The sequence below is a fragment of the Colletotrichum truncatum genome (genome assembly GCF_014235925.2).
Source record: "Colletotrichum truncatum strain CMES1059 chromosome Unknown Contig_0002, whole genome shotgun sequence".
In the NCBI taxonomy this organism is placed as follows: domain Eukaryota; kingdom Fungi; phylum Ascomycota; class Sordariomycetes; order Glomerellales; family Glomerellaceae; genus Colletotrichum; species Colletotrichum truncatum.
This window is the reverse complement of record NW_027222399.1, coordinates 2,466,403-2,726,098: the sequence shown is the minus strand read 5'-3', so window position 1 is coordinate 2,726,098 and position 259,696 is coordinate 2,466,403. Positions and strand designations below refer to the sequence as shown.

The 259,696-nt window shown below is 52.0% G+C and overlaps 71 protein-coding genes across 71 annotated transcripts; 36 read left to right on the top strand and 35 right to left on the bottom strand.

The window, feature by feature from the left end:
• Positions 1–3,253: 3,253 nt before the first annotated feature.
• On the top strand, positions 3,254–6,235 carry CTRU02_203661 (gastric mucin-like protein; the record flags this gene model as incomplete). Its single annotated transcript, XM_036722236.1, has 2 exons — positions 3,254–5,292; positions 5,347–6,235. The coding sequence occupies 2 exons, from the start codon at positions 3,254–3,256 to the stop codon at positions 6,233–6,235; spliced, it is 2,928 nt and encodes a 975-aa protein (XP_036585842.1).
• Positions 6,236–8,481: 2,246 nt separating this feature from the next.
• On the bottom strand, positions 8,482–8,919 carry CTRU02_203660 (GTP-binding protein ypt1; the record flags this gene model as incomplete). The annotated part of the gene is made up of 2 exons (XM_036722235.2): positions 8,482–8,679; positions 8,785–8,919. The coding sequence occupies 2 exons, from the start codon at positions 8,917–8,919 to the stop codon at positions 8,482–8,484; spliced, it is 333 nt and encodes a 110-aa protein (XP_036585841.2).
• Positions 8,920–10,662: 1,743 nt separating this feature from the next.
• Positions 10,663–12,039, bottom strand: CTRU02_203659 (DNA repair protein RAD57; the record flags this gene model as incomplete). The annotated part of the gene is made up of 1 exon (XM_070204247.1): positions 10,663–12,039. One exon carries the CDS (start codon positions 12,037–12,039, stop codon positions 10,663–10,665), a length of 1,377 nt encoding a protein of 458 aa, XP_070062010.1.
• Positions 12,040–14,066: 2,027 nt separating this feature from the next.
• Positions 14,067–15,485, top strand: CTRU02_203658 (DUF1620 domain-containing protein; the record flags this gene model as incomplete). The annotated part of the gene is made up of 4 exons (XM_036722234.1): positions 14,067–14,491; positions 14,555–14,969; positions 15,000–15,281; positions 15,318–15,485. The coding sequence occupies 4 exons, from the start codon at positions 14,067–14,069 to the stop codon at positions 15,483–15,485; spliced, it is 1,290 nt and encodes a 429-aa protein (XP_036585840.1).
• A 1,221-nt stretch (positions 15,486–16,706) lies between these two features.
• On the bottom strand, positions 16,707–19,418 carry CTRU02_203657 (carnitine acetyl transferase; the record flags this gene model as incomplete). The annotated part of the gene is made up of 3 exons (XM_036722233.1): positions 16,707–16,855; positions 16,928–18,946; positions 18,998–19,418. 3 exons carry the CDS (start codon positions 19,416–19,418, stop codon positions 16,707–16,709), a joined length of 2,589 nt encoding a protein of 862 aa, XP_036585839.1.
• An 8,105-nt stretch (positions 19,419–27,523) lies between these two features.
• Positions 27,524–29,659, top strand: CTRU02_203656 (tetracycline efflux protein; the record flags this gene model as incomplete). Its single annotated transcript, XM_036722232.1, has 5 exons — positions 27,524–27,857; positions 27,927–28,274; positions 28,328–29,095; positions 29,156–29,421; positions 29,480–29,659. 5 exons carry the CDS (start codon positions 27,524–27,526, stop codon positions 29,657–29,659), a joined length of 1,896 nt encoding a protein of 631 aa, XP_036585838.1.
• Positions 29,660–30,413: 754 nt separating this feature from the next.
• CTRU02_203655 (uncharacterized protein) lies at positions 30,414–31,367 on the top strand (the record flags this gene model as incomplete). Its single annotated transcript, XM_036722231.1, has 1 exon — positions 30,414–31,367. The coding sequence occupies one exon, from the start codon at positions 30,414–30,416 to the stop codon at positions 31,365–31,367; it is 954 nt and encodes a 317-aa protein (XP_036585837.1).
• Positions 31,368–31,683: 316 nt separating this feature from the next.
• CTRU02_203654 (uncharacterized protein) lies at positions 31,684–32,703 on the bottom strand (the record flags this gene model as incomplete). The annotated part of the gene is made up of 2 exons (XM_036722230.1): positions 31,684–32,270; positions 32,343–32,703. 2 exons carry the CDS (start codon positions 32,701–32,703, stop codon positions 31,684–31,686), a joined length of 948 nt encoding a protein of 315 aa, XP_036585836.1.
• A 590-nt stretch (positions 32,704–33,293) lies between these two features.
• Positions 33,294–36,808, bottom strand: CTRU02_203653 (DNA-directed RNA polymerase III subunit RPC2; the record flags this gene model as incomplete). The annotated part of the gene is made up of 2 exons (XM_036722229.1): positions 33,294–36,513; positions 36,573–36,808. The coding sequence occupies 2 exons, from the start codon at positions 36,806–36,808 to the stop codon at positions 33,294–33,296; spliced, it is 3,456 nt and encodes a 1,151-aa protein (XP_036585835.1).
• Positions 36,809–43,384: 6,576 nt separating this feature from the next.
• Positions 43,385–44,321, top strand: CTRU02_203652 (pumilio domain-containing protein; the record flags this gene model as incomplete). Its single annotated transcript, XM_036722228.1, has 3 exons — positions 43,385–43,606; positions 43,734–43,754; positions 43,881–44,321. The coding sequence occupies 3 exons, from the start codon at positions 43,385–43,387 to the stop codon at positions 44,319–44,321; spliced, it is 684 nt and encodes a 227-aa protein (XP_036585834.1).
• Positions 44,322–44,953: 632 nt separating this feature from the next.
• On the top strand, positions 44,954–47,859 carry CTRU02_203651 (RNA-binding protein; the record flags this gene model as incomplete). Its single annotated transcript, XM_036722227.1, has 3 exons — positions 44,954–45,160; positions 45,620–46,484; positions 46,538–47,859. 3 exons carry the CDS (start codon positions 44,954–44,956, stop codon positions 47,857–47,859), a joined length of 2,394 nt encoding a protein of 797 aa, XP_036585833.1.
• Positions 47,860–49,710: 1,851 nt separating this feature from the next.
• On the top strand, positions 49,711–50,429 carry CTRU02_203650 (4f5 domain protein; the record flags this gene model as incomplete). Its single annotated transcript, XM_036722226.1, has 3 exons — positions 49,711–49,773; positions 50,115–50,199; positions 50,374–50,429. 3 exons carry the CDS (start codon positions 49,711–49,713, stop codon positions 50,427–50,429), a joined length of 204 nt encoding a protein of 67 aa, XP_036585832.1.
• Positions 50,430–50,639: 210 nt separating this feature from the next.
• Positions 50,640–50,894, top strand: CTRU02_203649 (uncharacterized protein; the record flags this gene model as incomplete). The annotated part of the gene is made up of 1 exon (XM_070204246.1): positions 50,640–50,894. One exon carries the CDS (start codon positions 50,640–50,642, stop codon positions 50,892–50,894), a length of 255 nt encoding a protein of 84 aa, XP_070062009.1.
• Positions 50,895–52,323: 1,429 nt separating this feature from the next.
• On the bottom strand, positions 52,324–53,421 carry CTRU02_203648 (GPI-anchored cupredoxin-like protein 1; the record flags this gene model as incomplete). Its single annotated transcript, XM_036722225.1, has 3 exons — positions 52,324–52,736; positions 52,792–53,053; positions 53,086–53,421. The coding sequence occupies 3 exons, from the start codon at positions 53,419–53,421 to the stop codon at positions 52,324–52,326; spliced, it is 1,011 nt and encodes a 336-aa protein (XP_036585831.1).
• A 4,015-nt stretch (positions 53,422–57,436) lies between these two features.
• CTRU02_203647 (survival motor neuron-like protein 1) lies at positions 57,437–58,284 on the bottom strand (the record flags this gene model as incomplete). Its single annotated transcript, XM_070204245.1, has 5 exons — positions 57,437–57,540; positions 57,663–57,762; positions 57,848–57,968; positions 58,051–58,121; positions 58,192–58,284. 5 exons carry the CDS (start codon positions 58,282–58,284, stop codon positions 57,437–57,439), a joined length of 489 nt encoding a protein of 162 aa, XP_070062008.1.
• An 815-nt stretch (positions 58,285–59,099) lies between these two features.
• On the top strand, positions 59,100–60,350 carry CTRU02_203646 (ribosomal biogenesis protein gar2; the record flags this gene model as incomplete). Its single annotated transcript, XM_036722223.1, has 3 exons — positions 59,100–59,130; positions 59,185–59,325; positions 59,380–60,350. The coding sequence occupies 3 exons, from the start codon at positions 59,100–59,102 to the stop codon at positions 60,348–60,350; spliced, it is 1,143 nt and encodes a 380-aa protein (XP_036585829.1).
• A 1,109-nt stretch (positions 60,351–61,459) lies between these two features.
• CTRU02_203645 (golgi matrix protein) lies at positions 61,460–63,309 on the top strand (the record flags this gene model as incomplete). The annotated part of the gene is made up of 4 exons (XM_036722222.1): positions 61,460–61,508; positions 61,581–61,708; positions 61,766–62,868; positions 62,922–63,309. The coding sequence occupies 4 exons, from the start codon at positions 61,460–61,462 to the stop codon at positions 63,307–63,309; spliced, it is 1,668 nt and encodes a 555-aa protein (XP_036585828.1).
• Positions 63,310–64,053: 744 nt separating this feature from the next.
• CTRU02_203644 (uncharacterized protein) lies at positions 64,054–65,196 on the bottom strand (the record flags this gene model as incomplete). The annotated part of the gene is made up of 2 exons (XM_036722221.1): positions 64,054–65,107; positions 65,177–65,196. The coding sequence occupies 2 exons, from the start codon at positions 65,194–65,196 to the stop codon at positions 64,054–64,056; spliced, it is 1,074 nt and encodes a 357-aa protein (XP_036585827.1).
• An 804-nt stretch (positions 65,197–66,000) lies between these two features.
• On the bottom strand, positions 66,001–68,054 carry CTRU02_203643 (leucine rich repeat domain protein; the record flags this gene model as incomplete). The annotated part of the gene is made up of 4 exons (XM_070204244.1): positions 66,001–67,367; positions 67,427–67,702; positions 67,733–67,919; positions 67,947–68,054. The coding sequence occupies 4 exons, from the start codon at positions 68,052–68,054 to the stop codon at positions 66,001–66,003; spliced, it is 1,938 nt and encodes a 645-aa protein (XP_070062007.1).
• Positions 68,055–72,954: 4,900 nt separating this feature from the next.
• CTRU02_203642 (phd finger domain protein) lies at positions 72,955–75,250 on the bottom strand (the record flags this gene model as incomplete). The annotated part of the gene is made up of 3 exons (XM_036722219.1): positions 72,955–73,076; positions 73,145–74,001; positions 74,058–75,250. The coding sequence occupies 3 exons, from the start codon at positions 75,248–75,250 to the stop codon at positions 72,955–72,957; spliced, it is 2,172 nt and encodes a 723-aa protein (XP_036585825.1).
• An 874-nt stretch (positions 75,251–76,124) lies between these two features.
• CTRU02_203641 (dehydrodolichyl diphosphate synthase) lies at positions 76,125–77,310 on the bottom strand (the record flags this gene model as incomplete). Its single annotated transcript, XM_070204243.1, has 3 exons — positions 76,125–76,725; positions 76,773–77,032; positions 77,089–77,310. 3 exons carry the CDS (start codon positions 77,308–77,310, stop codon positions 76,125–76,127), a joined length of 1,083 nt encoding a protein of 360 aa, XP_070062006.1.
• An 862-nt stretch (positions 77,311–78,172) lies between these two features.
• On the top strand, positions 78,173–79,035 carry CTRU02_203640 (uba domain-containing protein ucp14; the record flags this gene model as incomplete). The annotated part of the gene is made up of 2 exons (XM_036722217.1): positions 78,173–78,427; positions 78,487–79,035. The coding sequence occupies 2 exons, from the start codon at positions 78,173–78,175 to the stop codon at positions 79,033–79,035; spliced, it is 804 nt and encodes a 267-aa protein (XP_036585823.1).
• Positions 79,036–80,481: 1,446 nt separating this feature from the next.
• CTRU02_203639 (involucrin repeat protein) lies at positions 80,482–83,471 on the top strand (the record flags this gene model as incomplete). The annotated part of the gene is made up of 3 exons (XM_036722216.1): positions 80,482–80,595; positions 80,653–83,322; positions 83,379–83,471. The coding sequence occupies 3 exons, from the start codon at positions 80,482–80,484 to the stop codon at positions 83,469–83,471; spliced, it is 2,877 nt and encodes a 958-aa protein (XP_036585822.1).
• A 9,689-nt stretch (positions 83,472–93,160) lies between these two features.
• On the bottom strand, positions 93,161–93,358 carry CTRU02_203638 (uncharacterized protein; the record flags this gene model as incomplete). Its single annotated transcript, XM_070204242.1, has 1 exon — positions 93,161–93,358. One exon carries the CDS (start codon positions 93,356–93,358, stop codon positions 93,161–93,163), a length of 198 nt encoding a protein of 65 aa, XP_070062005.1.
• Positions 93,359–95,562: 2,204 nt separating this feature from the next.
• CTRU02_203637 (cAMP-mediated signaling protein sok1 (T-complex protein 11)) lies at positions 95,563–97,569 on the top strand (the record flags this gene model as incomplete). Its single annotated transcript, XM_036722215.1, has 1 exon — positions 95,563–97,569. One exon carries the CDS (start codon positions 95,563–95,565, stop codon positions 97,567–97,569), a length of 2,007 nt encoding a protein of 668 aa, XP_036585821.1.
• Positions 97,570–100,679: 3,110 nt separating this feature from the next.
• On the bottom strand, positions 100,680–101,073 carry CTRU02_203636 (Protein kish-A; the record flags this gene model as incomplete). Its single annotated transcript, XM_036722214.1, has 3 exons — positions 100,680–100,836; positions 100,899–101,008; positions 101,071–101,073. 3 exons carry the CDS (start codon positions 101,071–101,073, stop codon positions 100,680–100,682), a joined length of 270 nt encoding a protein of 89 aa, XP_036585820.1.
• Positions 101,074–101,551: 478 nt separating this feature from the next.
• Positions 101,552–102,151, top strand: CTRU02_203635 (transcription initiation factor IID; the record flags this gene model as incomplete). Its single annotated transcript, XM_036722213.1, has 2 exons — positions 101,552–101,612; positions 101,676–102,151. The coding sequence occupies 2 exons, from the start codon at positions 101,552–101,554 to the stop codon at positions 102,149–102,151; spliced, it is 537 nt and encodes a 178-aa protein (XP_036585819.1).
• Positions 102,152–104,013: 1,862 nt separating this feature from the next.
• CTRU02_203634 (integral membrane protein DUF6) lies at positions 104,014–105,456 on the top strand (the record flags this gene model as incomplete). Its single annotated transcript, XM_036722212.1, has 1 exon — positions 104,014–105,456. One exon carries the CDS (start codon positions 104,014–104,016, stop codon positions 105,454–105,456), a length of 1,443 nt encoding a protein of 480 aa, XP_036585818.1.
• Positions 105,457–107,350: 1,894 nt separating this feature from the next.
• Positions 107,351–109,003, top strand: CTRU02_203633 (TBP-interacting protein (RuvB-like helicase); the record flags this gene model as incomplete). The annotated part of the gene is made up of 4 exons (XM_036722211.2): positions 107,351–107,494; positions 107,562–108,329; positions 108,391–108,722; positions 108,871–109,003. The coding sequence occupies 4 exons, from the start codon at positions 107,351–107,353 to the stop codon at positions 109,001–109,003; spliced, it is 1,377 nt and encodes a 458-aa protein (XP_036585817.2).
• A 2,507-nt stretch (positions 109,004–111,510) lies between these two features.
• On the top strand, positions 111,511–113,721 carry CTRU02_203632 (HMG box protein; the record flags this gene model as incomplete). Its single annotated transcript, XM_036722210.2, has 2 exons — positions 111,511–111,814; positions 111,980–113,721. The coding sequence occupies 2 exons, from the start codon at positions 111,511–111,513 to the stop codon at positions 113,719–113,721; spliced, it is 2,046 nt and encodes a 681-aa protein (XP_036585816.2).
• Positions 113,722–114,494: 773 nt separating this feature from the next.
• Positions 114,495–118,499, top strand: CTRU02_203630 (CAP-Gly domain-containing protein; the record flags this gene model as incomplete). Its single annotated transcript, XM_036722208.1, has 2 exons — positions 114,495–114,890; positions 114,948–118,499. The coding sequence occupies 2 exons, from the start codon at positions 114,495–114,497 to the stop codon at positions 118,497–118,499; spliced, it is 3,948 nt and encodes a 1,315-aa protein (XP_036585815.1).
• Positions 118,500–118,780: 281 nt separating this feature from the next.
• On the bottom strand, positions 118,781–119,674 carry CTRU02_203631 (signal recognition particle subunit SRP19; the record flags this gene model as incomplete). Its single annotated transcript, XM_036722209.1, has 1 exon — positions 118,781–119,674. The coding sequence occupies one exon, from the start codon at positions 119,672–119,674 to the stop codon at positions 118,781–118,783; it is 894 nt and encodes a 297-aa protein (XP_036585814.1).
• Positions 119,675–120,275: 601 nt separating this feature from the next.
• CTRU02_203629 (c-x8-c-x5-c-x3-h zinc finger protein) lies at positions 120,276–122,534 on the bottom strand (the record flags this gene model as incomplete). The annotated part of the gene is made up of 6 exons (XM_070204241.1): positions 120,276–120,383; positions 120,439–121,154; positions 121,280–121,565; positions 121,634–121,681; positions 121,752–121,919; positions 122,283–122,534. The coding sequence occupies 6 exons, from the start codon at positions 122,532–122,534 to the stop codon at positions 120,276–120,278; spliced, it is 1,578 nt and encodes a 525-aa protein (XP_070062004.1).
• Positions 122,535–124,500: 1,966 nt separating this feature from the next.
• Positions 124,501–127,011, bottom strand: CTRU02_203628 (fungal specific transcription factor domain-containing protein; the record flags this gene model as incomplete). The annotated part of the gene is made up of 5 exons (XM_036722206.1): positions 124,501–125,167; positions 125,237–125,767; positions 125,823–125,989; positions 126,035–126,769; positions 126,832–127,011. 5 exons carry the CDS (start codon positions 127,009–127,011, stop codon positions 124,501–124,503), a joined length of 2,280 nt encoding a protein of 759 aa, XP_036585812.1.
• Positions 127,012–129,015: 2,004 nt separating this feature from the next.
• On the bottom strand, positions 129,016–130,128 carry CTRU02_203627 (orotidine-5 -phosphate decarboxylase; the record flags this gene model as incomplete). Its single annotated transcript, XM_036722205.1, has 1 exon — positions 129,016–130,128. One exon carries the CDS (start codon positions 130,126–130,128, stop codon positions 129,016–129,018), a length of 1,113 nt encoding a protein of 370 aa, XP_036585811.1.
• A 4,468-nt stretch (positions 130,129–134,596) lies between these two features.
• On the top strand, positions 134,597–135,680 carry CTRU02_203626 (cdp-diacylglycerol-inositol 3-phosphatidyltransferase pis; the record flags this gene model as incomplete). The annotated part of the gene is made up of 3 exons (XM_036722204.1): positions 134,597–134,792; positions 134,857–135,233; positions 135,291–135,680. 3 exons carry the CDS (start codon positions 134,597–134,599, stop codon positions 135,678–135,680), a joined length of 963 nt encoding a protein of 320 aa, XP_036585810.1.
• Positions 135,681–136,570: 890 nt separating this feature from the next.
• CTRU02_203625 (iron transport multicopper oxidase fet3 precursor) lies at positions 136,571–138,530 on the bottom strand (the record flags this gene model as incomplete). The annotated part of the gene is made up of 4 exons (XM_036722203.2): positions 136,571–136,606; positions 136,725–137,594; positions 137,648–138,142; positions 138,201–138,530. 4 exons carry the CDS (start codon positions 138,528–138,530, stop codon positions 136,571–136,573), a joined length of 1,731 nt encoding a protein of 576 aa, XP_036585809.2.
• A 997-nt stretch (positions 138,531–139,527) lies between these two features.
• On the bottom strand, positions 139,528–139,722 carry CTRU02_203624 (uncharacterized protein; the record flags this gene model as incomplete). The annotated part of the gene is made up of 1 exon (XM_036722202.1): positions 139,528–139,722. The coding sequence occupies one exon, from the start codon at positions 139,720–139,722 to the stop codon at positions 139,528–139,530; it is 195 nt and encodes a 64-aa protein (XP_036585808.1).
• An 820-nt stretch (positions 139,723–140,542) lies between these two features.
• CTRU02_203623 (high-affinity iron transporter) lies at positions 140,543–141,811 on the top strand (the record flags this gene model as incomplete). Its single annotated transcript, XM_036722200.1, has 4 exons — positions 140,543–140,698; positions 140,748–141,190; positions 141,248–141,446; positions 141,500–141,811. The coding sequence occupies 4 exons, from the start codon at positions 140,543–140,545 to the stop codon at positions 141,809–141,811; spliced, it is 1,110 nt and encodes a 369-aa protein (XP_036585807.1).
• Positions 141,812–141,988: 177 nt separating this feature from the next.
• Positions 141,989–143,450, bottom strand: CTRU02_203622 (hydroxyproline-rich glycoprotein-like protein; the record flags this gene model as incomplete). Its single annotated transcript, XM_036722201.1, has 2 exons — positions 141,989–142,578; positions 142,631–143,450. 2 exons carry the CDS (start codon positions 143,448–143,450, stop codon positions 141,989–141,991), a joined length of 1,410 nt encoding a protein of 469 aa, XP_036585806.1.
• A 971-nt stretch (positions 143,451–144,421) lies between these two features.
• Positions 144,422–146,371, top strand: CTRU02_203621 (protein phosphatase 2c domain containing protein; the record flags this gene model as incomplete). The annotated part of the gene is made up of 1 exon (XM_036722199.1): positions 144,422–146,371. One exon carries the CDS (start codon positions 144,422–144,424, stop codon positions 146,369–146,371), a length of 1,950 nt encoding a protein of 649 aa, XP_036585805.1.
• A 449-nt stretch (positions 146,372–146,820) lies between these two features.
• On the bottom strand, positions 146,821–149,420 carry CTRU02_203620 (heterokaryon incompatibility protein het-c; the record flags this gene model as incomplete). The annotated part of the gene is made up of 4 exons (XM_070204240.1): positions 146,821–147,532; positions 147,583–148,922; positions 148,983–149,166; positions 149,299–149,420. The coding sequence occupies 4 exons, from the start codon at positions 149,418–149,420 to the stop codon at positions 146,821–146,823; spliced, it is 2,358 nt and encodes a 785-aa protein (XP_070062003.1).
• Positions 149,421–152,775: 3,355 nt separating this feature from the next.
• CTRU02_203619 (inositolphosphorylceramide-b c-26 hydroxylase) lies at positions 152,776–154,032 on the top strand (the record flags this gene model as incomplete). The annotated part of the gene is made up of 2 exons (XM_036722197.1): positions 152,776–153,584; positions 153,642–154,032. 2 exons carry the CDS (start codon positions 152,776–152,778, stop codon positions 154,030–154,032), a joined length of 1,200 nt encoding a protein of 399 aa, XP_036585803.1.
• A 965-nt stretch (positions 154,033–154,997) lies between these two features.
• On the top strand, positions 154,998–156,876 carry CTRU02_203618 (RNA splicing factor (pad-1); the record flags this gene model as incomplete). The annotated part of the gene is made up of 4 exons (XM_036722196.1): positions 154,998–155,677; positions 155,741–156,052; positions 156,104–156,568; positions 156,618–156,876. 4 exons carry the CDS (start codon positions 154,998–155,000, stop codon positions 156,874–156,876), a joined length of 1,716 nt encoding a protein of 571 aa, XP_036585802.1.
• Positions 156,877–159,803: 2,927 nt separating this feature from the next.
• CTRU02_203617 (uncharacterized protein) lies at positions 159,804–163,118 on the top strand (the record flags this gene model as incomplete). The annotated part of the gene is made up of 6 exons (XM_070204239.1): positions 159,804–160,493; positions 160,659–161,093; positions 161,154–161,285; positions 161,307–162,281; positions 162,306–162,591; positions 162,652–163,118. The coding sequence occupies 6 exons, from the start codon at positions 159,804–159,806 to the stop codon at positions 163,116–163,118; spliced, it is 2,985 nt and encodes a 994-aa protein (XP_070062002.1).
• Positions 163,119–164,110: 992 nt separating this feature from the next.
• Positions 164,111–166,161, bottom strand: CTRU02_203616 (uncharacterized protein; the record flags this gene model as incomplete). Its single annotated transcript, XM_070204238.1, has 8 exons — positions 164,111–164,132; positions 164,194–164,424; positions 164,479–164,558; positions 164,610–164,733; positions 164,786–164,798; positions 164,855–165,218; positions 165,283–165,758; positions 166,077–166,161. 8 exons carry the CDS (start codon positions 166,159–166,161, stop codon positions 164,111–164,113), a joined length of 1,395 nt encoding a protein of 464 aa, XP_070062001.1.
• Positions 166,162–168,044: 1,883 nt separating this feature from the next.
• Positions 168,045–171,228, bottom strand: CTRU02_203615 (alpha-ketoglutarate dehydrogenase complex subunit; the record flags this gene model as incomplete). The annotated part of the gene is made up of 2 exons (XM_036722192.1): positions 168,045–168,586; positions 168,642–171,228. 2 exons carry the CDS (start codon positions 171,226–171,228, stop codon positions 168,045–168,047), a joined length of 3,129 nt encoding a protein of 1,042 aa, XP_036585798.1.
• A 1,296-nt stretch (positions 171,229–172,524) lies between these two features.
• CTRU02_203614 (von willebrand factor) lies at positions 172,525–173,677 on the top strand (the record flags this gene model as incomplete). Its single annotated transcript, XM_070204237.1, has 2 exons — positions 172,525–172,708; positions 172,806–173,677. The coding sequence occupies 2 exons, from the start codon at positions 172,525–172,527 to the stop codon at positions 173,675–173,677; spliced, it is 1,056 nt and encodes a 351-aa protein (XP_070062000.1).
• A 563-nt stretch (positions 173,678–174,240) lies between these two features.
• CTRU02_203613 (von willebrand factor) lies at positions 174,241–174,936 on the top strand (the record flags this gene model as incomplete). Its single annotated transcript, XM_036722190.1, has 1 exon — positions 174,241–174,936. One exon carries the CDS (start codon positions 174,241–174,243, stop codon positions 174,934–174,936), a length of 696 nt encoding a protein of 231 aa, XP_036585796.1.
• An 851-nt stretch (positions 174,937–175,787) lies between these two features.
• CTRU02_203612 (regulatory protein Cys-3) lies at positions 175,788–176,339 on the bottom strand (the record flags this gene model as incomplete). The annotated part of the gene is made up of 1 exon (XM_036722189.1): positions 175,788–176,339. One exon carries the CDS (start codon positions 176,337–176,339, stop codon positions 175,788–175,790), a length of 552 nt encoding a protein of 183 aa, XP_036585795.1.
• A 3,541-nt stretch (positions 176,340–179,880) lies between these two features.
• Positions 179,881–181,341, top strand: CTRU02_203611 (uncharacterized protein; the record flags this gene model as incomplete). The annotated part of the gene is made up of 1 exon (XM_036722188.1): positions 179,881–181,341. The coding sequence occupies one exon, from the start codon at positions 179,881–179,883 to the stop codon at positions 181,339–181,341; it is 1,461 nt and encodes a 486-aa protein (XP_036585794.1).
• A 138-nt stretch (positions 181,342–181,479) lies between these two features.
• Positions 181,480–182,841, bottom strand: CTRU02_203610 (TatD family hydrolase; the record flags this gene model as incomplete). Its single annotated transcript, XM_036722187.1, has 3 exons — positions 181,480–182,393; positions 182,451–182,628; positions 182,689–182,841. 3 exons carry the CDS (start codon positions 182,839–182,841, stop codon positions 181,480–181,482), a joined length of 1,245 nt encoding a protein of 414 aa, XP_036585793.1.
• A 1,013-nt stretch (positions 182,842–183,854) lies between these two features.
• On the top strand, positions 183,855–186,569 carry CTRU02_203609 (ribonucleoside-diphosphate reductase large chain; the record flags this gene model as incomplete). Its single annotated transcript, XM_036722186.1, has 2 exons — positions 183,855–183,941; positions 184,002–186,569. 2 exons carry the CDS (start codon positions 183,855–183,857, stop codon positions 186,567–186,569), a joined length of 2,655 nt encoding a protein of 884 aa, XP_036585792.1.
• Positions 186,570–191,779: 5,210 nt separating this feature from the next.
• Positions 191,780–192,884, top strand: CTRU02_203608 (uncharacterized protein; the record flags this gene model as incomplete). Its single annotated transcript, XM_036722185.1, has 4 exons — positions 191,780–191,863; positions 192,001–192,181; positions 192,231–192,760; positions 192,813–192,884. 4 exons carry the CDS (start codon positions 191,780–191,782, stop codon positions 192,882–192,884), a joined length of 867 nt encoding a protein of 288 aa, XP_036585791.1.
• A 667-nt stretch (positions 192,885–193,551) lies between these two features.
• On the bottom strand, positions 193,552–195,060 carry CTRU02_203607 (hit finger domain-containing protein; the record flags this gene model as incomplete). Its single annotated transcript, XM_036722184.1, has 1 exon — positions 193,552–195,060. The coding sequence occupies one exon, from the start codon at positions 195,058–195,060 to the stop codon at positions 193,552–193,554; it is 1,509 nt and encodes a 502-aa protein (XP_036585790.1).
• Positions 195,061–196,015: 955 nt separating this feature from the next.
• CTRU02_203606 (denn domain-containing protein) lies at positions 196,016–198,848 on the bottom strand (the record flags this gene model as incomplete). The annotated part of the gene is made up of 3 exons (XM_036722183.2): positions 196,016–197,092; positions 197,144–198,400; positions 198,459–198,848. 3 exons carry the CDS (start codon positions 198,846–198,848, stop codon positions 196,016–196,018), a joined length of 2,724 nt encoding a protein of 907 aa, XP_036585789.2.
• Positions 198,849–208,923: 10,075 nt separating this feature from the next.
• On the top strand, positions 208,924–209,539 carry CTRU02_203605 (perilipin mpl1-like protein; the record flags this gene model as incomplete). Its single annotated transcript, XM_036722182.1, has 2 exons — positions 208,924–208,983; positions 209,048–209,539. The coding sequence occupies 2 exons, from the start codon at positions 208,924–208,926 to the stop codon at positions 209,537–209,539; spliced, it is 552 nt and encodes a 183-aa protein (XP_036585788.1).
• Positions 209,540–210,935: 1,396 nt separating this feature from the next.
• CTRU02_203604 (pirin) lies at positions 210,936–212,076 on the top strand (the record flags this gene model as incomplete). The annotated part of the gene is made up of 2 exons (XM_036722181.1): positions 210,936–211,239; positions 211,298–212,076. 2 exons carry the CDS (start codon positions 210,936–210,938, stop codon positions 212,074–212,076), a joined length of 1,083 nt encoding a protein of 360 aa, XP_036585787.1.
• Positions 212,077–212,679: 603 nt separating this feature from the next.
• Positions 212,680–214,935, top strand: CTRU02_203603 (exocyst complex component sec6; the record flags this gene model as incomplete). The annotated part of the gene is made up of 1 exon (XM_036722180.1): positions 212,680–214,935. One exon carries the CDS (start codon positions 212,680–212,682, stop codon positions 214,933–214,935), a length of 2,256 nt encoding a protein of 751 aa, XP_036585786.1.
• A 1,031-nt stretch (positions 214,936–215,966) lies between these two features.
• Positions 215,967–219,901, bottom strand: CTRU02_203602 (calcium-binding protein; the record flags this gene model as incomplete). The annotated part of the gene is made up of 4 exons (XM_036722179.1): positions 215,967–215,996; positions 216,054–219,572; positions 219,642–219,793; positions 219,877–219,901. The coding sequence occupies 4 exons, from the start codon at positions 219,899–219,901 to the stop codon at positions 215,967–215,969; spliced, it is 3,726 nt and encodes a 1,241-aa protein (XP_036585785.1).
• A 913-nt stretch (positions 219,902–220,814) lies between these two features.
• Positions 220,815–222,693, bottom strand: CTRU02_203601 (tubulin alpha-B chain; the record flags this gene model as incomplete). Its single annotated transcript, XM_036722178.1, has 7 exons — positions 220,815–221,043; positions 221,100–221,523; positions 221,583–222,113; positions 222,175–222,250; positions 222,311–222,337; positions 222,461–222,501; positions 222,669–222,693. The coding sequence occupies 7 exons, from the start codon at positions 222,691–222,693 to the stop codon at positions 220,815–220,817; spliced, it is 1,353 nt and encodes a 450-aa protein (XP_036585784.1).
• A 1,447-nt stretch (positions 222,694–224,140) lies between these two features.
• Positions 224,141–224,904, top strand: CTRU02_203600 (uncharacterized protein; the record flags this gene model as incomplete). The annotated part of the gene is made up of 2 exons (XM_036722177.1): positions 224,141–224,428; positions 224,482–224,904. The coding sequence occupies 2 exons, from the start codon at positions 224,141–224,143 to the stop codon at positions 224,902–224,904; spliced, it is 711 nt and encodes a 236-aa protein (XP_036585783.1).
• Positions 224,905–225,252: 348 nt separating this feature from the next.
• Positions 225,253–226,659, bottom strand: CTRU02_203599 (WW domain-containing protein; the record flags this gene model as incomplete). The annotated part of the gene is made up of 3 exons (XM_070204236.1): positions 225,253–225,786; positions 225,827–226,204; positions 226,306–226,659. The coding sequence occupies 3 exons, from the start codon at positions 226,657–226,659 to the stop codon at positions 225,253–225,255; spliced, it is 1,266 nt and encodes a 421-aa protein (XP_070061999.1).
• Positions 226,660–228,027: 1,368 nt separating this feature from the next.
• Positions 228,028–229,428, bottom strand: CTRU02_203598 (WD repeat protein; the record flags this gene model as incomplete). The annotated part of the gene is made up of 1 exon (XM_036722175.1): positions 228,028–229,428. The coding sequence occupies one exon, from the start codon at positions 229,426–229,428 to the stop codon at positions 228,028–228,030; it is 1,401 nt and encodes a 466-aa protein (XP_036585781.1).
• Positions 229,429–229,973: 545 nt separating this feature from the next.
• Positions 229,974–230,171, bottom strand: CTRU02_203597 (uncharacterized protein; the record flags this gene model as incomplete). Its single annotated transcript, XM_036722174.1, has 1 exon — positions 229,974–230,171. The coding sequence occupies one exon, from the start codon at positions 230,169–230,171 to the stop codon at positions 229,974–229,976; it is 198 nt and encodes a 65-aa protein (XP_036585780.1).
• A 4,011-nt stretch (positions 230,172–234,182) lies between these two features.
• CTRU02_203596 (mhyt domain signaling) lies at positions 234,183–237,179 on the top strand (the record flags this gene model as incomplete). The annotated part of the gene is made up of 5 exons (XM_036722173.2): positions 234,183–234,349; positions 234,401–234,455; positions 234,503–235,009; positions 235,072–236,772; positions 236,820–237,179. The coding sequence occupies 5 exons, from the start codon at positions 234,183–234,185 to the stop codon at positions 237,177–237,179; spliced, it is 2,790 nt and encodes a 929-aa protein (XP_036585779.2).
• Positions 237,180–238,494: 1,315 nt separating this feature from the next.
• Positions 238,495–240,653, top strand: CTRU02_203595 (Glycerol-3-phosphate dehydrogenase, mitochondrial 1; the record flags this gene model as incomplete). The annotated part of the gene is made up of 3 exons (XM_036722172.2): positions 238,495–239,499; positions 239,554–240,451; positions 240,511–240,653. 3 exons carry the CDS (start codon positions 238,495–238,497, stop codon positions 240,651–240,653), a joined length of 2,046 nt encoding a protein of 681 aa, XP_036585778.2.
• Positions 240,654–241,564: 911 nt separating this feature from the next.
• Positions 241,565–243,466, bottom strand: CTRU02_203594 (regulator of G-protein signaling; the record flags this gene model as incomplete). The annotated part of the gene is made up of 2 exons (XM_070204235.1): positions 241,565–242,413; positions 242,465–243,466. The coding sequence occupies 2 exons, from the start codon at positions 243,464–243,466 to the stop codon at positions 241,565–241,567; spliced, it is 1,851 nt and encodes a 616-aa protein (XP_070061998.1).
• Positions 243,467–247,406: 3,940 nt separating this feature from the next.
• Positions 247,407–247,601, top strand: CTRU02_203593 (uncharacterized protein; the record flags this gene model as incomplete). The annotated part of the gene is made up of 1 exon (XM_070204234.1): positions 247,407–247,601. One exon carries the CDS (start codon positions 247,407–247,409, stop codon positions 247,599–247,601), a length of 195 nt encoding a protein of 64 aa, XP_070061997.1.
• Positions 247,602–254,732: 7,131 nt separating this feature from the next.
• Positions 254,733–254,930, bottom strand: CTRU02_203592 (uncharacterized protein; the record flags this gene model as incomplete). The annotated part of the gene is made up of 1 exon (XM_070204233.1): positions 254,733–254,930. The coding sequence occupies one exon, from the start codon at positions 254,928–254,930 to the stop codon at positions 254,733–254,735; it is 198 nt and encodes a 65-aa protein (XP_070061996.1).
• Positions 254,931–255,798: 868 nt separating this feature from the next.
• Positions 255,799–258,229, bottom strand: CTRU02_203591 (ulp1 protease family protein; the record flags this gene model as incomplete). The annotated part of the gene is made up of 2 exons (XM_036722168.1): positions 255,799–258,119; positions 258,175–258,229. 2 exons carry the CDS (start codon positions 258,227–258,229, stop codon positions 255,799–255,801), a joined length of 2,376 nt encoding a protein of 791 aa, XP_036585774.1.
• Positions 258,230–259,696: the final 1,467 nt, after the last annotated feature.

The window sequence follows — 259,696 nt, the reverse complement described above, 5'->3', positions numbered from 1 at the left end:
TTTGACAGCGTAGACAGACGTCTCAGCCAAGATCGAAGCTTCTTAGACATCAGTTGATGAGTCTCGACCACGCCGCAAAAATAAACCATAACACGTAGACGTTGGAGGAAACACTACACTTTCGACAACCGAACCCAGTCAATGCAGCAGTAGTGCTGCAAACTGCATATGTGCTGGAAGTATGCTAGCATTACATGCTCTACTGTAGTTACGCAAACTATGGTAGACCAAACGAGTAATAGTGTACATCTGGAAGCGACTTATCCGGGCGGGTGGCGGCGGTGCCTGCAGCTCCGCGATACATACAAGCACTTGTACATTACGCGTTGTTGGGGATCCATCAGGCGTCTTGTCTGCAGAACTAACAGCATAAAGAACAAACAATGCTGTGGATTGAATGTGAACCGCTACAGGGTAAACGTGAAGGAGGAGAGACAAGAGACTAGAGCATTTCGCGTGGTCCGGATCAAATCAACAGGCTTCCGCCTCAACGACCTTGATTGTCGTACAACAAAGACGGTTTTAGTTCGTTTCAAACCCTTCACCGCCCTATGGTATTGGAGAAATCGTGTTACTGCGGGAACTGACTCAATGAGCTGCATTCAATGAGATTCATGACAGGGATCCGGAAAAGATTAGTTGAAAGGGGACTTTCCAAACGTCCTGGCTGGCGGTTCAAGAGCACGGGGCAAGCGCCAAAGACGCCAGCTGCAGGCTATCGACCTTCTATTTAATCGGCCTGTGGGTGGACACTAAGCCGAGCGGACAAATTTCTCTCTCGTAGGAAACAGGTTGTAGAGAAAAAGGTGATGTGCATAATAGCGACAAGAACAGACGACTGAATTGGCACTCAGAACAGAGCAAAAATGAACTCGTTCCCCGTGTGCGATGCAATATCGAAACAGTTATGTTGTTAAGCTTCAAGGTGGGGAGATGTGTCAAACAGCGTCCGAACTATATTAACCCTGTTCTTATGAGCTGGCAGGAGCGCGCCGGCGGAGGAGACCGATCGTGACAAGCATGACCGACTGCACGATGACAGCTCCGGGCTATATTTCGGCTCGAGGCTTGTCTTAGTTGTTGAGAAGTCGGCCGTGCAGGACCTGTAACGCTCGCATCTGTAGATGGGTCACGAATGTTAGTTAATTTCCGCGGCACGTCCTTAAGCCGAGGTACTGGGGTAGGATTGGAGGACCTGGGTATGTGCCTGACGACTTGGCGTGCTGGCGGTTAACCAGTAGAGGTATTGACTGGGTAGTGTGACGCAGAGTTCAGCTGGAGCCGACTGATTCGAGATAGAGTTGGACTGGCGGTACAACTCATGGATCCGCCAACATGTATCCTCGACAGGCCGCGCAAAAGAAAGGGGGTGCACAAGTGAAACCAGTATGGAATATTTGCCGTTCTAAGAGATTGAACTTAACCTTCTGTGGTGGTGATGTTCCAACAACGGCTGCTTGCAAATGTCAAAGCTGCTTGCTGATCGCCGACAAGGTTCTGGTCGAGTCCACTCTTCCCAGGCTTGCCAGGTTGTCCTCCTGCCCCTGCACCCTGAGCCCTGGACCCCTGCCATGTCCCCACCTTCCACCACTCCTGCCAGTTGATGCCGTTGCGTTGCGTTCCTGCCTCTCATCCAAAAACTGGCTGCATTCTGAGAAGGTGCAGGGCCTTTTCTGGTCCAGCCGCCCCCGGGAGCTGCACGGACTGCCCTCTGGTATTCCAATCTTACGGGAAGAGATTTGTGGCATTACGTTCCGATTTTGGCAACGGCATCTCAAACCGCCTCAGCCAGATGTATGGTCGACTTTGATTGTCCAACGCGAACTTGTCGTAACCTCGCCCACCAGAACCCCTGCTCCGCTGCCGTAATCGCTCTTCCTTGTGTAGCCGCCATCCCCATTTCGTCTGCTCCGTTCGACCTCCATCTGACATCAGCATCGTATGGTCCGTCACGGCAGCCAAGATAGAGACGTCAAACGGTGAAATGGCTTCGGCGATCATGATGCAAGAGACAGTAGCTTGCACAAATTCCAAACAGATGTGTCATTGTTCTCCGATGGTGGCAAGCCGACGGCCTGATTTCTACGAGACACCGGCATCAAGTCTGAAAGCCACACTACCCTTAGCATCAAGCCATGCGCAAGAGCCAGGAGAAGCGCCGTAGACCTGTCCCTCCCGCCTTATCCCATATTAGCGTGTTAGCGTGAAGCTTTGGTCCCTTTCCCCCCCGGTCCTGGCACTAACAAGCCAGGTGCCTTGAATTCACTCAAAGCTCCCATCTCGCTGCGCATTTTGGCTGACTTAGTAGGGGACTGGCCAAACCCAAATATGAAAAATGCCTTGCCACATGCTATTACTACGCGCCCTTTCATGTCCGATACTCGCCCTCGCATTGCTCGTTCATTGTCAGCTTACCTTGGGCGCAGGCCAGTGGATCTCAAATCCAGTGGAGGAATGTCCCAGGAATTAAGAAATAGGTTCTTTTCACAAGAACGTTGAATTCTTGAAAGTACCCAAGGCCACTCTAGTTTAAACACGCGTATATCTCCTGTCGCTATCCGCTCTTGCAGCTCGGAAGGACCAGAACCGTATTAGGGTCCAGCTTGCGTTAGCACCGGCACGAACAAGAACACGCGCCATTACAGACCATCAAACAAGCAAGACCATTGAGACAACTGGCCTCCCTCTTTTGCATCGTCACTTCCCCTTGCCCCTCCCCCTCTCGGCAACCGCCTCTTATCAACTAACCTAGCGGCTTGGGGCGCAGTTCGGAACCGCGAACTATTCTGTCTAATTCTCTCCTTGTGTACCCTAATTGAGGAACACCTCCTGGGTAGACCAAGCCACCATTTTGGGGGGCTTGTACCGGTGTCTACCCTACTCGATCTTCTATTCTTTTCCCACATGTCCTACTCTTCATCCCCATTTTCTAGATTAGATGACCGTTGAGCTTCTCCATTCTTCGAGTCTGATTTTACTTATTGGAGCCACCACTTCTACTACGGCTGAACTGGACGAAGAACGCCAAGGCGTGGGGAGTTTTTTTGCAGCTGGGTTGCACATGAACGCACCTTCCTCTCGAAATCAACTTCGCCACTTTGCCTTCGCCTCGACGCTGATATTGGATGAACTCTTTTGCTTTCGGTTCGCCTGAAGCTTTCGTTCCGGCTGACGAACATCCAATCTTCAACTCACCCGCCAACGTTACCTCGCCACCTTTGTTTTCTTGTTTGCTACTTGGCAATCTGCCTCGATGCCCGACCTCGCCGAATATCACGGCGGCCTCATCGCCTTCGAGGGCCCTGCCGATCTTGTCTCGACCCAGCTACGTCTACTACCTACATCTTCACAAATAGCCATTCTTCCCAGTGTTAAAGAATTCCTTGAACCTGAACACCCGGATGCGCTATTTGAAGCGCGTCATTTTATCAAAAGAGTCCATGATGCTGTTACCAAGAGGAGAAATATAGCACTGGCCTTTCTCAAAGAGTCCACGCCGAAGCGGAAGAGATTGGTCTTCATGAACGGAGGCACCCCGAGTGCGCAAACGGTTTGCATCAGAGCCATCTCCCGTAACGATACCAATGGCGACATTGCCAAAGCTGAGGCGATTTTCAACGAAATTGTCAAGGGGGGTGTCGCTGGTCTGACTGCACATCCGGCCGCTTCAAGGCGCTCTTTCTTAGACACGTCCGAAGATGTTATAGAAGATCCCATAACGCAAGCTATGCGGGCGGCTGACGCCCTAGACCGGGAGACGGAAAGTCTTCAACCGTGCAGCGACATTGACCTCACCATCGCTTCCCAACGCCCACGAAGCATGAGTCTCCCCTTGTACAGCTATGCTGACAGATTTGGCGATGCAGCACCATTCTACGTCTTTGGTGAACAGCCCAACGATGGGAAGGCAGACGAGGAGGTTGAAGTACCAGAAACACCTCGAGCTTGTCGGCCACCTCCCAAATTGGCCATTACAAGCTTTGACGAACTTGAAAGGCTGGCGGCTCTTGACTTCGATTTTGCTGATAAGTCAGCCACGTCCCCTCCTCCTCGCTCTCCGAGCTGTATTGGTGAGGCCTACGGGCCGAACGACAAGGGTTTGCCAGCAACACCAAGAACCCCGGGCATGCTTGAAGTGGCAACCCCAAGATCCGATGTGTTCAGCATTCGTTCCACGGAACCCGTTGTCATAGAGAAAGCGTCACTTGTCCGAATGAAGTCTTCCGCGTCGTCCAAGACTCTGTCGCGGTCTCGCTCTGTGGGTCAGCTTCACCGGAGCAACTCACGATACAGGGACACCTTAATGCGCAAAAGAGAAAAGGAAAAGGAGTCTGCTACCGATAAGCAGACCTCAAAAACTCTTTCATCTTCTGTCGTTGAACTCACTGAGACTGCTGAGAGGCGTGATCTCAATGCGAGTCTCCAGGAAACGCCCAGGAAGGAACTCATAAGGGCGTCCCGGTTGAACAAGTCTTTGCCTCCTCCACCCCATGGGAGCCCAAAGCCCAAGAGGACCAAGGCAAATTACGTCGACAGGGGGACTGATGCTGAGGACTTTGTTGTAAAGAGTCCAGCCATTCAGCCTATACTGCCATTCTCGGAAGATCTTGTCATACACTTTAAAGATGAAAGCCCAGATCCGATTCTGGAGTATATGATTCGTGCTTTCAAGGAGGGTATCTACCCTGTTGCCTTGTCTTCTTCCAACACTTCAATTATCGATGGAGACGCTTCAATCCCCCAAACTCCAACATTGCAAACTGGGGAGTTGCAAGAGTCCCAGTTCACACCTGCAAAGACCATTCATGAGGACGAATACGACCCTTTCTCATACCAAGACACGGATTACACCTCAAAGCAACCGCAGCCACAACCAGTCTCAAGGACTGTGGCGACTTCACATCTGCCAACACCAGCGCAAACGCCCCCACCCATGGTTTCGGAGCTCGAGGATAAGTTCCATGACTTCAACGCCGTACACAGTCAGACTGCTATCGCGATGCAAAATTCACTACGATCCGTGCTTAATATCTACTTCCCTCCAAAGGCTACTGGTTTCTCCCAGTTCAACTTTCCATTACTTCCCGAGATGGATGGTTTGTGGAGGCCCATTTTCCGGGACGCCGAGGCAGGTGCTACTCCGAAGAAGAATGGCCACAGGATCGACCAGATATTGGCTATTGGTTCCCAAAAGGGAGTTAAAAAGACTTTCCTGTCTTCGATCGCTTGCCAGCTTGAGCAATTGGGGACCAAGTCCAGCGGCATCTCCCGGGCTGGAAGGCTGGATTTCAGGTAAGTCTTATCATGCTGATATACTCTGGCAATCTTCTCTAACATTTTTTCCAGATATCTCATGGCAAATGCAATGCAGTCATTTACTGCGCAGCCCTTGGCAAACCAGACCCAAGACAATCCGTTCACCAACTCGTATCTCTTGGCCATCCTCATCATCCCTCATTTGGAAACATATTTCGCCGTCCACTCTGACGTCCGCTTCCTGCTTCTCGACTACCCCCCAGACCACCTTGCGACCGTCCTTGCGCTCCAGAAGCTCGTTGGTGTTGAATTGATGAAAGTTGCCCAAGTCATTGATACAGACGCCAAGGGATCTCTACCCTTCAGCCACATTCGAGGTAGCTCCATTGGACGTATCTCCAACAAAAGCGACATGGCCTCGAGTTCAGGATCTCTTCAATCGAAGGGATCGACCACAATCGTGTCATCGTCCTCGACCGACGGAGTGGCAGTTTCAAAAGCAAACTTCCTCTTAACGTCAAAGGCAACGGACGCGGAAATTGGAACTTTCATCTCCACCATTTGGAAGATCCTTACCAGCATTTCCAGATTCTACCTTCCAGAAGACAACGACGACGACGACGAGCGAAGATCTGGCACTTCTTCACCATTTACCATGTCCAACCAGCGGCCCGTTAGCCCCCCAATGTCTCCGCCATCATCTAGCGGCAGGAAAATCGAGAAAAGATCGGGCTCGTTTAGGACTTTAGGTAGACAATCGTCTACTGTGGAAACGGTTGTGACGCAGCGAGTCAAGTCTCGAAGAAGTATCAAGAAGATGCCTGCGGACGGCGCATCCATCTTGACCGCCGACGTGGACTATGAGAGCGATGTAGACCTCGAGGAAAGACGTCTGATGCCCCTTTTCATGAAGAAAGCGGCCCAGACCCATACAAAGGGCAACAGCCGCAAGGCCTTGAAGTTTCTTGGTCTTGCATAATACGTTTCCCACCACAAGTTGTTATTGCCAAACGTTAGGGCCTGCATACCAGCCCTCTATACTCCCCTTGTAATGTGTGTATAATATGAGCGTAATGATGATTTGCCTTGTTGAGGGATACCTGGGGGAATTCGGAGATACTAGCTGCGGATGAGATGTCATCGGGAAAGCCATGACGCTGTTGTATGATTATGGAAACTTGCTGGTCGGTGGGAAAGGTTGAGGATATCTGCTTGCTCTCTTTAGCTTCTTTAGCCGCATCCATTGCGCGTTGTTGACGGTCAGAGTCGTTGACGCATAGTATTGCCGTAGATGGAAAAGAGACCTGCGTTCACGAGCCGATATTGTTTCCCACCTAGTCCCATGTGTTTTTGACTGGCTGTTAGTAAAGATCCTCCGGTACAACGGAGCAATATCAGAGCGTCGTGTTTAGTGGAAGTCACGTATCACATGACAAAAAAGCATAGTGCCGGCCACAGCACGAGTACACATACAGACGGCAGACTGGTAGAAATGGCAATAAGGCGGATGCGACAGCTAGCAATACAAATGTATCAGAAAATCCTCATCAATATAAAAAAGAGACACTTTTGAGAAACGAAAGGATAAGGAAACAAAGGTAGAAAAAAAGTGAGTCGTTCACTTCGTCCAACCGCTAGAACTCAGCTCATCAATCTCCGTCCAGAAACTCAAGCGTCTAGTGTATACTTTCTTTTGAACGCAACCGTGGAAAGGGTACAACAAACATGTCAAAAATAGAAACTCGACTTTGGATACATACATACAGAATAACATACACGGTCAGTTTGGAATAAATCAAAAACGTCATACCATAACGGAAACCCCCCCTCCCCACATCGACGTCAAGAGAACCTGTTTCGAGAGATTCGGCGCCCAACTAACTAGTGTAGCTTACCTCTTTCCAGGTCGACCTGACGTTGCGGGTATATATCAATCATCCATCCTCCCCAAATAATAAGCGGAGGCTTTGGCACTCTATCGGAAAAGAGTGGATAACATTGTTTTAGTTTAGTATTAAGAAAAAGGGACGACGGCCCAGTGACGCATGTGACCGCGCGGGGTCATGTGTCCCTCGCCCCCCCCATACCGATTCCCCCCTCCCCCGGCCCACGGACTCATGTATGGGAAAGCCGCGGTGCGGCGGGTGCAGCCAGCCAGCCAGCCAGTCAGTCACTCAATCATTCAGTGAGTCTGTCTGTCACTCAGTGCGTGGCTGTCCATGTGTCTGTCTCCCTCCCTACTTGCCTGTCTGCCTACCTGCTTCCCCCCAACTCACGTGAGGCCCGCCCGCGTCCGATGACCGCCGGGGTATCCGAAAGCCCCGAGTCCCGTAGCACGTCATACGTCGTTAAGCCTAGAGGCACCGGGAAGTGGATAGGGATGACGATGCAAAGACATGTTCGTCCGAGGCCGTTAGTTAGGACAAGCTGGCGAGACAAATACAGATATTGATGTCAGATGGCCGGCACGGCGCGCCATGGCGCCTCGAAATGAGACAGTGGGAACTGCGCTTCAAGAAAAGGAAAACGTCACTTGCCCATTACTTCGACCCTATCTACCAGAGAAAGCAGCAGCCGCCAAAGAAATCATGGCAGACGAGGAAGAAACACCTAGAAAACATGAAGGATGAGAAGAGACAGATGTCACCGTCCAACCCCATCCTCCTCCCCACGGATCATCCGCTTCGATAACCATGTGTTCTTAAACCCCCGCCGCCGGCAATGTTCGGTTGCAAAGTACACGGTGCGCCAGCCCAAAACACAGCCTACACATACACACGTAGAGATAGCCTCGTAACCCATCCTCAAGTCCTGTTCAGCCCCTCAGCATCCCCAGGTGTATTCTCCGTCGAAAGCGTCTCTGTGATGGGGCTGTTGGATGCACAAGCATCTAGGGGTGATCCCTCATTTTGCCATAAGCAACATCGTGGTCCCATTACAAAGGTATCTTTCTGTCGAGTGCGTGTGCGGTGTGTAGAAGGAGCTGAGGCAATCCAAATCAACACTCATCTATGCGTAGAAGTATGAAAGCAGCAGTGGGGAAGGAGAGAAAAAGCGAACGAAACAGCCTTGTCCGAGCCGCATCCGATTCCCAGCACCTTCATAGGTTGTGCATTCCTCCCTCGCCTAACTGCCCAGCTGTTTCCCCTCCGCCGAGAAAATCCGTAAATGCCATAGAACAAAGGTAAGGAAAGCGGGCCTTGGAAATAACCGGGATCGAGGCGTTTAGCAGCAGCCGCCGCCCGAGTTCGAGGAGACGCCGTGGCCGGGCCCAACCTGCACGCTGGGTTTCGTGTTGTTCGCGGTCGTGCTGCCCATGCGCTCCTTGATCTGGCGGGCCATGGTCAGGAAAGCCTGCTCGACGTTGCTGGCGTTCTTGGCAGAAGTCTCGAGGAATGGAATGCCCAAGCTGTCGGCGAACTCCTATTTAGGGGGTTAGCAGCCGCATCCTACGATGGGCACGTTATTTGCCAGGCTGACATTGCCAGTGCGGCATCGTGCTCAGGTGGCTGGCAGGTGGTAGCGTACCTTGGCAACAGTGTACTCGACAACCTTCTTGTCAGACATATCGCTCTTGTTGCCGACGAGCAGCTTGTTGACGCCCTCGGTGGCATATCTGTCAATCTCCTGCAGCCACTGCTTGACGTTGTTGAAAGAGTCCATGTCGGTGACATCGTAGACGACACAGATGCCGTGGGCACCACGGTAGTAGGAAGAGGTGATGGTGCGGAAACGCTCCTGGCCAGCAGTATCCCACTACAAAAAGAAATCTCCATGTCAGTTGCTTTTTTTTTATTTTCTTCGCCGCAAATGCAACCAGCCTAAGAAACCAACGACGGCAAGGGGGGGCTACTCACGATCTGCAGCTTCACCGTCTTTCCATCGAGCTCTATCGTGCGGATTTTCTATTATCCATCGTCAGCATGCGATCGGTGGGAGGCAGGTCGTTGGGAGGCCATACGAAGTCGACACCGATGGTGGAGATGTAGGACTCAGTGTAGGTATCATCGGCGAATCGCAAAAGCAAGCAAGACTTTCCAACACCGGAGTCACCGATGAGGAGAAGCTTGAAGAGGTAGTCGTACCTGCCGTCAGATCAGTATCGACATGAGCTTATTCAATATGACGTCGCCATCGAGGGTTTTTATCGCAACGAGAAGAACAACGAGGTTGGGGGGTCGGGATGGATGGAGAGGCTCTGCAAGAGTAGGAGGTCAGCTTGATGTCGACTCTCAAAAGGCTTCTTCCTTGGTAAGGAGGCGACAGACGAAACGTACTACTCGGGGTTCATTGTGATAAGCGGTCGCGGGGCGAAAACTTGCGGAAGTCAAAAAAGTGCAGCGGTTGGAAGCAAGCAGGACGATTAAATGGCTGTTGGCGAGGTGTTGGGAGGTGATGGATTGCGGTGGTGTCGTGATGAGGTGTTGGAAGCGACAAAGCAGGTCAAGTGAGGTAGGAGTCGGACGGAGTAAGGCAGGCTGCTACGTCAAGCCTTCTAGTGCAGTGAACCAGCCTTTGGTTAGTGCCCAGTGTCCTGTGCCCAGGAGTCCTGTGGCCAGTCGTCCAGTGTGTGTCCAGTGCGGTACCGCCTAGGAGCAAACGGGCCCACTCCCGCTTCAGTCAGATGTCACCAGCGAATGAAACGTCAGGAGCGCACGAGATAATTCACGTGACTTGTCGATGTTCTGGACCGATTTGGATGGAGCTCGAGCCTGACCCTCTCCAGCCCAGTGCAGGCATCTTTCTCCACCTCAGTACAGTACGTAAGCACCTGCTGGGGCTGCGTTGTAGTCCTTAATATCAGGATCCAGAGTCTCCCTTGTTGATATTGTGTGAAACACCTCTGCCAAACGCTGCACTCCTATAATCAACGTGAAAGCTATCGAACATGTGCGGCTGATTATCCTGCCTGTTTGTTTCCGTTTCTGAAAGGCTTGCTTGTTACTGCTGTTTAGACGTACCAAGCCAACACCCATCTCATTTGGTACCTCGCCGCAGGGTCAGTGTCTTGTACGGTGCGTCTATGCATAAGATAACGCGGTATAAGCATGCATGCATGGTGTGGTTGACAGGACCCCACCAACCCTCTTGGTTTGTGGGGATTATCCTAAATAACCAACTTCACCTCCATCTTAGCCAAATACCAGTGCCATGTTTGAACGTCCCTAATTGGACGGATAGTATTCTTCGGTTGAGGTTCGTTATAATCGTAGGTGCAATCTGCCGTAGCAGTATTATGGTGCGTTTGACTTGGCTAACTCGGAACTTCCACTGTGAAACAGTGTGAGTGTAATCGTGAGAAAGCTGCCGTTGTATGTGGCGATGCAAAGTTGTCATCTCTCGCTACTGCTCTTCATTTATTCAAACCGACTGCTCTGATATTCGGGGCCCTGCAGTAACCGTGGCTCAATCGTCACTAGAGGTCTTCTTTGGGATGGCCTTCAAACCGGCCATGGTCACCGCGAACTCAACAGCACCGTCCACGCCATGTCCTGTCGCTTTGGCATGCGGAGCGAAGACAACTTTCATCCATCGACGCCAGTTCTTGAGCGCTGGCATGCCCCGGTCGTCGGCCTCATCATTCACATGTCGATGTACTCCATAAACTGGCTTTTTGAAAAGCGCGATGCGACATGCAATCTGAGTAGACCACACTAAACCAAGACTTGGCGTCTTGAGTCCATAATCAGCAAAAGGGTCATCGCCCCAACCTGTAAACCATCGTTGTTGGTGGTCCAATGCCAAAGCGGGCGGCGCTGGTGGGCCAAAATCGTCCAAGCCGGGAGGTTCAGGCATACTGGAGCGCAACTGCTCGGCCATGGATGAAGAGGGTTCAACGGCCGAGGGAGAGAAAATAAGCGGTCCTCTACTTCTTGATGCCAAAGGGCTCTCCTGGGTAAACCCCACATGACTGCTAGGCGGTGGCATTCTAGAAATTGCGAGCGGGCTGGAGAATCGATCCGCGACCTGGTTGGACACCACGACAGCTAGATTGTACTTCTGCGCCAGCTCTCTAAGCAGAGCGCCCAGTCGCGTCAGTTCGTTGCTGCGGGTCCCCATATTCAATCCCTGGTTGCTGATTGCGCCTCGGTCAAATTCTGCACGGTAGTTGGATGCCACAGAATCGAGAACGATGAGGCCGATGTTACGTCTCTCTACCTCCACGGGAACTTGAAATTGGAGGATGTGCTCCTGCGACTCTAGATCAGGCGTAGAAGTGCTCGAGATGGCGTCAAACGTCGGCCGCTGCTCCAGCGGAAGATCTGCTAGCCGCGGATTGGCTGACAGCATTTGTGACAGCCGTCTTGTAGACAGCTGGGCCTCTGTCGTGATGTACAAAGCAGGGCGACCTAGTCCATACGGCGGTGGCAGTTGAACGGCAAGCAGCAATGACAGGAGAAACTGCGTTTTCCCGGCGCCGCTTTCTCCAGTAATCTCCGTCACATAACCAGTCGGGACTCCTCCCCCTAGAGCCCGGTCTAGGTCATCGTCGAGGGTGCTGATAGTGGACCATTGGTTTTCCAGGTCTGTAAGCGAACGCTTCAGAGGCGGGTTGTCACCTGGCTGACGGTTAGAGGGGCTGAAGTCGCGATGAAGGGCGTCGACAACAGCTGCACAGAGTCTCTTAATATCGAGCAGCGGCAGTTGGGTGCGTTTGCCGATGTCGACAACATCCAAAGTCAGAAGTTCGGTGGTAGATATCTGATGTCGTTCCAGACTCTGCACAAGTCCAGAAAATTGCCTAACGGGGAAGTCCGGTAGGAGCTGCAGCAAGTCGGTCATGGCATGTGGCAGGCGTTCAGTAGTGCGAAAGGGCAGAATATGTGCATGGTATCCGTACAGTCAAATTGTGTGTCCACTCAGTCGGATGCCGTTATGAGATGCGATGGTGTTCGGCAAGTGGACGTGTTCGGACAAGACAACGCGATACTGCGCTACTGTCAAGCTGAGTCAAAGGTAGACTCGAGCTGCAGTGACTAGAGAAGGCCGAAAAAGGAAGCGAACCTTCAGCGTTGCATGTCGATTGGCAATCTGAAAGACTCACACCCAGCCAATGCAAGTTCCTGCACATACACACACACACACCCCGTCGCGTCAGTTTTGACTGTTCGCGGCTTCGAGTAGTAGTTGACGTGCGGATTGGCTGCTCCAAAGGAAGTAAACACCTGCAGGGTCAGGGCAGTTGCTGCGATCCGATTCCGTTTGCCGCCGTCAAATGGAAAGAAGCTTAGGAAAAAGTGGATCATGTTTGGTTATGTAATCATGCAAGGAGCTCCAAATACCCTTGTTAATTGCCAAACTGCACGAGTTTACTCTCTCGCTGCCACATCCGGGGTTGTGTTTGCCCCAAACTTCCTTTTCGATCCATGTCTTCGATCTTTCGAGATACATCCCCTGAAGGACGATGAGGTTTTGAAACGCCATGAACCCGTTGGTACATCAGCCCTATTCAGGGCCACAACAGCTACCCGCTCCTAAGTTGTGGACGCAGCAAGCCTCTCGCAAGAGGCAGAATACACGGGAACGCGGCTCGCCAGGCTTTTGAGGACGATCTCTGGGCGGTTTTGGGCCGCCTCTTGAAACAGAAGAGGGATCCAGCCCCAGGAAGAAGAAAAGAAGTTATCAATCAAAAGCACCAACCAACAAAGTCGTCCGATATCAGCCATGGTCCACCATTTGGACTAGATCTAAAAATGAAAGCCCAAGCTCAAGGCTGAAGTCTGCCTTGTAGCGAAGCTCGTTTAATTTCATCAGACTCGGTTGGTCAAAACGACCAAGGGCATAGTGCCATCTTTAATCAGTCCGCTAGTCCCGGCTGGTTCAAGGTCGACAGCTCACACGCCGGACACGTATTTGTGGTATCGTCAGGTCTGTGAAGGATTCGACCATCTCATCTCATTCTAGGCTTGCAATGAAGTACGAAAAAGAAGCAGACACTTTTCTTTTCTGTTTTGTTCCTCCGTCATCGTCATTCACTTCGTCCTGTGTCGGCGGATAACCTTCACGAGTGTTGAGGCACTTCCTAACATGAGCTAACTCGGCTCAAGTAAGGGAGGGAGGTTGGAAATGTTATGACTTTTGCAGTCCTCAGGAAGATCGGCAGTCTCCATTCCACCCTGCAGTCCAAAAGCGTCTGCATCAAGTGTCTGGTCCCAGTGTTAGGCAGTCATTTACCAAGATGTCTCAGTGGTCCCGTGTTTACCAGCATTCGCACCAATTGCACCCAAGCCCTTTTAATTTTTTGTCTTTGTTTTCACCTTCTCCCCGCCTTCTCGGGCGTGGTCTTTTAAGCATGCAGCCTTGATTTTCTAACCTTACCCCCTTGGTCTGCATTAACAGGGCTCTTCATCTTCAGCTGCTGTAAGCCACAAAGCGACCGACTGTGTTATAGTTGGTCTAGCTGAACCCTGGATACCTAGCTAGTCAATCTCCCCTAAGCCAAGCTCCTCAATTAGAATTCGAACGGGACTAGCTCAAGGGCTAGTCGGTTCTCAATTCGCTGTCGACGCCGGCCGAATGTTATTGCCCTCTGTGGGTGCTCGAACCCGATTGTCTCTACCAACGCGGCTCCTAACACCGGAGGCTGTGCCCAAGCATGTCGAGTAGGACAAACAATAGTGCCATTAAGGACAAGGCAACACGAGGCGTGGCCCTGCTTATAATGGTGGACCAGCCTCTCAGCTCTTCGAGCCCTATCTCTCATCTCTCGTCCTGCTTGATCTGTATCCCTTTGGTTGATTCGACGTGCCTCACGACCTGACCATTGCCCGTCCCGCCATATTCACTTCGATCACAGCTGCTCGGTCACCATGGTGAACTCATATCGGACCATTGCCGGTCTGGCGGCTCTCTCAGGTATCGCCCAAGCCAAGATCTACGCTGTGCCCGAGGCCACGACCACGTTTGACCTCCCTCTCGACCGCTTCAATCCTCATCCGACCAAGGCACCCGCCTACGCGGAGTTGAAGAGGCGGCAGGCCACGTCTGGAACCACCGTTCTCGTTGCTCCCGATAACACGTGTGGTTACATCTCTGGCCGCCCTGGCGCGGCCTATACCTGCGGTTCCGTTGCCACCTGCCTCTTCTTTACCGCCAACCGAAACAACCCTGGCCGTGTCGCCTGCTGTGACTCCCAGGAATGTGGCGCGCGCCGTACGTGCTACGACCAGAGACAGGTGTCTACATTGGGACTTTGCAACGATGGCTGTCTCGTTGATCGGTTCACTCTCAAGTGGTTAGTCTCTTGACCGCTTCAATACCAGCTCCTCCGTCCGTCTAAAGACTAACACGCACACAGCACCAACACGGCCAGGCCATACTGCAACACCATCTCTTTCCCGGGGAGTGTTTTTGACTACTGGTGCAACACGCTTGAGATCTCCACACCACAGTCTGCTCAAACGACCTACGAAGGCCAGACTGGGCGCACCTGGGAGCCGCTCGCCCTGACGGATGATGCCTCTTCCAGCAACGCGCGAATCGTGTCGACAACGTCCAGGATAAGCGTCAGCACCACCCTGCCCGGCCCTGGCCCGGGACCGACCACCTCCGTCAATCCGGCCCCCGAGGAAAAGTCGGGTGCCCCCGTCGGCGCAATCGTAGGAGGCGTCGTCGGCGGCATCGCAGTAATTGCTCTCATCGGTATCGGCATCTTCCTTATCCTCCGCAAGAAGAAGCAGGATCCAAACCAGCAGCAGACACCACAGCAACAGCTGCAGCTGCAGCAGCCTCATTCCGCCCAGCCCCAGATGGCGCAGAACGGGTACCCAGGCCCCCCGCAGGGCCCCCCGGGTGGCTCTCCGACCGAATACGCCGGCACCACGACCCACACACAGTCCGTGTACGACCCCAAGTTCGCCGCCACGAGCCCCACAGGCTACCAGCAGAGCTTCGGCAACACGCCGCCTCCCCAGGGCGGATTCCAGCAGCCGGGATACTTTACTGCCGCCAACATGGTGCCCGACCGCGCCGACACCACCAGCCCCGGCGCCGTGTCGCAAATGACGGACCACCACAGGTACAGCGTGCAAGCCATGTCCCCCGGTGGATTTCAAGGACAGACACCTCCGCCTCCGGGCCCTCAGCAGCCGTATCAGCAACAGCCGCCGCCTCCGCAGCAGCAGCAGCAGCAGCAGCAGCAGCAACAGTTCGCTGCGCCCCCGCCCACCATCCACGAGGCCCCTACCGGAAACGACGGCCACAGGGGCCAGATGCACGAGCTTGCCTGAGCAGCTTACTGATGGGAAACGCCCGGGACGGTCTGAGGAAGATTGTGTGTTTCGGGTCGGTTCCATGTTTTCTTGTACATCCTACCATACTTTTTACTTCTGGCAATTTTTCTTGTCCTAGGTTCGGTCCTGGGGGGGGGAGGAGGAATACAAAATCCAAAGGAGTACTACTACTACTACGACTACAACTACTACTACTACTACTGCATCAAAGGAGATGAATGCTACGCTTGCTATATGATGGGATCATCCGAGGGGGAGGGGAACAATGTAATGCTGTTTTTTTTGTTTATTTATTTTAGACTTTGCAACTTTTTTTACAACGAGCCATTTCCATGGTAGACAGGAGAAAAAACCTCGAATCAAAATTTTCTATAATTGACTGAATCAAACTTCCCATGTTTGCCGTATCCGGGTATGTATGAGGGTGATGTGAAGTAAGTGACTTCAGGAGTTGAATGTAAACAAAGAAAAAAGATTTAAAGTTTCAACACGCACGAGAGAGCCAAGATGGTCGTCCGCCATCCAGAGCCCCCCCCTCCCCCCCAAAATCGAATTCCCAGTTCGTACCTTAACCGTACCGTACTTTGATTCACCACCATACATCTTCATAGGAAACGCACCACGCGATGCGGGAGGTGAACATAACTCTGTCGGTGTACAAGTACCCGAAGAAGACCAAGAAAAGTGGGAAAAAAAAAAAAAAACACAAGCCAATGGATTCGGGTGGCGAAATGTGCTGCAGAGAAAGGAAGGGGGGAAGGGGAGGGGGTAAGTGTAAGCCAGGGAGATTTCTTTTTTCTTCAGCCTCGACTTCTGACCTTGCCTGATGCGGCGTGCCCTTGCGTTAGTTCCATCGCAAACAAACCACCGAGTGGGTGTCGGAGGGCTTCGTACTTATTTGTCAACTTGGCGTTTTCCCCGAGTAGGCAGATAGGCTTGTCGAGTTCAGCATGTTGATGGTGGAACTTGACATACTCAGAAGCATCGCAGGCAGTCACAATCTGAGACTCGATGCTAAAGTTTTTTAAACGGAGGGTATATTCCTGAAATTAAGGCTTGCTATTTTGTGTACTCCATTTGTGCATACTTCATATGTTCCACATCATGCTGCGTGACCCGGTACTCAATATCCACATTCTCGTCATACGCATAATCATGTCACCATACAACATCACCATGCCCACTCGAGGCAAGCTTACAACCAAGGTAACATCCCGGCTAGTAGTCGATCAGCCGCAGCTTCTTGCCAATCTCCCTCCGGCGCGCTTGCACAGCAGCCCGCTCCGAGGGCTTCGTATCCATCATATCGAGGTTCTCGCCACGGGCCTTGAGGGCTTGAAGGAGCATGCCGGCGTCGAAGAAGCCGTCTAATGAAAGACAAGTCAGTAAATATTACTTCAAGTACGTGTAATTCACATGTGTGATGGGTGAGGACTTACATCCGCCAATTTCATCATCCTCACTGAGGGCGATGCTCTCCTCAGTCGGCGATTGCGTTCCCGTCGATGACCTCGCAATCGACGGCTTAATGGAGTCGTGTGCGGTGATGAGCCGTCCGCGGGACTTAATGCCCTTGACGGGCTTCGGGCGCTGTGGCTGCTCCAGCTCGCGGGCACGGGTTTGCCGCACGCCGGTGCCGCGGCGGGAGGTGATGCGGAGGATCCGTCTGACTTCGAGTAGGTAGCTCTCAAGAGTGTCCATAAATCGCTTCGTCTGGCGGTGCTTGCTCGAAGCACAGATAGAAATGCCCTCATCCTTGATGATGTATCCAATACCAAATCCATCTCCAGACGTAGGCCCGAAGCCAAACTGCCTCAGGGATGGGTTGCCACAGTTGGATGTAGACATGATGGTTGTGTTGATCTTGTCCCAGCCGCTGTCCGCGAAGATCTGCGGCATCGAGGCCTGGCCGTTGCCGTTTCGTGAGTTGGTGCTGTCACCTCGTGCGCGGCCGACAGACTGCACCTCGGCGCCGTTCAGAGAGAGCACCGAGTCCCGGCCAGGGCTACCCACCACGGAACTAGCATCACGCTCCGAGTATCCATCGATAGGGCTGGAGTAACCATTGGAGCTGCCGCTGCTGACAAGCTCCTCGTCGATGGTGCGTTGCCAGGTGCAGAAGAGGGCATAGAGATGGCGGTCGCAGCCCTTGGCCTTTGCGCATTCCCTGGTCGTGTTGACGTGGCGCTGACAAGCCGCTCGGAGGGCCTCGACCTTTTGCTCGGCCGGATTATCAGCCCAGAAGGTCTGAACAAAGTTGACTGATTCATCAGAGACGCTGCGGATGGCCTCGGTGCGGCCGTGAAGGAAGATCTTGGTCATTGCGGGCTCGTATGTGCACTCCACGCGGCCATATAGGCCGTAGTAGGCGGCCTGGAAGGCCATCTGTACGAAAGCGTCGGGGGAAAATCCCATCGAGGTCATGAAGTTCTTGCCGTAGTGCTTGAAGTCTAACGTCTTGAACTCGTTCTGCTCGATGAGGTCGGCGAGCCTTGACTCGGCAAACCGGACGGCGATGCTGAGCTCGGGGCTCATGTCCCACTCCAGCTTGTGCGGGGTGGTGTGAACTTCGCCGAAGCTATCGGGGTCGCGCTTCGCCGGGTCGGGGCTGGTGGAGGCCCACAGAGTCGGAGCCTGACCGTTGATGGTTCTTGCAAACCTCAGTATGGTGTCCGTATACACGTCACTCGCGAACCTCAAGACCGTGTGGCCATCCACACCAGTGTGCTCAAAGTTGATACCGGCGCTGCCGTTCTTGCAGACAATGATCTGCAGCTTGTCGTACCATCGGTTGGTGCAAGTTCCAACCTGCACGCCCTTCTCAACCAGGCTGGTACCGCAGAGCATATTGCCACAGAGCGCATCGGCGTCGGCAGGCTCAGTATAGTCCAGGCACAGGACGAACAGGGCCGAGTCGACTATGCCGAGGCAATCGGCGTTGTTGGAGCCCTCCTCCTTGGTCAGGACATCTCTCAGCCCCGACCAGATCTTTCGGTTCTCCGTGCTCAAGACACCGAGAGCTCCCTTGGCGGCGTCCTGGATTGGGATTTGTGCGGCGTCGTCAATAATGGTTTGGAGGTTGATGGACACATCCTTCTCAGACATGATGAGGTCGTTGTTGGCATCCAAAACATCGAACCAGTAAAACTGGCCATGGCACATGACAATAATGTGCCTCGACTCGGGGTCTTGCTCTATCTGGCAGCCGTTTTCGGTGGGCACACGCGCCGTGCCGAAGAGCCTGGAGTACTGGTACATGCAGAGAGGCTGGCCCTTGATGTTGTCAGGGGGCAGCTCCTCCTTGCGAACTGCTCGGACAAACTCCAGGGCGGACACCACGAGCGATGCCGCTCGGGTCACCTGGTTGTTCCTCGCCGGGGTTGGGTCATCTTCCAACAGGAAAAAGGGGTTCAGGTTAAGGACAACGGGGTTGTCGAAGTTCAAGTACGAATCATACCCTTGAAAGACGATTAGCCATGGCCAGAATCAATGTATATAAGGCACCTTACAGAATTGTTCAATGTAGCTGGACTTATCAACAGCGTAGGCCTTCAGCTTCTCCTGCAATTGCGGGCCATCGCTCTTTAGAAACTCCTGAACGGCTTGCTTGGTGTCGGAATGTTCTCGCGCCGACTGAAGTGGCTTCAGAACGGTAAGGTACTTTTCGCAGGTTTCCTCGAGTTCGGGAATGGGGAGTTGCTTGAGCTTGTCCTGGCCGGCAAAAGTGACACCGCCCTCGACGGATTTGTCGCTGTATACAGCCATAGAGTTACCGTCGTGGTTGCTCTTCCTCGACTTGGGCGGGTCGATGTGTTTCCTGAGCTCAGCAGTGTCTGGGATAGATCGAGGTACCGAGGAGTTGTTGATGGACTTTTCAAGAGTCTCGCCGAGAGGCCTAGGTCGCGAAAAGATTCGGACTTGAGTGGGCATATTTGTTAGCTTTGGTTGGAGGAATATTATGACCTCTTTTAGGCGTAGAGGGGCGAAACGTTGGTGCTGATGTTCAGTCCGCGCAGCGCCGTGCGGTAGAAGTAGTGACAGTCTTGCAGGCAGTAAGATGGCATCACACCAAACAATGCTACAACGTCTGGGCAACAGTGGGTAGAGTTGGAAGGGGAAGAGGGAAAAAGAGGAGACAGTTCGGCTACGAAGCAGGATGGGACTAGGGAATATATCAACGGGCCTAAGGAAGTCGGAGGATAGACGGATGAGGTGCGGTTAGGCCGGGTGAAAGCAGGCAAGCAGGCACTAGCCCACGGAATAAGGCACGTCCAAAGCAAGATGGGAGATGGGATGGAAAAGGCAACAGGCAGATGGGATCGGGTGGAACCCCCCACAAACAAGACGGGGATGGGCTGGCCTGCAGCTCCTCCGGGGTCCCGGGGTCTCGTCTCGAGGTGTGCCTTTTCACATGTGCAACCGTCTTGGGACTGTACCGCAGGACCGGAGGGTCGCTCTTGATTGGGCTGACGGGAGAGAGGAGGATGGGGGGGGATTAGGGGGGGTAGAGAGATGGGCTTCGCTGGTCGGATATGGTATTGGAGGGGGCTTGTGAAACTTCCTCCGCAGGGCCGACGCGAGATAGCAATTTGGGTGCAAGCCAGTTTCGTAATCTGCCGAGACTTTTTTTTCTCTCTTCCTCGTCTGGATAAAAAGGCATCATGACAGGGGAGAAGAATAGAAATGCCACCTACCGAACAGCTAAATGGTTGCGTGCAGCGATAGCGAAAGTGGATGAAGATGACGGCGACAAGTGATTGCGGAAATGATTGCCACGGTGGAAGACACCTGGGGTAGATAAACGTGGAGGGATCGGGTGGCTGGAAACAAGTCAGTTTCTAGTACAGAAAATGGTGCCTATTTGTTCCGGTGAAGCCATCATATGAGAACGTGACAGGCACGAGGACGCGAGACAAAGGCGCCAGAAGGCCGGGGCAAGGCATCCATCACTCACCTATTCTGAAGGTCGCTATGTGCGCACGGGCAAAAGTGTCGTCGACAGTTGAAAAGTTTCAGAAAAGGCTGGCTACTGCAAGGGACTGAGTTCGGCCACGGGAAGAAGAGAAAGCAGAGACGATGTGGTGACGGGGATGGTGGGAAAAGAGTAGACGGCCTCCGCTGCTAGGCTAGGGTGCGACTTGAGTTGAGCAGTTGAACTGAGGTGGCAGATGTGTTGGGCTATGCTATGGAGATGGCGATGGCGATGAGCAACGGCGACGTCGACGTCGACGGTGGTAGGGATAGTGGGCGCGTAGGTAGAGAGAGAGATACACACACAACGTCTGGAGCTGTGATGCAATCAATGCGAGGGGCGGTTCTGGAATCCGACGTCAGGCCCCACAGTCTGGTGCAAGTGCAGGTGCAGATGATTTGGCTTGGCTGGCCGCTTCAGGCTGCGAACCCCACGGGGTCGTGGATAGGCTAAGAATACGGACGGGGTCAGGAAAGAGACAAGGTATGACAAAGACCGAGGGGTTGTGAGCCTTTCGGGCGAAGGGGATATCGAGAAACGTGGTAAAGGTCGGCTGTGGTTGGACGGACGGATCAAGAACCGCCTTTGCGCTTGGGGCGACGTGAGAGAAAGAAAGAAAAAGGCGACAAGGGGTGTGTATGTGTGTGGGTTGCAACACCCAAGGAGCCCTTGGCGGGCTGACTGACTCCGCGCGGCGGAGGAGGGGTGTGTTGGCGTGCTTGAGCTTTTCCTTGTGAAAGGAACCCCCCGAAGCGTGGCACTAAGGTGGATGGGTGACCCAAAGGTGACGATGGTACAGAATAAACTTCTGCAGCAGAACCCGAACAGGCCCGGATCGGCGTTGGTACAATCTCTAATGCTGTAGTAAGGATATCGAGTGGGCAAAAAGATAGTTTCAGCCAGGGCCGTTTCCACGCGACAGTTGTGGAGGAAGAGCGGCGAGAAGGAAAGAGAGAAAAGAGGGGAAGAATGAAGAATGTGGGCAATGAATCATTTCCCCACGGGTCGACTTTGTTGGAGAAATGGGCAGGGGGGGTTTACAGAGATGCTTCAGTGTACGTAGGTAGCAGTAGGCTCTACTGGTAGTGCCTTCAGTATACGTACGCACGTAGGTTGGGGGCTTCCAGTGGGGAATACAAAAGAGAAGAAAAAATGGACGCAGATAGAAACGGGTTTAGTTTCCCTTTGGTGCGAGATGCGGGACCTTGTTCAACATCAGCAAAAGCAAACCGGCAGCAATCATGGCAGAGCTCAAATTGAATTGTGACATGTATCCGTAATCCGATCCAACCCTGGACTGCGCGTGCGGCATTATTGAAGAGGTCCGCTGTCGCTGACATGTGCCCAGTTGTCCAGCCAAGCAATTACGGCGATCAGGAAGTCTGCCCAGCTTACAGGCGAGTTTAGAGTCTAATTGTAAGTGGGGTGCGTTCGTATGCTTCTTTTCCGCGAGCCGAGTCGCATATGATTGTGTGGGTTACTCCCAAGAATGTGTTGGCGGTTCATAAAGAAGTGTACACATGTAGGACAGTGCTTTCATTATCGCCAACTATATTCCCGTAGTGGTTCTGGTAACAGTTGGCAATCGTAGCCAGCTATCCGTTTTCCAACTCGTAATGCGGGAGCCGTCACTCTAGAGTCCAGTATATCTACTTTTACTCCAAAAAAGGAACTCCCCTCACGCCAACTGCTTGGAGGGAATGTTGCTCAGGTGACACCAATAATGACGAAGTTGTTGCTCATCCAAGCACTGGGCTACTTTTTTACTTGCCCGTTTAGGCAAACTTCGTAGCCCGTCTAACGTCAAGCCCGATCGACTCGACGAAGGTACTCGAAGAGTCCTCAAAAGGGCAATCACTCTTGGGAGGCGTCACAAGACTTGTTGTGCGACAGCCATCCTTCCTAAGTGCATGTCTCCCCTCTAAAACATTCGACGTTTGTCTCTCTCAGTTCCCGACAGAAAACTATAACATTGTGAAGAAGAAAGGCCCATCAAGCAAGGAAATGCAAACAGCTTCGACCAGTGATTTGGACCGAGCCAACCGAAATCCAAATCCCTCAACCCGGCCCAACGACGGAATAAAGATACTTGCTATTAATAATTAATAACCAACAGTGGATCGCCACCGGCCTTCTGGCTGAACCTCTTCGGATCAAGGGACGAAGACGCAAGTGGATGCGGCGCTGCGGGAAGACGCTGACTGTGGGTACCAATTATGGAGGAGGATAAGCATCTGGCAGACAGGAGACAAACTGGCACCTGGGGCCTGGAGCGTTGCTCCGCCCCGAGCCAAAATCCCCCACGACCCTCCTTGTCAGTGGGAGGGAAAAACCGCCAGTACGGGTCAAGTCACCTGCATGCGCCAAACGTGCGCCTAGTGGCTGACCGTCCCGCTGCCACCTGACGCTGGACGGCAGGAAATGGTATCGTTTTCGCTCCGTCTGGTTGGCCCGTTGACAATCAAGCACAACCTTCCTCCGAACACCTCCCGTTGTTCCTTGCCGAGAAAATCCCGGGGCTGCGGAATTCGCGTGGGGTACCGGTGGCATCCCATCTCGTTCGTATCTTTCCCCGCCATCCGAATTGCACTCGATGCATGCATCTTGCGTCGTAACAGATTACTGCATCAGCTTAAGGATGAACTTCTGTCGAGCGGGAGACTCTGCATTGTGGAATCATCTCAGGTTTAAGAAGACAAACGCTACACATGGTCGTTAACAGGAAGCAAGGAAAAGACATCAAGGTGAGGCGTCATTTACAGGTTGGTACATCGCTTATGCACTCATTTGACGCCTCGTCGAATATGTGTTTGCCACCTGCTCAGAGCCAGAAGTCTGCCCACAGGCTCCGTTCCCGGTTCAGTCGGCCCCACTCTTGGCGGCCCGGCCCGGCGGCAAAATCATGCTACACGGCGACGTTTGCCGGCCCGTAGTTAAATAGACACAGGTCTTGGGAGCCTTTATCGTATATACCACTCCCGCGTAATACCCTCCCATTGAAGTGACAGGCATCTTTAAGAAGAAAGTCGGGTCGACCCGGCATTGTGGTTTTGGGTTCAGGTATTCGTATGCTACCTTCCTCGTCGAATAAGCCTACTGCAAAGAATTTCGAATTATAAATCGCCTATCTTGTCGACCATAAGATTTACAAATACGTTCGAAGCTGAATGTAAGCTCGACTTTGTTGGCTGCAGTGTTCTGTATTAAATGATGTTTCTTCATCTCTGCGGATGTCCTAGATCCGCATGCGTGCCTTTTCTTTCTGTGTAAGCCTTAAGCATATGTTCATCAGTTTCGCATGTTTTTTAAGGTAAACCTTGTACTCTTCCCAGAGATCACACCATAATTTTATATGTTCTTTGCCAAGTTCAGATGAAAGGCCTGCGTCCTCCACGTGAGTCCTAGTCTGCATGAGATCGACTTGTTAAGCATTAGCTGCCTTTTCTCACAAGCCCCATGTCCTCTTAATCTCTATATAGTAACTCACTCTCCCGGTCAAACTCCTCATCTCATTATCCGCGTCTTGAAAGCCAGGAGCGAGAGCTTGGCGTCAGCGTCGTGTAGAACTCACATTGCCACTTAGCCGGATTTAATAGCAACAAAGAGTACTTGTAGAGACAGGAGGGTCCACAGGTCGTATGAGAGCACCAGAACTCTAGCCACTTCAGGGGTGACGGTCATGGCAAATGCATCATCAGGCAACAGACGTTCCATACTCTGACTCATCCTGGCCCTGTAAATCTGAGGCGTACATGGTCAAAAAAGTTGAATTCAAAGAAACGAATGGTATCTTGACAAGGAACATCGATTTCAGACTTATGTTCACGGTAGGAATAATTCCAAAAAATTCTCCCTACCCCTAGGGCTCGCTGAAGCCCCATACATTCTGCTTTCTGCTAGACAAGGTGTGTCACAATGTTGTTGACCAAGCCAAATATCTGGGGCTGCTTTTCTCCGAGATAAACTGTGTTTGAAGACATTTTGAGTCTTTAGTTTCATGATAGCATGGTAGATATTCTTTAGATATTCTTTTGATAATCTACCATGTTAGGTTTATTGATAGTAAAGTCTGCGGAGTCTTTCATGACTCCCTGATTACACCTTATGCTGGCTGAATTCCGAGATATGGCACACAACTGGCACACCTACGCAAGATGCTAAGGACTAAACTTGATTCTTAGGGTTCCACCGACACATGACTCGGAGAAAACCTGGACACCTGTAAATTACCTTTTTTTGGTAATCCAGTATATCCGATTGTAGAACTTTGATTTAATAAAGACATTTGATTTAGTCCGGACACAGTTGCCAACCAAAGCAGCTCTTCTCTCTTTCCGGCTCTGTTTGATTCATCGTGTTGCAAAATTGTGACAACCTATCACGGATAGGTCTCAAGCCATATATTATCCATATATCTCCCAGTCAATCTCAAGGATCTCAAGGTGATACCATGGTCCATGATGAGATGTCTTTTACAAGCTTTACCAAAAAAATATTGGTGCAAGATCATTCGTACAATGGCCAACATAAGACCGGGGGGTGAATATGGTCATCGTCAAGTGTGTTAAGGCTCCGTGTGTTTTCGGAGTTCCGTTCCCAGAATCAGCAAAGTATCTAAATTAGATCTTCCATACGACATAGTTACTCTTCTCATTCGCATCCAAATGTATCTTATGTTTTATCTAGGCTATCTTGAGAATACCGTCGTGCTATGAGTCTAAATAGTCAGTTACTGCTACTAAAACAATCAGTCATTGTGCGATGTCGTCAGCCTTGGGATTTGTGCAGACAACAGAGACAGATTTTGAATAGGTGGTTAGTGAATCTCATGGATCATGGTCTATTGTTAAGTTTGGTAGACCAAAAAGACGAGAAGCACAGTTTATGGAAAGTGTAACTACACAGGCTACGTGACTGGCAAATTCTGAACCCCGTCCAAGTGTTTCGACCAACATGTCATCAAACATCAATCAAATCACAGATTCCGCAGTCGGTGTCCCATTCCACACAGCCTACTGCACACCCACCGAGATTCTCGAAATGTTGTCATAGTGTACCGCCACACGGTAGACGTACCCGACGAAACGTATTCTTACCAATCAAACGAAACTCGCGCCTCATCCCCGATACGTCCCCAAGTAAAGGAAGAATCGGGTAAGCCTTAATCCACACATTCGATAGCAACTCGGGACTTTCCATAAATTCGACGCTAGCCCCAAGGCAGACCACAAGGCTCCAAAGGCTTGTTTTTCTAGCTGCCGGCAACGCAAAAAGCAAGGGTGTACTGCAGTAGAGACGCTGGCGCCTTCAGGCACTGGTAACATATCCATGCAAGCTGACGCGGCGGGCTGCAAAAATCAGTCGCGCAGCCATTGGTCAACAGCAACGATATCGCAAAATCTGACAAGCGCCCTGAGGCCGTGACTTTACGTTAGTTTAGCCGCATCCGAAGCCGAAATATGTTGCGTATTCGGCCGAATGAGAGAATGACCTGAGGTTATTGAAAGCATTGGCTCATCTGTGTATAGAGGTTGCCGTGGTAAGTTGAGAACCAGCTGATGGACCGGGGTAGATGTTCGCAATCGATGCGAGGCCGCCCGGGCGTACGCCCTGGTCAGGGGTTTGACGGGTAGTTTATGATCTGCCAAAGCTTGTGTGTTGGTCCCGTCAGTAAATCAATATGCATTTTGTAGACTATTATTTTGTACGAGATGTCTTTCAGAGTCTTTGGTGGGTAAAAGATCTAAATCAGAGGTAGGACCCTAACATGTCCTGGTTGGACGTAGCTCATGAAGCATAACCCAGGTCAGCAAATGGCAGCTTAAGGTGTTTAAAGTTGCAATGATTCACAGATCAGCTATCAGACTGATAGTATTAAACAGATCCTCACCGGCAATTCCTAACTTTCTTGCCTGGGGTGATGCAAGCCAAGAATGCTTCATCGAGCGATTCCAGAAGACTGGATACAAAACTGATGACTTGGTCTGATAGCGCAAAGAATTTTTCGAGTCAGATTTGCGTGCCGAGTCCCGAAAGGCGTCAGGCTTGCAGACCCTTGGATATCGACAAGAGGCGCAGCTGCATCTACTTATCCCCCCATAAGGCAGTCCAACCAATGTCCACCTGAAGGCGTAGGGAGCTGAGGGGATGGCATGCGCCAATGCAACCACAACAAGCTAGGCCGAAACGTAACCCGTGGAAAAATCGTTTGCTGTTTTCATTCCCGAAAGCCCAAAGTAACCAAAAAGATGAAAGTGAAGTCGAAAAACCACCGGCTCGATGGATCCCAGGACGACAACGAAATGGACCCGGCAACATGGCTTTTCTCCACCATCGCATTCGCTTAGAATTAGTTAAGCATCGGCCCTAGAGAGATATACCCATCCTATCTGGCCTGTCTACTGGCTAAGCATTTCGGCAGGCCTAATGAGAGCTTCCCCTAGCTCGAGCCTTATCCTCTCATGGTACAGCTTTCCTTCATTTCCATCAGCGGTTAGTCACCCAAGCGGAGCTGCGTATACGACGAAAGCGAGCCAGCCACACTTCTCAGCGCCAAATGCTCTCCGCCCTATGCCTTTCAGGCTATGCTCTGGGCGTTCTCTGACTGCTTTCCCTGCCGTCAGGAGAGCTTGGGACTTTCCCTCGTCCTCTTCAATCCGTGCCGCCCGCATTATGGCGGCACTTACTTCCGAGAGGACCCAGCGAGCCTGATCTCTTTCGCATTCGACTACCGTTAGCCGTCTTACTTACACGGAGCCATATTCCACCGGCTTGGGTGTGTAGGTGTTTTTACCATGTAATCGTACTTTGTCTTGTACCTGTAGCGGATGTATTTGTATGAGGCGTCCACGTTTCTTGGGGGTGGGTGAGACATGATAATTATTCAAAAGCAAGCAGTTTTCTCATTGCCAGCGCCCAAAATCAACGAGGCATCACAAGTGCTCAATCATCCGCCAGCTTCATTCCGTCCCTAAACTCCTTCGTTTGGCCACAACACACATAATTGAGCGTTCAAGAGCACCCATACCTCCGCTTTGAAACGCAACAAAAGATCATTGCCGATATGTTGATTAGTTATTTGTGGAAGAAAGCCTCCAAGTCGTCAAGGGCCAAAAAGAATAACCAGCAACCAGCCATAATAGATGGATCTGTCGCTGAAGATGTCAGCGAGCGAAACAATAGCACACAGGAAAAGGCAGAACAGACAACGACTAGCACGACATGCGTGCATCAGTTCGACACGGCGGCTGGCCCTTGTCCGACTTGCAAATCTGAACGCAAGGCACGCATGAACTACAGACTCAAGATATTCGGTGGCCTCGTCCTGCCGTTTACACTACAGGCTCTGGACGTGACCATTATTGCGGGAGCACTCCCATGGATCGCTGCCGACTTTCGTGAGCTTACCTGACTTTCCTGGCTTTCGTAGCTTTCGCAGCTTGCTTTTGGAGCTAACAGACTTGCAGACGAGACGGGCCAGCTTAACTGGATCATTGCAGCCTTCAACCTTACCTCTGCAGCATTCATCCCGTTCTGGGGTCAAATAGCCGACATCTTTGGACGTCATCTGTCTATGCAAGTCTGTCTGGTGGTGATGCTTCTCGGCAGCGCGCTTTGCACTGGCGCCCCTACGTCCGCCTACCCTGTTCTCCTTCTCGGCCGTGCCTTCCAGGGTATCGCGTGCGCCGGCATGAACATTCTCGTCCGCATCATCATCGCCGATAAGGTGTCCCTGCGTGAGAATGCCAAGAATTGGGCGATTTTCTCCTTTTGCGGTGGTGTGCTTGGTTGGGGACTCGGTCCCTTCTTGGGAGGTATGTCTAGGTCTTGTCGTAGGATTTCCGAAGCCATAACTGACAGCACTCAGGTTACATCACAAGCAAGTCTCACTGGAGGTGGTGCTTCGGCATCAACCTGCCAATCGCCTTCGCCAGCATGATTGTCATTTACTTCATCCTTCGATCCGAACTCCTTGGGCCTCAGCCGATCCCGCAGCTCGACGAGACGACCGAGACTGGCCGCCGAACGACTTTCAAAAAGCGGTTCCAAACGATCGATCTCGGCGGCCAGCTCCTGTTTCTGTTCGGCTTCGGCCTCTTGATCCTCGGCCTGTCCTGGGCCGGTGCAACCTACTCGTGGGACAGTCCGGCCGTGCTCGTGACTCTCATCCTCGGAGTTGTCATCAGCGTCTTGTTCATCGCCTACGAATACCACATGTCACCCGGAATGGCCCTCGCCCGCCGGTTTCCCTTCCAGCAGGCCATGATCCCCTGGGAACTGATCCGTAACAGGGACATTGGCATCCTATTCTACACTTCGTTCGCGACTGGCATGTCGATGTACGCGGTCTTGTACTTTTGCAACATCTACTTTACAATGGTCAAGCTCTGGGCGGCCGACCACGCCGGTACGCAGCTGCTATTTTTCACACCCGGCTTGGGTGTCGGTGTCTACTTGTCCGCCTTCTTGTGCAACTCATGGCCGCGCCAGACGTTCCCTCCCATCTTTCTTGGCTCCATCATCGAAATGGTTGGTGTTGGGCTGCTTGCTTGGTCGATCTATACCGAGCACACTCCCACGGTCTACGGAATGATGGCTCTCACGGGCGCCGGCACCGGTCTGCGTATCATGCCTGGTATGTCGACAAACCCGTACAGCCCTCCATGTCTTGAGTTACGTGGCTAACGATTCGCAGTGCCGCTTCACGGCATCGGCTACTTCCCCAAGAGAATCGCGGCTGTGATCTCTCTCATGGCCGTGGCATACCCATTTGGCGGAACCCTCGGTTTGACCGTCATGACGACGGTGTTCAACAATGCCTCTGGCCTTGGCAACGACTCCACCAAGGGGGATTTCACCAAGCTCAAGGATCTGCCTCCCGACGTGCAAGCCATTGTTACGCACGACGCCAAGATGGGCGTTGTCTGGGCATTCGTCGCCATTGTTCCATTCATGGTTATCGTAAGTTTCCTCGACCTGAACTCTGATCAACCATGATTCTGACGCATTATCCTTTTAGTGTACATTCATTGGCTCGTTTCTGGGCAACGTCTACATCAACAGGGCCGACCAGGGGCAGAATGAGAGGGAGAACGCCATCTACGAAGGGGTGTATCTTCTCAAGGCATTCCGCAAGGGCTATAAAAATCAGAATATTACGATCCGGCAGCACGCGTCAAATGCAGAGCAAACTCTGTAGTAAATGATCATGTGGCAACGATAGACATTTTTGGATGGTCATGATTTCCTTTGTTTGGGTGACTTATAGAAGGGAGCAAAGATACCCGCAATAGAAGGTTGCACGCGCGCAATTTGATAGCGGATGGAAGGAAGTCTTTTGAGCTTGTTGTAACATCAACAGAAAATTCACTCACTCGTTTCCTAGAAGCGAATGACTTAATACCCAAAAATGGAATGTATTATCGCGAGCACTCAGTATTCGAAGTTGATTGTCCGCCCCCATGGAACGAAAACCTCTGCAGCACATTCAACCAGGAACCCAAACTTGCAAGTGGCAGTAAACCGGGAAGACGAAAAAGAACACGGCATGAAAAGTAATTGGCCACCTTGATACATCGCCTTGGAACTTGTATAAGCGCAACGCGGGCTTGCCGACGTGATTCGCTGCGGCAGCGCCAAGGCGAGGTGGCCAAGTTGGCCCGAACGGGAAAGTGGGCTGTTTGGCTGTTCTCAAAGGGTCCCCGGCCGCCGGTCCGTCTTTCTCTCTCAACCTCACTTCTCAAACCCCCCAAATAACCAAACCAGCCCGCATCTCTCACCGCATTTCCAGAGGCGGTCATTAGACAGTAGACCTCTTTTTTAAAACCGTTATTTATGAAATTTTCAAAAAGTCAAGCAAAAATCACCGGGTTTCACTCAAAAAGCCACATGTTGTGAGGGGCATCCGTTTATACCTCTCACCTCACAAGACACCGGCCCACGCCCTTCTCAGCATGGACTCCGAGAATCCCCCGGCCCCGCTACCCGACGAAGAAGCACATCTCAAAGCACGCACGTCAGAGTCCAAATTCTGGCTCGAGTTCTCCGTCTTTGACGACGGCCTCGACGCACCCCGCGCAGCGTCCCTCCGCAGCCAAGCCGCCTCCAAGCTCCTCCCCCACTTCCACCGCTTCCCAGACCTGCCGCCCGAGATCCGCCTCAAGATCTGGTCGTATCTCATCGTCCCCCGCGTCGTGACGGCATGCTGCTTCGAGCGGGACCCGAGGCTGCCCTCGCGAAGAGAGGCTTTCAAGAAACGCTCCGGCGGAGCTTCGTCGCGCGGGGACGACGAGGAGGAGGAGGGTTCCGGCATGGTGTTCAACCCGACCTGTCCCGTCATTCTGCGCGTATGTCACGAGTCTCGCGCGCTGGGGCTGGAGCACTACGAGCTTTCGTTCGGTTGGAAGATCTCGGCGCTGCTGAGCGATACGCCCATCGCCCGGCCGCCGAGAGCTTGGTTCAACTTCCGTCTGGACGCGCTGTATCTCGTAGGGGAGCTGGAGGCGTATGACCAGTACGGGTTCAACAGTCCCATGGTCTACTTCCTCAGGCGGGAGGACACGAAACGGGTGAAGCACGTGGCTTGCGCGTTCGAGGAGCTGCACTACCCCGAGCAGGAGTCGGATCAGATCTTTGGGTGTCTGTGGCACGTCGTCGACAGGTTCTCCGGCGCGAGGCGGCTGTTGCTCGCCGTCACGCCGCGGGACGAGGAGGGGATGCAGGGGAGTCTCATGCTCAGCACCGACAACGTGATGCAGAAGATCTGGAACGGGTGGATCTTGGGGACGACGGTCACCAGTTCGACTCTCGCCGACACGCAGATTCTGCTGGTCAAAGAGGGCGACCTGGCGGATGTTTTGGCGTCTCACGCCGAGGAGGATAAGAACAGGGTGATGGCGAGGAGGTAGCCAACCTCCCTCCCCCTTTCCCACCCCTTGAGCATACACACGGCGAGCTTCATGCCTGCATAATGAGGAGTTACAGGAGGTTTGTCGATTGGAATTGGTGGAGTTTTTGTTTCTATCTAGGTTGTTGTACAGTAGTTTACAAACATAGAGGAGAGGTGGTACCTATATCCGCCACGCCTAATGATGATGAATCGATATGCTCAATATGCCCAAAGCCCACTCTCTTCCCAAAAAATAAAAGAACGCCGGTTCCCATTTGCGCCGTTTTATCCCGTCGAGTTCGCGGTTGCAATGATTATTCGTCAAAGACAAGAGCTTAGTCTTTCCTGTTCAGTCCCTCGAACGCAGGGCTGGGGCTGTCGCCGCCCCTCCTCATGCCGCCGAGCAACCAATCCGTCAGGCCGACGACCTTTGCGCCGACGCCCTTCTCCCAGTCGCCCCCCTCTTGCACCGTCTCGATGGTGTGGCTCAATATCCTGCCCTCAGCGTCGAACTGGAACACGAAAAGACCCGTGAATCCCTTGTCGCCTGCCCCCTTCCCCGTTGCAGCGCCGTCGGTCGTAGCTGCTGTAGTAGCTGAAGAGCTGCTTTTGCCACCGGGCGTGCACCACCTGACCACAAGCTGCTCCGGAAGGGCACCTGCCCGCAAGGGCGCAAAGGGGAGGGGCTGCTTCGTGACACGTTCAGAGATGATGGATAGGCGCACGTTGCCAACCAAAGGCAATCTGTTCCAGGCGATCGGGGCGCTCCAGAGAGCCGCCGTGTAAGCTACCCTGCCGGAGACGGTGGGCAGGTGAGGGTGGGTTGTCGGGAAGAGGTGGAGGGAGATGTTTGGTGCGAGGATTTCTTGCGGGAGGGGGGATTGGAGGAGCTTCGGGAGGTGTTCTTGCAGAATGCGCAGGGCTGTGTTGTAAGTCTCTATTGTCAGTTTATGTTCCTCTTCTTGAGAAGGGGGCGGGAAGCGGATGGACGCACTTTTTCCCAAGTTGGCATTGTTCTCGTTGTGAGGTTTGTTTCCGGGGCTCCCGCTCGACTCGGAGAGGACAGTATCAGAAGGGTTGAAGTAGCGCTTCGGAAGCTCTCTGTCCTTCGACAACTCCCGCGCAAGAGCAAACGGTGGCGGCGGAGGGGATGCGGGTTTGGTGGTTACTGCAGCTGCAGCTATCGCCGCCGCGGCAGTGGCTGCAGCTGAAGCGGGTGCTGTCGGTACATTGGGTGCTTGTTGCGGAGAGGCGGTAGTTGAGGTTGCGCCGGAGGACCAGAGCTGCGAGGTCAGCGGGGACGCCGCGGCGGCGCGAACGCCTGACGGGGCCGATGTGAGGCGCAAAGCGGCCATAGGTCCTGAGGGGCGGGTATCATGAAATAATGGGATGATGCATTGGTATCACGCAGGATCAAAAGAGAACGATTCGCACCGCGATGGCAACAACGTGCAGGGGAGACAATGAGAGAGAATGATGTCAGGAATAAGAAACATTGGAAGAGGGCGGAGATAAATTTCGAAAGAGGTGGGCAGCCAAGCTCCTAGCTGCGGAAAACCACCCGTGGTTCAGGTACCTTTTGGCCTAAGCTAGCCGGGATGCGGAGGAGGACCCGCACGCCCGGTTGGAGGGCTACCCACCATCCCCACCTCACTTCAACGTCAGGGCCGGAAGGGGATACCGAGTAATAACAACATCCGGTACTACAGAGAGAGAGAGAGAGAGAGAGAGAGAGAGAGAGAGAGAGAGAGAGAGAGATAAGGCATGGGGGGTTTGAAACATCTAAGAACACTTTTCCTATGGTATTTGACGCTGCTCGTATGCTATCTATTCTTTTTTTTTCGGGAGGGGGACCAACGCTACCATCTAGGCAAAACTCCAAATGACCCTTGGCAAATGTGACACACTTCAGGTACTATACACACCATGCCGTTCATCCTCATCCTCATCTGGGGTGAGGGAACTCGTCCTCGAGCTGCAACCGCACTCCGACATTCATACTGATGAGCTCCTGCACGAGGAGCTTGGCAGCATACGGCATTGTCATCTGCGTCACCTCTCTGGTACTCTTGCACGTGTGGCAGTAACCCTTGTATCCAAACAAGCCACACTGCTGACAGATGTCGAGCTGTGTTCCGTCGGAGCTGATCATTAGACGCTCCAGCAGCAGCTGAGATGCTCCGTATGCAATCAAACAATCACGTTCCATCTCTCCCAAACGAAGACCACCGTCTCGGGAACGACCTTCCGTCGGTTGCCGGGTGAGGATGGCCCTGGGTCCACGAGAACGAGAATGCATCTTGTCCTGCACCATGTGCTTCAGACGCTGGTAGTAGATGGGTCCGTTGAAAATGTAAGCCTCCAGAGGCTCTCCGGTGATACCCGATGTGAAGTAGTCCTTGCCTTCCCACGAGAACCCGTGGTCGACCAAGGCGGCGCTCATCTGCTCGAGGGGATGGGAGCGGAAAGCGTCACCGAAACCATAGTCCTTTCTTCCATCCAGAACCGACGCCTTACCCGTCAAGCACTCCAAAAGCTTGCCAACAGTCATACGAGAGGGGAAACCGTGGGGGTTCATGATGATGTCAGGAACCAAGCCCGTGTCAGAGAACGGTAGGTCCTCCTGGTCCACAATGATACCAACAACACCCTTCTGACCGTGACGCGAGGAGAACTTGTCACCAAGCTCTGGCCGTCTCGTTTGTCGGGTCTGAACCTTGACCACCATCGTTTCTCTCTCGGTGTGAGACACCATGACCTTGTCAATGTACGCCGGATCAGCTATCCTGTAAGAGATGGACGAATCGCGGAACTCGCTGGGTCCGCGGTCCATGCCAATGCCAGTTGATCCCGTGTCAAGGGGTGTTTCCTTCTTGATCATGACCTCGCCTGAGTTGACCTTGTAGCCCACGATTGCCAAACCGTCGTCGTCTAGCGCTTCGTGCTTGGCTGTCCTGCCTTTCTCGTCGTTGACTGGATCTCCGATGCGCTCCCGACGACCGTTGGGGTACTTCTGAAGTTCGGCAGTGTACTTTCGGAAGACCTGACAACGTCCAAAACCACGGTCGCAAGATGCCTTGTTGAGCACCAGGGCGTCCTCGATATCGTAACCAGAGTACGACATGACGATGACGGTTGCGTTCTGTCCGGCGGGGAGCTTGTCATAGTTGACCAGCTGAATGGTCTTGGAGATGACCATGGGTCTTTGAGGGTACACCAAGGTGTAGAGGAGAGTGTCGATACGGTTGAACTGGTTGTATGCGATGGCGCCAATAGCTTGCTTACCCATGGCGCATTGATAGGTGTTACGAGGGGATTGGTTGTGGTGGGGGAAGGGAATAAGACCGGCAACGGCACCGAGGACGGTGAAGGGCTCGATCTCCATATGAGTGGTTGTCATGGTCACGTCAGTTTCGTACAAGGCAACGAGCGTATCGTTCTCCTCGTTGACATCGAGATACTCGACAATGCCATGAGTTAAAAAGTCGTCAAAAGTAGCTTTGCCGAGCTGAAGAAGCCTAAGGTGTTCCTCCTTCAACTTGGGCTTGCCGTTTTTGACGATGATATAAGGTCGACAAATGCGCCCTTCGTCGGTGGCGATATGTACTGCGTTGAAGTGGTTGTTGATATGAATGCTGACGAACGGAGATATCCAGCCGCGTCTTCTCATCGTTCTGAACTTGCCAGCAAACCGCTTCGGATACCTGGTCAGGGCAAATGGCGTTCCGTTGATGTGAATAACAAAGGATCCTTCGCGGTGCATCTCGCCACCTGAGAAATTCCTGATGGGCTCAACACCTGCGTCGAGCGTGAAGACCCATCGCTTGACGGGCTCCTCCTCGACATTGGTCGTAATATGGGTCATGAGTGCCAAGTTCTTGACCAGACCACAGGCCTCACCTTCTGGTGTATCAGAAGTACACAACATACCCCACTGCGAGGGTTGAAGTGCACGAGGACCGGAAACCTTGCGAGTCTTCTCGAACTGACTGCTAATACGCGTCATCATACCAAGAGCACTGATGTAACTGAGACGACTGAGCACATGCGTGACTCCGGCTCGATTCATGTTGAATCTCTTAACCGTCCAGTTGCCCGTTTGGATCGCACGGTTGATTCCTTGCCCGATCATATTGGCATGATTGCTAATCATGTTCACGGCGTCCAGGGGAACAGCCCGGTTGTCCTTTTTCAGAACCTTGTCGATGCTGCTCTTGACGTTGCCGCAGAACTGCTTGAACAAATCTTCGAACAGCAGGGAGAGAAGCTGTCCAGCCAATTCGAGACGTTTATTTCCGACGAAATCTCGGTCATCGACAAGGCTGGGGTTGCTCTGCGCCATGAGCACACGCCGCGTCATGAATGCCACGTATACTGCCTTGGGATAGAAATCCAAGCCCTCGATCGGGACGTGGGCAATAATGAGGTTCGCCAAAGCGTCCAGTGCTTCCTCAACGTGATTCCGTCGGACCTGGGCGGAAAACGGGACCCTGCTCTTGCCCATCTTTACTCTGGCGCCAATGTACTCGAGAGCCTGCTGCTGAGTGTAGACACCGACCTTGGTGGCTTCCTCGAACTGGACGATAAATTCGTCTTGGTACTTTCCATTGTCTCCGGCGACAAGCTGCATGATCTCATAGTCCGAGAGGCCGCCCAAAGCTTTCAAAATAATCACGATGGGGATGCCTTCGACTAAGATGTTGGCGGTCAGAAGGATACGGTCCTTCTTGAGGGTGACGTAGGTCTTGGATTTACGTTCGTGAGTGGAACTGGTAACGGAAGCTGTGATGATGCTGTTCTTCTCGTCGGCTTCGACGATGACTCTGTTCTTGCTCAGCTGTTCTTGAATAAGAATGACTTTTTCCGTTCCGTTAATGATGAAGTAGCCGCCGGGATCTAGGGGGCACTCATTCATGCGAGACATTTCCGAATTGTTGGCACCGCCAAGTCTGCAAATGGAACTCTTCAACATGACTGGCAGACGACCGAGAGGGACGTTCTTGCGCACAATCTTTGACTTGTCGCGGATGTAGGCAATGTCGACCATGATGGGGGCAGCATAGGTCATGTCGCGCAGGCGACACTCCATTGGCGTGACCTCATTCTGAGCTCTGATGTCGTTGAAGTCGACTCGGCTGGGCCGCTCAACTCTGATATCAGTGAACCTAGAAAAAAGATCAGCAGAGCCCAGGGTATATGAGATGTGTCGGGAGGGGCCGCATACTCAAGCCAGAAGGAACTGTTTACGTCGCTCCGGATGATACGGTTGGCGCGAACGATTTCTTTGATTTCATTCTCGACAAAGAAGTTGTACGAGTCAATGTGCTGTTTGACGAGACCCTTGACCTTCAGAAAGGCGGGCAGAAGCTGGAATTTGTCTTCCTTGGTTGAGATGGGGTCTGTGAGCTTCTTTCCGTTGTAGAACGGCTCCAAAAGAGCCTCGAAGCCGTCGTCTTGCATTTTGAGTGTCACCGTCGGCTGCGCGCAAACATTATGTGCCGAAAAGGTTAACAGCGCGTTGTATGAATACCACTGAAGATTTTTGAGCCGCCAGAAGCTCGAGTCACATCGTGAGAATTGGGAAGGGTGGCGGGCAGCAGCAAAAAAGTTTGGCCCCGCGATGCCGGGTGTCGCCAGCTGATCCACCAGACCGCGACGCGGTTTGCTACAGGTGCTGCTGACAGATTGAGTCCCCAACTTATCAGCTAGCGCATGAAGATCACGTGCTGATAAGAAGGGCAGGGGAGGGAGACACTCGGGCCAGGGCCAGAGTGCCACAACCACACCTCAGCTTACCGAGGTGAGCACGCACGCCCCCTACATGCTGCACAAGAGCTTGCATGAATTGGTCCTGGTAGTAATGGTGGTGGCCGTCGTGGTGGTGGTGGTGAGCTTTACCTTTGAGTTGGGTCGGTTGCCTAAGGTTATTAGGCTGTTCATCCCAACCTGTTGGCAAAGTTCCCTGACTAACCAGCTGTGACCTGGTTGACTCGGGACCTTGGCACATGAAGAAGAAAAGTTCAACCAACAAATGTCATCACACATGTTGAGGAGGTTCCATAATGGCATGATGATCTATGGAATGACCTTCGAGATAATGCCAGATCAGCCTTTGGTCACTTCATCTGTGGGCTCAGCTTCTGCTCAACTCTGCGTTAATAGGTGCCCAGGAGCCAGGACTCCGGGCCCGCCTCTGCCTCTACGTCGTGCATTGCAGCATAAATGACTAACATCGTGCACGCCTGAACTGACGGTGCAAGTGGATAGTATCAACCGAGCGGCTTTTTCATCCATGAAGTTCCAACGAGGGATTCTACCAGATCCAATGCGGCAAGTAAAATTCACATGGCCGAACAAAATGCACTCAAGGCCTAGAAGGGTCAAGCACTTTGGGAAAATGTCCACTTGCCTCAAGCGGTTGATGATGCTAGGAAAGGAGTGGGGGGCTTTCGCCTTTCTAGGATATAGAAAAAGGCATTAGGCAGGGGATGGGAGAAGGTGCCTGGGCAAGCTGCTGCAAGCCCCGCCATCCAGCATCTTTTCTCTCTACCTCATACTTTACCCCTCTCGTCGGATGACAAAAAACCTCCCCTCACTTTGTGTGCCATTCTGTTGGAATTGCTCGTGTTTTGTTTGCCTGTTACGCTCAGATTTGCCAATTGCCGCTGTTAGCGCACCAAACACACTGGGCCAAAGAATTACACTTGGGGACAATTCCAGACCGACTTGACACTGTTACGCCAGTCAAAGACAAGAATAAACCCATTATTGGCCAACCCCCGTTCCAATGAAACTGCATACGTTACCAGTTACCTCTGCCCTAGTTCTGTCGTCACACACGCATGGGATTGAAATGCTCCCCGCAGGGTTTCGTTTCTGTGCGACCTGCATCAGATGGGATGCAGCGGCGACGGCGGCGTCTGCATGTTGCGTTGGCAGATGAAAAGTGTGGCAAGTCGAATCGCGTCGCAACCCGTCACCGCAATCGCAATCGCAATCGCCCCTCCTTGTCTCCAGATATCGGATCCCAATCGGTTAGGTGGTGAAGCTGCCCCGCGACAACGAAGCATCTCCTCCGTACCTATAGCACCGTATGGCACAGAAGATGGTACAGGTGTAACCCACGACTACACTCATTACCGAACCAAACCCAGTGAGTCTCAGAGCCTTCTCCCACAAGAGAAAGTCTTTTTACACCTTTGGCACATTGGTGCTGCAACGGGACCCCCCTGGAAACGGTCTTCGTGGCGCAACTTCGACTGTCACCAACGGCGTGGTTGACATTACACTATCGTTCGCCTTCAACGTCAACTCCTAGCCGGGCCTGTCGACTATGATGCAAGAGGTTGACCCCGCGAGTCACGACCTGCCGCCCCAAACTCTGAGCGGATCGAGGGTCCAACCACTCTGTTATCGGAGAGGGTCCTCGTACTGGGGTATCATGATAAAATAATACTAGAGCCAAGGGCTTTGCCGCCTTTGCCTGACGGGACCGTTTACCACTGACTGGGGGTCGGTGCCAGAATAGCAATTAAAAAAAGGGGTGGCGAGGGAATATCCGTACTAAGTGATCGTCGAGCCGACATCCCTCGGCCTAGCGTATGAAATGGTATATGGAACACCGTTCTGCATTCTAGCCCATCGTTCTGCCTACAGACAGGCAGACAGGCACTGGGATCCGTCGGCAAGCATCCTGCAAGTGACATGGGACGACAGCAAGGACCCTCAACGACCAAAGTCAGCGCTTGGAAGGCTTCCAGAGCAAAGCGTTCTGCCGCCCACAGCCACCCTCTCCACCGGTAAAGGTACAAAGCCAATACCTGCGTCCTGTACAGGCAGGCTCCAAAGGCTGATCTGGAAAAGTCGCTACGTACGGTCCGAGTCTCTCCACGCCAATCCCGCCGCCCACGCCTGCTTTGTCGCAGACTCGCAGGTAGTCCACTCGTTGCGGGCCTTAAAAGTCGGTGTAGAACCGAGCCGCTACAAGCCTGCGAAAGCCCATGCTTGCCGCCCAACAAATCAGTTTTTCTGACTGCTGCTTTCGCCTCTGGATGGACCACCCGACGGCCGCGCAACAAAAAGCCTCGGCCGCACTATGACGAAGCTTTTGGGCCTGCTGCCCCCAAAACATGGATCCTGACAAGCCTCCTGGCGTGTGGGAAGTGGGAAGATGCAAGTCACATCTTGACCCTCTCGAGTCCACTGTCAACGGTACAGGATGCGGCACTGACAAGCCTCCTGCACCAATTGCTCCCAAATCGCGGGGCAAACTGCACATGTCTCTGAGCTTTACACCATTATTAGAGTTGTGCTGAGGATGAGGCTGCATGGCTACATCGGTCTCCCTTTCGAAAGAGATGTAACCTTCTCACCCCTCGCAGGACCGTAACCAGACGGGGACTTGGAGAAGTAACCCCAGCCCGCAGCCCTAAAGCACACATGATGACTTTCGATGGACGCTTGCCTGCATATGAGTTGAGTGTGAAAACTTGAGCCATTGGTTTTGCGCCGCAATGCATTGTCCCTTCACTTCGGAAACAGGGGCTGAGTGACCATGCCGCTTCATCTTCTGGCGAGTTGATCTACGCTTAACAAGCGGCGGATAGTCGCACACTACCTATCCAGCCACACTTACCAGGTTGAGAGGGGCCTGTTTCCCCGCCAGCGGCTTTGCGAAGAAAAAAGAAGAAGAAAAAATAGGTGGGATGCTTTGGCGGCAGCTCAGCGGCAAGGCAAGGATGAACCTTCTTCTGAAGGGTTGAGCAATCTTCTTAGACCCCATCTCATGGCTCACCGACGGCGGGTTGTAACCCAGTCCCCTGGATTGGTCTGAATTGTGGTAAAACTACGGAAAACCACTGGTAGAGGACAGTTATGGCTTCAGTGGTGGACCAGTTTGGCCCAAGTCGTCTGCATTAACAAAGACTTTCTCCGCGCTTTGGCACTCGACAACAGACTGAAAAGCACCTAAGCGTTCAAAAGACATACTTGGGACTCTTTCCACGAGCTGGATGGTGAAATCTTCTTGTCCGATTTGAACGAGTTGGAGTGTTCCTGCTACGATCATAGCTAGGTGAAACTCCGATGTTGATTGTCATAACCAGAGTGGCAGACCAATGATATGGCCCAATGTTTCAAACGAAGCTCGACTGTTTAACTCCCATGCGCACATCTCGCTATTTAGCGAATGGCCCTGGTACGCCCACTCGATTGAGCAGATCTTGGAGGGTTGTGGCACGGACATGGGCCTGCTTGCCTTCAGCCCTTCCCTTCTTGAGGACCACTTACGGTTGTGTTCAGCGAGAAACGCTACTCCCGATTGACAAGTATCGAACCAACCCGATAACGCGGTGAAGGTAAAGGTATCCAGCCCTTCTAGATGCATTCTGCTCTACCTGGGAAACTGTGCTGTTGCCTGCACCAGCCAAGTCCAGGAAAGTAATGCGACGCAGACTGTGCGTGGCGCGCGCACACACAGACTATCGCTAGACCTGTCGACAAGAGCAAGCTTCAACCCACAGGCTGCGGCCACACCGCCTAAGGAGACATGCAAGTCCTTGGTTCAGGAGGTCGCTTTGCAGCGTGGGTGAGAAGCCAACGACAAATCAAGAGCAGGGTAGTTCCCGAGCAATTGAACCATACTTGGCAGATTGGCAATTCGACTACATTAAGCACAAAAAAAACTGACAGAAAGCGGTGACAACTCGGTCAAGGCTCCGTAGGAAGCGTCGTGAATACGAACACACATCTGGGGCAATGAGGGATCTCAGGCCTCCTGTCAGACCGAGATAGAGTTTCCGATGCACTGACAAGAGCCATTTCTGTTGTCGACACTCTGCACAAGCTTGACAGGCGCTGACAGTGGGCCTACCACTCTATACCTCGCCCAGGGTGAGAAAGCCCCTGACAGGAAAACGGAACAAGACAATCAACTGGGACTAGTACGGACGTCCTCCGACCTGCTAGACTCGGCGGTTCCTATGGCTATTAGTGCGCTAGCCCCTCACCAAAGGAGGAGGAGGGGGGACGGAGAGGGGGTAAAAAGAGGGAAGCGGAGGGGTGGCAGCGCCAAATACCCAGACTTGGTCGCTCTCTGTCAAGTAGAGCATCAAAATTAATCGTCTAAAGGTAGGCTATGGGGCTCGGTGGGAGAGAAGAGGAGGTGAGTGCTGCACACTGCATGAAATCGAATTTGACAATGTCGTTGATTTGCAGCCTGGACCAGTACGAGATTCAGGGCAAGACAAACAGACTGAACTAGGACTGACCAACGGAGGGAAACTCCTGTCGAGTATTTGTGTACCTAAGAGGTATCGGGGGATCAACTACAATCACACACACACACACACACACACACACACACACACGGTCTCGCCCTCCCGCATGCTGCTGCTGCTCCTGGTGCGGGACGGTGTGAACAGGGTTCTTAAGCGGCGTAGCTCGTCTCCCACTGGCGGTTTTACCCCTCTTGGAAGTGCAGAAAGGATATGCCAAAGCTGCGCTGCGTCAGGGCAACACTCACACACCAACCAGCGCAGATGAAAGTGCACCACGGTTACAGTGCACACACTGGACGCTGCTCTGGATTTTGTACATACATACACAGTACTATGGGTACTCGCAACCTCGCTCACACCTGGCCAGGTACAGCACGCGATGGGCTGGACGCTACGTCGACTAGGACAGGGTAAGATGCGGTAATGCAATACGGCGCCAGGTACCTAGCCCGTTTGCTTGGGTACATAACTGCGAAAACTAGGGCAGCTTTGGGCAGTCACTCAGAGGCATAGAACGCCCGCTGCCCACTTGAACATGCCAGGTCCTTTAGGCCCCAGGCCAGCGACATGGAGAGAGGAGAGCGAGGGAATGAGTGGGCGGGTGAGATGCAGTGGCTCCAGTCTGTGGTTCCTCTGCGATGTGGCCCCGTCCAGTCCCCTTGTCCCCCCCCGTCGTCGGCGCAGGGGTATCTTGGGCCGCCGGCTGGCCTGCCACGCCCTCACAACCGTGCTCCTTTCCCACACCTAAAAAAACGATACATTACCTTCTTATGCTCCAAACCTGCTCTCTCGTCCCTCCCCACGTTGGTCGGGTTTCTTGTCCAGTCTCTTTTCTGTACACCATCCTGTGTGTTCGTGTATTTCAAACCCTCTCCAGCCTGTCGCTCCTGGCTCTCCAGGGCGCAAGGTGTGAGACTATATCCCGAGTGTATACTCTGTATTGGAGTGGGCGAGAATCAAAAGGTGAGTTTCCCGTTCGCTTGTGTCTTTTATGCTGCATCGCGCCTGCAACAATGAGCCCTGCGGTTGGGAGCAACCCTGCGACATGACGACGAGGAACACAAACACAGAAAAAGAAGCACGTTTTGGCCTCTTTACGACTATGCAGCAGTCAAATCGGCAGAACTCACTGGTCCTGCATACTTATAATGCGCAACAAAAGTTTACTTCACCACACCAAGCCATTCACATCACGGCAATATTGGGCAGAGAAGAGAGAGAGAGATAGAGAAAGGCGAGGTAGGGGTGCGCGGCAGCTGAAGAGGAAGCAAAGACCAGTGTGGTTTTGGTTCGCGATTCGGCATACACCAAAAAGAGACAAGAGTTGTCAGGCGAGACATAGGAGTCTCGGACGCTTAGCTCCCTCCAACTATCTTGCGTCGCTTTCACAGGCATAACACTGGATACTATGCTCCTTTTCTTCTTCAGTGCTTCTCCGGCTTCCACCCGCATTTGGAGAAGACCAAAAGGAACCCCCCGGACCAGCACCACCCGACTTCGCCAGATCCGCACCCCGCCTCCGATTTTCCTTGTTTCCAAACCGCAAACCCTCGCTCTGTTCCGTGTTTCTTGTCGTCGTGGGCGGCACCCTCAACCCAACCGCAATAGCTCTCCACGCGCCAATTTTTGTTTATCTCTCTGTTTTTCCATGTATTTGTTGCTGACCGTAGGCCTCACTTGATGCCAGTAGTAACACATAAGCCACTGTCATTTTGGCCCCTTTGCGCCGTGTACGAGTTGGAGTAAGCCGGACTGCCATATGGACGACCTGCGCTTTCGATCTCAACAAACCCCCCGGAACGAGCCCACGATGAACACACTTGTTTCACCTCCGCGGAACAGCAACCGCTTGCCCCAGCCTGTACAGGCTCATGATGGGCGCGGTGCTCTGCCTCGCCGCTTCACTACCGATTCGGGGCGTGTACCAACATTGTCTTCAATTACCGGCCAGCGCGGCCCTGATCTTGGCCAGGATTATAACGTATGTCTGCCCTCACACTAGTCTACCTACACCTTTTTTTTTGAGGCTGTAGCTGTAAAAACCCATCTTCCATCGCACCAGTACCGGTGCCCTCCATGTAGAATCGGGCTGACGAGTTGTTTTCCAGACTTTGCACAAAGTTCAATTGGTTCGTGGACACCTTTTTCCGCCCGATACCCCCAATGCGGCCATGGACAACGGTGGTCTACAGTCTCTGCGATGCCACACGTTCGATCAGATTACGAGAAAGGTGCAAAGCTGATACCCTATGCAGATTGAAAAGAAAAAGCTTGAATATGAGAGGCTTCGCGAGCAGAGGCGCCGGTTTGAACTTGAGATGCAGAAGCTGGAGCAGGCGCAGCGACGTGAGGAAATGGAGCTTGCCAAAATGCAGGATGACCTTCGTCAAGGTCACCAGTCGGAGCCGACGACGCCACCCGAATACCACGAGTCCTCTGGTTTCCCTACGATGTTCTCGCGCCCAAACCGTTACTCGACGTCCAGCCTGACTTCGCCCCCGGGCCTATTCAACCGACCCGGCCGCTCGGGGTCGCAGCTTACCTCCCCGCAGTCGACCTTGATGCAGTCTCGTTTTACCTTTGACGACCACCTGCCGTCTCGCTCCGTGCCCGGCTCGCGAAGAAACAGCGATGAGGATGAGAAGGAGGAGGCGGTTCGTCAGGATCCTAGTAGCCATCGGTCCTCCAATGCGTAAGTGCCAAACCCCTTTCTGAACTGCTTTCTTGGACAAGTCGTGGTGAGTACCGAAAGCTGGAGCTGTGGTATATTTGACCTCGGCTGCGTCAAGCTTGAATAGAAGAAGCTCGGCCTTTGAACTGCAATCGTATCTGTCTTGGGAGAAAGTCTAGCTACGATTGGAAGGTGCAATAGCTATCTTTTTGCCTCGACTGCTTGACCCGGGATTGGTTTGCCTTCACGACATAACGAGTGGATTTTGGGGTTTAAAATCTCGTTTTTTCGGTCACCATCACCACCTCTTGTCACTTTGGTCTTCACAACAACCCGCACCAATACGTCTTTGAAGCTTTCTTTCCCATCAACTACAAAACAACGTGAACAACTCCTTCAAATTATCAGCTAATTCTCACGATACCGACCTGCACCTACTCTTTCAACTACGCCCGCGCTTCAAAGCCTGTTCAATTTCGCAACGATAGCGCTTACTTCAAGTCTTTTTGCACCTTCCAGTTCTCGTTCCTAGTGTTCTCTGACGCGTTCAGAGTCTTCGAAAGGCTGGCCAGTGTTTCGGCTTTCTTCTTCGTTTCTAAACGAAACTACCCCACAACTTGTCCAAGAAACTAACAAGATCAATATCCGGCAGCGGCAATGGCTAACTTTGAGTTTTCTGACAATAGCTACAACCGCTACTCCATGCCAGTCACCAGGTCTCGCACTGGCTTGTACGGCGCTGACCTTGATCAAACTGGCACCGCTCGCTTCCTTTTCGGCGAGGAAGACGCTTCTGGCGAACACAAGTACGGACAGGGCCACGACGACAACTTCCCTACTCTGGTGCGCCGCGACGATCAAATGGTAAGTCACAGATGCCTTTTTTTTGTGTGTTTCGGGATATCAATTTTCCTCGCCTTGTCATGCCTAGCACTTCGCAAGCCAGTGCTTCATTTCCCAGACATTATGGCAATAGGTTGAAGTTACAAATGGGGATGAGTGTATGGGAAGGTGCGAGTTGCAGACAGGCAATCACACTTACCCAACCTCACCTCACTTCTTCCATTCACCACACCCACCTTCCACCTCCCCTCTGCCCTCCCCTCCTCTCCTTCTCCTTCTCCTTCCCCTTCCCAATCTTCCAAATTGCAAATTCTTTTCTAGTCAAAAAGAGACATTCCTGCAGTTTTTACCCGTTTACACCCCTTCATTCTTTCAATTGCATCAAGGTCGGAGTCTTGCAGGAATACCCCCCCTACTATCGACATGTCGATACAAAATTGTCAGCCTTTGTTCTAGTGTTGACATTGTTTGGTCGTGTAGCTCTCTGCATCCTCCGCTGCCCTTGATCTTGCCCTCTCTCCATCGCCCGCCCCCGACGCGCCCTCCACCAACGGTTGGGGCCATATTAACCGTCACCGAACACAACAGAGCCTGTCTGCCATCAACACGTCTTCGCTCAACGGAGCTGCCTCATCTGGTGAAATCGGATCAAGAGCATCAGTTCGCCACTCACTCGACCTCAAGTTCTTCCCGGACGCCCCTTCCGACAACCAAACCTCAGTCGTTTCTCCCCCGGGCAACCACATCATGGCCACTCCTCCCAAGTTGCAGAGCTCCTTTTCTACGAACGATGTGCCTACCATGAAGAGCACCACTGGCGCCTCGGTGACCAACAACCACGCCCAACAGCATTTCCACAACCACAATGCTAGTATTGGTCGCATTCCTGCCGGTGCTGTCCCTGGCCGCCACAGCCGTGAACTGTCCAACGACAACAACATGGGAGGTGCGCGCGACCAGGCTGGGTCCTTCCCCTCCATTCAGTCCGCTCTCCAGGCCAACGCTACCCCCTTCGGTCCTGGTGCTCCGGGTCAAGGTTTCCCGCACACCTCTCAGGGCAATGCGGCTCCCAACGGCGTTGCTACTGCCGGTCCCAACAACTCGTATGGCAACTTCTACCCGAATGGCTACGTCTCCCCCACGAACAACGCCCCTCCTACTTCTGGACCTGGACCTTACGGTGTCCCTCTTCTGGCCATGGGCATGCAGAACATGAACCTCGGCGGTAACAACGTGTACCCTGCTCAGAACTACGCTGGCTATGGCGCGCTTTACAACCAGCAAGCCCAACCTCGCGACAGCCAGGCTCGCGTGATCCAGCACCGCCGTCAGATGGACAACGAAGGTACGTTTGCTTCTGTTCTTGACATGCTGGTTCGATTTGCTAACATCCCGCAGCCATGTCTCGCTACAACGGTCTTGCCCTTGAGAACGTTGGGGGTCAGATTTACGATCTTTGCAAGGACCAACACGGTTGCCGCTATCTGCAAAAGAAGCTCGAGGAGCGCAACCCTGAACAGGTTCACATGATCTGGCTCGAGACCAACCAACACGTCATTGAGCTTATGACCGACCCCTTTGGTAACTACTTGTGCCAGAAGCTTCTTGAGTTCTGCAACGACGATGAGCGCACCGTGCTCATCCAGAACGCTGCCGTCGACATGGTTCGCATCGCTCTGAACCAGCACGGCACCCGTGCCCTGCAGAAGATGATTGAATTTGTCACAACTCCCACCCAGATTGAGATGATCATCAACGCTCTGCGCTTCCAGGTCGTTGAGCTCATTCAGGACCTGAATGGCAACCACGTCATCCAAAAGTGTCTTAACAAGCTCAGTGCCCAGGATGCCCAGTTCATTTTCGATGCCGTCGGTACAAACTGTGTCGACGTCGGCACTCACCGTCACGGCTGCTGTGTTCTCCAGCGCTGCATCGACCACGCCTCCGGCGACCAGAAGGTCTGGTTGATCGCTAAGATCACCGAACACGCTCCCATCCTCGTCCAGGACCCCTTCGGCAACTACGTTGTTCAATACATCATCGACCTCAATGAGCCTTCCTTCACTGAGCCTATTGTCCGCATGTTCCAGAACCGCATCGGACAGCTGTCTCGCCACAAGTTCAGCTCCAATGTTATTGAGAAGTGTCTGCGCTGCTCTCAGGAGCCCTCTCGCGACATGATTGTTGAAGAGCTTCTCTCCCCCGGCGAGATTGAGCGCCTCCTCCGCGACTCCTATGCCAACTACGTCATTCAGACAGCTCTCGAGTACGCGACCCCTCACAGCAAGTTCCGCCTTGTCGACGCCATTCGGCCCATCTTGCCGTCCATTCGCTCTACCCCCTACGGACGCCGCATCCAGGCCAAGATCCAGGCCTTCGAGGGACGTGGTAGTGCCACCTCGAGCGGCCAGGTGACTCCTGCGGATCCTAGCCAGGGCCAGATCCCACTCCGCCCCAACCACAACCGTGCCATGTCTAACACCACCTCCGTTATCTCCCCCGGCGGAGCCTTCGGCAACGGCCTGAACGGCGGTCTCAACGGCGGTATGGCTCCCCGCGGCAACCAGGCCAACTATCCCACGGCCTCCAACGTCACGGTGCCACCTCCGGCCCCCCAGAACCAGCGCATGCAGCAGTACGGCTACAACTCCCAGCCGCGTGTCAATGGCGGTGTTCCTGCGGAAGGTGGCGCCGGTGCTGGCGAGACTCAATGGTTGTAATTGTACACAAAGCGTTGTCGATGTGGGATATCACTTCTAATGGCATGAAATGTGACGTGGGCACTCGGCAACGAATCTAATGGGCGGCATGATGCTTTCCGCAACGGTTTTCTTTTCGACACAGCACGGCGACGACGCAGCAACGACTTGACGATCTTTTCCTTTCACTGTCTGTGCAAACACCAAAAAATCAACCCCCAACCAACATACAAAATCGCAACCTACATCCACCTCTTCATCCGTCGAGCACGGCGGTCTCGCATCCGATTGCGAGACTTGCTTTGTGTGTACACTATGGATTCGGGCAGCTTATGAATGCCCCATCGGCATTTGCAGCGCAAACATAAGAATCGCATTCTGCTTCTCGGCAGCCGTCGTCACCAGGTCAGACGGAGCCTTCAATAGGCTTGTACTTGATTCGATGCGGATATCGACATAGACGAACGTTTCCTATTCTCTTTCTTTTGTATTTTTGTTATTTTTCTTACGTCCCATTTCCTCATTTTCAATTCTTCACGCTCGCTTCCAGGGGTATCGTTAGCTCCTTGGTTCACGATTGGATCGGACTCACGACAACTTCGGCTTAATTCCCTAAACGACATGCTGATTACGACGCTGATCATGATACACAACGATTACGGGAACAAGCTGATTTCTTTCCTATATGGCGATGGTAGCCGCTCTTCAGCCTGCGATGAAACCCCATTTGGGAGATCATCAACAAGGGCTGGGGACGACTCGACAAAACTATACTGGAATTGCCTGAAGGCATACGCATTGCATAGGGGCCAGCGTCGGGACATGGCAGCAGCATCGGCAGCAGTCTTTCTTTCTCTTCTTGCATGTGGTTGGCGTATAACGTTTCTTGTTCTCGGCATGGACCGCCTTATCCTACTTTTACTCCGATACTCTCATGGCTTTTTTTGATTGGGAGGACAATTTTGGCAAGGCAGTGTGGACATGGGCTCTCGCATATCAGGGAGTTTCTGAGACAGATTCGAGCGACCTATTTGCAGATGGGAGAAAGCTTTTCTTGTGTGTGTAAGAGACTTCTAGGGATGAAATTGGCGTTACTTTTGCTTTTTGACCGGCAGGGGATGATGCGTAGGGCATTTGAGTGGATGGCATATGCTCTTCAACGAATGCCCAGCAACCCCCCACGACCGCGCATGTAACTAGGCAGAACCAAGAAAAATATCTCGGAAGATACTGTGCCCCTGATGAATTGTGATTAGTGACAGGTCTTGTTGGTGAAGAATCAATAATTCTATTTTTCACGTGTCATGTAGTTCACCGTAACCGCCGCCGTGTCTGGATTGCGGTCGCGAGCACAGGACCCGATGAGACGGCGAGGCCCAAGATCCAAGGTGGAGCATGTGAAGCGAAACAAGGACCCAAACGCAGCGTCTGATTGGAGGATATCTTGGACCACCCCCCCCCCCTCCTCCTCACTGGCATACAGGAGGTTCCAGAAGCGGCTGACCTGTGGGCACAGCCGCACTGTTTTAGCAGGCGTTGCGGCAAACTTGTCGTCTCACGCGCCAGCGCCCGCGCCCGCGCGGGCCAACCAGGGAAAATTAAAAAAAAAAAAAAAAAAAAAAGTAAGAAAACCCCCCCCCCCGATGGACAGAAAAGCGCCAGTCCACTACGAGGCCTCCTTTTTTCTTTCCCTTTTTTTCCCCCCCTTCCTTTTGTTTCCGTTCCGACGACCGCCGCCCCCCTCCCCTCCCTTCAGTGCCACCACGACTCATCGACTACGGTCAAATCGTCACGACACCACACCCGGTCTTTCTTCGAGATCTCACTCGATTCATTAATTAAATCTCGTTGAATTCAGACCCCTTCGACAAAATGGCCCGTGGTAACCAGCGCGACAAGGCCCGTGAGGCCAACTTGAAGAAGGCTGCCGGCCAGGTGAGACCCTTTTTTTTTTCTCTCCCCCTTTTCTTTTCTTCCGACCGTCTCTCTTCAGTTGCCGCTTATAGATAGCATGCCTGGCTTGGTGATTTTCACCTGATGATTTGACGATACGGTCTCATTCCATGCCTTGACTGTCCAGTTTTTTCCGCCGAGTATGAGGAGGATGAGATTGTTTAAGTTGAATGAACAACAAGCTTGACTTGGAGCTGTGTAGGCGGGGGGGGGGGGGGGGGGGGGGGGGGGGGGGGGCCAACGGGGTGTACTTTTTCTTTTTTTTTTCTTTTTTTTTTTTTGGTATGCAGAATGCTGATTGATATTTGTTACTCGCGCAACAGAAGTCCAAGAACACCATGAGCGGCACCGAGTTCCAGCGTGCCAAGGAGTCTGCTGCTGAGATCATGAGGCAGAAGCAGGCTGCATGTGAGTTTTTCTTATTTTTCTTCTTTATAAATTCCCTAAAGAGGTTTTTTCTTTTTCTTTTCGCCACGAGGTCGATACGACTTTGTCACGTACAGGTTGTATCGATGAAGGCGATGATTAGGAAGTAATATGTATGACTGAATGAGACGGTATACTGACTGCGACTGCTTACAGCCGAGGCTAAGAAGGCGGCGGCGGGTGCGGGTGGCAGTGATGGAAAGAAGAAATAGACGGGGGAGCGGTGGTGTTTCTCTCCGTCACAAAACAACACGCACTCTCTCTCTCTCTTTCTTTCTTTTTCTCTTTCTCTCCATCGACATCGGGTTCTCGCCTTTGCGCGCCGTCTGACTTGTGACACTCGGCCATCTTTACCGCAGCCGGCTCTCCTTTTTCAAAGTGAAAAAAGGGGCGGGACGTGGTGGTGAGAGGTGATTTATGAGATGAGTAAGCTGGGTTTGGGTTGGACTCTACTACGATTTTCCCACCCTTTGATCAGAGGGAGGGAAACGACAGGGTGGAACCCGGTAGCGGCGACGGGAAGGTTGAGAAAGAGAGAGAGAGAGAGAGAGAGAGAGAGAGGAGGGGGCGGAGGGAGATTATCAAAACACACAACATCAACTACGACTGCAAACGATTCATGGGCGTCATTTTTTGAGGCGACGGAGGTGCATTCGGCGTGCTTTAGGCGGTATTGACAATATTAAATTAAAAACTCGTATACCAAATTATTCCCAAAAGAAATAAAGAAAAAAAAAACAATACCAAAGGAGGAAAGATGGGGTTCGCGACTCTCGTTCCACGTTCACTTATACGTTGTAAATGTAGATTATACTGTGATTACTTGAGTCGAAAAAACGACGACGGGAGTCTGAGTTTGAAGAGAGAAACTCAACGCTTATTGAAAAACAATGTTTGCATGGAGAGGAGAATTGACAGGTAGGTCCGAGTTCATCGGGAGAAGAAATCCGCGCCGTTCCCCCCCCCCCCCCCCCCCCCCCCCCCCCCTTCTCCCATTCGAAACCCGTCAGACGGCGTCGGCTCCGGTCGAGATGCCTCGACTTGTGCGCTTCGTCTTGACGTATATGGTTGGCTGGCTGGCTGGCTGGCTGGCTGGTTTACTTCAAACAAAATCATGGAAAACAGATCTACTTCTCGAGGCAATGGACCAAGAGCCTTGTTCGGCAACGGCTTCCGTAGGAAAGAAAAAAAAAAGGGGGGGACAAAAAGACAACATGAATAATTCAGACGCTCGATCGATCCATGCAATGTCATGTCATGTCAAGACTTGTCATGTCTCGTCATGTCATGTCGTTTTCTTATCCACTTACCTACCTCCTCGGCCGACACGGCACGGATCACTATCCCCCTGACCTTTTTTTTTTTTTTTAACTTTCTCCGGTGCGCTCACCCGGGCCATGCGCTGACGGCCGATCAAACCTCGCATGTCGTAGCACAACGCGAGTTAATCTCGGGCCACTTCTTGGTCGGTTTTGGAACCGGCGGAGAGATGGCTGGGGTCTTGCCACGATCCGGAGATGGAGAGAATATCGCACCTTCACTTTCATGGACAGCTGGAAAGAAGGGAGAAAAAACAATTGGTTTGAACGTGATCATTCATCATCCATTTAGTAATTCCTATTAAGTGGCTGCGAGAAAAAAAAAAGAAAAAGAGTTTTTTCCATCCAGGAAATACGAACCAGTCATATACTCTGTAATTATCCCCCAAAGCCCCTGATATTCCATCTTTTCTCTCCTTTCCCCGTTATCCTCGTGACTAAACGGGTAACTAAGGGAAAGGATGAGGGGGCGGGCTCCCAAATACCAAAAGAGTTGCAGTCCCTTTCACGACCTTCCAAACCGGTCGAAACTGTAGACTAAATCCTGCTCTTTTTTTGTACTTCGTCTTCCCACAACCAACAAAAGAGAAATCTACATGTGATGAGAAAAAAAAAAAGAAAAGAGAATAAAAAGGTCGTGGGCCCCTAAAAGTGTAACAACTCCGGATATGTGGTATCGTTCCCAGCGGAGTGGGTAATAAATAGGTTCTTCTTTCCCGGATGCGTGGATAATAAGACTAATAAGGGCGGGGGAGAACACGATTAGGTGGTCTGGGCTGCCTCTGCCTTAAGCCTCCATCATCTCCATGGGAAGAGATCCTGCCATGCCGCCGAAAGCACCGACGCCCTGGACCGCGGCGGGGAAAGAACCAGCGGTGCAGGAAACAGCGCAGACGCAAGCACCGTTGCCGTTGATCTGGCCAGTACCGGTCTGGACACCGCCGGTAGCGCCGCCACCAGCGGCGGGAGGAGCAGCAGGGTTGGCAGCAGGGGGTGCGGCGGCGGGAGGCTCAGCAGCGGGAGCCGAGGGAGTAGCGGGAGCAGCAGCGGGGGGCTGGCCACCGACAATAGCGCTGGGGGCGCCTTTACCCTTCTGCTGGATGGCCATCGACTGGAAGAGAGCCTGGGTCTTCTCGGCGGTAGGGTTGATGGAGAAGGTCATACCCTTACCGCAGTGGTTACCCTGGCGGCAGTAGAACCCTTTGGGATGTGCGTTAGCGGTGACGAATTCAAGATGAGCGCAGGACGGACTTACACAAGGGGTCAGAGACCATAACCTGCATCGCGACCTGGGGAGGGGGGTTGACGGAGTTGTTAGGGTTGGCAACGAAGCCGGAGTCCATGCCACCGGCTAGAGGGTCGCAGGGAGTCGCGAAGGCAGACTGGGTAGCGGTGTGGTTTTGGCTCATGAAAGTAAAGACAACCATGTCACCAACGTTCGCCTTGATCTGGTCGGGAACGAAAACGAGACCAGAAGGGCCACCAACAGTGACCTGAGACAAAAAATTAGAACGGCTCGAGTCTACTAACGATATCGACTACAACTTACGTGGTGTGTTTGAGGGCCAGCAGCAGGAGGAGCCGCCGGGGGAGCAGCGGGGGCAGCGGGGGCAGCGGGGGGCGCGGCCGGAGGAGCTGCAACGCCGCCAGCAGGAGGGTTGATGTTGATTGTGGGCGCGCCGGCACCGGGGTTCGTCCAGATGATGATGACCTCAGTGACCTGGCTGTTGGAAACTCCAAACCCGCTCATACCAGCCGGAAGTGCCTTGCCAACCTCGGAACCAGCCTTCTTGTGACCATCGCGACGAACGGGGTAGTGGTTGCGGACGGACTTGGCGGAGGCCAGGACGGCGGTGGAGAGAGCTAACACGGCGGAGAACTTCATTTTGACGGAGGGTGTGTTGTTGTCGTCGATTAGGGTGACCTTTTTAGTTGATGTATATCGAGGGAAGACAAGATCGTTTTCTGTCCCTCCTCTTTTTCTTTTTTTATGTTTCTCTTCCCGGAAGATTTTTGGTGTCGAGACTGCTGGAGCCCGGCGAGTTACAAGGAATAAAAGGGATTTAGTAATGCTGGATGGCGAGGGCCTGCTCGTGACGAAGAAGATTGAACACGGAACCGGAAGAGAACGAAAGTTCTAAAAAGAATGTGTGAAGACACGAGGCGGATGAAGAAGAGATGGGGAAGAAGAAACAGAAACCTCTCGGACAGCGAGGATGGGGGGGAGAAGGAGAGCTTAAATCGAGAGGAGTCCTGCTTGGCGGGCAGACAAGATGGGCGCGAGCCAGGTTACATTATCTGTTCGTTATCCCATGTCTGTGAGGGTGAACAGGTACTAGGCCATCACCGACGGGACATGGGACAGCCCCTTCCCGGTCCCAACATCGACCTCGACGAAACAGGACGAGAGAATCGTCCACTAGACTGTCCCTGAAGCAGGCTTTGCTCAAGTGTGCAGGCCAAGGGCAAGCCAAGCAACGCCCCCCGGGTTTCTTACACTGGGCTCAGGGGGGAAAAGCAGTGAGAATGGAGATTGGAGCCAGGGTCAACAGGTGTAGTTGAGGGTGTTGAGGGGCGGTTCGTTGCTCAGGGACTCAGCGTCCGATTAAGCACGCGAAGCACAGGCCCACCGAGGCATTGCCATCCCAAGCTTGGAGCAAATAAGAAAAATAAAAAGCCAAGAAGAAAAGGTGGAGTTTGAATGATAGGTGGTGGGATGTATCGGCAGGGATAAGGGTTGGGAGGAATCAGGGGGTGGGAACGGACTGATGACGGATGTGAAAAAGACTTCACTTTGATAGCAGGAAGAGGAGGGACGATGATGGCGCTAACGGGGCCGCAGCACAGATGAGAAGCTTGGTGCGTGCAGAAAGTGCATGCGTGTGTGTACCACAGAGAGGTAGGTGCTTCGCTGGAATTGGTCAAGAAGCCGGGGGTACCGCTGGACCAGGCAGCGACTGAGGGAGACACGCTGAAGATTGATGGAAAAGGCGGATGTACCAGAGGAGGCTGCGGGCTAGCGTTGTGAAGGAGGTGGGAGTTGTGACAGAATCGTCTCGAGTCGTGTTTTGGCATCTCGCTAAGGGACCCCCTGGCCGCCTTGCCAAAGATGGTTGTCGCTCGGGCCCCAGGCGAGTGATGTCCACTCAAGGGTTTTGCAAGTCAGGGCCGCGCTGGGCATGGGCATAACCAATAATGCTGTGGAGGCCTCTTGGGCTCCGTGTGCGGTTGCTAGAGTTCGTTCCATCCAGAGCAGTTGGGATGGTTGTCAGTTTACTAGTCTTACCATAAAAAAAAAGATGAGATGTCGTTGATGAGAGAAAACACGAAGAATCGGCAGGAATGACAGACAGATGGGGGGGAGTGCATCTGGCTCCCGCCCCAACGGCCGATTGATTAATTGCCCAATAGACGTCCATATCGTGCACCGTTGGACCCTCCCCCAAATGCCAGAAATGCCCGATAAAGGCTTGTCTGCCCTCTGTAAATTAACCCGCCCGCTGTCTCGGGGTGGTGCTAAACCTTAATGCACCCAATTAAGGTGGTTAGACCCCCCGAACTGGCATTTTAGCTGCCGGAGCCACGGGATGGCGTTCCACCCCCCCTTTACGCCATTCCTGCAGGCACGAAGCCCTGCACCACAACTCTCTTCCTGTCCGTCTCCCTCTATCTCTTTTCAACCTTACTCTCTACCTTTAAATCGCTACTTTGTCATAGGCGCCCGTCTCTTTTTTAGCCACTGAATACGTATCTTTTTTCTTTCGTCGTCGTCTACGGAGAAGTCGACTGGCTGACGTCAAGGCAGGCCCTGCCATGCATACGACACGTGCCTGTCCGCCCGTTGACAAAACCCAATCCGCCAAGCTGCTACTATGTAAGCGTCCCTGTTCCCCCGTCTTGAGTCTCTTCCTATTCCCATTCTCCCTGCATCTGTACCCTATGCCCCTTCTCATCCTGTCTTTCCTCGGGGTTTCGGCTTTTTTGGATCTAGCTGAATGGCTGCCGTCCCTTCCTTTCCCTTTTCATTCTTGCCCAGTACCACATGAGTCGGCACGGATTGCCAGGCCAGCCAGCTCAGCAAAGGCACCTTGATGCTGGGCGTGCAGCCGCCTCAAACGGCCACTGAAGATGATGAAACATGGCCCCCCTCCCCCCTTCTCTTCTTATCCATCCGTTCCTTCCTGCGGGCCATTCTTCCCGGTCCACAACTCAAGATATACCCAATAGTTTCTCAGAGTGAAGGGAAAAAAGTCCAGACCAGACCAGTAACCCCCCGTCGTCATCCTTCTCGAGTGCTTGTTTGTATCCACTCAACTTTGCTCATCTACCCGCCCATGTCAATACACACACACTGTAACCATTGGCCTACTGCCCCATCCCAACTTTTTTTTCTTTTTTCCTCCCCCCAACCCTTCTCCCATGGACCCTGCTCGTCCAGTCTCATGCTGCCTTGGTCGCCCACTACGACGACATCTTGCTAATGCTGCCGCCGCGAGCTTGCCAAACCCGCCTAGGCTAGGGACCTGACACAGAGCCATCTGGGCGCTAGAGATCGGCTTATTTCTCTTCCAGCACTGCCATCCTCTTGTCATTTCTTGGTCGAAGTTGCGAAACAGTCCACAGTGTGCCACTGGCCTCAGCCTTCCTGCTTCACTATCCTGCTGATCGGTCTTGGGTCTTCCTGTCATCAAATCTTGATGCTTGGTGGCGTTGTTGCGTCTTGTCGCTCGGGGATCTGCCGAGAGAAGAAGTGACCTAGCCTCCTGTCAAGACCGACTAGACCTATCCGCTCGATCCGGGCCCGTGTCGAGAGACTCGGGCGTTGCATGACATTCACACATGGATTCCACGTCCGGCCCGAAGGATCTCCATGCTCTATGTGCAGGTTGTCAATGATGGACGGCTCTACAGACAGCTATGCATATGGCCATGTGCGATGCTGGGAGGCAAACAGCAGGAAGCTGCATGAAACTTTGCGTCAGTCGGCGGAGTCTATTCTGATTTCCTCGGAAACTAGTAGAGCTGGCTATGGTGTTGTACAGCCATGACCTTTCCCATATGGCCGAGGAGATCAATGGGCATCGTAATTTCATGTTTCCATCCATAGACTGTCTGGGCCTTGACATGTTTCCGATCTCAATCCTTTGTCGAATCATATCAATATTGACTACCCAATTCTCCTCAAATTCCCACCTCAGACAAGGCCATCTCGCCTAGGTTCACACTATTGGCGTCATTACTTCTGTACCACCCTGACAAGACTCCTTTTGGACATTGTCCCGCTCGTTCCCCATGCATGTGTCGCCGACTTGGCTTGCAGAAGCGCAGTGGGTAGAAAAGAAAAATAAAACTAAAAAAAAACCAAAAAAACTTTGACGAGATGGAGACGAGGCTTCTTGCGCGGAGACGAGAAACAACCAAGCCTAGGCCCGTCCACGGTGAAACAAAACGAACTCTTGGGCAAGCAGACATGAGCGCGCTAATTCCTAAAATTTTGTCGCAGCCACGAGGTTTGCAGGGTTGCATTGGGGCCCGCCAGCTCAAGTTCGCCCGACCCCGACTTGGACTTGGGTTAACCGCACCCCAATACAACTAATTCATCCGTCCCTCGACCCGCCATCCGGGCTCTGGAGACAACGGATAGAATAGCGAATCATCAGCCTGCTGACTGAACCAGCGTTCCTGTCGTTCGTGTGACACATGCCATGGCGAACCTCAGACAAGGAACTGTGAGGCGCCGTTGCATCATCGGACGATGGAACAGATCGTGTTACAGAGTCGTCCTCCCGCACGTCGATCAGATTAACTCTCGAGCAGCCGCTTTTCAGGATGGCCAACCTCACCCCATTCCCCACACCATCCCAACTCCCCTATTCCAGGCCGTAAGAGGCTACTAAGCCTCATTGCCGCGGTTCCTGTGTCTGCTGCTGCCCTTCGTACAATCCGGTGTAATATCCAGCGTAGTACCATGACATCAAAAGTCTCTTCAGTCCTTCGTCCTGTACTGCAAATCCAAACCACAAGGGCGTTCTGGTCAGTCACGGCTCCCTTATCCTTAGGCCCGATGAGTACGACATGGCGCAGCTTCAGAGCTTCAACACCATCAGCCATAGAGCGTATACATACCTGAACCGAGAAGACCTTGCGGGCCCATTGTCGCAGGGCCTGGGGCGCCACCGCTGCTCGAGATAGCCTTTGCGGCAGGCACGCTTGCTGTTGACTGAACCTGGAGCGAACAAGGAACATGTTAGCGGAAGCGGACACGATGCAGGATAACAGATGCCAAGCTTTTCTGATCTTCCTGGATTTTCTCTGGGGTGAATGGGTTGTTTTACATCCGTGCTGCCGCCTACCTCCTTCGTTTCGTTGGCTGCCTCTCCATCGACCATGATCTCAGACCGATCGACCGCTTCCGTTTCTGGGTCGATGGCCCCATGGGTCCTGTGCCGGTGGCTATGTGTTAGAGTTGATTTCTTGGTCTCCTCACGGAGACTTAAGGACCGGATGGACGTACTGGGACCCAGACTTCTCCTGAAGATCAACATCTTCGAGCTTGCCTCCTTTAGCGTGGATGCTATGATACTTCTGCCAAGTTGATTAGCTATGTCCACTGGATAACAAGCTGCTTCTTTCCGAGACGGATATCCCTTCTTACCTTGTACTCATCAAGAGCTTCGTTCCATGAGTCTATGAGGGCGGAGTCATCCCACATCTCAGCATGCGACAACTCCACGTTCTTGCCAGCCATTTCTGCCAGGTAGGAGTCTCTTCGTCAGAAAAAAAAGCGTGTCTGAGAAAACTGGGGTGGTGAGGGCGGTGCACACTTGAGCTTCGGTTTTCTGTCACTCTGGGAACAGTCTCAGAGTTGAGAAAGAAAGCCTGCCTGAAGGTCTCGAGTAAATAGGATGTGAGAGGTGAGTGGATGAGTGGGCCCGGCAGCTTTGGTCGAGGTTGAGCGACAGTTGTATTGAAGAAAGAAAAGAGGTTTCTTGGTTGCTGGTTACGATTGCGTCTTCTTACTGGCCTCCTCAGGAATAATGGTTGTTCATGTGCGACGGCCTATCAATACACACGGGGCTTCTTTACGTGTTGTTGCAAGCTGAGGCCAAATATCTTGGGATGAGTGTGTCTAAGCCTGCGTGTTGGAGGAACCAACATAAGAAGCAGTACGCTGACGAATGATCAAGCTGCCTTCGAAGTGTAGTGTCGCCAGAGTTAGATGTTCGCCTAATGTGTTCTGTCGCGGCGCAAAACCTCACAGTACCTCTGGAGATGCGCTTTCCAATCTGCACAGCGGTTGTAAGCTGTGTAACAACTAAGGTTAGCGCGTCGGGGTGCTGTGACAGGTCCGCTCCGTTGCCCCTTCAGCACCGGTGCCCCGCTGAAAGTCGCTGGCTGGAACGGCTGGGAGGACCGCGTTAGCGGGGTCCTGTCTTCACCGCCTCCATATCTGCAGCTGGCAGAATCTTGAAATTTTAATTTTTTCGCACTCGCGGCGGTACTCGACTGTGGGTATTATCGACTTGCTAGGTTCCAACAGCCAGGCCAGGACACATCACAACAATGGCTCCCGAATTGAGGAAGAGAACCAGATGTAAGCTATAAAACCGCCTGTGACTTCAACTATGTGTTTCTAATTATTGTGCAGCGGTTACCGCGGCTGAAAAGCCTGCGGCGAAGAAGGCAACCAAGGCCGAGAAGGTCGAGCCCGCGGCCAAGAAGACCAAGGTCGAGAAGCCTAAGGCCGAGAAGGTCGAGAAGAAGGAGGATAAGACCCCTAAGCGTAAAGGTATGGGTTGTCCTTTGATTTAAGTCATGCATTGGCTGACAAGAGCTCGTACAGCACCCGAGGAGGCCTCCCCCGTTGCGACGAAGAAGCAGAAGCCCGCGAAGGCGACCCCCAAGTCCAAGAAGGCCGCGCCCAAGCCCGAAGCCGTCGAGGAAGCCGAGCCTGAGACCACCGAGGTCGTCGAGGAGGTCGATACTTCTGTTATCCCCGTGGAGGATGCCACCGACTCTGATGACGAGGTTGACGCCGACATTCAGGCCCTTGCCGCTGGCTTGGACCCCGAGGATGCGCCGGAGGGTGATGGCACCGTCTTCAAAGCCGGCCAGGACGTCGGCAAGGTTCCCAAGTTCAACAAGAAGCAGAAGAAGTTGACGGAAGAATCAAGCGAAGAGCCCGGCGTGGTCTTCATCTCCAGACTCCCCCACGGTTTCTACGAGCACGAGCTGAAGGGCTACTTCTCGCAGTTCGGCCCCATCAACCGGTTGAGACTTGCCCGTAACAAGAAGACCGGTGCAAGCAAGCACTGGGCCTTCATTGAGTTCGCCGAGGAGAGCACTGCTGAGATTGTTGCGAAGACCATGGACAGCTACCTCCTTTTCGGTCACATCCTGAAGGTCAAGACTGTTCCCCGGGAGTCGCTGCACGAGAACCTGTGGAAGGGAGCCAACAAGCGCTTCAAGAAGATCCCCTGGAACAAGATCGCTGCCAATGAGGTCGCCAAGAAGAGAACGGAGTCGAATTGGTCTCACAAGGTATCCAAGGAGGAGAAGAAGCGCGCAGAACGTGCCGAGAAGTTGAAGGAGTTGGGATACGACTTCGAGGCTCCTAAGCTGAAGGAGGCCGTTGCACCGCCGCCGGAGCCTATGGCCATTGATGCACCTGAGGAGACCAAGGCCATCGAGGCTGCCCCCGCCGAGGAGGAGACTGCCCCTACGGCGACGGAAGAGGTTGAGGAGGCGGAGAAGCCCAAGGCGACAAAGGGCAAGGCGAAGAAGGGTGGCAAGGCGAGGAAGAGCAAGGCCTAAGCTCTTTAATGATATCCCGCATCACGGACTGTTTCCTTTGAAAAGTATTTGTTCTGCATCTATCTACTGCGTTTATTGCTTGGGGAGTCCATCAACAATAAAAAAGGGTAATCACTGGGAATTAGTATGTACGCGCATAGCGAACCCGTCGCACCCATTCAGAATTTGGGCAAGCACCAGGATTATAAAAGGCGAATCTACTCTGCTTCAGCGTCAAAGACGAACAAGTCATTAAGATTGACTTGCCCAAGAGTTATGTCAGCGAAGGGTGAATATGTATGAAGAGGAAAAGAAGAAGAGGAAAAATTTCCGAATGGAGCACCGCCTCTTGAAGTCTCTGTAGCTGATAAGATAAGACTTAGTAAGCTTCCCTGGCCCCGCCATTTGCCTAAGATAGCATCTTGTTTGTCAATGGCGAACGCACCTTATGGGGATAGTAGCGTCGCATGCATGCGCCTCGTAAAGAAATACTTCTTTTTTCAGAACACCGAACAATCTGAATACGAACATTCGCATTGATGAATTCATTGGTTGCCTCACTGCAAGTGAACTTTAGTGAAGACAGCGTCAGCCTGCAAGTGTCAAAGATGTGGTTCGTGTTGGTCAGTTGATCACTTTGTCAATGGCTATCGTTTCATATATCGATCTCGTGCTTGCAAGTGGCAGTACAGTGTGAAGCTTGTATACAAAGTCGGATGTCTCTTGAGAACAGATTGCATGCACAGAAATTCCGACTTGGGGCCAAAAAAAAAAAAAAAAGGGCATCCTAGTTGTCTTTCAGACCAGCCTCAACAAGACCGTTGGTGCTCAGCAACAGTTGGCGCTATATGCGCAACACTTAGCTAATACTTTATCGCTATCAGTACATTTAGTGGAGCTTTCCGACCAGTGTGGGGGACGGGGGAGCAGCACCTACCGCGTGTTGAAGTGAACACGCTCGCTAATTTGCGAACCTAGCTTACGTGGTGTAAGTACATGCAAATCCGCCCGGTGCAAACCAGACATCTTGCAAACCCCCCGACGAATTCTTGGGAAAAAGGAGCCTTTGCGTCCCGCGCCCACCAGCTCAAAGGGCTTTAAACATCTCCCGATGCATCTGAGAAGCCAACATGTCAGCCGCCGCTCCCTCTACTGATCCGGTCCAGAACGCATCTTCAGGTATGCCGTAGACACCACTGGTAGCGATAATGAGGCCACGGGAATGCTAACCTGTCGTCCGCCAATTTTCAGGGAAGAAGAAGAGCGGCAAGAAGAAGAAGAATGCGAACAAGTCCAAGGACCCGATAGAGACTGACAGTGGCTCTCTGCAGCACGACGCTGCTGAGGATGGCGATGATGAACCGGAGACCCCGGTGCAGGTGATACTCCCTTGAATCTGTCATTCCAGCCACATAGCCGTCTGACTGTTGTCGCAGGATTCCGCACCCAGAGAAAAGTCCAGCCCCGAACACGCGGTAGAGGAGGACGCAACGACCAATGGCCATATCGAGAAGCCAACAAGCAACGGACATGCGAACCCACCGATAGAGCAGCCGACAGAAGACCAGGGCGCCAATTCCGATGCCACTGCGAAATTAGACGCCCTCACGAAAGAACGCGAGGCACTGCGCACAGAGGTTGAGCAATTGAGGAAGCAGTTGGAGAATATCCAGGAGACACACAGCGAAACCGTCACGAATCTCAAGTCGGAGCTGGAGGAGACCTCGTCGGCAAAAGAACAAGCAGAGGAACAGTACCAGTCCCTATTGGAGCGTGTTAACCACCTCAAGTCGACCCTCGGCGAACGTCTCAAGCGCGACCGTGCCGAACTCGAAGAAGCCAAGGAGCGTATCGAGGAGCTCGAGGCCCAGAATGAGGAACTCCAGAATGGCACAAAAGCGACCGAGGATGAGTTGGCCAAACTGAAGGAGGAGCTGCAAGATACTTCGCGCGAGGCGACAAGCCTGCGCAGTCGCAGCAATTTGTCTCAACAGAATTGGGTCAAGGAGAGGGAAGAGCTGATGAGGCTTGTCGCCAACCTCAAGGAAGAGGTGGAGACGACAACAAACGCCATGGGCGAGTGGGAGGTTATCGCTATGGAAGAGCGCTCCGTGAAGGAGAGCCTCGTCGAGAAGGTATCGGAACTGGAGGAGCAGATCCACTCTCTACGAGAGGGCTATGAGAGTGCTGCATCTGAGCGGGATCAGCAATCGCAGGTTATCGACAACTTGCAAAAGGCACTCCGCGAGATTCAGGAGGCGCGAAAGAGGGAGCTGCGGGAGATGGTTGAGACGTCCGAGGAGCAGCTTCAGGCCTTGAAGAAACTCGTACAGGAGGCCGATACCAGGGCCACAGAGGCCGAGGAGGCCAAGGAGAAGCTCACCAAGGAGCTCGAACGGACAGCGCCGTTCGAAAAGGAGGTGAAAGAGAAGAACCTCCTCATTGGCAAGCTACGACATGAGGCCATTGTGCTCAATGACCATCTCACCAAGGCCCTTCGCTACCTCAAGAAGACGAAGCCAGAAGACAACGTCGACAGGTATGTTATCTTTCCGGGTCACCTTGCAATCTGTCAAACTAACTCCTCCACAGACAAGTAGTCACAAATCATCTCCTCCATTTCCTCACCTTGGACCGCTCCGACCCCAAGCGCTTCCAGATCCTGCAGGTCATGGCTGGCTACCTGAATTGGACGGAAGAGCAGCGCGAGCAAGCAGGCCTCGCGCGTCCGGGAGGTTCAACCAACAGTCTGCGCCTCCCAGCCTCACCCTTCCATCGCACACCTAGCACCCCGTCGCTCAGTACAGAGTTTTTCTCGGAGACGCCCTCGTCCGCCAACAAGGAGTCGCTTGCAGATCTATGGGCTGGCTTCCTCGAGCGCAGCGCCGAAGAGGGTCTCGAGCAATCCGGTACACAGCACGACCGCAAGGACAGCGCGAGCAGCGCGGCGACGAGGCCGGATACCCGTGGCGGTACGTAGAGTATGCCGTCATGGTATAGGCGATCGGTGAATCAGTAACGGACCCGTAAAAAGGGCCGCATCTGGGAGGGTAAGCATGGGGTAGTTGACTTGAGAGGTTCATTGTGATCTCAAAACGCATGTTGCCGTGCTGTCGCGATGGCTCAAAAACAGTCGGCATATTATACGCACGCACACACGAACACAAAACATACACACAATGTTATATATAAAGAAAAAAAGGCGTTGTAGCGCTTCACTCGGAAGCGCAGGCATTCGGGCGGGCCGGGCATACGTAGCATCATCATCGTCGCCGTCGAGGGGGAGGCTTGGTTTACGAAAGACGCGAAGAGGGGAAGGGAGGGAGGGAGAAAGGAGGACGGAGTGGCTATGAAGCGAATGGGGAACGAACTGAAGAAAGTCGGTTTTTGAAGAGGAATATTAGGAAACATCTTTTCTTGACCGGATTATCAACTGCCCTAGAGGCGTATTAAAGTCACCTTTTCTTCTTCTTCTTCTTCTCTCTCTCTCTTTTGAATGCGTACATCCGAACATCTGTTCTGATACCAGGTGACCCCCCCCCCCCCTTTTCTCTCTCTCTCTCTCTCTTGCTCTCCTTTTCTCTCCACTCTGTGTGTGTGTGCGTGTGTGAAAGATTATTGCAAATTTGTTTTTTTTTCTATTTTACATTTCGTAAAACAAGAAAAGGACATCGTGTTCTGCGGTTTTTCTATCGTCTATCACTATCCATGACGAAGAGCCCATCTACTGCTGCGCCGATTTCTCCTCGATACCCTGCTCCATCGGTGCGAATACACTCTGACTATATGATTCCGCATCGGCCGTGATAGTCTGGATATTGAGCCTGTTCTCCAACGCGTTGTTCACACCCTCAATGACCTCCCTCTCCTCCATGACTTCTCGTACAAGCCGCACCTCGTGTAACCAGTACGCCTGGCTGCGAGCGCGCAGCTCATCGTCCCTCAACGTGGTGTTCTTCACGATGCCCAGAGCAGTCAGCTTGCTCCGGATCAAGTTCAGGGCGCGATTGCTCGACTCGATCCGCTCCGCTTCAGAAGGCGGTTGCATGAATGCTCGACGCGTACTGGAAAGGAACAGCATGGCGCCTAACGCAGCGTCGAGAAGGGCGAGGGCAATGTAGCGCACCGCGCGGACCTTCCAGTAGAAAAAGTCGATCTCGGGCAGGCGTAGAGCAGATGCGTTAGCGGAATAGTCGTACTGATTCACCAGGCTAAGGTCTGCGACGCAGAGCACCGCAGCAGCTATCGTCGCCGCACTCCTCCACCTGGCGCCATCCCTTCCTGTCAGAGTTGCAGATGTAACCGCGCCAATTGCGACAAGATTCAGAAGATGAGGCAATGCAATTGCTGGCAAAGCATAGTAAAAATAGCTCTTTGGCTCATCGGATTTGCAGAACGGGCAGTCTGCGAGGGCGGCGGGCCCGAGGTAGAGGTACAACAGACGGGATTCGAGGTTGACAAACCGAGCTCGAAGTCGTTCGTCCGCCTGCGTCAGGATTCCATCAGGCCGGAGAGAGGAGAGACGGTTGAAGAGCACATCAACCGGGATTTGGAGACGGGACTGCGTGAGTGTGAAGACGTTTTCGGGGGCGAAGGGCGGCAGGGTTCTGGCGAGATAGAAGAGAACGAGGAAGGTCAAGATCGTGAGGGCGCGGGTAACGCGAGGCGGAGGTGGGACGGGTTCACTACGATGTTGGGAGGCGGCGCGAATCGAGCGATAGGCAGTAATTGCCTTTGGGAGGAGAATCGGGCCAAAGACGAGGAGGAGAGAGCGAATCCTGGTATTGAAGATTAGCTAATGATGCGATATCCTGGGTGACGACTTAGATAAAGACAGGTTAACTTACTCGGCCCAGCCAAAGGCCATGATAGGCAATTACGATATGTTGCTGTGTCCCGGACTGGGTAAAAGAAGGATTGAGAGAACCTCGACAAGCAAGACAAAGGATTGTGCTCGAGCTGCACAATACTGGGAGCTCGGGAAGGCTGAGAAGTACTGTGTTCTTTGGAGGTGTGTTCTAAAGTCAAGGCGTAAGGCTGGCCTCATCCAAGGACACGGGTACTATGTGAGATGGGCTTAGTTTTCGCCAAGAATCATGCAGGCTTACCTAAGAGTAAGAGACTCCAGGCGACAGAACTTAGGAGCTGTTTCCGGTACAGGGATAAGCTGCTCTGGGGGCTTAAGGTTGACGGCACTATGATGTATCCCCTGCAGGTACGTAGCCACTTCCTGGGCAATTGAGAAGTGTTTCCTTGGTGCATTCAGCGAAGGTCACCACTACCTCTCAAATTGGAAACAATTCACTTTCAAAAACAGAAATTTAAACTAGCATAAGGATTAGAGATTATGCTCCTTGCTTTCAATAACGTACATCAAGCCAGTCATTCATCGTAGCTGCTTGCTTGCTTGCTTTTCTTCTCATCTGATAACCTCGAATTCCACTTTTTTTGGTTTCCGCCTGCAGCTCCGAGTGTCGTGACCAGCGCTTATTTCCACCCGCAAAAGATAAAATGACTTTTTGGTTTTGGTATCCCAACTCCGCCTGATGATGAATGCGCAAAACAAACCGAAAAAGAAATTGCGTTAAAAAAAAAAAACATAGCTTGGAGCTGGAAGGAAGAAAAAAAGATGCTGATGAGTCGCTTTTCGTCATGCGAAATGCAAATGCAATCATAGCTTGCGTCCAAACATGAAAGACCCGTACATACCACCGACTTCGGCGCGTGCGACTGGGATCTTGCGCATACCCCAGTTGTCGGCGCCCATCTTCCACCACCGGTAGCCGCGATCGGTATCCTTGCGATGGTCCTGAAGTCGAACCATCCAGCATCGGCTTCCGATCTCTTGCAGGGACCAACCAATGCGCTCCAGGGTCCTGTTTCGGGATAGGCTCTTGAATGATTGCTCCGATACCTCCACGACTTCCAACGGCACCGAGCTCGGTCGAAGCAAGGAGTTCCGAGATGAGAAAAGGTCGACGAGGTCTAGTTCGCTGCCCCAAAGGTCCGAGAGGTCAAGGTACCGCAGAGTGTGGGGCTCTTCCTCCTTCTCGGGATCGGCCGGCTCAAGCAGCTTAGCAGCGGCATTGACGTCCATGTTGCGCCCAACAGCCAGCTCCTCCAGGTACTTGGTCAGTGGGCGTAGTAGATCAATGTGAGCATCATCCATGCGACTACCCTTCAGGCTCAATGACTTGAGAGACTTGGGCAGTACGGGAATGAGCTGTGTCACGTCATCCACATCAAAGAGTTGATGGCTGCGAGCATCCGTGGCCACGCTCAGGTAGACTAGGTTCTTGACTGCCGGGTGGGTTCCAAGGAACTTGATCACGTTTGGCGCAGTGAGCAGAGGGCACTTGGCAAGGTTCAAGTGGGTAATCTTAGCCGTGACTGGAATGGACTGGAGCGCTCGGTCCGTAATCTTGGTCTGGGCAAGGTCCAGGTGCGTGACGTTGGCCAGACGCGGGAGAATTTTTTCAAAGAGCGCAGAGGGGAGTGTCAAGCACTTGTGGAACGACAGTCGTGTGAGGGAGAGCATGTCGGGCCAGTCCATAGCAACCAGAGACGTGAACGAATTCTTGAACTCGGGCGAAGTGCATCCGGCAAAATCCAAAGCTTGCAGACGGGGCATTCCGAAGAAGAGCTTCTTCAAGACCTCAGGGCCAAGATCGTCATCAATGTGCTCCATGGCAAGGAACTCCTGAAGGTGCGGCGTCAAGTCCAGGCATTGCACCAAGGTCTCTGCTGTCAAGTTCCGGGTGCCTTTGCGCTCGCTGGCAGACTCGAACAGAGTCGCATTGTTGAAGTGGCTAAAGTCCATACGCCGCACGATAGTACCCAGAGCATGGTGTGTCGTGATGTTGGATAGGAACTTGCGGAAGATTCTTGAGTGAGGAATGGTAATGTGCTTGTACAGGGTGTTGAGGGTCGCGGCGTGGAGTGTCCTGGATGTCAGGAGCAGAGCCATCAGATCAACATTGCGTCGCGCGGTGCCATAAGGCGGGGGGATATCGAGGACGAGGAGCTCAATGATCGAACCTGTTCTGGCGGTTAGCAACGAGAGATCTTTTTCATGATAGATGCAACTGTTTACTCACCAAGCAGCTCCAGGGGGAGCCTCTCCATGGGTGCGCGGCCGCCAATATACTTGTCCTTGCTCTTGGGTGCGGCTGGAGGGGTGCTCCAAGCCATGTGCAGTGCCTGAAGGTCGCTGAAGCTTCGGCTGGCCGTCTTGCCCTTCACGTTGATCTGCTTCCAGCCCTTGAAGCTGGTGGCAGGATACCACCCGCCATGGAGTCTGCTGTTGGGGTGGGTAACGGGAGGAAGGAACTGGACTTCACCCATGTCTTGGGAAGGGGATGCAAAGGGAGAGGCAAAGGGTACGGGAGACTGGGAAGGGGAAGGAGACGGGGAGGAGGAGTCGTAGATGGCAGACTCGGTTGATTTCTGTAGGTAAGAGGAGACTTTGGAGGAAGTGAAAGTCTGCGCCAAGTCGGAGTCGTTCTCACGAATAGAGGAGAAAGAGGACCTGCCGTTCTTTTCTGGGGTAGCAGGTCGGTGCGGCTCCGGGCTGTCCATTTTGTATTTAGTCTGGGAAGACGAGGAGTGGTTCTGTATGTGACCGTGACCTTGGCTGTGGCCTGTCGGAGAAGGGCCTGGGGGGGTGTGGTCCTGGTCCGGAGCCTGGGATGAGGTATGCGAATGGAGAGGTCGCGGAGTAGTCATGGCTGCAGGAAGTTTACTTTGACCTTGAAGGCCCGTTCGGGTCGCAGCGCTTGTTGTTTCAATTGTTGCACTACACACCACCAAACCAAAACGCACACACGCTCGTCTGCCGTTTGTCGCGCGCTGTCAGGCCTGGGGTGGGAAGAAATTGGAAAGCTGGGTACTGTGCAGTAGTCGTGCTGCAGAGCGAAACGCAAGTACCTCGACGACTGCAAAGGCACGAGGCCGGGGGCCCGAGACTGACGATGGAGCAAGCCAGAAGGGCTTTTCTATTAGTCAAAGACCGGGGCTTTTAGGTAAGAGGAAGTTGCTGCGATGCGGGGAAGATGGTGGTTTGTCGTGTTCAGGTGGTCCAACCTCAACCGTTCTGAAGAAGTAACTAGGACCAGACCAAGAAGCTTGGGGAAGCGGGACTGGGCACCGGGGGTATGGGAGACTGGGGATGAAAGCAGAAAGGGGAGGTGCGTGACACAAGGGAAGACGTGCTCTTCGCAATCGCTGAGGTGATATAGAAGATGTAGGCAGGGGCAAGTGATGGATTCATCCACGGATCGCGACTAGGAGAGTGCTGTTTGTACTTTGTAAACGTCTTGTCATGTGGAGGAGTGGCTTGCACTGGCGTTAGTGGCCCGGCGTGTGTGAGCGGCCCGCAGATTAATATAGCAAAGCGAAGAGGCAAAAGGTTGCTCTTGGCCAAAAATTGGGTAATGGAAACAAAGGAATGGAGACCTGCCTCGTCACATGAGCGTCCAGAGCTTCATCCAGATGGAGGCGGAGCCTTGTCCATACATGACACGATGTGGTACACCAGGCCCCAGGTGACATGCTTCGCGTTCACGGACAACGGCATCCATTCAGGTCCAGTTCAGTCCGAATCCAGGTTCCAGGGACGCGCCCTCCAGAGAAACACCTGGAGACAGAGGGTGATGGATGGCGACAGAACCTCTGAAGGAAAGGGCAGGCGACACGAAATACGCCAGCCATCAGCGATTGGACGGGTATTTGGTAATGAAAATGTCATGGGTGTGTAGCCTTTGGCCAGTCAGCCATTGGGTTAAGCACAGCACTATTGCTTCGTGTTTCCAGTCATTAAACGGTTGGGAGAGATTTGTCAAGGAATGTCCATCTTCCGGGGATCTCAGAAACTGGTGTCCAACGTCTCCCGGACAGGCCGTTGTTTGCATTGTGTAATCATGATCATTTCCCAATTATGGAGAGCGTACCTCACGTGGACGCAGCGGACGCCGCAGACGCCGCAAAGAGAGGTTAGTCAGGTTAGTGTCAAGCGTAAACGAGCCATGGCAGCGGCATCAGGCCAGACCGAGCATGGGATAGCAGATAATGGTGAGGCATGGTATGGTACGTGGCTCATCGGTAGGGGATTTCGAATAGGACGGTGTGTCTGACGGTGCCACCCAGGGCCAAGGACGGGGGATAGGAGGGAAGGATTTACTTCTTGGTAGGGTGATCCAATCCCACATCAGAGAAAGTAGGAGAGAAAAAATAAAAAAATAAAAATGCGCGCCGTCATATGGGGTCAGTAGGGAGGGGTGAAGAAAAAAGGGAAGAAAAAAAAAGGCGTAGGGGCCATTGAGTGCTCTGAGCTGGATGCCGGACAGGTTGTGTTAGAAAGCTTGGCTTTGGAAGTGATCAGATGAGGCGAAGAAAGGAGGTTTGGAAACGTAATGGGAACAGGCGAGGACTAATAGAAATTGGGAAAACTTTTTCAGCAGGCGCCGAGACCTCAACCGCCGAGTCACGCTGCTCAAAGCAGCCGGTTTACCTAATACAGGGAAGAAACGGTACGTTGCTTTTGTCTCCGTACCCATAACTCAAATCTCAGTCTTTTTGCGTTGCACTTTTCTTTTCCTTACCTAATCTAATACCCCTAGGTGCATAGGAAACCGAAACGCTGCATACGCAGACTTTATGGATGCATTTCAACGACATCCGATAGACATCAATCGAGCGGATGAGATGGGGATCTCTCTCCCTCAGGTACATCTCTTGTTCCATAGCATCTCCTCAGCACGGTGCCCGGCTATGCAAATCACCGATTAGTTCAAACGCCGAGCCTGCCTTCGCTCTCCAAAGTGTATGAGTAACCCGAGCTGCGATCTCGCCCCCAAAATGTCCGTTCCATTTGTTGGACTCAGGTCAGCCAGCCAAGGAGGCAGTGCTTCACATACTCTGACGACAATGGCGAAATGCCAATTCCAAAGTCGCAAGACGTGAAAAACCGAAGCAGGGCAAGGGGCCCAACTGCCAATTTGCTTGGCCGTCCTGAACACGTTGCAGGCCGCTACCGTTGGGATGGATTAGGACACGGATCTGTCTCGATACAGCCACGCTCGAACCAGTCATCTGACCTTGTTCTTTTTCATTGCCGAACGAAGAAGGCTTCAGGCTAAGCGGCAACTCATCAAAGTAGAGATGAGGCGCGCAACTGTACGAGCTGAAGACCCAGACAGGAATTACATTGACGGAAGGTGTTACCGAGCACCTGGCGACCAACTCCGACGGCATCTCTGCGTAACATGTTAGAGTCATCAGTGGCACCAAACCTTGTCTTACCCTGCCCATCCGATTATGCATTTATTGCTCATTACTTGAAGTAGTGTTCGTTACTGTTATCCCTGCTTTCTATCAAGTCCCACTTCGCAAACTTGGCCTGGAAGATCGACGACCATTTCACTTGCTCAGACCTGATTACTGCGTGTAAAAACGCGAATGAACGGGAAGATCCTAGCACCAGTAACATCTTAGCGGGACCTCGGTCGGTGGGTTGGGAAACTGTGCTAGCCGCGTGGTGTCTGTTGCCCCAGATTATCCACCTTGAAGCAAAAAAAAATTCTGCTCAAAAAATTCTGATGGCCCGATGCCAACCGGCTTATGCCATACCTTCGGTACCCAGCTAGCTGAGTTGCGTTACTCCAACTGCGAAGTGTAAGAGCACGGCAACCCGACTGCGCGGACTTGCAAGTCTTGCAATCCGTTAGGTATGTTGGGTTACCACCTAATGCCACCACAGTCGTTTAGCTGAAACCGACATTACAATGCCCGTTACTGCTGTTTCTTTTTCCTGACCGACGAATACTCATCAAAAGTGTTCCAACAAACCCGTCCACGCAGAATCTGACAACCTAAACAACAACAATAACAACAACAAATATATATGCTAAAAATTCCCCGTTATTTAGTAACTAGCCTAGTAGCGTGCCCACCTTTTCCTCCTAACGGTATTGCGCATTACCCACCATCAAACTCATGACCTTTTCCAACCCCCTCACTTAGCAAGCACCATACTGTTAGTGATACCACTGTCTTCAGGCAACGCATAGTCACGCGCGCTATGGATCCGGCATCCCGGAGGCACAGTCTAGCGCGAACAAGTCAAAAGGTGTCAAAGGGGTTCAACTATCTTAGCCCAAGAAATAATGCACTCGCTAGTTCATAAAACACTTGTGTCGCGCGCATCGTCTTGAACACATCTGTACCATGAGACCGAACGCCAGGCCAGATCCAATCCGCCACTAATCAGAACAACCCCTATGGCCATCCGTCAGCCAGTCAGCGTTTCCAGATCTTTCCCCAGGTTTCCCACACACCAAAAAAAGAAGGAAGAAGAAAGAAAAGAAAGAAGATAAAAAACCCTCGGCTCATGCAATACCCACCTTCCGAACCAACCCTGACGGCAAAGTAGGAGGTAACTCGGGATTCACCCAGATCGCCATCCGCCGCCTGCCCAAGCTTTTTGTTTGCCGCACCCTCATTCACTCAATTCTCCCAAGCGTCAACGCGCATCGCGGCGGCTCAACCACAAACGCACCTCTTACGACGGCAAGCAAAGAGGCCGGCCGGTCTGGTGGCCCAACGATCCTGGCAGCTAAGGCAGGTTCGTTCCCCCCCCCCCCCCCCCCCCCTTTCAGTCTTTACCCCAGAAAATCCTACCCCAACCCAAAACGTCACGCCCTGCATCACCCGTCTGGGGTCAGCACAACACCGCCCCTGTCTAGGCCCCCCCTTCACCGCACGGAACGTTGACAAGTCGTGTAAGTCGTCAACTTTCCCCCCTCTCCCTTTCGCGCGGCGTCCCCTTCCCTCTCTGTCTGTCTTATGCCGCTGCAGCGGCCGAGCCTAGACCACGTAAGTATCTCCGTGTTTTACATTTTCACTTAGGCCCAATGTTTGACTTCCCCTCACCGCCCTAAATTTTGCCTTCGCTCGCCCGCCTGACTTAGCTCCCCCTTGTCGACGAACCTTTCGTCGACAACCGGGACGGTATCGCTTCCGCGGAGTCGTAATGTTGAAACCCATCGGGCCAAAGCACCGGGGAAGATGGCCCGGCATGAACGTAGAACCGTCCAAAGATGACGAAGAGACCAACGTAACATATGGGGTGGATCGGGGCTCTCATTCAGCAAAATTATCGACTTGGAGAAATTTCACCAAGCCTCGGCTTCCAATTACATCTCTGTCTTGTCCCAATGAGGGGCTTAAAGGAAACATGGTAACCTGACACACGCTCTTCCTCCATCTCACTTTTACACCATGGCCACTCACATAACGGGCGAGTTCACCATCACCCAACTCATCTTGCTGTGCCTCCCAAGACACACCACACGCCTTCTTATATGCCATCCCGGCAGTATGTGCTGTACTCCATTCCCAGGGACAACTAGCGTATGTACCTTGTCCCATGTTGTTCTATCCTCGCAATTCCGATGCTCGTTAGATAAACGTATTCAGAAGTCGACTAAACAGAACGTATTGTGCCGACCTCCGTGCCAAACCAAATAAACGCCATATAGAAGTATTGAACGTTCCACGCTCAGACAATTCTTTTGTACTCGTCATCGTATCCCTACAAGCCTCAATGCACGTTGTATGGGCCTGTCATTTAAAATTGGGTGCCCCGTTGCTTGCGAATATTCATGGCGTCGGGGAGCAGATTGTACTTGTGGTTCAGTTTCTTGCCTTGCTTTGCAAACCTCTGAACGCACTCTTCGCAGTACCATTTTGCTACATCATCCATTAGCATTCACCCCATATCCGTGTATGCTTTTCAGAGCACCATGGTGTCAACTTACAGCTTCCCTTCGGTGCCACTTTGAGACCTACGCAATTGAGGTGGAACCATTCTCTCTCGCAATTATTTGCATCACAAGCTACCATCTCGCCGTAGCTCACGCTTGTGCAGTAGCAATATGTCGGTTCGTCTTCCGTGTAGTCGTAACTGCGTTTCCCTGCCCGGATTTCTGCATCCTCAACGTCCTCACTTTCTTCGGCCTCATCTGCCGTCTTGGTAGCCTTGAGTGTCGCCACTGCATTGCTCTTCTTCCTTTTGCCTGTGTTACTGCCTTCCGTATTACGGGCTGATTTCGGTCTTGCCGCATCCTGGAATGTGGCCATTGCCGGCGTTGACGGCTTGCTAGCACGTCCACTCTTCGTCACAGTCGCAGCGATAACAGTCTGAGGTACCGGTGGAGGCTCCACCGGTGTCTGCGGCTCCTCTGGCTTTGGCGTCTCCTTCTTCTGCTTCGCTGGGGGTATGCTTGGCTTGATAACCGTCTCCGTTGGCTCAGGCTCCTTTTTTGTAACCTCCGGCACAGGAGGCGCGGACGGCTCCTTAGCGGGCGGCTTCGAATCGGTGACAGGCTTTGGCGTAGCTGCCAGTGGTGCAACCTCGGGTGTGGCCGGCGGAGCCCCGTTCGTCTTGACAGATGCAGATGATGGCGGCCGAGATTGTTTCCCCCCCTCCGTGGCTGCCTGAGCAGTGCTCTGCTTGGCTCGTGAAGCAGTCGGCGGCTTAGGGGCTGGGGGAACGGGGGTTACGACCGGGGCGGGAGAGCCTCGAGGTAACGGGGGGTCGGGGAAAGTGCCAAGAACTGGCGAGGACGTCACGGATGGCGACATGCCTGCAACGCCATTTTTGCTGCTGGGTAGTGTGTCAGCAACATGTCGCTATTAGGGTCGTGGACGTTCTTGTTCAGGGACACATACCTTTTCTTTGCTTGGCCGGTGCCTGACGGGAGGGCCTTTCGTTTCTTCGGGCCCTGGCCTTCTGGGGCTGGGGTCTCTCTGGGACTTGTAGTCTTTGCTTTCGATGCATTGCCTCCAAAGACTGTGCTCATAGCGCCAGCTGCATTGTTTCCATTGGCCGTCTTCTCGACCTTGCGTCTCTTAGGCTGAGGGGCTGTTCCGTTTGTTGTCCCGTTTGTGGTGATGCCTAGGCCCACATTGGCAGCAGCTTCGGCCGCCTTGCGTACCTTACCGGCTCCGTGTCCCTTCTTGCCGGCCTCGGGCTTGTTCTTGCCTTCTCCATCGTCGAAGTCGGATTCTTGCTGCTGCGTCTTCTGGTTCTTCTTCGCCTGAACCGCCTGTTTCCTCGCGTCACTTCTAGCAGCAGCTTCCTCCGCCAGCTGCTGGGCAGCAGCAGATATAGCGGCGGCACCTTCACGCCTTGAACGTTCAGCGTGTGCTGCCTTGCTGACAGCTCTATTTTCAGGGTATGCCCAATGTGTAGTACTCCCCCATTTTGCCTCGTCACTGAACTCGCTCTCGACATGGGGCCAAACGTCGTCAATCCGGGCAAGCTGTTTTTGAAGAGCGTCGTTCGCAGTGGAAATGACGTGATTCTTCTCTTCCAATGATCCCAGCATCTCTTGGATTTTGAAGGCAGTCTGTCGGAAAAGTTGTCGCCGTGGCAAGTTACTGGGGTCGTACATGGAGGTTGCGTAGGATCCGTCGGTCGACGGGGCGGGAGGGGGAGCAATGGCGCCCAGAGGAACTCCGCTTGAGCTGTTTTGCGCGCTCATCGGAGCGGAAGCCGGCGCGACACTACTGGATGCATCGTTCAGCGGTCGAGGTTGCGGAGGGGGTGCGTTCATGGCAGCGTCGACAAGTTGAAAGAGCGCATCTTCGGGGGCAAAGATTTTGGCGTCGACTTCCTTTAGAAGTGTAAAATGTCGAACGAGCTCCTTTGGAAGAGCTGCAATGGCGTCGGAAAAGTATGTAATGGCAGGAAAGATGTCGATGGGTTGGTCGGAGGCAGAGCCACCAGTGGCCGAATCCCGCCCGTTCGCTGATCCTCGAAGACCAGAAGAGACGCGCGGAGGGTTAGTACGTGTCTGCCGAACGGGTTGAGATCTCCTGCTGGATGGAGTATCCGCCGAGGTTGTTTTGGCTGACTTCATCGCGATTTTGGCTGTCGTGGTGCGCGAAACGTACGAGTTCGCGGGGATGAGAGAAGGCCTAATCGCAACAGCGAGGGTTCTTGGTAGGTGCCGCGGTGGGCAGGTAGATTCTGGAGAGAGATCGCCTTGCGAAAAGCAAGGCCTAAGTAAACTTGACAGGTTACTAAAGCAATTTAGGGCATTCTGGTCGTAGTTCAATCGCAGGAATTGTAGAAGGGTGTCCGTGAGAGAGGGAAGTGCGCGAGTAAACCAAGAGCGACGCCTCAGGATCTTTCATCATCCACGTCTTTTTGGGAAACTGCTCTGCCGCGGGCGGAGGACAGGCTGAGTGACCCCATCCGTCACTTAGCGAGTGATTTCAGCCTGAGGCCCCAGTGGAGCTCACCTGCGCTATTGAGGGCCTTGTGCTTGGTCTGTCTCTCCAGCCACACACACAGCCAGTACCTCCGTACAGCACCCATTCATGTACCTTCTGATTTTGCGCGAATGCCGACAGCCACATTGACTGTCGTCATTCCCTAATTCTTATCGCAACGCGCCAGACTTTGATAAGGCACAAGCATCATGTAGTTTCATAATTCTTATTTTACAGCCAACAGTCACTTCCTAACCAGCGCGGTTTCTTCACCTAGGTTGGGTTTACATTCAGAGCCTCGCTGTTTTTATACGGAAGCAACAAATGAATTTGATGGATATCAATATGGTTTATAATCACTGTCGTGCTGGTATCAATCCCGCCTTCCCTCTGCCCACTGATAAGGCCATCACTGGAAGAGCTCCAAGCCATTGTTTTCCCCCCAAAGGATCCCCGATTATGAAGTAAAGAACGCCTGCCCGTCACGAAACACCCACCATACTCTGAAAGTCCCAGCCCTCAAGCCAGCTTCCGTCCTTTGTTACCTGTCTGACTCGGCCGCTCATCTCTCTCAATCTGCTTCTGCCTCCATTGCCATTCCAGGAGCACAGGGAGGAAGTGCTGCAAATCGAAGTCGGGCCACAGACACTTGAGGAAGAAGATGTGAGTGTCTTGGTGGCATTGCCAAAGCATGAAGTCACTGAGTCTCTCCACACCACTAGTCCGGACAAAAATGTCCAAAGGAGGGTTTCCAGCAGTGTACATGTGGTTGTTCAACGTCTCGGCTGTGATCGTCTCCGGATTTTTCAGGTGCAAGCTCCCAGACGTTTCCAGATGGTGACTCGGCGGTGATGGCGAGTCGGGGGGAAGAGTAGTTGATGACGATGCACCATCATCGCCGTCTGATCGGGAAGAAGGGGCAGGAGACGTGTCTCGAATAGTGGGTAAAGGCTCCCGGCGATCCAGCTGCTTCGACATGATCTTTTGCGAAATGCGCGCAGCTGGGAAGGGGGTATACTTGGGGCCAGGAGGCATCATATATTCCTCAACAGTAGATCGCATGGCCGTCGTCATCTCTTCTCTCGAGGTGTAAGGAAAACATATGTTCAACACATTGCTGCAGTAGTCAGTATGGCATCCTCGTCGCCGGAACAACGTTTTGCTTACCGTTTGTTGTACTTGGTCATATCTACCGCCCGGTCGACAACCTCAAGAACATCTTTGCGGATCAGGTCCCTCTGACCAAGCACCCGTACCGCCGCTCCATATCGATCCAACAAGTCTCCGTGCTGCGTCAACTGCTCAAGTTTCACCTTGGCCAGCTGCATGAGACCATCGACTTCGTACTGTGGACGGTTGAAGTTTTCAATGCTGAAGGCGTAAACGGTCACGACTCTGACGCCACATTTGTAGCAAATTTCGAGTACCTGTGCTCTCACTGTCAGCAGAGATGTCGCCAATGCTGGCATGCGATATCGCGCACTCTTGCGAGGGCTTCAAAACCGTGGTGGTGACCCTCTATAGTCTCCATTCTCTTCCCCCGCGCATACCGCCTGTTGCCGTCCATCTCGAACGCGACATGTTGAGGAATTGGGCCTTGCTTTAAGGCTCCGATGAGTAGCTCTCGCATTTGATTGATTGCCCACTCCGCTGGCGGTGAGCTTAACAGCCATCGGCTGATATGGTTGAGGAATATTTCTGACATGACTTGCTGATCTGGCTTTCTGGCTGGAGTTTGATGAAGAGAAAGCCGTCTATTCGTGTGATAGTGAATAAAATATTCTAAAATGCCTCTGCGTAAGGACAAAAGTTGGAACGGCCAAGTCGAAAGAGAAAAGAGGATAAGAAACAGGTTGAGCCACTACGTGATGGCGCGTCAGCTCTGCTGGCAACTTGGATAGGTACCCGCCTTGATCTCAGCATTCGGCCACAGAAGCTTGGAGTCTGGAAGTAACGGCGGCGGCGGCGGCGTGTGCCCAGAGCTCTGCGCCTCACTGAAATACGTCGCAACAGGGGTTACGCAAGGGATACAGGGGAGGGAAGCTGGCAGAAGAATAGAACGCCAATGAGAAATCAGATATTGGGTGGGTGGACAAGCCACACTCAGCCCTCCAGCCTCGTCATTGTACGGGCAGTTTGAACCAGTGGGCTCTTGCCCGATTGGCCCGCACTAGTCGTGGCTTCTGGAAGAAGCCTGAGGGGATCATTCCCCAATTCCACTCCGCTAATGCGGGACAGGACACTGACAGTCACAGCGCAATGCATGTGGCATTCGGTGGATGCACGTCGACTGAAGAAACCACCTGGCAACTTCAGTCCTTCGGCTTCCGCGGTTTGCACTCGACGTTGCCGGCCACTCAAACTACGCGAAATTGCCCAATACGTACAGGAAAGAGCATACTGAAGTATTCGCAAAATATCGCACTGCAAGGTGCACGTTTTAGGCAAAACGAAGTTTCTCGCCTTAGGAGATCGCCTACCAGCCGCACTATCGACCCTCCCCCTCCGTCAAACGAGAGTGATCAAGACAACACTTCAAAGCTACGATGCGATAGCGATTTAACAACATGTCGTTCACAAATGCGCCCGTCACGCGCATCCTTGTCCTTGGCTTGGTTTCGAGCTCCATAGCAGCTAGCCTATTCGACGTAAAGCACTACTTCTACATCATTGTTGATACTCATCTCTGGCGGTACCATCAGCTCTGGCGCCTCTTGACTTATCAGCTATGTTGTACGAACTCCAGTGAGGTGCTCTTTGCGTCAATGACCCTCTATCACTTGAGGGTTATTGAGCAAATTTGGGGTTCGAGGAAATATGCTGTAAGCTGCTACTGCCTCGAAGCATACTGTTTTCATCATACTGACTGTTGTCATCACAGTCGTTCATTCTCGTGTCCGCACTTTTCACCGCCGTGGTTCCTCCAGTGTTCTTATCAATCGTGCTGCGGCCATTAACCGCAGGACTGTTCAACTACATGCCTGCCGGCCCTACCCCCATCATATTCGCGATTCTTGCACAATATCATGCCGTTGTCCCACACATCTACCGATACCGCGTTGCAGCATCCGCTGCACCGCCGACGAATGACCAGTTTGTCGGACTTACCTTCTCTGACAAGTCCTACCGCTACGCGCTCGCCTTGCAGTTGGCGCTGTTCCAATGGCCCGGCTCTCTACTCGGTGCTCTTGTTGGTTGGGTTGTCGGCTACTCTTGGAGAAACGACTTGCTGCCAGGTGCCATGACGAAGTGGCGTCTCCCTGGCTGGATGGTTGGAGTTAGGACGCAGGGGAGAAGGAGCGAGTTTGAGGGTCTTCGACGTCGACTGGAGGGTGAAGGATCAACTGCCACGGCTTCTGGGGTCCAGGGCCAAGCCGATGGTGATACAGGACGGAGGAGACCAGCGGGCTCGGATAGTCGCGAGGACTGATACATCATTCAGCGAAGAAACATAGCTCAAGAAAATCGAAGAATAATATTACCTTTAGCATTTAACGCCTCAATGACATCGTTTCTGGGCCATGATATGGCTGCATAAAAGTTTGCTGGGCTGCTTGGAACAAAGGATAATGCAGACGGTGTTGGTGCAAGTCGCGCTAGACACAAGTAACGGCCAAATGCAAATGCCTACGTGACATGATAAACTGGATGTGATCTGCTCGATCTATCGATAATACTGAGGGTCCTGGCAAGGTCGAAGGCCATTCTTGGAATGACAAAGAGTTGTCCATCGCCTAAAAGAGGTTCGGGTAGCTGTCAAAAGTAGCCTAGCTCGGTACGATCCTGGTCCAAGACCCTGGCTATCAGGAACCCGAAATTACAGAAAGTTTACCGTCAGATTGCAGGTACATTCAGCTTTTATGCAACGCCTTGTAGCTACCAAGAAACTGGTCATTCTTGTGGCACCGTCTCCCTGTTCTCCATTAGAAGCGGATGTAATCCAAGGTTATATTGGCCTTCAGGCAATTTGCAGATGAGTTGAGGCGTACGCAGGAATACAGTTACTCTTCAACAACAAAACAATAAACAAAATGACTAGGGAGAAAAAAAGTCCGATCCCACTATTAGCGCTTTGAGTACGTATTGCAAGGCAAACGGCCCGCCCGCCAATAGATTCACTGCATCTGCACTTGCACAAGGCATGGGCAAGGGATGAACCCAAATAAGCTTAGCGCAAGTTCCCTCCGAGTATGAGCTGCGAAGCATCGCCAACCGGCTGCAAGGGGGCGGGGTCACTGTAATGTGCAATGTGCCTGCTATGGGCTAGTGTCAAATGTCTGCCAGACTGCCACCCGCTGCGACAGGTCAGCCAACTCAATTTTTGGGACGGGAAACTCACGCCTTTTGTCGCTACAAATCGCTGGAATAGTCTTTTGATCCAAAGGCAAAAAAGAGAGTATGTCTCTGTGTCACTGGGTAAAGACTCCTTTTATCCTCGCAACCACCCCCCAATAGCCTGCTGCGAAGCGGTTGGTGCTGGACCATTCTGACAACGCCCCCATCCGCCTCCGCGTCTCGTCTCCACGGCGATAGTATTCATTCGAACCAGTAAAAACTACACCCCCTTGCTTCCTTCCTTCCCACCAAGGGACCCGGCACAATCCCACGCGCCAGCCACCAGCCACCCTTTGTCTTTCCACGTTACGGATACGCTGTACGAACGTGTGCCTGAACGTCCATTGCTGCTCGAAGCCTGCCCTGTGCAGATACAGATACCTTTAGTTCGATCTCCACCCATCCTCATCAGAAGAGCATGTTCCTTACGGCCGCGACGACGACTACGACGACGACTGAGTAGCAGCCTATACATTTCAACGATTTCTCCTTAATATAATGATTTGACGAGTTTATATCTCGCTGCCGACCGATCCAAGATATGAACGGGTATTCCCCGGGGAGGCCTTCGCCGCCCCGGGCGCCTGGCCGCGGTGTGGATGGCTACAGGAGAGACATGATGAACAACTCTGAGGCGCCACTCCGTATCAATCCAGTCAGTCCGCTATGTCTATAATGCTAGCATCTTGTTATTGTGACTAACGAAACGTAGATGAACACGAAACTGCCGCCGAGTTCTACACTAGTCGACCTTAAGGACCCGATCCAAGTTCACCTGTTGACGGAAACGGCATTGACCGACAGCAAACAGTTCAGGATACTGTCGCAAGAGGAAGTGGACGATCTCAAGAAGCAGATTCAGTCCTTGACAATACGGGTTGAACAAACACGGACGAATCTCGCCATTCAAACGAAATATCGAGATGCCGCAATTTCTATGTCCAGGCTGTACTCGCAGCCTGATGCTGGCAGGAGGATGAGCTTGAATGGTAGCAACCGCAACAGCATGGGCGAGTCTCTCCGTGAGGCTGAGGTTGAACGGCAAGCTAGCGAAAAGCGATGCGAAGAGTTGTCGAACGAGTTACGCGGTCTTGAACAGCGTCTGATCGCGTCGCAACGGGGCTTGCTAGAGCACACGGCCGGTATCCTTCAACTGACGCATAAGGCTTCCAAAAAGCCTGCGAACCAGCTGCCCACCCAACTCATGAACGGCATGCCAGGAAGTCCCGAAAGCCTATATACTTACTCCAATGGCCGCAACAGCCTGGAGCCCATGGGAGACGATCTGTTTTTTGACGAGAACGGTCTTTATCAAGATAATGACGGGTCTCCCTCTCGCGGCAAACCGAAAGTCACCCCGTTGAACATTCCTTCGAAGGCACCTGACGGAGTTGAAGATAAGCAGCTGCGAGAAGAGGCCGACAGATTGAAGGGGGAGAACGCTCGACTTCGCGCTCAAGCCGACGCATTGAACGAGCTACAGGAAGAAAATGTTCAGCTTCGGGCGCAGACCGATGCCTTGAACAGGCTGCAGGATGAAAATGTTCAGCTTCGAGCGCAGGCCGACTCTTTGAGCACGGAAGTCGACTCTCTCAAGAGAGAGAATACGCAGCGCTCACAATCTTTTATGGACACTGAACGTAAACTTTCGACATTCAACAAATCTTTACGAGAGGTAATTGTAAACTTTAATCCTACCAAGAACAGCGGCTTCCGTGAACCGCCTTCCACAACAGCAAATGCGCCAGCGGAGCAAGGAACCACACTCGCAAGTCAATTCGAATATCTGGAGCAGGCCCTATTGGCTGTGCGAGACGAACAGAAGATTCAAGAGCAGGTATCCGATGGTCTAAAGGACGCGGAGGCTGCGGCGGCGGCCGCCGCCGCGGCGTCTATTGCCCTAACCCAAGCAGAGGGCCGCATTGAGGGCCTTAACCAGAAACTACGAGATGTGTTAATTGCAGTTGACTCGAACTATCCTGCGGTTCCCAACGCGGGTTTGGACGCGCAGTTCGACTACTTACAGAGCGCATTGACTGTTGTCGAGGAGGAAATGAAGAAGACTGCCAGCAAGACTGCCGTCAAGAAGCAAGACGATGACCAGACTGAGGCTATCCTCATGGGCTTGTGGGATATCATACAATCAGGTTTTGCAAGCATTCAGCAGCAAAAAGCAGACCGCCGCCGCACACGGTTGGAGCAAGGCGTGCCTGAGGATGATGATGACATGTCCGGGGACGAGGCCATGAACACGGACGAACCTTACTCGCTATCGGCCTTCTCAACTAAGGTGCAGTGGCTTTATAGCCAGGCTACCAGTCTGAAGGAGCAGAAGTCTGTTCTCAAGCGCCAGATCAAGCAACAGCGAGAGTTGGGCAACAAGACAGAGTCTCAGAAAGATGCTGAGCTGAAAGCGAAGCAAGACCAACTTGACCAACTCCGGGCAGGTCAAGCACGCGGAGAAGAGGAGAGGACTCTTGAGTTGACAATGAAGCAAGATCAGATTGAACAGCTCCGGACGCTACTGGAGCAGTCAGAGGCAGAAGTAGCGGACGCCCAAGAGAAACTGGCTCAGGCAAAGAAGGAAGCCGAGAATGCAAACGTCACACGGCTGGCAAACGAATCTAGCTCTGCCAAATCCCAAAACGACATCAAAGAGCGCGACGCCAAGATTGCAGCTCTGGAGGCAAGCACCAAAGAAGCGGAGACGAAGTTGGCTAGTTTCGGCGCGAATGTCCAGGAAATGGACGGCAAGCTGGCAAAGGCCAACGACGAGGTCTCTTTGCTGACAATGAAGCTGGCTGGAGCAGAGAAGGCGGCCGTCGAGAAGCAGCAGGAGGTCGAGGCTAAGAACAAGGAGATTAAGGAGAAGGAGGAGGAGTTAGACCGATTCAACATGATGCTTGTTGAGCTGAAGACCGAGTTGACCATCGCTCAAGCCGAGCTTGATGGGGCGTACGGCTCTCGTAAGGAAAGAGCTACGCAGGCCGCGGCTATTAAGAGCACCGTCGAGGTCACCCAGCTCAAGGCAGAGGTTGACAAACTCAAGGATGAGCTCAGCTCTACCCTGAAAGAGCTTGAGAATATTACTGCCGAGACTATTAATGCCGAGCGGGAAAAGTTCGAGGTGGAGAGCAAGCTGGACGATGCTCTAGCCGTCAAGTCCACTCTCGAAGGCGAGGTTGCCTCTTTGAAGGATCAGCTCGACGCCGAGGTACTCAACTCGAGGACCAGGATGTCGAAGCTGCAGGAAGAGCTGGATTCAGAGCGGCTCAAGGTGACACCTGGTGCCGGTGCTCGCGGCGCAGGAGCTACAATGCTCAGCGAGCAGTTCCGGGCGACGATGAGGGAGGAGAGGAAGAAGTTCCAGGAAGACCTCAAGGTGAGTTTCAGTCACAACTCGTCTCGTGATGATCGTCATACTGACTAATATTGCAGGAGGAACAAGCCAAGAGAAGAAGAATCGAAGAAGAACTGCAGAAGCTGAGAAAGTCTCAGGGCCCTGGAAGAAGCCCCCTGAGTCCCAGATGACCAACCAACCAACCACCCGACACGATAATAATTTGAGCGATACACACGTTTCCCACGTTGCTTCGCATTTACGCCTTACATCTTTTCCGATGCGGATTTCTTTTTTTCCCATTACATCAGTATCCATCATTGACACACCTGTACTACTAGCACCGGTGAGAACCATCGACCCGCAGTCTCGTCCACCCTGCATTTTCCCCAAGCTAGCCGGCGTTGCTGTTTCTTTTGCATAGCGGGATCATAGAAAAAAAAAGGAAAAGGGGAGGAAAAGATTGGGCTTTTCCGTTGTTGCGTCTGGATTGTTTGGATATTCCACCGCGCGCCGTCGCACTTTTATTTGACCTGAACCATTATCAACTATTATTGTTGCCTCTTCCTCCTTTAGTTATTTTCATTCTTTTTGGCAAGAGCTTGGTGGAGTTTGGATACCTCAAGGTGTGATTGCAGACGAATGAGTGGTTGGGAAGACGAGAGAAGAAGAATACCTAAAGTACGAGAGGGTTGAATGAATACCATATCACAACACTTACCCATTTGCCCAGACAGCGTCTACAAGTGATGTTCGTTCCCCTGAGTCTCTCACACGTTTTCAAGATTTCATGTTTGCTTCGCGATGAAAGCAAGGAGGGAGGCAGCTCACTGGGTTTGCCGCAGGTTAGGCTCCCTCCCCGGACCTGGGCATGATTTAAACCCAACAACATCATCATCATTCTTGCACAACCATCATATCAAGGGATGGCACGGGCGAAATCAGACTTGGTTCCATAGCCCGATAACATACCAGTGATGTAGATGGCGGCACAAGGGAAATAGGGCGTCAACTCAGCTTGGTCATGTATTGCCCGGCGCCTTCTTCTCCCCCCACCACCACCATCAGTTCAGTCATTCCGCTATCCTACGGCTAATATCCCCTTTTTTTCACCTTCACGAGGTGATCCAGGAAAACATATGTCAAATGCACTCCAACCCCCTGAACAGCATTTACCGCCGAGCAGACGGAAGGTACCAGATTCTTTTTTTTTTTTTTTTAACAAAAGCATGTACGCGAGGCTCTGTTTATTCAACGAAACACCTCGTTACATCTTGTGTAGACGTGTAAGAGACATGTTCACCAGTCCATTCTAGACAAGGCACGCAGCTACGGAAAATCCTCGGGCGGCTGCCGAGCCCATGCTAATGGAGTATATAAGAGCAGATCATGGATACGAAAATCCCCGACTCCAGTTTTGATTCCATCATCTCGCGGCCAGAAAACAATGTAAGATCAAGCATAGTTCAAAAAAAAGCCACGTGAAGCACAAAGTTCACGCGCCCGCAGATGACCGAGCCCGCTCTGCTGTAACTCTAGGTAAATTATCCCCCCCAGGCTACCCTGTACCTCCGTGTCAAAGAGCCCAGCTGAGCTTGATAAACCCAAGAGCAGCAGCAAAAAGGAATGTGGAATCCGTGAGGCTCGAGATTGGCTCAACGACGATCCATCTCCTTTCCTCCCCATCAGATTATATGGATCACTCAACCCTGCTAAGGGTGCCGTTTAAGGTTTAACGCAAAGCTGGCTGCTGAGAGCGATACTCCCTCGCCCCAAATGGGCATGGCAGGCCACTTTGTCAAAACGGATGGAAGATGAGAGCCGCGAGCACCAGCTCTTGGGTGGTTTGTAGGATCTGAGCGCCAGCCGACGGGTCTAGATCTAGCCCTCTTGAGGGAAAACTCTCCCCTTTCTCCCCCTTTCTTGTGTTTCTCTTTGAAGACAACAACGACAACGAGACGGTAGGGCAGGCATGGGCAAGGCCCCGCCCGCAGGTCATCTGACAGTGAACGCTGGGCTGTTGGTCGAAACCCTCTCCCACGCTTTTTCGACTTTGTCTCTTTGGCCGCGGATACCGAATCAGGCGCCGTCAGTGCCTCTCAGAATGAGTTTTCCAGGTTCGTTTCCACGCCGCTTTGGCATTGAATCTGGTGGGGGAAGCAATGGTGTTGCCGATCTTCATTGTCGGTAGGGCAGCGGGGCGACTGGCCCAAACCGGACGACTGACAATGTTTGATTGGAGCCGCGACAAAGGTAGCGCAGAACCAGGGTTTGGCTACGAACGAGCGTCAAAGACAATGAGCTTGTAGTGTGGTCTCGTGTGTGGTACGTGTTCCCAATAGGAATAGACTTGCCAGGCTTGTTAATGGAAGTGTGGCCATGGCAGGCGGTGGCGACCACAATATGTGGGCAGGCGACAGCGAGAGAGGCAAGCTCAGCTGCTCCACGGGCTGAGGGCGAGAGCAAGGGGCGGTAAGTGGGAATAAGGAATGCCCTAAATGGCGGTGATCATGGCAGGCAAAATACACATGCAGTTTGGTGGCACTTTAATGGACAGTAACCAGATATAGGTTGCGTATGGAACGTCGACGTAGCAGCGCGGCTGGGGCGCGAATGGTTCACCGCCATGAATCGCATCGCGCCGTAAATGGGAGAGAGACATCTCGTCTCAGCAATTCGAGCCCTGTCTCGAGAGTTCCCTAGTGAAACTCGCTGCCAGCAAGCGAGAGTTGCTGTTGAAGAAATGTGGACAAGGCTGGTTATTTTTTTTCTTTGGGGGGGGGGGGGGTCCCCTCAGCTCTCAATCTCACTCATGTGCCTCGTGGTGGATTCGATGGAGTCAAGCGCCAAGACCTAATTCCATGTGTCGCCTTAAGGACAGTGAGGACTTACTGGTGGCGAGAGCATACTGTACTAAGTAGTAGGCTTCGTCAGAATACATAATAATAATAAGCTGGCGTAGATGTAACTGAGAGCATCATTAAAATAATTATGGGGATGGCGCCCCATGCTCACCCACCCACAGGGTGACCAGAAGGGCGGAGTCCCCGATACTGGCTTGAAAATGGTGCAAGGAGTCTGAGGGGCTTCTTCGTCAGGGGTTTGAGCCTTCTAGAAGACACGGAAAAGACGGGTAAAAGAGGAGGCGCCACAGCGGCCCATTTCCCGCTGTGATGTGATTTGAAACGGTTGATGCTAGAGGGTTGGAGCTCTGTTGAGTGGGCGAGGCGGCATGGCAGGGCCATCGACCAGAGAACACAAAGAGACGAGACATCGACTGGGCACGGAAGACAAGCGCGCTTCGGGAAAGGCCTGGATGGGCACGGTCCGCAGGTTGCTCAGCAAAAGCCCTTCAAATCGGTCTAGGATGTGACAAGAGGCATTGGCGACAGAGTCAGCGACGTGTACGAGCATTGTGTGGTGTGGGTGTGCTCATGTGCGTCTGACTTGTCGCAGTTGTCTGGCCGTGAGGGCTCAAACAAGTTGCCGACGTAGTGTGTCTTCCGGGCAACACACAAACCCGGAACGCGGCCCATGGACACATGAAGAGCAATCATGAAGACGGCATCGGCGCGTTGCGCTCTGTGTGTGCGTGTGTGTTCGCCGGGTTGTCATCAACCAGCTCTTGCCACAACCTGCTGCATTGTTTTAATGCCTTCTTGACGGTCAGTTTTCCTCTAGGCCCCGGAAATCGGAGGCGGGAGACCCAGCAAGGGAGTTGTCAAGCTTATCGTGTGTGGGTTGGGTTGCGTCACCACGTAGTGTAAGAGTGTCGATTGAAGAAGACTGGCTGCAAGATGCCAACTGCAGCGTGGCAGTGATGTCGCCGCTGGACCGCCACGCTCATCTACTAGTTGGGCGGGATACAGTAAAGGCGAATCGCTTTGCCGATCAACTGGAGGCTCGAACCAGTAACTGCAATTCGAAGAACTGGGGAGGGGGGAGAAGTGATCAAGGAATGTCGTGTGCTATAGAAGCATGACTCGCCGTATCCCATTCTTTATATCATCACCATGGCGCCGGTTAGACGGTGGCACGCAACATAATTGTTTGGAAGCTTAGCGTGGAAATACATGAAGCAGTGCATGTTGGGTCAGCTGGTGGTGGCTGAAGGCTAGGCGCACACAAGGCCCAACAAGGTGTGACGGGTTCGCAGAAGTTGTCAGGAAATCAGTTAGGCCTGGGAAAGACGATGAGCACCTAGAACCAAGCCCTTTTTCAACAGACGCGAGTTGCAACAACGCGCAAAGTAAGGCAAGTTATTCGTTAAGTGAACCGTCCTGTTAGCTCTAACGAAGGGCTTCGTTACCAACTCTTACCCCGAAAGTCTCCGGAAGAGCCGGCGCGAACAACCTGACGATCTTGCTCCGTCGTTGCAGTTAGCATCTGCCAAGAACACTGTTCGAGGAACTTTCAACCTGCTGGGACAATTTAAAAGCGGCGTAAATAGTAATAGCGCTTGCGAACTTTGAGCCTGGTTGACCTGGCTATGCGTCGCTTGAACCGCCTGAGTCTTTTAATCTCAGTGAGGCGAAGGAACAAGCGGCAGCCAGGGGGAGGAGATGACGTGCGAGCAGTATGCGGATTAACATTAGAGCATGCAAGCATCTGAAATGGAAAGGACAAGAACTAATGAACTCTTGTCCCAATGCTTCCGTGCTTACCTGTAGAAATTATTTCGCCGTGTATTACAATAACCAGAGAAAAAGGAGGGAAAAAAAAAAAAGGCTCAGCAGAAGCTGGGTCTGTATCTATTCGCACATGCACAAAGAGTTATATGACGCCTCCGCTGGAGACAAAAAATAATGGTTGAATTGCAAGTCCGTGACTGATGCCAAGACTGGCCGAATTTCCGAAGAGGTCGGGCAGATGGCGATGTCAGTTAAGGTGGGTGCGACAAGTCTGGCGTTCCTGGGTCGATGGGAGGTGGATGGTACAACTAGTTGACGAGAGAGGAATGGATGCCGATGGCTCGGTGGTGGGCACCCAAGTGTTGAAACTGGAGGGCAGACATGAATAGGTGGTGTGAGCGGTGCAGCCTCATTCTCAGCAGGAATCGTGCGAGGATGACCCTCGCTCACGAACAGCCCGACCCCTGGTCTATGAATCCTTAGCGTACTCCATCAACCACATGGCAAAACGAGGTAGAAGGGATGGAGGGTTCGCTGTGGCCGACACGCTGTGACGCCTGAGTTGACGCGTAGGTCCGCACGCACATGGGTATTATTCGAGAAAGAGATTGTCGAGTGTCAACGTCAGAAGTTGATTGACTCGTACCCGAAGAAAATACATAGTGTTAGGGCGGTGGTTGAGGCAAGAGTCAGCAGCCAGCGGCAATTTTAGATGCAAGCAATTATGGATACAAGGTGGTAGTAATAGGCGTTTGAGAAAAGATGAGATGATCTCAGCTCATCAACACCTGATCCTACCGTTCATTGCATGCATGTAGGTCCAAACGGCTTAGGTAGTTGACTGTCGTCATATCGTCGTAGACTATTTGACGCCTCATCGCCCGCCAGTGACGGTTCATCTTGTCACCGGGAATACTACTTGTCTCAAAGTCCGGGGAGTCAAAGCCACATTTCGACTTGAGGAGAGAACGAGAAGGAAGGCCGAGGGCGGATGCCGCAGCATTACTCATGTGTGGAGCAGGGTGTTGCGGACATGAGGCGTGCAGGTCCAGGTCTGAGTATCGGGCAGCGGCCGGCGTCTCGTGAGTTGAAATTATCCTCTGCCGTGCGCCGTTGGCGTTTGGGTCAACTGACGGACGCCCCGGAAGTTATGAGAGGAATAGAGAGACGGACACTCATTGTGCCGGGGTATCGTCTGGGCCCGAGCCCATACAGCTGTTCACAGCATCAGACGACGGCGGTCAGCGAGGCGTCGCCTCGCCTTCTGCCATTTTCTCAATGGCTCCGATATCTCGGCCGCATGCACCCAGAAATGGGTTAATTAACAGCCACACCCCACTGGCTAGACGGATTTCTGCAGATCAGACCGACGACTTGAAAGTTCAATTCATAACCAGATTCCTGGGCACACCTAGCAAAGGGGCGGACTGGTGCGGGTCGCATCCTGGCATTGGGAACAGAAACAGTGGATAGATAGCATCATCCAAGAATGTCCCATCTAACGACCCCCGTGACTGATTACTGTTCGCGGTCACCATTTGCAGCAATTGGCAAAGGAGTGCAGCAGAGATTCTTGATGTTGCACCTATCCATCCGCCGTTGCATCGCAGAGAAGGAAGGTGGTTGTGCAAGGCACAATGATGTTGCTCATTGCCATGCTGTGTCCTCCCGGGTTGTATGTTATGTGGAGTGTCACGGTCGATAGCTCGTATGCATGGATAAATAAGAAAAGGCTGCAATGGCTCCGAGGCGAGGCGAGGCGATGCTAAGATTGATTGCGAGGGTTGTTGATTGATCAGCTGGGCAGTTTGTTGGTGTTTGGTCGCAATTGGAGTGGACGAGGAGTGGTGGATCGCGAATCGCATCCAATCTTAATACCAGTGGGAAGGGGAAACGGTGCCTCGGTTGCCTCTTGCCTCCTCCTGGTTGTTGCCTCAAATGAACGTGTCACATTTTTGTTGCGGACCGGGGGAAAGGGGAAAAAGTCTGGCGGAGTGTATTCCGTATCGATGCCCAGCCGTTCCAGCTAGGGCACCCGACACAATAAGCCAGTCAAAAAGCCGTTTGCCGTATTAACCACCGTTAAAAACGCGAATAAACACCCTTAGATCCATCCAAATGAATACCCAAGACGAGCCACCGACCGGGGCATGCCGATACGTATCAGCTGCCCAGGGGGCTCGACTCGCTGATGGGACGGTGCGCCACGCCACGCCATGTATACCCTGTGGCCCGGCTCCGAAGACGAGCTGGGGACATGAAAGCCGGCCGTAGGTCCGTTCCTGAAGTTCCGCGACATTCAACAAGTTCCTCGGATCTTTAGCATCTGACCTTAGTGATGACAAGCAAAGCCATGATTAAGGATGTGGAAGCGCACAACGCGATACTTCACCGCTCTCATTTTCACTTGAGGCGGACGAGATGCAGGGATGAGGTACGAAGACTGACAAGGTGAACTGTGGTGTCGAGGCTGACCAAGGCAAGGAAGGTCGTGTGTGTGAGTCGTGACTGACCGAGTCTGGAGATGGTCACGCCTCAAAGCGAAGTAGCATGTCACCAAAAAAAAAAAAAAAAAAAAAAAAAGCCCCCACTGCTCTCTAAGTGTCCGCCCATGACCCTTGGACAGAGGGAGACATGGGAGGCATTGATCTGTTTCTTCCAGATGGTTTTTGTCTCCCTAAATTATTCCCGACCCGGTTTTTGAAAATAGCTATTGGCCGTCTAGCGCACTATTGCCGTCAAGGTCCAGCTACGGATGCAACCCAACGCCTCGGCCAGACACGCGGCCAAGTTATGGGGGGTCGTTGAGAGAAACTGTTGTGGATTGACATATACCTCCTGTTCAACCGGTTAGGCTGGATGATCAATGATGATGATGATGATGATGACAAACCACGTTCTGTGGTAGGTGTCCGTATGCATCAAACATCTCCGGCTTCGTCGAGTCTTCATCTGAGGTGGCTGCGACTCGTTTTTGTTTGCAATGCATTGAAGTTTCGCGCAGTTGCCGATGGGGCAGAATGGCGACTAATATAAACAAGATTTGATGGCGATACGGTTTGGTAGCGCAGTCCCCTTGTAGTGAGTGAAGACCAGTGGCGCAGGGCTTGCCGGAGGTTTGATGTGCCCTTCAAAAGTACCTCTTGGTGTCTGACGTAAGGTACCTTTACACTGGGAATAGTGTAGAGTAGAAGACAGTTAGCTTCTACCTTTGGAGACCATCCCGACTTCCTTCCTCTTTCACCGTAAACCCACCCAAAAAAGATTCAGGCAGAGTATCAGGTGTGTATAGGCTGCTCATCACGAAGAAAGGGAGACAAGAAGGTGACGCCCTGAAAGATAGAGGTTCAGAAGGGCCCCTCTCCGCTACCCCTGCCACCCGCTCCTCTACTAGGGCAGGTCTCCAACTGGTCACCCCCGAACCCCTGGGAAGGGAAAACCCCTCCATTCTTTTCAGGCACGCAGACATGTACCTCATATCTGTACCTTACCGACGGCGCGGATTGCTGGGTTGTCTCATCTGGCCCTTGCCGTTAGGCTGCTTATCCATCCCTTGTCCAAAGTAAGACCCCACGCCAGGTGCACCATTTTATGATCGACCAACTCCTTTGTATTTTCTTTTCCCTAATTCCTTTCCCTCCCGTATCGCCAAGAATGTGCTTGCTATCGCTCGGACTCATCAAGCAGATGGATTGTTAGCAGAACGGGGCGCTCTCCTCATCTCGTTGCTGCGTCCGTCCTCGTCCTTACATGCCCACGCTACTCCATATGAACCATCCATCGTCTCTCCCGTATCCAAGCAAGCCAGCGAGCGGGCGCGCGCACGAGCAGGCGGGAGTGGGAGTGCCTTGACCTGCTGCCGACCATTCTGTGCGTTATTATTCCTCGAGGATTGTGACATTTTGCATTACACCACTTTGTGTTGCCCACCGCAAAAAGTATGCAACACGGACTCCACGATCCATGTGCTGGTGGCCGACATCGAGTTTCGCTTGCTTCTACTGCAGTTTGAGCCTGCTTACCCATGCTGCAGCTACCGGAATTGGTTGCGTCGCCGCTTTGCTGGCCGACAGGATGAACCGAGCCTAAAGATGTTGACTCGCCGCCCGCCGTCTTTGACAGTCTTTCCAAGACGCACACCCAGCGCCTCACCACTTTCTCATTGTTACTTCCCTGCTATGCATTCACTACCTGACCCTACTTGCACCTGCCGATTGATATGTCAGTCAAAGTCTAGCCACATGGTTTGAGGGGGTCCTCTTGCTGTTATGAGGCAGTTGCCACCCTTTTCCTGAGAGACGGCGGAGCGCCCGCGGCTATCGTGTGTCTACGTTCTTTCAACCCTTTTGCCCAACCACTAGCTGTATGCGCATACCTACCCATTTCCCCCTGGGCTTGACCGATTCCATTGTCGAGAGAGCCTGGTGTTTTGGGGCATGCTGGTCGCTCCAACGACGCTGGATGGGCCTGGCCGATTCAGCGCCACACCGTCCCTCCCCTTTTTTTCCCTTCAACCTCTTCCAGTATGTCCGGGGGAAACAAAACAAGGAGAACCAGGCAAAGAAGGGAGCCTAGTTGGCGTGTTCCATGAGGTATCCATTTTGCGTTCCGTTCTTCGAGATCACCGACAGGCGCATGGGTCGTGGTTCCTTTTGAAAGTCCGGCAGGGACAACCCCGAGTGGACCAAGGGATCCAAGTACCAAACGAGTTGTTCGTCCACCCCCCGGCCTGCCGCAAGGACATCTGCCCTGGGGGTCGTGGATGCCGTGGGTGCTAATCGCCCCAGCGTGTGTTGAGCGTGGCATGGCAAGGTCTGGCATGGGGCATGACAGCATGGGTAATTATCTTGCCTTAGTGGTGGCCATGGTTGTCGGTACAGATACCCATGCCAGAGCCAGTCAGCGACCGGTGGGAAAGGTGATGCTAATGGCAACGCCTCTTACTGATTTCCACTGCCTCAATCCGATGCTGCTGCACTTGACGCAATTATTGTTGGCCGGCCGTTGTTAAGTACTTCATGTTATCACGCCCCGGTGCCACTCCGCCAGTCCACGGTGGTATATGCCAAAGGAAAGGGGCGAGTTACAGACGGCGTGGCATGGCATGGCAAATGTGCGGCTTGCAGGCGTCGTTTGTTACCAGAACCAATGTACCTTATTCGGCGAGGTCCCGATGTGTTTTCCAAGTAATGTGACTTGTTAGGATGGGTACTGCGCAAAGGGCACAGTAGACTGCACGATACGACAGCTTACATTAAATGGCGGTACCGGTGGGTGCAATTTGGTCGCTGCTTCTGCCGTTGCTGCTGCTTTAATGCCGGCGGTCGGGTGGTGGTAGCGGTGGTGGATGGCAGCAGGGCGATATGCATGCACCACTCCCTGAAGTATCCGTTACGGCAAAGGCGGTAGCCGTGGCTGTAGCCATAGTCTTGGGCGTGGCTTGTCATGGCTTGCCGGCTACAGGGAAGCTCTCAAAGGGACTTGGGAAAAGATTGGTGCTAATGGTACATGGGGCAGCGTAGGGGACGGGCGTGGAGTTTGGGGTGTTGGCACTTGCGGCTTGAGGCGTCGATGAGGCGTGCCGTACCTGACAGAGAAGGGAAACTGGGAAGGGATGCTGGCCCCGAGGTGAGGGAAGAAGGTGAGGGAGGCATGGTATGTATGGGATGCATCACAAAGTAACGGAGACGTGCCTCTGACGCCTCAGATGCTGCAAAGAGATACGGCTCCGGTACTTGTGCCCTCCACATCCCTCTGCCATAGGTATACCACCATCCACTCCTAGCACCACCATCAATGCTGTTCCTGCCACTGTTGCAGTTGTGTGGTTCCTACCTACCACTCCAAAACGGGTCTGTATGTGTATGGGTGGTGTGTGCCTGATCTGGCTGGCGGCCAACTGGGAGCGATCCCAGGGCAATCCAGTCCCAAGGGGGGAGGGGGCCGAGGGAATGTCAGTGGGTGCTGCGCTAAAATATGAAGCCCCGAGTGTGTAGTGTGTGGGTGAGGGACCAGAGTCCTCCACTCTGGCAGTCTCTGCATTGAGCATGCATTGCCAGCAATTTCACCCAACCCATCCAAGCGCATATCATTCCCCCCTAGTACTTGGGTCCTAGTTCCTGGCTGGTCTGGCCTGGGCAAAAAAAAGATGAGAATGAAGAGAAGTCACTTCCCGAGCCACTTCGGAGCCCCCTACTGCCATTGTACCTCCCTCCTCCCCTACTTACGCCGCCCCTATGGGGCCCTCCTTTGCCTCTCGTTTTTTAGTGTCGACACCTCACTAAGAAAAATTAGAAGCCAGTCAGTCTATGTGGTGGACGGCAGGTACTTGTTACAAGTACCTTTTTTTCTTCCTTCTTAGTGGCATTGCCCTCTACACCCTACCTCACACATGCATGTCTATGTACGAAGTACCTCCTGAGGGGCGCTACGTACATGCCTCCCACACCCAATAAGTACATGTCGTACCTTACCCTCCATACAGCTTAACATTATTGTTTGGCTTTAACATGCTCCAGTCCTCTCTCCTTTTTTTTATCCATCCCTTCCCCGGCTGCATGCTGCACTGACCTTGCCTGGCCTGACCTGGTCTGGGGCCTGACCTGACCGTACTTACCGACCGTATTTCTCTTGCCTCTCCCATCCCCTTACTAGACGTGATCTCCCCTTCCTTTCCTTCCTTCTCTCCGTTTGCAATTTCCTTCCCAATTTGTAATTAACTCTCTGGACTTGCTTCTTGCACTCTTTTACTCGAGTCTATCCTTCTCTCGCTCTCTCCTCGCAGTCTCCCGAGATCTTTCTCCCATTCTGGACTCTCATCACCCTCCTCTCCGTCCTTAACCTCCTCGTCGCTCGCCCTCCAATAGACTTTCACCCTTTCCAACTTCCAACCAAACCTCTCGACCAACCAACAGCAACGATTCGCTCCCACGATACACACGCTCTGTCGTACCACGCCTGACCGCATTCTCGGGCTCTCTCGTCGCCTCTTTCTCACTCCCCTTCGCAATCAACGAGAACTCTGGTGACTTGGTGGCCGCTTGTTTGCTCTCTCAGCCGTATCTTTGCAGCAAGCACACTTCCCTATCGGACTTGTTGTGGTCCAGCCGCTCCTTCCTGCGCACCTTTTGAAGCAAACATCCCTCGGGAAAGCGACGCTTGCCTCGAATCTATTCATTTGCCGTTACATTTCACGTTACGCTTCCGGCCTGTTCTGTAAGTTGCCATGAGTCTGTCTGGCCTGCCTGGTCAGTGTGCCTGTAAACTCGCCATTCTGTCTCCAACGTCTGTTATTCCACAGAGCTACGGGAACTAGCGCCTGCACTTGCCCGTGTGTCGCCCACGAGACCTCTCCCGTCTCACGGATTCACCAAACGCTTGTTTTCGACCAAATCAACTAGATATACTCTTGCTAACTCGCTCACTCGGGGAACATTAGCCACACCACACCATTTTTGCCCTCTTTCAATCGTCTAGGGTCACATTCTATCCTCAGTGCTTATTCCGAGTGCGCCATCCGAGGATTCAGAATTGGTTTCTGACACGGTTTTTTTTTTTTCTGAAACGACTTGGCGGATCTCGATTCGAAAGAAGGACTCCGGAAAGGTTTTTCAAGTAAGAAGAAAAGAGAAAAGCATCAAAACTTGAGAAGATGGCGGGTGAACAGGGAGCCGGTGGTGGCATCGAAAGTAATCGTCGTCATCTTTCGACTTCTACTCGAGCGAGCACCGACAACGAGCCTATTCAAGAAACCGAGGCCCAGGCGGGTAAGCAAACTAAACAAGAAGAAACCAAGACCCAATTTCAGCAGTCTTCGCAAGACTCCCCTAGGGGCTTCAACCCACCCTCAAACACATCAACCCCTTCAACAGCGCCGTTGATGGCCAGAGCATCATCCAACAGTTCTGCGGTTTCGACCCCGAGTGCGCCAACAGATAGTTATTTTGGGCCTGTACCCGAGCCAAAGGCACCTGCACCCCGTGTTTCTCGCCCAATCGAGCCACCGGTAACTAAGGTCACTCTGAGCGAACTGGACGTGTGCAAAATCATGCACAATCCAAAGCTGCGCCACGATATCAACTTTGATCCAGAGCTACACTTCCGACCTAATCTGGATGGAGACAAGGGCAAGCGGAAACAGCACAAGGCGGACCTCTTCTGGAACACTTTGCAAGAACAGTTGGTCGAGTTTGTGAGAGTACCGGAGACATTCTTTGCCACTCATGGCCAGGATGACGATTGGTGTCTCCCCTCGCTCCTGAGAGCTGTCAAAGACATTATCCAGACTTTGGTTCCTCAAAGAGATAGAGTTTACTTGGATGAAGGCCTGAACGTTGACTTGCTGATGCAACAGTTCTACAGAGGCATTGCGGATCTGGAGAAGCTGGCATTGTGGTTGTCTCGCGTACTCAAGTCACATTGCGCTCCGATGCGCGACGAGTGGGTTGACCAGATGTACAGCCAGCTGAGCAACGGCAATAGGACCAACAACGTCGAGGAATTGGTGAAGGGCATGAAGAGTCTCCTCAGCGTGCTAGAGGCCATGAAGCTCGACGTAGCTAACCACCAAATCCGTTGTCTGCGTCCTATTCTCATCGAGGGAACCATCCCCTTCGAGCGGAAGTTTTTTGAGAAGAAGATTCAGGGCAACAAGCTGGACGTGACGCAAGCGAACGCCTGGTACAGAAGCGCAGAGGATAGATACGCAACATCCGTCTCGCCGATTGCAGCACATTCCTTTGGCGAAATGTCAGTATTCTTCGAGGCTATTTCAAGGTTAATTCTACCTTCGGTCTCCGAAAAGGCTCTGCCGAACACCTTCATCTTCGACGAAGAGCGCTTCATCAAGCTCAGAGCCGACATGCTCGACGCTATCAACTTGGAAGTGTGCATGCGGATGTACGACGACTTGGAGCGCGTCGGCCGGTTACCCCTCTTCGCCAATGCGATGTCACGATTTGACGACGAGATTAGTGGTCGACCGTTGTCCATGACTCCCGATTTCAACTTCAACACTCCTCCCTCGCGGCCCTCCAGTCTTGCCTTCAGCTCTGGTGATTCCGCCACTTCATCTCCCCGGTCGTCACTCATCCTCCCACCTCAGCCAACATCCGACCCCACAGAGTCTCTCCCCAAGGCTAGGGAACTCTACAGCTCCCTAGTAGCCCTTCTTCACACTTCGCCTCCTCCTCGTCGACACGAATCTCGCTGGGAAGCTATTGCACCTTCCCTGGCCCTTCAGATTTTCCGATATACCAACGCACCAGCCGATATGCTGCCTGTCTTGGAGTCAAAGCTCGCCTCGCATGTTTGCGACGTCAACAGCTCGCTGTTCCAAGAGGTTGAGCAACAGTTTCACCAAAAGCTTCTTGTGGAGCTTCAGAGACGGGTCAGAGAGTTCCGCGGTCTGACGGGCGTTGGGCTCTTCTCAGTAGCCACCGGTGGTCGTGTCCACGGCTCAAGTCGGTCATGGAATGGCAGCCCTGAGCGCGAGAGGGAGTCACCGGACAACACTCGTGAAGCTCGCGAAGATGGTGGCATTGAGGACATGGCAACTCGGTTGGCACACCTTGGCATCCTTCACTGGAGAGTGTTCGCGGGGCTGGCATACACTTCAGATGAGCAAGCCGACAGCGAGATGGAAATGAATCAGTTTTAAAAAGAACCGCCTCAGAGCCATGCTCAGCTTTGATCCACATCAATTTCCTTAATCCAAGGCTGCTGGCCCCTTCGCCAGCAGTCAGCTCGCCCCAGCAAAGGGGCATATCTACTATGTCTGCCCGAACAACAAATACCCCTTTTATAGTATTTTAATCTTGCATTTGGCCGTTATTCTCGCAGGAATTTTTTTTTTTTCTGGCAATGGGTGTTACGGAACCTTAGACGGTGTTGGGGGGATCAAAGCATCAAGCTCGCGCTTTTGCCGCGTTGAATAGTTGGATAGGCGTTCTCGGGAAGTGGTTACATGCAGATACATAGCGCACTTTGCATTGCTTTGAGACAGAAAATGAAAGTTTCTCTTGACATTCAAGCTGAGCCCTGGGCTACCTTCTTCTTTCACTTTGAAACATGCTACATTGCACTGCTTTAACGGCAAATCTTAGTGAGTCGAATGAAGGTGAGACGTGAGGGTTTTGAAGCTCGTGACCAAAAAATCGCTTAGTGGTTCTGCTAGAAAACTATTAAAAAGGTCTCAATCTTAACTCCCGGCTTGAAACCGTAGTGCTGTTGGTGGATGGTTCCCTGCCTTGGTCTTGCAATTGCTTTTGCTAGCTAAACTCTTCACTGGCCGTGGTACTTGGTACAGTATATACCTGTGTCATGCTCAGAATGGTTCACACTACGGAAGACTCAGTAAGACGACCTACTCTCTTTTTCGATAACGCCCCTTCCCCTGTGTTTCGGCCAGAGTGTACTTGGAGAAGTATAGCGTGTTCTGAAAGGTCGGCGATTGTGCTGTGTGCAGTAAACTTGAGCAAAACTCAACGCCCGGATGCCCGAAATGGAATACAGATATAGGCGCAGTGTCAACGCTACATCCCAATAACCGGCAACCTCTTATCATTATCCCAAAACGGTCTGGGGATGGCAGCAATGCTTTTCTGAGTGCGCATGTCTGGTGGATATGAGCACCAACTTACATTGGGTGGTTTTACAATTGTAACTCGTCTGCCCTAGGCTTTCGTCTTGTTTTTGATCCCTTTTTCTTTTCTCTCTTGTGTTGTCGTCACTCATCTCTTAGTCTACGCTTGTTGACAGACTAAGAAGGGGGTAATCCATAGCAGTTGGTGAAGAATGGTCGCAGTCATGATGGATTGTCTGTCTTGTAGTCTGTTATCTGTTGATTTTGGAAACTTGGGAAACTGGAACATGGAGAGTTGGTCAGACAACGACCAATCCCAATATGATACGTCCCGCTTTCCCCCAGGAAGCGGATTAAGATACCATTACACTGGAGGTATCCGTCTTGGTGTGTTAGGTTTAGTCAGGACAGTCATGAAAAACGATGCCACCGATTATGACTAGATATACGGATTTCTACACGCCTTCGCAGGTTGGTGACTTGTCGCGCCACCATCTGTACAGACATGGCTTAATTGTTACCCAAGGCAAGGGCTTTGGGTTGGCCCGCATAAATTACTATCTTTGGTTACTGTAGTCCGGGGTTTGCAAGTATACCTGGTATATCTCTTGAGGCTCCGGGGAACTTTCCCTGGCGTCTATCCAGCGTACTTTAAGCCATTGCGGGCTTCAATGCCGTCTTGATCATACAGCTTCTTTCGCTCAGGACATCATCACGGTAGTTCTGGCTTGTATTCCGTGCCTACAATAACTGAATGCCTCATATTATACCGTTCAAGGTATCAAGGAATCACCAATACCTTCCGGTAAGGCTGGTATGGCCAATAGAGTGATTTGTCAAATGCACACAACCCGAAGGTCGTTTTTGGCACCTGGAATGCCCATAAGGGGTGAAATGGGGAACGAACACTCTGGATAAGTCTTGTGGCAACTCACTAGCGTCGAGTACTTTCGAGATAACCCAAGGAGCTGGCACGCAACGTTTACCCAGACGTGAGGTCGTACCAGAAACTGATACGTAGTGTTGTCAATAATTACGGTATTCAGGTTCTTGGGCGACTGCTGAGATGTGTAAATGTTATGGTGGCTATAGGCTGCTGTTTGGTTTACAAGCTGTCTACTCCCTACATCAACATCACAGCTAAGAGAAACAGAGGGCGAACCTGCAAGTTGTAACAGTCACCATAGCTGACCTAAGCTCTCATTTCTTATTACGAGGATATCCGAGCAGCCGGTGGATCATACTTGGACGACGAACTGCCCTTTTCTAGTGGTTGCAGTAATAGAACCACCTGAGGCTGCCAAGCAAGGAACATGAGGTTAGAGAGCACTCTCACACGCCACCGCCCCTATCAACACCCAAGAATGGCTTCATGTTGGACGGTGCTCGATAAAAGCAAAAAACATCAGAAGAAATCAGGTAAAAGAAATAGTATATCATGTAGTGGGCCCGTGCAACAGGTTATACGAGATTTGGGGTAGTTAGGGGCTTTGCTATTGTCTCCAATGCATGGTATGAGACAATGGGAAGAAACAGATTTGCTGTTCCGGGCCCCCCTCTAAAACGTCTGTCTAATTGATCTATGTCTTACAACGACGTAAATGCCCATCGGACAAGGTCCTTCTTCATGTCTCAGTTGTTGTCATTGATGGGCTGGCCGACAGAGCCAAGAAGTGCATTTATCTTCATGGTTGGCTTTCGGCTTGAGATACGAACCGAATAAGTAAAAACTTGCTTTTAGCTGAGAGTTGCCGGCAGCGCTTGCAGCGTAGGATATCCGTGAGAACGGCAGACCAAACCTGGCGGGCAACGGAGAGCGAAGCCAGAAATGGCAAGGCATTTGTATGTTCCTAAATATTGCTGCTCGTACTTTGGAACTTGCTGGCAGCGAGGAACTCAAACTCAAATACGGAGACGAACACACGGAGAGGCACTACCAGGCGACATAAACACTTGAATTATTTTCGAGACTGTCCGATTTGAGACAGAGCGTTTCTTAGAACTCTTGCGATCGTAATGCGGGCAATATTGACCCGGCGGTATCTTCGTTGCGCCTTGGGCTTCCTCCCATCTAACAAAAACCGTAGCTGTATTTATTTCCCAACCCAACTCCGGAACCATAGAACAAGTCTTTCGATTTCTCGTCCCCAACAAGGGAATCGAGTGCCATCATACGGACGATAGGCTTAGTTGATGAGCATGGAAACCTGAACATCCGTCGTTAGCAGGGTCTCGGTGGACGGTTTAAGGAGAGGACTTGCCGCCATGACAACGCAACACAAGCTAATGTATGGGCTTAACCGCTCGCCTACTCTAGCGAACTTCCAAAAGATGCCCATGAAGCTGTCGCGCAGTTAGCGGCTGTTCTGTGACCAATGTATATTGTGCGCAAGCGTTGTCCTTACCCATCCTTGTTCCGGTCCATGATGGCAGGTATGAGCTGGTGGACGTATGCGCACGTGCAGACGAGGAGGAGGATGACGAGGAGGAGGGACTGGAAGTTGAAGAGGGCGGTCTAGTCAAGATTATTAGCATCTCCCTTATCCCTTCCCAGTATATCTCGGGAGCGCAACCTACCATGCTTGCAACTGGTGTCCCTCTAAGCGGGAAACTGGCAACGTGCTTGACCTGGTGTAATTGGTGAAGCCAGCTGGAAGGTTGCGATACAGTGAGGTAGCACAGGGGTGCCGGTCGATTCAGCCTCTCTCACAGTGGACAAGGTGGCCCGGAGATTTAGTGAGCCACACGTGGCACAAGCTTGTGCATTGCTATCAGCCACGTTTTTGGACCTCGAATGACGCTTCTCCACTAAGTGGGTGCAAATAGATGAGGCTGAAGCTGCCCTGTGCTTTGGCGGACTGTCACCATGAATTCTCCAACTTGTAATCAACTCAACTTCCACCCATAAACCATAACCCAGCTTTCTAAATCTGTTCGCTTCGCGCGCCTTCAACGAATCAATTGCTCATATTGCCACAAATAAAATCAAGCGACCCCGTTTTAATCAATTACAATATCGCGCTCTTAAGGATACACCGATCAATCACGTCTGCCCATCATGGAGCCTCGCGCCCGCGCTGCCAAAAATGTTGGCAAGATGAACTTTAGCCATAACGAGCGTACGCGCCTTCCGCCTATGGATTTAAGATAGAGCGTGATTTTATGTTAACTGTATACCGCAGTCGCGCAGCTTCTTTACGCCCATGGAGACGTGCGCAACCCGCTTCCCGAGACGATCCGCGTCCTCGACGAGATAGTAACCGAGTTCATCCAAGGCATGGCGTTTGAAGCGACCCGGGCGGCCAACTATGCCGGTCGCCAGAAGGTTAAATACGAGGATTTCGAGTTTGCTTTCCGCAAGAACGACGCCTTCCTGGGCAAGGTCCAGGAGGTATTTGAGAAGAAGGGCGAGATTGACTCTGCGAAGAAGATTTTTACCAAGGACGATGAGGCAGTGCTTATGAAAGACGCAGCGGACCAGGAGAATAAGCATAAGGACAAGCCTGCCAACGGGCAAGAGGATGCTGGCGGCTCATCTGCGGATGCTGCTGCTAAGCAGGAGGAGGAATTAGGCGAGGCGGACGATGATGCGGATGCAGAGAGCGAAATCGCTGGACGGCCGGCAAAGCGGGCGAGACTTGACGGAGAAAGCAAGTGACCTGGGTATGAATGTCACAAGGGACAAGGTTCGACGATTTGCACTTTTGGATGATGCATAGCGATTGGCGTTTTTGGATGAACCAACCCACCTCTTCGGTTGGAAGTATTTAACAGACGGGATTATAGGCCCGCGGAAGCATTAGAAGGAAAGGGACCTCGAAAAGCATGGCATATCGATAATCCTGACACCATGGAAAAGCGATAGAAGTAATTGAGCCATGGTGCTTGAGCATGCTTGTGTTAGATACGCGCTAGTCAAGCAACTCTCACAGGACAAGAACAAGATGAAACACCAACAAGCAACAGCACATAGAATCATACACGAGAACCAGAAATTGTGTTGAACATTGGCTGCACCGCTTTGGAATACCTTGTGGATTCCGGAAGATGACCGAGACTCCAGCAAAGGTAGGCATACCACCCATGTATCAGGCTTTTCCTTCTTTTTGGCCCCCGTTTGGTTTCATGACTACGAATCTGGCTTTGGAGGAATTGACATCACGGTCGTGAACACCGTTTCTCGAACAATAGAACATGATCTGGGTTTCCACTTTTAACCAGGGTCATTCACGGCTCTCAAACGACCGATAAAGTGGCCGACCCCGCAGACCTTAAATCAACATGCCATGGCCGCCATGCAACAATCCAACAAGGGGCAGAAAACGGGTCAAGTATAGCAAGACGAAGCCGAGTCGATTGCAGCCCTGCCGATTGCAGCCCTGCGGTCTATTTAGTTTACTCTTGCCATAGATGCGAAGAAGGTGGGGAAGCGCGAGATTCTACCTAAGTCATCATATACACTATCCGAATCGGTGCCGGAGACCGCCGTTCTCGGCAAAGGCGCCAACGGGGTCTGGCCGAGAAAGTGGACTGCCCCGCCGGCACATGACATCCGATCACCCAGCGAGCTCAGGCTTTGTGTGCCTTCCTCTTCGGGCAACTGGGGTAGTTTGCCGTGTTTTCATGGCGATATCGGGGTGCGAAACCAAAAAGTGAGTGGTCATGCGGGTAATGCTGTTGCATCACACCCGTACCTATTTACCGTTTCGGCGGCGTCTTAATGAAACTAGAAGCTTACTGATTTTTGTTGGTTTACATTTTTAATCTGGCTGGGGGCCCTTGGTAAGCCTCAACAAGTGCTTCAGGATGCCTGATGAGGCCTGGAAACTAACGTAGCGAGTGGTGTTGGTTGGTTCGCCATGCGCGAGGACATGTGCAGAAGCCGTGGACGGCTCCTAGTGGTTGGCCGGTTGCCATTAGAATACCCACTCCACTCTGCAGCTCCTCTACCTTCCTCGCCCGTCTACCAACCAAATCAGTACCGATGCATTCGTAGACTCATGAGAACCCTTCGACGCCGTCTTACACTCATTTTCTCCCACACTGACCTTGCCCAGCCCAGGGGGCCCACCACACTAAACGGCAGTAGGAGCAAGGGTAATGCGCTTGGGGGTGGCACACAGCACGAAATGGACCACAAACATTTCGTCCTTTTAATCGCCTCCCCGGTCTTCCGATCCTGTAGGGCGTTCCCGAGTCTGAGTGACTGGTCGGCTGAATTACCTGACGGACCCGTTCATCATTAACGCCAGCCTCCCCACTTCTGATGAACGATGGAGACTCCTCTCTAGGATTTTACACCTTTTCACTACACTCCACTTCTGGCTTTGATTGAAATCTCTTCTTGATCTTTCCAAGTAAAGAGTTTGTTCTGTATTCGGTGTCGTATACGGAGGTGTAGCCAGTTGTTTATTGCTGTACTGCTTCGTGTTACTGGCATCCTCACCCCCGCCACGCCATTGCGGACCGCTTTGTATTTTACCTAACTTGGAGTTTTAGATATGACTTCATCTAGCCGTCATGTCTGGACCCAAGCAACATAATGTCAATCTTTCTGTCCCTCAGAATCACGAGGCGAAGACGAACTTTGAAGATGCTGCAAATGACACAGATGATCCTTCTGTGAGGTCTTCGATAGACAGCAGAGGATCGTGGTCACACAACCACGGAAAGGGCTTCGACAGTCTGCCAGACCCAGATTCGTTTCGAAGATTCTCAGCCAGTCCGTTCCAGCACGGGAGGGCGTCGCCATTACCAGGAGGATCGGAATATCCATCGACAATACCACAGGCGCCTCAGAACCGGGGGAGACTATGGCGGTTATGGAGTACGAACAAGGGTGTTGTGTTGGTGGCTCTCTCACAGCTGTTTGGGGCTCTCATGAATCTGACGGCACGGTTGCTCGAGCTTGAGGGGGAGGGCATGCACCCGCTACAAGTTCTCTTCGCCCGCCAAAGTGTCACGATGGTCTGCTGCTGCGTCTACATGTATTGCATGAAGATACCAGACTTTCCGTTTGGAAAGAAGGAGATTAGATGGCTACTTGTGGCCAGAGGAGTGAGCGGGTTCTTTGGCATCTTCGGTATGTGGTACTCGATGATGTATTTGCCCCTCGCCGAAGCAACCGTGATTACTTTCTTGGCCCCCAGCGTCGCCGGCTACGTCTGCTACCTCGCTCTACGCGAGCCCTTCACCCGCTCCGAGCAGATAGGCACAATTGTAGCTTTCTTTGGGGTCGTACTTATTGCACATCCGGCATCACTCTTCACCGGCGACTCGACTTCTTCTGCCGCCGCCACCGCGCCAGAGCACCAGAACTCGACGACGAACAGCACCATGTCATCAACACTACCGGGCTTGAACCACCAGGCCACGACTGCGGAGCGTCTGACGGCCATTGGCGTCGCAATAGTCGGAGTCTTCGGAGCCGCCGGAGCTTTCACGACGATTAGATGGATTGGCAAGCGCGCGCACCCGCTCATATCAGTCAACTACTTTGCCACGTGGTGTACTGTCGTGTGCACCATCGTTCTTACAGCCGCACCGCTGCTCGAGCTTGGGCAGCCGGCCTTGAGATTCGCGCTGCCACAGACAGCGCGTCAATGGCTATTCTTGTTGTTGTTGGGCGTGTTTGGGTTCATCATGCAGTTCCTCCTGACTGCTGGGCTGGGTACAGACAGATCGAACAGGGCCAACGCTATGGTTTACACGCATATGCTCTTCGCGGCCGGGTTCGACAGGTTCATTTTCGGCAACGTCATGGGATGGGTGAGCCTAGCGGGCTGCGGATTGATTATTGGGAGCGCGCTGTGGGTTGTTCTCACGAAGAGGCCGCCACAACCAAAAAAAGAAAATGCTGCGGATGTGGAGGTTGCGAATGTGAGGGATACAGAGGCCGTCCCCATGTTGGCGGATATGGACGGTGGAAGGGACGAGGACTTTGAACTTCAAAGGGTTCACTAGTGTAATGATGGGATATGATAGACGATTCGATTATGAGCACATAGACTATGAAATGCAAGAGACTAGATTTAAAAATAGTATTTAAAAGTAATGATGAGATGAACGTCCTGGGTAGGGTGTCCCGGGATCTTGTATATCCACCGAGCGTGGCCGATTTCTTGTGATCATGTCACTCACTTGTGTTTCTTGAACGATAGTTTTGTCAATATTACATTCTCCTGCCAACGGTCTTATTAACCCTTGGGATAGTATGCAAGACGAAGTTCACTGAAAGATGGGGAATATTGTCTATTAAATTCACGTCTCTGCAAGGCCTTAACCCCTAGTGTTGACGACTTGTATTAACTGAAAACCCAAAAAGGCTTGGGCATCTGGTGCACTTCAGTAACGCAAGAATCGTATCCTCGGCCCTGATACTGTCTTGGCAACAGTGCTGAACTTGCGCTTCGTGCATAATAACATGCTGTAGGATCCGCCCATCATGTGTGCGTGAGTTTACCATTTCCTACCGTCAAGGCCGTGTGATTTAAGGATTCCTGGAAGGACATCAAGAGCTCATAAAGCTAAAGAGAAAGTGGCCCGAGGTGGACTCTGACTGGGATCGGTAACGCGGGAGAGTTCAAGTCAGGTGGCTTTATTCGATTCCTAAGGCAGCCTGATCCATTTGGAGTTTCCCAAAACAAAATCAGCTCTGTACATCATTGCTGTACTTAGCAACGATCACGGAATCAAACCAAGCAGAACTGACGAGTTCGTCACTATAGCCCTCACTTCACCCCGTCCATCCCTTTGAACCAGGCCTGACCGAATTCAAAAGCATGTGGTGAAAGTCACACTACGAGGAACCTTACGTGGGTTGAGAACCCTCCAGGAATCCCTGCAATGTTAAGGAAGGCAAACAGCTCCTAGTACCTGCAGATGAATTCGGTCCCACATATACTGGTAGCTTCTTGTTGAGCTTTAGACACCAACTGTGGTCTCTGCGTTTGAAAGCCCTCAACGTCATAGAGCATCACATAACAGGGACACAGCCGTCAAGGGAAACAAAAACGTGCTGCCGAGCCCGGAAAAAAGGTATGGAGCCGAAGTGCGACCTCTACAATTCCAGGCGCGTGGCGCTTGCACTGGCATGTGGGCAAAGGGAACGCGATGAGACTTGTCTCAACATTCCCGAACGCGGGAAGGGCATCGTGAGGAAATTAGATTTCGAGTCATATAAGCCACCGTTTGCTTGTCCGGTGACAATAATGGTTCGACTTCAAATTCTTGGATGAAGAATAAGCCTGTGTAACCATGAAGGCCGTTGTGCTCTAGTCACAATGTCGTGTAAGATCTAAGAGAACCTCAGGCAAGGGTAATTAAAAAGAGTAGGCGAGAGATGCGAAGGGATGTATTTCGTTCCACGATTCAAGTGCATCCAATGACGAGTCTGATATAATTCATTTGTCGGGTTTTCAAAGCGAAATGAATACTCTTTGGTGATGGGTGTTGCAAGCTGTGAACAAGGTCCGTTACGAGATTTCTGACATCAGACTTCGTGTAGTTCATGAAATAGATCAGAAAGAATTGAAGCTCTAGGCTAGAGCCAAAGTTACGATGAAGTGCAAACAGGAAGCTATCTCCAGGTCACGTGTGGGCCTCAGGTTCCTAAAGTGCAGATTGGCGCCTGCACTGTACACTGTGCGCCTTCCGGTTTTGCAGGGATGGGTGAGGCGCGTCGCCCAAAATCTTTTGGAAGCATCAACCATCCGTGTAACGCCAACCACCCGCCTTCGACGCTTGTAAATCAATTGTGATAACAACGAATTCGCCAGACCTAAGATATCTAAGTCGCAGACGATAGAATTGATACGCTTAGAATTGAACCTCGGCAACCGACGCCCCCGCTGCGAAGATGGTTCAGATCAGCGAGGTTAAGGGAAACAGTCGCGAGAACCGCACGGCTGCCCACACCCACATTAAGGGCCTCGGTCTGAAGCAAGATGGTACGGCAGAGCCGCAGGCCGCGGGATTTGTTGGTCAGGTAACGGCACGAGAGGTCAGTTGCGTCCAGTAATACTTTGTTCACGCGCAAGCAAGCATACTGATATTTCCGCTACGTCCAGGCATCCGGTGTCGTAGTTGACCTCATTCGCGCGCACAAGATGGCCGGTCGTGGTGTTTTGCTAGCAGGCGGACCAGGCACAGGAAAGACGGCTCTTGCGCTTGCTATTAGCCAAGAGCTCGGAACGAAGATTCCCTTCTGCCCGATCGTCGGTAGCGAAATCTACTCGACAGAAGTGAAGAAGACCGAAGTGTTGATGGAGAACTTCCGCCGCGCGATCGGCCTCAAGGTCCGGGAAACAAAGGAGGTGTATGAGGGTGAGGTCACAGAGCTCACTCCTGAGGAGGCCGAGAACCCTCTGGGCGGATATGGCAAGACCATCAGCACACTCCTGATCGGCCTGAAAAGTGCAAAGGGACAGAAAAAACTGCGGTTAGACCCGAGCATATACGAGGCCATTCAGAAGGAGAGAGTGTCTGTGGGAGATGTTATCTACATCGAGGCGAACACGGGCGCCTGCAAGCGTGTGGGAAGATCAGACGCCTACGCAACCGAATTCGACCTTGAAGCTGAGGAGTACGTCCCCATCCCGAAGGGTGAGGTACACAAGAAGAAGGAGATTGTGCAGGATGTGACTCTGCACGACCTCGACGTTGCCAATTCTCGGCCTCAGGGAGGACAGGACATTATGAGCATGATGGGCCAGCTGATGAAACCCAAGATGACCGAGATCACAGACAAGCTGCGCGGAGAGATTAACAAGGTGGTAAGCAAGTACATCGACCAGGGCGTCGCTGAGCTCGTTCCTGGTGTACTTTTCATCGATGAGGTAAGTTTTTTGCCCTGATTTGCCTGACGCGGACTGAGACCGTTGGATTAATCTTCAACAGGCACACATGCTTGATGTCGAATGTTTCACGTACCTCAACCGGGCCCTGGAATCGTCCATCTCTCCGATTGTCGTCCTGGCATCGAACAGAGGAATGGCTACTATTCGTGGAACGGATGACATTGTCGCGGCACACGGCATTCCTACCGATTTTCTGGCTCGCCTGCTCATCATTCCCACGACGCCCTATCAATCAGACGAGATCAAGCGGATTGTTCGCATCAGAGCTACGACGGAGGGTGTGCCTATCACCGATGCCGCCCTGGATAAAATTGCGGAACATGGCGTCCGTATCAGCTTGCGGTACTGCCTGCAACTGTTGACACCCGCCAGGTGAGTAAAGAGAAATAACTGATTACATTTCCCGCTTTGGCTGCTTTGCCCACCGCCTTCCATTAGTCCTCCCTATGCAGTTCTCCCCCTCTCATGGATCGTGGATCGACCGGCTAGTGTGAGACATGCGGGCTAACCCCAATAATAGCATTCTTTCCAAGGCAAACGGTCGCAGCCAAATCGATGTTCAAGACGTAGCCGAGTGTGAAGACCTTTTTCTGGACTCGCGGCGCAGCGCCAGCCTTCTTAGCAGCGAAAGCGGAAAAGGATACCTCTCGTAAGGAGCTATAGGTGGATGAAATGCGATAAAGAGAGGTCATGGTCCCCCCGTTTATTTCCCCGAATGAAGGATGGCGGCGGCGTTGTAAAAGAACTTGTCACAATTATCGAAGATCAAAAACAGGCAATCACGGCGTTCTCCCCGTGATGATATGATGATGATATTATTTTCTTGAGGAAAAGGGACTAGTCATTTGTCTAAAATGGGTTTGTGCGAAGCTATCAATCGATATATTTCGAAGTGACTTCATACCATGCAACACAATGATACTCGGTCTTCAACCATGATCCGAATGAAGTCTTTGTATGACCCTCCTTCAAACTCTGATTTTAACTTGAGATATTTCCCAGGGATCTGTGAGGAGCAGCGCTGTTTGCAAGAAACCCCACTCATAGCGCTGCCGTAGGAGTAAAAACAAAGTAGGGCCGTTCTCCCGAAGTTATAAGACATTCGCAAGACCACGAACCAGAAAACAACACCTAAAGAGAGACATACACGCACCGGCCAACAGATGTCCGTGCTACCTTTACCCTTGCTAGCAATTGACTCGTACCCTTCACCGCGTCTTCAGTTTCCGTTCTGAACCCCAGCCTCCATCTTATGTCATACTTCGGCGCATATCATCAGAGACATCACCAACGCCAAACGCATTGTGTTCTTGCCGATCAAATTTTAAAAACATTTCAAGAACATTCAAAGAAGCACCACGGTACGAAGAAAAGGGAAATAGTCGAAGCTCAGCTGTCTTCCCTTTCGTCACGTGGAATAGCTGTTGCTCCAGTCTAGACTACTTTCGGCCAGAATGGTTGTGTTGGTTTAACATGCATCCCCATTGTCTTTGTTTCTTGGGGCGGGAGGGGGAATAAGCGGTCTTTTGATTGAACATTCCAATCAAGATTTTGCATTCATTTCCTTTTCTCTCACTTATTCTTCCCCTTGCACTGTTCTCTACCTGACCCTGGCACAACACACACACACTCCCACACACATACACCACCACCACCACCACCACCACCACTTTGTCACAAGCAAGGTCATTGTTTTTAAAGCCCCACAAGGTACAAGCAAGTCTGCAGTTGATCCGCATGTTTCTTTGAAGAGAGGCTGGCTGAGAACAGGGTACATTGGCGCAAGGTAAGCCAAACTAGGGGAAAGGGAGAGATGCACCAGCGGTGGCCGCGGCAGAGGCTGCAGTAGTAGGTAGCATCGGCAGCAGTAACAGCAAAACAATAAATGGAGAGGGAGGACTGGATCCTTATTGTGTGTGGTGTGGTCAAGGCTTCTGTGATTGCCGATGATGTGAAAGGGCAAGATTCCTGAAATAACATTCAGTATAAGGTTGCTTTGAGTGATCCATAGCCACTTCTGACTTGAACAATCTCCGGCTCTCAGCCCTTCATTTGCAAAGGAGAGATTGAGGAAGGAAGGGGGTAAGAATTCTTCAAAGCATGTTACCTTACATGGTGCGTTGTTCTGACCTGACCTGTCAAGGTCTCATTATTCATCTTTCCTTGACTCGTTGCTGTCACCGCCGCTTGCTTCTCCGCATTGTCTTCACCTGCAACTTCAGACTTGGACCCGAAGGAAACCTGTCACTTTATGCCCAAAACTTGCAGATAAAAGGGCACTTGACGACTTGCTTTCTTCATACGAACGGAGCCATTTGCCGGCTAAGTAATATAAGAGCTCCGACCACAGGACAAACGCTCCGGCACAAAGAAGCTACACTCATCTGCAACATCTTGGGTGTCGGTACATTCCCGAGACACTTCCCAAAGCCATCACTTTCCTCTCTTGTTCAAGCATTTTCTCTCGCCGTCTCTGTGTTCTGTTCCTTTACCCTGTTTCTCCCGCTGTTCAAACAACCATCTCCCTCCCTCCCTCCAATCATCTTGCTGCTGCTTGCCGCTTTCTCTTCGTTCTTGTATCTCTCTCTCATCACCGTGGATAGGGCAGTACACCGCTTTCCCCTCACTTCTGATGCCCTTTCTTCCCCATAATGGCAACCCCCATCTTTGGGTATAAGATCATTCAGTTGGATGGTCATTGTCTGCGCGGCCTTTAGTGAAGGGGGAGCCGTTATCTCGAAATCACAAAGGAAGGGAAAGTGAAAACAGACCGGACAATCGCTCCGAAGTGAAAGAGAGAAAGATAATCTCGGCCATCTTGTCTCGTTCCAGTTCCCGGATATTCTTGTCCATCTGTCTCTCCTGCATCTTCCCAAATACTTACTGTCCCTCCTGCTCGCCCAAGTTCCTACCGGCTGTCTGTCACGCCAGCACTTTCAAACCAAACCCTAGCCTCCCGTCGCGTCTCTCACAGTATACAACTTACACACCCCCCTTCCCTTGCTGCTGCACTGCTCCAAACGCCCCCCCAAATCCGAGGCATGGTTTAGGTTCAAACGTTGCACAACCAGACCGACTAAGTGACTGACCGCCGCCTCCCTCCTGTCACCGTTTCCACCACGGTCGTTTGCACCTTCCACTTGCCCTTCCTGCGCCCAAGATGACAGATGTGGTTTCTACTCCCCGACCACGGCGGTCAACCTCTTCCTCCGGAGGCAACTCTGTCCATTCGGCCATGGAAAGAAGAGAAAGCCAGGAGACAGACGAAGGGCCAGACTCAGTGGGATCTGCTGGAAGTCGGTCGAGCCTGAGGAAGCGCGCTACTTCTTTCGAGATTGAAGAAACGAACAACAGCTCGAGGGCGAGAGACTTCAGCTTGGAAACCGGACTGATGGGTAGCGAGGGGGGCAAAGACTACATATGTCTCTGCACGCCCGCTCTCAAAGTTCCAAGACCTCGTAACGGTGAGTGATATGCCCATGTACTGTCCTTATTTCTTCCTCATCAGGGTCTGCCAATACTCTCGGCTGCATATACCTTTGCCGCAATCGCTCGTCAGAGTGACCGCTCAGACTGGTAGCTGGACACTTGTACAAGGCTCGTTGACTAACACTACTATTCTTGGATAGCCTTCATTTTATACAGACAGCATCACCAGGCCCAGGTCATCGCTCAGCACCCAGGTCTTTCTAATCCAGAGATATCTAAGATTATAGGAGAGCAGTGGAGGGTACAACAAGAGGACGTCAAGGAAAGTTGGAAGAAGCTTGCAGAAGAGGAAAAAATTCGACATCAACGCCAATACCCGGATTACCGTTATCAGCCTAGACGAGGAGGAAGGCCAGGAAGCCGGCCGGGCTCATCCTCAGGTGGAGATTCAGGAAGGTGCCCTAAGTGCGGAGGCAGATTCATAGCCACACCAAGAACGCCCTCAACCCCCTTTGTCACGCCAACGGCTGCAAAGTCCAGCATGCCTCTTCACCATCAAAGAGATATGCGAGGCGGCGACGGTGAGCACCTGCGACATGGTTTACCTGGTGGAAAGCAATCCTACCAATATCCACCCAGCAATCTGCGAGACGTTGACGAAGAATACGAGGCCATGTCGCCATCACCCGAGCTCAAAAGGCGTCGGTTCAACGCTGTGGGCCATTATCAGGCAGTGCCTTCTCCAGGTCCGTACACCGGCCATCCTCTGTCGAGACAGCCTAGATCGTCTCTAAGCATGCCGGTGACACCGCCTGCCGCGGGTTACGGGCCGTTGCCAGGCCCGTCGGCACTCTCGAAGACTGGCCATGGCGCCATGGCGCCTCCCCCACGACCGCATTCTCATACATATGCTGGATCGAGCCGCGGTTCGACGTTCGATGAGAGCCTTCGTCTGCCGCCTTTGCAGACACAGAGTTCTCCTCCGCTCGGTAGAGATGGTGACTCAAATGATCGCCCAAGCGCCCACCCTGCTACTGGCTTGGGAATCGTCAATGCAAGAGACGCCTATGCGCAGAGTATTGAGGCGATGATCATGACGATACCTTTCTTGAACAAGTTGAAGGTGTTGCAAAAGATTAGCCCGACTTTGGCTCCGCCAGGACCAACTAGCCCGGATATTGAGACTCGAGGCGCGGTAATCGCCGTTGAAGGGGCTGGCTCTCGGCAGCTGGAACAAGTAGGGGCAGTAATACATAAGTCTCTCCTCAGTTTGGGCGAGATCGACTTGAAGATATGGAGCGAAGCGCCAAACACGCCGCTATCAGCCACGTCGGCTGAAGAAGACGTCAAGATGAACGACACCGCCTCAGTCGCTATTAGCAGGAAGAGCAGCCAGTCGCAGCCGGGCTTGCAGGCATCGGAAATGTTTTCTAATTACATGCAAACCATGATGAAGTGGCATGAGAGGTCGCGAGAGATTGTTAAGCACATCACCACCAAGCCAGGGTTAGGAACCGATGGGCATCTGCCAAGCCGGAGGGCATCAGAGGGAGAGACTGTAGGATCGAGGCAAAGTTCGATTTCGGTGCCCGACTCATCCAAAACACCCATTGCTTTGCTCCCTGCGGGTTTTAGCTTGACCATCTCAGACAAATATGCTTGCATGATACCTATTTCGGACTCGTACGCTCCAGTTGACCACTGGCAGTGGATGTCAACACTGTGGCGGGGCGTCATTGGGCCAGACCTTGTCATATACGTCAAGACCGTAACGGAAGACGAGGCTACTCGAGGCGCTGTGGAGTTCAGAAGCCCCGGCATCATGTTGGTTAGAATCGCGCACGGCAAACCGCTGGACGAGAAGGCCGAGCGACGCATTTGTTTCGAAGTTATTGAATGGATTCGAGGAGCCAGCTTTCAAGAGGGGTTTGGACGAGTCTAATGAGACGATCGAACAATTTTAATGAGTAATCTTGGCAAAGGGAAAACGAGGTGGTAATTGTGTTGGAGTTGAAAGCCATGGATCGTAACTACCTCTGTTTGACCCTTAACATAGCGTAGGCGTAAATAGGATAATCTGAGTTTATAGAGCGAATTTAGCGTCCGGTTCCGGGGGGTGTATGAGGCGTGATGTTGTTTACACGGCATCATAGTGGACTTGATGCCTTCAAATTGGTTTGAAAATCAGCATCACAAGGGGTGGTTTAAATGGTTTGCATGCTACTTGTCAGCTGTTGATGAGCTGGTGGAGAGGCGACAGGCTGAGAAGTCATAACAGGTGAGACAGTAGCTCTCTGTAAAGCGTTCAAGGCGCTTCCTGCTTTGTGTTACTATTAATGATCTTGTTTGCATTGTTTGCATTCTATTAAATGAAGAAGCATTTGTATAACCCTAATTGTTCTTATGCTTGACCTTATGCTGACTTGTGCCGACGTCACTGACCTGTTATGGACCCTGATTTACAAGGCACCCACGGACCAATCAGGGACATGCCTCAATTGACATCACCCCAGATGAACCCCTTGTAGGTACCATGGCCGCTGCAAGCTCCAGGTCATAGCGCGTTTATCCGGCTTGACGCGCTCCAGAATGCCCCTAAGTGACATCTAAACACAACGACCACACACTACGCATCTTGAGCCTCACAACTGGCACACGACTACCAACCACACCACATCGAATATGGTTATCTTTTAGTTGAACAAGCTTGCAACAATGTCGGACTTAGTTGTTGGGCAGACAGTACGACTGTCAGATGGCCGAACCGGCACGGTGCGCTTCGTTGGCAGCACCCATTTCGCCAGCGGCGATTGGGTGGGCATCGAGCTTGAGGACGACAGCGGGAAGAACGATGGCAGCGTTCAGGGTGAGCGGTACTTCGACTGTTCCATGGGATATGGCATGTTCGTGCGACCAACAACGTTGGCAATTATTGCCCAGGCCCCAGCGACGGCGGCGAAGCCAGCTCGGAGGCCCAGCCGGCCAAGTAGTTTCAATCCGGGCGCTGGACGGTCCACGACGGACTCCGGGTTGACTAAAAGGATGAGCCTCAATGCTCCAAGCCCAACTCCGGGGCCTAAGACGCCTCGGCCATCAAGTATCTTGAGGGTAAATGCAAATATATCGATTTGTAGCTAGGGACGGGATTCACTAACCAAGCATACGCAGTCACCTACTAAATCGCCCACAAAACAGTTAGGATCGGCCACCTCAAGCAGCGTACCATCACGAACCACAACTCCATCCAACACCCGCACATCAGCTGTCGGAGCTAAGACGCGACCGGCTGTTGGAAGCTCCCGAACATCCATGGGACCCCCGCCGATACCTACCTCCCGAGCGACAAGGCAGCCATCAACATCCTCAGCGCCAGCACGACCAACGACTACAAGACCGACGAGCGGTCGACTCTCAATGACTGGACGGACCCCCTCTGCCAGACGAACTTCTGCGGACTTGGGAGGCGGGAGAGCTGCGGAAAGTGGTGACGATGCTACCTCACCATCCAAGGATAATGGCGAGAGTAGCCCTGTACAGGCCCGAACCAAAGCTCTCGAGAAGCTCACGGCGGGCTCTTCAGGACCTGCGAGTACAACCAATAGACCAGCAACGACAAATACCGCCCGTTCTACAACAAATGCTGCCGCTGCTAATAAGGAAATAGAGGACCTCAAGGCCAAATTGAAGGTTCTCGAACGAAAGAGACTAGAAGATAGAGAGAAGTTGAAGCAATTGGAAAATATCCAAGGCGAGAGGGACAGATTTGAGTCTATCATACAAAAGCTGCAAGCCAAGTACCAGCCGCAGCAGAACGAAAATAACGAGCTAAGGAAGCAGCTGAAGGAGGCAGAATCCCGGTTCGAATCAATCGAGGCCATGCAGATGGAGCACGAGACAGCTTTGGAACTGGCAACACTAGACCGAGAGATGGCCGAGGAGACCGCCGAGGTTCTTAAAGTTGAGCTTGAGGCTCTGAAACAAAAGTCAGAAGAGTTGGAGCTTGAAGTAGAGATTCTCCGCGAGGAGAATGCTGAGTTCGGCCAGGGTATGACGGCGGAAGAGCGAGCCAGTACCGGTTGGTTGCAAATGGAAAGGACCAATGAGCGACTTCGTGAAGCTCTGCTGCGACTTCGGGACTTGACGCAACAGCAAGAGGAGGAGCTTAAGGATCATATCAAGACTCTAGAGGACGACCTGCAAGAGTTTGGGGTCGTGAAGGAGCAGTTTGAGGCGGCCAAAGACAAGCTTGCCCAATCTGAGACGGCTGTCGAGGACCTTCGGCAGCAGTTAGACAATGCGCTTGGTGCTGAGGATATGATCGAGGACCTTACCGAGCGCAATATGAGCATGTCGGAGCAGATTGAAGAACTCAAGGCCGTCATTGAGGACCTCGAAAACCTGAAGGAGGTCAACGACGAACTTGAAATCAACCATGTGCAGAATGAAAAGGAGATGCAGGAGGAACTGGACTTCAAAGACAGCGTCATTGCAGAGCAAGCTCGGCGAGCAGGCGAACAGGAGGAGGCTTTGGAAGATATGGAGTATACGTTGTCTCGATTCAGGGGTCTGGTGACAGCTTTACAAAGCGACTTGGAGGATATGCGGGCATCGCATGCTGTCACCGAGACGGAATCTGAACAGCTCAACAGCAAGTCTAGAGCCATGATGGATCTCAACATGAAGCTGCAAATCTCTGCATCCAAGGCCCAGGTCAAGACCATTGACCTCGAGCTTCGCAGGTTAGAAGCCCAGGAAGCCGAGCAGCACCTCGAGATTGTCAAGCTCTTCCTGCCTGACACTTACAAGGAAGATCAAGACTCCGTCCTTGCCCTATTACGATTCAAAAGATTGGCATTCAAGGCAGAGCTCCTTCAAGGTTTCATCAAGGAGCGTGTCAATGGCCAACCGCACCCAGGCCAAGAGGATGACATCTTTGCAGCTTGCGATACGATTGATAAGCTTACATGGGTTGCTTCTATGTGTGAACGTTTCACGGCTGCCATCAGCCACTGCTCAATCGAGCAGTTCCAGCGTTACCAGAATGCTCTGTTTGAGCTGGAGCCCGTGGAACGCGCCCTCAATGGGTGGATTGATGGGTTGCGCCGTGATGAGCTCAAGGAGAAGAAGTGCGCGGACGAGTTGCAACGTACCATCGCACTCATGTCTCATCTCGCTGAGGTCCATCTTACCAACGACCTGCCTGACTTCGCCGAGGATATTTATATGCAAACGCTCGTGATGCAAAGTCACTTGGAGTCGGCTGCTTTCACATTTGCCACAACACGAAGCATGGTCCAGAGAGTTGTGCCCGCCGAGTCTGACGAGGATGAGATGGCTCAGCACTTCAACAAGAAGTCGGAGCTGGTTGTCAGCCAGACCCGCAGCACCAAGGTCATTGCTGGCAAGGCTGTCAGAGCTCTTCAAGACCTTAAGGCTAGGTCCCTGGCGCTGCCACAGGAGACCAAAGAGTCCTTCGAGCAATGCCTGGATGCCACCCGCCAACTCACCGCCTTGGCCCGTGAAATCGGTTCGGACCTTCACCTGCTTCTGCACGAAGAGGGTCGGACTGAGCCTTACACCTACCGCGAGATACAGGACACGATTGCGAAGTCCACCGTCAAGGCTGCATCGTCGAGCGAGTCCGATTTGTTTTCAACCTATCTTTCTAGACTGCGCACCCTCACAAGCCAGATTTCCGACCTGGCTGCCCTTAGCTCGGATCTGGGCCAAACCCAGGAGTTTGATGTCAGCCCTGCACCATGGAAGCTGCGTTCTCAGGAGCTTAAGGCCACCAAGACGATCCCCATTGACGCCGAGGAGGAAATGCGCCGCCTTAAGGAGGAGCACAATGAAGCGCGCAGAGCCATCGCGCAGCGCGAGGAGACACTTAGCACAGCCAACCTCAAGATTGAGACCCTCGAATCGCGCATGAAGGATGCTAACGCTAAGGCTTCTCGCATCGAAGACCTTGAGGCCCAGATTGAGGCTGCAAAGCAGCAGGCTGCCAGCCTTCAGGAGGACATTGACAAGCAGGATCGCGAGCTTAAGACTTTGGAGACTGACCGTGACAAATGGAAGAAGATTGCAGGCGACAGCAAGGCATTCGCCGACGGTGCTGGTGCTGCGGGTGCCAAGGCAGGTCAGGAACGGGCGGTGGCCACCGCCCGCGAAATGGACGCTCTGAAGAGCGATATCGCCAGCCTGCAGGCCGCTGTACGCTACCTCCGCGAGGACAACAGACGTGCCAGAACAACGGAGCAGCACAACTACGACTGGCTTGCCGAGCCGCTAAGTAAGCCTGCATCCATAGTCGAGCAACGTCGTGCGCTCGTCGTGGCGGAGGGCAAAGACGTACTAGGCGAGCTGGTTAAGTTCACGACCTCTGCAAGGGTATACGACCTGAGTAATCTCCCCGAGGACAAGCTGGCGTGGAAGCCAGCACGCAGCACGCCTCAGTATCACGCGGCCAAGCAGAGGGAGGATCTCGCGGCGTGGAAGAGTTGGCGGGATTCGGTGCTGAAGAAGTCAGAAGTGGTCCTCGGCCGCAAGGATGCCACGGCAGCCGCGGAGAAGAAGCAGATGATGAGAAACGTGGCAGCCAGGCTGCAGATCCGCCTGCCGGGCGCGGATGGCAAGATGCTGCCCGGCGGCGGGCGGGACGTGCAGATTGTGGGATCGCGCGAATGGGAGGGATTACAGGGCCGATTGGCGGCAGTATGATTATCATGCAACGATGCTCCGTGGTAGTAGAACTAGTAGTGACTAGATACCCCCATCCTTATGTCTAGCATCTTATTTCTGTTCAGCTTTTTTTTGTACGTCTTGTAGTGTCTCCAATGCGTGACATCGTAAATGGTTTCGTGGTCCCGGATTTTCCTCATGATATGCATGTCTTCTGTCTAGCAATGACATCTTTTCTTTCTTTTTCCAATTCGAGACCATCTTTAAACCCATTAAAAAAAAATACCGAATCTCCGGTATGCTGCCCTTGGCCGCGCAAATCAGACTTTCCCCTTGCCCTTCTTCTTCTTACTCGCCTTCTCCTCCCCGCCGCTACCACCGCCGCCGGCCTGCTGGCCCATCAGTGCAGCCATCGGGTCGCCTCCGCCTTGCATCTCCTTCATCATGTCCTTGAACAGGTTCTCGCTGACGCCGCCGCCCGTCATGGCAGGGCTGATATACGGCAGCAAATCACCCATCTTCCAGCCTCTCGGGACTGCGGGCTTCGGCCAAGGCTTGTTCGGGTCCGCAGCGGGGGCGCCCTGCACGCGTGCCTTGAGCGCCGCGCTGTCCTCCGTCGTGGGGTTCTCCTTCAGGTGCTTCGCCACGAGGATGTATAGGTGGTGCTTGTTCTTGATTTCGGGCATTCCGTAGGGCTTCTGGTTGGGCGACGCCTTGCCGCCGTCTTTGCCCCTTCCAGCCTCGCCGCCGAACCGTATCCTGATCTTGACTCGTCCGGGGTTCGCCCAATCCTTGGGATGGAACTTGGCCGGTTCGAAAAGGGTGGGCAGGCGCAGCGACGCGCAGGCGTTGACAATCTCGCGCGCGATGGGGTTCATGACGGCCAGCTCGCGGGGCACGCGGCGGCCCTCGGCACGGGTGCGGCGTGCGTCAAAGTAGACTGGGTACAGGCACTGGAAGTCGGCGTACTGCTTGGGATCGCTGGTCGTCTGGAATTCGGATGAGCCAGCGCCTGCGCGAGGGGCGGCGTTGGCTGCCGAGGGGATGTTGGCGGGGTTGATGCGAGAGGCTTCTGCGCCTGCTGGTATTTCCGACGACTTGGGTTCAACTCGTCTCATAATGTCGTGGTCGTTGAACTCGTCAATGTCGCCCTCGGAGGGATCCGAGGCCTCGAGGTCGCTGTCTTCGACCTCCTCTATGCGTGGGTGAGACATTTCGGTGGTCTAATTGTGGGTGGTTTCGTCGAATTGACAGTGTGTGTGGTCGATTGTATGCGTACGTAGACCGGGAGCACAGCGGCGCTGGATGTCTGTTTGTTGTGAAGGTTGATGCTGGAGGTGAGGATACAGTTGTCGATTGGGAGGAGGCTCTACTAGTCCCCTCTGGGATTTTGGCAGATGTGTGTGGGGTTGGGAAACGAAGGTTCGCCGCGGTGGTGGGGTGAATGGCAGGGTTTAGCTGTACATGCTGAAGCGGGTGAACAGCTCAGGTGGCAGGCCGCTTGTTGAAACGTCATCTGAAAACGCGCTGGAAGGGACTAGTTTGGCTTGGGTGAATGATGTGGCATATATCATTGTTTAACACACGCGTTGCACCTTTTCTCTTTTTGTTTTTTCTTTTCTTTTTTCATAGAGCACTTTTAGTATGATTTCGGCCGCGGTCAAAATTATAGGCCAACATGATGGTAGTTAACGCGAGACTACTGCTTCCAGTTGACTTGCATCTCTGGTGCGTCTGCAAACGAAAGGACCACCAACTTCTCTCCTACACCACCTTGGCTAGCCTCCACCACTCGGGAAGTGTTTTCGGTTTTTTCTAGTTCTCGATAATCTTGGAGTTCTTAAATTTCGTTCCCGGTGGGTGATCAGAAACCCTGAACTTGCAATATGGATGTGCGCAGGTGTTACCGACCACACTAGGGCACTGCAGGTAGACTTGTTAATGATGAGATGTGAGAAAACACGGGCCAAAGCCTTACATGATGTCCATAAATACAGTTCTCCACGTCGCATTCTTGGCCGCTAGTGCATGGATTCAGACGGGTCAAATGAGCAATAGCATTGATTTCCTCGTTGTTAGGCTTATACTTGTGCTCAAAGCAGCATTCATCCCCTTTAGCGCAAGGGCCACGCAGATAGTGATTGTTGCACAACTTGCTGTTTCCTGTCCTTTTCTTGATATTTTCCAAGGCCGCCTGGCTGATAGGGATTGGAGGATCAAACCCACGCGGTCCGACGTTCCATGTTGGGCCTTGTGTTTTGGGCTGGGGAGCATGCCGGATTGGAATATTGATGCTTCTGTTCGCTAACGGGGTGGTGATTTGAGGTGGAGGGCTTGCCTTGGTCACACAAGCCCAGGAGGAAGGCGTCGACGTGGAAGCCGGCGAGGAAACAGCTTGTGGTGGCGATGAGACCATCGCCGGCGCTGGCTGCAGATATGCTGCTTCGACACATCGATCACCACATCGATCGATCAGCTTCTGGTCTCGGAAAAGGCTGGGAAGGGGGTCCAGGATGTGGACATTGGTGTTCTTCAGCTCCCGGACCGTCGCAACACCCTCAATAAGGCTGACTCTCACACGAGTGTCTGTGTCTTGAAGGATTTCATCAAGGAACGGGGCATATCCGGCGTCGTGGGAGATGCCCAGCAAAATTTGTTTGCAGTTATGGTTTCGTAAATGCCATCGTGTAGCTTCTGCACAGTGGGGTCAGCAAGAAGCCCAGCCTAACAAGGGCGTCATATCGAGGCAGCTCCCGCTACCAGGTCGCGTGACCTTCTGAGAGCCGCCATGCAACCAGGACAACCAGAGGTAACTATACCTTTAATTTTGGAATCGGCACGTTCTTTACCGTGGCCGACGTCGATAAAATCAAAAGAAGCTTTGGCCTGCGTAAAACCTAGCGAAAAGTCCTTCAGATAACCCTCGCTATCCAAGCAGCCGTCGCGACGCATAGCTCGTCCAAGGCCCGACAAATTTGCGCAAACCTTGGCAATTATCTCGACTTCACCAGACTGACTTCCCACATATTCGGCGACGGCGGATCGAAGGGCGTAGGCGGCCTGCTTACCGCCCTCGATACCCTGGTTTATTAAGGTCTCTTGAAACTGAAAGGCAGCGTCCACGTAAGTAGTCTGCGGATAAGGTGGGGTGAAAATAAGTAGGAGATGCGTACAAGGAGGCCATCGCCATCAATTAGGATTAAGACGTAAGGATTGCGGTTCTGTGAAGTTTAGTCGTACTGAGCACACCAAAACGGTCTGCTTTCTGCAACAAGGGGTACCTCTCTCTACCTTAATGTAGTTATAATCCGATTCCAGTCCAGACAATGTGTGCTGCAATTCTCTTCTAGAAACCGTGGCGTGTTCAAGGTCCAGTTTAGCGTTGCGCAGCTCCTGCTTCAGGAGCTGGTTTTCTTCGCCATATGAGCCCTGAAGCTCCTTGCAATATATCAAAAGGTCCTAAAGCAAACGAAAGAAAAAAGAGAACAATGTCAATTATACGGGAACCCTTCAAAAAAAAAAAAAAAAGCTTTATTTATGCGGCGAAGGAGAAATGTTGATTAGATGGGGTAGGGGTCAGAGTAGTTCATCTTGTCACGCCGTTGCCCAGAAAACGGGACGGATACGACAGATGTAATAGCAAAGGGGGGTTTGTTAAGCAGAAGACACCACAGCGCAGGATAGCGGCGGATTGAGGATAAGGAAGCTGGGGAAAGGGTCTTTGCGCTGCTGTGGTACGCGGGGAGGAAACGAAGCATTGGTCTGTCTGCGGACCAGAATAAAGCTTAAAGACAAGGGGAGAGTATGGAAAGCGGAACCCACCTTAATCAGCTCGTCGCTGGCATTTTGATAACCCTGTAATGTTTGATATCGGCCAACAAAGTCCATGATCTCTGTGTTCATGGCCATGGTTTTGACGCCTTCTGCGGTTCTAAAGCGGACGGCAGAGGGAAGACTAATGTCAGGAGAGGGTAAAAGGGAAGACAAAAAGGGCTGGCTCGCAAAAAGGTAGGGAGTAGCAGGGATGGTCTTGGTGTTGGAAAACGAGGTGGTGGTGGTTGTGTTGGTCGACATATGGACTGGGGTTGGGGCTTGGCCAGTCTGTTGGTGGTGCTGCGTTCTGTCTGCTGCTAGATGGCCCAAACCGAGTTGATGCACTTGTTCGCGCTGAGTGATGCAGGTAAGAGTTGCCAGGGAATTCTGTACCTGTGTTTGGGTCGCGTTCAGTTTCGTTAGCCGCCTAAGACAGATTAAGATATGCCTGCTGTCTGTATGTGTACACCCTCCCACCTTGTCTTTTAGTTAAGTTGTAGCCGTTGAGGCAGGCTGCTGTCACTGGAGAGTAGGATGCAAAGTATTGGTCAGGCTGGTGCGAGTGGCACGAGTGGTGCAGGCAGGTAGGTAAAAAGTTTGTGTGGCCGACCCCCGTCCATGCAAGTCTTGGTGAGCTGCAGTGCGGGAAAAACTCGTGTGTGTAGCAATGAAAAGATGAGGCAATGTCAAGAGTTTTTTTTTGAATTTTTTTTTTTAAAAAAAAGAAACGACCCGGGTGCAACCAACCGGGTCAAAGTATGATCGGCGATGGATGGAGAAGGTAGGTAGGTTGAAGGAAGTATATGTTCAGACAGGGCTAGGTCAGGCTGCGCCAGAACAGGAATGCGATGGTTTCTGGATGCTTCGTTAGGCTACTTTCGTGACCTCAACCCAGTGCGAGGTAGGTAGACCAGTTGATGCAGAGAGTATCTTGAGGCAAGAAGGTGGTTAAATAGAGGAAAGCAATGCGATACACAGCCAGATCATAGAGTGGTGAGATGTGATGGATGGATGCTTGTATGTTTGGGGATACAAGACCACGCAGGCCAACAACAAAAGTGGCGAACACAAGGGTTCTAAAGAGGCAACCTTGGAATATTCAGCTGGTCTAGTCTGACCTGTCTGGTTCTCTCAGCTTTCCTCGGAGTCCGCAGTCTTATAGAGTGGGTTCCCAGCTCTGCGCGGATCGCAAACAGCTTTCTAGATGCCGGTTTATGGTTCCCGAGGGCTCACCTAGAGAGTAAACAGAGAGCGGTGAAGCAGAATCATGCATGTCTCCTCGTAGATCCCAGTAGAAATTTTGCAGGATGGGGAAAATGTCTGCACCCAAAGCCCGGGAAAAACCTGGGGGGGGGGTAGACGCGAAGAGACGAAAAGCTGTAAAGCAAAAAGAAAAATAGACGTGGAAAAAAAAAGGGAAAAAGACAAAAAGTAATAATCCGATAAGATGTCAGACACGCCACAACGCCCTAGCTGGCGTGAATTGATTTTTCCCTCCCTCGCTCGTCAGTAAACCAGGGAAAAAGCAGAACCATCAAAATGACAAAAGATCACCCACCAGTTGTGTCTCAGTCCTTTCGGATAGGAAGCCGTCGTTTGAGTGTCCTTAGCTCAAATCACAGTACGGATTCTTTGACGTCGGCTGACAGGCGTTTTCACTGTAGACAGAGACCAAAAGACGAACACTTGATGTATTTAGGGGTATATTGAGGGTAATAAATGCATCTTTGTGCTTCTGCGGTTATCGCGTCTTGTACCTGCCCCAAACTGCAAGCTTGAAGTGCTTTTCCTGGCCTGGCCTGACAATGGCATTTGTGAAGCACCTTATAGCCAGTAACAAACCCTGGGCCTGGTAGCTTCTCCGCTGGCGCTAAATTGATACCGTGGACCCCACACCTTAGCGATCCCCCATTTAAACAGGGGGACCTCCAACGTCAATCAAGTTCATCCTTGAAAATAACCCGGCTTAACCCACCAATAGGTGCAGCCAATGGTAACAGCCCAAGGTCATGTACTCAGCCGCCGCCACGGCGAGTCCTCTTCTCATTCATCTGTCTCCATCTGGCGTGTGTAGAGACCCAAGGCGCCCCGCCCGTTTGCTTTTGATTTCTTGCGACCTTCCTACTTGCATCCGGGGCTTTCTACTACATCCCCTAAACAAGACCTGGGCCGCTCGTCTCTGTCGGTGTTGTCTTCACTCGAGCCACACACATATCCAGGCTTAGTCTTAAGCAGCTGTCGGGTCGTACTGGTTCAAAATGTTCCACACGCTATCGTTTCCGAAATCTCCTTCAAAAGTCTGCCCCGCTGCTGGGGGCGGCGGCGGCGTTGCTGCCCCCCAGGCTGGTAACGAACCATCTTCCGGTATCCCGTTGAGATCATGATAAATAAGATCACCCATGGGAAATAGCGGTGCAATCGAGGTGAAGTCCCAGCTATTAGGCATCGTCCATTCTGAATGTGATGATGGCAAGGGGTATGACGATGTTTCGGGTGCTGTTGGTAGCGATGTGGGCGTTGCCACAGTGCTACTCTTGCTTACAGGCGTATCTGCCGTATTCGTTGTTGTCGACACCGACCCCCGCCCAGAGACACTGCTGCTGCTGCCCTCCGTTGTCGTTGTCGACGCGGGCGTTTGCGATGCCAGACTTGACATGCTTGGCGGCGGCGCTGGGTTTCCGACTGCTTTCTTGAACTTAAAGAAGATCGCTTGCAAGACACCCTTTGCCGCCTTTGCGAGAGGATTTCTCTCTTGCATGGCTTCGAATCTCTCTGTTGTCCAATGGAAGTGCTGCATTGCGCTTCCAGCCATGTCGAGGTTCTCCTTAGGGAAAAGAATGTAAATCGACGCCATGAGTACCACAGCATCGAAGCTGCCAAAAAACAGCGAAAAGCTGCATCATGCGGGTTAGCCATCATGTAAAACATTCTCTCTGTGTCCCCGGTCTCTCTTAGATACTCACTTTCGCCATGAGCCAGGCTCCAGACCTTGGAATGTGAGCATCTGGCGGTGCAGCATTTCGATGCTTGCCTTGAGTGCTTCAGTCCGGCTTTTTTGCCTATTGAAGATGTATGGCCTATGTAGTGCCATCAGGTTGAAAAGGTTCATCTGTGGCAAGTAAAAACGGACCGACTGAAGCCAGTAGCAAGACGGTTCGTCATCCCACCTTCGGTCGGGATTCTCTAGACGAAAATAAGCAGGAGCCATTTCGTCCAACTCCATGCACATTTGGTGTACGCGGTCGACCTTCGCATAGTCTTTCGGACACGGGCCATCATGTTCCAACTCCAGTATCTCCCGCATTGGACCTACGAGCTTGAACGCCCATATACCCCTAGTCAATGGCGTGGGTGGATCTTTCTCGTCATCTCTTGGCGCAATGGGTGTTTTACGACGGTCTTTCGGCAAAGGCGTATCTATCGGAAGACTTGGTGGAAGTATACGCCAATCGATGCTGCCAGGACGTCCCAAGACAAGTGCACAATGAATATCCCTATTGCTGTTAGTGAACTTATGCCGCACTATACGTGCTAGTTCGCAATACCCACCATGTCATGAGAACCATGTACAACTTGCGCCTCCTCTGAATCAACCACATGTTCTCCAGAACGTCTTCAGTTTCGTTGCTGACTGGCTGCGGGTCCAAACTGTCTCGGTGCATGCCGATCTCTTGAGCATCTCTAATAGCGCTGCCAATGGCGTGCCACTTCGCTTGCTGTCAGTTATGAATGGCTTGCGAGAATGCATCTCAATCACTTACCGACTCCGTAACTTTGGCCATATATTTCAAAAATGCAGCCCGGAGGAATGAAGCTTGAACCGTCGTAAGAGTTATCTGCCGCTTTCCTAGCAACGACAAGATGCCCACCCCGGATTCGCTATAGTCTGCAGCAAGATCCTCAAAAGTCATGTTACCGGCATATTTGAGATGTTCATAGAACTCATGGGAACCTTCAGGAAGTATCAACAGGGCCGTCGCTAGCACCTGGAATAGCAAGGCGGGAAACACTCTTAGGTCAGGCGAAAGCCCCTGGGGCCCAGAGTTGGAAAGCACATTAAAAGGGAGGTTGTTCCATTCAGCGAACTGTTGCATGAAAAGATCCTCCTCGAGCGCGTAGTATTGCCAATTGAACTCGCGAAAATAGACCTCAACAAGCTTCTCGATGTAGCCTTTGGCGGGTAGTTGTCTAATCAAAGATTTGTAGCGCTCTTTTGTGGCGAACTGGTCCTCGACTTGGCTTGCACCACTCAAGTGGGATAATGAGCCGTCCCCATTTGCGCTCTCGATTTTTCTCATGAGGCCGAGTGTAGATGCCCCCGCGTGGGAGTAGCCCCAGTTCGCCGCCGCATTGGATAGGCTTTGGACTTGCGTCGTCCTCGAACCCTCTGCCTCGGCTTTGCGATGTTCCTTTGCCGTCGGCGCGCCCGTCTCGTATTTGCACGCGTCCTGTTTGTTGCGTGACCTGCAGTTGGCGCAGGGCAGGTCTCGATCACACTGCGCAACACAGGTTAGACCTCCATAAGGCAATCTAGGGACTACCGCAAGGGAAGACCAACCTTCTGCTTCCGACGGTGGCACTCTGTGCAAGATATCACAACCCTTCTGCGCTTTTTTGGTGGCGGGCGAGCCTCTTGGGTCTGGTTTTGCTGGCAGCTTTGTGCTGGTGTCGGATTTTGAATCTGCCCTTCCCGCGCTGGCGGCGAGTTTTCGGGGCTGTCGCGTCGGTCATCGGCCATCGTTGGCCTTGATTAATGATCGAATCTTCTTGAAAGCGGCGGTCGGTAAGCTGGCCAAGTATACAATACGCGATGCGGTAGGCGGCTCGAGGAGCGATTTGCTCACGTAGCCAGATTCGTCGCCTTAGTCGCCAAGTCGTTAGCTGAGTGCTGCTGTCGAGTCTTTGGCTAGTTTAGGATGTCGTTGATCCAATCGACAGTATCTAGATAGATGTGCGCGGGCAGAAGGCTGCGCACCTAGGATGAAAAAGGCTACGAACAAAAAACAGTATTAAGAATGACACTACGCGTGGTGGTAGCCTTTGTCGAGGATTTACGGTCGGCGGCTTTAATGATTACGAAAGCAAGGAATAGATAGACGTGGAAATCTGGAAAAAAAATTAGTAGGACCCGCCACGAGCGATATCAATAGACAGGCCCAGCTCGGACTGCATCAGCCAGCTGCAGAAGATTAGGATCAGACAGACACGGAGGCAGAAACAGCAACGGGTGGCGGCAGTAGCAGCAGTAGCTGGTTCAGAAAACGCAATAGCTGGGAATAGGAAAGGTGTGTGATCATACATGTACACACACCTGGGCCCCAAATGGCAGGCTCTCTCCTGCGCTACACTACGGCAAGGCATGTGGCCGGTCGATGGTGGGGCCGATGGTTGGCCTAGGGTAACCCAGGAGCTCGGGGTAGACACCTCTTGGAACCTCCTGAATGTCGCGGTCCCGGTACAGTGTATAGGTTTGTGATGACGTCCGCTTCGAACGAACGGCCGCCTCACGATACATATCCTACCTCCCAGGACAGTTGCAGGCGTATAATTGGTTGATGGTGCGCTACACAGAGTGAGCTGGCTTGTCGCTCCCGTGGCTTGGGCTACTCTGCGGACATGGATTCTTCCCTTGGCGGGGGGGGGGGGGGGGGATTGAATTTGGCTCGATGACCTACTAGTATCTGGGAATGTACGGGCTACCACACAGACAAGTCAGGTCAAGGCGGCAAGCGTTCCGCACCGTTCGCATTCCCAGCAGCAGAAACAGCAGCAGCAGCAACGAGACCAGACGCAGAGTGAAAACATCGTGGAGGGGTAGGGCCGGCAGGGCGCCGACAGGGCACGCACGCCGAAAATGCCTTGCCATGCCTCGTGGACTCGTCGCACCACTGCCTTCGGAGTCGTCTGGAAGTAAGGACGACCATGACCACCAGCTGCCCTTGCTGTGCGCGTGGCAATGGTGTAATGTTGGACTTTAAATTCTCCATATTTGGGGGGGGGGCAACCTTTTTGAATCTTGCATCTCCTCGAGAACGTGTTGCACTCCGGGGAACCTTGTCTACCAGACCAAGCCCATTCTACATAGTAGCATCAAAACTTCTCATCTCCCTTCGGCTTTTCATCCCCAGTATCAATAGCCAATCATGCTCGCTGTATTGCATGTGGCCCATGGAAGTCTATAGTCCTTAGCCATACCCTCCCTGACATGGCCAGGCTGTGCTTCTTCGCCGTTTAGTGAACCTAACCGTCACTTGCCTGTCACAGATCAAGTGTGGAGGGTGAGCAACGGCATTTGAGGTACCTAACTCTTCGATTGCCGATTACCGACAAGAAGAACGAGCCACTCAGTCTGCCCATGCCTAGATGAATAACCGGTCACGATCCACAGCGTCCTCCTCAAAGCTGGCGATCGAGAGGAAGAGAACCAATATTGCAGAGGCGGTCAATTCACTACTATATGAACTGTGACAGTCCACTATTGACCACAGCCTGTGTCAATGCCGACCCCGTCCTTTTTTTGTTGGCCCGTCCCGGATCACCATGTCCCCGTCTAAGAAACCATACAATTGCTGAGCCCTCTTCCGAAATCTACAACATGTGGACATCACTGTAGATCAATATGCATAAATCCGCGACAATGCGTTTGTAAACAGAGCCCAGAACCACCCCGCCGTCGACATAGCCGGAAAAAAAACATGTTGGGAAAAAAACACGCCTGGGTATCGGTGTGATGAGAAACCGCCTACGCTACCCTAGAGAGGTAGGCCTTCCAAGCCTTCCTGCGGTATCTCTCAGCCTCCGATTGAGGATCGCCCGCTTTAAGAATACCACGACCGACGATGACAATGTCCGTGCCGCAGAGTTCGACAAGTTTCTGCGGGGTGTTGTATTGTTGGCCCTTGCCATCACCGGCGACAGCTCCGTTCTCCTCGTCACCCTCAGGTGGCAGTTGACACCCGGGAGTCATGTGGATGAAGGCGTCCTCCGGCTCGGTGTTGAGGCTCTCCTGGGATACAAAACCCATTACGAAGTTCTTATTTTCCCTTGCGGCCTCAACGCACGCCTGTGTATACTCCTTGCCCATAAAGTTGCCGGCACTTGACATTTGCGCCAAAATAAGTAGGCCACGGTCCATCGGAGCCTCCTCAATGCCAGCATACAAGATTTCATCGCCGTGTGACTCGTTCCGGGGGAATCGGGGGGAAGGAGCAGGCTCAAAGTGTTGAGTCAGGGTGGTGATCGAGACAATGCTGCCCTTGCGGCCATTTGCATCGGACGGGCGGGGGGTACCAACGGTATGTTCATGTGCGTTCAAGTTGGTTGCCTGGTCGTCATCGTAGTCGTCGAAGCTTTCTGATCTGGGCGTTCCCACTGTGACCGACGTCCTCACTTCGTAGGGGTAGCGCTCGCGCCATCTAGCAGCTGCATCGGCGAGAGCCGTGACAGCAGCCTTGCCAGGAACCATGTTGACGTTGGTAATGTGAGCCCATTCAATTATGCGCGCCGAACCGGCGACATACTGCATCTGCACTGTGTTGCCAATGTCACCAAACTTGCGGTCCTCAAAGATGAGAAACCCATGTTTACGGGCCAGAGCCGCAAGCTTGGCTCCGGTGCCGGTCTGCGGGTTGAAGTCCCAGCCGGAAACGATATCGTGGTGCGTTTTCAGGACGACGATGGAAGGGCCGACCTTGTCGGCTAGGTAGAGGAGCTCTCGTGCGGTCGATACATCAGCGCTGAGGCAAAGGTTGGAGGCTTTGAGGTCCATTAACCGCAATAAATAAGCCGTGAGCGGATGAGTGGCCGATTCGGCTCGGCTGGCGAAAGTCGCCTTCAGTGTACTGTGGGAAGTCATCCTAGCAGATGTCTGTGATACTTGAAGACAATAGTGGAATTGGATGCAAGTCGAGGTCGTGGTTTACAGAGTATGAGAGTGCACGAACTGGCCACAGAGCGGAGATAAAGTTTCCAACTGCGACGACAAAGCGGAGAGGAGTGATTCTTCGGTATACTCCTTAGAATATACAGTGGCGAGCCCAGTGAGGGGGAGAGGGGGAATTGATCGAAACGATATGGCTGAGAGAGCCGTTCGAACAGGGGTTTTGGAGAAGATGCGACAAGCGACACAAAAGAAATAAGGGTCGGTCAGCGCTTTCAGTGCCGTGTACGGTCTTTGGCCGTGACTTGGTGCTCGACGTTAAGTAAAGGAGAGATAGACAGACCCCGACCAGTGTATAAGGGCAGAAAAGGGTAAGGGAGAGGAAGAGAGAGTAAAGTGGGCTGGACTTTTAATGAAGACTAAAACACATAATAAGTAATTAGTTAGTGAGGTCGATGTGCGCAAATATGGCTGTGGGGGTGCGCTTAAGATTAGATAGACACTGAGGGCGGCGGTCTAAAAAAAAAAAATTGGCCGAGGGGGGAGGGGATGGAGGGGTTCGCGCTCACTCTGCATCACTCTGTCCAAGAGGGGAGAGGAGGGGAGGAAGCGGAGGGGGACGAGAAGGGGGGAGAAAACGAGGAAACAGGGTAGAGGGCCAACAACGGGGTGACAAAGTACATGGGCGGAACGCCAACAAATCGACCAGAGATGAAGAAAGGGGACGACGAACACAAGATAGATTATTGGGCCAAGGAGGAGAGACCAGGAGCATAGCCCCTGACTTGGAATAAAAGAATTACACCACGGACGGCACTTACTATGTACAGACAGTACTTTCCCTACATTACCTTTCTGCGCCACATGTTTGAGTTGTGTGTGCATCAAGGCTTCTCTAGCTCGATTTTTCCACAACTCCTTTCGCTCTCTACTTTCATGACAGTTCTGTTCGCTTAAACTCTCCTGCACCTTTTCTTTTTGGCATTCGATTCCACCCTGCCACGCGCCTCAACTCTCGCTCTCAATGGCTTGTTTCATGGCCATCATCAATCGCAGGTCAGGTTCAGAGTGGCCAGGAACACCGCCGTTCTGGGACGGGCTGGGCGATCCTGACCCCTTCGGTACCCTGAATTGGCTAACGTGTGTGGTGTGGGCTAATTAAACTAGGAGATATGCCGACCTTCCATGTGGCATCCCAGCAAGCAGACCAGTCCATGCTGTCACCATCTTTTCAAAACTTCCTCTAGGCATACGGACGTACTGTCAATCCAGGCGATTGAATGAATCGGTCCCTAGCTCGACTTGGGCCCTTACCACGCCAGCGTAGTAAGAGAACGTGCAAGGTCGGAGAATGGTGCAGCAAGCCTCGTAGCGTTCCATGGTTGCTAGACGCGAAAAAGCTCGAGCCACGACATTCCTTGACGGGTAGAATGCCTGAGTCGATCTCCAAAGCCAAAAGGGCGTGGTCAACCAGGTGAGAGGTTTACTCGAACCCACCCATTCGCACGTTCTGGAACCAGACCGGCGTCCGAGAAAAGTATTTTTTTTTCCCTCTCTTTCTCCATTCAGACCTTGCGAATTGGATTGTGGTGAATAGGTCTGCAGCTGAGCTGGCAATTGAGGAACGTCGGGCTCCTAAAGCAAGAACGAATTCAAGATGCGGCCACAAAATCTGTACAATGCACTCGGGCCTTGCAGCCGCCAATTCGGAGGCGTGGGCCGTTCCAATCCAGTGTCTGGATATTCACGCTTGTAAGTGTTGCTTCAGTTTGCATTGATATGCTGTGCACATCTATCTTGTAGCCGTCCTATTGAATCTTGCCAGCAAGAAAGTATGGATTCTTGCATTGCCTGGTTGACAGGGTGTGGTGACAGCGAAAGCATACTTGGGCATGAACAGGTCATCATGACTTTGGCATGCTAGATTGGATTCTAATACGTCGATGATGATGAGAGGCAACCAGGTCAGTTGAGGCGGTCGGCAACCCTTTAACAGCGGTGAACCATGGGCTGGGTTACTGGTGCATGTGTTAACCGCAGCCGTCAAATCTAGTCGCCGGATGCGGTTTGGAAGGAATTCTGCGGTGTAGCCATTGCCCATGGTCCGCCGGGCGGGCCACAAAACGGTGCAGATTTTATGGCCAGATGCTGCAGAGTGCCTGGGCCTCAATTGTACCCTGCCTTCTCGTTTGTTCTGCTGTTACAACAAGACGGCAAGTCCGACGAACCAAAAAAACGGTTTACTCTTTCCCCGCAAGCCATGCTACGTCGGTATGGTGCCAGTGGCTTTGTCTCTTTAGGGGCTGTTCTTCAACGTCTTATGCCGGCGGCAGCTGTATGGGGTGGAGGTGTGTTTTCAGCGGCGGTTGATGCATGGAATCAATTTTTACTAAACAAAAAAAAACTAAGGCAGGCCCTAGAGCCAAGTGTAAAGAAGAACAAGAAGCTGACATTAAATGAGTAAGTACGCGGTTCCTGTATTCCGAAATGTTTCCAGTAGAAACCGGCGGCAGCGCCTTTCGCAGTGGAGACATAGATTTGACGCGCCGGGCCCGCCATCCGAAGGACCCCAAGTCGGACCCCGCCATCGGCTGGAACTCGTCCGTCATTTCAACCTAAGGGCCATGTTCAGTGACTCTGCTGTTGTCATAGAACCGAGATGGCCTCGGTTCCGGTTGCTGCTTAAATGAGGCCCGGGCGAACACACAGCCTCTCATGTTGCCCCCGGCACCTGCCGCACCTGCCGGCCGCGAAAGGTGTCATGTCGTCTTTTGGGTTAAATGGGTTTGGCGAGTGATAGCAATGATTGACGGCGAACACATGTTGATCAGATCAACAGCCAACCTTACGCAACTCATGCCAGGCCAGTGCCGTGCACGAACGCCAAGTACCTTAGCATCGACCTGCTCGTGCGCTGGTTTCAGTGAGGAGATTGCCCAAGTTTATTAATTGACCACAACAGCGAGAAAATCCGTGTCGTGCATTGGGTTAGGGCAACGAAGCACCAGTAGCCCAAAGTAGACGTTGTAAGGCATGTTGAGAGTTGCAATGCTCTTATTGGAGGCGGGAGCGTTCAAGATAACGAGGTACAGGGAACACTGTGGATTGAGAGACGGGTTCGAGGAGGATAAGGACCGTTTGTATGTCGTAAACAACGACTGGTAGTCAAGATAGAGAACCCAAGACATGCAAGCGTCACTTGGCACTACTGTGCGAGATCCATGCCACAAGTCTGTGCTGCATGTGTTTGAAGCAGTGTTCTGTTGATATCACGAGAAGGAAATAAACGGTGAGCCAAGACGTTGGACAAAAAAAAAAAAAAAAAAAAAGGCGCAAGCGCTAGAGCAAGTAGACTGACTGCTCCATACTGGGCGAGATGGGAGGATTCAAGTTGGCCGAACGCGTTGAGCGGGTTGAAAAGGCGTGATATGTCACTGACGAATGCGAAGGGGGTTGTTGTTTCCGGATTCACCCCCGATAAGGCACCTCCATCTTCTAGCGCTGACTTAAAGCCCAGCTTCTTCATTCGTGGGGCTGATGCTGAGGTAGGGCAAAGAGCTGGTTCCCTCAGGTGTCTTGTCCATTTCCTTATCTGTGCTTATCCGACAATCGACTAGGTGGTGCAACTACACTAAGGGAGCAGGGCCAGGGCACTACCAAACCCCTGCTCGGGTCCACTGAAAGGGCAACTGGTGTCGAGGTCGACTGGCAGTGTGCGAGAGTCCGGGTGGTGGCCCACTGCAGATCAAAAATACATTGGAGATACGTAAGCCTGCACCAGGCACGTAGAAGCTGCCGCGGGTGCTACGTAACAAATGCTGGGCCTGGCACCTCAAGGAACGGCGCGGCACGACTGGGCAGAGCGGTACCCATCGTCCCCGTCGTGCCTGGGCCACAGCCAGAAGTAAAGAGATACCTTACGTAGCCCGTGGAGGAGCCAAGCACGATAAGTAATTTATCGGCCAGACAAACCTGAAGGGGAAAGGGAGGCAAGGTAAGCAAGCCCTCCAATATTTTCGACCGACCACTCCGTGCCGTCCGAATCCCACATCAGCAGGAAGCTTCTCATATTGTATCCATCCGCATCTGCACCTCAACTGGCCACCTCACGCTCCTTTGCTCTTGCACACCATACATGCCGCGCTCCCTTTCAACAGGTTGCTTTCGTTTCTTCGATCTGACACAAATCGAGTCTCTGCCTAATTAGGATCCTCGAGATACTGACCAACTCAACCCACATTCGATCCATCTGCAACCCTTTCTGGCCTTGGAGACGAATCCTGTCGCCGGAGCCACTTATCTGCTATCCGTGCAACCTCCACTGCAACACCGGCTGCCTCGGTCACCTCAACTACGCTGCTTAAAAGCTCTTCACGCCCCATTCGTGGACTGATCAACTTCTCCCATCCACTGAACGTTCTACTTTCTGGTCAATACCATCAGAATGTCGGTTCGACAGACGAGGCGCCAGGCCGCCCAGGCTGCCGCTGCTGCTGCTGCTACCGAATCGCCCAAAATCGCAACCGAGGAGACGACTGAACAGGTTACGATGAATGGCAATGGCGGCGGGTCAGCGCTTACGGAAGCCTCGGAAAACGCCCCTAAAGAAAATATCTTTCTTTTCTGGCCTAACATCATCGGTACGGTTGTCCAGCGAGCTTGGAGGCTTATTGCGACATTGCTAACTTTTGTGTTTTACGAAAGGCTACTCGCGTATCGTCCTTGCCGTCGCCTCCCTCTACTACATGCCTCTCCACCCCCGAACCTGCTCCCTGCTATACAGCGTATCTTGTCTTCTAGATGCCCTCGATGGATATGCCGCGCGCGCTTTCGAACAGTCGACGCGCTTCGGCGCTGTTCTCGATATGGTTACCGACAGATGTACCACTTCATGCCTCTTGGTATTCTTGTCTTGCGCGTTTCCCCGCTGGACCATTGTCTTCCAGATGCTTCTCTCGCTCGATTTTTCTAGCCACTACGTCCACATGTACGCTACCCTTACTATGGGAGGCTCAGATAATAGCCACAAGAACGTCGACAAGAGCAGGAGCTGGCTCTTGAACTTGTACTACACGAACAAGGTAGGTTGCTCACACACTTCCCTGTTTCTCGACTTATCCTGACACTTGGCTTTTCAGACAGTTCTCTTCGTGTTCTGCGCCCTCAATGAGCTTTTCTTCATTGCGCTCTACCTGCTGTCTTTCTCCTCACCTCTCCTCTCGCCGTCTCTGCTCAGCACTGTCTCCAACTCGGATGCCGCTCAGATCCAGGCCGGTGCGCAGGTCAACACGTCTCTACTTAGCCAGATCTTCCCGAATCCTTATAGTGCTGCTGCCCTTGAGATGGCCCGCGCGAACAAGATGGATTCCTTCTGGCCGTGGGTGCTCGCTGGCGTCAGCTTCCCTGTCATGGCCATGAAGCAGTTCATCAACATTGTGCAGATCGTGAAGGCAAGCAAGTGGCTTGCAGAGGGCGATATTGCCATGCGAAGAGAAAAGGGCCTTCCTAGAAAGGTGAAGAGCACCTAGGTGGGATATTGTGGAACACTACTGTAGTATCGGCACTACAAAACAATGGCACGGTTAACCTGAACAAGAGAATTTGCCTACAAGCAAACATCTGCTCTAGGGCGATGTGTTTCGGGGAGCAGGTTGGCCAAGAATCATCATCAGGTGGCTAAACGAACCAAGTCAGGCCACTGCTGGCTAAAAAGCTCAGTGATGGCCGGACTACCAGGGGAGCAGAATCGGCGGACCTGTGCTTCCATTTGGATAAGGAACTTGCAAGGGTATGTTGGACCACGGAGAGACAACGGGTTTTCCATGTGTGGGATCTAATGAACAATCACGGCTGGCCGCCAAGGCCGAGGGATGGCCCATCAAAGGACGGAAGAGTCGACTTGAAAGTCGGACCCAGGAGTCTGGAGTTTTTGAATTTGTCTCAATTATTTGTGCCTCCTGCACTAAAGCTTCATCTCACAGTAGATTAATTGATATTTCCCCATTCATAATTTCCAGAAAAGAGTTGATCATGACTGGCAATCCGAGATTGCAAGAATCCGTCTGGGTTGCCACGGCCATTACAGCCCAAGAAATGTTCGTTATTTTTGTCTTCGCCTATTACCGAGATAGCGCCTCATTTCGGCAGTGGCTTCCTTATTTAAGGGTGGAAGACGCCCTCGGCGTAACAACTTGTCCGGGCCAACCTAGACGGGACTCTTGGCATGAGAAGTCATCAAGTTTAAGCAGTCCCAGTTGCGTGGGACCCGGTTGCAACCATGATCGAGCTCTTACCGTGAGGGCTTCCATCGCTATCGCTTACCACCAGAGCTGCATGTCCCGGCCCGGACGGGTTTTCATCTGTTTTGGCTAGACCGTACCATGCCACCACGAGGACGCCTAGAAGGCCTGTTAGGCAACTAAAGACTAGGGCGACAATACCACGAGTGGTGAATCTAGGTTGGAGACGTATTAGTGTCATGCTCTGGACGAAGAGCAGCAGGACATGCAGATGGAAACAGTAGAGGCACAAACGGCTAGGGAGAAGGCATGTGTTGGTATTCGGAAACGTACCCATCTGGGAGACGAGGTGGGGGAGAATTCTCCCCAGAAAGATCCAAGAAGTCCTTCGAGTTGGCCGCAGCATTGCCATATATGGGGACGTTGCCCCCGGCACAGACATCCAAATGATCCTTTGGAATTGTAAGGCTCTTTTGCAGGTCTAACGGTGCCTCGACGAAGGTTGCTATCAAGCCAGAGGTAACATGCCATTCTATGTGGCAGTGGAAGAGCCAGACACCTTGAAACAGAGTATATGTGAGTTTTCTTGTACCCAATTTCAATCTCTGCGAGGAGAAGGCACTTACCCGGGTTGTTCGCCTTGAATCGCAGAACAATGTTGCCATTAGGCCACACGACTAGCGTATCTCGCCTCATTGGCACTTTGGGGAAGTCTGCTTCGGAGATGTTCGAATTGGCAAAAGTCCCGCCTTCCTCGGGCGCTCGATATAGCGCCTGGAAGTCGTGGCCATGTAAGTGAAAAGGGTGGCGTCCTGGGTCGAGGTTGTTGACGACGATCTGAACGACCTCGTCGCGCTCAAGGACGAAGCTATGAGTATAAGTACCGTACACTCTTGGGTCCGTTGCAGCGTCTCCGGACGAGAGGGCGGTGTAGAGTGTGGGGACTTTGGGGGACTTATAGGTGATGTCGTTGAAGAAAGCGTAATTTGCGCCGTCGCCGAGGTTATCCATGATGACATCCAGCTCAACTGTCTTGGATGGCGGGGGAAGCAGGGGCTGCTTATCGAAGGGAACAAGTGTCATGTCATCAAAGGGATCGAAGGCATCCAGTATCACAGGCGGCTTGGTCGGTTTTGAGTCGTCATAGACTAGCCAGCCCGTGACATTGTAGTTGAGGTCTGGTGGAAGATTGTCAAAGAGGGACTAATACTGTCAGTTAAAGTTTTAGGTAAGATGGGCATTAAGGATCGCCTCACGGTATCCATACTCCCGACCATGGCGAAGTTGGAGCTGGTATCATTGAGAGTTTTGACAAGGAAGCTGCAGCGCTGCGCAGCGGCAATGTAAATCATGCTCGCCTGTGCCGGTTCCGTGTATACGCCATCAACCTCAACGATGGAGATATTATGGCCCTCAATCCAGACATACTGACCGGCGAAGGCGGCCATATTGACCATTCGGAAGAGGTACGTCTTCCCAGGTTGGACACGCACTTTGAGGTTTTGAGTGTCGTTCATGAGGGCCGCTTGAGGGACGGGCTCTGCTCCTGTTGGGTTGCCCTTACTCATGAATTGTGGAATAAGATCTGCCATCTGGTCATGGTACCAGTCGGAAAGTGTTACGACCACCTCTTCGTCATATTGGCCTTTGAAGGGTGAGTTGGGGTCATGGACCACAAGAGGGCCTCTAAGACCATCTGGATATTGGCTGTGAGTATGCGAGTGGTACCAGTAGGTACCAGGCTGGTTGATCTGTGTAGTGTTAGAGAACCAGCTTTGAAGCATACTGCCTCGAATAGAAGCTGCTTACGGTGAAATTGTATGTGAATGATGCTCCTGGTAGAATGGCGCACTGGCTAACTTGTGAAGGCCCGTCCATGTGCGTTGTGCCATTCATGAATAGACCATGGAAATGAAGAGACGTTGACTGGTTACCCAAATGATTGTGGACATTGATGAGAATGGTGTCACCAATATTTGCGTCGATTCGCGGGATTGGCCATTCTCCGTTGATTCCGATTGTTGGGCGGTCAAAAGCACCATCTGGATTAGCAGTTACCCAACCAATATTGAAATTGTATGAAACTGTGGCTGCAAAGGCTGTTTGCCATAGTGCAGCTAGTACGCTGACTTTGTTCATTTGTGCAAGACAACCCATTGCGGATAATACCCCAGAGTGTCACGTTTCTGGTCGAGAACGACAAGAAATGTCTCTGTTATGCCTACCTTTTATTCTGTGGGTGAAGCAAGGGAAAAGAAGCAACGGAGGATGAAGGAAATGAACTGTGGCAGTTTTGACGGGACTGGCCGAACGGCAAGTTGTAGCGAGTGTGACCGTCTAGGGTGGCGTCTCTACCGTCACCCCCAAGGCATCTTATCAATCTGATCTCCCATGACACCAATTTGGACAATCAAAGCTCGAGACAAGAGAGGGGCTTGTTTAGTGCTAGACAAAAATCTCGTCAGATGCAATGAATGGGACATACGTCCCGCTTAAACCCCTCCCCCTTCTCAACCCAGAGTAGGCGAGGTATCTTTGCTTGACCCATCTGGTCATTTCTCTGGCTAATTTTGCTCTATGGGATGTATTTTTTCCTCATACGCCAACGGAGCGAATGCGACCAGAGATCGATTCGTTAGCCGGAATGTCGGCATGCTCTTGTCGTGGAACATTGCAGTACTAGTGGGGTGGTTCTGCGTTGGGGATCAGCTAACTAGGGTCCCCTACAGCCGAGAAAAAGCTTGTCTCTCCGCGCTAAGGTGCCCGGCTCCGCCCCAAATGTACCTAGCTCGCAAGCGATGGGGTCAGGAGAGAAACGTCTTCCTTTACATTCAACCGGCATCTTTTGTTTTGCCAGCTTTCCAGTCTAGCGAACGGCAATGAACGGCTCTGAACGAGTGGCGAGAAGGCTTCAGTATGTATTGTCTAGTCTCAGATTCTCCCAACGAAGTTCGAGATCACAGCAGTTGATGTACTGGGCGTATGCCCAAGTAAAGGTGATGGCTGGGTTCCACATCTCAAGCTGAATGTGGGCTGTCATAATTGCTTGAAGAGGCGCACCTAGTCTCTTTGACTCAGCTGGCAGATCAGCAGTGATGGGGGCATGCTTCATGGAATCCCACCTCGTGGACCCAGGCTAGTCAAAAGCAACCATGAGTAATGGGCAGATGGAGTGAAAGAAGTGGTTCGAGGAGTACCATTCATGGCTAGCTTGAAGCTGAAGCTGGCATTGACCGAGGAGTGATTCCTGGCAACATAGAATCGAGCTGCACCACCAATTTGCTGCACTGCTAAGCCCGAGTAGTTTCAGTGACGGGTTGAATGTATCCATCACATATTCAACCTGTCTTGAATATGCTGGAAGACGGCAGCTTGCCTGGTGGCTCGTTCGGAAAGACTTTCACCCAGCTGGTTTCTTTAGAGGACATCTGAAAGGAGTAGGGGCCTGGGGATAGACTAATTGTGACACGCTTTTTACTAAATCTTTTTCTGCGCTCCCAAAGTTTCAAAGGGGCCTCCAAATTGCGGATGGCAAGTTCCTCGGAGATCCTTGCATGCTGGAGACCTCACTTCGCGCTAAGCCAGGCAAGCTGGCCTGATGTTGGGATGCAAGATTTGAGCCCGGCTACTGGTCGACTAGAGGGAGCAACAAGAACTGAGGGGACTAAAAGACGCCAAAAAGCTTGTCATGCGATGCCATGACCTGGTCCAATGCAACTACGAGACTTTCCAACAAACTCATTGGCTCAACTCCATCGACTGCCCGACGCTTGCATCCTTGCCTCGCCTTTAACGCTCGGCCTATTTGTATCGCGCAGCTCGGCTACAAGCTCGGCCACATAGCTTACAGAGCCCTTCCCATGAAAAAGCCCATCCCATAGAGTGGCCTTACGATTATCGTGATATGCCCCGTGTCTCTCATTTGTCCTTGTCGCCTAGCGCTCCGCACTTTGGTCCTGCACCTTTGTGGTGGCCTTCCAAGACCCCCACTGGCCTGACCTAACCTTTATCAGGTTGTGTCTATCAGGTCAATCAAGTACCTCTTCTCGCCGAGCTTGTCAAACATTTGTTTATTACCTCTTTCCGACCTCTGCCTTGGCTTTTCTTCTGCGGCACACTTTGGCTTTTCTGATTGCCCCCTCCGCGCAAAAATGACTGTCGACGTTTTTTCCGTGCCCGTCTTTCTTGTCGTCTTTCGAGAGAGCCTTGAAACCGTCATCATCGTGTCGGTTTTGCTTGCATTTCTGAAGCAGACGCTCGATGGACCAAACAGAGACTTGAATGTGTACAAATCTCTGCGCAGACAAGTACTGTATCCCCCTCTTTGGCTCGAGTTCTGCTAATCTCTTTCCGCAGGTCTGGCTTGGTACCGGCATCGGCTTCCTCATATGTTTGATTGCCGCAGGCGTCCTTATCGGCGTCTTCTATAAGCTTGGGCGCAACAGCTGGGAAGCCCACGAACTGTATTATGAGGGTGCTTTCTCAATTCTTGCTGCCGTCATTATCACGATAATGGGAGCTGCCCTGCTCCGTATCGGCAAGATGCAGGAGAAGTGGCGCATTAAGCTTGCGAAGGCCATGGAATCCCCCATAAAAACTGGAGCCAACCGGGGATGGCTTAAACATTTTGCTGAGAAGTATGCCATGTTTGTTCTACCTTTTATAACTGTACTTCGAGAAGGAATCGAGGCCATCGTGTTCGTCGCAGGCGTGTCATTTTCAGCCCCGGCAACTGCCGTGCCTCTTCCTGTTGTCATTGGTTTGATTATTGGTGCTCTGGTTGGCTACCTCTTGTATAAGTGAGTAAATCTGGGCCACCAGGGCATTGGATTCGTTGGTTGCTGACCATAATTTAGGGGAGGTTCAACGGCCAAGCTTCAAGTATTTCTTGTCATATCCACGTGCCTTCTGTATCTCGTCGCCGCTGGTCTTTTTACTAAAGCTGTCGGGGACTTTGAGCAGCAAGCGTGGAACAACGTTGTTGGCGGTGACGCTGCGGAACTTGGGAACGGCCCGGGCTCTTACGACATTGACAAGAGCGTGTGGCACGTCAACGTGAGTTCTTCTCTCAAGCTACTTGATATTTCGGTATGCTGAACCCTTCCAAGTGCTGCAGCCCGGAGCTAAACGGTGGTGGTGGGTGGGGAATCTTCAACGCAATCCTTGGATGGACCAATTCTGCCACATATGGCTCTGTGATTGCCTACAACGTGTATTGGATCTTCGTCATGGCAGGATTCTTCCTCATGAGATTTCGTGAGACTCGCGGACACTGGCCCTTGATGAAGCAGGGTGCCTCACAAAGGCAAGATGGACTTGTTCGCGAAATTCGCAGCGGAAATGAGATACAGTGTGGAGGCGGGGAATCTGATAAATTAAAGGAGGCTACCGCCACGAAGACTGCAACAGGTTCTTCATGATCCTGAGTGGCGATGAACTGCCTGCTCATATGCGCCTGTGTCATGTATGGAGCTATACCACAGTGTACTAATGACGGACGGAACTGTACGATCCTGATATTTCTGAAGAGATATCGGCAATGTATGTTTCGCTAGATATCATTAACTGCCTGAAAGGCTGAAGTACAAGCCAATCTACTAATATTCGGGCGTCCAGTTCCATTTATCAGCAGTAAATAGCTTGTGAGCCATCTTATCCGCATATATGTTGCCTTCGTATCGAAGTCGCTGATCGCTTGCCAAACCACGAGTAAACTCGAACACCTTTTCCTCTTTATTCAAGCTCGTGTTATCGTCAGCTGGGATCCAACTGGCAGCCAAACGGTTGTTCTTCCAGTCAACTTGAGAAACAGAGAGCAGAGTAGATGACAACATCGACCGGATGTACTCTATAATAGGTTCGAGACGGGTTCGTATGCCGCAGTTGGTATGATGCTTATCAATCTGATAACTTGGTATTTGCTTCAATGTGGCCAATATATCTTCAATGTCGACGACTGACGAGTCTGGAATGTTGTCCAAGGAGCTAGGTCCGAAATCAACCACACCCATTAACTCCTTGCTTGTGAAGAACTTCAACATTTGGCCCAGTTGGAAACAGTCACAGGCAGAACTCGAGTCGTAACCAAGTTTGCATTGTCTCTCGCGAGAAGAGTAGAGAGCAAGGAAGTGGCGTTGTATAGATGCAATAGTGTTCAAGATGCTTTCTCGCCGATATTGCAATTCTCCTGGAAAGGGTAAGCCTCTGACTTTGTGCTGATGCACGACTCCAATACATACGTTCTAGATCATCTGGCAGGTTCCACCATAACTCTGATCGCGTGGGCTCCTCGATGGCCAAATTACTCCAGCGCACTGAACCGCGCAGAATGAGTTCGCGTGTGTAATTATGAAGTCTGGGTGGCTGCTCTAAAAGCCAAGCAACCAAGATCTTTTGCCGGAGTATATTTTCAACGTCAACAGTCTTCTTTGGCGTGTTGGTGCGAACAGGTTTGGCACTTGTAAGAGGCCACTTAAACTTCAAGTCGATACTGAGGTATCTCGAGACTACGGTTCGACAATCAAATCGATCCGCCAATATGGCTAGAGTAGTCACATGAAGCATATTAACAGCTGTGGATTGCATTTGCATCCCATGTATGATCCTTAACAAGTCCTCAAAGACCTTCTCACGACCAATGGACCGCGTAGCTTCATCGTCGTCGACGATGGTAATCCATGGCAGTTCCCTGGCGTCCACCTCGGCTAGTTTGAGCTTCTCAGCTGCCAGGCGAGCGAGAGTGTCTTCGACGTTGCTTGCTTCAGAAAACTGTTTGTTTCCGAGGAGGTTGGCAAAGTACCGCGATTGTTTTTTCAGCACGGAGAGCTTGACGCGGTACGCCACTCTGATGATCGGGCTTAGATTGGGTTGAGGAATGCGTGGGGCGCCGAATTTCTTCGCAGCAGCCTGCCAAGTCTTTCGAGCAGCGGCGATTGTTTCTCTGGACGTCTCGAATGTTACGTCCAGGACGATGTCTCCATCGTTTGCTATGAGTACAACAGGTAAATCACCCCATGACGGATCCGATGTGTCATCCTGAACCGGCGCCGAGTCTTCCATCGTAAGTCGGCGCAGCACGGACGAACTTGACTTTCTGCCAGAACTCAAGAATCAACATGTAGAGCTGAGATGCGGCTGTCTAGTTTAGGGATCCCGTAGACGAGTTGAGAGTGGGGAGTCTCCGAGCAGAAATAGTAGTCACTGACGTGGAAAATGAACAGGACTTGGTCATTATTTGATCGCCTCTTGGACTGGGTGTTGTGTCGCTGTTGTGCCTGTTGATTCCGCCGTAGTGGACCATACAGTGTATTTACCATCGATTCGCTATTCTACACGGTGGGGTATGTGCCTATTTGGTCTCTGAGCTTTGAACATGACAATCAGCGATGTGATGTGACCAAATCAATGGCAACTGCACCGGAGCAGGCCCCCTGTTTACCGCCTGCACGGAGTACAAAATACATTGCTTACCCGAATTCCAGGGTCGTCGCAGCCTGGCTGCAGCTAAGGTCAGACTGGAGTCGCTAGCTGGACAGGGCACAGAACTGAACGCTTCATAGTAGCCAGTCCTTCCCGTCCTTCCTTTCCTGTCGGTCTCATTACGTCGCCGGGCCCATCCATGATCCAACCGAGGGCCTGCCATGTGCCTTGGCCAAACCCAATCCAACAATTCTCACTGTGTTCGAACCAAATACGCCACCTCAAAGCAAATACGCGAACATTGGCAAGATTCCCAACGCATCATCTGAACCCATCTATCTATAGGCAAGCTCCTTTCAGGTCGCGACAGCATTGCGGCAGCTCAATGCCTCGATGTCGCCGACGCTGTAGCTGACGATCCCTCCCCTCTTTCGCCTCACACGAACCAAAGTCACGCACTCGAGAACCCTCAGGCCGTTGCCCATAGTTCTCTGCTTGAAGATTCTGAAGCCCATGGCTTCTGCAAGCAGTGAGGTCGTCCTATCTGAGCTGCTGCAGTGCCGGTGACGCTCCTGGCGTCCTTGCTTGGACCTCCCCATTCCCTCTATACAATGCCAGCTCTAGGACGCTACATCGCATCGCGACACCTTGCGCAACATTATGGAGTTATGCGAATTTTATCAGCCCCATCCGCTCGTACAATCCATACGAAATTGAGCATACGGGATAGAGATCCTCTCAAAGAGCAGGCTCCTTCCATCTTTCCACCTAAACGATACTCTAAAACAACGAAAGCATTGTCTCGAAAGCGCCTTACCCAACTCCAGGCACTGTCCGGAGGCACCCGACGCCTTACCCTCGAAGACTACGAAGGGCCAAGTTTCGCAAACCGACGACACTTCCATAATTACTTCGTCACCCACCTTCCGTCATCGTCACTACATCCCGATTCTCGGTCATCGTCTGGGCCTGGACATAAGTTGCCCCGCGATGCGTCGACTCCTCATATCCAGAGGCCGGGGTCCTCTCCGGCGGCGGCGGCGCTAAACATGCCCAGCCGAGACCTCACAGTCGTAAGAATCCCGCTGAGAAGAGCCAAACATCACTTTGGCGTCTTCTCATCGAGGGGCCAACGATCATATAACGAAGATACAAACCAAGCTGGCACTATAAGTATGCCAGCATTTGCTAAGAGGGCACCCGTGAGCCTGCAGAGGAAGCCTATACAAAAGCCCAATGAGGCTACTTCGGCGGACAGTGCACTTGGTGACCCTCAAGTCTTCTATTTCGGCGTGTTTGATGGCCATGGCGGGTCTCAGTGCGCCGAGTTTTTGAGAGACGAGTTACACGGCTACATTGAGCAAGCTTCGGCCGAGTTTGGGCTCCAGAGCAGCCTAAAAAGGACCTCCAGACGGCAGTCAGGCCGTAAAGATGAAGATGAAACCGACAGACATGAAGAGCTGGACATGAAATCAGAAGAAGAGGTTCGGGAGGAGATGCGTGTTCCTGAGCAAGACGCTCACGGCGTCGTAAAGAATCCTGAGAGAATGGAACCCATTAAAGGGGTCGAACCTGTCTCTGCCAAAGTAGACGATATACCGAAAGCTGCGAAGCTGCAACAGGACCTTGTGGAGCAGTACAGGCAGACCATTGGAGGCTACTTTCGGCGCTTTAACCCTGAGTTCTTCAAACAGCCCGAAGACATGGAAGATACCGGCAGTGATGATCCACCAATTACAGTGGAATCGATTCTCATGTACGCATTCCTCCGAGCAGATTTGGATTTTATCTCTGCTCAAGCCCGCAAGCCCGACCCCGACGATCCGCGCGTAGGTGACTCCCCCCTGAATAGTGACGAAATCCTTGGAGCACCACATATACCACCATCTGGCCACGGCATTGGGGGTTCATCACGCTTCAAAGGCGGATCTACGGCGTCAGTGGCTCTTATATCGACACCCACTCCGGCGCCGTTTTGGCATCCTAACGCCCAATCCACCTTGATTGTCGCCCATGTCGGCGACACGCGGATACTCCTATGCCAGACAACGACTGGCCTCGCGCAGCCGCTAACATCAGATCACCATCCCACAACTCCAACCGAAAGCCGCCGCCTACGCCGGTATGCCCCTGCTGGCTCTATGGTCTCTGGTGATAGTTTCGGCGAGGAGCGAATCATGGGATTGGCCAACAGCCGCTCCTTTGGTGATATGCGGAGCAAGCGCATCGGCGTATCAGCTGAGCCAGAAATCACTCGTGTCGAAATTGGCCCGGCTGAGTACTCGTTCATCGTCCTCATGAGCGACGGCATATCTGGCACACTCAGCGACCAGGAGATCGTCGATGTTATCAAGGAAGCCAGGACGCCAGAGCAGGGTGCTAAGGATGTGGTCGAGTACGCAACTGAGGTGTCACATGACGGCGACAATGCCACTTGTCTGGTCGTCAGGCTCGGTGGCTGGGAACGGAGGTCGGAGGGGGGCGTTGGCAGCCTCGGAACCAAAGAAATCCGGGACAAGAGAAGGGCGGAAGCTCTAGATCCTCGACGAGGCAAAAGATAAATTTTCTACACTTTTATCAACTGCGTAGCGACGCCGTTGTTTCGTTTTTTTGCACTTTCTTCGATTTTGAGGCTATCTTCTCCTAGTCGATGGGCATAGATGGAGCCGGAGAGTTCGAGATAATATCAGTAACAACAGTTTGGGATCATAGGGATCTACAGAAGGGGCAAATTTGGTCTATGTAAGCCTTACGCATGGCATTGCACTTCAAACACGACACGCGTAGTCATACAATGAGGTTAGGGAATACGCATCATCAAGCAATTCGTATTTGTCATCCATTTCACTGTCTTAGAGAAACGATTTTTCTCATTCACCCCTGACCAAGTGGACGTCATTCCGCTAGCCATCCAACTCCAAACCCTTGCGAGCCCCATAGTCCATCCCATTCTGAGTCCTCAGTTCATGGGTCATTGAGCCATCTTTCTTTCTATAGCCAAGTGTTCGATTTAGTACCGGTGCTGGCCGGGGTACTGTCCCCAGCCGCCCTGCTGGTGATGATGGGGAGGCGGTTGATGGTGAGGAGGGTATTGGCCCGGCGGCGGTCCGCCGTACCCAGGACCGCCATAGCCTTGTGGCGGCTGGGGAGGGCCCCATTGCCCTTGATGCGGGGGAGGCGGCTGCTGGTGACCGTAGCCTTGGGGATCTGGTTGACTGTAGTAAGCAGAGGCATGGCCTTGCGATGACCCATAATCGCCGCTCGGGTAGGGCTGGCTGCTCGCTCTCTGGTCTTGGTCGTAGCCGTAATTTGTGTTCCGCGGGGGAAGAGGAGTGCTGGATAAAGGCTTCGTGTCGTCACCCTCCATAGAGTTGAGATCTCTTGTCCGAATCTGGCTCCAGAGGGAACCCTGCACTTTACCGTGTCCTAGTTCCCCGAAGCTGTCCCAGGCGCCATGAGAATGGCCCGGGCCACTATGGCCTCTGGATGCCTCGCCGCTGAGGATATGATTTTTGCCAGCTTTGACCGATTCAGAAGACAGGAGATGGGATAACTCATGCTTGTGTGAACTCTCATCAACCCACTTCCTGACCGTCTCAAACATTGTCCGCTGAATCTCAACCCTTTCATCGCGGATTGCTGGGTGGTGGAAGGCTCGGAGAACATCATTAACAACTTCGTCGATGGGCACACCAGGGTTCTCCCACGCATAGAGAACTCGTCTACTCCTGTTAGCCGAGATTCACCAACCTAATCCATTAAGATTACTTACGGGACGACGTATTGGAGAATTGTCGCGGCAACTCGACCAGCACACGAGTTTAGAATATTGGTGAAGTGATCCTTGGAAAGCATGGAATGAGTGGGGTCATCGCAGCTAGGATTTTTCCAAGGCTCAAGCTGCGAGTTGGAGCTGGCGGTAATAACAGTTGAAGAGCCGTCCTTGAGGATCTTTGAAACTTGGTTAATAATAGGCCTGACGAAAGGTGCCAGTAGTCCCAGAATAAATGCCGTTAGTGTTTCACTAATATGATCCAAGAGCTTCTCCAAACCAGGAACTTTAGAAATGAGGTTGCTGATGGATTTGACGATCTTGTCTCGAAATTGCAGTATAGGATAGATCTGACCAGCTGTCTTGACAGGGTCAAAGTCGGGGCTCATGCCAGGTACCTGGTTCGCATTGTCGCGAGAGAGGTCACCGCGACTGTTAGAGTAGCCGCCATAACGCTCATTTTCCTGCTCTTGTGCAGCCGAGCGAGCCTGCAGTTCCTTCGCCTGTTTAGCCAAGCCGCCACCAATACCGGGGAGCTGGTCAACAAGAGAGATGAAGTCATTCGACTTATTTGAAGAAGACGAACTGGAGCTGAGACCAAAGAGCCCGCGAGATCCACTTCCGCCGCCGAGGCCAGTGAGGTTGCTCAAGCTGCCGAGTCCTGGGAAGCCCCCAGAAGAACCTCCAGATGAACCACCTCCTAAGCCTCCAGTCAAACCTTCGGCATTTTGAAGTGCGACGTTCATCTCATCGACCTCGGACTGGGTGAAATGGTCCGTAGCCTCGCCAAGGACGGAGTGTAAGAAGTCTACAGCACCGAAGGTTCCGGTGACTAAGGGGAAGACTCGCCGGCCTTGAAGGTCGATTTCGGTAGCAGCTCCACAATGAGGATAGACCTCACGATAACCGAGTTCTCGGAGCGCTAGTTCGCAATAGTTGCTATGAGCGCTAAAATCCTCCATGCAGTGAAGGGCTTGGCCGAGGCAGCGTAGTGCCTCACACAGATCTTCCTCTTTGCCCGAACCACGCGAGCCACTTGTGTAGACACGACCAAAGTGAATGCTACGAGCAAAACTGAAGCGCAAGTAGCCAGCACTAGTCGCCCAACCACCGGATTCGTTGGCGATGTAATTCTTCATACCAGTGCGAGGATCTATTTTTGTCTCGACAGGGTCAACGGGTCCTCGTAGACGAGGATCAAACTTGCGCGCATCCATGCCATCTGCGTATCCAAGGGGATTATCGATATGTTCTTCGGGTCGGTAGACACCTAGACGCTCCTCTGTAACCTCGAATTCTTCCGTCGCATAGCCGAAGGCCATGAATGAGAGCACCCATACCTGGCAGCACATATTAGAATAGACTTATCGTTTGATGAATTATCACGCGATTGGACAAACCAGAATTCTGATTGTAGCAGCATTCACTCCTTTCAAGCTACCCACGTCAACTGCCTGAGAGTAGTCACGAAGCCAATTGCCGAAATAGACCCTAGAGACCAACATGGAGGTCCACTTCTTGCCCTTCAAGAAGGCAATGGTCTTGAGCATATCCTCGATATCTAGACGCATACATGTCAGCTGTGTTAGAGTGTAAAAAAAGTAGCAAGCACAAGCTCACCTCCATGGCGCCAATTGTGGCCCTCAACCTATCAAACGCATAATGGTTAGTATTTGTGATGAGAGGCTGCAGTCATATAGCATGAGGTTCGGTCAATGTACCTGGGCAATTGATGGGATATTGCCGGCGCCGAAAGCTGCGGCGCGACCCGGCAGCAGCACCAGAAGAAGGCAAAAGGCTAGGAGAAGGGAGCCTCTCCCGAGACCGGATGACGCCATGGCTCTGGGTCGAGGGAGGCTCGAAGGACGTTCGGAAAAAAAGAAAGTCTATATGTGGATTCCAGTCTCAAAGACGCGGATGCTCGGAGAACCAAACGAAGGGCCACGCGAACGGGAACTTTGCCTACAAGGTCGGAAGTCAGCCTTGGAGGGTAAATGCAATGCGAGGTAAGATGAGAGAGGAAAGGTTTAAGTCCGATAAACAGGAAAAGCTAAGGTGCCATAAGCTGAGGTGCTTTGTCGGACAGGGAAGCTCACGCAAGCCAGGGCAGAATGTGGTAGGGCAAAATAACCGAAGACAATCGGGGGAATGAGGTGAGAGTTTAAGCTGAACAGGTGAGCTTGGCTTGCTTGCCTGAGCCCAGTGATTGGTACCTTTTGGCTGGGCAACCTTCACGTTACTAGCAAGAAAGGTAAGGTAATACGTCAACGGTAAGATGGTGCCCCGAAAGACTTTTGTAGGCTTAGATTGGCGACTTTGAGCGAAGGAGCAGTAGTTTTAGATAATGGCTGAATGAGACGCGGGGCAACATCACTAGCATGGAATACCAATTGGCTACCCCGCCACATGAGGATTACTGCTGACGACACTTCTCTCTGGCTGCCGTGCCCTAGGGTACGGAAGACGGAGGGGAACTACCCAACGAAGCAAAAATCTCGAAGATGATGATGGAAATAGCGATTGACATTACATGCATATTTTTCAGCATATAATGTGTATGTTATTACATTGTACATTGCACCCGTGGGCACGTCTTGACCGACTTGGGTCCCTCGTTATGGCTCGTTTTGCCTAGCACCCAGTAAAGCAGTACAGGGCTGGCGGAAAGCCTGATTGGGGCGGGAGCCTGTCGCCAGCAGTCAGTTTGTTGACCGGGGAGGGCATTGATCGCTTGCCGAGAAAAGCCCCTCCATCTCCTACTTTATTTCACTTCAGATTGCTTTCAAGCAAGTATGCAGGACAGGGGAGGATCATTGCGTAAGGCGATGATGTGATTGAACTTGCATTGCTGAGGCGTGTTCACTCAAATTCAAACATGCGTCTATGTATATTTACAAGCAACTGATGTGGACAGGTACTTCATTTCACCTTATCTTGGAGCTGCCTTTACCCCGCTGCTTCAGTGCGCTGGGCTCAGGACACACCAACTACGACAACACACCCAAAAACTGCCCCTCCATCTGAAAGCGCCCGGACCATGTTCCTGTAAAGTATATGGTACTAGACAGATGACAGAGGGAGTTGGGGTCATTCTTGCAAGATATTTTCAAGAGAGGTTATTAGGAGGGGAAGAAAAGAAAAGAAAAAAAAAAAAAAAAAAGAGAGAGAGAGAGAGAGAGAGAGAGAGAGAGAGAGAGAGAGAGAGAGAGAGAGAGAGAGAGAGAGAGAGAGATAAGATAAAGGTAAAAAAAATAAAAAAATAAGCCCTTCCATTGGCCCAGCCATGGCATCCAAGCATACGACACCTGGCGGCAAGCCGATACGTCCCTGGCAGACCCAGGCTTGTTCCCAGCACACTTTCCAAGCTCAACGAGATGATCAAGCATGTTTGTCATGTAAGGCTGGTCCAGCCAGCGAGTTTGTTTACCCATCCGGTTTCCCCAATTTTGAATTTAGCTTGACTTTAATTTGACAGGCAGACTGAGAACATAAGAGCAAGGATATATTAACACTGTACAATACTGGGTGGTGTCAACAAAGAGAGAAAAAAAAAGCATCCAATAAAGTTGTAGTGAACAGATCAGATACTGCAAGCACCTAGTGACTGATGCAAATTGTGCCGCGAGTCCAACGCGTGGCTTATCAGCCACCGAGTACACAGCCACATGTTCTATGTTTGACAGTTCCGGTTGTATGGGGTGGCCGGAATGCTCGTGTAACCTATCCACAATGTATCAACTTGCAGGCGCATTGCATGTGCGCTCCAGGAAACTCGACTTTAATAAACCCCAACTATGCTCACTGCCCACAGACCGCCGCTTCTGCCAGCGAGCGCCACGGCACTCACCGCGATCTTGGTCTGAGGTGTCACGGCCCATTGCCGATGGTGCTAAGATGCAGATTGACCCATGATATCTGGCCTTAGTTTGTGCCAAAAGCCCAGAGCTACCCTTCGTTTTCCAACCACGGGCCGTAAGTGAGAACTCTACTGTGCGCCGAGCAGCCATTCACACCGCATCCTCCCCCAAACTTGTAAGCCTATGGTTCCAATTTTTTCTCATTCATTCTGCAAGTAGGCGGTATGGTTCGCTACCTACCCAACATTACAGAGGAGCCTTCTGCACGGACCTGCCTCACCAGCATTGCCTCCGCCTCGTGGCATATAGTGGTTAGGTTGCTGGTGGTTTACAAGTGCTCGGTGATTGTAGCCAGTTATTGGCACGGGGGAGGCGTCCATTTAACGACGCCATTTCCCGCCTCAAACTGACATGCAACCTTTCTTTGCCGACCTATTCATGCCAATCGCCGTTTGGCCTGGTCGAGTCCACTGGACTTTTGTTTTGCAGGTGCTCCTAGACCGTGTATCCATACACTTTTCGTTTTCCACCCATCCGCTTGCCGCTCATTCCCATCCCTATGTCCCCGTGGTTCCGCGGTCTCCACTGTCATCTATTGTGTCGACCAGTGTGGTCTGTCCAGTACGTACTGAAGATACACGGACGGACGGTACACGCAGAGAAGTAGCGCGCCCCATTCCGTCACTCATTGCCTGTTCGGGAGGTGTTCGACTGTTGCTCTTTGCAGGTCTGGGTGGAAATCTCGGGCTTTGAGTCCAGGGCGACACAGTGCAAACCCTGAAAAAAAAGGTAGACGTGGTCGAGTGGTGGAACCACAAATCGGCTGTCCAAGCTTCCGTAAGGTGCCAAAGTAACGCCACCACGCCGTAATTTTTCAGTCTAGAGAGATTGCGGTCGCGTTGAGAGCTTCTCCTTGACCCCCAAATCAAACACCCCCTAATTAAATCTTCTCCCCCCGTCCCGTTCGTCCCTCACAACCCTGTTCTACCGAGCCTCAGTCCCGGCCTTTTCTACCTCCCTCCGGTCCTCCCGGCCTTTGGCTCCTTTTTTCCGCATTAGATCACTTTTGTCTGTTTCCACCTCCACCACCTTAATACTTTTTCTCTCCCGTGCCGCCTCTTCGTCGTCCGCTTCTGTTTCCTCCTCATTAGAGCCTGCGACTGATTGCTGCGACTTCAACGCCGTTCGCTGTCCTTGTTCTTGCCCCAACACTCTTTCCCGTCCAATTTGGACTTGGCCACCCAACTTAATCGGCTATTGCAACACGCCTGTTCGACCCAGTCGCTTTAGCTCAGCCAGTCACTCACTGTTGCGGCCAGTTGATTATTCCGCAACAATGCCATCGCGGACTCTCCCTACCTTTACCCGCGCCGAGGTCGAGGCTCATAACAACAAGAAGTCCTGCTATGTCACCATTGGAACCAAGGTCTACGATGTGACCGACTTCGCCCAAGATCACCCCGGTGGTGCCGATCTCGTTTTCGAGTACGCTGGCAAGGATGTTGAGACTATCTTGCGAGATCCAACCTCCCATCCCCATTCCGAGGCGGCTTATGAGGTCCTTGACGATTCGCTTGTCGGCTTCGTCATCTCCCAGAAGTCAGTCAACGGATCTGTTCGTCAAGTTAACGGTAGCGCGAACGGGCATGCGAACGGGAACACCAACGGCAACGGTGCTGCCAAGGCCGAAGAAGAGCCCAAGATCAACGAGAATGGCGAGCTTTGGGATGGCGAACGATGGGTCCACCCTCGGACGGGTATGGCTAACGAGGAGGACTTGAGCAAAGAGACGGACTACTCGACGGACTACAAGAGACACAAGTTTCTGGATCTGAGTCGGCCGTTGTTCCCCCAGATCTGGTATGGAGGCTTCAGCAAGGAGTTCTACCTTGACCAAGTTCACCGGCCTCGTCACTACAAAGGTGGCGAATCTGCACCGCTGTTCGGCAACTTCCTCGAGCCTCTTTCCAAGACGCCTTGGTGGGTTGTGCCACTTGTATGGCTCCCCCCGGTAGCATATGGCACATACCTCGCTAGGGAGGGCATGGACAGCGCTTTGCATGAGACCTGCTACTGGATGTTCGGCTTTGTTCTTTGGAGTTTGATCGAGTATGTTCTTCATCGATTCCTCTTTCACCTCGATGAGTAAGTTACATTTGTTCCCTCGATGCGCGGTCTCGCTTAGCTAACCGTGACATCCAGCTGGCTTCCTGACAACCGAGTCGGCATCACTATGCATTTTCTTCTCCACGGCATTCACCATTATTTACCCATGGATAAGTACCGTCTTGTCATGCCACCCACGCTTTTCGTCGTACTTGCTACGCCATTCTACAAGTTGGCGCACTTTGTCTTCTCGTACAGCTGGCACGCTGCCACTGCTGTTTACTGTGGAGGTATCTTCGGCTACATTTGCTACGACTTGACACACTATTTCCTCCACCACCAAAACCTCCCTCTTTGGTACAAGGAGCTCAAGAAGTATCACCTTCAGCACCACTTCCTTGACTACGAGCTCGGTTTTGGCGTCACCAGCCGGTTCTGGGACAGCGTTTTCGGCACTGAGCTGCCTCCCATCGTCAAGACCCAGTAATTACGTCACTGCTACCAACCAACACATTGTTCATACACATTGTCATGATGACGACCCGGGGGCCAATTTTAATGCCTGATGAAGCAATATTTGCTCGTTCTAAACCATCGTGTGCCCCCATGTATATATGCTCACAAGACTACTTTACGCTGTAATGGGGTCGTTTCACCAGGCGTTTTGAGGAGATGGGAAGTATTGAGTTGATTCCTGCGTATTACAGCACCCCAGCCAGCCACGTTGCGGCGATGGGAAGAGCCTTCATCTCGACATGACAGGCTGTTTTAGTACAGAATATTTGGGTGATACCACAACTCAGCATACTATGCATTAATTAGAAAGCACATTCAATTTCTTTTGCCCATTACCATGGCCATGACCGTATCGTTCATAAGTCTGATGTCCGGTCCTGAGCGAAGCCCAACGCTGTGGCGAATTGAGCAACCTTAGCAACGCCATGGGCACAGTTCACGGTGAACCATTTCGGTCGACCAGTTCACGGCCCACGCATAAAGTAGATCTGGCCGGGCGGAAGTCAATTTCATCCATTGAGCTATGTGCCATCCATCACGTGACCATCTGTACGATGTATACTCTGGAATCACTTGCCTCCGCTTTCTCCTGTGGCTTGTCCAGGCCTTTGTTCAACTGACTCGGTCCCACATTATGTAAGGCTCGTTCTTTTCGCCGTCGCTTGACTCTTGGCACGGCATCTTCAGTGCTTAGGTAGGTCCCTAAACCCGATTCATTCGCCAGGGTGCCTGCCTAAATGCTCTCGCTGGTCTCCGTTAGTCATTTCTGAGACCGCACCAGCCTCCCTAGCCGACTTAACTTCCTTCTCTCCCCTCCATTGAGGCTGCAACAAAAATCTGCCCTTCACGCCGTAAAAAACGATTTTCGACCGCTGAAAAGAGATTAGAAAATTTGCCTATTTTATTTCATTTTAACCATAGTGCAACAGAGACAGGATGTCAGGTCTGGACGTAGAGGCGCTTCTTGACGCCACCGCAAAAAGCTCAACCGAGAGCAAGCCCAAAGCCAACGACGTGGAGGATCGCCCCAATGGAGACCGCTCCGAGCGCAAAGAGCGCGATCGTGGCCGTGATGGAAGTCGAGATCGCGACTACGACCGCCGACGTCGAGACCGCGATCGCCGCGACCGTAGTTCAACCCGAAGCCGACGTGGCACCCCAGATGACTACAAGGCATCCACCCCTCGAAGCGACGCTGGCAGCCATAAGAGTAGGCGGAGAAGCAGAAGCCGCGATGATGACCGCCGTCACTCACGTCGTCACAGAGGAGATGGCGATTACTACAGAGGCGGGCGAAGACATTCTCGGTCCCGTTCTCGCTCACCCCACCGCTCTTACCGCTCGTCGCGCGACGACCGTGACTACCGCGAGCGCCGCGATCGCTCTGACCGCTACTCTGGGGAAAGCCGACGGGCAAGGGACGAAGATCGTAATGAAAATTCCAAGCGTGAGGCAACACCACAACTTACTGAAGATGAACGGGATCGCCGCACTGTTTTTGTCCAGCAGCTCGCCGCTCGTCTTCGCACTCGCGACCTGAAAGCGTTTTTCGAAAAGGTCGGCCCTGTCAACGAGGCCCAGATTGTGAAGGACCGTATTAGCCAGAGATCCAAGGGGTAAGCCAATGAATCTCGGAATGGTCACCGTCACCGTGTTATGAGATCACTAACAAAATACAGAGTTGGTTATGTTGAATTCAAGAACGAGGAATCTGTCACTCAAGCTCTTCAACTTACCGGGCAGAAGCTGTTAGGTATCCCTATCATTGTCCAGCTTACAGAGGCCGAGAAGAACCGACAGGTTCGCAATTCCGAAACTGCCACCGGCGCCCATCCGAACTCGATCCCATTTCACCGGTTGTATGTTGGCAACATTCACTTCAACGTTACCGAACAGGATTTGCAGGCTGTTTTTGAACCCTTTGGCGAACTTGAATTCGTCCAGCTCCAGAAAGATGACAACGGTCGCAGCCGAGGCTATGGTTTCGTACAGTAGGATATGCGTTCCCTATTCTCAGGATACGATTTTAACCTTTTCCCCAGGTACCGTGAAGCAAGCCAAGCCAGAGAGGCCCTTGAGAAGATGAATGGGTTCGATCTTGCCGGTCGCCCAATCCGTGTTGGCCTCGGAAACGATAAGTTCACCCCTGAGAGCACTGCCAACATGTTGCAGAGATTTCCTGGCCAGAACCAAGCGTATCAAGGATCTGCATTTTCGGGCGCGGGTGGCCGCGGCCCGCAGACTTCGGCTTTTGACCGTGCGGGTGGTCGAGATAGCGAAAAGTCGGGCGGTGCAAGTGCCTTGGACGATACCGATGTTGCTGGAGTCAATTTTAACAACTACAGCCGTGATGCCCTGATGAGAAAACTTGCCAGGACTGATGAAGCTTCGAATGGAGCAGATGAGCGACAGGTTCTGAAGCCCAAGACCGAGACCAAGCCGTTACCGGTAAACGTCAACATGGCCAGTCGATGCGTTGTTCTTCACAACATGTTCGATCCCGAAGAGTATGTTATACTAGCTGTACACAAGAAACTTAAGCTAACCTTATCACAGGGAAGAGGGCGACGACTGGGCCAAGGAGTTGGAAGACGATGTACGACAAGAAGCAGAGAAGAAATACGGCCGCGTCGTCCATATTGCTGTTGACCCCAATTCGAAGGGTGATATTTACCTCAAATTCGATAAGGTTCAAGGTGGCGAGAACGCCATCCGGGGACTCAACGGTCGCTATTTCGGAGGCAGGATGATCGACGCGTCACCTGTTGTAGATGCCGTCTACAGCAGTTTGTTCTCTCGTACACGAGCGATCTGAAAGCTAATGCATGGCCTCGAAGAAGCATCGTCTAGGATTCCTCAAAGTATGTAACATGTATCAAGATGACATCATAAAGCCCAAGCTGACCAGACTCTTCAGCCGACGCTTTGCCGTTCTGATTGCCTCTTTGAGATAAAGGGTGTAATATTCCGTCCCTTCCTCGTCTGGCTCCCCTTGGCCATCACTAGTACTTGTGTCGGGCCAAATCTTCGTTCCGTCGAAGAGCAAAGGTCTACCCATCACCAAAGGAGAATGGAACGACACCACACTGATTCTCCAGCAGAAACCACGTTGATTATGTTGCACATTCGATTGCCAAACATTTCTGGCTGATTCTGTACCTTAGGTTTATTTCCTTCCACGTCCTCCATTACATGCGGAGCGGATATCAGGTTGCCAAATCGGCGTCTGGGTAAGGTACAGGGAGGCCATAGTCACAAACCCTATTTAGGTACTAAAATATGATTATATAGCACATTGTTTGATTACATATATTGGAACTGCCATAAGTTGGCCTCGCGTCTCGCTCATATTGTTGAACCCGGTCCGTTACCCTCAACTCAGGTGGTCAACCCCTGCTTAATTTTTTTGGATCAAACAAGACCGACTACTCGCCCATAATCAAGCACGGGCATTTATCTCTTTGTCGCCTATTTAATATTATCGTAATGTTGATCTGAGCTTTTGCTGTCAATTATTAGGTTACGTCTTGCAAAAGGACTTTTTGACATGGCGAGCGTCTGTTATCTCTGTTTCTTTAGTCTTGTATCCCTCGGTGGATTTGGAAAATTGCTACCTCTAACTCCAAAGTAATACCACCCATCTCACATGATTTTTTAAAAAACAATTGAGCAGATGTGATATTTCTTGGAGTAGTAATACCATGTGTTTGGTCCGCCACTGAACTGAGGTACCTGAGTTCCGACTATATTCTGACCATGTTTCCCCATTCGCCGGGACCATAAGAGTACAGGGCATTTATAACTCATGGTCCAATGTTGGTCTCGATATATTGGTATGCGGTCCCTCAATTATTTGGCCTTCGACTGCCTTTCTGTGCGTACCCTGTCATACCCTTCATGTCTTTCTGTGCACTTGTTCTTTCACACTCTTGTATGTCTAAGCTCGTTCTTACATGTGCCAGATATCACGTTAATGATCTGCCACAGTTTCTTGCCCCTTGTCTTTTTTATCCAGATACCGAAACTTTTACCACGACTTATTTTTCTTGCGAGTGCTCAAGCTTGTTACTATCTGCTCTTGCCCCCGACCTTAAGTGCCGACGCTTCCACACGCTCAGCATCAAACCCATGTAAGCAGCCATGTTCTCTATCAGTCGTCGAGTCGGCACCCCAGGTCTTCCTGGTGTGAAGCAACAGACTCATTCCGCTGTGTGGCATTCTGTGAACTCTATTAAAAGCGGAAACCCCAAGGCTCTTGACACTGTCAAGGTGCAAGAATCTAGTTCCAAGTGGTTCACGAGTAAGCAGTGCCTGTAGCTATGGTCTTTTTGAAAAGTAATCCGTATCCTTTTCCTTCCCAAACTTTCTCATGCCCACCCCCGTCTTCTTTCGTCTGAGTTGATCTTCAAAATTTCCAATCTCTTATTTCTTGATTCCTCACCCTTACTTACTCTATCCATACATCGTGACAAGGACTTTACGAAGTCCTCCTTTTCTTCAACCTGCAATTTCACCTCTCGAATCTCGAAGGTCCCTCGAAGTCTAGCCCCCAGAAAATAGTCTTGAAGCCTTGTTTTCAGACTTCGATACATGCTCCTCGTTCTATGAGAACGCAGCAAGAGATAAAAACAGGCAAGCAGCCCCCAATACCCCATGTCGTCTTCAAGATCGAGCTTCAGTGAATATTGACAAACTGTAAGACAGCTAAGCTCATGCGCACCCCGTGAAGATCTAGGAGAGAAACGCAATCGAATCATATACTCTTGGATGGGCTTGCAGTAGCTTTACTTCTTGAGTCTCAAAGAACGCTTGAACCGTTCCCGTCCAACACAAACGTCAGGTCGGTTAGTCTTTCCAGTCCTCCGCTGCTCTTGAGAGATTGAGACACGCCATCGGTTTGAAGAAATTAGGATGGCCAATGGCTGCGGCAGATCAGTCGATTGTCCTACCGTTTCTTTGCTTCGAGGTCTCATTCTGGACCGTCCCTTCGAAGAATTGAGAGTCTCTCTTTCACTTGGACACTAGAACCATCAAGTCTGGTCCTACTATCCGACCCTATATCTCTCTTTCTGGTATGTGACACTGCGTCTGTTTCTTTCCTCGACTGTTCTTATTCCCCTTCTGCATCTCTAGGCTTTATCCAATGACTGCTCAGCTACTGGTACTATCGACAGGGCCCCTATTTAGCCGCATCTCTATCCGTTGTCTTCCATCTCACAATAAGTGTTTGAAGGGCCATCTATGTGGCCCAGGGTCCCCGAATTTGGTATGAATATTCCTTTTGTACTCTTCGGTTTCAATTGTTCGTTCCTAAGGCAGCTTGACCGAAGCAATTGAGGCGGGGCATGGCAAGGTGAGCCTCAGGATCGTGCTCTCACCGAAGCTCGCGTTTAGTCATCGAAGCACGTCAACAACATACTCGGGTGTATATTCACCTTTACGAAAAATTCTCGACTGATGGCACTCCCGAAAAGGTTAGCGTATATCTCTTCTATCTGTACGTGGAAGGAACGACTTGCTCTTCAAGAGGATCAATCATCGACCTCAGCTTTCTATCCTGTTTTCACCTTATTTACCTCTCCAGAAAGCTCAGCTTGTGTTTTTCTGCACCTCAAACCTCATCGATATTGTGCTGTCCTGCCTCCTTTTTCCCTTCTCGCGTTGTTTTCTCGAAAAAGCAATTGTGGCCTTTCGAACGCCTTCCCATCCCCTGAGTTTACGACTCTGATCCATGCGGGCACAATGACTGACTCCATTTATACTAGCAGCAGCTTCGAAAATAATCGTGGTGGTGTCCGCCTTTCTGACCATTCACCTCCTGGCGCTTCAGCAAGTTATCACTACCATAGGACTTCAAGTTCGTCAGCAAATACTATCTGTGAGAAGTCACCTTCCGACGTTTTCGGACCTGAAATTCCTCAAGGGGCCACGCAGCGTTATCTTAAGGACTGTCAGCAGAACTATCAGCTGCCACCACCTCCTAAATTTCAATCTGATTACACCTTCACCAACCAAAGAAGTGCTCATCGCGCTTGCACTTCTATCCCAAGAAACCCGACAGGGTTTGCTGAGAGTACTCCACCTGTCAACTTCGAAGGAGCCGGCTCTGTGATCCCTACTAATCCTGCTATTGGCGACCATATCTCGGCTGAATGTCATCTTGAGCCTGCCACCGTAACACCGCACAACGACTCCAGACCTGCCGCTAGAAACGGTAAGACTCCCCTTAAAACTCTAAACGAGCCCAGTTGTGACGTCTGGCGCTCTCCTCTCGATTCGGAGACCATTTCTGAGGAAAGGGACAAGACCACAACTGCTACTGGTCACACCAAGGTGAAGACTGTGGCAGAAATGGCTGCTCATTGTCAGTTGGAAGGTCCTCTGACTGGTCCTCTTCGGGACAATCGCCGATCTGAGATTGCCCGGAATCATGTAAGTCAAGCCCTAGCCACTACCTTCCTTCTGCCTCTTATACACCGCATTTCCAAGATCATTGCACTATCACGCTGCCTGGTCTCTCCTCATTTGTTATCATTACATATCCCCCCTGCCGTCGATTTCTCTGATTTTGCCACACAACTGACTTTGCGATGAAAGCCTGCCTGGCTACCTGCCCGACAGGTTCAAGCAGGAATCATGACCACACAGCAAGCCATCCGCCGTACTCCTGGCATTCCCAGCAGAATCGCTAACGATCTCTGTGACGGACTCCAAAAGTACGCACAGGATGTCAATAACATGCTTCGGCAGGCAATCAATGAAGTCGCCGACTATCGTCTCGACATTGAATATAGTGATAAGGTCCTCTGCTCCAGCAAGCTTGAGGCAAGCATTATGCTTGAAGAACGTAACCAGCTGAAGCGTGACTTTGCCGAATTACAGACCAAACATGATGAGCTGGAGAATCGCCTAGCCCGATATCACATGGAAATTGAGAACCATAAGAACAGGCTGCGAGAGCACTTGGCCAAACTTGATCATCAGAAAGAGAGCGAGGATGTTACCAAAGAGACTATCAATCAGCTCCTGGGGGTATGTATCATGAGTTTGTCGACTTTTTACTTATGGCAGAAGCTGATGGTTGCGTTTTAGACTATCAAGGAGTTTGTGATCCAACCCAGCGCTCAATGGCTGCATGATGACCACCACGATAATGGTTCTCCTCGCAAGGTTATTACTGCTTTGAATGCTGCCAGTATTGCTGCCTTGGAACAGCAGGAGAACCTACCGCCTCGTTCATCCCAGCATGCACAGCAGCGACTGCTATCTGCTCAAAACCGTATCCAATCAGAGCATTGCGAGGTCGTGCCTTCCATGAACAACGCCTTACAACCATTCAATCATTCGCAGAATTTGGGGCAATTCCAGGCTCCTCTGCTGGCATCTGTACCTGGTCAAAATGGTCCACCCTCCTCTTACCCGGGTGTGTTCAACAACTCTCGTTGCCCTACCGACAACAGAACCAGTTCGTCTGCCGGCTGGACTCGGAACTCAAACTACAGTCGCTTCCAGGCCTCAAAGGCGCCTGGGCGCCCTTACTCGCGGTCTGGAAATGCCTGCAACTCCTTCATGAGCGGCTACAAACAGCACAATGGCCATGACACAGCTGGCAGTTACGTTAACCCGCACAACTTGCGGGCACGTCACAGCACAAGTATTAATAACCGTGATTTCAACTCTCAGCACGCGTTCCGTCCTAATGCTCCTGAGTTTCGTCCAGGTTACAGCGACTGTATGGGCAATGATCTCAGCAATACAGATACCTTATACAACTTGAGCTACCAGAATGAACCCAAACCCGGCTCGCGCCCCGACTACATTGAAGGTAGTACTGCTCCTTTCAACAGCCCAACTCCTCGCTCCGCGAGCCGTGGCGGATTTGGCGGCTTTGAGGGTTCTTCGTCCGATTATGCCCGCCCTTCCCCCTTGATCCCTCAAACTCCTGGTTTTAGATCCAATCAACGATACCGCAACACTACTGCTGATCATTGCGATGTGCAGCTTCAGCGAAAACACGCAGCTGGGTCTTTGGGTCAGAGTTATCACACTGCCAATTACAACCAGTCAGGCTGCACACCCGTCCTTTACGGCCAAGGAGGCAACGGCCCGAGATCGGCGAGCAAAACTACGAAGTTGGGCCCGGGGATATTGACTCCCAAAGGCGGCTTCAGCCAAGATATCGACTGTGACAACGAGCGCTATGCTCGCGCCTTCGAGGGCGTCTGGGGCCTTGCTCGGAGCTAGGTGCTCCGTTTTGCCTCCTCAGTTGAACCTAGTGTTTTGTCGCGCCTGTCTGACGTGGCCATCGCCCGCTATATGACCTCACTGTACTCGCCCTTCAATGAGCAGCAGGCCTGGTCCTATATCCGACAGCATATGAACGATGGTATGATGCGCGCTTGTCTCGTATCTCGGGTTATCATTGACCTGTTGGTCAACCGAATCTTCGTTTTTGAAGCATGGCAGGGTTTTTCTGTTGATGCCGATCGCCAAATTGGTGAGATTCGATATGAATTGAACAACCTCTCTGGTTCGCCTACCTCTTAGCCCTTCTGAATTATCTATTTGCTTTGCTAACTTGTCTCAAAAGCCGGCCAAGGTGGGGCTTTGCAGGTCTGTATCGACCGCATCGCGGCAATTGTCAATTCGTGTATCAACCACGAGCGCTACGACGCCTACCGCAGCCACCGCATTGAGTACTTTCAGGCTGAGCTCCGCGAGATGCTTTCTCCTCTACTCATCCCCGAGTCCGACGGCGGTCCCATACTAGAACAAGCTGACGATGCTCTTTGCAACATGGTTGAGAAGGCCTGGTCCATTTCTGCTAAAATGTTCACATCGCGCTGCACCTTCGAGTTCCGCTTCCCCGACGCCGGTGCCCGCTTCAACACGCAAACCATGGTTGCTGTGGCGCCGAATATTGATCCTCAGGTCCTTCAAGTCGATCACTGGCGTGTGCAGCTAGTTGTGACGCCTGTTATTACCGTCCGCAACGACACAGGCGCCTCCATATCGGTGGCCTCTATCACTAATGCTCATGTAATCTGCATGAAATGATGGCATTAATCATCATCGATATTTTTTGCAACTGCACTGCTCTAGCCACCAGCCCATTCTTGGCATTCTGACTATAGTGGCTCATCCACGAAGAATGACTTTTCAGAAAACGGGCGACAATGTATGACTACGAGATTTGAGAACATTAGGACTCAGTGGGTTTTCCTTTCCAATAAGCTGGGTTCTTACTCAGCCCGGAAAATACATGAGTGCTACTAAGGTAACACTTTGGGAATGGCCAAGAACCCGGTGGGATGACCACCAAACTAATGAACTTGGGAATCAGAATTTGGGTTTTCTCGTCTTGGGTCGCCTGGGTAGAGTTCATTCACTTTTTAATCTTGACCAGGTATTATGAAAGTGAGAGGAAAATAAACGGGCTTTGGGGAAATGGCAAGCCTAGTTAGTACACATCCTCGTTTTGTTCTTTGGGAATTTGGGTGGGGGAAGCTCTCACGGATGCTGTATCTCACGTTGATGCGAAGTCTGGATGGCCAAGCACTGAGCCAATAGGAAACTAAAGATGAGATACGAGATAACAAAAATGAGTCACAAAATATTACCTGAAAGGCTTCGTATTATCGTCTTGCAGTGATGTGTTCCGGTGATGATGTGATATGCAAGTCATATCCAATGGGACGGAAAACCACTGCAGCCGAGTAAGGCTGTGAGAATATTCAACACATTCCCACGTAAAATAATAGCTAATGCTGTTCCGTCACATATGTACATTGTCGCGATATATATATAAAGAGAGAGAGAGACACCCCAGCAAACAGGGCAGATAGCCATCAAGAGCATCGAATTGGTCCCCACATCTCTATTTGCATGCATGCTTCTCATATAAGCTTTTCCGTGAGCCTCAATTATTTCCTGAGACGATGCTCTTAATAAAAAGGAAAAACGCAGCTTCAAGACTACCGCATCGAATATCCAGCCTCGTGTGTTCCCAAGTTGAAATCCAACTTTTCTCCCAAACCGCCTGGTCCAATCTAAGCGCTCGACTTCTTGAACCTAACACTTTATTAGCATGTGAATCCCAATCAATTTACCTCTCGGGACAGTTCAAACTTACTTGTTAACCACACGCTCAATGCCGTCAAGACCGTTCTTCAGGGTTTCCATCTTGGGGCCGTACGAGAAGCGGACGAAATGGTGACAGGGACTATCGAAAAGATCGCGGCGTCTTGAGGGGTTCAGGTCGAAAAAGATACCAGGAACAACGATCACCTTCTCCTCCAAACATGCTTGGAAGAAGTTGAGACCATCGGAAATGGCATCAGGAAGACCCTCCAGGTTCAACCAGCTACACCTCTGTTAGTGTTCAACCATGCATTGCTTACGATTATTGAAGACTCACAGATAGAAAGTTGAATCGGGCACGTATTTAATGACGAAGCCCATTTCGCGCAGTCTGCGGACGACGTAGTCTCGCTTATCCTGTACACCTTATTAGCACATGCACACTTCCAACTGTGCCACGAAACTTACGCGGAAGTGCTTCTGAAGGAAGACCATTTCCTCCTTGACAAGGGTAGGATCAAGCATGGGAATGGCGGCCTCCTGGAAAGGGTGGTTGGCGCCTCCATCAAGGTAACTCCCGCAGGAACCGATGCTGAGTCTATGTAAGTATATTCATCGTCAATTGCACAGATACCTCAACTCACGCCTTGATGTATTCTGTGGGTTGTGTTAATAGACCGCGATTTCCATTTCGGAGTTTGGAGAAAACGTACCCTTGGGGCCAAGAATCCAAGCGATACGCCAGCCGGGAAGTCTGAAGCGCTTGGTTAAGCCATCAATGATGAGGACATCATCCTCGTCAACATCTTCCACATTCTCGGCCGCAGAGATGGTGCTGCCATCACAGTTGCTAGTGTAGTTATAGCCGGAGTAGAATTCATCGCTGATGAAGGTTGCGCGGCCACGGCAAATGTCCTGGATTTCAGCCAGCTCGGGGTTGGCAACGACACGACCAGTGGGGTTACGGGGATTCGAGGTCAGAATAACAGAGGAGCCACGGGAGATTTCCTCAGAGATACGATCGGGGTGAATGTGGTAGCCGTCCTCCTCAGCTAGCGGGACTGGAATGGCGGAGAACTATAAACACAACTGTAAGCCACAACGTATACTTAATATCCTGCCAAACCGTAGGGGAACGCACATTCTTGAAGAGGGACAGCATCTCATTGTAGGCCGTATAGTCAGGCAAGAAGAACGACAGATACGAGTTGCCGAGGACGGCGGCAATACGGATAAGGCCGGCGCGACCACCAGGGACGATGGCAACGTTCTCCCAAGTATATTGGCTCTGCTTGCCTTGACGATGCATGACGTTATAGAGATTGGCAACAGCCTCACGCAGAGGCTTAATACCGGCCGTAGGGCCGTACTCACGGCCAGCCATCGAAATATCGATTGTTGTAGGACGGGGAAAACAACCGGCGATGTCATCTTCGACTTCGGGTGCACCTTGCCCTAGGTTGGCCCAGGACTCAGGGTCCTCGAGGAAACCGTACTCCGCGGCACGCTCAGTGCACCAGACGACACCCGTAGAGGAACGGCTGGCATCAAGGCCAGCATGAGGTTGGTGGCCCTCATGAGCGTTGCGGAACTGCCTGTGAGTTTTGGATTGGACCTCTGAAGCAATCGTCAGCGTTTTCTTTATGTTTCGAAGCTACTCTCACTCCTTATCGGGGACGTGCCAAGATGTCATCGAGTTCGAGTTGGAGCAGTGTGGGGAACGAGGGGCAGCTTTTGCTGGAGAGAGTGGTGTTGGAGCTGAGGAGCAATTCAGCTTCTACCCCGCACCACCATCGCAGCTAGACGACAAGCTTTTCCCCTACTTTTTGCTCCTTCTCTGCACAACTGGAACCAATCGAGAAGAATACGTGTTGTGGCGGCAATGCTGTCTATCTAGATCGCTAAAGAGGGGGGGAAATAGAAGTGGCTTCTTACCATTTGCACCAGCCTCGCCGACACTGAATCGTCTGGGTTTCGGCACACCGGTGTGCCGGTTAATTGAGAATTTGCGGTTGAACATCGTCGCAAGAACCAGCCTGGAGTGGCTTTATTTGTCAGGCTCGATATGAGGTTGTGAAGTTGGGCGATTGAAACAGCTGCTGAAAAAGAGCAGCAGTTGTGGGTTCGGTTCGGTGCACAATCAGTCGCCCCGTCTGTTTACCCGGCAGGGAAGGTAAAGTCGAGCACGGTGTCACAGTGGGAGGGAGGTCGAATAAAGAAACAGCTGTCCCTCTTTGCAAGTTGAGGCAGCGAGGGGCACACAAAGCGTCTTATACGGGGAAGCTGTAAAGGCTTCTCTTCACCGGCACTTGGGCCCTGGTGTTGGCTTGGGAACCCCTGTAGGAAATGAATGCAGCTCTTATGCAGGCTCTTCCAATTGTGGGTGTTGTTGGACGGGAGGGCGGACGTTGATAGGCTGGTGTCTAGTTTTCCTTACGCTGAAGAAGACGTGGGACTTGTCACTTGACGAAGTTGGCAGATAGTCATTGACCAGAGTTTCGAGGACAAGGGGCCTCAAACAGGTGTGGTGAGAGTTACTGCAAAATAAAAAAGATAAAAAAAATACTAATGGAGAGACCAGAGGCAGCGGGTTTGTTTGTGCTTTCGGTCTGTTGCGCCGGTCCCGTGCCGTTTGTGCCGTCTTCAGACGCAGATGAGTTCTAGATAGTGATCGGCACTCTGTGCATAGGACTCTCTTTTCCTCTTTTCTCTCCCCGTCTCCTCCTCACTCGGTAGCTTGCAGTGTCGTCTGTGAGCGAATGCAGTAGGAAAAACGCCACTCGAGTAGTTCTGTGTTTGTAGAAACGCAACAACGCGGAGAAACACCCGACTTTGCTTTCGATAGTGCCCGTGCCCTCTTCCTTCTGTTGTTTCGCCTACAATCCAGTTTGGTGACTAGTACGTAAAGAGCGGTGTCCAGAGTCAGTGTCGTGCTCCAGAGCGGACCTCCACATCATGGCCTGCCCCGTCTACTCGTCCTTCGTTTGGATTCGTACCCAATCAGCGGAAGATGGTACATAGCATCGCGTAGAGTGCAACCTCGTGAGGACGAGTGCCCTACCTAATACGGGGCTGTGCAGCTCACTAATCATACTGTGTAGCCGCGCCCCTGGTGCATGTTGTGCAGGTAAACCTGGACTGACTTGTCATCAGCCCAATCGCAGTGTCCCACGGCAGCTTAGTCCGGTGCAAGCGGGCCCGGCGCCGGGACATTCAGGGCGCTTCAGTTCTCGTCGTGGGTCGGCGAGTCCGATCAACAGGACTGACAGCTTCCAGGGTTCTAAGATCGAGGATGTCTCTGGGGATCTATGCTCAGGCAAAGCTTGTTTGTTTACGAAATTGAGAAGTTGTACCGAAGCTCGTTCAAGCCCCTGATGACAACTGTTCCAGACGTGTGACATTTGTACGATTGAGCGATGTGATGTTTCTAGAACACTCATTGAAAACGGCGACGACGACGAGCAGAGTTCGTTAAAATTTCGGGGTACCGTATCTTAGGTTCATACCGTTAGCGGCTCTTCATTCGGAACACGGCCGAAACCGTCCCTAGGTGGGCACGTGATCTGTTTGTCATCAAGGTCGTGCTAACATCCTCCAACCTTCCGGTCGTGATATTTCACAAAAAAAAAAGAACTTGAATTCAGTACATAGCAGGTATGTCGCTAAAGGCGGCCAGTCTTGACCTGCCTGAATGAGGTATATCTAGGATGCTTTCCCTGCCCGCCTGTTTGCTGTACCTTGCACAATCTCTCTCCATCATGGAGGGCGTGTGGTTATTACTCATAGGTTAGTTTTACAATTGTACAAGGTAGGAAAAACGCTCCCGCAATTCTGCTCCCTTCCATGCCCAACTTTTATTTCTTCCCACCTCCATCCGCAATCGTGCTTGTTTGTCATTTTCATTTACTCGCCCTTCAACTTGTCCTGCTTGACAGTGAAGGCCATCTCCAAGAACTCCTGCTCTTCCTTGTTGTGCAGACCCTTGTTACCAGCAGCGACTGATGCGCTAGGGCCGCGGCCAGCATACATGACGTGCTTGCGGTCATGGTGCTCGGTCTGGTTCAACAGAGTCTCAAGACGGGGCTGCGTGAAGCTCCAGGCACCAGCGTTGAGAGGCTCCTCCTGGCACCAGACAATAGTCTTGGCGTTGGGGTATTGGTCAAGGTTCTCCTTCAGCTGTTGCCAGGGGAAGGGGTTCAGTTGCTCGAGACGGGTGAAAGCGACATTGTCAATCTTGTTGTCGGCACGGTACTTGGACAGGGTGGCCCAAACCTGTCCAGAGCAGAGAATAACACGGTCGATCTCCTCCTTGGGCTTAATAGCTCCAGTCTCGTGCTCAGGGTCAGGAATGATCCATCTGAAGTGAGAGTCGCCCGTGAATTCCTCAATGTTGGAACGAGCAAGAGGGTGACGGAGGAGAGCCTTGGAGAAGAAGATGATGAGGGCTGGGTACAGTTAGTATGATTATGTTCCATAGAGGTTAGCTGAAAGGCAACTCACGCTTGCGGAACTGACGGTGCATCTGTCGACGAAGGACGTGGAACAGGTTAGCAGGGCTGGTCATGTAGGCAACCTGAATGTTGCAGTCCTGGTGCTGGCGCTCCAGCTTCTCGGGAGAGGGGAAGACACGAGGGTCCTCGTTGCACAACTGGAGCCAACGCTCCAGGCGACCGGAAGAATGCTCGGGACCTTGGCCGTCGTAACCGTGGGGAAGCGAGACAACAAGACCAGTTCTCTGCATCCACTTAGCCTCGCCAGAGGCAATGAACTGATCGATGATGCACTGAGCGTTGTTGGCGAAGTCACCGAACTGGGCCTCCCACATGACAAGTGCGTTAGGGGAAGACAGGGAGTAGCCGTATTCGAAACCAAGAGCACCAAACTCACTCAGGGAAGAGTTAGAGATAACAAACTTGCCCTGGTCTTTGCTGATGTGCTGGAGAGGGGTGTGAGTATCCTCAGTCTCCTGGTCGTGGAAAACGGCATGGCGTTGCGAGAAAGTACCACGCTCAACATCCTGGCCGGAAACACGGACATGGTGACCCTCAGTGACAAGCGAACCGAATGCCAAGGCTTCAGCGGTGGACATGTCGATGTTCTTGCCCTCAACAACAGACTTGGTTCTGTTGGAAAGGATACGCTTCAGGTTGCGGTGTGCGTGGAAGCCCTCAGGGGTGCTGCCAATGACCTCACCGATATGCTCCAGGGTCTTGCCGTCAACGCTGGTCTCGTGGTGGGGGAGAACCTCAGTAGCAAGCTCCTTCGGGGACTTGAAGCCGTTCCAGGCGGACGTAGTCCACTCCTTGGATGTGGGCTGGTAATCCTTTGACTTGGCAAAGCTCTCCTCAAGCATGCCCCAGACCCATTGCTTATGCTCATCAATGTCCTCCTTGGTGAAGCTGCCGTCCTCTAGGAGCTTGTTGACGTAAATGGAAATCTGCGACTCGTGGGACTGGATGCGCTTGTACATGAGAGGCTGAGTGAAAGAAGGCTGGTCCGTCTCGTTGTGGCCATGCTTGCGGTAGCAGACCAGGTCGATGATAACGTCCTGCTGGAACTCAGCACGCCAGTCAGCGGCAATCTGGCATACGAAGTTCACAGCCTCGACATCGTCCGCGTTGACGTGGAAAACAGGGGCATCAATAGCCTTGGCAATATCGGTACAGTAGGCGGTAGAGCGGGCAAAGCGGGGATCAGTGGTGAAGCCAATCTGGTTGTTGACGACCAGGTGAATAGTACCGCCAGTGGAGAAGGCTGGCAGAGAGTGGAATCCCAGACACTCGTAGACAACGCCCTGAGCAGCAAAAGCGGCGTCGCCATGGAGGAGAACACCCATGGCAGTGCGGTGGGTCTTCTCATCATTGTTGTAATGCTGGATAGCACGGGTCTTTCCAAGCACAACAGGGTCCTCGGCCTCTAGATGAGACGGGTTGGCGACCAAAGAGAGCTGCACACGCTTGCCTGAGGGCGTAGGACGCTCGAAGTTCATGCCAAGATGGTACTTGACGTCACCAGATCCCTCATCTTCACCACCGGCAGTTCCGGCGAACTCGCTGAAGATGGACTCGTTAGGCTTTCTGACGACGTTGCTGAGAACGTTGAGGCGACCACGATGAGGCATGCCAATGACTATGTCCTTGACGCCATAGTCAACGCTGCGGTCGATAAGAGCCTTCATACCAGGAACCAAGGTCTCGCAGCCTTCAAGACCGAAACGCTTGTCATTAGGGTATTTTGTGGCTAGGAAAGACTCGAAGCTGGAGCTCCAAATAAGACGGTCGAGAATGCGGCGCTTCTCGTCAATGGAGTACTTGAAAGGCTGGGGAACCTCGATACGTTCACGCAGCCAGTCACACTTCTCTCTGTCAGGGATGTGGATGAACTCGACACCGTAGGAACCGCAGTAAATTTTTTCGCAGGCGGCAATGATCTCGCGAAGTGTCATCTTCTCGCGACCCTCCTTCTTGAATCGGGGAAGAATGCCAGGACCCAGCTCGTATTCAGCGTCAAGATCCTTCTCGGTGAACTGATAGTGCTCAAGAGCAAGCTCCTTAGGCTTGATGTTGCCGAAACCCTTGGACTCGTTTCGAATGCCCAAGGGGTCGATGTTGGCCTTATGGTGACCTCGAGCCTGGTAAGCGCGCACCAGGAGCTGGACCTTTAAGTGGTTGGTGATCTCAGAGCCCTCGCCTAGATTCGCTGCCAGTCCTGGTACACCACCAGTGGCGCCAGGGACGAGAGAAGGGGGGGGAGTGAAGGCCTGGGAGATAGGCATGTCGCCATTCTCCATGTTCTTGAAGTAGACCTGCCATGAGACGTGAACACTCTTGGGGTCTTGCTTCCATTGCATGTACATCTCATCGATGTAGTTAGCAGTGTTGCCCGACAGGAAGTTGTCGTTGGGGTTAGGGGCCGAGTCGGTCGCGCTCGCATAGTGACGTTGGCTGGTCAGGGCCAGGGGGCGACGGGCAGCAGCCAGCTTCCTCGATGAGGTTCGCGACGCGACAGTCGAAAAGTTGGGCGAAGCCGCATGTTTCGTGGCATTGAGCACCCGAGTGCCAGCTCTACACACGGAGCTTCGCAACATGGTGGCGGATGGGGTTGATAGGAGGGAACTTGAAGAGTCGAATGGACATGGAAATGAAGGGGAAAAGAAAACAGAAGCTGTACAATGACGGGGCTTTGTCGGTCCTCGGAAGAAGGAGGTCGGGTTCGTACGGGCCTGCGGCAAATCTGTCTTGGACTGGTGGAGAAAAACGTAGCTTCTCAAATCCTGGTCAGGTGTAGCTAAAGCCTCACGTGACGATCAAATATGTCCTTTTATTCGTTCGCGGTAGCTGTCAGGTGGATACAATCTTACATAATTACGCAGGCTTCTCCTGGACAATCAAGCAATTCTTGTTTCTACGTGGCTATTTCAAGAAAATTTGGATAGGAATCGCTTCAGGAAATTCAAAATAATGCTCAAGTAACAAATATCAAACGAGCGAGGGCAGTAGTCTTGGCAAGGATGGTTTATTTAAGGCGATAGCGTGGAATGAAAGAATCTGTACGAGCTGTCAAGTTGGTAAGGAGAGGACAAGCATCGACTGTCACAAACCGACCAATGAAAGGACTGTTAATTTTTCTCGCCTCTTAGCTAAGCAAATTGTCTTTGGAAGTCGGCGCTTCCGGCTGTGATCTCCCAGAGCCAGCATTTACAAACCATGAGCCGCTGCCCCGACAAGTGATGCAAAAAGACTCTCACCGCGCCCACCTCGGTGCGCCAAAGATTGGCGTTCAGCGACGTGGGTGAAAGTTCTAGATGTCACAAGGCAGCCAGGCACATTATCGTGGCCAAACACGTGGAAGGCTGAGTCAAGGGGCAAGGGGCTGAAATCTGCCTCGCCGGTGGCTGGGGTCCAGGCCGGTGAAACTGTATAGCCACCAATACACTTGCCCAAGTGCTTCTGGTCAGCACCGCCACTGAATGATTTGGGATTGAGGCTTGAACACTTTCAACTTGGAGATTATGATGCCGACATGTTGGTGGATAAATCGACTTCGAAAACTTAGTTCCATCAAGGCATTCTGAAGGCAAAATTGAATTTTGGGTTTAACATTCTGCCAATTTAGCTAGTTATAAGAACAGACTCCTAGTCCAATTATGGGATAAACCATGACGCGTTGAGATCCATGAAAGAGTGAAACTAACTTGAGCAAAAGTTGCAAACAAACACCTTTAAGCACCAACTGACGGAACACAATAAAGTTTGCGCAGCTCTCGTCAAACCCAAACCTTCTTGTAGGAAGGAACAGCCAAAGAACACCTACACCGAGCAACACCTACCTTTTGACTTGGCATAATATCAAGGTGTTGGCACCGAGGGCGAGCAGCTTCAACATGCCTCACTATACTTCAGACTTCAATTCCTACTATTTAACAGATTGCGAGCAACGACAACAGAAAATGCGCAAATCTTTTCTTGGTTCTGTTAAGGACAAGCTGACCCGCAAGTCAAGCTCGTCCATTCAGAAGAACATGCCCGCTACCAACAACCCGTTTACCGCCGCCCAATTGGCCAACAGTAGGTATTTTCTATCATCCTTCCCGTTAATTTTCTTTTTCGAAAAACCCTCATGAGCCCGAACATCCGCTTCCGATGGTCACTAACCAGCAGATAGCACCTGATCAGCCGCCCCCAGCCTACTCACTGACTGCAACTGCCTCACCTGAGTCCAGCTTCCTCACCCCCAATGGCGGCCCGGTTAGAAGCCTGTCTCCAGTCCCCTCCATCGCGAGCTCTATCGTATCGCTCTCAGGAATGAGTGTCTCAACTCCTGAAGACCCATACGCCTTTTTGTCCTCATTCGACACCATCTTCGTCATCGACGATTCAGGCTCCATGTCTGGCCGTTCGTGGCCCGAGGTTCAGGGAGTTCTCCGCGCTATCACACCCATCTGCACCGCCCATGACCCTGATGGCATCGACCTTTACTTTCTCAACCATAAGACGTCTGCCAGGGGTGATCCCAGGGAGGGCAAGGCCCCTGGGGGCTTTTATGGCATCAAGCGCGCCGACACGGTCGAGGGTATCTTCAGTTCTGTTCGTCCTCGTGGCGCTACTCCTACTGGCCAACGTCTACACAACATATTTAAGCCATACTTACAGCTACTTGATAGCAAGAAAGATGACATGGATAGTGTTAGGCCTATCAACATCATTGTCATCACTGATGGTGCCCCCTCCGATGACGTCGAATCTACTATCATCTCCACGGCGAAGAAGCTTGACAAACTCGACGCTCCTTTGCACCAGATTGGTGTCCAATTCTTCCAGGTTGGCAACGAGCCCGGCGCTCGTGAGGCTCTACGGGAACTCGATGACGATCTCGTGGATAGAGTTGACGGCGATCTTCGTGATATGGTCGATACCGTCACTTGGGAGAATAACACTAGGGGTATACTGACGGCAGATAGCATCTTGAAGGTCGTTCTTGGTGCGGTGGTCAGACGGCTAGACCGTCGCCGTACTAGTGGCGAGGGTCGTCGCTAAAGATGGCCGGCTGCATTAATTCCCTCTATCATATTTTTTTTTCTTTTTTCATTTTGGACCCGATGGCGTTACCAGAAGCTAGTAGACGCGGGGATTTTTGCTCTAGACACGGGAATGAGGGCCAAAGATACCCAGAGGTAAGGTCTTCTGCAAACATTGCAGATGTTAGCTACCAGGCTCGCGCCACCTTGTACCATCGTCGGTTGCAATATCGCTTGCCCATTGTATAGTAGTAACAGGAATAAAACATAAAAGTTCCTATACAACAGAGACTGTCAGATTACACAATGGTTGTCGCGTGGGGGAAAATGATCAATGCTGTTACTTTTATGTCAGGACGCCCGTTGGGTTAATTGCATGACAAGCAAACGAGAAACACGGGGGAGGGGAACCTCTGGAAATTACCAGAAGTCACTTCTGATGTGGACCCACCTCACTTTCACCCTGATCACAGAAATACAACTTCATTGACAGCCACCACCATACCATCTCAACCACGTTTCGGTTTGCAAAGGCTCATCCCACGCTCAACACAGGGGAGGGAAATACGTGACAACGCTCAGATGAGACCATTGTACGGGACCATCCCACGCTTGTACGCACCTCTGCAAAACCTGACCCGCCAATCAGTCAGACCGTCACTCTCCCAGACCGCTATCAGCACCGCCGTCGCCGCCACCAGAACTTTTGGATTAAACAAAAACATGAGCACATCATCGGCATCCCAGTCGTCGTTCCCATCATCCTCGGGCCCTACAGCCGCCAAGGGCACTGCCGCGGTAGAAGCGACAAGTGTGGACGACCATCAAATGCAAACTCTGTCTGAAGAGAGCCACCAGCAACACCACCCCACGAAAAGCACGTCACCGGCCCCTGAAAGCGCGACATCCAGCGCCCCCGCGGCCAGCACCAGCATCAGCAGGAGCTCCGATTCTAGCCAGCCTCAACCTCAGCACCCCTTGGCTTTGCCGCCGCTTCCCGAAGCGCCTACCAGCGGTGACTCCGCGGGAGGCAAAGGCGAGGACGCTGCGGCTGCTCCCATAACCCTCGACCTAGGGGGCCAAGCAGGAGCTGGTGCCTCAACCAGGCTTGATCACCTCGGACCCCTGGTAGTTCACCAGGACGGCACCATGTCGCGGATCAGTAACTGGGGCGAGATGACCGAAATTGAGAGGCAGAATACGCTGAGGATCCTTGGCCGGCGGAATCAGATTCGTCTTGCCAGTCTTAGGGATGGGGCCGGCGGCGAGAGCAAGTAGGGGTAAGGCCGAGAAAAGTAACGAGCGACGACAATAAATGAGGGTCCAACCATTCCATCCCACGCAGCCATTCCTATTGCCAAATTTGTCTTGTTCCCCTCGTCCTAACTCACTTCCCTATTCGATCCGACGCCGTTCTATGTGCCTCTCACCCGACTTACCAGCCCACCACTTTCCAAAGTGAGTAGGTAGTTTACTAGCGGGATTTTTTACGACGACGTTGGGTTCATCAAACGTATGGGTCACGAACGAGCTGCCTGAAAAGTACCTCGGTGGTTTGCGGCCACCATCCACCTTTCTTGCTATATTTTTTTGGGCCGCAAATGAGGAAATCTCACCGCGGCCCTGGGAGTGGGGTCATGGTGAGGCAAAGGAGTGAGGCTGGCTGCCCGAAGTGAGGTCAGGAGAGGCTTGTAAGCCGTTACTTTCATAGCCCATCCATATTGTCGTGATCTTGGGAGTTAGTTAGAGCTTGATGCATCATTCTCAGAACAAGAGCCAGTCAGTACTGTAGCATTGCACATGTGTTAAATAGCATCGGGTCATCAAACCCATCCGTATAATCCATTGCTGTAGTATACTCTACCACGTACCCTTTATCATGAGTTCGTGCAGGTATATATAAATCTCATCACATGTTGCCGATCCAAAAAGAAACACAAGACGCTCAGTAATACCGCCCGTTCTTCACCCCTCTACCTCCCACCGTGACCCCATCCCACAATAGTCCCTTCGTGCCTACTCGATATCGAACTCCATCTGATACCAGAAAAACCCAACGTCTTGAACATGAAACGCATTGCATACAGGCGTCAGTTGGTGGATATCACCAAGTGTTGACCAGCTCCACCCTAATTCTCCTCCTTGACAGGATCCGAGCGGGCCGTAGTCTGAGCTGCAGGCTTCGAGGGTTGCTTGTTCTGGAACTCCTTAAGCATGGAGGCGATGTCTTCGTTGCCTTCGTTCTTCTCCATGACGAGGTTCTTGAGCCAACGGTTCTCGGTTTCAAGGAGGTTGATGCGCGCCTCCAGTTGAGAGACCTTCTCAGACATCTCCTTTGCGCTCTTTTCGAGAGCCTGCTCGCGCTGCTTCTTCTTGATACGGAACCTTGCGCTGGCGGCCGTGTTCCTCCTGCGCTTATCCTCCTCGGCAGCAACACGGGACTGCTCTTCAAAGCTCTGCCCAGGTCTGCCACCGCTCAACGACTCAGGAGTCCTGGTCTCAGCAGTGCGGGGAGCAGGGGCGCCATAATGGTGGTTCTGTTGCTGAGAAACGGGAGGCGCATAGGTAGTTTGCGGGTTAGGTTGAAGAGGTTGAAGGTTACCCAAGCCTTCCGTGAAGGGCGGGACGCCCGAGGCAGGGTAGTGGTTGGTAAAATCGGGGAAGCTGAAGTCGCCTGTCATTGTTCATGGTCAGATGGATGGTTCAAGGCAAGTTATCAACTCCTGGCATCGTGGCGTCGGCGAGACAGCGGGATGAGGGGGAAGACGGGCGGGTAGCGCTTGTCAAAGAAACAATTGCATCCACGAGCCTAAATGTTGGAATAACAAGGCCATGGCCAGCGAGCACTTGCTCTATCCGTATGTGATGGCGGCTGCCCAGATGGTCGACACCCCCTGCTAGGGTCGATGACGGCAAGTCACGGGGTATTGCACCATCACCCGGCAATTTGTAAGCTCCAATCTGAAGTCGCAGCTCTCCCTCAAAACCGCAGGCAGGTAACCTGCATAAAAGCACCAAAAACTTCCAATCAAGACGATTGAATGAAACATGGCGGCGCATGAACCAGGTGGGGTAGAGCCGACAGGTCCAGAGGTTGGTGATAAGGCGATCGCACTTGCTTGGCTGTGACCCTGAAGGAAAGTTGAGTTGATCGTGGGAAACCGGACGATTAGAGTTCACGCAGAAGCCCCTTGACTCATGTAAAGTCGTGAATCACCGCTTCCCCAACCATTCACCCCATCTGCCAAAGAGCACATAGAACAGCACACCGGAGACGATGGCCACTGGGCCACGAAAGTAATGCCACCCTTTTGGGAAACGTAGTAGAGTAAGTCGTGTATACATGCGAAGGTCCAGAAAATATTTTTCTTGAAATCCAACGATGTTGAAATGCCTGCAACTGCAGAGAAATGGCATATAAAATAAAAAATAAAAAATAATAATTGGCAAAACAACATAATCACAAATGTGATTAGATGCAGCGAGCCAAACAAAGGGGCCGAAGCCGTTACAAGAACCAGGATCGAGAAAAAGAAATAAAAAGCCTCTCACCTGGCATGGAAAAGTCAACGTTGCCGAACTCGCCCATGGGAGACGTCAGCTCCTCAGTGACGGTGCTGGTAGGAGCCTGAGACTCGGCCTCGGGCTTCGCGGGCGGCGCCTGGTAGTCAGTTTGTTGACCAGTCTCGAAGTCGAAAAACTGAGTGTTGGTGAAAATAGCGAGATCGTCTTCAAAGCTGAACTGCTCCTCAGAGCCAGGCTCCTTAACGGTGTTAAGATCTCGCAAGTAGCGAGACACATTGGGGGCTCGCCCACTGGTGCTGCTGTAGGGCGACATATCGCAAGGCCGGGGGCGGCTCGTGAAGAAGCGACTTCGGTGTCGTCGGTCACGTCTGCGAGTTGACAGAGAAGCGAGGGATCTCCGTCAAATGCTCCAGGGCGAGGACGTCGAGTTGTTTTGTGGTTGCAAGAAGTTGGGCCCTCAAGTCAGGGACGGCGGCGATGGCGTTTGGAGGGGCAGTGGGCTGTTTTTGGATGCTGGACCCCCAGGCAATATTAAAGTGCGCGGTGCTATTGCGCGGACCAACCAAGGCGGGAAATGGCGCTGGGTTCGATTTCCGATTTTTCGGCACTGCGACGAGGGGTAGCGTGCAGTACGGGCGGTGCGACACGACGAACTGGCGAGACGTTGTCTTTTCTGTCTGTAAGTCGGATGTTGAGCGACACGGCTGCTAAGTTATTGTGAGGGCGAGGGTCGTCTCACGAGCTGTGCTGATGCTGCGTAGTTCAGGGTGAAGTGGATGAGATGGGGGAAGAGGAGTCGAAAATGGGCGAGAATGAAGCCTTTGTTCGGAGGCCCAGGTTGCGGACACAGGCCGAGTGGATTGTATTAGTCAAGTTCTTTACCCGACAGCGGGACCTTCAGTGTACCACAAGGGGCCCCGAACAAGCTCCGCTCTGTTGGCTCACTGCATCCATTGGCTGACCGTCTGTCCATCTCCCTGTGGCCACCCCACGCACTTGTGTGCCGCTGCAGGCAGTCTGGCCTCTGGTACGTACACATTACAGTAGGTCTGGAACCTCCACCCACCCAGCACCCACGACACGACGCACCATACCCACCCTGTGGCAGGTTAGAAGGACTGCCATCTGTGTAGAGTACCGCCGACACCGCTGCCGGTTGCACCAAGCATCTAGGTACTGGGTACTGGGTACTGGCTAGATGAGCCCCCACTGGCCGATGAACAGGTTAAAGTCAGCAGCAGTTGAGCCAATGACACGGACGGTCCAATACCTAGCCTTTGCTAAGCTTCTACATCGTCTGGCAATGACGATACGGCCAAAGGGCGCTGACAGGCCAGCACAGATCTCTGTACTCTCATAGCCTGTGCCCTTTCCCAACACCCTCTTTCGTCCGCTCCCACAGGGAAGGGTGGCCCTTAACCCTCGATTTTAAGCCCCTCTCTCATCTATTCGTCATTGAGGTCACCTAGCGAATCAACGATGCTGGAATATTATGGCCCCCGCGGTAATTGCGCATCTTTGGCCTGACAATCCCTTGATCTCGGGCTGCGTGCAATTGACGTTTTCCATTCGCATCTTCAGTTGATCGACAGGTAGGGCGTCATCCTGCACCATCTCGCCAAAAATTGCATCTCAAGAGGAATGGTGGAAGTTGGAGGAGCTCAACATCCCAATGTCCTTTTTTTTTTCCCCCGAATTTTATTTCCCTTCCCCGCCTCCTCTCTTCCCTTACTTCAAGCTACGGCACGCTCTTCTGTTGTTGTCGAGCATTGACTTTGTCGCGCACATACGTAGAGGCTGGCTGGCGCTTAGTTACTCTGCTGCCTCTTTTTAGATAGGTTCCAGCTTTGGACGCCCGTTGAAATGACACCAAATGCCGACGATAAATCCAGTGTCCTCCATTCCTCTGCCAAGCACGTTGTGCCAATAACAGTCAGTGACCAACCAACCTCTGCCATAGACTTGTTGCCATAATAAGCCTCACGCCAACGATGAAATTCCGGGAGCCATGACTCGGTACGTCCTGTTTGGGCCTGGTCTTGAGTTCTGGCGACAACCTTGCAGCAATTGTCTGGGCAAATTGTCTTGTGAAAGGACCCTGAATTTCTAAGCAGCCCTCCGACGCTCGGAACACGCACGCCTTTGTTCGGTAAGCAGGTCCGGCTGTGCCTCTCTCCCGCCTATCAATCATTTCCAGCGCGCCTTGATTGCCTGTCTTGTCAGCGTGCATCCCCTACCACGATGCCTGTTATGTTTCCTCGCACTAGCCTGTAGTGGCCTGTGCGTTAGGTCGGATCGGGCACCCATACCCATTCAACATTGCCCATGCCTTACCTAATCATCGGATCTTGCAGCTTCCCGTCCTCCACGTCCTCCACGTTCTTGTTACAACCTTAACTTACCTAAGATTCTCCTACAAGATCCAGTTGCTTGCTGTCTGTGCCCCGCCCCGTCTATTGCATCGAGATTAGCGCAGCCGAGCGAACCCATGCTTACCATGCATTGCGCCTACGACGCGTCAACCCTGTGTAGCAAACAGCATTGAAGCGCGTCTCCGCAGTCTTCAGCCTCACTTACCAGGTTGACTGGCGACATTTGGTTCGTAAACATCTAATAGAGATCATGAGAGACTACCATCGGTAATTCAATCGCCACCAAGACCTGCGACTATTCTTCGACCATAGTGTTCCGACGACTATGGCGCGTTTCTCGATCCCGACCAAGGGGCGTTTGGCGTCGGACGTGCGCCTTCCGCCTTCCAATGCCGCTGTTCAGAAAGCGCTGGGCCGCTTGTCTCGCTCATCACTTCTAACTCTTGTATTGGATTGGATTAGCGACGAGAACGTCACTCTTTGTGTACCATTCCTGGGGGAGGACATTGACGATGATGTTTTCTATCAGCCAGCCGCATCGCTGGATGAACTGCGGGCTGTTTACACGGAGCTGCAATCCCAAAAAGGGTCCAAGAGAGACGTTCTTGACCGCATTATCGAAGGCGACTGGCAGCATGGTCTGACTCTGTACCAATTGGCCATGGCAGATGCCCAATATCTTCAAGACCATCCGGCGTCACAAAAGTGGACGGCTTATAAAATTCTGCCCCTGAAGGAGATATCTCTTGAGGGGGGTGATGAGCAACCGGTTCTGGAAGTCGACAGAAAGTCATTGAAACTGCCACGATTCCACCCATCCACATTTATACAGAATCTTCAATCTCATGTTCTCCCAGACGTCAAGGCCCACTATCACATTCACCGGCCACACGGACTAGCTCTCTCAGTCTTGCGCATCTTCATCGTGGAGTCCCCATACAGCACAAGCATGGCGCATCTTGGTAATGGAAGCATATCCACTAACCCTGATGGCGATAACTCTCGGACGCTTTATATAGCATTTCCTGACGCTTCGCCATACATTTACCTCTCCAAATCGCAAACTCTTGGAACGCTAGGCGCAGCAGAGTCAAAGAGTTTCCGCAACCTGGTTGTTGCAGGTATACCAAAAGCTCTTTCTCGGCCTCGAGAAAGATATATACTGAAACCTACACAATTCTCGACTAAGAACATCTCGGCATTGTTACACACCAGAGGTGTCGGCCGTACAAACGCGGCTGCAGGTGGATGGGACATTTATGCCGACAAGAAGAAGACCGAGTCACCCCTTGATACCATTTTACCTACTCCTCCGTTCTCTGAAGATTCATCCGACGACGGTCCGAATACGCCTAGAACCACTGCTCTCAAGAGGAAAGCCGACACATCTGATGGCATCGACAGGGTGTCAAAACGATCCCTTCTCTCTGCTCAAGCAAGGTTTGGGGACACTGCTAGAGTCGATGATGGGCTCGCCATCGAAAGAGTAGACATTACGATCGAAGATCCATTTATCGGTCTCCCTCAAGATGCATTGAACGCAGAGAAAGATTCCCAGTCTGCACAAAGAACGGACGGAAGTCAGGATGATGGCAGGTCACGCTGGACTCCGGATGTGAAGTTGGTCTTCCATGGCTCTCATGTATTTGCCGGGATACGAAAACTAGTCGAAAACGGGATTGTGAATGGAGAGCGGATGCCCGGGTGGTTAACAGGAGAAGAAAACGTCACTGTCGGGGCCGTCCGACATGGCAGGGTGAGGGGATATAAAGGATCAGGGATATGAGAGGCGTATGGGGACATTTCATGTTTGCAGGAAACAACACCCGGTGGCGTCTGGTTTCCACTTTATGTTTGTGTGGTCTGAGTGATATCGTCCAGCTTGATACCCCCTAATGCATTTATGAAACCTCTATACGTATGTCTATTGATCTACACCAAAAACCTTCACCGTGTTTCTCCAAGCTGCCTCACAAACCTCTTCGACTTCTACCCCCTTGATGCCTGCCACTGCTTTGGCAACACGCTCAATCATACAGGGCTCGTTACGGCCTTTGATCATCGCACCCTCCTCCCACTTCTCTTTCTTAACAACCTTGAAGCGTTCTGGAACCTCTGGTTCCTTCTTTTGGTTCTTCTTCTTGCCCTGAGGCTTTGCAGCTGTCTCTGGGCTTGTGGTGCCGTCGGTGCCGTTAACCTCGGGCTTTTTCTCAATCAAGTACTTGTAACCAAAGTGACTCGGCCGGATCTCGCACCAAGGGCCGTCTGTCTCCAACATCATTCTATCCAGGTCAATCTGCTTGACGACCTCGCAGTTTTCCTCGGTCTTGAAGCTGCAACCGTTAATGCCGATGTATAGCCCCAGATCCATGAGTTCCCTAGCCTCTTCGATGGTGCCCGTAAAGCTATGGACAACGCCACCCTTCACGAGTTTCTCGAGTTTCTCGCCAAACTTTTCTTTGAGCAAGGATACGAAGTCTCTGTGAGCCGCTCTCGAGTGCAGAAATAGGGGCAGCTGTGGTTCTGCGCGAACGACAAGGTCAAGCTGCGCAGCGAAGCTGTGGATCTGAATAGTTCTAGAGCAGTAGTGCAAACGGTCATAGTCCAGACCAAATTCACCAAAGGCAACGAGACCCTTCTGGGTGGACGTTGACTCTTTGATAAGATCTCGGAGCTCGGCGATGATGGCATCCGTCTTGGCGGGGTCCGGCTCATGGTGCTCGGGAATAGGCTGAGACGGGTCAGGATCGGTGTGCACGCTCTCCGCGGCCTCGTCCGAGGTGCTAAAAATTGCACTACTGCATGGATGAATGCCAACGGTGGTGTAAACAGTACCAGCTATGACTCGTATCAGCACAGCTCAAGGCAGTAGTCTCTCATCAAACTGCAACTCACGATACTGGCGGGCAATCTCAAGAGCATCTCGAGAACTGGTGAAGTCGGACCCAGTAACTATCAGCTTGGAACATCCAACCTCTTTGGCTCTCTTGATGACACTATCTAAATCATCGGGATGACGCCGCTTCCCATGATGCAGGCCGCGGAAAATGGGGTCAGCTAAATTGATGCCAATCTACTAGAACGCAACGATCAGCAACTGGGACAGGCTATCAATTCCATGGTTACAACACACATCAATGTACCGTGGCTGGTAAGTCGACTTAGATGTGTCTGTAGGAGTCGCCATGGTGACTTTGGACGAAGAATAAAAGCAAGCTCGTCTAGGCAAAGTTGAGATCCAAGAATATGGCCGCGTTCTTGTGATAAGAAACGAACGGATCCTCATGAGCAATTAGTAGAAGCGAGTGCGGTAGGTAGGTGTGATTAGCCACCCACGCAAGGCAAGAGATGCTTCTTTATAGAAACGAAACGTCCTAAGAGTCGTGAGGCCAAACGAATAAAGGTCTACGTAGGATCTTGGAAATTGGGTTGGCCTCATCACGTGACACCGTGATGCAACAGCTGCCCCACGAGAAGGTGCACGCGTAAAGTGGCTACAGAAAAATCAATTAAGCTGGAATCGCGACACTGGAGGCGGGGGTATTTTGCAAACGCGCACTCCATCAAGGCAATGTGAAATCTCCAACACAATCTAAGTATAGATCAATCAAGACATTTAATTGAAGTCACCATTTTTTGCAAACGGAAACCGGTGCCTGGGACAAACGTCCACTGTGGAGTTGAGTCGTCAGAGTTGATTTCCAAGCCTGCCGCAGGATTAGTCAAGTTCGCCAGCAACCAGCGACAAATGTGTTCCGTAAAGTGTTGGCTCGGGGATGCGACCGCGAACCGAGGGGCACTGGCGGAGATGCCTGGCTTTCGAGGCCGACCACCTTTTTTTCCCAGCCAATCTGTTATTGATGCCTTGGCGTGCCCCTGTCTCGTCGCGCTAAATTCTGGCGTCGCGTTTCCACGCGAACCCGGCCCATAAGTATCTGCAGCAACTCCTGGCACTCTCTGCTTTTCTTCCCCCTCCTACAACCAACACCACAACAACTTTTGACGACTTTTTGCCAGACTTTTTGTAAAGATCTGGTGTCCTTGATACCCTTTCTTGTGTAATCGCTCTTGACATCATTCCTTTTGAGCTATCTGCGCCTTCCTGACCCGACTTGAACTACCCCTCTTACTCCTGTTCTCACAGCCGCACGGCACCATGTTCGTGAGGAAGCGCGGTACGTCGAGTCCAAGCAAACGTTTGCATGGTTTAGGTATTAATTGAGCGTAGACGGGCGCCAGGAGCGCGTCCAATTCGACAAGATCACTGCCAGAGTGTCGAGGCTATGCTATGGCCTCGACATGGACCATGTCGACCCTGTCGCCATCACTCAGAAGGTCATCTCCGGTGTCTACGGCGGTGTTACGACTGTGCAGCTTGATGACTTGGTAAGCCCCTTGCCCCGACTTGACTGGCCACAATTCGATTTCTAACTGTCTTGCAAACAGGCCGCTGAAACTGCCGCCTACATGACCGTCACCCATCCCGATTACGCTATCCTCGCTGCTCGTATTGCAGTGTCCAATCTCCACAAGCAGACCAAGAAGCAATGGTCTTCTGTTGTCAGCGACCTCTACCACTACGTCAACCCCAAGAACGGCCGTCTGTCTCCCATGATTGCAAAGGAGACGTATGATTGCGTCATGAGACACAAAGAGGAGCTTGACTCTGCCATTGTCTACGACCGTGACTTCAACTACCAATACTTTGGCTTCAAGACTCTGGAGAGATCATATCTTCTTAAGCTTGACGGCAAGATTGCCGAAAGGCCGCAGCATATGATCATGCGTGTCGCCGTTGGCATTTGGGGTGATGACGTCGAGCGCGTCATCGAGACCTACAACTTGATGTCTAGCAAATGCTTCACCCACGCCTCGCCTACTCTGTTCAATGCTGGTACGCCTCAGGCTCAACTGTCATCATGCTTCCTCGTCGATATGAAGGAGGATTCCATTGAGGGTATTTACGACACCCTCAAGACCTGCGCCATGATCTCCAAGATGGCTGGTGGCATTGGCCTCAACGTCCATCGCATCCGTGCTACCGGCTCTTATATTGCTGGCACTAATGGTACTTCTAACGGTGTCACTCCCATGCTCCGCGTCTTCAACAACACTGCTCGCTACGTTGACCAGGGCGGCAACAAGCGCCCTGGCGCTTTTGCCATCTACCTTGAGCCCTGGCACGCCGATGTCTTTGAGTTCTTGGATCTCCGGAAGAACCATGGTAAAGAAGAGGTCCGCGCTCGTGACCTCTTCCTTGCTCTCTGGATTCCTGATCTATTCATGAAAAGAGTAGAGAAGAACGGCGACTGGACTCTCATGTGCCCCAATGAATGCCCTGGCCTTGCCGATTGCTACGGCGAGGAATTCGAGGCTCTGTACGAGAAGTACGAGCGCGAGGGCAAGGGCCGTAAGACCCTCAAGGCTCAGAAGGTCTGGTATGCCATTCTCGAGGCGCAGACTGAGACTGGTAACCCTTTCATGCTCTACAAGGATCACGCCAACCGCAAGAGCAACCAGAAGAACCTCGGTACCATCCGCAGCTCCAACCTTTGCACTGAGATCATTGAATACTCAGCTCCTGATGAAGTCGCTGTTTGCAACTTGGCCTCTCTTGCCCTGCCTTCTTTCGTTGATTACAACGAGGGTGTTTATGACTTCCAGAAGCTCCACGAAGTCACCCAGGTCGTTGTCCGTAACCTCAACAGGATCATCGACGTTAACCACTACCCCGTCCCGGAGGCTCGCAACAGCAACATGCGCCACCGGCCTATTGGTCTCGGTGTACAGGGTCTTGCTGATGCTTTCCTAGCTCTGCGCATGCCCTTCGAGTCTCCAGAGGCGCGTGACCTCAACAAGAAGATTTTTGAGACTATCTACCACGCTGCCCTCACAATGTCAGTGCAGCTGGCAAAGGAGGAGGGTACCTACTCCTCTTACGAAGGCTCCCCTGTTTCCCAGGGTATTCTCCAGTATGACATGTGGGGAGTAAAGCCCTCTGACTTGTGGGACTGGGATTCTTTGAAGGAGCAGATCAAGCAGCACGGCGTCCGCAACAGCTTGCTCGTTGCACCCATGCCTACTGCCAGCACCTCGCAGATCCTGGGTAACAACGAGTGCTTCGAGCCCTACACATCCAACATCTATCAACGCCGTGTTCTCGCTGGTGAGTTCCAGGTCGTCAACCCATGGCTTCTCAAGGACCTCGTCGACATGGGACTGTGGTCCGATGCTATGAAGAACCGCATCATTGCCGAAAACGGTTCCGTTCAGAACATCCCCAATATCCCTGCTGAGGTTAAGGCTCTGTACAAGACTGTCTGGGAGATTTCCCAGCGAACTGTTGTGCAGATGGCCGCTGATCGTGGTGCCTTCATCGACCAGTCCCAATCCCTCAACATTCATATGAAGGATCCGACCATGGGTAAGATCACCAGCATGCACTTTGCGGGCTGGAAGCTTGGTCTTAAGACGGGCATGTACTACCTGCGTACCCAGGCAGCCGCTGCTCCCATTCAGTTCACTGTGGACCAGGAGGCGCTTAAGGTTGCCGACAGCAATATCAGCAGCAAAGTCCTTAACAAGAAGCGTGCTCCTCCCCCTGGCCACATCTCTTCGCCTGTTTCATCCGTCCCCAGGCCCATGTACGCGAAGAAGGAAGACGGCGCTGCTCAGGATAACGGCATTCCTACCCCCAGCGTTACCCCTCCCCCTCGATCAGCCCCTGCTCAGAAGCCTGACAGCATGAAGGCTGATGTTCAGGAGGGTGACAGCCCTCGTACTCTTCCCACGGAGCCTGCCGAGAAACTCAAGATCGAGGAGCTTCAGACCCCGGGAAGCAAGACCCCTGATGCCGAAGACAAGGCTGAAGACAGCAAGGAGCGCGAGTTGGATATTTATTCTGAGGCTGTTCTTGCATGTGAGTTGCTCTCTATTCCTTTGTTTGAAACCAAACCTGACATCCAATTAGGCAGCATCGAGAACCCTGAAGCCTGCGTCATGTGCAGCGGCTAGATGTGGAAGTAAAAACGCAATGGAATTGACGGCTGATGACAAACGTTGATGGCATAGAAAGGGGGTTCCGGCATTATGGTATTATGGTCACGTTGGTAATTGTATTTTCTGGGCTCATGGGTGGCATCGGTGATGAATAACACCGCCTCTGTATTTTGTTGGGCGGACAGCTGCCAAGTCCGGGACACTCAGTCGATTTCGATTGGGAGACTACTTGGTCCTATGGCTAAGTTGTTGTCGTTTATATTGTAATTGGGTGCGTGGATATCCTGGTATTACACAGTTTTTGGGCGTTGGGATGAAAACCTGGTTGGTTGCCAACCCTTTTACAGTAGCAATAATATGTGTCTGTCAATGACTTCCTGTCCGGTCTTGCATGCTATCCGCTGGATGAAGGTCTCCGTCGACAAACTAATAAGCTCCATGACTCGAACCTGGAGAGGCATCCCTAACATCAGCTTCGACTGAAAAGGATATGTAAACATCACGAGGCTAGTCGATTATATTGTCATATGTGGAGGGGATTTCCCAAGCTGCCTCCATAACTCCTTGCATCGTGTTTTCTCTGGCGTCGGCCCGGTATACCAATGTTGCTGGGTGGAAGGGTCGATCATCATAATACCAGCTGAATGAGACCCGCCGGCTTGGGAGTGGAGACAACGCAAATGGGAGGGTGCCCGCATTAACCCAACTGCTAGAAGCTCTTCATCAGTCAATCCGAGTCTTATAGGCTTTCAAGAATCTCCTGAAATGAGCACTTATCGGTAAGGATTCACCACTGATGGGCCGTGGAATGGGCCGAGAAGACCGACCCGAAGACAATTACCCATTCGCTTCTAGGACGGAATGCAACTAGTCTCGGTCGAATTTTATCATGGCAAAGTGATACTTTGTACCAATGAAACAGTTCTGGTCGCAGTAAACTAGTTCTCTTCCATTTCACATATGTTCGACCTTGTTCAGCTGCAAATCCAAATATGCTTGGGAACATCTACCGTTCCAATCTTTGTACACCGATATATCATCAGTCCCCGTTACGTTGCAACGTTCAAGGCCACTGTTGGCAAGCGTTTGTGGAAGCTCTCTCATTTCTTTATTGTTTCAAATTCCTACCGACCTCCCATCCTTGTGCAATATGAAAGGCAACACATTGGTTGCACCTTTTTGAGTTGACACAGCAAGGAAGGACGGCTGGCTGCCTCCGTATGACACTCGATGGGCAAAGGCACATTTGGGAGCGGGGAGGTTGCAGAGAAGGGACACGGACGGCACGGCACGTATTTTCAAAGGCAAACGATTGGGGGAATTTAGTGACCAACACCTAAGTTGTGAATGAATCAGTGAGCTAGGAAGATGAATTGCGCGTGTTTTTTCCTTGTAACCAGGGCGATGTTTGTTATTGACGAAGAGAAACGCCAATGGTTCGATCCCATCCCATGGTTCTTTCGCACTGTTCTGTTAACCAAACTAGGACAGCGACCCAAAACAACCAGACCCTTCGCAGTGACTGCACTTCTGTATCAATTCGCGGAGCGAGTACCTGGTATCGATCGAATCGCTGGGTGAGCCGTTGTGATAAAGCCTGTCATGAATCCGGCGACTGAGGCACTAAACCCTCATGTCTCTTCAGATGTGGCTTCATAACGGCTAGAGTGTTACTGAGCGGTAAGGTGACGTGTCTGTGGCAGTAAACTCATGCAAGTTTAACCGTGCTTATGCCTCCGTCAACTCAGTCTAGCGGCTATGCACATGAGGCCTCTATTAAGCTTGCGAATCTGTGCTGGACGCGCCTCGAGCTGTCGTTGCTGGAATGGCGGCGTTCACTCCCCTGGACTGGTTGCACGGAATTTGGAGGATGGGTAGTTGGGATCACAGGTTTGCTTGTTTTGTTGGGTTGGTAGCGCCGGAATCCAGCAGAGGGAGGCAACGTCGGATTTGAGAAATGTTCATCTCGCTGGTGTTGTCATACTTTAGTACGGGTAGCCCCTTGACAAGCTGAGAATGGGGCATGCCATTACTAGCAATAGTAGCCAAAGTGCGCTTGGCATCGACACCAGCCCCCTGCGGTGCCGGTTTTCCCAATGCCAGGCGCAGCGTCAGGGAAACCATAGGTGTCATTGGCGGGATGGCGGTGATGGTAACTGGCGGAGCTGCCGGCAATCGAACACTATGCGGGGCTATTGTGGAGCCATATACATCCTGCGCGGCCTCACCGACGTGCTCCAGTGGTGTGTTCAGGAGGTTGCGCCGTGAACAGGATCTGCGTTAATCGCAAATGGTATGTAGATGTTGGCAGAGTAGCTTATGTCAATTTGACTACCTACGTAATATCCGCCTGGATCAAGTGAGGACCAGAGTAATACTAGGTAAAGAGACCTTTAGGAGCGTGAGAGTGGAATGTAGGAGTTAACTTTTCGATCCCAATGAGGTATCCCTGGTCGCGGTGCACACACTCTGGCATTCTCCTGCGTGCCTTCCTTTTAAGCTAAGTACAACCCAATCGCATGGAGCACGGCATCAAGGGGAAGCTGTGGCGCCATAGTGGACTGCCCCATGGCAGAACTGGCCAATCAGAGAGGGCGAATTGCGATCTGTTGACTTCATGTCTTCTCGAACCTGCAATCTCATTCACCCATACCCGGCCTCGTCGATTAAGCATTCGCTTTTCTGATTTCTAATGCAATGTCTAATGCAAAGCGGCATCTGCTGATAATGGTAAGGAAAGAAGGAAAGTTGGGTAAGGGCTGGTCTCAAAGGTCTCCCGGCACTTTCTGGGCCGATTGCTGCCTTCCTAGCAAATCTTCCATAATCTTTAGAAACATGCATGCTTGTGTTGCTGTACTGGCCAGCACTCGTAGAATCAGCAGACTGGCCGCCAAACTGATAATTGTCATTCTATTCTATTGTGAAAATCCGTCAAGTTTCCGTTGCAGACATTAGGTTTGATGAGCTTCATAAACCAAAAACTGTTCTCGCCTGAAGACCCGGATTGGTCTCTAGGACACCCATTTTGTTGTTGCTGGTATCTCAGTCCTCGTTAGGAACGTCTGGTTTTTCATAGTTGCAGCCATAAGAAAGCGTCCCCCCCCCCCCCCCCCCCCCCCCCCCCCCCCTGGCCCATGGCAACTAGCATAAGTTTACAGCAGGCTTGGGAGGACTTTTCTCCCAAGGGCGCTATTTTAGCGCCTTCGTAACTGTACAGGCAAATTACCAAGAATCACAAGCTGAAAAAGACTGTAACATCGTACAGTGATACATCTTGTCCAAACCATGCCTCGTGTAAGGGTTGCTTGGGTCATTCAAGCACACAGGCTTCCAGGTAGATGCTTGACATTATTGCAGTGGGGAGTGGTAATCAAACCTGTAGCTCCACGTCTCCGGCCAAAAAGACTCGTACACGCTCACTTATGCTTTCTTGTTCATCATTAGTTTAAAAGGGCTACTTCTGGGGCTATCCAAAAGCGCTCGAGAGCTCTACCGTGGCAGCGGGGTGGGCCGTGTCGACTCTGGTCGCATCCTGCTTCATCCCAACACGAACCGTAACAATGGTATGACATTCTTCGATTTCGCAGCTTCTTTAACATTGGATAAATCCGATCTGTTCATATGCAGACATTACATAATCACTGAGTTAATTGCGTCTCAATTAACTATTTCAAAGTGTATTTTCTTCGCTCAGAGCCGCTACCAGACTGATCCATGATGACCAAAGAGCAGTTTTGAGCCGAGGTTACGGAAATCAGGTCAATTGATCCCAGATTAGGAAAGGTATGGGATGAAATAAGCTTACAATTAGCTGTTTGTAGCTGTCGTCACAGGTAGCGGGTTCTGTTAAAGTTGTCCTCCACATCAACTTCGAACCAACAACTCCAATCCCGCCTCAGGAAACGTCTCTGCGAACCGTGTTTCAATTCTTTGGCAAGCTCAGACAGATCTGGTATCAACTCACATGACTTGGTTGGATTGTTGGCTAGTTCAATTTGAACTCCCAGCAATGGCACGCGGAGGGAGTCGAGAAATGTAAACCCTGGCTGGAATACAGAGCTCCGGTCGAACAAGCTGGTAACCTTGGTATATCAAAGGAAGCTCAGCTTCGACGGGATATAAGTAGCACGGCTTTGATAAGCCATGCGAGTTAAGTCAGAGGGTATTTGGGAGGTGAGGGTCAAGAAGGGGAAGGAGCGTAATGGGAAGGGGAAGACCCGTTTGTGCTTCCCCATTTTGCCTGTGGTCCATATCTTCCACACCCACCCCTTCACTGCCTTTAAATCGGCAAGCGCCTCCTGCCAATCGTTTACGTTCCTCCTTCACTTTGGCTCTCGCTTAAGTCTGTGTGGTATAGTCACCCCTCCCAACGCGAATCGAAAACATACAAAACAAAAAAACGGCCATCCTATCTCCTGAAGTATTTCCCTTTACCTCCTCCTTGATTACTCAAAACAACCCGTCCGTCATCAACACCACTCTCGCTATCCCTTCCCTTGCGCAAGATTCCCCCACAAACTGATCTCGGTCTACGATCAGCCTCAAATTATACCGTACATCAAGAAAATTTAGTAGGTGAGTTATCATGATACCAACATCTTCGACACAGATGTATCCCTGCGCTCCTTTCATCCCATACCTCTTACCTTCCATACCTTTCAGGTCCTTCTTTCCCCCAATCCGCTTGGAAACAAGCAGAGGAGGACTACTTAGTCAGTATTCACTTAAAGCTCCTGTACAAGGCAAGACCTACCTTGCTCCTTCCCTCGCCAGTTTCTCGTCACACTGCACCTTCCTCCAGTTGCAGCTTCCCAGATTTGAGTAACGACCTAATTTCCCCTCCCATCTCCCACCCCAATCCTCTTCAGCCCTTCTTCTTTTTCCATCCACTGCTCTCTTTTTTTCATCACAACAAACCTTCGCCCAAACACTTTTCATTTTACAACTCCCCACTGCTTCTACGCGAACACAACTTCTACCCTCCTTTCCCAAACTTTCTCAAAGGTAATTTTTGTTCGCCAGAATCTCAACCATTGTTGAATCTGATTTGATTGCCTGTTGCTTCCATTCTTTTAATACTTCAACTTTCTTAGCTCTCTATGTTAAGTGTCTTTGTGACTAACTCATCCGCGCAGGTTCTTCACCTCTCTATGTCAATACAGTCTGTCCAGTGCAACTCACGCTTTTCAGCTCACAAAATTCACTCACTCGACAAGTCAATCACGATGAAGTTCATCATGTACTTTGGTTCTGGCCTGGTCATGGCCGCCGCCGCCATGGCTCAAGGCAATAACCTCTCTGAATGTGGTGTAAGTTTTTTTGCCTTGCGTTTTCACATTTATTGTCTTGGACAGGATAGATGAGCGACAGCCCAGAAAGGGTATTTCTGATCCATGTCTTATGAAAAACCGCTTTCAATCGCTCCAGTATTTTAACAATAATTTAGAGAATCTGCATTCAGAATATGCAGGGCCAAGCCACAGCTCTTGGCTGCACCGCTGGTGACAACGCCTGCCTCTGCCGCAACCCCAACTTCACCTATGGCATTCGCGACTGCTCGTACCAGTCCTGCCCTGGAGCTGCTCAGGCTGAGCAGGGAGTCGCAGCTGGCGTTGAGATCTGTCGTGGTATGTTAGCATTTCTCTCATGAACTGAAACACTCTGACCACTGCTCAGCTGCCGGAGTTGTCGTTGCGACCACTCCTGAGGCCACTGTTGTCAAGCCTACTGGCACTGCCACAGTTATCGTTCCCCCCGTCGTCTCTACTATTTTCTCTGTCATCACCTCCGATGGTAAGACTATTACTACCGCCATCGGACACACCACCATCGCCCCCGTTGACAACGCCAATGGTGGTACTCCTGTCTCTAGCGCTGTGTCTACTTCTACCTTCACGACTGTCGTTACCAACGGAGGATCTACCTTCACAACCACCGGTGAGACCACTTTATTTGGCATTGGGGGTGTGCCTGGCGGTGCCTCCTTGCCCCATCAGACTCAAGTCACGACGGTGCCTGTTGTTAGCACCATCACCACCGGTGACAGTGTCATCACGTCAACAATCGGTTCCACTACCATCCTAGCCGGACCTGATCCCACCAGTGTCCAGCCGAGTCAGGAAGCTGATGTCTCGTCCCACACTGAGACTCATCAGACGACCCAGTCTCGGACTGGCCAGGCCACCAGCGCCTCTTCCACCGGTCATGTAAGTAATCATCTTATCTGCACATCGGTCCTAGGAAATAACATCTCTACAGGCCCCCAAGCAGACTGCTGGACCTGCTGCTGGCATCCTCGCAGCTGCCGGTCTTGCTGCTATGCTCATGTAGCCAGGTTTCTGCTCGGACTTAAGCTGAGCTTTTTTCTTCCTTTTCGGTTACGATACGCGCATTTTCGACGCAAATACCCGCCTGGACCCATAATCTTGTTTTTCATCCAGACTTATTCTTACGTTTCTACCAGTTTTGAGCTCAACACCTCTGTGGATGGGCACATCTTTGGGGAATGGAGTGAGATCGTCAGATGAACAGAACATTGATGGATCGTATTTCTGGAGGGGTCAACAGGCATGCATGATGAGTTATTTCCGTCTGGTTTTGAGATGGCAATTAAAAATGGATGCATTATACACATGACCTTGCACTAGGAACGTAATGGCGTGACGGAAAGACGTCGACTGTCTATTTTGTAGGAGTTTTAAAAGTTTTCAAGGGCAACTAACTGCAGATGAACTCTAGTGATGGATGCTTTCGGGACAACTATCATCGTAGCCGCGGCGTCGTTATGCATACTCACGTTGTTGATTATGAATGCTGTGACGGAATAACTTTGTTTATTCGACAAGGCACAACTGGGTGCAGTGCTGTACTCCTCATACAAAATATTGTTACATTTTTATCTGGCGAACGAATCATGACTGGAAGGTTCTACAAGAGGCTGAGAGCTCCTCCAGGGTATCATGGGTTTGTGGAACCGACTATTGTACAAACGCGCTGCTCATGGGGCAGACTTCTTCAAAAGGGCCAGCTTGGCCGCCAAACTAGCTCTTACAACCTCGTCGGAATCCGAATCAGACCCTGAGCTGCTTGTCGTGCTATCGTTTTCGTCATCGTCCTCTCCTAGACTTTCCTCGGCAATGATGTTATTTAGGACATCAAGCCTCCCCTCGTCCTCATCCTCACTAACATCCTCCCCATCGCTGGGCAGTTCGCCATCTTCCATGTTGCGTCGCAACTTCTTACTGCCCTTCCCGCCTTTTTTGCCAATGGGCTGGTTGCCACGCTTCCGTTTCTGCGTCAGAAGAACCGGTTTTGGCTCGGACACTAAGAAAGCTGGCAGAGGCGATCCATGCTCGACGACATAAATGGTCGGAAATTCGAGGACAGTGATATCGCGGAGGGCTTCGCCTAATGGAAGTGTCGCATCGACGGCGTGCACGACAACTTGGCCCGCTGCTGCCGTCGCGGCGGAGGTTGTACCCACGAGGAAGAAGGTGTACTTGCTCTTCTGTGCCTCCTCTTCCTCAGTCATCCCCGTAAATGCGGGTACGCCGGTTTGTGGCATCCAAGTACCACGGGGGCTGACTTGTAGGCAGTATCGGCCAGGGTGCCATGCACCTGTCTCAGTATCTTGGGCTGTGGCAAGAGACTGACCGGGCTTGTGCGGATGCTTGCGACGCTTCTTAGGCCGGCCGCCTGCATTTGTGTCCCGGCTCTCATCAGGTTCCTCGCCATCTTCTTGTTGCAGCCGCTGCTGCTCCCTTCTCGCCAGGTCGTCGTTGAAGCTCTTCTGACCCATCACGAAAGCCTTGTAAAGCGGCATATCGTCGAGCGCCTTTGCCAAAATCCTTTTCGTCTCGACCTTCGGCGGATCATCTGTTGCTTTCTCTATTTCTTGTTGTGTTTTAGTGTCGGCCTCTAGCGCAGGTGGCGACACGAGCAGCCACTCGACCTGCCAGTTGATACGGCTCGAGGCTTTACTAAAGTTTGTTCCGTTCTCTTTCTGCCTGGCCATACCAACTGGAGCGCGCCGCAAAAGAATACCAAACTTCCCCAGCCTCTTCTTGAAGGGTAAGGAAGATAGCATCTCCGCGCTCTTCAGCCCTGATCCACCTCCCGCATTATCGCCGCGCAACAACTCCGTGACAAGAACTCTCCTCTTTCTCCCGTCCCTGCCTGTTTTCCACTTGACGGTCCTGACCTCAATAGGCCGCAAGTCCTCCGGCCGAAGGAGATGCCGTTCCTCGACAATCTCTTTCTCTGAGCGCTGAACGGCACGCTCAATGCTCGACAGGAAGTTGTAGTCATGGTCAACGCCAGCTGGGGTCTTCAGCTTAGAGGGCGGGACGTAAGCCGTAGCATCTCGAATTCCGTTGCATGATGACCATGCCTTGTGTCGCTTTGTGCAGGCCAGCGAGCAGGTTCGAATCGTGCATCGCGGGCATTTATACTTGGGCGTTTCTATATGACAGATAGCGCAGAGGCTGGTGAGAAGGGGATCGGCCATGGCCGACCGTGGACAGTATTAATCGAATAAACAAGATTCAAGGTTACAATTTGTGGGAAAAAAAGGAGTTCGTTGTCAAAAAGAGTGAAGTCTGGTCTTGACTGACCGTCAAAGGAACGACGTGGTGGTTTGCGAGTACTGATGCAAACAGAATGACATTGATGTCTGGGAACTTTTCCCCGTTATCACTGGTTTATCAGAGATGATCATTACTGATAGGGTTAAATTTTCTCCGATACCGGATAATCTGATGAGACCGTGCGGTAAATCTCATGCAAGTGACATATTGATACAGAAAAGTTCAACATAATGTCAAATACTTAATATGGAGACACATATTCAACTATCATGTAACCAAGTTTTGCATAAAACCTGTGGCAGACGCATGCAGTTTAGGGTAAGGAATGTTTGAGGAGCTCGATGCTGCAGGCTCCGGGATGATGGGTTCAACCAACCCAGCAGTTCGGCCTCTACGATTGTGACCATTTCAACTTATGCTGTATTTCATCATGGTAAAGTATTGTTGCGTCTTTAACTTCGAGGGATACTTCTCTGGGTAACGAGGAACGTGAACTGAACAAAGCAGAAGCTTCACCCTCATAGCCTACAAATAATATAAAATCGTGGGAACATGTGCCCGTCCTTCGGCGAGCCTGGTCAATTAACCCGATAGAGAAGGAAGATAAGATAGAGTAAAAAAATAAAAATAAAAAAAATAACCAGACATTTGTCTCCTAGCACAAGACATAGAAAATGGCAAAGCTAACGCCGGACACGAGAGAGTTTTTGTCCTTGACCGCCAGTCGCAAAAAGGTATAAGACAAAAAGATGTATGCGCAATGTCGGTAAATCGTCCTCCCCATTGACTCAGGGAGAGAAAAAAAAAGTCCTCCCTGGTCGCTTGCTTTCTCCTCCAAGTCAAGTATTATCTTGCGAGCCCTCTAATTATTAACAATTAGCGAGTGCCGCCAAGAGCGCTGATGCGAGCGCCCGATGGCCGGTGAATGAGGCCATCAGAGTGCTTGCCGACAACGCCGTGCTGCTGAGGCATGGACTCGGACTCGCTACGATCCTCCTCAAAGTCCTCATCATCCTCGACGATCTTTGTCGGGATATCCTCACGAATCATGTACTGCTGACTTGATCGCTCGGGAGTCGCAGCGCTGGAGGCGAAGGACATCGCCGTGCTGCTCCTGTTGGGAACAAGGTCGGGAGTAGGCGGGATGCTGGATGTCCTGCCAGAGACGGGGTGAAGGAGGCTGTCCTCACCCATCTCCGAAGTCGCATTCGACTGTGTATCGTGACCATCGTCACTCTGGCCGGTGGCAGAGAGGTTGCTGCGACGACGCTGAGCACGAAGCTTGGCGGCACGCTCATCAATCTCGGCATCCTGGGCCAACTGAAGGCCCTCAACGGCAGCCTGACACTGCTCGGCAATGTTTCTGATGATGTGGGCAATAGCATCAGTCTTGTCCTTTAGGTGGCGGTCAGCCACATCCTTGAAACTGGATGTCGAGAGTCTCTTGTTGGCCTGAGCGGCGGCAGAGAGAAGACGAGCTTGGTTAACGTCCGCGTCTCTGGGTGCCTCTCCATCCTCATCCTCTGGGTCATAACCTTCCTCAATCTCACGTTCCAAGTCGTCAGGCTTGGTCAAAGACTGAACCAAGTGCTCCATGTGATGGCTTTGGCCACCAATGAGGCTGCGCAGATGGAGAACAACACGACGGGCTTCATCACGTTGTCTAAGAATAGTAACATTGGTGTGTTGAAGGGCAGCCAGTTCCTTCTTGTTGCGCTTGCGCTCACGCTCAAGCTCTTCGGCGATCTCCTGTTGAAGAACCAGGGCCTCGAGAGCATCGTCACGCTGCTTCTCAGTCGCACCCAAGCGAACGGATAGACGCGAGTTGTCATCCTTCTGTTGGTCAATAAGACCAGCAAGCCGTCTGTTCTCCCGTTTGTGGCTCTCAATCTTGACCTTGAGGTCCTGAGTCTCCTTGGTAAGCTGCTCAGCAAACGCCTGGAATTTGAGGAACTACTGGAAGTTAGTACAAGACTTAAACACATTTTGGATTTGCCAACGAACCTGTTGCTTCCAACTCTCAAGCTCTTCGTTGAGATAATTGTTGCGCTTCGTAACCTTGTTGAGCTCCGTGTCCATGCGACCCTTTAGGTTAATGAAATCCTGCCAGGCCTCAAGTGCATCACGAGAGTACTGGTTCCTCTCTCGGACGATCTCGTTAAGATGTCTCATGGAAACCTTGGTCATCAAAGGCTTCTTGACGGAACCGCCAAAGACAGCCTTGATGCCTGTGTTACGGCCCATCTTCTCGCAGACGTGGTCCATGACCGCCATGACTGCATCTTGGTTCCACCACTCGGGATCTTGGATAGACTCCACTTCACCGCGCATAACGATGATTTGACCAGCCGGAACAAGCTTGCCACCGCCATAGGCAGATCGAAGATGCTGGGGGACACCGGAAGGTGTCACATCACCGTTGAGGGACTGGGTAAGACGGGTAACAAACTTGTTACGCTGGCCAGGGTTCAGTGCGGTTGGGGGACTGGAGGTGAGGACGAAGTTGCGGTCGAGGTCGATGACCAAAGCATCAGTTGGGGCAGTGAATAGGGAGCGGCACTCGGCAGTAATACCAAGAATGTAAGGGCCCGGCTCCTGTACCAAGTCCTTGGCATGGCGGGCGTGAACAACAGGAACATAGAGACCGCTCCATTCGTATACGCGAACGCAATATCGAACCGTCTCAGCGGCCATAGTAAGCATGGCAGGATAGTGACTGACGAAAATGATGCGGCGAGTAGGTGAGATAGCGGCCTCAACAACACCCACAATGTTCGGGATAGACAAGCAGCAGAACAATGGCCACATGGCGAAGTTTTGAAATCCGGTCGGGGACGAAGGGAACTGGTAGCAAAGAGCGTAGTCCTTCATGTCTATTCGGACCAGGTCGTTGAGTCTAGGCGCTGGGAAGCTGAGGATGCGCGATACCTCCTCGGCATGGAACAGATTGGTAGCCTTGTTCCAGTGGATCCACATGCCTCGCAAATAGTCCCCAAGCAGGTTGTAAAGAGGGTATCGAGACAGGAACGACAAACAATAAGGAATCCAATAGGTTTCGTCTGGGTTATCGTAGTAATCGGGCTCGGTTCTCTTGCGAAGATCACGAATCGTCTCGGCTCTCTTCTCGTCTGCCCTTGACCAAACACGAAGACAAATACCGTACAGCGTGTGGGAGGAATCTTGCTGCAAAACGAAGGCGTGATGAACGCAGTGAGGCTGACTGCGGCCGGTGCAGATCTCCACGTCATGAGGGAAGCAAGCCTGACGTCTGTAAGCTATAACGAACTTTGCACAATTGGGGACAAAAGTAGCGACTAACTCGCATGGCAGAATGCAACGATCTGGCAATTTCGTTGTCCTGCTCTAGCCGGGGACTGCTTCCAAGTATCTCGGGCAGCCAAAACTGGCCGACAGCGCCCTTCATGTGGCCGATTTTGCCCTGGGCGGGGGCGGGGGCCTTCACCCATTGCGAAGGCTCTCTGCCAACACCACATACCATGTAGGCATGGGTGAGGGTCTTGGGAGTCCGCTGTTGAGGCTTCGAATTCAGAGTCGAGGGGATCGGCTGAGTGATACGCGAATGGAGAGAGGACGTCCGGCTCGGGATGATGAGGTTGTTGTCGACCTGGTCACGGGTGCTGGGACGACCTTCACGGTCACCGGTTCGAGGCCGGGTAAAGGACGAATGTGCGTTCAATGAAGGCGCCATTGTGTCGTCGGGGAAATTATCGATTGAGAAGAAGCGGCCGGAGCAGTATAGTTGGATCGAGAGGTTTTGCAATTGCGATCTAGCGGGCGAAGCTCCAAGTCACACGCACGCACACGAGCTGTCCAGCGTGTCGAAAGAAAGGGCGAAGAGGAATCGGGTCTGGTGTATTAAGACGACAGGCAGGTTACCTGGAGAGCAAGCTCTCGTCAAGGAAGAGTCGGTCGAGGGATCACTCAAAAGGCCGCCATTCGATGTGGCCGAGGGCAAAGCAATGACGATTTGTCTGGTCTGGTCAACGAAGAGTTGAGGCTCAGGCGCAGACAGATCAGATTGCTTGACCGACTGACTACTCAGTGACAGGTGGGGGGGAGAGAATAAACAAGAAAGAAGGGAGAGAAAGGGAAGAAGTCGGAAGACGAGACAAGAAGAGGCACTTCAGGTAAAAGGGGAGGGCAGCAGGGGGGAGGGTGTCGGGATAGGACGACTTGAGCAGGGGGGTAAGATGAAGCGAAGAGGACCAAGCACTAGACGCGAAGCTGGAAGAGGAATTGTATGGCCCAGCAGCTGCAGTCCAGCAGAGCGGACTAACAAACGGGCAAGAGATGGAGGAGCAGGAAAGAGGAGACGACGAGGTCTGGTAGTGCGTTGAGTAAAGAGCGACGGACCGGGGGACGGGGAATTAAGGTCTGGAGCCAACTTGGAAGGCACGGCTATACGTACTAAGCTGGAGGGTACATTCCAGCAAATCACCCAGCAACTGCATGCAGGACAAGACGCAGCTTCAATGAGCCCAAGAGACAGGACACAAGAAAAAGAAGAGCGAAGAGGAACCGTTCGCAGATTGGGGAATGGGGGGCATGGGGGGCATGGACGGGTGTGCAAGGGGCATGCAGCGCAGCATTGCGGTGCCACTCTTGGACCAGGGGAAGTTGCGCACACTGCAGCAGGGGGTAAGGTACAAGCAGGAGCAGTAGCACTAACACAGTTACTACAACCACAAGCAAGTCCAAGTACTGGGCTTCGGAGCTGCTTGGGAGTGCTAGTAGTGAATGGAGAAAGTGGTAGCTGGGGCATTCAGGGGGTTTGACTCTTGTCGTCGCAGGTTGCGGTCTAGTTCTACGACCAGAGACTTTTCTCTTGCGGCAGAATACGCAGTACGTATCGTCTTTAGCATCCATATTACAGGTAAGTAGGGTATAGTAGTAGTATTGAAAAGCGCAGGAATCGTTTGTTCTTCGCCTCGTTCTTCCTTATTTTTCCCTGAAATTTTCACCTCCAGGCATCACAACCCAATGCCACGAGTGGGAAAGGAAAGGCAATAGTCGATCAGTGAGACGCTAAGCGCGTAGAGAGGGCCCCGTGCTCCGCACAAAATATCCGCACCCATACCGAGGACTTGTCTTTGGGATACGGGAAATCATCCGGTACTGCTGCGAACGGGACGATGGGAACGGGGAAAACAAAAAACAAAAACCACACAAAAATGAGGACATCCGTCAGCAGCAAAGTGGAAGCAACAGCTGGAACGCACGACATACAGCAGTGGCGTGCACGGGCCTGCCCAGGTACCGACAGCAGAATGCAAGAAGTACTTGCGACCCCAGACTAGGTACTGGGCAGGCCGAGAAAGTACCTCCCCTTCCTCAAATCAAGTACACGCGAGGTGGTTTGAATCAGCACAACGGAGCCGCTCGAAACGCTGTCCAGCTCCTAGGTGGTTGTTAAGCCCCATTGCCGTTATCTTTGCCGGTCCATCCGTTGCCCGTTACTCCCGAAGGAAAGAGAGAAGGAAGAAAGACATAAATAAAGGAAGAAAGAAAAAGAGAGAAAAAAAAAAAAAAGGCGTTGCATGCTCAGCACGACGCCCAGTTTGCAGCGCATCCCAGCCAAAGACAAGGCAAGACTCGTGGAAGCCCGAAAAGGTGAAATGCTAGCGTGCTGCGTCGTCGAGGTACTAGCGTCAAGTCCATCCTTTTCCTCTCTCTTTTGTTTTTTGTGTGTGTCCTTAAAACAAAACGCAGGGGCCCCTTCGTGACGACCAGCCCCCCCGGCTACGTACCTGATGAAGTCTGCCACCCCTGATCGCTACTCCCCTAAAATTTGAACCCCACCACACTCTCCCGTATTTAGCAATTGTCAGCCAATGGCAGGTGGCGTTGTTCAGGCCCGGTTGCTGATGATGCTGATGAGGGAAATTGTCAGTCTTGTTTGGAAATTCCATCGCTTCTCGCTCGTAGCTCTGCCCTGGAACATTGGGCCCAAAAGAATTGATGCTTTCTGCTTTCGGCCACCATTGTCTTGCCCCAGTTCGCCAGGATGATAAACATGGTCTCGGTCCGTCGACAGTCTGCTCTCGGCTACGTGACGGCACTGACAGTACTGCATAACGAAGGGCAGCATCCCAAATACACGGCTGCATATTGCACAAGGAGGCTGCTGTTCAGCGATTCAGAACGGTTCGATGCCTCGAAAGTTGGACGTGATAGCTCTGCTGATCCAGCTGGCGTTGGCCAGGCAGATCGTCACATTACTCAGTAGCAAATAAATACATCGAGGCACTACCGCAACGCGTGTAATTGCTGTCCATCCACTTCGGCGTACATGCTTTTTGTGCAAAACACAGCCTGCACATGGCAGCTACGCTACTGCGCCGATTCATGACTTATGCCAGTGCCGGCGTCGTTCCGCGAGAGAGACACGCAGAAGCCTGCGACGCCGTCCAGCCAAGCGTCGCCAATGAATAACGCAAAATGAACACAACAAGCCAGCATTGTCGCTGTCGTCCAAAATACGCGCAAGAATGCAACCTTGTGGTGACCTCTGAAAGATGTATGACGAATACAAGCTCAAAAAAGATCATCTGCCGAAAGCGCTCAAGCCCCATCCATCCCCATCTCTGATCACCCGGCCCCCAGAAGCTATTGTGAGTCCCAACACGGGATGTCCCTGAAGCCTGGTGCTAGGCCAAACGACATACTCTTAACCAGACGAACCTGGATCGCTGTTTCTGCATCGCATGCAGAGAGGCTTGTGTGTCTGGAGAGGGGACAGATCCGCGTGGCCATACCCTATCCTATATCGCCGATGCCCGGCTTATATCACTTGCACGCGACCGATGAAGGCCCCGGTTTAAGCCCACCAGCCGTGACAGAGACCACCAGCCACATAGTTCGATGATTCGCACAGCACCAGTAGCAGCACTTCTGTGGCCCCGCGACACGATTCATCCTTCATACTATGTATGTACCAGCAATCAGGGGTAGGGCCGTTCTAGCACCCAGCAACAACGAGTAGAACAGTGTGTTTTAGTATCGTATACTAAAGCTGAGCTGGAGAAAGGAGAGGGATCGTGACGGCCCCACTCAGAAAAAGCTCCGTACATAGTACCTAATCATTCAGGGTGAATTGGTGACGATCTAATGATGACCCCCCGTACCAGTGGAGGCGAAGTCATGATAGTTGTGAATCTGTCGCGTCTACGGAGCGTAGTAAGGACCCGGTGCCTTCTATTAGCCTGATACCTTAGTAGCAGTACGTCCATCTGTCATTGTGTTGCACCGCTGCAGAGCGTTAATGTAAGGCTTGCACTCTCTCTCATCGACCAATAGTTGCAGAGTGGAAAGTTCCATCTTTGTTCAAAAAAGGTGTCGAGACCGAAACGTCCGTCGAATCCTTTCGAGACTGTCAGCCTGACAGAAGATGTGACGTGACAGCAGGGGACCAAGTTTGATCAGTTGGTGTCGCCCGGACTGATAGTTAGCCGTGTCGAGTGGCTGCCTGTCCACGACGTCCGCCCTCACGCACAAACGAAGCCCACCCGGCATTTATCGACGCCCTTGCATTGGGTGGATCTATTCTACCAGGATATCCCCTACAAGTCCGCCTCTTGTGGCTTTGAGTTCGGGCAGTGGGCGTTCAGGACCCCTCGTCTCCCCTATGGCCCTTGTAAAGCAGGTTTGGCCCATCTTCATCTGTCAATCTACGCTGCAATGCTCTTAGTACCGCGGGCCGACTCTGCACATTATTCCAGTATGATGAGGTGCTTCGCGTTCACTCACTCAACGCTTTGACCTGTTGTTCTGGGTTGAAGCTTGCACGGATCACAAAACAGCTTTGGATGTCTCGCCCGTCCTAAGATTATCCACCCGTATTAATGCTCCGCATAAAACGAGGCCAGCCGTGGATCTGTAACTCGTGGCTCCCCAACGGGCCGGGGATAAGTCCTGATTTCACAGTTCTTCCGAGGTTTTGCAGCAGTTCGGGATTTGTGCCTCGTCATTGAAACCCCCAGTATCACGTCCTTGGACTCCCCTAACGCCCCCTGGAGCCCATTCATCAGTTCGTGTATTCCCATTGTTGATAGATCCTTCCTCCGTACTTGTATTCCTGCACTTCTTGCACTATCAACTGCATTGTAACCGCACGTCCCAACCGTGGCAGCCTGGTCCTAGTCGCAATCTGAGCGCCAGCGCCGAAGCCCTGATCGTTGTCTTGGTACCATCCCCTCTTTGACCACTGAGTGATTCGCACAGGAGATCCAGTCGATGCGCCCGGATCAGATTTTGAACCGGCTAGAGGCTCGGACGCTTCCCGTCTTTTATTGGAGATTGAACCTTCTGCAGTTTGCTGATTAGGCCCATCTTCAGCCCCGACTGTCACTGGCAAATCAGGCTGTCTGTCGCGCAATGTCCCAGGGGAACAGCCCCTTGCCTTCTCTCTCTCTCTCTCTCGCTCTCTCTCTCTGAGGCGTAGCCAACCAACAGGAGGAGCCTGCATCCAACACTCATTGTTAGCTGCAGGGGGCAAGGCGCGGGAAACGGCGACTGCTGCGGCACCAATGCACCGCTACAGTTCCCATCACCTGCAAACACACTCACAATCTTAATCGATGAATCAGACCTCTTTCCGCCAACCATATCCGCAGCATCCGAGCTCTGGGATTCGCCAATTGTTTCAATCAACCATACGCTGCCGTTATGCTTACTACCGTCATCGCCAGATGCTGTGCCACTTTCATTTCTCTCCTCAGCAAGCTACCAAATTAGACTTTGAGAGGACAGACTTTTACACCCTGGCACCGTAGGCTGTTCTTCCAAGCCTTTTATTCCTTTCAAGTAGAGTGAGTCTTCGACAACTGCAATCCACAGTCAATTAAAAGATCAGGCGCATGAAAAACCCCACACACATGTTGGTGATTAAGCTCGGCGGCGGCGGTCCTTCTAGAAGAGCAATGCTGCGGGAATTCGCCGATGGAAATATACTAACAAACAAGCTGTGGTACCACCAAATCAACGTGGTTTAAACAGGACTCAATATTGGCTCATCAACAACACAACGAACAGATTGGCCTTTAGCAATCAGTTGTCTGTCCCTTTTTAGCGGTACACTTGCCAAAAACGTTCGGGTCATTGCCATTGTGGTCCCGGGCTGGCAGTAAGTAAGTGGACGATCACACTCTCCACCTCGGGGTGACCTTATCACCCATAAAAATACTCGTTAATTCATCTCGTGTTCCCGTGTCATCTCCCCTGCCGGATCTTGTATTGCAGTTTGGTGATTCGATCCATTTTCCACATTGGAGCCGCTGCCGACGATGTCCGATAACCGTCGATCCAGCACCGAGATGGAACAAGGCCAAGACTTGGGAATGATAAAGACACGGACACAATAAGGGGAACAACACTAGCACAGTTTGTCCGTTCTGCAGCCCCATGAGGCTTGGCAACCGACGCTGGCGGTTGCCACGTCTTTCTCATCAGCTGGCGCGCTTGGGTGACTAGACTGGGTGACACTGGGTGCTTAGAAGATTGCGGGTATTTCTCAAGAATGATTTGCCCTTATAGTGCCGTCACGCCGTCGCTCAGCCGGACTGACCTGCTACACCACCTCAGGGGTGTGGATGAGTTGACAAAAGCCCTTCGACAAGTAGGTGCCCCGTGGTTTCCTGCGCTCCCACGTGTTGCATCTGAGCAGGGCCAAGTGCCATCTTGAAAGGGGCAATTAACACCAAGTCAATGAGCTATTGTCGGCTAGTGGAGACATCGTTTAAGAAAAAAAAATAGCTGATGGTGGCTGTTTGAATAGCAAAACATGTTGACGACTCACCACGCCCGTTGGCGAACATTGGGCCGAACCCTAAACTTGGCTCATACGCGCTTCTTTGTGTATTTCAAAACAGCCTCGGTTTTTGCGTTACATGAGGGTTTCCTTAACCGCCATCTCAGACCGATACAGCCGACCTGATGGCGCACCGGATTCCTTTGCTGCTTGAAGCCCAACACAATAGTTTACGCCACCAACTTTATCGAGCAGCTGGACCAGTAAATCACTGTCATAGCCACTTACTTCTTTGAATATCCAGCTTCTAATCATCTTTCTATCCAACTGACCAGTAACTTGTTCACCATGTTGAGCAGATCCCGCTCCGTAGTCCGACCCGGATCCGGTCCGCAAATTGAAAAAATGCGGGTCTCTATATCGGTACCGGATTCGGACGTTACAGTATCCGTTCCTCTCTGTACGGGAAGTTGCGGACATCGGCTGCGAAGTTGCATTCAGACGGCGGGAACGGGTGCTGTAGTCCGGCTGTTCGAACGCGTGGGAGAAACCCGCCATCTATCTGGGTCAGCTAGTCCACCACCGAATACAACAGATCATGACTGCCGCATCTCAATCAACAAGCGCTTATTCGGCCCATGTAGGTAACTGTTCACCATTGGCTGTTCACACAGAAATGGTCACTTCCTTCCCAATAAACATAATGGCTGGCACACGGTTTTGTGTTGAGAGGTCACACAAGACGCAGGGGCTTTCATACCCGCTCCCCCTCCTCCCCCTTCCTCTTCCTCCGTCTTGACGTTAGCTATGGAAACCTGCATGTACTGGCATTCCAGTTTATAAACATCATGGAAGGGCGAAAGGAAAATGCCGCACCTGTTTATGAAATGTCTCTCTTGAGTCACTAGCTTGCGAATTCTCGCCTATCAGCTTCTTGATAAGAGACCGAGAGGTTGCATGTAAGAATACATTGCAGACACGAGACGCAAAAAGCCCACAGCTAATGAACCCGAAAATCAACACGACATTAGAGGCTCTCAGTCGCTCTTTCCCGCTGAAGTATTCCGTTCAGTGAACGGAGAAAGGATCAATCACGAATGCAGGCTGCAAATGGTGAGATCAATGGCACGCATATGCGAGGTGGGCGGAAGGGCTCTCAACGTTGAGGAGGATGCGTCCCCCTTGTGGAACTTATCGACGTGGTATTTGACATGTGAATGTGGGCGTATGTGGCTGGTGCAGTGGAGCTTGGTGATGCAATCAAGGGACGAGGGTTACACTGAAATTTGCCGCTAAAACGTCGAATTGTCCGATGCATATCGTGACTGACAACATTGAATGGCCAACCATTGATTCCGGTTGAAAGGCTAGTGAGGATGAACGGCAAGAGATGATTGGCTAGTCATGCATGGGAGGAAAATACGTGTAGCGACGAGGTTCGAGGTGGGCATCGTACGTATCGCTTCCGAGGTGCTGTTCGACTTTGTTCGCTCAGCTCTGATGAACGTGGGCCTTATAACTGACGAGAGCCGCGGTAACGGGGTTCGCATGCCGAAATGTGTAGACACTGGCCTGGTAGGTTGTATAGTAGTGCAATTCGTGGGGCGATAAGGTTATGTGCGTCGTGGCGCGTGGTTTCCCCAATTTCTCCAAGCACGTAAATTGGTTGGAGGTTCTCGTCAAACTCAAGACGAGAAAGAGATGGAAGACAGAGAGCCACTGCTGCGTGGGGGAAGTCACCCTGAGACTACCTCAAGAAGAGATCAAGAGGCGTCCCAGGCGGAAGTAGGCGAAAGGCCGGGTTACGTAGCATGGCATCAAAGCGAGCTGCTCCAGGGTTGTCAACAACCACTAAGATCGGACGCCTATATTTGACTGGTTCACCCCAGTTGACTAAGTCCCTCTTTGTGCCGCGCTATGATTTATAGCGTAGGTCAGCCCAGCCCGTTGGCTTGAATCGCCTTTGATAAGGTTCGAAGGGTCTGGAGCGATAAGCTCAGGGAAGGTCTAATTGGGTTAGCCACAAAATACTAGCACATCCCTGGCGAAGGAACCTTGGGGCGCAAGGTGCAGGTCACCTCCTTCCACAACAACCAGTACTCAAGAGATAAAAAGGTCAGAAATAGCCTAAGGAGGAGGGGGAGGAAATAAGAGGAAAAGGGTAATCAAACCGACGGTGCTGAAGTTAGGTTTGCAAAATGCTTGTGAATCGGCACTTGGGGCTGATTGGCTCACCACCCCCCCTCATCTGCCATGTCACCCGGACCTGAGCGCCGCCCGTCCCGTTTTCGGGAGCACAGATCAATGACTGCCCGACAGACTGTCAAACAAACACATGGCCGGTACAAGTATCGAATGGCAATTACAGGATAATTGAAGTCTTGGGAAAGGAAGCAATGTTAGCTCAGCCTTTCTCAGTATATCTGCACTTCCGTGAAAAAACTTGCTGGTTCCATCTTCTGATGACATAATAGCGGTCCGCTCAGGTGCAGCAAAGAGTGTGCGTTTCGTACACGCCTCTGCTATGTTTCCTGGCTTTGCGCAGTCGCTTGGTCCAACTATTATCCAACGACGAAACCCAAGGTGCCTTGCCTTGCGGGGAGAAGGAGATCAAGCAGCGGAGCAAGAAGTGTACAATATTGACCTTCCCTTACCTGTGCTTCCATTGCCCTAGGCTATAGTATATTGGGCCGAGGCCTGGCTATGAATATGGATCCTGGTCATCCGTAAGAGACCGGTATGTCGCTTGGTTTAGAAAGAGCTTCATAATAAGAAATTGCATTGTGGTATCAGGTAATTGTCAAATAATTATCATGAGATAAAAAGTCGAGTGCACCGATGTCGTCGGCAGGACCCTCTTTTTCATTCTTTTCTTATTCCGTCTTGGCCACATGGCGGGGCGACAACCCATTTTCACATGTCAAGAGCCAGGGGTATGATAGCGAAGCATGCAAGCTGCTGCTCATGCTGATGCCGTTGCTGGGGGGTGAGTACCTTTACTATACCGTACCTCACCTCATCAGTCCCAACGAATGGTCGCGATTGTCCATGTACACTCGTAGAAATTAAGAAGGAGAAGGTGCGTGTAGCTGCCCTGGATAGCTACATTTCATGCTCAGTCGTGACTGGTGGTATATGGGGGGAGGTGGCTTGAACCTTTAAATATCGCAATGACAAAGGGACAGGAGTGACGAAGGAGGAAGGGCGGGGGGGAAAAAAAGATTATAGGGGGCAGTCACACAGAGCCGAAAGACAGAGGATGGAAGCGCCACTTCAAGAGGAACAGCGCCCATCAGAAGCCGCATCTCTTCTGATATGCGGCGCTCATGTACCTTACGGGTATGGATACTTGGCCCATGCCCCACCATCACACGCATTTCTGCGGACTTCCTTGGTCGCTTTCCTCCCATTCGACATAGTCGTAGGACGTACCGTGAACGTGGACGAAAGCACATGCTAATCCCTCTAGTTTGCGTCCCAAGGGGTTCAGACAAGACTAGCCCAGACAAGGCGGGCAAAAGATGAGGTAGATAAATACTTTCATTTCTGTCCATGCCCATCTGTGGCGTCAACCTCGTCACCACCCATTGCATTGATTGCAGACAAGCTCGTCTCGTTCCAGCTGCTCTCTCCCTTTTAGCTTTGACTACTCCCTCCCTCGACCTCCCCTCTCCCCAACATCCAAAACCTTTTGCCCGCCCTTTCCCTTTCCAACCTTCTCAGAGAACACCTGCACTCTACACTTTCTGCTCAGACAACTCACCCGTTTACCTCCATCTTTCCGTCATACATTGTCTTGATCTGACCTGATTCGACCCCAATCTCAATCGCCCTCCTCATCCATTACACATCTTCCCGCATCCTCCCGCACCTCGTTGAAGTAAGCTATCACGAGATTTCCTTTACAAGCTCTCGATCACGATTTATACCTTGCCTATCATTACTGCCCATAAACATTCGCCCTCTTAAAGCAACATCTTCGACCAGCAACCCAACACATTACCAGCCGCCCGCCTACATGTCCAAAATGGCCCAAGTCAACGGCGACCTCCCGGCTGTCAACTCGGCCACTGCTCAGGTAAGTCCCTTCAAAGCCTTGCCATGTTGTTTTTGGCCCTCCTGTTGCTAACCAGTTCACGCAGCACCTGCTGGATATTCCTGTCTTCCATGATGGCGTTGTTGCCTTCAGGAACAACCCCTATGGCAAGAAGTCAATCGCCCTTAGTGATTCTGTTTACCAAACGCTTGCCGTTCCCTTCATTCCCTACTTTCGTCGCCCCTGGGGCTACTTGCGCCCGTATGCCGAGAAAGCCGACGCTCTCGGAGACCAAGCTCTGACCAAAGTCGAGGAGCGCGTCCCAGTCATTAAGAAGCCTACTGAGGAGCTGGTCGCTGGCGCCAAGGCCATTATAGCCTTACCAATCCGCACCGGTCTAGAGGCTAAGGATCACGTCTTTAAGACATACGCTCAGGAGAAGAAGAAGGTTGGCGGCGACAACCTGGTGGCCTACAGCAAGGCCCTGGTCAGCACCACCCTTATCACCAGCAGCGAACTCATTATCTGGGTTGGAGACATCATTCACCACAAGAAGGAAGAAACTAAAGATGTCGTGAACGAGAAGGCTAACAACTAAGCCCGACGTTCTGCCCCGTGTAACTGCATCTGTACTTGACTTTGTACTTGTGCAGAAGGCTAGTCGACTCCCCTCTATTTCATATACCCTTCCACGGCGATATTCTTGAACTATCCTTGGGTTCTTGGGTCGCAGTCATGATGGCGTACGCTTCAACGACATACAGCAAGGAACAGAATTTATACCTCGGATAAAGGGCTTCATGTATTGTTTCTGTCTCTTTTTGTTTTCTCTATGTTTGTTTCACTCGAACATGTATAAGGTGACGTTTTTGACGCGCCGCTACGGCCCTCCCAGGCCACTTGTGCTAGCGCTTTCCTTTCTGGTCGAGCTTGGCCACCACCGACACGCCTGGTATGTTCTGAACGTCGAACTCCTCAGTTGAGGTATCGATCATCAACCACCGGACGTGTTCTGGACCAGCGTCAGGTTGTTGACCAGATGATTTTAGGATTCCTTAGTGCTGGAGTCGGTATAGGAATTGGGGACAAGGGTCAAAATTAATAGATATTCGGATCTGTTTTAATCTGATAGTTGCCGTGTGACGTGACGCTGAGCCGTGGCCCTCTTTGTTGGGGCGCTGGGAACGAATGGGCAGCACGAACCAACAAATGCCTCTTGCGTCGCCACGGCGCCGTTGATACGGCTCGAAAGGGGGCCATGGGCGCCATCTAACAGCGGTAGCACTACTGCAGTGGGCAAGCAGTTGTGCAGGGTAGGGCGTGGCAAAAAGGAACAGACTACCTCGCCCTCGTGTACGTGTAAGGTGTTTGCGCCAGTTGGGTGCCAAACTCAATGCTCTTTTCGATGCTAGGCTAGTTAGTGTAGCAAGCTTGCTAGGCTTCAGATCAGATTAACAAGGAGTAGCAAGGACAAGGTAACTGGGGAAGATCACCACTGAGTGATTGGGTAGGTGCGCATATTGGAGCCCCTCAGGAATCTAGCTATCACTCCTTACAACAACATATGTCAGCGATGAGCAGCTGGTTTCGGCGCCATTGGCCGGAGAGGATCCTCCCAGGAGAACTTGGTAGGTGGGACCGCATACCAGCTGAGCTTACCTCATCACTGTGGGGCACATTCGACATTCCGGTAGGTAAAGACTGTGCTGAACCATTGCTGAGCTAGCTTTCCATTGCTGATGTAAATTTGACTAATCCCGGCTGCTTGCCGGAAAAGCGAATAAGGCGGCCTCACGATGGATAGGTAACGCGCCTTCGGGTACCATTCTCAAGTGGAGGGGAAAGAATGGGAGGATTTGTATATTATTAGTCAACTGAGCTTTGGGATTCTAGAAATATCATCCAGCCATTCTCACTCCATTTATCCACTTCACTCAAATTTTGTCAACAGCAACTGTTTGTATATATACCATCCCCAGTTTCATCACTTACCAATGAAGTCATTGGCACTTTTGCTATCTGTCTTCGTGGGAATATCGTCGATTATTTTCTTTAGACGGGAATTTTTTGATATCGCAACTACAACTGCCAACAGGGCTTCCAACCTGAAGAGCAACATCTTAGGCTTCACGGCCAAAACACAAATAGACGACCATCTTTACGCCACCGAAATGTCAGTTCCTCGTGCAATTCGCAAGGTATTCTTGGCCGTTGAGCAGGCAGAGGGTGCTGGTGCCCGTGTTCGCCGCTCAATCGGAACACCCCAGTTGAAGAACTTCTCCCCTTTTCTTATGCTCGGTAGGTGCCCGATCTAGTTGATAATGCGACTCATAACCCATTGCTAACTCAACAAAAGATCATTTCCGTATCTCTCCTGGCTCGGGCTTTCCCGACCACCCTCACAGAGGTCAGGAAACTATCACCTATCTGCTTCATGGCGGTGTCGACCACGAGGACTTTGCCGGCAATAAAGGCACCATTGAGACCGGCGACTTGCAATTTATGACGGCGGGCAGGGGTATTATGCATGCCGAGATGCCCAAGCAGAACCCGGACGGTAGTGCCAACGTCGGTCTTCAGCTATGGGTTGACCTACCCAAGCATCTTAAAGCCTGTGAACCGCGCTACCGCGACTTGCGTGCAAAGGAAATCCCTACAGTCGACATTGACGAGGGCAATGTCCACATTAAGGTCATCTCTGGCCAGAGTCACGGCGTTGACTCAGTCCGTGACCTAGCCTACACGCCCGTCTGGATCCTCGACATTCAGATCAAGCCCGGCGGCAAGGTTGCTCAGCCACTTCCCAAAGGATGGAACGCCTTCGCATATACGCTCGAAGGGCAGAGTATCTTTGGCGCGGGGGCCCAACAACGCGTTGTTGACCAATTCCACAATGTTGTGTTCGAGCAAGACGGCGATATAGTCAACATTGAGGTTGATGCCGGTGCCGAAAAGGACGCTCGCATTGTAGTGATCGCCGGCACACCGCTTGATCAGGAGGTCGTGCAGTATGGTCCATTTGTCCTCAGTTCGAAGGCTGAGGTATACCAGGCCCTCATGGACTATCAGACCCACTCTAATGGATTCGAGAGGGCAGAGGGCTGGCAGAGTGAGATTGGAAAATCAATGGAGTAATGGGATTTTGTGCTATTCTTTTCATTTGGTGGAATTTGTTTGTAGATGGATACCACCTTATAACCTTTTGAGCGGATCACTATCCATTGAGTTACCTGTGCTTCAGCTGAGAGGGCGCATAGAATTTGTAGAAGAGATACCAAACGAACCATGATCTGTTTCCCCTCCCGACTCTCATATACCAAAACCACTCTTTCCGAACGCATGCCGTGGATATTCAAGTAAAACTTTTTGATCAATCGCGACATTTCAAACTGCCTTACTTTGGTCCTTTAAAGTCTCTAACAGAAAGAAGTACTGTGTTCCAGGTAGGCTGGCCCCACTAAAGATGCCGCCAGGTTGGCTGAGTACTGTGCACCGCCACCCATGTTCTTCTCACTCCCTTTCCCGCTTAGTACTTCCATTGCGGCGTGAACTATGTACATGCACGACACCCAGGTCGCGGCGCGCAATGCGATGACATCCCAGTTGAACGCCCACTCCGCGAGACGACTATGAACAGGCCGTGAACACCCCCCGCTCCTTACGTCAATTTCGTAAAACCCGAATATAATCGAAACTCGATAAACTGCAGAAGTTGGCCAGCCAGCTAGATAGCCCACCATGGATGCGCCCGTGCCGAAGCTCGCGGAGCTCCTCCGCCATCCAGACGACCTGGACAAGATTGCTGGCCTCAAGCAGGAGTTCTCTCGCAAAAAGGGTGCCGTCGACTCTCAGCTCCGCAGCGGTCTACGCGAGCAGCTCGAAACGACTCAGTCAGGCATGACAGGCTTGACGGACGGTCAAAAGACAGTGCAACAAATCAAGGAGGAGATGATCAAGATCGATCGCCTGTGTTCAGAGTCACAGAACATGATCAAGGACTTTGCCAGCATCAATCTTGTATCGCAGGCACATCGAAACTTTGGCGCCGTTGAGGCCATGCGCAAAAACCTCGAAACTTTCAACGAGCGCCTGGCGATCGTCGAGCGGATGCTAAGCGAGGATGAGGGCGACAAGGAGAACATGCCCAACCTGCTGCCCATACACTACGAGCTCACGCAGCTGAGGAATATCAGAGATGATGCTATGGAACAAATCCAGAGAGCGGAGGACCCAAGTCTGGAATCGACGCTTGAGGACTACTTCCAGAGGTTGGATACCATGATTGACTGGTTCGACGAGCACATCGGTATTTTGGCTTTAAATCTGATCAACTTGGTTGTCAATGACAACAACGGGCTGGTGGTGCGCTTCGCTGTCGTCATCGAGGCAGAGGAGAAGAGCGACCAGAGGGTGCTGGCATTACAAGAAGCATTGAAGGATCACAAGGAGATGGCAACGAGATTCCAGAGTATCACCGACGGTGCGAAAAAGGTTCGAGGCTATAAGGACAAGTTCACGCAGGCTATCAAGATCAGTGTTGAAGGGCAATTCGCTGAAGCCAGAGGTGAATTTCTGGACGACCCTTCAGCACTGGACAAGATTCTGAAATGGTATTTCAATGACCTGAATGCCGTCAAGATGGGCATGACCCCATTGATGCCTAAGAAGTGGAAGATTCTTAAGACATACGGTGATATATATCATCAAACGATGCACGACTTTTTGGTCGGTATGATTGACGACCCTGAATCAAGTTCTGCCAACACATTAGAGATTATCAATTGGCCAGAGAAATATTACAAGAAGATGAAGAAGCTGGGCTTCAAGCAAGATGATTTAGCACCGCACGTCATCGATTCCAGAGAAACGGAGCTAGTACGAGACTTCCGCCAACTCATCATTAAGTTCCTGGACGAATGGATTGAGCGAATATTCAATGCCGAGCAAAAGGACTTCGCTGAGCGCAATGTCGAGGGCTCAAACTTGGACCAGGATGAGTACGGATACTTTCGAACCAAAAATCTTGTCGACATGTGGCGCATGTTACGAGAGCAGATCGATGCAGCCGCCAACTCGAAGCGCATGGACGTCATCGAGGGCGTCATTGACGCTATGTTCCTACGACTGCGAGGCAGGCAACAATCGTGGCAAAAGATGCTCGACGAAGAAGCCACCAAATATGAGACCGGGAAAATACCCGAGCTGGAAGGATTTCAGCCCCTTCAAGACTGGCTTGTAGCAACTGCGAACGACCAAATTGCTTGCATTGATGATAACGAGGAGGAGAATAGACTGGCGTACCTGTCTAACTTCAAACAAAAATTCGAACCACTTGTGTCGCCGGCGTACATGGAGCGGGCCGAGGGCGAGGTCGAGCTGCTGCGCGACGGCTACGTGGATTTCAGTACATGGTGCATTACCAAATTTGTCCAGCTCATATTTTCTGTCGACTTCAAACTGGTCATGCCCGACTTCTTCACTCCGAAGTGGTATACAAGCACAGCAATGAAGCAGATGGTAGTGACGTTCGAGGAGTATGTCAACGATTACAGCCAGGTGCTGCACCACTCTCTTGTGGATATCTTCACCGAGATCTTTGCTGATGAGCTGCTTATCCGTTACCTGTCTTCGGTGCGCAACAAGGGCGCAAAGTTTAAACGCACAGACCCGTTGCAGGACAAGCTCTTCAACGACATATCCATAGCGTTCGAGTACTTCAGTGCCTTACCTAACCCCGACGTTGGGAACTCAGTTAAGCAGACGTGGCGTGTCACCGAGTACTTCCTGCAGCTCCTCACAGTTGAAAAGGATGCCCTTCCTGACACGTTCGAAAGCTTCAAGAACGCTTACTGGGATTTGCAGATGACCTGGGTTGAGGCGGTGCTGCGTTCGCGTGACGACTTTGAACGGAGTATGTTGAATGCTGTCAAAGGGCGGGCAGCGCAAATTGAGGTTAATAGGGGTCCTGAAACAATCATGAGCAAGGTCAAGTGATACAGACCTGGATTGCATTGAAGGCAGGATTCTTAGGGGGAGCAATTATGTTGCATTGATGAAGAACCAGAGAAGGAGGCAAGTTCATTCTGAGAAGAAGTGACAGGCAGCTGAATGGTGTCATGGCTGGGATGATAACTATGGCAGTGTCAATAGCAATTCTCCTATCTGCGGAAGGCGCTGGACTCATACGTGACAAAAGCATCTGTAGATTGGTGAGTGCGTCTACGTCGCCAAACACGGAGTAACCTCTGCCCAGTTTAAGGAAGCTGAAGCCGGCATAGTCAGGCACGTACAGAGCCGGTTAGATACAGATATGGCGTTCGTATAGGCGAACGAATCCAAGGGTTAGATGTGACAATCAAGGCGGCACTTCAAAACCCGCTTGGTCACTGTTCACTTGAAGAGAGACCAATCCACCGCGCTCTCAGTTAGGGCTATGGGAGGACAGTAAAACTATGGGATGGGGGCAAAACATTTGATTCATTCATGACTAAAGTTTTCATATACGACAAGTTCCCTGCTTCAGGGGAGTGTGAAGTGAACAATAAACAGACAAATCACCAGATAAGAGTTGTTTCTTACAGTTCGTATGAAAACGACACAGGGCTTGTTGTGGTGTACACATTCCAAATTTACTACATTTTACACACATAGCATATGCCTCGAGCCCCTTCCTGTCACTAACTGTTGCTGAAGCTGTACCGTTACTCATATGAGCTACCTCAGAGCTGTGTGCGGCATATGAAAGCGCCCGAGAGTTTGGCAACAACAAATCTGAAAATTGCTAGCTTTGAATCAAATATGTATATCCTACATACACATTAAGTGCCAAGGTCCAATGTGTTCCAAGTGGTGCAACGTGGCCTGGCTGAAGGAAAGGATGAACGACTTTCAAAACATCGAGGTATCTCGTCTAGGCCAAGCGGGAAAATTAACACGCTTGCTGTCATGGGCTTGATGCCACTCTGCCTCCCATAAGGAAATCCAGTTGCGCTTTTCAGCTCTTCTCAATCATTTCTTAACCGACCTTAGGATTGGCTTGCGAGATAATTGGCAGCCTGTCATAAAATCAGTCTTGGACCAGATAGCAGCAGGTTTCGCACATATCAACTTACCCTCTCCAGGTTGTAATCATACTTCTCCAATGCAAGCAGAGAGTCCTCCCTAGAGTAGCCCATACTAGTAAGGTTCTTCAAGATTGGATCATCGTGCTCTCCCCCCTGCGTTAGAGCCCGACCCGGGGTAGGTCGGGATTCTTGGGCTGCAACAGGGGTTTCCGCCGCGGCTTTGTCTGCATTGGCAGTGCTCGGCGAGTCAAGGGTGGCGAAAATAGCATCCCAGTCCTGTGCATCGGGCGCTGCTGATTCTTTTGCCGCGGCGCCGCTGTTACTGCTAGGGGCAGGATTAGGCGACACAGTTCCAAAATCGTAACTGCTCTCGTGTCCAAAAGCTGTGGATTCAGTCTTGGCTTGACTTGGAGGGGGGCTGCTGTCAAAAACAGGATTGAAATCATCAAGCCCAGACCTAGAAATTGTCTGGAAGTCGTCGTCGGCAGAGCCCTCCTTCGCATCTTCGAGGCCTTCGAAATCATCTTCAAGGTCATCGAAAGAGGAACGAGTCTTAGGTGCCGATGGCTGTGTAGCCCGAGCTTCCGAGCTCGTCAGAGTCTCCGTAGCCGTAACGGAGGCAGCAGGGGCGAGCGAAGGCCCAGAGGCTGGTACGGTAGTCGCAGAGGCTTCATCGGCAGGAGCAAGCGCCACGGCTGCAGTCACAGGTGGAGGAGACGTGGCACTTGTAGGGGCCTCCATCTTCTTCGCTTGAGGGGACGATGGGGCAAAGTCGTCATCAAAGCCGCCACGCTCGCTCGCGCTGTCGGAATCGTCTTCTTCGCGGTCAAGCTCGGAAATGGGAGGAAATTCAGAGTCAAACGCCGAGAAGGCTTTGTTTCCGTCAGCAGCAGATTTGTCCGAGCTCTTGTGCGCGCTCGTAAAGCTTGCAAAAGCATTGTCAAAATCAGCCTTAGCCTTGTTCTGGTCCATGGCTGCGAAAGGGTCAGAACCTGCCGTGTCTGCCGGCACTGTGGAAGCGTGTTCGGGTGCTGCCGCAGCTTCGTCGCTCGACGGCTTCACATCAGCCTGGGTTGCAGGCTCTGTGTTACTGGTAGAGGTCGACGTGGCACTCTGTCCAGTTGCTGTGGGTTCGACGGGGAAGGCGCCAGGCAGTGAGCTCGCAGAAGGAGCTTCACTGGGTCCCTCAGCACGAGAAGCAGGAGGAGACACAGCCCGGGAAGAGCTGAGAGATTCGGCAGCATCAGCGAATGGTAAGAAGCTCGAGCTGATTTGTCTCAATTCTGGCGGAGCAGGAGATTGATTTGCAAGGCTGCTTTGGTGGCTGGCAGTGGGCGAGGTGGGAGCAGGATGAGCTGGCAAGGAGCCCAAGCTAGTAGTCGATGCACCGGTGTGCTGTTGCTTGAAAGATGTAGGGGGTGGTGGGGTGCTGGTTGATACGGGAGGAGGGAACGCGGGCCCGAAGACATCGTCAAAAGACTTGTCACCACCGAAAGGTTTAGCAGGCGGAGGCGAAGTGAAGGTGCCCATGATATCGGTGCTTCCCGTTCTACGGAAGAATGGGTTGTTCCCGCTGGCAGTCGACGGTGCTGGGCTTGCAACTTGGGCTGATGTTGCCACGGGGGAGCTGGCATTTGCTTGTCTAGACACATCTTCGTTGCCCTTGGACAGATCTGTTATTTCGGATTGAAGTTTGTCGCGCTCACCCTCATTTGTTGCTAATTGCTTCTTGTTTATGGCAACGAGTCCCTTCTGCTGACGAGCCTCGGACTTGAGCTTTTCAATTTGAGGCTTAAGCTGAGCGATCTCAGCATTCACAGTACGGATCTTTTCCTTCAGGCTTGCGTTTTCCTGCTGATCAGCCTGTAGTGCAGCCTGAATCTGCTGGTGCTGAGTCTGCAGGTCTCTATAGGCGCCGTCCAGAGTCATACACTCGGCCTGAAGTTTCTTGGTTTCATTTCTCGATGTATTGAGCTGCACTTGCAAAGCTTCCACGTCTTTGGCTTCCTTTTCGTACATTGTACGGAGCTGCGCTAGTCTCTGCTCGAAGTTCTTCTTTTGCGAGTTGGCCTGGTTGAGGTCGTTTTGTGTAGTCGTACGCTGACCCTGGACCTCCTGCATCTGCTTAGACAGCGATCCGATTTGGTTGGATAGATTTGCTAACTCCGCAGTCTCGTTGGTTAGCTTCTTGCTGACTTCAGGATCACCATCTCCAAGAAGGTCTTCAGAAGCAGCGATAGCAGGAGGCTTGCCGGAGTTCGAATCTCCCGTGGGCTGAGCTGTGAGACCACGACCAAAAGAAGAGGACGGTACAAAGGGCTTGAACTGAGTTCCGGTAGGTGAGGGTCGGATAGGGGAAGAAGGAGCCAAGACAGCCGAGCCAGACCCGAAGGGATCGTTTGCTGTCGAGCCACCGGTGGATAGAGCAACCTGCGCAGGGGCAGGGGCAGGTGGGGTATCAAGGCCAAACAAGTCGTCGAGAGCAGACGTAGGAGCGGGAGCGGGAGCAGAAACAGGCGGGGGTTGAGGCTGGGGCTGGGGCGGAGCGTCAAAAGGTGAACCGGAGGTAGTAGGCCGTGTCTGGGACCGGAAGCTGGGTGGGATTAGGTTAGGAGGGAGCGACGTGGGGAGAGTGGTAGAACCATCCCGTCTGCTTCTCTGCTGCCGGATGAGGTACATTGCAACCGCAAAGGTGTCGCGATTCAGACGACCCTCTGAGTTGATGTCGGAGAGATCCCAGATTTGTGCCAAAGCATCTTCAGGGAGGTTGGACTGACTCAGGAAGGGGACAGCTTCCTCGCCAGTAATGAAGCCCTTCCGAGACTTGTCCAAGTCATCATAGAGTGCATCGAACCGAACCTTATCGGCGGGAGTAATGAGCCAGTCGTTTGCAGGTGTGCCAGTTGTCTGCGCAGTGATGGGAGGGCGCCCGAGAGGACTGCCTGCACGGAATTGGGCTGATCCACTCAGCTGTCTTGGAATGGCAGAGATCGGTCCGGTGCTTGTGGGAGACTGTCGAGGCGCCGTAGGCCCGCGACGTGTCGCGGCCTCATAGAGGGCGGCTGGAAGGATATTCGGAAGGCCCCTGAGGGCACCAGTCTTCATGGACGTGAGCAGGTGCATAGCAATGACGAATTCCGTCAAGACTAAAGCTCCCCGCTGCTCAGTATCAGCCAATTGCCAGATTCTACCTAATACCTCGTTTGGCAAACCCGACTTCTCGAAGATAGACTTTGCCTGGTCTCCAGGGAGAAGATTGCCAGCCTGAAGTGCCTGGCGCTCGAACAAGCCGGCATACTGGTTCACTTTCTCAGGTGTGAGAGGAGGGATTCGGATTGGGCCTCCGCCAGTGCCTTGGGCCTGGAGAGCGGCGGGGGGCGGAGGCGTGGGGGATGAGAGAGGGCCTGCAGGAGTGATGCCGTCGAATCGTGGCAGCGGGCCTTGTTGAAGAGCCAGCTCAGGCGTTGGCTCCCGTCCAGCTTGTGCATGTCCAATGAGTCGCAAAACGATGCCGAATCCAGCAGGAGTAAGGAACCCCCGGTTCTCCTTATCTGCGATCTGCCATATCTATTGTTGTGGCTGTTGTTAGCTCCTCAAGTACAACTCTCGATTACTAGAAATCAGGTCGATCCTCACTTCTCCTAGTATTCTCGAATCGAGACGGGTCTTCTCAAAGAACTTGACTGCGGTTTCGCCGGTCACGACACCAACACTGTCTGAGTCGGCCTGGCGAAAGAGCTGGCCATAAAGGCGTTTCTCATCGGGAGTTAGGTTGAGGTTTGGCGCAGCTGCGAGATAATGCCGTCGTCAGCACCAAGCGATTATTCACCTTCGCGCAACATGCCAGATTCCTTTGCCATAGCCGACTCACCTGCATCAGCGCCGTCAGCAGACATTATCGCGGCGTAAAGACCCTTCTGAAAAGGTTGTGGTGTCGCAAAGTTCGGTAGCTAGAGTCGGTCGGTTCGTAGTCCGTTTCAATACGGCCTCCGGGGGGCTGGGTGGATGAACTGTGAGCCTGGCGACACGGTAACCAACAAGTCAGATCTATGGGTGAGAAGAGGGATTGTTGTATTGATTGTAGTAGATGTAGATAATACCTTATGCACATATGATGGCCCTGCCCTTTGTTTCCCAGAGGTTTGGCCTGGCGAAGAGAGAAGGTGGCTTGCGTTGATGCTGTTCGTAGAGTATGGATGGGCTGGGGTTTGAATGGTCTCTACTAGGAAGGTCTTCAGGCTGATAATTCGCAAGCAGGCCAAGCCACCTACCTGACTTAGGTACGTACCCAGTTCTGTCAATGAGGCACAGCTGCCCCATAATAAGCTCAGACACCATCCCCCCAGCATGGCTGCACATCCGACATCTCCGCTCCGTACTTGGGTTGGTTGACGGTTGATGACAAGGGCGAACATGGTCTTATTCCATCACTAGGATACTTTCACTACTGAATATTACATCCATTGCATACTGCAATTGTGCAAATGATCATGCGGATTGCCAAGATACTTGTTCATGCACTCACTCCCATCCTCATTGGAGGCAAAGGCCTTTCACCAGTAGGAAAGACGCATTTGGTCTATCAATCAAGATTAAGTACTGGCATAATCATGAGAACACAAGTCTAATTCATCCCCGTAGCATTAAAGTTGGCTATTCTGTTCTCACTCTAACAACTGAAGTAAACACGTCATCGGCCCGTAGGACTGCTTGAACGCAAAGATCCACGACATCAGAGCCAGCACCCCGAAACGAATAGAGAGGTTGCTCAGTGACTTCCTCCGCATCCAACATCGAGATATCCACATCTTAGTACTCAGCCTCAAGGCCATCCTCGCCCTCGAGGGAATCGGCCGCAACCTCCTCGTAGTCGCGCTCCAGGGCAGCAAGATCCTCACGAGCTTCGGAGAATTCACCCTCCTCCATACCCTCACCGACATACCAGTGAACGAAGGCACGCTTGGAGTACATGAGGTCAAACTTGGTCGACAGAGCGGACCAAGCCTCAGCAATTGCAGTGGTGTTGGAGAGCATGCATCTAAAGCAGATGGTCAGCGATTTGCGAAATGAGCAAATGGTAGGGTTATGTCTTACACAGCACGGCTGACCTTGGCAAGGTCACCGTTGGGCACCATCTGGGGAGCCTGGTAGCAGATACCAAGCTTAAAGCCAGTGGGGCACCAGTCGACAAACTGGATGGTACGCTTCGTCTTGAGCGTGGCGACAGCAGCATGGGCGTCATTAGGGACAACGTCACCACGGTACAGCAAGCAGGTGGCCATGTACTTGCCATGGCGGGGGTCACACTTGACCATCTGGTTGTTAGGCTCGAAGCAAGACATGGTCATCTCCTGGACGGAGTTGGCTTCATGGGCGGCCTTGGCGGCAGAGATCATGGGCGCGTAGGCGACCAGAGGGAAGTGGATGCGGGGGTAGGGAACAAGGTTGGTTTGGAACTCGTTCAAATCAACGTTAAGGGAACCGTCGAAGCGGAGGGAGGCGGTGATGGAGGAAACGACTGTCAATAACTGTTAGTGATTGATACCGCAAGGTATGCGGCCATTGTCCCGAACTTACCCTGAGCAATCAGGCGGTTGAGGTTCTCGTAGTTGGGACGCTCAAGACCCAGGTTGCGACGGCAAATGTCGTAAATGGCCTCGTTATCGACCATAAAAGAGCAGTCAGAGTGCTCAAGGGTGGTGTGGGTGGTAAGGATAGAGTTATACGGCTCAACGACAGAGGTGGCAGTCTGAGGGGCAGGGTAGACACAGAACTCAAGTTTGCTCTTCTTGCCGTAGTCGACAGAGAGACGCTCCATGAGAAGAGCGCCAAAACCAGAACCAGTACCGCCACCGAAGGAGTGGAAGACGAGGAAGCCCTGGAGGCCAACGCAGTTGTCGGCGACACGGCGGACCTTGTCGAGGACCTGGTCAATAAGCTCCTTGCCAACGGTGTAGTGACCACGAGCATAGTTGTTGGAGGCGTCCTCCTTGCCGGTGATCATGTGCTCGGGGTGGAAGAGACCACGGTAGGGGCCGGTGCGGACTTCGTCGACAACGTTGGGCTCGAGATCGCAGTAGATGGCGCGGGGAACGTACTTGCCCTGGCCTGAGACGATTCTGTCAGCACACATAGAAAAAACCATCAACTTTTTCTAGATGAAGCATACCAGTCTCGGAGAAGAAGGTGCTGAAGCCATGGTCGGGGTCGGCCTTCTTACGCTCCTCGGTTAAGTATCCATCGGGCTGGAAGCAGAAGTCCATTAGAATCAAAAGCACATAAGACTTGGCGGGTTGATGACATACCTGGATTCCGTGCTCAAGGCAGTAAAGCTACATAGAGACCAGAGTCAGCTATCGACAAGGCAGCGCAAGTACAGGCAATGGCGATGTTGGCTGGCACAAGCAGCTTAGTCGACCCAGGTCGACTAAGCGACACCAAACCCTTTAACGTACCTCCCAGCAGGAGTTGGCGATCTGGCAACCGGCCTGGCCGACTACATGACAGAGTCAGTAAGAATATCTCCAAGGTGACCAAAGCTTGTTGTTTGTGGTAGGCAACGGCAATAGCCGTCTTTCAGCTTGTAATGTAGATGGGGGCTACGATGCGGTGAAGACCGACGCGTGGGGGCAGGGAAGATCAAAACAAAAACACACAACTTACCGTTGATGCTAATGACCTCACGCATGATGGCGACGTCTAGACAAGAATGAGGCAAGCGACTGAAGTAGAGGAGATAGACAGGACCGCAGGATGTCGAGAGCAAGCAAAAAAGAAAAAAGTTGTTTTTGCAGCTATCACGAGAGGATGTCGACAGGAGGTGGAAAAGGTTAGGTTAGACCTGGCAAGTACAAGGGAAAGAATAATAGGTGGTGCCAGGTGCTGGGCTCGTGCTCCTCTTTTTTGGTGGTGCTACTGAGTCCTTGACTGGGTTCCTCAGGTAGTCAAATTCGGGGTGGGGTGGGAAATTTGGCGCGCAACAGGGGCCGTGCAGGAGTTTTTGTTGATATGAGGGTCCCCGAATTGGTAAGCGCGTTGTTCACGTCCCGTTGTCGTGAGCATGACTGGCAAATGAGATGAGCGGATCACGGCTGCTCCGGGGTCTTATTGGCTCTCTAGTGGAGCCTCTTTGGCAGGCACAGGGCAGCCATTGGATTCGCAGGTGGGCAAAGGCCTAGTACACCGCACTTCGCTGGCTGTGAGCCTGGACACCAGGCAGTGACAGTTTGCCATGCATGAGGCAAAACTGAGGCCGATGCAATTGACCCATTCCTTACCCTTCACTCCGGCGAGATTGGTCTACCCTCAAGTCCCTCTCTAGTGTTGCTCTGCTTCATGTGCAGATACATGTCAAGACAGAGTACGAAAGGGTCTGGTTTGATGTAGCCATAAACATATTCGTTGAAGAAGACCAGCACCAACCAACCCGTATTGTTTGCAAGACGAGGCGTATGTAGAGGCAAGTCACGGTCTCGCTTACTTACTTGGCCCTAAATTGACGTTTAATTGAAAGGCAGGGAGAGTGATTTCATTCCCAGGTGATTATCTCGGATGCTGTGCAGAGCCATGCTTCTACTCCAAGGGAGGGCCTCATGACCTCCCTCACCTATTAATGACATTCAACACCAACCATCTTGTGGAAAGATAAATGGTTTGGTCAAAGCTCAAAATGGTAGCACACAAAAGAAGCCAGTCTTCAGCCCTCTCAATCTTGAGGTGGTGAATAGTGGAAACGGGTCCAATGATGAACCATGGCGGCGGGAATGACAGCCAGCCCTGATGTTTCAATACTCATGTTTGTTTCATGCAAGCCTAACGAGCACAACAAAATGGGAGCTCTTCCAGGCACCCTAAAAGCGAGGTCAATTCACAGGGGCACGGGCATGTCATTCACTCATCCCTAGACCCCTGTATAATTCACCCGCCCTCATCCTGTTTTCCGAGTCTGCGTGATCTGTTTGAAGTGATACGTACCTTGCCAAGTACCTCTCCAGCGCTACTGTGCCACTTTACCACAGTGGCTTTATCACTACAGTTCATCACTCATTAAAGGTTACACTGGGCAATCGTATTTCGACAACAATCTCTACTGTTTCTGTCCCGACGCTGATCTTGGGACGGCACTATTGCCTAGCATGCGGCCATCCCTCATTTTCGGTCTAGCAATCTGCATCGACATTGCTCAGGCCAATACTGAGAAGGTCATCTTTCTTGGGCCAGAGACTGTCAACGTACCGGCCACACCGCCCACGGTTGACGATCTCCGCTTGGATGCTCTGACTCCCGATGAGTGGTCCAAGAGGATTGATCTTCCAGCTTCTTTTCCGACTCACGAGTCTCCCTCAGGAACGGTGGCTTGGCTGTTGCTCACAAACCTCACACAGAACCAGCGATATGAGCTGAGAGTTTGTTGGGCAGCCACCGTAAGATGGCATTTGCTTTGCTATCACAGAGACCCATGCTTACAATCTTACAGCAGCCTACCATGTTCTCTCTCAACGTCTTTGAGCTGCCGGTTGTTTGGGATACGCCCGAGCTGATCTCTTCACTCGCGACATATGCATTCTCCCGCCAACCCGACCTAAACTATAGTAGCGAGGGCAAAGTTTCGCGATCACTTGAACAGGAAACGGAAACTTCACTTCTGTTCCTTCGGATCTCGGCTGCAGCAGACTACTATACGGACGATGCCAGGCTCATGACCCACGTCCAGCCCGTCCATGTCGACGTCATACTCGATCCTTATGTGTTCAATGCCTTGCCAAGGTCACTACTTCCAACTATCTTGTACATTGTTGCTGTCGCGGTGCTGGCCTGGTTTCTATCTAAGCTCGTTCTTATTTGGATTCAGCCTGTACTTACCGCTGATGGCAAGCCTGAGAAGAAGAAAAGGTTGTAAGCACGAAAGTATCGTAATACGCCTTTCTCTCCATGCATTCATGTCTTGTTCGAAACGAAAGGTGTTCTAACAACAAAATCCAACTGTCTACAAATCGGGCCCACCACCATCTCGCCGTACATCTTTGACCACTTGCTGTGCATCTCTCACCCAAAGGAAGTCAACCATGCAAAAGGGGAATATACTATCTCTGGGTAAGTTCCTCGTATGTCTGCCCGTTGAAATCCCTAAGCAGGCTTATTCGGGGACCAAAAGTCCAAAGACCCGGATTGTCGCGAGAGGTACTGAAAATCGCATCATTGCGTACAAGGCTCTTGAACAACCATGGAACCCTGCTGTGAGTAGCGTTCAGTAGTGGTTGCCATAGCCCGGCCCTTGCTGCGAAGGGTTGCTGGAGTACGATGGCTGGTTGGGATAGCCTCCTGGTTGGGAGCCCTGAGGAGCACCACTACCATAGGTTGCCGGGTTGTATCCTCCGTACTGCGGTTGCTGGTTCTGCTGGTGTTGTTGGTTTGGAGGAGCACCATAAATGGGCTGTTGGCCATATGACGAAGGAGGGCCACCGGTAGGTGGAGGTGGGTATGACTGGTTAGAAGACTGTTGGGACGGCGCCCCGTATGAAGGGTTATGGTTCGGCTGGCCCTGACTCGGCGGCGGAGGATACTGATTCGGCGGCGGCGGGAAGGATTGCGAGTGATTTTGCCCATGGTTAGGCGCAGGCGAGTGGTAAGACGACGCTCCTGCTGAAGAAGACGAGTGCTGGTTGTGCGATGAGGAACCAGGCGGCTGGTACGAAGTGGGCGGAGCCTGTCCGGAGTAACCGCCACCACCGGAAGCGTTGTTGGAATATCCAAAGTTGGTACCCTGAGAGTAAATGTTAGTCCTTCGCCTGTAAGGTATCCTGTCATGTTAAGAGACATACAGTATGACTTTGCTTGCCGCTACCAAACATATTGGCAACACCACCCATGAGAGACCCAGCAAGGCCACCATGCTGTTGATGGCTGGAGGACTGGCCGCCTTGGTAGTTTTGCTGCTGGCCCTGGTGCCCCTGTTGTCCCTGCTGCGGCTTGCTTCCGCTAGAGAGAAGGCTTGAGGCCAGCGCACCTCCAATCTTGCCCAGGGAACTCTTGCCACCACTGCTGCCGCTGCCGCCGTGGTTGCTACCGTGTCCACCAATACCACTAATCAACTGGCTCGCAAGGCCGCCGAGGGGACTTGACGAATTACCATGACTGCCTGAGGACGAGCCATGACCCGAGTTCTTGCCGCCACCGAGGAGCGCGTTCATGGCCATGCTCTAAGAATAGACGAGTCAGTAACCGAGCAAGATCAATAGCAAACACGTGTGGGGTCGAGTAGCTCGCGAAGCAAAGGGATCGCAGTGAACAAAGAACATACTCCTAGGCCACGGTCTCCAGTTGGACCATCTATCCCTCTCGTGTTTGTGTTGTCGGGCGGCATGGGCGGGTTCACAGGCTCGAGAGTGCCGTCGGCGTGTCGCACAGTCTGGCTGCCGTCGGGATGGGTAATCAGCTCGGGGTGAGGAACACCGTAAGGATGATCGGAAGGCTGAGAAGGAGTCGCGCCGGTCGGGGCAGCGTCGGTCGGCACCTCCCACTGAGAAACGCCGGTGGAAAGCTGCACAAAGTAGTACTTCTTACTCGAGCCATCCCACTGGGCAATCCAGCCAGCAGGGAGCTGAGGCGGGGCAAACGTGGGGCCCTCTGTGCCCGGCGAGGTCGGGCCTGCCATCAGAGTGTGATTGGAAGTCGCCGGGTTGTGCGAATGGCGGAGGGAAGAAGAGTAGATGCTGAGGCGGACGGGACGGTGTGTGGAAGTAGTCGAAAAGTTCGACGGATGTGTTAAACGCGAGGAGCGGCGGGGGAGGGGGGGAAGTGGACGAGGGTAGGGTGCAGTGTTGATGTATAGATATGTGGTGCACGTATTGGCTGCAAGAGGGTGGCCCCCCAGGAGTCCAGGGTCGTCTTATAAGGTTGCGGAGGGGCCCAGGCTCTAGACCGTCTGGCTTGCCCTTCTGTTCGAGGCCTGGACAGCTATAGACACGGACACGAACGAACAGACATGCAACGAGAGGGAAGAACGGAACCACAAAAGAGCCAATATGAGGCGACGTGGTTTGGTGAACAAAGGCTGAAGGGGGTTAGGCCGAGGTGAAGACTCAAGGAAGAGGATGTAGGGTATGGTTGGTACTGTCAGGCGGTGGACGGACGCATGGATATCAAAAGTTTGACCAAGTATTACGCTGAGGCTGCGGTGAGAGGCACTTTAGAATTGGGTACACATGAGAGCCTATCCTATTAATGGCTACTCCAGCAATTCTGGGTCGGAAATGGACAGGACAGAACGCCAGAGATGCGTGTCGGAAGGGGGTTAGACCTCGTCTTTGAACGCCGCTGGCGGTGGAGTCACTGGAATCAGCTGGTGACAGTGCCCTGATGCTGTCTCGGCTCGATCCATTGGCTTCATTTGCCTTCAACAGGCAAAGAGGACTGGAGACGTGAGCAGAGGTGGTGAAGTACTGCCTCCTCATTCGTCTTTTTTTATTTTCCCCTGCGCTGACGACAGCCTGGCACAGCCTCAGCGAAATTGCTGAATGATAACGCCAACTTTCACTCACCTTGCGCTCCCCTTTTACCCACTCCTGCACCCCATCTATCCAAGCAACGCCCCAGGCTCCGTAGCGGGCGGCCTCACTACAATTAACAAGGTACAGTAAGTACAAACCTAGGAGCTAAGCCACGAAATTCGGCTGGTGTGTACTCCGACCATGACATGAGCCACAATATACTTAGTGGCTCAGCCTGTGTTGACAGCATCTTGCGACAAATCATGGCACTCAATATCCAGATGACATTTGCATACGCAGGCAAGATGCTAATCTTTCATCACTTGCAGCGTTATTAGTTAGGCTCCGGCTCAAGTTTGATTTCCCCTTGGCATTTCGTTACAGGTTAATTGACTTATCATGGCAAGCCTTCTCTTCTGCAGACACATCTTCCCTTGCACTGAGAATGGATGGCAGCGAGGTTGATGGTGGCTTCCATTTTGTATCTAGATATGCATGCTTTCGACACCTTCGCCGCCCATTCAGCTTTATTTTTATGTCGATGCAATAACCTGCCATGGCCGAACTAGTCCTTCGTCGCCCGTCGTGACCAGCATCTCCTCTACCCCTTTGCTCTTTGACCCTGCATCATATCTCTTGCACCAGGTAATATGGTTGATCTCATACGGGCCATGAGCGTTCGGGACAGTTGCTTCCACGCGCCACTTGGTCGAGTCCACCGGCAGATCGATGGTTGCTTTCTTGGTGTCTCCGTCCGTTACTGCAGCGGCCTTCTCCTCTGCGCCCGCAGCACCATTTTCTGTGCTGCTCAGCGTGGTATCATTGACTGCCGCGTCCTCATTTTCGCTGTAAACAGCAACCACACCGTCACTACCAGTGCTAGCCAATAGCCCCGTGGCCGCACTCCACGTCACAGAATAGATGTCCCGCGTATGAACTTTGGGTAGAATGGCGGTGCATACCCACTCCTCCCGAAGCGACCTTCTCATAGTATTGGGAATGCCACCAAGCCCCGACCGTAGGCCTGCCCCAGCACCGGCACTATCCTCCCCATCGTCCTCCTCCTGCAAACTCCATATCCGTATTGTTTGGTCAGCTGAGTACGTCATCAACCTTGGGAACCCATTGTCCGCCCTCGGCTTCTGCTCCCATTGCACTCCCCAGACCGTACCGTCATGGCCTTCCAACACCGCTACACAAACCCACTCACCGTCACCATCTTCTCGCCATATACGAACTGTATTGTCGTAGCTGGCACTTGCAAGGACATCAGCACTGTATCTCCTTCGTGAGTTCCGCCCAGGGACGTCAGGGCACCACGCGATCCCTTTCATGTCGCCGTTGTGTTCGTTCAACACCGCGACAGTCTCCCACTCGTCGTCACCCTCCGAAACGCCCACGTCCTCCCATATCCATACTGTCTGGTCCCTGCTGCAGGTGGCAAGGTATGCGCCAGAAGGTGCGAAAGAAACGCCTTTGATTTCTGAATCGTGACCTTCTAGCACCAGTGTGAACTCCCAGTCTTTTTCACTGTCGCTATCTCCATCCCCATTCGGGCGTTTTGGGGCACTGAGGTCGGTTTCGAGGGACTCTGTGGCCAAATCATTACCGGAGAACGGCAGCTCGCCATCCCAGCGCCACAGGCCAGCGGTCGAATCAAAACTGCCGGTGACAAGGCAGAGCTGGTGAGGGGGAAGGTTGGGTTTCCAAGCGACAGAGCGAACGGACCGGGTGTGGCCGCCGGACAGAGTGCTATGAGAGGAGAGAGAGGATAACGAGTACACCGTTACTGACTTGGAGTGTGCAGTCGCGAGAAGTGGCAATGTTGGGTGCGGCACCGAGCACCAGGCGCGTTCGTAGAGATCGGGCTTGAAAGGCGGGAGAGGAAGGACTTGAACCGTTGAAGGCGGCGATGCCTCCGCCGATGGAGGCATTTTTGACGGCGGGGTCGTTGGGAAGTTTTTGTCAGACTGCAGACTGTGATGCCGCGGGAACAAGCCAAACCAATAACACAGTCACCAAGAATCGGGGATTGGTCAAAAGTGGAATGCAACCCGCTTTCAACGATAGGTGTTGTTCACTTTGTAATCGCTCACGCACACGCGAGATTGGATGCATTCAAACTGCGATGTAATGCAGGTGCAGATAGCAACTTAAGTGATGCAACACCCCACCATGCCGCTTTGCAAATGCGATCATTACTCATCTACAGGGGTTTCTGCCCCGCGGGCCTCGTTGTCGTAGACTAGAAGAAACGCGGGCAATCGTTCTTCCAGTACGAAGAGGTCTTCTGCGCTGATCTCCACAAGATGGTACGGCACACTCAGCCTCAACGTCCGGAATCAGTCGCATGTGCACAGCTCTATTAAACGACGACATCTCAAATTATTCTCTCAAGAACCAGTAGGAACAGCTTTTAGGGTGCATTATGAAACTATCAACCGCAAAGCATGTGTTTGCATTACATGTCTAGAGGTACTTAAGGCTCGGAATACGATTCCGCTTCTAACTGATGTACTGTCCTAAATTGTTGACTAAGTTGTACAGCAGGAACTGGTCGCATACTCGCGGCCCTGAAATTTGTAACACATTGCGTGCTGAGTTTGCTAGATCTCGACGGAGCATCTGATACGCCCTGTTTCTGTCCTGCCCAGAGGTATCCTAAAGAAAAAGGCATTCAAATTAAGTGACACCAAGAAGAAATTTTTTACAAGTGATTGCAGCTGTAATACATTATGTATAACAATAGACGACCACATTGACCTGCAGAATAATCTCTGACCTTAGTAAATGGAGATTCTAGGCAAGTTTCATTCCTTATTTAAGAGGGGAAAAAAAGGAAGGGAAAAAAAGAAAGCAATTCGATCGTTCGGCTAAGGGTGCACCTTACACAGTGGCTTACTTGATGGAAGTGAAACTTGCGTAGGCTCTTGGATCAGATGCCAATTCGGAAAGCTTGCCGTTCAGATCTTTGATCCGAGGAAGCGAGGCGGCGTCCCCGCGATGCAAAAGCAGGCTCAAAATTTCGGGTTGTCGCTTGAAGTATATGCCCATTGAAAAGGTATTGCTGGGCGGCATCTACGTCGCCTGCTGTAGTGGCAAGTCACGCGAGGCGATTTTTTTTTTTTTTTCACCTTCCAGCCCGAATAGGGATCGCCTAATGGATCCAAGATTGACGTAGTGGTTTGCCTGTGTTTCTTTGTGGTCGACTTCTATCAAACAAGCATCGGAGTCTGTTCCGAAAAAGAGAGGAAAAGAAGATAAAGGGGGATAAAACGGAAAGGCCCGGAGGTTCTGGTGTCCATATTTGGACAAGTTTTGCACGCCGTCGTTTGGTTTTGACCTTGCGCGGATCTAGCATTAGCTTAGGAGACGAATCCTCGGCGCTCACCAAGACAACAGGATATCTCGGATGGCTGACCCCGCTCCGATAGAAGGAGTGACCCAAAGAAGCTACGGATCAAGACGTTTGGCTTTCTGCAGACCTGGCTGGTCATTTTGCAATCTTCACAGATACTACCAATACGTTCGACAACTAGTTGATTAAATTTTCCAAGCTCGACTCATTTCAAAGTCGATAAAAGCCCACGAATGACTTTTTCTTCTTCCCATCCCCTAGCAATGGCACTAAATGAATCAGAACGTCCACTACATTTCACTAGGGGAAGCATATTCTCTCAGCTTCAAGAGACGAATTTGGTCTTCAGGTGTCACAACCACATGGCAGATGAATCCGGTCAGCCGTGTTCCAAATAGTCTCCCTGCTAGTGGCATGTTTACATCTCATGTGTAAGAAAGGAAAGTTGGGAAGTAAGTACCGCTGATGATAGGTATGAAATACTGTTGGAAGGCTCGACCGACGGCTTGCCCGCAGGGTGAGAAAAACCGTAGTGCAGATGGATCGCCGCTGGGAGTGTAAGAAGAGGGGATTGGGAGTGGTCAACCGAGAATCCTGCTCCCGGACGCAATGCTAAGGAACCGCTTGGCTGTAAGAAGCCATATCATCACAAGACTCGTGACCTTGCAGAAGTTAGGTGTACATGAGTTGTTTTCATGAACAACCTCGGCAAGGTGGGTACCTCTCTGTTCTGTCTGTAGGTAATGCTTGGTCTGGCACTATCTAGTATACTTTGCCAATCTTTGACACAGGAAACAACGCGAGGGAACGGGAGGGAACCCCGAGAATGGGAACGTCATGGAGTGGCCTGACACCGTCGTTCGCTCTTGGAATCCAGGGTCACCGTCGCCCTTGCTAGTGGCGGATGAAAGTCTTACAGCCGACATTTGACCTCCTCTTTTCTTTCAGCTTACGTCCTTCTTCCAAATCCCCTGCCGTGCCCCGCAAGACCCATTTGAGCCGCCCACGGGGAATCAGAGAAGGATCATTTACCTGGATCGTAAGGGTCACGGAATGATTCCGAGTGTATATTCACCGCATAACCTTGACAGCGGACCATGGCATTGAGTCGATACGCCATGGCAGTAAAGCATGTGTGTGGCTTTACTATGGCTTAGGGTTGTTTCCTATATGTCTCCATCACTGGTTGCTTCCTGCCTTTACTTTCAAATATTCTGGTCTTGGGCAAGACTGGGTCAAAGTCCGGTCCAGGAATGACGGTGCCTTGCGCATGGAGGGCCTGCCAAGCTACTACTAGTACAACCCACATTGTGCTCGGTATACTTGGCAGCTTGCATAGCTCACAGGCGCCTCGGTAGCCCTGTGCGCGCCTCCTGCTGGATGTAGGTAGCCTAGACGAGCTAAATGTGCCTCTGTGGCGCTTGCTAGCGCGCCCTGTGTCCGATACACATCAGTTCGCATCCGTGTATGACAAAAAATAGATATCAACCAGCAAAGGACAACCGCATCCTTTCGTTAATCTCGATAAGGGGACCGCTCTAATGTGGAGATGGGTGGGAACCCCCCAGTCGGTCGAGCTGTATTCGAGGGTTTGGGGGCCGTCGTGGAAAGGTGCTAGAATTTTGACTCCACAGTTGCCCTTTCAGTGAAACAAAACAATCCAGGCTAGCCTTTTGACGCACCAGGGAGGAGGTTATCAGCAGGACTCAAAGCTCCGTATTCAGTTGAGGTCCAGGTTGGTGGCATTGGAGGGGGAAAAGAAAGGGCCATTGGGTAGCGGGTTCGGCGGTCAAAGGGTGCACACATCATGGATCAACCAACCAATAGGATTTCGTCCGATTTTTCTAACAAAATTAGATGGCAAACCTATCTTACCTCCCTATATCTGTTCTAAGGGAAGCATGGACATCGCCTACTACTAACTCTTAACCCTTCATCTAAAGTATGTCGTTACCAGCAGCTAGCTCTACCTCTGGCAAGGCCAGGCAAGGCCAGCGTATGCCCCCAAGTATCATTGCGAGTAGTTTGAGGTTTCTTATGCTGCAGAGCCATCTTGTCCGTTGCTGCATATTACTCAAGTTGGTGTTGTTCAAATGGGATTGAATGGTGCTCGGGCTGGCATTCCTGAGCCAACCGTTGCTCTAACACACTGATCAGTGGCGTCGGGGCTAGTCGCTTAGTCGACGCCTCCTGAGAATTTATGAAAGTCATTGTTGAACGAGTCTGTTGTCCTCCTGTGCTCCCGAAAGTCGGGCAACGACACCTAGCGGTGGTCGCTCCCTTTGGTCATGCCATGTCTCATGTGACTTACTCTGTATCTCTACTGTGAAGTCACACTGCCGCAATACAAAACTCTGCTTTCTAGGTACCTTCTCCTGCATGTCTGCGACATTCCCATGCACCAAGCTGATGAGCTGAAAAGCTCGTCTTTCCCTGCGTTGGTCTAGCCAGAAATGGCGGGATGCCGTTTCTTTTTCACTTTGCCAATGTCTTATGAGAAACCGGGTGGAGATTCCTCAAGGTTAAAGTTCTGTCAAACTTCTCAGCCAACCAACCAGCTCGCGTTAGCCATCATAGAAATGACAGCGCGATGCTTTCTTCGGATCAGCCTACGACGAGATTTCGTGGGCTTCTGAGAATGGCGCCACGCTACTGCGACAAATGTTTTTTTTCCCCTCCTAAGTAGACGCTAAGCCATAACGAACAGTTGCGTGGCCGAGCCTAGGTCCGAGCAGCCTAGGGATGTGAACTCTAGAGATACTTGAGCAGACGAAACAAGAGGCGTGTTCTAATCTTTGATCAGCTCGGGTCTACCGGTAAACCACCGTTCTCCCCATCCACTGGCGTCAATCAGCTCAGGCTGGTCCAGGAACACTCCCGGCCCTTGCCCTAGCACAGTATAGGCTCGTCGATAAGTTACGAGTTGCTCTTGACAAAACTAAATCCTTGCTTGAATACTAGTTAGCGCTGCTGCATCCAATGAAGGCAAAAAGCGTAAGGAAAGCTACCAGCTAGTCCTCCGTAAGAACCATGCTTCGTATCGGTGGGGATGCTACATGAAATTGCCCGCTGTCGCGCCAGAGCGTTCGCAGGTCCCGTTCCGCCACCTCTGTCTTACTCTGATATCCTTGATATGTCTTGGATAAGCCCGGTCTTCCCAAGGAAAAGTCAGCTTCCTTGACCCCTTTATCTTGGCCAACAGCCCCCCATTCTCAGACTCGCCACGCGGGCTGGAAGATATATCAACAAGCCGGTAGACCTTCGCATCCAAGGAGAGACATTCGAGAACGGAACGATCTGGGTGGACCCTTTCAGCCAGTTGTCGCCATCATGTCTGCAACAACTGAAGACTTGTTCGCCAAGTATCATGGGCATATTGTGCCTCGAACATTCAATGGAGGCTTCATCACGCTCAGCTTCGCCGTTAGCTTGATCGGTGCTGCGTCCACTCTCGAGCTTTTGAACAGACGGACTTCGCCCAAAGGAAAGTTCAACCAGTATGTCGAACCCCTGACCCAACCCCAACAACTCGGGCTAATATGACACAGCTTGCTCTTGGTCAGTTCCGCGGTAACAATGGGTGGAATCGCTATTTGGTGCATGGTACGTTTCGATTTTTGCACCTCTTACCGAGCCTAACAAGTAGACAGCATTTCATTGGCAACCGGGCCATTGACCTCGCTGATGGAGAGGCCGAAATGCAAATCGCCTATTCCAGCGGTTTCACAGCTCTATCTTTCTTCGTTCCCATCGCCGTGCTCCTTGCAGCTTTCGTTGCCGTCGGTACCAATAATACTGTTTCTTGGTGGCGGGTGGCTATTGGAGGTGTACTCGCTGGTGCTGCCATTTGTGGAATGCATTATCTTGGAAACAACTCTATTGACAACTACATCTGCATATACAACCCGATCAACGTCGTTGGCGCAGCTCTCATTGCCGTCGCTGCCAGCATCGTGGCACTTGCTCTCTTCTTCGTGTTCAGAGCGGCATGGACCAATTCGTGGTGGAAGCGTGCTGCGTGCTCGGTGGTTTTAGCAGGCGCGGTCTCGGGCATGCATTGGTGTGCTGCCACTGGCACTGAGTACCAACTTGTTCGCCTCAATATTGGCAGCAATGAACTTTCTCGTAACACTACGGTTATAGTTGTTATTTGTTTGGTAAGTGGCGACGCTGATAACGGCCATGAAGTCAAGCCCCTTCTTTCTAACAAACTTATTAGTCCATCGGCGCCTGCTTCGTCATGGGTGGAACGGCCATATATACCGCTAGGATCATGAGGCGTTATGCCAGCAAAGCTCAACAGGTGGTTCTGGCAGCAGCTGTGTTTGACAAACATGGCCGAATCCTTGTTAACCCTGACGGACTGATCCCCACCGAAAAGATCACCGATACCTTCCTAGAGAAGAATGCTAGCGACAATTTTAGCATTTCACATCCCCTTTTTCTTTGGATGTTTCAGGCGTCAAGAAACTGGTCAGGAATCTCGACACTAATCGGCGGAATGGCCAATCACCTGGCTCATCTTCCTCGCCAGGGCCGGGACCGTGATTCTCGAGCCGGCATTCAATTGATCAATGAACACGGAGAGCTGATTGACAACTACGACGCGATTTTCCGCGAACTCTTTTGCGTCGCTGCTGCCGGTCTTGCTGAAAAGATGAAAGAGCACCTGACGTCAGTTGGCCTACTCTGGGATGAAATTCTGCCAACAGGCGCAGGTGGAGAGCGTCCAGGACGAGAGGTTAACAGGATCCAAGAAGTTGACACAGTCTTAAATTCCGACGGGACCATACGTAAACTCGAAATCGCTGCTACTACCGATGATTTTGCCGAGAAGGGGATTAGCCGTCGTAAGCCTCACGAGTTTGGCCGTGGGTCGCTCATGTTTTTGGTGCGCCGAGTTCAGACCGATCGTGATATTGAAAGACTTGAGGCCGCAGGTTACCGCTTCGCGGAACTGCGTCAGGTCAGCAACATCATTGGCTCCAGCATGCAAATTAAGTCGCCGGACCTTGAATCGAAACTTCGGAACATGGCTGCGTACGCCGACGACAATAACCAACTAGAACCTGGCGTCCACATGAGCTTCTTTGGCATCCGCGCTCGCGTTGGCGGCTACGGATTCGATGTGTTGGTTCGCCGAGGTGCCCGGAACTTGCTCCCCAGCGTTCAGATGCCCATTGACCGTATTCAACCCTGGCATGGGGACTTGCTTCGGCAGCTTAATCACTTGACTACGCTTGGCGTCAGCAGACGGCTAGCTTCTTTGAGCAACTTGAGTACCCGGGAAATGCTCTTTGCTTCGCAGCTTACCGACGGCATTGATGCTCTGCGGACATGGGTTGACGATCCAGTCTTCGATGAAGCTATCTTGACAAGCACCGTCGTCACCCTCCCACAGAACCAGGCCGCAGGTGAGGGATCACCATCCCAGCCAACAAGCCTGATCACTTTCCGCCTAGTGATTCCCATTCACGTCATTGTTTCCAGCAGCAGATGCGAATTTGTCCCGTTGAACTTCTTTAAGGTTCATCAGCTTGTCGGGCGTGATGCATCCCGGCATCTTGCCTTCACTCAATCAGTCCACCGCGAACTGGCACCTGTCATCCAATCTGTCCCGCTAGAGAAGCCCAAGCCTGCGATGCAAAACAAGGGACAGTCTCGTCTCCCATCCCGTCTCCGTAGGCTCGGTCGGGTTGGGCCATCTTATCCGGTGGATTCTGAAGGAAACCCAATTCCTACCGTACTGGGACGATCTTCCTCAGCCACAAACTCGAATGAGTCCAGCTCAACCCTTAAGCTCTGGCCAGGACGTCGTAGCAGTGACGCTTTATCGCCGGGGAGTTCAACTCTCGACGCGCCGCTGGCATATCCGGCTCATGAAGCGTCAACGCAGGCCTCGCCCTTTGGCGGTATCATGGTAAGTTATCCATCTTCGGCTTGTAAGTACATATCTAACTTCCAAAGGTCTCGGAGGAAATTCGAGTTGAAGTGCACACTGCCAGTGATTCCGCCCAGGCAACTTCTCAAGATGCGAGCAAAACAACCCATCGAACGCCAGTCTTAGTAGGCAAAGGGGAAAGCGATAGTTCTAATCGTAGTCCCGACGGAGTCGCATGCGAACAAACCATGTCCCCAACGGACGAGGTGCGAGGCAACGGCCCAAGTGGTGCAGGCATCGAGATGCGAACGCTACAGGCAGCTGAAGTCAGAACCAAGGTTCATGCTGGCGGTGGCATTCAAATCTCCAACGTTGAGGCAGAGAGGGTGAACGATGTTCAAACATTTGTGGATGAGCTTTTTACCATCTGCATCGAAAGCCGTTGATGCTTTTTTCCCCTAAAATATTCAACGGTATTAATCATGGAACTCTCGGAAGAATAAGAAGTCGATTGGTTGTCAGCATGGAGGTTATATATAATGCAGGTTGGCAGAGCATAGAAGTACGATACCCAGGCCGTGACAAGTTTTATAGAGTAAGCACAATGACAAATATATGTACCAACTGGAAAGAGTTTTTAATTGCTTGTCATGTTAGCCACTCACAGAAACGGATGCCATGAAAGCCATGTTCAATGCGTTTGAGCCCCTGGTATCTGCACATGTTGCTATCTTAACGGGTCTACATGCTTTGTCAGGGCCAAAGCTTGCCCACTGGATTCCGTTCCTAGTCAGGGGATTCCATTGGTGGACATATGGCTCGGACCAAGATTTGTCCAGCCTTTTGACGTCAGCTTTGCCGCATCCGGGGGTAAGCTTGGGAGGACCGCAACACTGATAGCGCAAGGGGGTCCGTGAGTGGCTGCGGGGGATAAACAGGAGCGGGGAGATGGAGCTTGGCTCTCAAGTTCTAGTATAAAGCTGCATTCGCAAAGGCAACATGAGCGATCTGGTCTGGGGAAATAGATGAAGACAGGGGTGCGTGAAGCTCGGGACGCCCTTAGAAGGAGAGGGGACAACCCCAACACTTCCACTGCAGGATCCAGCTCGTCACAGGTGTTATGTACCACTTTTAGCTCTAATGGTTATGCCTTGCTAACACCTTCATACTCCTTGGGATGAGCCATGTGCCCGGTATGTCGTAATATCTAACCAAGTTTACACTCCCACACATTGCGGTTCAGCGTCCGACTCTGTCTGTGGCGTTCTGTTCCCAGATCGCCCACATTACCCACTGCTACAATTCTACAGCTCTCTCGGCTGTCCGCAATTCCAGGCTGCCTTCCATACTCAGACGAACACGGCGTAGTTCGCATGAACTTCACATAGCCTAGGCTTCCACCTGCTGCCAGCCATTCCTTCTGAAACTGGACTCTCAACTGTGGTTTGACTATCTAGGCCATCGGTTCCCTTCCCTAAATATGTAGGTCACTGTACCTTGGATAAAAGAGGTTTTGCCATTGATTAACCCCAAACCTCGTCGCCCTCTTTATTTGACTTCATTTACTCCGCTTTAACTCAGTTAAGCATCCTTTCACGTCTTCATACCTACTGTAGCATCGCACACATATTGCATTTCTTGATGGGCTAACCAGCCTGAAATAGACAGGGTCATACAAGACCTTCCCCGCCCAAACGTCATCTTCAATTTCCGACCCGTGTACTCGATAGGCCCATTGTCCTACCCGATGACATGAGCAAGATGGCACATGCTACGCGTTCCAGTACCCGAATTCTGCGCCGAATCGCCCCGGTCGCCAGCGCCTTGACGATCGGCGGTGCCATTGTCTACTACAGCTATCGGCCTCGCGACATCCCCGGATTTGAAGCGGCCGCCGTACCACCGCCTATCTACGGCGCTGACGGCACATTCAAGCTTCCACGCTTTCCCAAAACCAAGTCACGTTATGAGCATATTGCGGCTTTGAAACAGAGCGCCATGGTGCCGGGTGAGGAATATGATATCTTGATCGTTGGTGGTGGCGCTACCGGCACCGGGGTTGCTCTTGATGCGGCAACTCGGGGGTTGAAAGTTGCCATGGTTGAAAGAGACGATTTCTCGTCGGGCACCTCCTCAAAGAGTACCAAGCTTGTCCACGGCGGTGTGCGGTACCTTGAGAAAGCCGTTTGGAATCTTGACTATGCCCAGTATCAACTAGTCAAGGAAGCGCTCAAGGAGCGTAAGTACTTCTTGCAGACAGCACCCCACCTAAGCATGTGGCTTCCTATTATGTTGCCCATTGACCGGTGGTGGAAGGCACCTTACTACTGGGCCGGCACAAAAGCGTACGACTTCCTAGCAGGAAGCGAGGGCATAGAGTCCTCTTACTTCCTGACCCGATCCAAAGCTCTGGAGGCTTTCCCAATGTTGAAACGCACAGATCTTGTTGGTGCCCTTGTTTACTATGACGGCGCTCACAATGATTCTCGTATGAACGTATCTATTGGCATGACAGCTGCCCTTTACGGTGCCACAGTGGTTAATCATATGGAGGTCACTAGCCTCCAAAAAGATGCCAACGGCAAGCTGTGCGGTGCTACAGTGAGGGATCTTGTTGCCAGCAAAGATGGTCAGAAACCTGAAGATGTTCCTGTAAAAGCAAAGTGTATCATCAACTGCACTGGGCCTTTCACTGACTCTATTCGAAAAATGGATGAACCCAACTGCAAGGCCATTGTTAGCCCCGCTTCTGGTGTTCATGTCATTGTAAGCTTATTGTGTCCTCATTGTTTACGCTCGACTAATGGCGAGTCCTGGTAGCTACCCGGATACTACAGCCCCTCGAATATGGGACTCATTGACCCTTCCACCTCTGATGGCCGTGTCATATTTTTTCTGCCGTGGCAGGGTAACACAATTGCTGGCACCACCGACGAGCCCTCATCTATCTCACAGAACCCGCTGCCAGATGAAAAATCCATCGAGTGGATTCTCAAAGAGATCAGCCATTATCTTTCCCCTGATATCAAAGTCAGACGAGGCGATGTTCTCGCGGCATGGTCAGGGATTAGACCTTTGGTTAAGGACCCTAAGGCCAAGAACACAGAATCCCTTGTTCGCAATCACCTTGTCCATATCTCCGAATCGGGCTTGCTGACATGCGCCGGAGGGAAATGGACAACTTACCGACAAATGGCGGAGGAATGTGTTGACGCGGCCATCGGTGAGTTCAATCTGCAGCCAAAGCCTGTCGTCAATGCCCCTCGCATCAGCGGCACAGAACTCATTGACGATGGTGCCATTCTTGACGGCACCTGCAAATCCCACGAGGTCCGGTTGATTGGGGCCCACGGCTTCAGCAAGACGTTGTTCATCAATATCATCCAGCATTTCGGCATCGAAACTGAGGTTGCAAAGCACCTTACCGAAAGCTATGGTGACCGCGCCTGGTCTGTCGCTGCATTGTGCCGACCCACCGATAAGCGATTTCCCGCCCGTGGCAAGCGCATCTCTCAATTATATCCGTTTGTGGATGGGGAAGTTAGGTACGCGGTTAGACATGAGTATGCCCAGACAGCAGTGGATGTTCTTGCCAGGCGTACGCGGCTTGCGTTCCTGAACGCCCAGGCGTCGCTTGAAGCCTTGCCAGAAATCATCGATATCATGGCTGAGGAGCTGAAATGGGACAGGCGCCGCCAAGATCTGGAATGGCGAGAGAGTAAATAGCCCGCTTTCTCTTTCAAAACGTAGCCCCCCGATATACTTACCATGTTATAGCGGTCGCCTTCCTCGAGTCGATGGGATTGCCCAAGCCAATGCTCTCAGCTACTAGGAAACAGGTCGAACAGGGTAAGATTGACCTTGCGAGCTCATTGGAGTACAAAATGTACTCGCGCCATGACGGAACTGTTGATGAATAGGGGAAGTTGAGCCTGGACTTGGCGAGATGTCCAAGGTGCAGAGTCAGTTTAAGTCATTATGTGCGCGTCCTATGTTATTTACATTTGAAATATGCTACTGGGCTGCACTCCTTGTCAAGTAACGGCTAGCTAGACAACAATGATTGGTTAGTTTATTACGAATAGCGAAATTTCAGATTTGGTTTACTTATTGACAGAAAAGGACGCAGGGTGGGAAGAAATGTCTGCCATGTGGCGGGCTTCTGTGAAAGGATTTTCTGAATACACGAGAAAACCCAAGAAAATAAACGCATCCCTATTGTGACCGCGGATTCAGCATGAAATGACCTCAAAAAGTAACTGGTACACATGATGTTTACGCTATCTAGCACAACAAAGCTCACACACGATACTGAGTCAGTTTAAGTAGATTCGATACAGTTTCGTCATCAAAACATTAATGTCCTGCCTCATAACGTGATTGAATACATCTGTTTCGAAAGATATGGTCGTAAACCTCGTCTCGCCATCCAAATGCCAGTATGCAGGCCTGGTGAGGTTTGCCAACCACCCAGAACCGAGAAACAAAACAATGCTTTTCTCCATGTCTGTAAAACAAACCGCTCCCGCCAAGCTCCTCGCAATGCATCATGATATTTTCCAGGCCATGCCTTGTAAATGCCACAATAACTCCTCATCCTGATGTCCTAGCCCATGTCTATGAATTCCTTTTTCTTTCCCGAATAATGCAATCATGATATCTCTCTCGCCAACCAAGCTGACTTACAGCCAAAATACAAAGTCGAAAGTAAATGTAAATAAACGCCGTTAAATGTGTGGAGTGTATGGTATCAATCCTTCGCGGGAAAGTTCTCGAAATTTCGCCAAGGGCTGATGTGCCCCAGGACGAGGTATTGAATCGTCAAGTGTAATTAGCTAGAGGTGCTACTAGCCCGACGCACCTCAATGCTGACGTCTTTTGGGGCAGGGCCCATACTGAAAACACGATGCAGGAGGCTACGCTTCGTCATGCTCGTCCGTCGGTACTGGTACTCCTGGTCGCATGGATATGGTAGTGCTGGGCTGCTCTGTTTGCTTTGTCGGTCAAGTTCAGCATCCCACCCGTAAATGTCTTCTTCGGGCGCGGCGTGACAATATGACCCAGATTCAGCGTTGGCTACAGCGACAGTCTCCTCAGCTGGAGGCCGTACGTTGATCCCAAGGAGATTAGAAAAGTCGGTAAATTGGCAGTCGACCGGCGGGGATGCAGGCAAAGGCAACTCGCTCGGCATGACTGCATCGGCTGTACCGTCTGTAACCTTGACATCGGTCTTTTCCAGCTCGGCTTCAGATTCGTGGGGAGGTAGAGCGGGAGAAGCCATTGCAGGAGACTGGATGTCGATATTACGCACCGCTGGAACCGGCACTGACTTCGCGTCATGTTCTTCAGAGATCTCGGTGGTGATCTTAAGCGGGACCGGGGTGTTCATTCGTGCTCGAACACGGATTGGGCGCCGCACTAGCCATGGCCGAGTATGATGATATGGGTTGACGTCTTTTGCGGCCATGCCACCTTTGTATCCACCACTCAAGTGTCGTGAGTTAGTGTTCGCAACCTTCTCAGACTCATGGCTATTCTCTGTCAGAGGTAGCCGGCTGCCTGGGTGAGGCTCCTCCCATGGATTGAAGAGATGTCGGACGCGAGAGAGGCCGTCCAGAGGAAGGTGAGAAGTGGACGTCGCAGGAGTGGTGGATGTAGTGGGTGGCATGACCTCTGATTCCTATAAGGGATTGCTCTGACTTGATTCCGCCATGGTGATGTCTCCATCGACAGGGGCGGAAGACGGCGGGTTGTTTCTACGGTTAGAGCGCGACTTGCGGTGGAGTCCCAGCTTCGCGCCAACTTTCTTCCAGCCATTATTGTGAGCTGTGAGGGCTCGTTGAAACCCTCCAGGTGACGTGCTAAAAGTCCAGTCTGACGTTGGGGGGGTAGTGGGAGGTGTCATGGGTTCCGTACCCGGGGAAGCGGCGCTTCCACTATCATCCGTCAGTCCCTCACGCTCGGTGTGTTCACCCGAAGCTGAAGCAGATCGGCTGGTAGCTCCACTACGTCCAACAGTCAGCTGAGGTAGAAACTTAGGAGATCGTCTGGGTTCTTCAGACCTGGCACCTGCGTCATCGGCTATCCGAAGACGCGAGCGGCCTTGCCGCGCCTCATTGATGTCGTCCTCCATGTGTATATCAGTGCTATGACTTGGCATGACTGATTCGATGAAGGGAAGAAGGACGGAATCGTTCATAAGCTCGTAAACGATCTTAACAGCCTCGTCAAGTTCTGAGGGCGGAGGAGGAACGGATGAGCAGCTCTGGGCAATGAGCCGATCCCGTACGGGTGATGGGAGATTGACTTCTCTAGGAGAATAGGGGATTATGTATGCTTGCATCAATTTTTCCCACAAGGAACAAACGTGATCGTTACCATCGCCGATCCACTCTTTGTTGGTAATGATTTGCTCGTAGGCCTTTCGGTATCGCTCGGCGTCCATGGTAAATTCGAGTGTTTCCAGGCAGTGGTTCTGGGAAAGGTAGGCCATGAAAGCAGCTAATGTCCATGGCGGAGAGGAAGTGTTGGAGAGAATCTCCGAAAGTGAAGGTGGTGTGAGTATAACGGCGCCTGGCAGCAAGGCCCCGCTGGTGGGCCTAGATCTTGACATAACTCTGGCGGTTTCCCAGCCCGTACTTGAAGCCGGACCGGGTGGTGATAACTCCCTCTCGGGCGATGGTGATGGACTCAGGTAGATGGGGGAATGCCTTCGTATCCTGGACCTTTTCATTTCCACACCGATTTTTCTGGAAGAGAAAGAAGGGTGCCAAATGTGCAACTCTTCGAGAAGCAGTGGGCAGAGAGCTCAATGATATATGGCAGTCTAAAACGCCTAGACTAGCATTTGAGACCCCATAGACGGCCGCCGGTTTGATCGATTGTCGTTTGTGTATGGTCTAAAATCGTCGCCCTAAACTGTCGGAAGTCTCCTCAAGATCCAACGAGCACCAGCTTTGGTTTCCTTCTCACTCGTCACTCGCAGGCTCGATGGTGTCTGTGGATGTTGGTTGGTCGTCTGGTTGTACGGCTGTTGAGGTGAGGCGTCGAACCAGGAGGATGAAGGTAGCTATGGCAAGGAAAACTGACGCGCTGGAGCGAACGGGGTCCACGAGAGGTAAATAGCCCAGGGAACGTTGCAGATAAGGGTAGTGCTTTGGGGTGGTCTTCAAACGAGGCTTGCACTAAGACAGCGCTGGGGACGCTAGAAGTGTCTTGGTGACGGGAATGGAATTGACTCGTCGCAATCGGCAACAGGCGAGTAGAAAGCTGGTTGCAGAAAGCCGTGGACAACACTGAGTCGCCAGGAGTAATGCGCCAAACTACCAAGGTAGCCAAAGGGTAGAATGCTTGGGGAGATCTATGCAGAATGCGACCAAGCCACGCGTTCGCCTGTAGACGTTTACACTCTCTAGGTTGAGAGACGGTTACGATACGAGACTGAACCTTGGTAGTTCGTGGCTTGCAGAATGGTAATGTGACGTCTTTCTAGCTGGTTTTGGGGGCTTGGGAAATGCTGATCCAAGGAAACTTTGCGATGCAGTGACGGTCGAGTCTCTCTTGATTTGGTGCAGAACGAATGGGCGATCGGAGAGATAGTACTTGATACGGGGAGGAGTGAATATGCGTTGGCGAACGAGTGATCTGAGTGCGGAGGCGCGTTATGAGAGAGGGACGGCGGCGGTTGTGGGTTGGTGCGAGTTACGGCGATGACGGCGGCGAGGTTCGGCGGGACGGGTATCGTTTTCTCTATGGGGGTATCACAAAGTGGACGGGCGTCGAGGACGGAATCAAGCGGTATATCTTTGAGGGAGAGGAAGAAAGAAAAAGAAAGAAATGCTATAGATGTTAAGCGGAATCGGTAGTGTTGAGAAGAGGAGGGAAGGTGAAGCATTAACGGTAGGAATGATGGGAATGGGTAAGAGGAGAGGACATGAGGTAGCTAAAAGCGTCCCAGATCCCCCATAGCCATCCTGCCTCAGTCGAAGGAGGTATTTTGCCCAGGTATCCGTACTTGCAGGCGGCGGCGGCCGTACCGTACTGTAAGGCAAGGGATGGCAGGCGTAAGTACACCTGATGGGGCCATCAGGCGAGGGAGTGCTCCGTAGCTGGGTATGGGTACCTGAGGAACCTTCACCTTAGCGCGGGCCATTAGCAAACCATCGAAGGACTCAAAAGCGAGGTACGTATCCGCCTCGCCTCACCTCATCGGTACATTGACCGGGTGGGTATCGTTAACAGGGAAGGGTGTACATCAAATCAGATCCATCCTTCACTACATCCCCATGCCATCCATGCGCATTCCTCATCCACCAGTACCAGACCAGACCAGTGACAAGCAACAGCAGCACATCCAGGAGGTCCCCAGTCCCTACAATCGCTCTGTCCTGTTGGAGGGGGCCTGGCGACGGACGGCGCGCCGGACAGGGCAAGACACGCTGGCAGGGTTGGCCTGGCAGAGGTGGGAAGCCATTGGCGGGCTACGATTATGAGGTGGTGAAGTAGAATGGTCCCCGCCAGGGAGTGAGGGAGAAGGTCTCTGAACACGGGACAAACCCGGTGGGAGCCAGCGATGTGCGGTTGTGGCGACACTGTTGTTGAGCATCCACTCAGGGAGCGAGCCACGGCATCAAGGCACCGACCCACCCTGTACGGAAATGCCTACAGCCTGCGCGCAGGTTGCACAGGGGTCCATCGGGTAAAGGAGACAAGACGAGGCAGGAGGATGGGTGGTAGGAGAGGGAAGGAAGAGGGAGAGGGCAGAGGCACATCATTGTCGGGAAGCACGAGGCTCAAAGGGCGCCCAATGATACCCACTGATCATGGATTATCTCCAACTGTTTGTATGTACATCAGACCTCTATGGCTGAAAATCTCTCTTGAACAAGAGACACTCGTAACTGGGGACCAGTCGCTCGCTAAACAAGCAGGCAAACAGACAACCGAAGCGGATACCTGTGGAGGTAAGTAGTGACTAACAAGTGACGCGTTGCTCTTGCAACAACAGAGTGGCACGGAGGCGGGGGGAGGGATTTGGCTGCGGTTGGGCTGTGAAGACCTTTCTACCAGCAGAAGGCGGGACTTTCGGCTTGCTAAGGAAGCCGAGTACCTCCCGTCTTCAAGTACCTAAACATAAACCTTTCCTCTTTTGCCCAGTCATTGCGTGGAGTTGCATTATCGCAGGGGCCTAAACCCCCTTTCTGACCGACCCTCATTGGCAACAGGGGAGCCGGGGAGCCACGATTGATGGACGGGGGAAGGTATGAGTAGCAATCAAGGGCCTTGTAGGCCCAGCAGCAGCAGCAGCCAGAAGACCACTCGCAAAGATTTGGATGGGAAGGGAATAAGTCGAACGAAGGGCGCAGAGGAGACAGACAGACAGACAGACAGACAGAGGGATGATGGGGAAAAGAGAGCGGGAGAAAATGGAAGGCTACACAGGCCGTGACAGCACAGCAGGATGGGGTGGAGCCTTTCTGGGACAAAAGCCCAAAAGGTGTGAGTGGAACACGCACTAGAGCGCGCTAGAAGGCTTCGACAGAGGGTCGAGCGGGCCAATAGCGGCGCTAAGTGTGCTGATGGTTCCCATTTGGGGAAAGCCAACATAAAAAGTAGAGATGGGAGATGGAAGCCATGGAACATTTCGAAGAAGGGGTGGAAGGAATGAGAGCCAGGGGCCCCTACCACACACCTAGGGGTAAGGGTAGGGGTCAGGGTCAGGGCCGCCTGTGAGAGATGATGAGGTACTGAGGGTTGAGGGATGACGGGATCAATGGAGCTGGGCTGGGTCATAGTGGTCTAGGTCGCGGTCTGGCTCGTCTTGTTCCCTGTCTAGTGTCTTCTTTCGTTTAATTTTTTTTTTTCTCCTCCTTCCTTAATCCCCCCCGTTCAAAATACGTTTCCTAGCTTTGGAGCCAGCTGACCTTCCTAACTTCCCTTTCTACCTCTCTCAAGAATGATTCTGGCGCTATGAATGGCCGTTTTTGTCCGTTTTCTGCAGAATCCGTGTTGTAATTTTTATGCCATCCCCAATCAAAGGGACCGTGTTTCCTGTATCCTGTGTAAACAGAGCTATCTGGATCTGTTTCTCACCAGCACTCCGTACTGCAACAATGCACGGGTTGTCACTGAGCATTCCCACTTCTATCGATATGCGTCATGCTCATTAGTTCTTTGCGCGCCGCCCGTCTCACCAAAGAGAGCAACAACCGTTAATTGTGACAGGGCATGGTGCCGGTTGCCGCTTCCCCTCCCTTGGCCCCATGCCCGGCTCCCCCCATTAATGCCTGCAACATCCAATCCAAAGCTGCGTGCTCTGTAGTCATCCACAAAATTCTCCTCTCCTCCGTCCCATCTCCATCTCATCCGCTATGCTCCGTCCTCATCCATCAGTGGTGTCGGGCGGCGTGGGTGTGACACATTGACGGGCGCTCCTCGCAAAGCGTGCCAATGGCGTAATTTGATGTCACGGACTGGACTTGGGATGCCATCAGCCTACACTCAGGTCTTAGTGGCACTTGGTACGGAGAAGTACGGATACAGAAGGGGCTGTCTTTCGAATTTGCTTCCTTCTCATACCCATCGTCGTCCCAGGGTTACGGTCCTCTACTCAGCTTTGACACATTCGACACTACCCGTGCGCACGCCATTTAATCGTTTCTTCCGCTTTCTCAATGCTTGCAATTTTGCCCAATAATGCAATGCAATCAATTTTTCCTCCGTCGGTCATCTCTCCGTCTCCAGCGTCTCATCATTGTCGTGGCTCCCGGCTACCTGCCATCAGCCTACTCAGCTCGCCCGTAGGCCATGAATCAATCATGGCGCAGCAAGACACTGCGCGATATCACGAGAGCAAAAGCAAGAAATAAAGAAAAGAAAAACGCCAGAATCCAGGTCCGCCCCAGTTTCCCCCTCTTCTCTTGTGACGGAGCTCTAACGGAGCAGAAGTGACTTATCATTCCCTCGCTGGATTCTCACCTTCCGTTAGCGTCACACGTCGCACCACCGTATCCACTGTGTCACTCTCCCGGCCCACCTTGAGAGAAACATCCGACCTGCTAACCCCCTTTCCAGCGGCCGCTTGATGGACATGGATAGCATGGCCATGCTGCAACTGCCTGTTGACCGCTGGCTGGTGCTCTTTGGTACAATTTTGTTGTTGTCCATAAGTTGAAGTGAGGCGAAGCGGCTTCTCTCGGGAGCGTCTGCACCCATGCGAAAGCAAGCAACAACCATGCGGATCGTGACCTGCTAAGGCCAGCCTTTCCTGGCGTCATATGTCCCCTATTCGCGCATCCCATTCAGCAACATACAGACTACTATAGTAGGCCCGTCATCGTGCTCTTCCACCCTATCTGTGCGAAGCAAAGTGTCCCCATGTTTCGAAAGCATCTTCCCCAGGCATTCGACCTTGGCATTGTTTCTCAGATGTGCAATCGCTCCACGTCCTCCATTAATTACACACAAGCGCATGATTTGTCATTGCCTCGTCGGTTCCCTCCTCCGGATCTTCCTCATCCTTTCTCCAACGCAGTACCCCAGATTCAAACGCGCTAGAACCCGGTTAGAAAGGCTACTCAATGCCTTGAGATGTATTCGTACCACGGGATCACTAGTCCTTTTCGAGGCCCTTCACATAAGAGCCCGCTGAGGTAATGATGTCCAATTAACCCTTCACATTCCCAGACCATGTCTGCACACTAGCGTAGCGGATCAGCACTCAAGCTCGCCTTGCGATGGCACCAATGTCGGATCAACACTGATTGTATGCTAGTGAAAGGTAGCTTGACTTACAGATCGCCGCAAACGCCATGTGACAATGATGCGGCACTTCAGAGGTCTAAAGTCCCCGACCTGCAGTGATGCCGTTTCCTTGCCATCAAAGAAACAGGTGGGTGGGCCATTTCAACATGTGCTACCATTCTCCCTCTCAGCGATCATCAGTTGGGTTACGAACGGCTTAACGAGGAGACGTAATCAGTGCACTACTGGCCTTATCGCCCTATCATTTCAACCCATTCATTCATTTGTCTTCCCATCCAGAGCATTTTACATGCTGCCCGCACGGTATCGATGGTTAGCGTTTCCCGATGCTTGGCATGGACCGATTTGGTTTCTTCTACCGCGGTTCATGCCCTTGATTAATAACCGAGCTAGTTCTGTCCCGCTCTACAAGATTATACATGGCGAGGCACCAAGGTACCTCAAGCAGTTGGGATCCTTCTCTGTCTAGCGACGTCCTACTCCGGCTTGCCGGAAGCAGAAAGTGATAGTTGAGAGAGCCTGGTTGCTCACCCGTCCAGCCACGGCTACTTCGCACACCCACGCTCTCATCACTGCCTACCTGTCCATCTCTTTACACCGCCGCGCCTGCTCAACAGAACACTCAATTTGGCTCTACTGCCTGCAACCTCCTGGGCCGACCGTTGGCTACCACCCTTTTCATCTAAATCAAGTCCCCCCGGCCAATCCGCTTGGGGGGATGTTTCCAAGCTAGAATGAGACTGGGTACGATTGACCGAAAGTATCAATCGAGGACCTACTGATCATGCCCCCCTTCTTGAGACGTTGCATACATGCACGGCAGTTGAAGAGAGTTACCCGCAGGCAAGCACGCATGGTCGATGGTATAATTCAAATTACTTGGCCCAGACGCGCCCGCAAACGGCACCTCCCATGGGGAGTGGACGCTGGGGAGCAAATTGGGGGCCAGCCGGGGCCCACAGCATAATACAGGGCCCAAAAGGCAGCGAAGTGACGCTGAGCCTCAAACACTACACCTAGCCCCTTCCCATTGGATACCCGATCCCAAACCCATAACCCACAAAGGGGAATAGAGTTACGGCCGCCGCGGCGAATCATCAGAATTATCCAATCCAGCCTGTTCGCCGCCGCCGCCGCCGCCGTCGCCGAGTAGTAGATCAAAATGGTATTTCAGTTGTAGAACCATCAATAATATGAAGAGATGGCCAGGATGTTTGGGTGATTGCATTGTCATCTCCAGAACCCTGTTGTCATCCGTTACCAAAGCCAACCCAAGTGATGGCCTAACCGGTATAAGGGGCCAAGCCACTCTGCCTGGTTATTCATGAGCCTCCCGAATCGCAAATAGCATGCGATGTGAAATCATTTGTCCAGTTATCGGACGAGAGGAGACGGATCCCACACATCATGGCCTGGAGTGATGACATGTCGCTCGTGTGGATGTGTGGAAGCGAGATCCGACATCTACGTTTGTTTCTACTCCATCAATTGCTTTCTTGTCCATCCCCTTTGAGCAGCGGCCTGCCGCCTGCAGTCCTGACAAACACACGGAAGCCTTGGCATGGGGTTTGCATGAATAAGATGGGGTACTGATGTCAAAATGGACGCAGACGGAAGGTCTTGCTTTTGGGTTCATTCTTTTCGGCCGGGAGGGAAGGGAAAAAAATAATAATAAAAAAAGACAGCGAGAAAGAGACTAGTGTGTAATGTTGTGGTGGGTCGAGGGTGAAAGGGGCACTACAGTACGTAGCGAATGAACCAGGTGTGCCTTGTTTTGCATGACTTTGTTGGTTCCTTAACAGGAAAAGTAAAGACGCGACAGGCGTGTGGCTGGTCAGAGTGGCCCCATTGTAGGTGAGCACAGGGACAATGGCTGAAATACGGGAAATTTACGGACATACCATAGCACTCGCGGCGTAACATCTAGCGGTGGCTGCAGTAAACTGAAAGCGACTGTAAGATGCGACCTCATGCCAGCATCTGGAGCTGGGGGAGGACGGGCTTCGGCGTCCATCGTGCTTCACCATATCTTGTGTACGAAGGGCTACGGTGTAAAGCCTCCGCTTCTTAGATCGCCTAGTTATGAACTCAGGGGCCAGTATGTGCGTGGACAGACCTTGAGGATCAATGGAATGCGTTGGTGCCACTCATCATGTTGTCTCTAGGCCTGTCTCGTCTAATGGTCTCATTCGTCTGACAGTGGTGATTGCAAGAAATGTCTCTCTGATTGCCCTTAGCTTGCGGAAGCTTAGTAGTGCAGGGATTTGGGGCACGTACTTGCAGACATACGTAGCTGTTGAGCAGAGAGTTGCAGATGTGGTCTGCAACTGCAGCTGTCCGCATGCGAGAGGAGCAAGAAGTGGCTGCCAATCAATGGCAACAAGCCAGTGATAAGACAGTGAGACAGTTTAGACGAGAACAACGAAGAGCCGGACAAGGGGCCAAGCTTGTTTTGCCCTGAATCCGGTCGACTGATTGATTAATTGACTGTCCGGCCCAAGACAACAAAACAATGAAACATATATTGGTGGAAACCACTCGCTCAGAGACTTTGCCTCTGGGCTGGTTTTGACGTTGCATTTTCAAACTTATTGACCAAGCCAACATTGCATCCATTCAAAGTCTCAAGTTGCGAGCAACAAACCCCGACGCCGTGTTGATGATCTGGGAAGTAAGCCAATTAGACAAGAGACGGCTACCTGAGCATGCATTTCTCATCCGCTTCTGCGCTACACCACAACCCCATTGAGAAAGATCAACCGCTTGCCGTTGGAAGCTTTCATTCTAATCTTGTCGAACGTCTTGCGTTGATGTAGTGGGCGTTCAAAACTAACACGTAGGCTGTCGACGGTGGGTGGCTGTGGCTGAGCCCCACGTGCTCAAGCTTGTGTCTGTATCGTGCCATCTGCCGACCGTTTGCGACGAGGCTTGCCACCGTCGGACGAACACGTTTTCTGGCCGTCGTGGATTGGACTTTGATGCGAGCTGACGCTGGTGGTGGCGGGCTTGGAATGCTAGCACGCACTCGGCCAAACTGCCTGCCAGAAGGTGATGAGCAACGATGCCACGAGGCATACGAGGGCGGGGCACGCAACAGACACGCTGATGCCAATGAGCAACAGCCAGAACTCGGATGAAGGGGCGGATTTGTTGAGGGATTGTGTCGGAATTGCTTCATCGGATTTTTACGAGACTTTGCCTTTGGTGGAGGACCTGGCTGCTGGGGCCTGCAGCAGGGTAAGGGTATTGTGTCCCAAACGGACCTGGGCGTTTTCATGACACCTGAAATATACCCCAAACTAGCAGAAGCACTGATCGATCGCTGGATCGTGACAGGGGAAGCGCTGCAAAAGTTTTCTCCCGCGCTTCCATGCATGCAGCGTTATTTTGGAGCAATACTTTGCCTGGGGTACATCTCCTGCGTCCACAACGTATGACTATACGTCAAGCCAATTTCGACAAAAAAAAAAAAAGAAGAAAAAAAATACAATGGCTTGGTTGCAGGAATGAGGTCGGCAGACTAATGGCATGATTCATGACATCTGGCAGTTGGTGCGTATGTTGTGCATCTATCTACCCGGCCGTGCATACGTGGTATTTCGCTGTAGACATGGCACAGTCCAACGGCGATTCCGTCGCCAGGGCTTCCACGTTTAAGAACGGCCCCTTATTTTCGGCCCTTTCTTTCTATAATCTGCGTCGGAAGGGTTCACTTTTTGATTTGCCACAATTCCATATTTGTTCTGGCCTATCCGTGTTCATCGCCATAATACGGACACACTCGTGATTTTAGCAAACTTGGTATCCGAAGTCGATGGGCTGCCCAGAAGAATATAAACACTTTTCAAAGAGGCCGTCGAAAATCCATCTCAAGATGTCTTACTGGTCGGTAAAGCAAATAGGAGGAACCCAGTCTAGCTAATGACGATCAAGACAAGAACGCGCCAAGGATGCTGGCGAGAAGAATTGGATGACAACCACGCGATGGGAATTATCGTCGCGCGTCAAAATGGTTCCGTGTGTATGTATCTGCGTATGTGTTTTTTCCCCCTAAAAGAAGGGTGTAGGTACGTGCGACAAGGGTGTCTCCACTAGGAAGAAAATGGTAGGGGGCAAGAGGGGAGGGGTGGTTTCTTAAGGTTATTGATGTCGTCATGGTTCGAAAAAGGAACACATATAGAACTTTCTCTGCATCCGTTTTGACAGTGCTTTGCATTGCGTGGCTCAGGTCTGTGTGCTGTTGGGGTAGTGTAAAAGTCAGCAGCACATCCCTTGTCAATGGCCCGGATGGAACATATCGAAGACGAAGACGAAAGGGAATAAAGCACGGCATTGTGGCAAATTGCTTGCTTCTAGAACTCTGCTTGTCTTGGCTTAGTGCACTTGCGTCCCACGAGCAATAGCGAAAAGGGGGGAAGGGAGCAATCATTGGTTGATACGTCTTTTCGCCAAAATCTCCGTCTGCGGCAGCAGCCCTGCCAGCCATGCCAGCCCCTTCCTTCCCTCATCTTCCCTGATCGGGCGGGGGGGCGGGTGCGGGTGCGGGTGGAACGCATCATTGGCACAACGGAAGGTATCAGCAGCCATTGAGCGAACTTCGACATGGACCAGGACATCAGCAGATTCGCGCTGTACAGGGCGCCACAGACAGGTCAGTCCCAGGAAAGGGAAGCCCTAGTGTGACCTGACCCAACGACACCTCAGAAATTTCCGTAGCGCCGACGGCCTCGCCGGGTGCCCTAATTTCCAGATTCTGACCATGCCCGTCAACGGCGCAAGTGCATTCGCCAAACGCCAGTTTCCTTCGACTGCCTGACTTTTGGTCCGTCTGTAGCCACCCGTACTACGTATCCTCACTCTTCCCCCCTACCGAGGACACCAGCCTTGGTGTCCTTACAATAGGCCGGCATTGTGCTGCATTTCTGCGGTTGTAGTTGTACGAGTCAAACAACACTCAACGATACAGAGTAGATAAATCGATTACCTGGATGTACATACATACCCACCCAGACACGTGTGTACTATTGGACCAAAAAACCTCTAGGCTATGCCGGCCGACTATCCCAACAAGCCAGCTTTCACACCGTTATGCAACCTGACGGTGCCTGTTTCTCGGCATGTCTGAGCTAGCCTAATTAACACGGGCAGCATCCGTCTGCACGAGCACCCGACAAGATCGTACTGGCCTTTTTTTTTTTTTTTTTTTTTTTGTATCGGCTGCTTGGCTACATTGAAAGGGGGATGATAACGAAATGCTAAAAAATAAAAAATAAAAATTCAGGTCATATCTCCAACTGCACGGGAGAAGCCAGTCAACAAGTATGGACACAACCTATTTTTGCCTAGGTAGGTAGGTAGGCATTCAGTACTCTGCTGTCACTGCCTTCGCTTGGTCTCTTTCCCAATCCTCTCGTCTACGTTTGTTCTCGTTTCCTGTAGCGCTGTGATGGATCCATATCAGTTGCCAAAGCGGGACGTTTTGACAGTGACCCATCTGACTCTTCAACGCAATTCCTTAGATATCTAAAGGCATCAACAGTTCATTGACCGCATTGGCAGCAAATTAAGAAACGCCAGCCTAGCAACGTTGTCTCCACGTTCAACGCGCGCCAAAGAGCTGGGTGTACAGCGCGAGGGACTGGACCCTCGACTAAGTAATCCTTACTTAATGTACTAGTCAGCATCCAGTCACTTGTGAGTTGTTGCCGTCGCTTGTCTGCCTCTCAAACTGCCAACCGCTCACGAAGTCGTCTTGTCTTCATTTCCACCCGTTGCTGGCCGGAGTTCTCTATTCCGCCCCTTGCAAGTTGAAGACCAGATGCGCAGCCGCTTTGCCTCGATTCGTGAACCCAACAACTCCCGGCTTGGTTGGTACAGCGCATCGCTTTCGGCCAGCCCGTCTCCGATGATAGCCTCACCAGTGAAGCGCAGGTCACTTCCCTGCGATTTTTGAAATTTTTTTCCTTCTCACGCCGGGTTTGGACGGAGCGCAGGTTTGGCAGGAACATCCCGCAGATCGAACCCCTTTGTATTCCCCGTTGCCCTGTCACCCTTTCATCCTTGATAACATGACACCTGAGTAGCATCCTCAATGGCGACTATCACAATGTTTTTTTTTTTCTGCGTCGTGTTGACAGCTTAAGGGTCGTGTTCGGCCTTGTCGGCTGCGGAGTGCCCGCTGTGCACGAACCCCCGCGGTATGCCCGCCACGCCGCGGTTTGTCCCATGCGCCCTACTCATTTTTCACGTTTGACCTCTGTAAGTCGCCACCAGGAAGCGTCAAACGCTTCAACAATGCACCTTCCTGAGTCGCTGGGTCCTTTTGACTCCGATCCCACCTCTTCCCGTCCCTTGGCAGCTGCCTCAACTTGTGTCACGACGGGCAACGGAACGCCTGAACCCTGAGCAGATCGTGGGCCACGCTTGGCGGACATGGCGGAGCTTTTTGGTACTGGATGTATGAGGAACCGCCTCTCGTCCCGCGCCCGAAGCTACTCCACACTGCTCGTCTTCCGCGCCTGAAACTGCCTGCCTGCCTGCCCACCTATTGCCTGCCGCAAGATATAGCCAAATCTTTAGCTGAATACCATCATGATTGGTGTCGTCCAATATTTCACTAGCCTGTAGGCCCGGCCTGGGCTAGAATTGTAGGTGGAGATTCGTGCAAAAATCACCTCCCGGATCCGCAGAAATGAGTCAACAATCATTGGTTTTTCTCGTCGTCAGGTTGACATGAATATCGGCCGAAGGAAAACATCGAAGGAAAAGAGAGACAGGAAGAAAGAAAGAAGAAGAAATCCAGCGGCGGACCATTCTCTGGATCAGCTTCCGCCTATCTAGTCTGGTTACAAACTAATGTTAGGCTTGGAACCGAATGGCTAAGTCGACACGATTACATCTTTAACCCCTGTTTCCCTAGAGTTTGGGTGGCTGTTTCTCCTGCATTTATTGCTTCATTGCCATGATAAGACAAGCAAGTAGGCGAGTTCTACCATTCCCGATACAATCAACAATATCAAGAAGCAAAGGAGGGCTAGTTGAAATACATAAATCATTACATGAGAAACCGTCTTTCGGTTTCATATGGTATCCCTAAACCTTAAACAACTTTTGTCAACGCCCCAAAACTTACCTCACAGACTTCCTGCAAAAGTGAGGGTCACCCAAAAACCAAGTCCGAGTTTGCTTCTTGTCCTATCTGACCTCTTCCCCTATCATGCCAATATCAGAGCTCCGCGCAATTGCAAGTACGCTTACTGTTGTATGAAACTGCCACATTTGCTTATACGGCGTTTCCGTTCCTCAAAGGTCCGAGAGATCGAAATCGCCTTTGAAGCCTTTGTTCAGAAGCATCGCTGCAATCCGTAGGCGCTGAAGTGGTAGCTCATCGTTCGAGTAAGCATCAATGGCGTTGAGCCCTAGAGCCAAACATATTCCGTTGGTGATTGTAAATACCCCGCAGTCATATCCATTGTCTTGAACAGGAGCATCATGCCGTACAGTCCTCCACTCGCTTTCTCGAAAATCATCACCCAACAAGGCCTTGATCCATTCTAAGGCTCTCTTGGTGTGGATTGGCGATCCCCGCGGGTTGAGCGAATCCATGTGTGAGATTGTCCGTTTCTGTGGCCGGATGACAAGTAAAGTCCAATGGTTGCTCTTGCAGATTGGCATGAGGATCGTCTCCAAATTGAGGAAGTTGGCCTTCGTTACTCCAAACCGTCGAAGTGCTCGTTCAGTATTATGCACACCATTATCCTCTAGCCTTTTGTAGAAAAAAGAGTTCATGGCTAAGCACACCCTCTTGGTCGAGCGAATATCCACAGCACCTGCTGCTTCGTTAATATATCGATCCAGCCATAGTAGCGAGCCGTTGACAATCTCGTCGTTTAACCATTCAGTCTCGGGAACGACTTTCAAGAAATCGTGCCGCCTCAGCTCAACACTCTCAGCTGTAACTGATAGTACCTGATGAGGCTGGGCCCGAACTGTATCCTGAACTCGCTGGGACCAGTTTGCTGAAAGTGGCGTGACCAGACGTTTCCGAGGGACACGTAGCCCACCAGTCTTGCGTAGCTTTTCTTCATCTGCTTCTTTGGCTTTTCTGGCTTCTTCAGCTTTTCGTTGAGCTTCGTCCTCATCGAGCATTAGTTGTAAAGCGGCACTCAAGTCGTCAAGCTCGCCCTCTTTATCGTCTGAAATTCTTAAGCCTGCGAGTGTTGGAGGGCTGAGTGGGCTAGCCGGGATCAACGTAGATTCGTCCCCTCTGGGTGGGTTATTGGTTTTGTGCCCGTCCAAAGATTCATTCAAATGCTGCACAAGTTTCAGTCGGCATCTAGTCATGGTATCTTCCTCATCACTACCCCCCGCTGTGTTGTCCGTCTCCAGGTCTTTGCTCAACTTCTCGCTTGGCTTCCCACATTTCCGACTGTCAGGAGATCCGCCAGTTTGTATGTTGCCTGAAACACTATTATCTTGGGCATATCGGAGTGAAGAGCTGAGGGGATTGTCATTGCGAGAGCCGAATATCTTATATAAGAAGCCTGCCGGTTTGGCTGGCGGGGGCAAAGACCGGCTCGCAGATGTTAAGAATTGTACCTTCTTCAAACCTCGAGACCTCTGCAGGCGCTTCAGCGCTAGCGACTGTCTTTCTTTTTTAGGGATGAGACCTGTATTTACTTTAGAGAAAGGCATGGTCCCTGCTGGTGTCTTGTTCTGTAGAGACCGGCCCTTGATCTCCATCCCAGCCAAGTGTTCTCGGATGTAGTTGTAGGTGTCTGTCTGTGTGACAGGCATGAACGGCTTTGTGGTATTTGTCCTCCGTCCTCTTTCCTCAGATTTAGTTTGTGATAAACTATCTTCCTCGCATACAGACTCCTTGATTCGCGCGTCTGGGAAGCTACCAGGCATGGTTTGGGCTGAAGAATCAAATCCGAAACTGTCGCGTCCTCGAAAAAACTTCATCATTTTGCCAACAAAGCCAGCTCTCTGGACCAGCCCAGGCATTGGCTTCTGATCTTTAATAGCGCCCAAGTCGGCACTGACACCCTTAACAACCCTGGGCATCACACCTGCTTCGGCCAAGGAAGACACAGTGTCCTCTGGTAGGTCGTCAAGAAATAACTTCGCGGCCGAGATAGCGAGGTACTCGTCTGGGTCTGTTGCGTAGTCCATTTTCGAGTGGGGCTGTTTTGAGATCTCCTTCAGTCTTGCCAGGAAAGTTTGAGAATAAATGTGCTCGATAATGGCAGCAGTTTGGAGGAATGTCTGGCGATGAATGCTTAAAGAGCAGCCACATTGATGACAGCACTCTTTGCCTGATAGAGAGATGGACGAGCTAGCTTTTGCCTCAAGATGCCTCTCCTGAAGACGATGCTCAATATCTTTCAGTGCCTGAACAAGTAAAGCTACTTGATGCCAGTGAGCGGCTCTGGTTGATTCTTCCACCCAAACGAGATTGGTCTTCAAAGACGATTGCGGATCGGTAGCTCGACGTTGTTCCAGAGTAACTGCGGTATCTACGGAGTCGGCATCGGCCTCCAACTTGATGCGTTTGGTATTAATGGTTCCAGATTGCTCATCATGAGAGTGGCGTTCAGTGGCACTATAGTTGCGAGGATAAACTGTTATTGGAGTTAGACTTAGGCTAGACATTATTCTCGGTCTATGTAACCCTACCGTAGCCAGCAATGCTGTTCGAAACTTTTGTAACAGCACCGCGGACTGATGTCATGATATTAATGTACCGAGCCGTACGGCTTATAGTAATCTGACATAATTAGCGCCATGTACTGAGCTCAATACAGGGTAGTTTACCCATGCCTTGCTCGCCCAAATCCAGATCCAGATCCAGAACTCTTGGTCTGCTTGATAAGAACTTACCGAGTTGATCCAGGTCTTTGGTGTCTAGGTTAGAGTCCGACCCCGAGTCTTCGACTCATCGCTTGTGTGAAGCGCGGGGTTTGGCTTCGTATAGCCAAGGTGATAAGCTTGTCTCCAATGGCTCGACTGCTAGACCGTCACTCTTCCAACACCTGCACCAGACAAGACGACGGCCTATTCTTGAAAAATATCCCCCACTTGGATGACCGCTATTTGTGCAAGTTGGATGATGAAAAATCTTGTTTGTTGGAAAATGTAACACAAGATCCTCCAACTTCGGTTATTGCCGCTGGAACTTGATAGCTTCTTCCGCCTTTTGCTCAGTAGATTATCTAATCTGTTTCGGCCGCTTCTTAGAAGAGTCTTTGAGGCTGGCGCAGAGATATAAAATTCGTTTCGGAGGTGTTATACTTGGCGGAGCAGCCTCTTTTGGGTCGTACAGGATGGTTATGGGTGTGCGTCTAACAAGGTCGTTCCTGGAGGCTTCGAGAATGACAAGTGTGCCAGTTCCAATGGTAGACGATAGGGTTGACGTGAATGGAGTAGATTCGGTTGTGAGAGAAGCTATCAGAGTATCACAAGATCGAAAGTTCTGTATCAGGATTCCGGCAGGTGTTGCGATATGGCTGATGAGCTTCCGCGCCCCTTCCTGACCAGCTGTTACTGGTCTGTATTGTCCCCAACGGAGCTCTGCAATTCAAGGGGGTACTGCTGCTGTTGAGTGGCTGAACTCGATGCTGTGGCCGAGGCTAGGATAAGGCGGGTACGTGTGCCCTCAGTGTCTGTACGTTAACGGTCGCGAAGTTTGCGCTCGAGGGATACGAAGACCAAGAAAGCCGCGGGTTTAGCCAGATAAGACTTCGAGGCGGGAGGGAAGAGATTCCTGCGAGTGCCCTGGAACTGAATTTGTTAGCTAGCAAGTTGCCACGCCGGGGGTTGGTCAAGACGGATGTGGGAGTTGAAAGGATTGGATAACAGACATAAGTGAAGGCGTGATGGGCGAAAAGAAGCGTCGGACTTACAGTAGTTTTGCGTATTGCACGTATGCTGGCTCCAGTAGCCGAGCGCGTTGATAGCTGAAATTGTACTGGTGTGTGCCCAAAAGAGGCGGAAGTGCAGTTGAGAATTGAATAGAACGTGAAGAGGGGAGGAATAGCGATAATTGAGGAAGGCGCGGTGGAGGGCGCGTCGGTTCGCAGGCACACAAGTGGGGGAAATGGATGAGTGGTCGAGTATGGAATAAGGCAGGCAATCGCGCGGCACAATTAGAGGCAAAGAAACCACAAAAGTCGTGGAAGTTGTGACATGCTAATCGAGG